This window comes from Triturus cristatus, chromosome 2_2, assembly GCF_964204655.1.
Source record: "Triturus cristatus chromosome 2_2, aTriCri1.1, whole genome shotgun sequence".
Taxonomy (NCBI): domain Eukaryota; kingdom Metazoa; phylum Chordata; class Amphibia; order Caudata; family Salamandridae; genus Triturus; species Triturus cristatus.
Window position 1 is genome coordinate 200935948 of NC_140582.1, and position 288358 is coordinate 201224305.

At 47.1% G+C, this 288358-nt stretch overlaps 1 protein-coding gene across 1 annotated transcript; it reads right to left on the reverse strand.

Moving 5' to 3' along the window:
* Positions 1-11086: 11086 nt before the first annotated feature.
* On the reverse strand, positions 11087-227597 carry LOC146862013 (alcohol dehydrogenase 1-like). Its single transcript, XM_085641171.1, has 9 exons — positions 227483-227597; positions 167585-167686; positions 127716-127857; positions 121805-121892; positions 121482-121701; positions 121112-121372; positions 96003-96138; positions 54498-54636; positions 11087-11570 (listed from the first exon to the last, which is right to left on the reverse strand). The coding sequence occupies exons 1-9, from the start codon at positions 227498-227500 to the stop codon at positions 11546-11548; spliced, it is 1131 nt and encodes a 376-aa protein (XP_085497297.1). The 5' UTR covers positions 227501-227597; the 3' UTR covers positions 11087-11545.
* Between the last annotated feature and the right edge of the window lie 60761 nt (positions 227598-288358).

Genomic DNA, 288358 nt, shown 5'->3' on the forward strand with positions numbered 1-288358 from the left:
AGCAGCCCGGACACTACGCCAATGACCCCCAGTGTCCCCAGTATCAGCGAACCACAACGACCAACCCCACGACCCGGCAGATGGCCTCCGTGGCTCTGGGGGAAGAAATGGAAGACTCCGAGGAATGGGAACCGGCGGCCATGGCCCTGGTCTCCCTTGGGGATCGAGAAATGGTCCCCGGGACACCCTTGCCCGCCAACACAGAGAAATACCGACAACAGGTGACTATCAACGGCCACCGAGTCGAGGGCCTTCGCGACACCGGGGCGAGTGTCACCGCAGTCCACCGCAGCCTAATTTCCGAAGACCAGATCCTAGCCGGGGCCCTCTGTCCGGTCGTATCCTCCGACAATTCTGAGAGCCTCTGCCAGATGGCCCTGGTGCCCTTCGAGTGGGGAGGGGTCTCCGGAGAACTGAAGGTAGCGGTCTGGACCTCGCAGCCCGTAGACTGCCTCCTGGGCAACGACCTGGAGAGTTCCCCGTGGGGGCAGGTAGAACGAAGAGCCCACCTGGAGATGATGGGCCTACCGGAATGGGTCTGCGCCACCACGCGCTCCATGACCGCACGAGTGGCCCCCCCAAGGGCGGTGAAGCCCTCTTACCGAACACTTTCCCCGAGAACAGGGACCCCCTACCAGAAGCAGACAACCCTCCTTCCGAGGAAGTAGGACACACTAACCCAGGGGAAGGACCGGAACCTTCCGCCCCAGAGGCCCCGATGGAACCCGAAGAACTGCCCGAGTTGGCCCAGTGGCACGGCGAAGGGGGGCCCTCCCGCGAAGAGTTCTGCCAGGAACAGACCACTTGCCCCTCCCTCGAGGGACTTAGACAACAAGCCGAAGCACAGGTCGCCGGTGATCAAACCGGAACCCATTGGGTTTATTGGGACAATGGCCTCCTCTACAGCGAGCAAAAGTCCGCCGAGCTAGGCGCTGCACGAGTACTGGTGGTACCCCTGCGGTTCCGGAGCCTCCTCCTGGGCCTGGCCCACGATGTACCCTTGGCCGGACACTTAGGCCAAGACAAGACATACCAGCGATTGGTGACCCACTTCTATTGGCCTAAGATGCGAGCGAATGTAGAAACACACTGCAAGTCCTGCATCACGTGCCAGGGCAGTGGGAAGAGTGGCGGAAAACACAAAGCTCCCTTACAACCGTTCCCCGTTGTAAGTACCCCGTTCGAGCGGGTCGGCATCGACATCGTGGGACCCCTGGATCCGAAGACCGCCCAGGGCCACAGATTCATCCTCGTCCTGGTGGACCATGCCACCCGCTACCCCGAGGCCATCCCCCTCCGCACCGTGACGGCTCCCGTGGTGGGCCGGGCTCTCATGGGGATCTTCTCCCGTGTCGGATTTCCCCGCGAGGTTGTGAGTGATCGCGGCACTAACTTTATATCCCGCTACATGAAGTCCCTGTGGCAGCAGTGCGGAGTCACGTATAAATTCACGACCCCCTACCACCCCCAGGGCAACGGCCTGGTGGAACGCTTCAACCGAACTCTGAAGGGAATGATCCTGGGCCTCGAAGAGCCCCTGCGCCGGAAATGGGACGTCCTCCTCCCTTGCCTCCTGTTCGCGTACCGGGAGGTTCCCCAAAAGTCTCTGGGGTTCAGCCCCTTCGAACTGCTGTACGGACATCCCGTTCGAGGGCCCCTAAGCCTGGTCAAAGAGGGCTGGGAGACAAGCCCTCGGGGGACACCCCCAGATGTGTTCCGCTACATCCTGGCGCTCCGCAACCAGACGAGGAAATTTAGGGAACTTGCAGAGGCTAACCTCGAGGCCAGCCAAGAAGAAATGAAGCGCTGGTACGACCAGAACGCAACCTTGGTCGAGTTCCAGCCGGGCCAGCAGGTTTGGGTCATGGCTCCGGTGAGACCCTGCGCCCTACAAGACAAATGGACCGGTCCATTCAAGGTGGTCGAACGGAAGAGCCAGGTCACGTATCTGGTTGACGTACAATCCCCACGGAACCCCCTCCGGGTCCTCCACGTAAACCGTCTCAAGCCCCACTTCGTAAGGACAGAACTGAGTTTGCTACTGGCCACCGATGAGGGGGCAGAAGAGGACACTGAACCCCTGCCCGATCTCCTGTACACAAAAGAACTGGACGGTTCCGTGGAGGGTGTGAAACTGTCGGACACCCTCACTCCCCAGCAAGCCGACGACTGCCGCCAGCTGCTCGGACAATTCGCAGACCTTTTCTCCCTCATTCCAAGGGTGACCGACTGGTGTGTCCACGACGTAGACACCGGCGACTGCCCGCCTGTGAGACACAGAGGCTGCCTCCCCAGGGGTCGCCCCGAACTAAGATTCTGTGTAGACTATCGGGGGCTCAATGCGGTCACCCGCGCAGACGCTCACCCTATTCCCCGAGCCGACGAGCTCATCGACCGCCTGGGGGCCGCCCAGTCCCTCAGCACTTTCGACCTGACCTGCGGGTACTGGCAGATCGCTCTCACGGAAGGGGCGAGAGAGCGCTCTGCCTTCTCCACGCCAGATGGCCACTACCGCTTCAGGGTCATGCCGTTCGGGATGAAAAACGCCCCAGCCACGTTCCAGCGGTTGGTGAACAAGGTCCTGGCCGGACTCGAGGAGTTCAGCGCAGCGTACCTTGACGACATCGCCGTATTCAGCTCTCAATGGCACGAGCATCTCCAGCACCTCCGACAAGTACTAATGGCCCTGCGCCAAGCGGGCCTGACAGTGAAAGCCAGCAAATGCCAGCTCGGACAAGGCTCCGTGGTCTACCTGGGGCATCAGGTGGGCAGCGGCCAGGTCGCCCCTCTCCAGCCGAAGATCGATGCCATCAAGTCCTGGGAGCCCCCCACCACGCAGACAGAGGTTCGGGCCTTCCTGGGCCTTACGGGGTACTACCGGAGGTTCATGAAAAATTATGGTAGTATCGCAGGGCCCCTCACAGAGTTGACCTCCAAAAAGCTTCCGCAGAAGGTGCAGTGGACATTCGACGCCTTGAAAACCGCCATGTGCACCGCTCCCGTACTCAAGGCCCCCGACTACTCCCGAGAGTTCGTGGTCCAGACCGATGCATCCGAACATGGCATCGGGGCCGTGCTCTCGCAGTTTGACGACAAGGGCATTGATCAGCCCATAGCCTTCATCAGCCGAAGGCTGCTGCCGAGAGAGCAGCGTTGGAGCACTATAGAGCGAGAGGCCTTTGCCGTAGTCTGGGCCCTCAAGAAACTGCGGCCCTACTTGTTCGGAACCCATTTTCGAGTACAGACGGACCACCGGCCCTTGCAGTGGCTAATGCGGATGAGGGGGGAGAACCCCAAGCTCCTACGATGGTCCATCTCTCTCCAAGGGATGGATTTCACTGTCGAGCATCGCCCCGGGACAGATCATGCCAACGCCGACGGCCTGTCCCGGTTCTTCCGCTTCGGCGAGGAGAACCCCCCAGTGGATGGGTAGTTCTCCACGCCTTTCAGCTGGGGGGGGGACGCGTGTGAGACCGGCCTCACGGCGTTGCCCTCTCCATCATCCCGCCAACCTGCAACCACCCTCAAGACACGAAATCCACGACTCCGGCCGCCCCAGCCACCCCCGATCCACGGGCCGGCCAGAGACCTGACAGACTCAACACTCTACCACGCATGCCCAACCGAGGGAGCGGGAACCCTCGAGCCAGACCCAGAGGCGCCAGCCCAGTCACACCTCGGGTCGCCTTCCCCGGGAGGACTCAATCGGCCACCAGGCCCCTGGGGAGCAGGCGCCTCCCCTACCGAGCGTCTGGGGTCCCTCCCAGACCCACCTGAAAAGACCAAAGAAGTGAGCGGCAGGAAATCCCGCCGAACCCCCTCCGTCACCCCAGTCCCCCCTCTGCGAGCACTCCGGACTTCAAAGAACGAGCGGAGTATAACAAGGGGTGCCGGAGGAACAAGGGGAGAGAAGACCTGGAACCATCTGAGCCTGCTAACGCTGTCGCGGCTCCTGAAACGCTGAAGTCACCTGGGCCTGCTGAGTGACTCGCGGCCTCTTGCTATTTGAACCATCTGAGCCCTGCGGACGAGGTCGCGGCTCCCGAACACTGAACCACCTAGGCCTGCTGAGCGACTCGCGGCCCCCAGCATTGAACCATCTGAGCCTGCTGACGGAATCGCGGCTCCTGAACTCCGACCACCGGTGCCTGCTGAGAGACTCGCGGCGCTCCCCTTGAGGACGACTCGATAAGAGATCGCCCAGAGACACGACACCCTCCAGCTCGAGGATTGTGAGCTTCCGCAGGGTATTTCGCAGAGACACTACCTTGAAAAGACTGTCCCGCTACCCCCATTCCCCACGACTGATTTGTGGTACGTTGTGCCACTGCTGTACTATTTGCCTTTTTGGGTCATAAAGATCCCTGAAATCATCGATAAAAGAACTTATCGTCCTACAAAGAATACGTGTGGTGTCCCTCTGTTCACAGTGCAGCTCAGGGTGTGCGCGCCTGGTTCGGCTTACTTGGGAGAGGTGGGTCAAAAGGGGTGGGCAAGACGTGGTCGAACCCCCTTCCGGCGGACGCCTTTCCAACAATAGTATTGTTGTGCCTTGGAAAATTATGGTTTGTTGTTACCAAATTACCATATATTAATTTATGTTCAGAATATGATGCCTGTATCTCCCTTATGACTTATGTTTTCCTGGTATAAGATAGCTGTCCTTGTGGCATTTTATTGTTACTCTCCTGGCATAGCATGACAAAAGCTTTGCAAATGTATGGATGGTAACTAAAATACATTTTCATATATTTTAGTATTGTGTTTTCCATTTTCAGCAGTTTTTTTTAACTTCAATTAAGTGACTTCCTATAGCACCATTTGTGTCAACGATCTTGTGACATCACATCCTGTGATGTCACCAGGGTCAAAGGGTGTGTGATGTCACTTCTGCTACCCGTAGCATTTTTGTGAATCAACGTCCATGCTTTGGATCCTCATTGTCTGCTGTATTTTAGGGTTTCAAATTTAGTGTTATGACAGAACATTATTTAGTACAATCAGTATACATATTACAGAACACCATGTTGCAATGCGGCAGCAACAAGGCATGCTTTATTTGATAATCGCCTCCAAGTCATAAAGGTGAGACTGAGCTATCATTCTGAGGAAGGTAAAAGAAAGCAAAAGGGAGCTGTTTTTAAAGGACATTTAAGAACTTTTTTTACAATAATATAAACCGTGTCGACACTAGGCATAGGTTAAAGTAGAGTATGCGTCAGCAGGTAAAATAAAAATGCATTGCTTGATAAAATATGTGCTAAAAGAGCAGTCATGCCCTTTTTAAAATTCGCTTACGTCTAATGCATACAACCAAAATGCAAACGTGTTAAATATTTTGTCTACAAAAAAAACTTATGACAAAATCATTTCTTTTTTCCACAAAGACTCCGTCTGTCAGGAATTGGAGTAAGATGTTTAATTGATATCGAAAAAAGGGCACGGTGTTTTCAAGTTATTTGAACATGCCATGGCATAATTGATACACACAATGTTGAACAACGTTGTTAACAATATAATCGATGGGAGTAGAGTGCATTTTCTGAGCCTACAGGTCCTCATTCAGAATCAACACCTGGTGCCCATAAGCCAAGTGGACAGAAGGAAATAACTTGTCAGTATCAGTGTGTTCATGCATTTTCACCCATGTGGGTCACAATGGGCATGAACATGTAGAAATGTATATTGCAAAGGCTAAGTTAGAAGTAGGGATTTGATTGTACATTCCACCACTCAAACGTTTCATAAACTGTGAAAAATAGGATCTGGAATGTAGACGAGATATTTTTGCTCCTTCAGAGATACCTCAGCCTTGCACTAGTATAGAATTACCCTCTAGTAAAGGGCGGTTCACTATGAGCAATTCCCAGCACCTTATTTTGGTATAGAAAGAAGTGCTTTGATGTGCTGGTGAAACACCCGCTGTCCTGTTCCTGAAAACAATCTGTCATTTGTGGCAGATGAACAAAGTGATTTACCCATAAACAGCGCATTTTGGTAAGGCTGCTCATTCTAAGGGCAGGCGCTGTGTCAGCTAGAAGCGGCTTTGTTTTTAAATATTACCTTTTACTGGATTTGCTTTGATACTTCTTTTAGATATTTTTCCCTGCTTTTAAAAACGCCCCCTTACACACACTATAAATTGGGTCCTCACCGCTGTTTGGCGGGTCCTTCATTGCGCGTTTAGCGCCCTCCCGTAATTCGTGGGCGCCATCTTGGATAGGGAAAGCTGTTTGGGCGCCAGGCGACGTAGCGCTACAGCTGTCAGGGATCAGGTGGGCTGCTTGCGGCAATTACCAGGAACTGATTTAAGAGACCCTGCTTGTTTGCTTGCAGGTAAGGCTGCTCATTCTAAGGGCAGGCGCTGTGTCAGCTAGAAGCGGCTTTGTTTTTAAATATTACCTTTTGCTGGATTTGCTTTGATACTTCTTTTAGATATTTTTCCCTGCTTTTAAAAACGCCCCCTTACACACACTATAAATTGGGTCCTCACCGCTGTTTGGCGGGTCCTTCATTGCGCGTTTAGCGCCCTCCCGTAATTCGTGGGCGCCATCTTGGATAGGGAAAGCTGTTTGGGCGCCAGGCGACGTAGCGCTACAGCTGTCAGGGATCAGGTGGGCTGCTTGCGGCAATTACCAGGAACTGATTTAAGAGACCCTGCTTGTTTGCTTGCAGGTAAGGCTGCTCATTCTAAGGGCAGGCGCTGTGTCAGCTAGAAGCGGCTTTGTTTTTAAATATTACCTTTTGCTGGATTTGCTTTGATACTTCTTTTAGATATGTTTCCCTGCTTTTAAAAACGCCCCCTTACACACACTATAAATTTGGTCCTCACCGCTGTTTGGCGGGTCCTTCATTGCGCGTTTAGCGCCCTCCCGTAATTCGTGGGCGCCATCTTGGATAGGGAAAGCTGTTTGGGCGCCAGGCGACGTAGCGCTACAGCTGTCAGGGATCAGGTGGGCTGCTTGTGCCCTATATAGTTCCCTTATGCAGGCGCGCAGCGTGTGCGCGCGGCGTGTGTGCCGCAGTAACGCCGGAGTCACGCCAGAGTCCAGCCCGTCTGCGCCCGTCCACGCTAAGGACGGGCTGGACAGTGGGGAGTCATCTCGGATTCACCGGGGGGCCAGCGGGACTAGTTATACGAGGCAGGACTTTATGACTCTGAGGCCGCCTGCTCTCCCTTGTCATCATGCGTATGCGCCGGAAGGGTTCCTTACCTCCTTTAGCTGTGACTGTTTCCAGTCTTCTACTCCGGAGCAGATCTCTGTTACCGTAAGTCCTTCTCTATCGCCGAGTAATAAGCCAGGTACTAGCCTAAGGATTGACAAGGGTTTCCTCGTCAATGCGAGGTCATTGATCAAAAATAATCTCGCCTTCAAGGACTTTGTACTGGCCAGAAAACCCGCTTGGGTTTTCATAACAGAAACCTGGGCAAAGGATTTCTCGGGCCCTGACTTAATTGAGGCAGTACCAGATGGCTACTCTCTAGTGAGGAAGGATAGAGTGGGTCGAAAGGGAGGGGGACTTGGTATCCTCTATAGGGACTATTTGTCCTGTAATATTACTTCTCTGGAGGATTTTCAAGACTCGTTTGAGGCCCTTCAGTTCTCTATTTATGGACCCTATGTCGTACCATTTAAGGGTTTTCTCATTTACAGACCCCCTGGGACCAAAACTGATTTCGGTCCTCAAGTGCTTAACATTCTAGAGTCACAGTTTGGCTGTGAGCACATGACTGTTCTTGGGGATGTAAACTTTCATCTGGAGAACTCAGAGTCAACCGAAATTTCATCTTTATTGGATATGTTCTCTAGCTGCGGGCTAAGACAGTTAGTCAAGGGTCCCACCCATCAGGCGGGACATACGCTTGATGGGGTATTCTCCAATGATATTCGGCTGGAAACTGAGACCCCTTTACCTCTCTCCTGGTCTGACCATTATGCGATCCCTTTGGTCTTAACAACTGCCTTGAGCAGCAGAAAGGGAAATGCGCCCAGTAGGATGGTATGGAGACGTAATTTTAAAAACGTAACCAACAATGTGCTCGCCCCTAAGTTGTTGAGTCTAACGATGTCTCCGGAGGAGGATGTAAGATCTGCAGTTGATAGGATGGAGAATGTCATCAAAACAGCTCTTGATGAACTGGCACCAGCTACCCTGCGTTATTCTGCCAGAAAAAGTCCCTCTGCTCCGTGGTTCTCTGAATCACTTAGACTTCTCAGGCAGGGACTACGGAGACAGGAACGTCTCTGGAGGACTAGTTGGAACTTGCATGAAAGGGACAAGCATAATATCCTCCTAAAGAATTACAAGAGGGAGGTTATAAAAACTAAATAAGAGTATTTTACCTCTCTCACCACCTCTCTCTCCTCTCCTAAAGATCTCTTTAAGATTGTGGACACACTTATTTCACTGAAGACGCCTGACCCTGTGGTTAATTCACAGCAGCTCTGCAATGATGTCGCACAATTCTTTAATTCGAAGATTGTGGACATACATTCTGCATTAGAGCGTCAAAGGTTAACTCTACCCACCCCCTTGTGCGCCTCTGTCACCTCGGTAACAGTATCGGAGGAAGTATCCCTAGGGGGCTTGTCCAATTTTCCTCCCCTTTCTCTACAGGAACTTGAAGTTCTTTTGATTAAGATCAGGTCGGGGTCTCCATTAGACCCCTGCCCTTTGAAACTTCCTAAACAATGCAAGGAGTGCTTTCTCCCCCCCCTACTAGATATTATGAATAGGGCAATGAGGGATGGGATTTTCCCCCCTCAATGGAAGAAGGCAGTAGTAAAACATTTGTTAAAGAAGGCCACGTTAGACCCAGGGGTTCTTAAAAACTTCCGCCCAATTGCTCCCAGCCCCTGCAAAGATGTTGGAAATTCATCTTAACCATCACCTTGCAGCTTTTCTGGAAACCTCTGGTCGGCTAGATCACTCGCAGCACGGATTTAGGAGAGAACATAGTACTGAGTCTGCCCTGACTATTGTGCTTGATAACATCCGCACCAGAGTAGATAAGGGTCAGACTACTCTCCTTATCCTGTTGGATCTCTCGGCTGCGTTTGATACCCTGTCTCCCTCAGTCTTAACATCCAGGCTGAGAGAGATAGGGGTTGAGGGGCCCGCACTTAGTTTGCTGGCCTCTTTCCTTAACCAGAGGGAGCAGAGAGTAAAGTTGGGGGAGTTTTTGTCTCCATCTCATCCTGTGATTTGTGGGGTCCCTCAGGGGTCGGCATTAAGTCCGACCCTATTTAACATCTATATGACCCCACTTGCCAGGCTTATTAGATCGTATGGGATGGAGGTAATCTCCTATGCCGACGACACACAGATTCTTCTGTCTTTCGCACAATCTGACACTCTTGTGGCTTCCAATCTTAGAAACTGCATGGAAGCCATTGCTCAATGGATGACTTGTAATTCCTTGAAGCTCAATGGCGAAAAGACAGAGATTCTGGTGTTTGGAGGTAAGGAGGATTTTTGGTCGGCAGAGTGGTGGCCCATCTCGTTGGGGACGTGCCCGACCCCTACGACCCTGGCCAGAAACTTAGGAGTCTTGATTGACCCGACCTTGGGGATGGACCAACAAGTCAGGAGAACTATCTCCACCTGCTGGGGCCTAATAAACATTCTACGGAGGATTAGACATTATCTATCTCCTCAAGCCAGAAAACAGATCGTCTTGGCAATGATAGGCTCCAGATTGGATTATTGTAATGCCCTTTATTTAGGCATTAACAAGGGCTTGTTAACACGACTACAAATGGTGCAGAATGCTGCGGCCAAGTTGGCTTCCTATAGAGGCCAGGATCTCTTTTAAGTCCTTGAGTATGACATACGGCGCTCTGGCCACAAAAAGGTCTGGAGGCCTAAAGGATCTGTTGGCCCCTTATACACCCTCCAGAAATCTCCGTTTGGCTAATAAATTTCTGCTATCAGTTCCCATAGTTCGCAAAGCCAAATGGGGCGGCAGAGCTTTTTCATCTTTAGCCCCCAGGCTGTGGAATATGATGCCAGTGGAAATTAAATCTCTCCCTTCCATTCAAGCCTTTAGGAAGGCCCTTAAGACGTGGCTATTTGCCAGGGCCTACCCTTAGCTTTGATCAGTCTTTTTAGGAACTTTTTGGTTAGGCGCCTTGATGCCTTCGGGCTGAGTAGCGCGATTACAAATTCTTTTTCATTCATTCATTTTGGCCAAGTTCAAAGGCATGTTGTGGTTTAGTGGATGCATGAAATGTTTTTTCCCCATCACCTCTCATTTTTCTTGTTTTTTTACCCCGCAGTCTTGGCAATGCCAGGCTATGTTCCTCTACCTAACATTAAGGCATATAATGGGACTCGGTAAACAGGGCTTTTTCTTATTTAGGCTGCGGCGGCTCCTTTGCTAAGGCGGAGGAGCGTTGTCCCGTCTAAAAACGGCAGGAAAGGAAAAAATAAATCAATAATAAACACCTTGAATTATTGTTTTTATTTTTCCTTTCCTGAGGAGTCTTGGGGCAGGCCAGGGGGATGACATGCACGGGGGGAGTGGTAATATACTGTTGTTAGTGCGCATGAAGATTAGGCTGGCCATCTCAGGCCGGCCAAACCGTCATGCGCACTGAGCAATCTCCAACACAGCAGCAGTGCTGGGTTGGAGAGAGCTTGCACAGTCTCCCAGTCTCACTAACAGCACACATTTGAGGCTCTCAGGCCAATTCTGATGCTGCTCCCATGCTGCCACCAGCAGCATGAGAGCAGCGTCTGGATTGGCCCCAGTGGAGTCTGGGAGCCTGTGCCTGGAGGAGAGGAGCAGAAGAGTGAGACGCGGGCTGCTACAGGCACGTCTAAAAAAAATATTAGAATTTTATTTTGTCCGGTGCCCCCTCCCCCACCCCTCCTGACTCCACTCCTCTACAACACCAGCCGCTACTATATTTAGAGCATCTTTATTCAACTGTATTATGCCATATGTACTATAAGTACACTTTCTGTTCAACACCAATGACTTCTGTCAATTTATTGTGTATTACAACCATCTATGAATGTAAGAAGTCATTGATCTCATTTATACCTTGGAATAGAAATGGCACTCATGAAATTAGAGGTATTTAAATATGAAGGGGATTTTTATTAGAGAAGTTTCTATCACAAAAGTGACTTGCATTTTTGCAACTCTGAAATGCACAGATGGGCACAATAAGGATTGCTACGAAGCATATTCAACATTTCCCTGTGCTATGCGCCACCATTTCCGTAATTATGCCCATTAGTTTCAAACAACTCAGCCTAAATGGTGCAACATGATTTTACCCACATTGGCAAATTGAAATTCTGAATGGTCCAAAGAGTATGAGAATGCATTTAAAAAAACCGAAATGGAAATAAAACATCTCAGTATCAAGTGAGAGCAGAACTCTCTTATACACTCATCCTTAGAAACAGCAAAACTTTGACAAACAGAAAGTTAACACTAAGCACATGGCACACTGCAACACTAGAAAGATAGATTGCCAATTGTAAAATGGAGAATTGGTCCTTTTATCATGCCTGTTCCATCAGGTGTTGCCTACAATATCAGGACGGTCCGGATGCTGGAAAAGAAATGATCAGTTATTTAATTATGTGCTTTGGGGTTTATTACTTTCTAGATCGAAGGAAATAACAGTGAAGAAATATAAAATGACATTGAAAATAGCTAGAAAATGCGGCAGTACATCATAGTGAATAAAGCAGATGCCATGAAATCAACACAGAACGATGAGAGCACCCTCAACACAATATTAGAATCCCCCCCACAATCAAATACAGTCATGTTCACATAAGTCTATGCATAAAGTGTTCCGATGGTTTCATTTGACTTCAACAGCCGTGGAACAGCAGTTGACGACCATGATAAATAGTGAAGGATCTAAGGGCCATATGTATCAAGCCTTTTTCCCGTTTGCAAACGGGCAAATTCTCAGAATCGACCCGTTTGCCATTTGGAAAAAGCCTTTTGGGATGTATCATCCCAAAAGGCAATCGCAAAATAGAGAATTGCAAAATTTGCGATTCCCTATTTTGCGAATGCAATTAAGGACTTGCAAATTGTGATTCCTTAAATGCAATTCTGGAAGCACCAGAAATTTGCTATTTGGCCTTAAGAAATTGCAAATTACCACCAACTTCAAGTTGGTGGTAATTTGCGATTTTTTAAACGTGCCATATGTCGCACACACATGCATGTTTCAGGGGTGCAACAGGGTGTCCTTTTGACAGCCTTGCAACCTTGAAATTGCATTCTCAATTTGCGATTGTCTAATTGGTAAACGCAAATTGAAAATGTCTTCCCTTTCATTCCTATGGGCCTCCTAGCCCATAGGAATGAGTGGGAAGGTATTCCTTAATTGGGAATTTCAATTTGCGATTCGCAAATAGGGAATATGTAGGATTCGCAACATTTTTAGCAAATCCTACATACATTGCATTTTGAGATTCTCTAATTGCAATTCGCTAAAAATCGCAATATAAGAATCGCAAAACTCTTTTTTGATACATATGGCCCTTAAGAACCTGCTAATCCAACATGTGTTTCGCAGCTAAAATTACTTTTTCAAGACATACGTGTTACTCCAGAGACACGTAAAGATAACAATCATCACCATCTTCAATATACATAAATATTTAAGATGTCCCCCAAAATTGCTTTGCTGCGCGATCGTTGTAAACGTGATATCATCCGATCAGGATGTGAAATCAAAATTTTGAGGAACGATGTGGGGAATCTATGGTATGGCCCCTAAAGCTACCAAAAACTTTCTAAACACTTTCTTCCTGACAATATGGCAAACTATCTTCTCCTTGCGGTTTTTACTAATGCATACATGGACTAATCTGAGACTTATTTTATGTGGTACTGTAGGTGCCTCCAATATAGTTTGACATGTATTATTGTACTCCAGAGGGTAATTGGTGGCTTGTGCGAGCACCGGGCAAAGCACTCTTTTTAAATATTATATACCTGCAAGGTGAGATGATCTGTCCTAAATTCAAGTTTAAACCAAATTGTTTGAAGGGTCGACATATTTTTGCTGCTTTTTTCCCAATATTCTTGCTGTGGCTAATCGTTTAGGAATAATTGCATTATTTTGACAAGAAACTTTGGTTGATCTATGGCGATTCTCTTACAGGATGCTGGTTTTCAAAATCTGGCCCCTAAAACACAGTTGAATTCTAGGTTCTTAGACAACATTCAGAGTTTTAGACATCAGAGATAACATAAAATCTTTATAAGTTAAGCTCAGCATTTAACAGCTTTTAAATACAGCAGTATCATTACCTAATAAGGCTTTTTAGGAAAATTAGCCAAAGGACATCAAAGCCTTCTGTGCTTCTGTTCCATGATTGAGTATTAGATGGGCTTAATGGGGAATTGTGTCTCAACTTTTTCTGCACAAATTACTTAAAAAATATCTTCAGATCTTTATATTGTTTTCATGATGTATTACACATATTGACAGTGATCCAAAGCTTAATTAATGTACTCAGTCTCAATCTTTGATAGATCCTTAGCTCACTTTCTGAAAAAATTGGCTTGCAGCAAGCCGTTTTTTAATAAAATTGACAAAATCGCAAAGCGTCTCATTCAGGATGCTTTCTGCAGTCCCAAGTTGAGCTTAAGTGAGGTGGTGCAAATCCTTAGACCACGATTCATAAAAGTGAGAACTGCAGGAAATTATGCCCACAGATGGAACTTGGTACTGTAGATGATCCATTAGTACTGTGGATTTTCTGCAGTAGCAGGTTTAGGGATTTCAGATGAGAAATGAAATCTACATTCAAAATGTAGGATTGAAAAATGCTGAAAATTACTCTTGCAAATTGCAGGGGTATGTACAATCCACGGTTGTTATGGGTATTTGTAGGGTGCAGCTTATTACCCATGAGGGTATCCAGGAGCCAGAGGAGAAGCGTTTTTCTGGAGGTGCTGCTAGATGAACATACTGGTCTTCAGCTTCTTGAGGAACTTAAGAAGATGAGTGGTGAGTTGCATATGTAGAGGAAGTTCATGCCAGCTTTTGACCGTGTTTACGAAAAAAAAGTGTGTCCTCTTGTCCTGCTTCTGTGAATTCGGGGGATTCGTGCGAGGCAGCGAGAAGTGGAGCATGGGTGTTTGGAGGGTTGGTAGAGTTGGAGTCCCCCGTTAAGGTAGACTGGCCCTGTGTTGTGGAAAGATTTGTAGGTGTGCGTAAGGACACTGAACTTGCAGTGTTTCTGGATGGGAAACAGACCGGACAAGGGTAGGTGGAGGGGACACAGTTGACAAAATACTCCTGGGAACCTTGAACAGTTAGAAAACACCACAAGTCATGGCCATCTATTTTTAAATTGTGCATGCTTCTGACATTTCCATAATGAACCGACCTTGGCAGCCTTGGTGGACTAAAACAACGGGAGCCCAACTTGTGGCTAGATCATTTGACAACTGTGAGAAATTGGGTTGCTGGATGACTGTGATGTGAGCACTGGTCAAGCAAGAGCCACAATCCCTGGCAGGGTGAACTACAGAAGGGACTAAATTAACCTACGCTTAACCTGGAGTAGCTTAGCACAAAAAGCCATGAGGCCTAGCTTACAGGCAATGTGCAAAGTATTTATGCAGCACACAAACAGTAATAAAGTGAAAAGACAACACAAAAAAAATCCCAAACCAATTTAGAAAAATAGATTACATTTAGCTATATTATTTGACTCCAAAACAACAAAAATCAAACCAGGAAAGTCAAAGCTAAGGGTTTTTTCAGGTTTTTAGAGAAAACGAGTGCCTAAAAGTTCAAAGTGCCAACCGCGAAACTCTAGTTGCATGAGACTAGGTCAAAGTCGAAAATTAAGGCTGACCACGATGGAGCGCGGTTCGGATGTAAGAAGTGGATTGGGCCAGGTCATCGCTTACCTCCGGACTTTGAAAATTCTTGAAGAAAAGTGTCTGAAAAGGTAAAGTTCAGCGGGGAAAAGCTACAGGAGGTTCCCGAGGAGAGAGCGTCATCGTCGGATGGCCTTGGGACAAAGCAGTGGTGAAGATTTCTACGTTCTATGAAATGGAAACCAAAGACAGTTCCACGAGGTCGGATACCCCTTTGGTGAAGGATCGCTGAAATGGATTTGCTGCTGCATGGAAGAATGTGGTGAAAGAAGCTGCAAAGTCAACCAGACCAGCGATGCACCTCGCAGAATAGGAGAGCAGGCTGGCCAGGTCTCCTCCTGGTTCTCGGAGCAATTTTCAGCTGAATTTTGTTTACGTCCTCTATTTCAAAAATTGGCCATCTGGGCATCTTAACCTCTTCAGCGCTGCGCGGATTCCCGCGCAGTGCTGAAAGATTTGAGCGCGGGCGGGGCCATGACGGAACGGTTCCGTCATAAGCACAGCCCAACCGGCGTGCATGACGGAACCGTTCCGTCATCGGCATCGAAGAGGTTAAGCACCACAACAAAGGCTCCAAGACTGGTGGTACACCTCTGGGGGTATGGGCCTCACTCATGCTGGGTCCAAGTGTGGCTCAAGATGGTGGGAGCCTTTTATGTCCCTGTGAATCTGAACACAGGAGGCCAGCAAACTAGCCATTGGAGTCACTCTGGTAGTCCTGGGTTCAGGTGACGATGCAGGGCTCAAACAGCAGGGCTAGCTTCGGAGGTTGAAGGTAGGCTCCCGGCAGCAAAGTAGTCCTCCGAGGTGCAGCCAAGCAGTCTTATGGAGAAGACATCAGGCCACAGCAGCAGAGAGTCCTCTGAGAGTCCTTCAATAGATCCAGAAAGTGAACTGAAGAGTGGGTCTGAGGGCACTATTTTTATACATGGTGTCTTTGTTGATGGGGTAGAAGTTTCTAGAGGTTTCTCTTTCAAGTGTATGGAATTTACTGACTCCCCTGCCCTAGCACCAAGCTGGCTCCATTGACAATACAGAGTCATTTGCCCTTTGTGTGAGGGCACAGCACAGGCTATTCAGGTGTAAGTGGGGCTGTTATAAGCTCCACCACCCCATACTGCCTGCCAGCAGATGGCCCAGTGAGTCACACCTGATTCCTTTATTATATGACTGTCTGGGAGGAATTCATAAAGTCTGTCAGCTGCACCTGGTCATGCGACCCAAGACAGGGCTCAGAGCAGTAAAATGCCAACTTTATTAAAGTTCTATTAAAGCAGAATGCACTCCTTTCCTTATGTTATTTTTAGGTCTCACCTACGAATGCAGCGCATGCGCGGCCTCACCTCGGCAGATCTATTGTCGTTGCTTCTGTGTCCGGGTTCTGTGGAAGCGGGGTTGGTGTCTGCCCTGTCGGCATTAGGCCCTGCCCACCCGACTGGAGATTTGGGTCGCGCACGCTCGCCCACGGCGTCTCTTCAGACACGCGTGTTTATTTAAGCGGCAGACACGCGTGATGATGTGCACGCGCACGGTGTCAGATGCCGGGGGGAGAAGCGCGTTCCGTTAAAATGTTCAAACCAGTTGACTTTGCCAGTGTTTGCGTTTTCAGCAGCCTCTTCCTTGATGTACAGGGTGTGCCTGTCTCCTGCTCTCCTGCTCATCAGCTCATATCGTGTGGCCGCTCAAAGGCCTCAGTCCTTGGAGACGGGTGAGTCTGTGTGTGACTCAGATGTCACACGTCCTCTTTGTGTATGCAATTAATTTAGAGCGCGGTCCGCTGACTTTAGTGGCCATGCTTGATTTATTTATTTAATCAAATCAGAGCCAGGGCTGCTGACTTTAGCACCCGCGCTTTGTTTATTTATTGGGGGTGAGTGAAGCTTTATTACACGAGGTTGGATAATTTTTATTATTTTACTTTAATTGGGTATTATTTCCAGTGCAGTCCCTACGTAATATTTTCAGCAGCACGTGATGGGTGACAGCAGGCTTTCCGCCAATCCGAGTCTACGCTGCTCCCATCCTCAGGGTGCAAATCGCACCAATGGTCACGGCACTTTAAGTCTCTTTTCTGTTTTCCTGGCACTCAGTTGAAATAATGGCACTTTACTGCCAGGTCGACGGAAGCCGCGAGGATCCAAGTGTACCCGGCACACAGTTTGGGCCTGCGTCGGCGTGTCTTCCATGACTGGCACCGTCGCTCTCGCAGGGCCTTGGCTCCTTGCCTCTGAGCTCGGCTGGACTCGTGACAGTGAAACTGGAGTGGGCTCTCTTCTGTCATCGCTAGCCAGAGCCAGTGCATTCCTCACGCACCCGAGCATGCAAGGACGTGTGACAAAACCAACAGGAACCAGCAAACCGAGTGTGACATAACTCCCAGCTAGAACATTTGCCAGGGCCCACCTCACACTCAACCAGAGGGGGACAGAGCCTCGGGGCCCTCACAGACCAACCAGAGGCCTTGGGTACTTCATGGCCCCCAAATACCAGACACAGATGAGCCACTATGAAGACCCAAGGGCTCTGACAGACTAACCCAGGGCCCACGGAGCCTCTGGGCACCCCATACGAACTCTCAGGGCTTACACAGGCCCTCCACATGGCTACTAAGCCCAGGGTCTCTGTAGCCAAGCCAGACTCCCCCACATACTAACCAGAGGCCTATGGTGCTTTGAGACACACAGAGACCAATCACAGGCATGTTGAACCTTGGCCCATCACAGGCAGACCAGATACTGACAGAGACTCTCATTGTCCAATCTGCGGTTTAGGCTTCAGTCCCGTGTTCCCTCTTTCCCTCTCATGCTGGACCAGGGCACACGGCAACTCCTGTGGCAAAGCTTGCAGCGGTGCCCGGACACAATGTTCTACCAGCTCCCGATGATGCCAGGACCGCTATTACAGCTCAACATGTGACCCCCATTTCCTACTGGCTAGATCATTGTTTCTTGCTTAAAAGTTGCTCTATAGCCCCCTCTCTTCTAGGGCTTTGGTCCCCCTCGTGTAAGAGCATATCTATTTTATTTATTTGCCCTTCTCGTTCTTATCTTCAGTGGAGCTAAATCCAGCATTGTTTCATTTGATTGAGTTGTTGTGTGTGCTGGCGGGTTTCATGTTAACCACAAATATGAATGTGGTTGCAAGGCCGGCTTTAACGCTAGTGGTGCCCAGTGCGACAATGTTAGCCCTGTGTGGAAGCGTTGTAAGATGCTAGTTTGCTTAAACACCTACTTTTTTTTTTTTTTTTTTTGTTTCAAAAACCTTTATTGGCAAAAAGTAAACATACAGGTCAGCGCAGCAGAAAGTCACGTAGCCATGTGTTACCCCCCCCTGATCCGCAGGAGGGGAGGTGGGGAAGAGGGAGGTGCAGTGTACGCGTACACGGCCATTTAGCCGACATCCCGGAGGACCGGCGGCGTTTCAGGAGTATCTACACACAAGGAATCCCATTGCCATTACTGCTAATATGAGTGGCGGCACCAGCCCTCAGACCCCACTACAGACCATCATGTATGTGGGGCAGTCCCACCAGTTACCTCCTTCACCAACTAACCTGAACCAGTCCCTGAGTTTCTGTAAAGCAAGTCCCAACGCCCCCCCTCCCAACCCACCCACCCCACACACGTCGTCTCATCACTCTCGCATCTGCGTACTGTCCTATCCGCCGTCCCTGCGTCCAGCAGTGAGCAGGCAAAGCGGTGCTCCACTCTCAGTGCGCTGTCCACCCTGCAGCCGCCTTCCGTCGCCCCCACGGTTCCACTCAAAGCATGTCACACTCCTCCGGGTAATGCCCCGCCACACACTCAGCCCACCGGCGCGCCTCCTGAGGGTCACGCCAACCTGCCATCCAGTCATGCGTCTACCAGGGCGCGCTCCAGTATCACACCTGCCTCCGCCTCGTTGTGTGCATCAGATCCGTCGTCCTGTGTCGCTCCCCGGCCCGCCCCCTCGGCTTCCCCAGCAGTCAGATATGTTCTGTACATTCCCCAAAAGTTCTTGGGACGGCTCTTCGGGGGCAACAATTCACTATATGTCTCCGCCTGCGTGCAGCAATACAGCATATCTCTGACCCAGCGTTTTTTAGTGGGGAGCGGCCCCCTCATCCAGCACGACGCCACAACGCGCCGAGCCGTTAAAAGCGCTATGTCCGTCAGGCGTCTAAGCGCCAGCGGGAGAGGCTTGGAGAAACCCAGCAACGCCAGCACCGGGTTAGGCTGTATGTCCTTTTCTAGTATCAGGCTCAGTTCCAGGAACACTGCTGTCCAGAACCGGGCTATACCCGGACAGTGCCAGGCCATGTGTATGAAGTCTGCTACCGGGAAATGGCAGCGTTCGCACTCTGCCGATGGGCGAAGCCTGTACCTGTGCAGTCTCTCTGGGGTGTAATAGACCCGCTGCAGGAACTTAAAGTGTATCAGTCGGTGCCTACCGTTTAACGACACCCTCTTAGTGCTAGAGCAGCAGTAGGTCCACATCTCGTCCGTTATCTCAATTTGTAGGTCGGCCTGCCACCCCCGTCGCGCCGCCGAGCACTCGGGCGCCCGGTGCTTATCCCCAAGTTTTTTGAGAGTCGAAACGAGTTTGGCTGGGGCCACCGTTTTGATGACATATGTAAGTTCCGGGACCTCTGGCGGTTCCTCCAAGCCCGGCCCCAACAGGGCCGACAGCGCACTACGGATCCTATGGAATTGGAAACGCTGGAGCTGGGTAGCCCCAGGTCGGGCCGAGCGGATCTGCTCCCACGTCTTAACCACCCCGTCCTGAAACAGGTCCGCCAGTTTGGTGATGCCCAAGGCGCCTAGCGCCTGTCTCACCCCAGCTTCCCTCAGTGGGGGGAGCCAGATCGCCCACTCCACTCGCATCAGTGGGGAATACAGTAGATCGCAATCCTGCGCCCTCCGGATCGCATGCCATGCATGGTTCGTGGCCTTTAGGGAGTCCAATGTTCCCACCCTGCGGTCCACCGGCTGGAAGACAGTTGCCGGGAGGGGAAGCGGTTCCGCAAATAACCGCTCCATCAGCACGTGCGGTATATCCGTGGTGGCATGGACCCACGTATGCAGGTGGGCCGCCTGCGCTATCCTATAATACCTTTCCAGGTCCGGGGCCCCAAGTCCCCTCCATCTCGTAGGGGAGCGTCAACACCTTCCACTGCACCCTAGGCTGCTTACCGCCCCAGGCCAGCCGAACCAGGGTCTGGGTCAACTGCGCAAAGAAAGCCTTAGAGAGCACGATAGGGATGTTAGTGAAGAGGAACAAAAATCTCGGCAGGACCACCATTTTCATGATGGCCACTCTGCCCATCAGCGACAGGGGGAGTTTAATCCACACCTCTACGTCGTCAACAAGGTTGGCGTAGGCTACCCCGTAGTTTTCCCGGAGCAAGACCTCCGGGTCCTTGTGCAGCTGAATCCCCAAGTATCGGACGGAGTCAGTTGTCCACTGTAGGGGGTATTCCATAGGGAACGGCACTGTGACCGGGGTCAGCGGAAACGCCAGCAACTTGGTCCAGTTCAACTGGAGGCCCGAGAGAGCCCCAAACCGGACTACCTCTCTCAACACGGAGGAGAGATTCTCCTCCGGGTTGCGGACGTATAGTAACGTATCGTCCGCGTAGGTGGAAATGCAGATCCGATAGGAGGGGAAGTTAATACCTTCAAATTGATTTTTTTTTTTGATAACTTTTATTAACCATAGTTGCATCAATTGGCAATGTACAATTCTGCGACAGAGCATCAGGTCAGCAATGTTCGAGTACATACTGTCAAATGTTTAAACACAGCCGTTTAGCCGACAACCCGGAGGTCCGGCGGCGGAGCTCAGTTGTACCTAGATAGAGGATTCAGGTGTGTACATTGCGTGTAAGCGAATCGGTGGTGCTTTTCTGATATGTGTCGCGTTGTTTCTCAGCTAAAGCGCATTGTCCGCGTGTGAGAGGGGCGCTTCGCATCCGCCCGCTGCGTAGCGTTGTCAGCTAGCTCCTGGGCTCACATAAGGATGTGTGCTGGGTGCTTGGTTGCCCGTCAAGTGCCCTGCTTTGTGGGCATCGGAGTCCCGGTGGCCCGCGTGTAGCGTGGGGTGGAGCGCATCAAGGAGGTTGCAGCGTAGTTCGCAAGGGTGCGCGTGGCGACCGTTGCTATGATGGAACACATTCTCTGCTAGGGAGCGTAGTCAGTCGCCGAATTGTGCCCCGGGTGTGCAACGTAAACTTTAGGGATCAAGGTCAGGGTCGAGAACTCGGGTAGGGGCCAGAAGAAGAAGGGTGAGGGGGGGGGGGGGGGGGGGGGGAAAGTGGAGATCCGCGTGCAGCAATGTGTGAGGAGATAGGGGCTGTCCAGCAGGGCGTAGCCGGCCGCCCGGGGAGCGCGTCGAGTGGCCGGTCGTGAGGGGGGGGGGGGAGGAGAAGAGGGGGGGGGGGGGTTCGTCAGTGTGCGCGCCTTCTCGGGTAGCAGCGGCGGTAAGTCCCGCGCGTGCGCCAGAGCACAGCGCAAGAAGTATCCGACAGTAGTAGCCTGTCGCGTAGCATGGGAGATGTGTCAGGGGAATATGCAGGTCGAGGGGGCCAGGAGCTAACCGCACCAGGGTCTCAGACATGTCGCCAGCGATCTAGTAGTGTATCAGTGTCCGCCTGGTGTTTAGGTTATCCCACGGGTTCGGCAGGCCGTCTGAAAGGTGGCAAGGAGGCCATCCCAAAGGTGAGCGATGGGGTACTGCCTGAGTCCCGCAGTTTCCTCACGGAGGAGCACTGCACTTTCCGCCTGCGCCCAGTTGACGAAGGACGCCCTCCAGTGCCTGATGTGCGGAGGGGCCGTCGCCTTCCAGTGCTTGGTGAGCAAGCGTTTGGCTGTAACAAGTCCCATGTCCCAAAAGCGCGCCTGTACTCTATTCGCTTTTGTGCGCTTGTACAGGCCCAAGACACACGCTTCCCACGTGCGTGGCAGCCGTCCATCCGCGCCGCGCTCGATCAGTGACAGCACGTCGCTCCAATACGTCTGCACGTCAGCACAGTGCCAGAGCATATGCAAGAGGTCCGCTCCTGGTGACGAGCACCGTGGGCAGGCGGCATCCGTCCGCAGGAAATATTTATTGATCTTCTCCGGAGTGAGATACGCTCGCTGCAATATGTAATATTGTATGAGCTTGAAGCGGGGGTTGCGTGGAACGTTAACCGGGCTGGCCAGTATCATCGCCCATTCTTTATCTGTCCAGTCTCTGCCCCTGTCCGTCGCCCAGCGTTCCCTTAATGTCGAGGTGGTCAGTCGTGAGTGTGCGAGGAGTGCCTGCACCAGCCAGTGTATGACATGTGCGCCATTGCCCATAATATGCAGATATTGGATGAAGGTATGCGTCGGTAGCTCCGTCGTCATGTCGCCCCAAGAGGCCGAGAGCGTCTGCATGAGGGAGGCATGCAGGAGAAACTGTCCTGCTGGGAGCGCCGTGCCGTCCGTCAGGGCGGCAAACGTCAGCAAGTCGCCGTCCTCATACAGGTCACCTAGCGTATCTACACCTGCCTGTTCCCACCCTGCCAAATGGGCCTCCGTGAGGGGTCCCGTCGGGCTAGGCATGCCCAGTAATGGTAACTCCGGAGCGTACGGTGTGGTCGCGCGCGTGAGGCGAAGGCACCTCTGGAAACACCTGCGCGCTACCGCCAGATAAATCTGGGTGGGGCAGGGCGCACGAGTCAGCGGATGGAACAGCGCGTGGACTTGCGTCCGCGTCCAAGCAGCCGCGTGCGAAGCAGTGTCCTCTAGTTGCTTGCCGCTCAGCCACCCCGCCACCCATTGCATCTGCGCTGCTAGATAATATAGCTCCATATTGGGGACCGCTAGCCCCCCAGAGTCAGCAGGCATGTACAGTTTGGCCAGTGCTACCCGCGGCCTCCCCTTGTTCCAGATTAGGGTGCGCAGCAATACCTCCAGGTCGCGGAATATTCTGACGGGCACATACAAGGGCAGGTTTGCAAAGTAGTACAGGAGGCGAGGCAGCACTATCATTTTGGTCAGTGCTACCCTGCTAGGCACGCTGAGGGGCAGGGTGTTCCAGTAGCCAACCTGCGTGCGCACGGACGTGATTGCTCTGAGGAGGTTCCCATCCAGGACGTCCGCCGGGGACCTGTAGACCCGTATCCCCAGGTAGCGGAAAGTGGTGGGGTACCACCGCAGCCTGTCTCCTCCTAGGTGGACGTCACACTCAGGTGTCTCCGAGCCAAAGGGGTAGGCTCCCGACTTGGCCCAGTTAACCCTCAGGCCCGACAGTGCTTCGAAGGTGCGGAAAACGTCAGCGAGGGAAGCAGGGATGGCGGTCATGTCTCTGACGTATAGCAGCAGGTCATCTGCATATAGGGACACCGTGTGTAGGCCGTCCGGCAATGGAATTCCCCATTCCAGCCCGTGTGCTCGGAGTGTCGCAGCCAGGGGTTCCATTGCCAGTGCAAATAGCAACGGCGACAACGGGCAACCCTGGCGGGTGCCTCTGCGGACTCGGATGGCGGTCGAGAGGATGCGGCCCGTGCGGACCCGGACGGTCGGCTCACTGTAAAGCAGGGCGATCATGGCGTTATAGCCGCCCCCCAGTTGGTATTTCTCCGTGACTGCCCTTAGGTATGGCCACTCGACGGAGTCGAAGGCTTTCTCCAAGTCCAGTATCAGGCATCCCGCCCTGGGCCACTGCCGCGTGGCGTATTCCTGTACCCGGAAGAGCCTGCGGATGTTGTGGGAGGTATGGCGCGTTGGGACGAACCCATTTTGGTCCCGGTGTACAAGAGTGGGTACGTGAGGGGCCAGCCTCCTAGCCAGTGCAGAAGCAAGGATCTTATAGTCTGTGTTTAGTAGAGCCAATGGACGGTAAGAGCCCACCCGCGTGCCGTCCCTGTCTGGCTTAAGTATAGAGACCAGCGTGGCTTCGTTCAATGTTGGGGGCAGGGCAGCTCCCTCCGCCGCCGCCGCGTACATGCGCAGGAGCTCCGGGATTAAGATATCCGAGCCAGCCTTGTAGAATTCAGCCGGTAGCCCGTCCGGGCCCGGAGTTTTCCCGTTGGAGAGCTGAAAGATGGCCTCTCTAAGCTCGTCCGCCTCCAGTGGAGCGCCGAGTTCGTCTTGCTGAGCGATAGTCAGTTGCGGCATCGGCAGGGGGGAGAGATAGTCTGTAATAGCAGCGTAGGGAACCGCGAGTCGGGAGCGGTACAATGCGGTATAGTGGGCAGTAAAAGTATCATGGATACCAGCTTGCGTGTACTCCAGTTCCCCACCTTCGCCCAGTATAGCCGTCACCGGCTGGGAGCGGGCATCCCGCGAAATCAGCCACGCCAGAAGCTTGCCTGGTCTGTCACCAAGGCGGTGAGTCCTCGCCGAGTGTGCCGCATAGTTGACATGGCGAAGTCGCTCCAGGAGGCGTGCATGCTCCGAGCGGGCGTCCTGCAGCGGGCCCTCGTCTCCCTCCGCCGCCTCCCCCTCCCGCGCAAGTAAACTTGTTTCCAGCTTAGTGAGATCTCCCTCTAGTTGGTGTCTGATCTGCCCCTGGGTGCGCAGACAGTGGCCCCGTATCACGGCTTTGAAGGCATCCCACTCCACCCTCGAGTCAGTTGCTGTGCCAGTGTTGTCCTCGAAGTACTGCGCGGTACGCTCGAGTAGGGCAGCGCGAAAAGCCGCATCTAGTAGCAGCGCTGGCTGCAGGCGCCATGTGGGGACAGGGGGGTGTGGGTGGGCCCAGGCTACGGACATGAAGTGTGGGTTGTGGTCTGAGTGTGTGCGGCCCATGTATTGCGCGTCCGTCACATGAGGTAGGAGGTCTGTGGATACCATGAAGCGGTCTAGGCGGACGTATAAGTCGTGAGCGCCAGAGTAATAGGAGTACGACCGCGTCCCCGGATTGCGCTGTCGCCAGACATCGTGTAAGCCCCATTGCGCAGCCCACTCCAGCAACGCCCTCGTGGCTCCCCTGGTAGGGGCGTTCGCGGGGGGCGGGAAGGAGCGATCCAGCGTGGTGTCTAAGGTGCAATTATAGTCGCCCCCTATAATCCACGAAGTGTCATGCCAGGGCGCCATAGTCGTTGATAGCCGCGCCAGGAAGCCTGCTTGTTCGATGTTTGGGGAGTAGAGGGATATCAGTGTGATAGGATGGCCATCTAGCCTGCCTCGCGCGGCCGTGTATCTGCCCTCGCTGTCTATCGCAGTGTCTGTGGCCTCCCACGGGGTCCCCGGGCGGATCCATATCAGTGTTCCGCGCGCGAATGAGGAGTATTCCGTAGCGTAGAGTTGTCCCCGCCATCTACGGTGTAGTGCCCTCACCTCAGCGCCGTTCAGATGCGTCTCCTGGAGCAGCGCTACGTTAATCCTGTGCCGCTTTAGGTACGAATAAATATGGTAGCGCCTAGCCGGTGTGTGCATCCCCCTGACATTCCAGGTGCATATTTGGGTACTAGCCATTACTGTCCTGTGTGTGGGGGTCTCCCTCCGCCCCCAAGAGCGCATCCCCCCATCTTAAGGGCCCCCCGGGGCCAGCAGCCCGCACCCGCCGCGCAGCTAAAGCTAGTGATGTGCATGCAGTGTCGTGATCTCCAACAGGGTGTGGGGAGAGGGAAGAAAGGGTGCATAGAAAGGCGAAACATGGCAACTAAATAAAGAGAGATAAGAACTTGTAGAATACCAAAAGGTCGGCTGCACAACAGGTCGCCGTCCAAACACTCAAGCGAGCTTACGAACTAGACAGTCTCGGGGGGTGGGTAAAGTATCTTCTGAACAACAACGGAAACAATGCAGGTTCGGAAGCGCCTCGCATGTCTCCCAGGCGTTGTGTACATGCTGCTGCCGGCCGGCGGGCGTCCGATGGCCATAGTTCAAGGCCGTAGCAGTTGCGTGCCCGGCCATCAGGTCAGCGGGGGGCTGGAATGCCCCCGGAGAGGGGGGGGGGGGGAAAGGGGGAGGACGCGGGCACGGTCCCCCCCGCGACCCCCCAGTAGCAGCAGCAAGCCGAGCACGCAGCACTAAAAGGCGTCTCTGCGTGGTTGTAAATCGGGTGTGTGTAGGCCTTGCGGCCATAAGTAGAGATTGTACTTACAGTGTCCGGCCCCACGGGCGGGCCCCCCCGCAGCGTTGTCAGCATAGGTGCCTGGGCCCTTCCAGCAGATTCAGTTCCGTGAGGGGTCGTCCCGCAGGGGTTCGGGAGGTTGGCAATGTACGTCAGGTGGCAGCCCATTTCCGGAGCACCTCAGCCAAAGAGGTCCGCCGTTTGCGGTGTGACCTCCGGGGGTCCTCCAGAGTCCTGTGTGTCCGGGATGCCGTAGATTGCCTCGTCGTCCGTTGAGTGGGCCGTCGGGCTGGCGTCCGGCCGAGCCGACGACGCCGGAGAGTTGCTGATCTCTGCCACCCTGCGCAGGGCGTCCCGCTGCTCCTGATGAACAAGGTCCGCTGGCGGGGAGTGGCTCGGTGTCCCGCCGGTTGGCGGCGGCGTGGGCGACCCGCGGTGGCGTCGTCGTCTTGGTCCCCTCGGTCTTTCCATCGCGCCTGCCCCCGTCATCCGTCGTGGCGCGGCGGGCATTCCGCCATCAAGCCAGGCCTCCGCGTCTTCGGGACTCGTGAAGAAATGGGTTTTGTCGTGCGCCACCACTCGCAGTTTGGCTGGGAAGAGCAGCGAGTACTGGAGGGCCGCTTCACGCAGCCGTCGTTTGATGGGCAGGAAAGAGTGTCTTTGCCGCTGTACTCGCGCCGTGTAGTCCGGGAAAAACATCACCGTCGCGTTGTCAATGGTAATGTCCCCTAGGTTTCTGGCCCCTCGCAGGATGGCATCGCGGTCCCTGTAGTTGAGGACTCGGAGGAGAAACGGCCGAGGGTTAGAGCCCGGAGGTGGTGGTTTCGCGGGGACGCGATGGGCCCTTTCCACCACGAAGTGCGGGGAGAGCGTGTTGTCCGGTAATAGGTCTCGTAGCCAGTCCTCGACCTTGCGGACAGGATTCGCCCCTTCCCATCGTTCCGGGACGCCCACCAGGCGGATGTTGTTCCTTCGTGCCCGGCCTTCCGCATCCTCAGCCCGTCCCTCTAGTAGTTCCACCCGGTGTAGAAGTTCGCTCACTCCGGCTTCGGCCCGTTTCGTCGCCGGCTCGACCCCCGCCATGGCGTCTTCCAGCACGGCGGTTCGCGTTTGCAGCTTTTTATGGTCGGCTCTGAGGTGCGTCAGGTCAATTGCCACACTGTCTATGCGGGTCTCCAGGGAGGTGCGCGTCTGCTGCAGCGATTCCTCCATCCTCTCCATAGCTGCCAGGACGCTGTCTAGTTTCGCCGTCACATGGTCCGTATCCATCGCGGGCCTCGGCGGCTCGTGGCGCCTCCTCTCCGCCGTCGACCCCGGTCCGGAGCGGGTTCGCGCTCCTCTAGGCATGGAGCCAGCGGCGTGCGGAAGACGTCCCCCCCCCGTCGTCGTGGGGTAGGGGGGTGTTGCTCCGTTGATGCCCTGCTCCAGCGGAATGGGAGCGGCCCACCTCGCCTTGTCTCACCGCCTCGGCCAGCCAGGCCGTGTCGCCTTCGCTGCGCGTTCAGGGGCTCAGCCAGTGGGGGGCTCAGTCGCAGCCGGGTCAGCTCTCAGTGTCCCTCTTCCAGTCCGCAGGGCCCCCTTGAGTCCTTCTTCCCGCGTCGGCTCGTACCTTAGCGCGTGGCGCAGGGGTCGCGTTGTGTGTGCGTGCCAAGGAGGCCCAGGTCGGCGCTTCCACAGCGGTTCCAGGGCTCCGCGGGCGGTGGCAGCGTGTGTTGGCGCGTCGTGTTGCTGAAGCGCCAGGGTCACCAAGAGGAGAACCGCCTCAGTGCGTCTCCTGTCCCGGCAGAGTGTGGCGCGGGGAGGCAGGTCCGTGCGTGTTTCCCCAGATCCGGGGGGCTGCCGCCGCTGCTCCCCTATGGCACCTCCAGTCCTCGTAGGACGCTGCAGCTACCTGTGCTGTGCAGGCAGTCGTCGTTGGGGTTCAGGCGCAGGCCCACCCGTCGCCAGTGGTGTGGTCACGCGGTCTCAGGGGGGTGCCGTTGTCCGTCACCGTCTTTTCCGTGGCGTCACAGGGGGGTCCCCCAGGTGGGTCCAAGCGTGGCCTCCCCGTCGCCAGGCCGCCCCCGCCGCAGTCGTAGGCCGCCGCTCGGCGTCGCGGCAGCTCCTCCCCAGATTGCAGCCTCGGGCCTAAGGGACAGGGCAGCGCCCCGGTCTTGCGTAGTCGCGAGCCGTGGCCGCGCGTCCTGCAGTGCGGTCGCGGCCTCGCCCGTGGGGCCGGCGCGGTGTTCCACCGCCGATTCGCCGCAAACTCGGCCAGGTGGCGGAGAAGGCTCCGTGGATGGCCCGCCGACCAAATCCGCAACGTTTAGGAGTATTGCAGCGGAGAAACGGCCCGGGGCAGGAGGGCTCGATCGGGAGCTCTACCCGGGCACGTCCGCTTTCATCGCGTGCTTAGCCACGCCCCCCGTTAATACCTTCAAATTGATGATACTCCCGCATTGCGCACGCCAGCGGCTCCGCCACCAGAGCGTATAAGAGGGGAGAAAGGGGGCACCCCTGCCGAGTACCCCTGGAGACCGCGAAGGCGTCCGTGACTCGGTCTCCTATGCGCAGCCTGGCAGTAGGTCTAAAGTATAGTGCACCCACCATCTGCAGGAACGGTTCTCCCAGCCCTAGTTTCCTCAAGACTCTCACCATGAAGGGCCACTCGACAGAGTCAAACGCCTTCTCCATGTCGAGGAAAATCGCCAAGGCCTTACCCCCCGGGTGCACATGCTGCATGGCCCCAAGGACTGTGCGAATGTTATAGGTGAGGTTCCTGGACGGAATGAACCCCGCCTGCTTCGGGGCCACCAGCTCCGGCACCAGCAGCGCCAGACGCGTAGCGAGGACCTTTGCATACAGCTTGGCGTCCACATTTATCAGGGAAAGCGGCCTGTACGAGCCGCACAGATTCGAGGGCCGCCCAGGTTTCAGAATGGTGACGAGCAGCGCCTCTCGCATCGAGTCAGGCATGCTACCCTCCTGACAAATATCATCGAAAAGGGCCATGATGTGTGGGAGAAGTTTATCCTGAAAGGCCTTGAAAAACGCCACCGTTAGCCCATCCGCGCCCGGGGCAGTGCCCGCCCTCATGCCCCCCAGTGCCTCCAGGATCTCGTCTTTTTGCACCGGCAGCGCCAGGAATTCCCTCTGCGAGTTTGACAGGAAGGGCATTTTTATATAACTGAGGTAGTCGTCTATCTCCTCCTCCATTTGGGAGGACTTTGCTGTATACAGCCCAGCATAATAGTCCCGGAATTCTTCCACTATCTCTGTTTCGTCAGTAATCACCGTCCCAGATGCAGTCACCAGTTCGTCGACGACTAAGGGCCGCCTGGTGTTACGGAGTATCCCCGCCAATAGGGAGCCCGGGCGTTCGCTCTCCCCATAGGTGCGATCTGTGGTGTATTTGCCCATGTGCTGCACTTCCCTGTCCGCCTCGCTGTTGAAGTCTGAGACTAGAGTCTGAATCTGGGCCACCACTTCAGGGTCCGTGGACCCTCCATGTCGCTCCTCCAACTGAGCTAGTTGCGTCTCCAAGGTTCTCATACGCTGCCGTATGGATTTGAGAACACCGGAGTGCTTGGCCATGGCCACGCCGCGAATGTAGGCCTTAAACGAGTCCCATACCGTTTGGAAGCTCTGCACAGACCCCAGATTAGCCGCGAAGAAAGCGTCAATCTCGTCCGCCAATTCCCCCCGATATGCCTCGTCCAGCAGGGAGTAGGGCGGCATCCGCCACGTGAACGGCGGTAATGGTTTGACCGGGGCAGCCAATACCATGAGGAGGGGGGAGTGGTCCGACAGAGTACGAGGTAGAACCTCGCATCGCTTGACAGCCGCCAAAAGCGTCCGGGACGCCAGCCAGTAGTCAATTCTGGTATGCACATCGTGATATGCCGAATAATGCGTGTAGCCCGCCTTCTCGGGGCTTCTATGTCGCCAGACATCAACCATGTCCAGTTTGGTCAATTCCGCCTGCATGTACACGGCGGCCGCCGCCGGTCGGCGGGCCCGCCCCGAGGAGCGGTCCAAAGTCGGGTCGAATACGAAATTAAAGTCGCCCCCCCACACCATGCGAGCCTGCGCGTAATGCCTGCACTGTGCAGCGAGTGTGGCGTAGAACTCCGGGGTATCGTAGTTGGGACCATAAACATTGACCACAATGAGGTCATGACCTTTGCCGGCACACCGAGCGATCAAGTAGCGTCCGTCTGGGTCAGCGGCCAGCTTCTGTAACGTCATTTTGGATCGTGGGTTTACCCATGTGACCACCCCTCTAGAGTGTGAGGTAAAGCCTGCTGCCAGGCTGCAACCAGACAGACCCCTGTGGGAGAACAGTTTACTAGTGAGTGGGAGGTGAGACTCTTGTATGAGCGCCAAGTCGATGTGGTGCCTATTGAAGTAATTCAGTACTTTTCGCAAGTCGTTCAATCCTCGCACATTCCATGTAAGCGCTCTGAGGGTCACCTCGCAGCCGTCGCCTTTCATCTCTCTATGTTCAGGCATTCCTGCATTCATACATCATAGCTTCCGTAGGGGGAGAGCCAGCGGAGGAACCCCCCCCCCAGACACCGCCTGACAGCACACCTCGGGCGCGCAAGAGCATAGCAGAAGACTCTTTTCTCAACATACCGTGCGTTTCCCAGTCCCCAACCCCGAAACAACTCCCCAACCGCCCAGCCCCCCTCCCACAGCCGACCACCCCCAACCTGGCCAGACAGGACCCCATCCCCACCCCCCCTCCCCCGTTCACTATAAACTTGTGATATCTTCCCCAAGTCGGCCCTCAAAAGGGCCACCCGTGCTTAACAGCGCTGGGGCAGCGGCCACCGGGGATCGAACGTCCCGACCTTTCGGAACACCACTGTGTAGGCGCACCCCCCGCACCGTTACCCTCACTTGTCAGCACGGCTCGAGCTGGTGATGTCCCCCATTCAATAGTTCTAGTGGGCTCCTGTGCAGTCCTCTCAGGGGCGTAGCGCCCTCTCTAGCGGGACATACTCGGCCGTCCCAGGGAGCCTATGCATGGACATCTAGTTCAGCTTCTGGCCGGTTCAAAAACAGGCTATCTCAGCATCAGGATGGGACCACCCCTAAGGAGAACCCCGCAACTATGAGGCCCCAGAGGACAGCGCTGACGGTAGTCCGCAATTGCAAGTGAACCCCCCCTCCCCAAGTCCAGTGTCACAATAGGGAGGCACCCTCCACAAATTAGAAAGATCTCACCCAGCAGCGGCGTCGTCAAGGGCAGGCGCCATCTCCTCCTTCCGCACACAGGTCCAGTAGGCAGGCCACTCTCAGGGTCCCAGATTCCCCCGGGGGAGGGCCACAGACCCGCGCCGGGCAGCTGCTCACGGGAGAGAGCCGGCGCATGACGTCTAGTCCTGCTCCTCCGGGCCGGGGGCCCCAGAGCAAGTGTCCACGTGTTCCCGCGGGCCACTCCGTTGCCCCCTGGACCATTCCTTCAAGGATCGTTGCAGCTCTCTCGGGTCCGTGAAAAAGTGCGACTGGCCCTGCCTGTTGATCCGCAGCCTCGCCGGATACAGCATCGCGTAGTCCAGCCCTAGTTCGCGCAATTGCTTCTTGTAGGAGGCGAACTGTCTCCGTTCCTCCTGCACCCTCGCCGTGAAGTCCGGGTAGATGGAGATGTCCATTCCCTCGAATTGCAGCGTCCCTTTTTCTCTCGCAATCCACAGGGCGGTGTCTCTGTCCCTGTAGTTCAGCAGCTTTGCTATGATGGGTCTCGCAGGGGCGCCCGGCCTGGGGCGAGGTCCCAGCGAGCGGTGGGCCCTCTCCACGATGAACATGGGCGAGAACACGTCCTCTCCCAGCAAAGTGCGAAGCAGTTTTTCCACAAAGGGCTCCATCCGCCCCGTATGCGTCGACTCAGCCACTCCCGTGATGCGGGCGTTAGACCTCCGCGAGCGGGCTTCCAAGTCCTCCGACTTGTCTTGTATGACCTGGAGCAGTTTACGAAATTGTTTGCGGTCCGAGTCCCATCCTGTCTGCGCCTCCTCCACCTGCGTTATTCTGTTCTCGGACTCGTCCAGGCGCGCTGAGTTCTTGTCCACCCTCTCCGACATGCGGTCCATGCGATAGGAGAGCGCATCAATCTTGGTGCCTATCGCCGCCAGGCTGCCCTGCAACCCCTTTTCCATTGTCGCCAACATTTCTTTAATGTCTGCACATATAGTGGTCTCCTGGGCGGCTCCACTGGGCGGCGTCGCCTGAGCTGCGATATCAGGCCCTTTCGTCTTGCGAGGGTCGAAGGACAGTTTAGGCTGGGTCTTGTCACCCTTGCCCATGTTGTTTCCGGAGGTCCGCGCATCCTAGGGTCCCAGCACCTCACGGCCGATCCTGGTAACCGTCCGGGAGCCCCTGCGTCAGGCGACCCCCACGAGGCCGTGAGGAGACACCGCCGCGGCCCTCCAACGCGGCCGGGCCGCCAGAAGACCAGGGCTCCCGATTCCAAGACGCGTAGCTCAGCACTCCGCTCCGGCCCTATGTCGGGAGGGCACCTCACGGCCGTCTCCCCCAAGGGGCAGCTATGCTCGCTCCCGCAAGGCTCCCCCTGCACCTCCAGGCCGCACGTCGCCGTCTGGCTCCGAGCCGGCGTCGCGAAGGGGGCAACCGGTCTCAGTCCGCAATTCGCTCCTCGCTGGTCAGGCAGGCGTCTGGAGCGCGCTCCGTGCTTCACCAACGCCCCGCCGGGCTCCTCAGGGCTCGCTAGAGGGCCGCAGCCGAGACGCCAGGGCCGGCCCGCCAATTGGGCGCAGCGTTGCACCACTCCGCCACGCGGCAGCAGGGGTCTGGTTCCTCCCTATGCTGGAGCAGCGTGCGTAGGAGCGCCAGCCCGGTTTTCCTCCCAGAGGGGGTCAGGGAGGGGGGGGCCAAGTCACCAGTGCAGCCGGGGGGTCAGCGGTAGGTCCAGAAGCGCGAGGGCTCCGTGTGCTCCGAGAGGCCACTGTCCGGTAGGCCGAGGTGCGACTCAGGAGGGGGGGGGGAGGCAGATCCAGCAATTCTCAGCCCCCACCCTCCACAGGTGCTCGCACCTCCTAGGTCCCGTCCGGTGCCGTCCGCACCCTAGCTTCTCCGGCTCCACAGCAGTCAGTGCTCCCGAGTGATCGGGTCCTCCCCCTCGCTGGTGACCGCACGTCAAGCGACGCACACCGGGGCGGGTCCCAAGACAGGCCGGGGATGAGGGCCCAGTCCGCCCGACCAAGCTCCGCTCTCCGTTCCGACGCCCCACGGCGCCGTAGAAGTACGCCGGAGCTCCCAGGCGAGGTAGTCTGGTGCGGGAGGGTATCTTCGCGTAGAGACGCTCGAGCTATGTACTGCGGAGGATAAATTGAAGGATCGTTTGAGGGTTGATGGCAGGAGCTACGCGCTCACTCGTCCGCCATGATCCTCGGCCGTAAACACCTACTTCATGTATTTAGCCCATATGGTTTAGTTAGTGTTACAATCACAATTCCAGCTGCTCCAGTGATTCCTTCTTTTTGTAAAGTTTGTGTCTGACTCTGGTTTGCAATAGCTTGTGGTGCAATACTTTGGTGTTGCATTCCGACTTGTTACGTGCCTGAACAAACAGACAATTGTTTCTTTTCACCTTAGGCTTTTAATCGCAAATTGTAGAAGCAGGGCCTACGCGTAATTATTCGCAGTTAAATTCTATCGCTATATCCAATACCAATAGGACAATAGCAGTAACTCTTAGGTGTTGCAGTGTCATTCACTGGTTCTTGGGAGGTGTGCAGAGAGGTTGTATTTGTGTTTCAGCTGATGTGGCATTAAAACATGTTCTATGTGAAGTAGAAGAATACTTTATTGTTTGATTAATAAAAATCATTACAATGATGAATATGCTACCATAGTGAGAACGTGTATCAAGAATAGATATTAAAATATTTACATTTATACCATCACAATAAGTAAATATACGTCATAAAATAATTTAAAAACTCCTAGAGGCCTGTTTTTTATAGTGATAAAAAGTATTTAACTCATCTAAACGGTGCAACCCCCTTTTTTTAAAAAGAGAAAGTGATTTAAAAAAACAGTTAAGGGCCATAATCCTCCGTTCAGATTTTTTCGTCTATTAGGGCCGCAAACGGACATTGATTTTTAAAAGGCGATAATCAATAACACTGTAATTAAGTCAGATTTTGTGGTAAAGACCCTAGTGGTGCGAGTCCATTTATATTGTAGGGTCCCTGCGTACAATATTTGAGGGTTCCAAGATTACACAGGAAAACAAGATGGTCCGTACGCAACAGGCCATGTTCTGCTGCAATTGGGGGATGCTGACAGATGTACAAATCCGGTGAAGCAGTAAGGGGTTTAATCTGTCCTTTGATAGTTAACCGTTAATGGCATACTGGCTCTCGCTGTGTATAAATTTTCTTGCTGTTCCTGTGATAAACTTAGTGAACCGGATGTTGAGCTGTGGATTGTCCGGGTTCATTGATGCAAGGATGGCTTGCCGGCACGTACGAATTCCAAGTTTGTTCCATTCGCTCTTTAACAAGAACTTTCGATCGTCGAGGACTGCAGGACATAGACATGACACATGCTCGATTGTTTCTGGGCTGCTCCCGCACCCCCTGCATGTTACGTTGGAATTTGTGCGGCGCCATCCTGGCAAATGGTACAGGAATGGCCATTCGCCCATTCTGAGGGCCAGAAATCTTTTTTTCCACAGCGCTGAGTAGGTACATGACAGGTAGTGTGCCATAATCCCTGGCTTGAATCCTGATATGATTGACCAGGCGTGCTTACGATGCACCAGTTGGGCTCTATCCGAATGAAAAGACCAAAGGCGGACGTTTCTTTTGATGTAAATTTTAAGAGCCTGCTGAGATGGATTAGAGGACCAAATTTCTTCTATATCCAAGAGTTTTAAAGAATCTTGCAGGTAGCGCCAGAATGAACTGCCAGGATAGCCGGCTGAGATTTCCACCCACAAAAGAGCCTCCAGGGTTCCTTCTCTGGAGGTACGCAATTTATTGCACAACCTGATATATGCTCCACGCCCTACTGCTTGATGGTCTTGAAGACCAAACTCGAGACGTATTTGGGCGGGAGATGAAGATTTTGGTAGACCCAGCGCCTGTTTAAATATTCTTGTTGTTATTTTATTTACGTGGCTGTTGTCTTTCCCTTGCATAATCTCCTGGCCATAGGTGAGGAAATTGATAATTTTTGCCTTCATGACAGTTATAAGTGGGGTCAGACTGGGACCAGATAGTTCCCTTGCTAGAGTCTTAAAAGCCACCTGGATTGTCAGGGCTTTGGCTTCTACCTCTTCTCTGTGTTTGGAGAATATTCCCCTTCTGTCCAAGTGAACCCCCAGATACTTGTAAGAAGGGGCTCTGTCGACGTTATTACCGTTATATCGCCAACCTCCACCTTGATATTTCCTTTGCCCAAAGGTGATTGCCTTTGTCTTTGTTAAGTTCAATTCGAGATCATTTTCGTTGGTATATAGAGACAACCGATCGAGTAGTCTCTGCAAGCCAACCCTGGTGTGACTTAGCAGGACCAGATCGTCTGCGTATAGTAGATTACTAACTCTTGTCCCGGCAAGTTTTGGGGGGTGAGAATTAACTTCGTCAAGTGATTCTGACAAGTCAGAGATGAAAAGATTGAAAAGAAGGGGCGCCAACACACACCCTTGTTTCACTCCGCGGGAGGTTTGTATTTTCCTTGAGATATAGGTTCCATCCCCAAGTTTTATACGAACCCATGTGTTGGTGTGTAACATGATTATGGCTTGTAATAACACTGGTGGAATCCCCCATGACCGCAGTTTAAGCCATAATCGGCTTCGGGGTACGCGGTCGAATGCAGCCTTAAAGTCGACGAAACAGCCATGCATTGACGTTCCTGAGGCCACCACTTTGTCCAGCAGGACAGAAATTGCAAGCAAGTTCGTTATAGTGCCTGATTTTTGCACAAATCCTGTCTGGTTAAAAGGTATAAGGTGTTTTTTTGCAGCCCAGGATGCCAGATCTTGAAGGAGCAGCTTAGCGTAATATTTTGATTCCACGTCCAACAGAGTGATCATCCTATAGTTTTTTGGGTCTGATCTCTTGCCGCCTTTGTAAATTGGCTGGATAATGGCACCTTGCCACGATTCCGGTATTACCGATTTGGTCTGGCAATAGGAGAAGAGAGGTGCCAATTGGTTTCCCCAAAATTCTGTATCCTGTTTAAACAGAGACTGGGGGAGTCCGTTTGGTCCTGGAGCTCCGTCTGAACGACCCTCGGTTATGATTCGAACAGTTTTTTCTCTAATAATTCCCAGAGTTGTTGGAGCACTTTGTGACAGATCTATAAACTGAAGCAGAGATTCCGTATTGGTTGTCGATGGGGTCCTTGTATTTAATTCGACATGGTTTCCTAATATCCTTGCATCCGTTGTGCCAGGTAGTTGGCGTGAATTGGGTTGAGGAGCCGTGGCTGGTGGTCTGGCCGGTGGGATATCTTTTTCTGGTTCCTCAAAGTGAGTTGTGAGATAGGAAACCCATTCAGCTTCAGAGATATTAGCACTGCTTTGTCCTCCTTGTTTGTGTATTTTAGTATTAACAAGTGACCAGAAGAATTTTGGGTTATGATTTTTATTTGCGTGTAACAATTTTAGCCAGAACTGCTCAGAGCGGTTCTTTTTCTCAGTAAATACTGCACGTCGAAGTGCTTTTTGAGCTTGCTTATATTTGTTAAGATTATGATTATAATCTTCCCCAGGGAACCTGCGTAGTTGTCTTAGAGCACTGTTACGTACTATTTTTAATTTCCTGATTTCGGCTGTTATTATTGCCTGATTTCCTTTTTTGATTTTCCGTGTAGTACGTGGGAATTTTTTAAGCAGTTCCCGGGAGAAGAATTCCCATGAGGAAATAGGCGGGAGTGCAGCAATACTCGTTGAATCTCGCTGGACTCTACATTGACTCATTATTGCTGGTATAATCGGGTCAGACCACTTCAGCCTTTGGAGGTTATCAGTGTAGTTTCCTTCTGAAGTCAAACTTGTCGTGGCGTGATGTACTAAGTGGAATGACAGGGTGGTCACTTGGGGACGATGGTCACTGTCTCCTCGAGCAGCTATGGTATAATTCTCGATGAGAGGGAGGATTTCCTTGTTACAGATGGTATAGTCTAAAAAGGAATGAGTATGACCGTTTGATCTTGTCCAGTTTGGAGGATTATCCTTGGGGAAGCGACCGTTTAAGATTGTGTATCCCAGAGCACTAAGTTGTAGCACCATGTATTCGCCTAGTTTGCTAAATTTATTGCCAGTGGGTTTTATTTGTTCCAGAGTGTCTGGCCACGGTGCATCATACTCTTTCGGAAGTTCTTGAAAGAGGTTTGTGTTGTAGTCACCAGTTACTAGGCAGGCTGGTCTTTTGTAGTTACTTTGTATGTTACACAGAACCTGGATTAGATGGTTAAACTTCATTTTTTTCTCCCTGGCACTTGGTGAGATGTAAATATTGATCAGGATTAGTTGTTCAGTCTGTTTAGGGTTGTCAATCCTTACGCCGGAAATCCAATCTTCTTCAAATGTCAGTTGCACTATATTAACATTTAACTTGGCGGAGATGTAAATTGAAAGACCGCCACTGGGTCGACCCGATTTGTGCAGCCTCTGAGCTGGTGTTCTGTATTCTAAGTATCCTTCTATTGGGAGGCTAACCAAGGACCACGTTTCCTGCAATAGTATGACCTCGTGTTTTTTTAAAAACATTATCACATCTGGGGATTGAAATTTTTGGGTAAAGCCATTGATGTTCCATGAGCACACTGAGAGGCCAGAATGAGTTCAATTATGATTTCCCCCGTCCAGTGCCGCTGGCAACCAGGCCCAGTCAATTGCTATGGTTTTGGCCTCCTCTTTTTTTGGATAGATCGCCCTTACTGGGGATCGCCCTTTGGCTGATCTCAATACTGAAAAAAGTGATGGTCCCTGTTTGTCTAATGTGACCGAAGGTTTCACAAGGACCGATGGATACCGTGGTTCTGTTTGGGGAACTATTTTGATGCCCCATTTATTAAATAAATCAGACCTTGAAAGTACTTCCTCTTTGATTGCTGAAGTTGAGAAGGTAATTAACGTTGATTCTGTGAGTTGATTACTTTCGATAGGTTTGAACTCGATTGAGATTATATCATTGGATTCGATATGGCACAATTCGGGGGTGCATTTGAAAAGTTTCAAAATGTTCCCTCTGTTCAGGATGTCATGTGGTCCTTGTGTATAATATTCTGGAATGAATAACAGTTTAGTTTTTAAGTTAGATGTTAAGAGGTCCGGGCCAGAGGTCTTATGATTATTTTCGTCTATGGTTTGAGGTAAATCAATTCTCCTTTGAATATAGGATGATTGTTGCTTAAATCCAATATGTTCACCTCGGGGTGCATGGTCTACTTTGTTTGGTAGAAGCTTACCCGTTTGTAGTATGTCCAAGTTCTTAGATAATGTTATCTGAAAATTTTCCTTGCCTCTTGACCTATACTCGTCATCGTGCTGTTCTGTGATTTCATTGTTTTGAATTTCTTTTGGTGCACTCGCCGTGTTTGCTGGAATTATCGAATCGTCTAATCCGGTCTTGATGATGTAAGATAATGTTTCTGACTTTGTGACTTTTCCCAGCTCATCTGAAGTCAGAGGCTGTGGGAACTTTGCTGTAACCTCTCCCCTGGCCCCAGGTAGGGGCTTGTTTTTTTTGCTATTGGCAGGTGTTGATGGCACCTTGCCTGGTATCTCTATGAACAATTGTATGGGTGATTTTTGTGGTGATGTGAGGACGGTATCTAAATTAACAGTGCTGATTGAGCTTAGTCGTGTGTTAACCTTTTCAGTGTGTGATGGCTCGCTAGTCATATTTTGAGTCGCTGTACTTCGTTTATTGCGTTTTTTCCGTAGTCTCTTCCTTTCTCTTTTGCTCAGGTATTGATTTTTTGGTGATTTATTTGTTGGTCCCATACCTGGGCCGGCGTCCGTGGTGTCATCAATTTGCGCAGTCTCAAGTGTGAGTGGTTTGTCTGTTATTGACGTGATATTTTTTTTGTTGTTTGATTTGATTAATTGAAAAATACCGTATTCCTTGGGTACCGCTCGATTATCTCGATTCTCTGGAGACGGAACTGTTACTGAAGCGTTGATTGACCGAGTGGTGATTTTTGCTGAAGAAGCCTTAAGATTTATGCTTTGGTCTTTGACTTTTGGGGTGATTCCATTTATTGAATGTGAATCTAAGAGGTGTGATTGAGTTTGCACGCCTGGTGGTAGTTTCTTTATTTCTGTCAGGACCATAGCGAGGAACTGAGGGAGTGTAGACAGGCTATCAATTATTGGCGAGCAGCAGCATATCGCTTGGGTCAGGTTGACTTTAGATTGCGCTTTCGTTATTAAGGTATTCAAGCCTTCTAGTTTGTTTTCGATCCCTGCCGTGTATACTGCTAATGTATTTAAAAGGTCGACTTGTAAATCGAGTTTGTCTGAATGGTAATTTAGTGCAGACACTGTAGATTGCAAAGTTTGAAGGAGCTGGGGCCAAATGATGGTAGAATCAAACGCTGCTGGGTCATGACCGTTTTTTGTTTTATTGAGTTCTGTCTTGAAAAAGGATAGGTCCAAGAGGGAGTGGTCATTGGGCTCACCTGGCTTTGTTTCAGGTGATTCATAATGGGCGAAGACAGGTGGTGTCGTTGGCGTTAACGGCTTAATGTTACCTGGAATGGTTCTTGTCCATTGTGCTGCTTGGGGGGTGGATTTTATTTTGTTTCCAAAGGAGCCCGGATTATCTAGATGAATGTTAGATTCCTGCTGTAAGGGTGATGGTCTGGAATTGAAAAGAGAATCGTCACTTGAAATGGTTATTGGTGATGAACTCTGTTCTTTATTAAATTTTTGTAAAGGGGGAGGTGTGTTTCCTAACTGCGTAACTGGACTTGACCTATTTTTTTCCCGGGTTGGGGGTGCGTCCCTTGTTAAATAACTGTCTAAGGGTGTGGTGGAGGCCTGGTTTTGAAGATGATCGTGAATCATGGCATGCACTTTGATCTGAGCTGTGTTAATATTGGGAAGAGCTTGGGGCAGCTGAACAGGTTGAGGCGATGTTTCAATGGGGTTGGTAGAGACTTGAACTTTGGTTCCTTGTTTCTTAAAGAAGTCTCTGAGGGTCCTCTTTTTTACGTCATTAGTTGATTCGTCTTGCATATTATGCTGTTGAGTTGAAGGCGTCTGGGTTATTTCGTTCTTGGTAATACAACTTGTGTGGCCAAGGCCATGTTCATAATTCTGTAGGTGAGTTGGTGATTGCACAACCTCGCTCCTTAGCGCCATTACAAACTCCTGATCCTCAGATAGTTCTGTGGGTTCTTTGTTCGACTTCTTGCGGTTTTTGGCTGTTTCTTTTTTCAGCCTTCCAGACCGCATTGTAATTTAACCCTTTTTTTCTTTTTTTTTTTTTTCCTTCCTTCCCTTGGTTTCCTTGTAATATGATGTAATACGATGTATTAGCCGTTATTATGTTTTTTTTTTTTTGTTTGTTTTTGTTTATATGAAAAGGAAAGAGAGAAGCCTAGGGGAGGGGGGTTCAAGGGGGCCACCCCTAACCCCGTTCGACCCCTCTGTTCTTTCGATGCTGCCCCCAATTGCCCCTAACTACTTGATCAGCGTTTACCGTTGGTACCTGGCTCGCGAAGTCCACCGGCAGTTTCGCGGTGGTGGTGTTGTTGAAAGTTGAAAGTTGCTGGGCTCTCCGCCTTTCACTTTCCCGGACGGTGATGGCGGTAATGGCTCTAAAGCAACAGGCAGCAGGCGGCCAATCAAGCTGCTGTGACTGCTGTGGACTCAAGCCGCTCGGTTCGTCAACTGCGGCTCTCAGCGTCTCTCCCCCGTCCCGCCTCGGCTGCGGGTCTCGAGTTACGAGCCGCGAGTCACGCTCTGCTCTCCCGCCGTGACTCTCAGCAGCTCTCCCACGTAACCTGCCTCCACGGTGGGTCTCCAGCCGCAAGATCTACCTGCCGCGGCTCGGCTCGGTTCTCAGCTCCGCAGTTTGCAGTTTCTTGCACCGCGTCCGCATCTATGCTGTCTCAGACAGAGACTCGCCTTCCGGGCATGCACAATAGGAATCCCACAACGTTAATGAAGGTCTTGAAGAATCATTCACCGGACACAGGAGTAGGCCAGGGGTCTTCGGTACTCCAAAAAGCTCTGTGCCTCCAACTACCGACTGCCTCTGACTGCCGATGTCCGCCGATGTCACCAGTGTGCTCTGCCGAGCCTCTGCCGCGCCCTCCTCCACCCTCCTCCGCCAGAGGCCTCGGGCCTCAGAGGCCACGGGGAAGTCCAAAGTCCAGGCTGCGCCCGACAGCAGCGCCCGAAAGTTCCCTGCGGAGGTAAGGCGGGGGCAAAGCTGAGCGAGGGCAGAGAGCGGGGCAGGGAGCGGGGCGGCGTCCTCCTCCCGGCGCTCAAACTCGCACACTCAGCCCTGACAGTCCTGCAATCCGTGAGCTGCAAAACCCGGCCTGGATTCCTCTTGCTTCAGACCACTTGCACTTGAAAATAGGGTTTACTAGAAGTGGTTGTCAAGGTAATCTCATGTACTATTTTTGTCTATGTGAAGTACTTACTACATGGATTTTGTATTTGGATTCCTGAGAATATAAACTGGTATTCATCGTTTACAGTTGTTGCAGAGTTTCCAAACTGTTCATAAAAAGGGCCTTATTTACTTTTATTAAACGAAGTTAGACGGTGTTGTGGCTTACCCCTATTTCCACAGTGCTATGCAAAATATGACTTGTTATTTATTGACAGGACGTGACCATGTGAACTCGTCACAGCTTTCTGTCAACCGTATTATGCTCCCGACCCACATGATTGAGAAACCATGCTGTAAGGCATCACATGCTCCTGCTTTTTTGTTTTGGCTATTTACATATTCCAAACCTAGTCGCACGAGGCAGCAAAATACAGTAGCAGCTTAAAAATAATTTTAAGAAACTTGATGAAAAACAGCTCTTGATGAATGCGTAAGGATCATGTCGCTGCACTAGCTTGTAATGTATGTGTGTGTTCATGTGCATACTGACAAGGTTTCATGTTTGTGCAAAATTGCGTGGTGCGATGTTCCAGCAAGCACTCCAAGTGGTGCCACTGCTAGTGTGGCAAGTCGGAGTGTTTGCACATAGGCCTGGACTGAATGTGGTGCGAGTGACCGCGGTTGCAGGGGGTTGATTGGTTGTGTACCTATAAGGACATTGCAGCATTTGCTAATCTATCATATTCAGTAGTGTGAGCTAGAGTTAGTTGCTTGGATTGAGATGAGAGTTTATGATCTGAAGCAGTCCTGTACTACAGGTGTGTGTTGACAATTTGCATTTTAGAACTTTGTTTCTCTTGGATCATTAGATTTTGGTGCTAGATGCACCAGTGTTGGCAGGAATAAAGCTTGACATCATTTGCCGCTGAATGTGCCAGTCATTTCTGGCGCGGGCACATACTTGATCATCCACACTGGCTATCCTGTTGTGCTTCCCAAATTGAATTAGGGAAGTTTCTGCACAGCAATTGGATACCATATAAGTGACCAATAAAACTAAAATTAATTTCAAGATACTGGCCAACAGAAGAGCGAGGGAAATACACTCCCCATCTAAAAACATCACGCTCTTATAAGAGTTTGATTAATTAATTTCAGGAGCGTGAAATCAACGCACTCGGTGTTGGAGCAGCGGGGAACAACCCAGAACCAAATATTTACCCTTACTTGGGTGGTAAAAGCCCTTGCGTACGGTACAGTGGAAAATTTGAAGCACACAAACTGCTGTCTCAATCTGTGATGCAGGATCCCTCAACAAGGGAAATTGTGATACGTGAATGGCAGTAACATACCAATACTCGCGGTTGCTTGCATCATTGGGTGACCAATACTCGCGGTTGCTTGCATCATTGGGTGACCAATACTCGCGGTTGCTTGCATCATTGGGTGGAACATGCATACAGATTGTGTCCGATTGTGCACTAGGTGTCAGTGACATGGGAGCCAGCTGGGAAGGATAAAGTTTGATGGTGATTTCCAGGATGTCCTAGGCTACACCAGTAAGATATGGGAGGGGATGCCAGTGACTGAATAAAATCCCGGTAACAGCATTATTGGGGAACATGCAGGAAACAGCTGCATCAGTACCTAGGTTTGCCATTGTCTAAAAGACTCCGGATGTCAAATATTACACTATTTGCATCTTGTCCTCTTTACATTCATGCAGTTTCTACCTTCATGCTAAAAAAGGGAGTACGAGGGATTGAACCCAAGGCACCCTTATCCCACTAATATGTCACACAAAAAGCCATATTAGTCCGAAAATATTGTAAATTCGGCCCTCTTGTAGTGATTACTGGGTGGAAGGTTTTAAAAAAGTTTTTCTCCCACCATGTAGTCACTTCTATGGGGCAGCATTTTCTATTACTTTGTTCTACTAGGGCTTTTTTATATGACGCTTTCCTTCATGCCTCTAGGGGGAAATAATTCAACAATTTCTCCACATTGTTGCAAAGGAATTTGTAATTTTTGAGTCTTGGCAAAGGCTGGCTCTGAGTGCTACGTGGTGAGCCACATAAGAGTCTGTGGTGTAGGACTGCTTCCTTGAGGTCATTGCCATGTAAATGATTCAATACTTGTTGAATTGAGTGCATGCTTGTAGAGATCCTCACTTCAGGTCTCTCTGGGAGGGGGGGGAATGTGACAATTTCATTTTACTAAACAGTAACTTTAGAAAACGTAAGTATATGAGTGTGGGAAAAAGCGGGAAGTACTAAAACATAGATACAATGGGAATACCATAGCAGAACCCGTCAAGATGAAGCCTGCGTGTCTTTAAAGTTGTGTCTCTTTGTATTTGTAGCTAGGATTTTATTGTGGGAGACGCAATACGTGGAAGAGGCAATCTCATGTCCAGACAAAGCTAAGATTATCTTTAAAGTTGACAAACCATTACTGCCCAAGTCACCAAACAGGCCACTAATATTTGAATTTGTATTCAGAATTTCAGAATCCTGTTTCGCAAAATCTGGATTTGCTAATATTTCAGAGTGCAAATTGTGTTTAGTACTTGATTAAATCCTCTGAAATGTGTGATATTCACAAACATGTAGAAAGGAAATTGTCACCTAGGGTTCCCATCTTGAAAAATGTTTCCAAATAGATTAAGAAATTGAAAGTTATACATGCTAAATGCAATAGGTCTCGCATTTGTTAAAGTTAGAGCGGTTGCTGTTGAAATTTTTTTTTACCTTAGTTTTTTTATTTGCAGGGGAGTTCTTATATTTGCATAGCACTATTGCCAATGGTATAAAAAAGCTAAAGTAAAAAAACATTGTCATTTTCAACACCAACAGCTCTAACTTCAATGCGAGACCTATTGCATTGCAAATTCTTCTTAGTTTTGTCTCAGTAATTGCGTGCGAACAGGTCCATGAACTGTCCCAGTCACGGATACTTATTAAGTAATCCATAAGGCACGTGCTTTGCGCACCAACCCATCGCACTGCGAGGTAGGCAGTTGAAAATTTAAATAATAAAATACTATGGAGGAATTACGCTGACCTTGCAGTGATTTTGAGTGATTGATCAAATGTTCGGATGAACTTTGGATACGAAATTGGTATACCATCAGTTTAACATGGAGAACGTCATATTTGTTTAAAGTTTGGGTCAAATCCCCTAACTCGCAGTGCGATGGGTTGGTACGCAAAGCACGTGCCTTGCGGATTACTTAACTTTATTAAAGTGGCATTTCCATAATGGTAATGAAAAAAACTATCCTTACTATTAAAGAGGATTTATCATTACAGTTTCATAGGTACCAAATGTGAATTATCCGCCTGCTCCGAATTAGGAATTACAGCTAATTAAATGTAATAAGGAATCCCTGATGTGATCCTATGGGACAGGTAGGCCTCAGAGTAGTGAAAAACGAATTTGGGAGTTTTGTACCACCAGGACATGTAAAACCTAGCAATACATGCCCACCTTTTATTTACACAGCACCCTGCTCTATGGGCTACATAAGGTCTACCTTAGGGGTGACTTATATGTAATAAAAGGGGAGTTTAAGGTTTAGCGAGGGAGTTTAAATGCCAAGTCGACATGGCAGTTTAAAACTGCACTCAGGCTACAATGGCAGTCCTGGAACATGTTTTAAGGTGCTACCTAAGTGGGAGGCACAATAAGTGTTGCAGGCCCACTGGTAGCATTTAATTTACATTGCTTGGGTATATGGTATACCACTGTAAAAGAGACTTAGAAGTGCATTTAGGGCCTTTTTACGATGAGTGTCAGAAAGCCTTTTGAGCCTCATCGTTGGTTTCACTTCCGACTGCCTAATTACAATCTAGGCGGTCAAAAGTGAAACCGGCCGGCTATTTTTGCTGGATTCCGGTGGGCTCCAGGAGCCCGTCATCAATTCATAGACCAGCTCATAATCCTTATGGACGGCACTACCACCGTAAGGATTACGATGCTCGGTTTCCGACAGGCTTTACATGCCAGGCTTCCCGCCATGAAAAGCCTGTAGGAAAGCAAGTTTGGGTGCTGCTAGCAGGGCCCCCTTATCCTTACAGCTTCTGGGTGGGGGCTGAGGGGGCATCTATGGTGCACCCCTGTACATCCCTGCACCGTATGGCAGGCACCTTGAGGTGCCTGCCACACGGTGCAGGGATTAACACAATCTCCCATTTCTCTATGGGAGCTTGTGCTATGGCTCGTTTACAGCCGCTGCACAAGCTCTCAGAGAAATGGGAGAATGCGACTGCACCATGTGCGGTCACATTGTAATTGCGGTTTCGGGACCGTCAACTGGGTTTCGGTTGGTCCCGAGACCGCAATAGTGCCGGTCAGAGGCAACTCCAACCGACTTCATAATTGAGCCCTAAATGTGCCAGTTAGGAATATACCAATCAAACCATGTTTAGGCGAGGGAGCATTAGCACTTTAGTACTGGTTAGCAGTGGTAAAGTGCAGAGAGACCCAAGGTCAATAAAGATAAATTGGAGCAAAATTGGAGGCAAGTAGGCAAAAAGATTGAGGGAAGACCAGCCTAAGGCTGACAGGTCTAACAACAACCCAATGTGTAAATATTTAAAATGACAGAACCTACACTGATTAATTTCAATCAATCAATCAATTTTATTTATTCGATTTAAAAAAATCATAAAAGTCAGGCACAGTGTAATACATTTCATAAGTGTCAGCATCAGCACTGGTTAATTTATGTGTTTGTACTTATTTGAAGCATATAGAGATACTGAAGTGAAACTCTCTAATGGGTGTTACAAAAAACCATAAAAGCTTTACTTCATCAGTTTGCTCTATGGACCATTAATGTAATGAGAGTGAAAGTCATTGGGAATTAGAACATGTAATTCTTAGCTGAAAGTTGCACTAGCACATTTCCCATTTCTTTTTTTTTTTGCTATTGTTCCTTCTACAGGTGAATAGAAACCATTAAGTTTAAAGTTACTTTCCCAAACCTTTTAATTTCTTTGGCTATTTCAGGCTCTCCTGAATTAGCTTAGAGAATCTCAGTATTATGGGTACATTCTCTTTCTCTTTGTTATTCCATACTAATATCTCCCATGAGACTGCCATAGTCCTGAGTTGTTTAATTGAGGAATCAACTCATTCCTCCTCTTCCAAGCATGCATTCCTATGCCTCTCTATCCATGATGGAAATAAATGAATCCCAATACATGCTTAACATCTGTGATTATATTCTCTATTGACCCTACCCTTGGCAGCATATACTCTCTCAAAGGGTCTAATTGAATGACACATGCATCATTACGGACATTAACCAAACTCTCTCAAAGGGTCTAATTGAATGACACATGCATCATTACGGACATTAACCAATCATTCATTAGGCTTTTTTCTGATATGGGTTTTCAAGGTGTTGAAATCTGAGATGCGATTTTAAGGTCACTGCTTCCTCCTACACCCGCTATTTCTCTTTCTATGTTAGACAGCTTAACATGCTTCAGACAGGACTCCTTTGTGCAAGTTTCTCTTTCTGAATGACTACAAAGGCTGCCTTTTCTTATATTTGATTGCCTTGACAAACATTTTTCCCACAATTTGCCAGTTTTCTTAGTGGGTTTTTCTACTTGTGCTATCTGTGCATGAATGCAGAGGAGAATGATCAACATCATCATTGCCAAATGCAAATTATGATTTGCATTTGATAGTAACACAAAGCTGTGCAAGGGGGCGTCTATTGGTTGTGCATAGGCACTCCCAGGGAACCACCCAAATGTTTTTCATTCAACAGTCTTGTCATCAAAGAAGTAATTTCAAATGTTGCAGTGATGTTATCAATGATGTCATAGAGCACGTCATGAGTGATGTAATATGGGAGGAATAAGCAGTACATGGAGAGGGTGCGAGGTTATAGTTACTTTATGGCCCGAGTTATTGTTACCTGAGGTAACTATACCTGGTGAATTTCAGTGTTTTTTTCATTCAAAACAGTATCTTGTAACTGACATTTTCACCTAACTATAATGTCCCTTTAACCTTTGTTTTTTTAAATGAATTCCTAAGGTTTTATTCAATAGAAAGTAAGATATTATTACCACACCTTACTATGATGTCAGTTTAACCTTTGTTTTTTCAGTGAATTTCTAGTTTTTTTTTTTTAACGTAAAGTAGTATTTTATTACCATAAGTACTGTCAGTCCCACACTGAGCATGGCCTTAGGCCGTGGGCAGTATGGGGTTGGCTGCAGTCCAACCTTTCACAAGCAAACAACCCCCAAACTGCACATGACCTTTGGTCATTTGAGGCCTGGGGTTGGGCCCTATCTCCAGACCTACCTCCCACGGTGCACAGTCTCCCTCGCAGATCAACGTGCGGTTGATCTCATAGATCCTGGTCACACTCGGGTGTACTTAGTGACTTTGCCAAAAAGTCACACCACCAAAATATAAAAAGTGGGCCTATTGGCTTTATCAAGGAGTGAGCATATGAATATATTTTTTAAAGTTCTATCATCTTTGCCCAAAAATCACCAATATTTTTAATCAAATACATAATTCAGTAATTCACAAAATGTAATGTTTTATTATGATGATTAACACAAATTGTTTTATTTAGGAAAATAAAATCAACATGTCTGCGAGTCCTTTTTTAACATAGTATTTACGATTGCCTACCGGGGGCACCCACACTGCTAGAACCATTGGCGTGGTGGTGGGAGCCCCAGGGCCCCTCGGTCACAGCTGATTCCCCAACCAGCACCATACTGGGTGATGCGGGAGGTGGCACCTCCTTTACTTCCAGCCCGGGCTGCAGCAGCATCTTTTAACTGCTCTCGTCAGGAGGGAGCAAAGATCTGTTCCCTGACTGGGAGAGTGCGGGCAGGGTTGCCCACAGTCTTACGGACACGGAATCACAGTGTCCCAAGGGTAGGTGCCCTGGGATTTCTGAGGCCAATATCGGTTCAGGGAGGTGGGCACGCGGTTCCTTAACAGACTAGGGGAAGAGTGGTAGCGCATCCCTCTGCTCTTTGTAAAAAAAGACACCCCTTGGGTATGAGGTACCAGGACCGGGCCTTAAAAGGCTCTGGGAGGAGAGACACATGACCCCCTCCCCAACAAGATGACCTGCCCCGGCCCTGGGCTCTGCCCAGCCTGGGGGGTTCCTTTTCTAAATAGCACACGTGCACAAGTACAATGCAGCTATTCAAAGTAAAGCTATCTAATGGTTGAATTGGGCTTACTCAGTGTTCTATATTGTGTACTATGCTCGGATAGAGCATCAATTAATTTTTGTGCAGCTCAACTGATAAAGAGGGTTAACTAAAAGTCTACTATATGTATGCATTTTAATGGTGCAATTTTTTTTTTTGAAAAACAGGATGTTGGCAAGAAAGATAAAGCGGTCTTTAGATCCGGCCTAAAAACAATGATCGTGAAAAACTCTACTTACCATTCACTCATGTGAAAGGTTCAACTCTAGCCTCCTAATCACCAAAAGGACTTCTTTAAGAGTGAAAACCCAATTCAAGTGGACTGGTTTGATTACTTCCTGCTAGCTTTCAACCTTATCTGCATCTATATTGTTTTATGGGTCAAAATGAGAAACCAAAGGTCTGGGTAAGGAACTTCAAGGACACCAGCAGCTCTGTAAAATAATTGTAGACTTCTACACAATTATTGAAGCTCAGACTGGAACCATGATGTTACACAATTATTAATTTAACATGACTGAAGCTGCAGATGATTTTACCTCCCTTAAATAAAAAAGGCAGATTAAAACAACTCTTATCAATGGCTCTCAAGAGAATTATATAAAGAGAGGAAACTACTATGGGAATTTAGGAAAAGAAGCCATCTTCTACAAACCCTACAAATCTAAGACTCAACCATAAAGCAAACTACATACTCCTATTTGAGGCCAAGGCTTTCTTTGTGGAATCTGAAATAAACATGGAGAACAATTCACCCAAAAATCTTTTTGAACTTGTCAAAAAGCAAGCCAGCCCTCTTATCTTTCTTGACATCTCCAATGGTAAGAAGAACTGCAAGAAACTCTTGACCTTCTTCCTTGACAAAATAGGACGTATAGAAGTGGATTTTGTCTCTGACTATTCTGACATACACTTTAATGTCTTAAAAAGTAAACACACATCAGGTCATTTTTCTAGAAAATATCACAAATAGCTATGACAAAGACAATTGCAAATCTTAAACCATCATCTCACTTCCCAGATCCTTGCCAGCCAAGATGTTAAAAGATATCAGCCCAGCCCATCACTCATTCCATTTCTGACCCTTAGAGTAAGTTTCTAGTGCCCTGATACTTAAGCAAATCATCCTATTACTAAAAATAACAAGGAGCAGATCCTTACGATTTGTCACTTGGCGACCTACTGTGTTAAAAGAAAAGGGGGGAGGTGTTTAAATCCCGTCCATTACTTACCACTAGTTGACAACATTATCGATCTCCTTTTCTGCCTTCTAATTTGACAGCACATGCGAGGCGTCACTTCCTGAATTCTTTCCTTTTCTTTCTGTGGCACACGGACCAAATACAGATTGATTTATCCTAATTACTGCCCCTTCACTGGGTGAGACTTTGAGAAAGTGGGTTTCTGTTGCAGTAAACCCACCCTTTCTTTTTTTTGTTGCCAGACTACTGATGCTCTTTGACTTGATGTGCTCTGGGGCCCTGCCAATCAAAACCCAATTGGCATCTCTGGCCACATGTCAGCCCCTCGTAAATGGTACCATAGGTACCCACGGCACTGTGACCAGAGAAGGCCCCTAAGGGCTGCAGCACTTATTGTGCCACCCTTAGGGGCCCTGTACCTCGACACACACACACTGCCTATGCAGGCTGAGTGTCTTGCTACAGAACAAAACAGATTCGACATGGCACACATCCCGGTGTGCCATGCCCACAAACACACTGCCCTGGCATACCTCACTCACCCCTCTAGCTGGGTGCACTATGCCAGTGGTGAGGGTACAGGTGCATGAGCTCCGTACCCCTACAGTACCCAGGTCCATTCCTGGGCACTGTAAGTGCAGTGCTGCCATTAAGAGTATATGGTGCTGGGAGGTCGTCATCACGAACTCCACAGCACCATGATGGCTACACTGAAGACTGAGATGTTTGGTATCAAACTTCTCAGCACATTAAACCCACACTGATGCCAGTGTGGGATTTAATGTAAAATGCACAACAGAGGGCATCTTATAGATGCCCCCTGAAACTAACCAACAACCAGCGTCCTGACTGAGAGGCTGCCTAGGCTGCCACCTAGCAGACATGTTGCTGGACCCCTAGGTAGAGAGCCATCCGCTCTCGTGGGTCTGCAACAATGCACATCCTGGGCGAGGTGCTAGGTCTCCTCCCCCAGGATGGGCAGGGGAAGCTTCAAAGGCATGCCGCCTTTGTAAGATTCTCCAGGCCACTTGCTGTACTCAGCAACTGGCCCCCACTGATTCTGACCCCCACTCTGGCGGGAAGACTGGTGGGAAAGCCCAAGGGAGGAAAGGAGGTGTGCCAGCCTCTGCCAACCCCACCCCTCAGGTGGGAGAGGCGAGGTGAAGCACGACCCCGGGCTCTCGCCATCTTCAGGATGGGGAGCCCTACCCAATCTGGACTAGGCTCCTGCTCCCACAGGAGAGTGGCAGGCTAGGGGGTGTACCCACCCCAGGGAAGGGACCCATTGGTCCCTGACCTCTACCTACCTGTAACGCCCATAAATTTAGTATTTAGGGGCACCCTGAACCTTCTTTCCTCAGATCTCGAATCTGAAACAAGCAAGAAGAACAAGAAGAAAGAAGACCTGCCGTGCAGCTGCTAACAAAAGGACAACACCAACTGACTTGGCCCCAGCCCTACAGGCCTGTCGACCCTCGAACCTCCTCCTGCTAAAACCCCGGCGTCTCCAGTGGTCAGCAACCTTGAAAACCCCAGAGGACCTGACTGCCTTGTGACTCTGAAAGACTGGGACTCCCACAAGCAGTGGTTCTGCTCAGAGCAAGTAACAAACCCCCGGTGACAGCCAGGAACCGCGACTCCTGCACACTCTGCACCCGCCGAGCCCGGCCTGTGCCTGAGTGGGCAAAAACAATGAGGACGTCCCACCGGCGACTGTGACCAAGAATCCAGCACCCAAGGACCCTCCTCGATGCTCCAGACGACGCCTGCAGCCTCAGAACCAGGGACCCCTCCAACCGCGACCAGGAGAGGGTAAGATTTCCCAACGCCAAAAGGCACCCCTGCACATGGTGCCCTGCGGCCCCCTGTGCCCAACTCCTGGGTGCCTACCTATCCTACAGCTTCCCAACTTACCTCTCGAAGTGGTGGTCGCACCTGAAGAATCTCCGTCCCAGAGCTTTCAGCCTTTGTTCATCTGGTAGCTTCTCCATTGAAATCCATTGAGCGCCCGATGGCTCAAAAGCACCCTGCACCCAGCGGCCCGAGTGCCCCTGGGATTGCAACATCTATCCTATTCTACTTCCCCACTTGCCCTGTGTAGGTGACCAGGAGCCCAGCTCCCACAGCCGTGTGGCCTGCCTGCTAGCAGCCACCAACCAAAGGCCCCCTGCCCCCCATAGGCTAACATTGGGCCTAACTCTGTGCTTCCCGTGGGCTCTCGCGGACTGCCCTACATAGTAGCCGCTCTCCTGAATTCTGTCATATCAAACTCCCGGACCATTCAGCCCTGTGTTAGACGCTGCCTCGATTGTTGGACTTTTGGCCCGTTGTTCTTATGTAGTGGTTATAGGAAGACAAGACCCATTTCACGATAAGACTATTTGACTAATGACCTAGGAAATCGTCATCTGAGGAGTCCCGGCAGTGCAGACATTTCGTGCTTTTGACCGGCGAACGTTCCTCCCAGGCCTACGACACCACCCGGTGGATGAGTGGACTGACACGAACCTACTCGCTGCAAGTTTTAACGCATTTCCTGTGGTATTCCTCATTTATCTTTATTGTTCAGGCACATCTATCAGCCAAACCTCTTGCTTGTTCTCTCGCGTTTACAAACAGCTTTACCTGGTTATTAACGTCCGTTCGGCCCCATGGACTCTGGACATGTATGTACCCTTACGCCCTGAAGAAGGTGATACCCCGGAAAGGGGGTTGAACACCGAAGCGCGCATCGGCGTTTTGATCCTTTTTGTCCCCTACATATGTATTTCACTGTTTGATTTATGTTAAGATGAACGAGTGTTGATTCAACTAATTTATTCAATTTTTTTTTTTTTTTATTTCGTACTTTTTGATACATAAGGTTATAAACTTTGAACCGTATACTAGCAACTTGACTGTTCTATGAGAAAAAAGTCCTTCAATGTTGCAAATGTATAGGGACCTTGAATTATAACCATGTACAACCTGTGATGAATGTTAGGTGTGTGATCACGGTTTGAATGAGTCTATTTGAGTATGAGAATGTATGAATGTTGTGTATGAAAGGCAGTCCATGGGAATCACCACTATTTAGGCCACAGCAATTGTTGTACATACTCTATTGTGTAAACACATGATCTATGCACTTATTTGTTTGCTTTGAATAACAGAAAAACAAAAATAAAATGTTGTTTAAATAACTTGATTTATATTATTGTTTGAGCGCATGGCTTAGCCAGAGTGGCACATTTATTAAACGACTTAATTGCGTTCTTCAAAATAGATAGGTAGAGCAAACTGCGGGTTACCTAACTCTCTCTGCACCCGGCTGCCCCTGTGTCGCTGAGGGTGTAAGAACTGTACCTACCTGACCCTGAGAGACCCCTGAGTCTATGCCCAGAACCTTAACTCTGCCAGTCGAGTACTTATCTGAAAGCCGATAACTCACTTTTTGTCCATAGGGTAACATTGACTGGTTTCACTTGGAAATTCTTCTAAGTGTCGAGTTTTGAAACTTTAAAATATTCACTAAAAATCAGCGGAATAATGAAAACGAAATTACTCACCTGTTATCAGGAGAAATCCCAGTGCTGGATCTTGGTGCCCAGCACTGACCCTGAAAAGTAATTACAACTGTACTTACTGATAACTTGATTTTCCTCAATAGGATAACATTGCCTGGTTTTTGCCAGAAATTCTTCGAAGTGTCGATTTTTGAAACATACAAATATTCCTTAAAAGTCGCCTGTGTAACAAAAACGATGTCTTTCAACTGTTTACAGAAAATGCACCAGTGTTGAATCCAGGATCCAGTAAGAAAATCATACGTAAAATAACTGAAATTGCATTTACTTAAAAACTCCCATTGAGCTCAATGTTATGATTGTGTTTGAATTGTGTTGCCTATTGCAACAACTGTAACTATTGCATTTAAAAGTCTATTGCTTATTGAAAGGATACAACTACAGCATTTTATTCTGAGAAAGTATTTTGATACCTATTGTTGGTTCTAAAATAAAACACCTATATATTTTTATATACAAAACAATTGGCCTAGAGTTCAGTTCTTGAGTGTGTGAGACCATTTGCTGACTGTGTACAACAAATGCTTTACACTGTCCTCTGATATTGCCTTACTGCTCGACCAAGCTACCACTTTAGAGAGTAAGGTTATATCTAACTTTAGCCTCTGCCAAACCTCTAGGGACTGTGGACTCTGTGCACACTGAACCTTACTTTGGTGCAGTATATACAGAGCCACTTTCTTACAGAGACCTATCGGCTTTGCGAATGCTTGTTTGCTACAAGTATGTGTTCAGATATTGGGTCCGGTAAACCGTACAGACCTGAAAAGCCATTTATCTGTGTAAAACCTAGGTCAACCCGTGTTCCCGCCCCTATCCCATAGTTGAGACCTATCTGTGGGCATAAAAATGTTCCCATCCCTTGATTCTGTGAACCAGAATCTGTCATTAACGTTCGAGGACGGCCTTAAAATTCTTTTAAGGAACTAAGACTGATTTAAAACAGCTTTGAATCACACTCCAAGTGTTCATTTTGTCTGAAAAGTCAGAATTTGATACAATGAAAGGTGCACAAGTGACGTAGGAGTCTATAGTAGTAAAGTTTAAGCTACACCGACACAACTAACGAAAGACATGCTCACCTTTCCCCTTTGTTCAGCAGGTCAAATCCTTCATTGATTTTCTCAAGCGGCAGTATGTGGCTCACCAGCCCGTCAAAGTTGAACTTCTTTGCCAAATAATCACAAACTAGTTTGGGGACACTGTCTTTGCCTTTCCATCCTAAAAAATAAGCACAATGTTAGCAAAAATATTTCCCCTTCCAGCTCTTGCATTTCTTAGAGGGCCTCTGCACTGCACAGAAAAGTTGTTCCGACAGGCAGAGAACTCAAATAACTTGTAATGTACTTGCAGAGAACACCCATGCTAACAGACAATGGGTCCTATTCACAAAGGTAAACTGAGACAAAAGTCTAACTTTACGACTTTCAGTATTCACAAAGGTAATTTACGAGTAGTAAAGTTAGACTTTTGTCTTAGTTAAATTAAGTTTTACTCTTAAGTTTAACAGAGAGCAAAACTGAGACAAAATTCTAACCTTACTACTCGTAAATTCCCTTTGTGAATACCGAAAGTCGTAAAGTTAGACTTTCGTCTCAGTTTACCTTTGTGAATCAGGCCCAGAATAGTTAAACAATTTGCATCAGACATGTGAGGACCATTGAGCCATTAGTCACAGAGCTCGCATACAAAACTGCACCATGCACAGTGATAGGTTGAGCAGCCAAAATGCTAACTCTTCTCTTCCTATATAGGTAATGGCGAAGTGTTTACGGTTGTTGCTTGGGTTTGAGGTACTTATTGGAGTGGGTGAGGGCTAAGCATGTTTCCTCAACATGCCAGTTGCCTGGAGGAATGAGTTGTTCATCAAAGAAACCCACTGTCCTGTTGCCATACTAGCATAAAATAATGTGTCTGTTTTTAGAATGGGACAAAATTCAACCCATCAAGACCGATTCCCAGCATGCCTTTCCATGTCAGTTATTTTCAGCATTAGGCCTACAAGTAGCCTTCAAGCAGTGCCTCGTCCATTCACAGGTTATTACCTCTGGATTCTTAACCCAGGATCTTTCTTTATGCTCCACTCCACCATATCCCAGTTTTCACCTACAGCCATAACCTCGGGTCTTACGGGCCACTGTGCTGCTAGATGGTCCTGGAGACGGTCTGGAATCTTCCACTCTGCAGCTTGAGACCAACATTTCTAAGCCTGAAGCTCACACTTTTACCCCATCACTGCAGTCAAGTGATTACATCTCATACATTTTCCTAAAATAACTGTTTCGGCAAACAAAGCTAGGTCCCATAAGGGTGATAATAGTAAGTACTTGTTCTTATAAAGCAATTCAGACCACACTTATGTATTTCAATCAATGTAAAGAGCAAGTTTTCTAATTACCCAATGTAAGGGTGTGTTGTGCCTGCGCACAGCTGTCGCACCGGCACTGGCGTTAGAGGTGGGCAAGCAGTAATCATCACCACACGTGGTGGGCCGCACATAAAGGATTCGGAGACAAAGGTGTAATTAGCGGTTTTGCACTGGTGGTCTCCCAGATCCAACCTGCTCAGCCGTACCTTTTATAAACCTCGTACCTTGTTTTTCAGGATTGCACCAAAATGCACCTGTGGCGTGGGGAACAAACCAATAACACTCCTCCTCACATGGGTCTGGGTCCATAGTGGCAAGTACCAGTTGCATCACTGATACAACATTACATTCCTCCTTTATTTAAGCAATAATCAAACATACAAAAACTTACATTACATCACTGCAGAAATCGTAGCTGAAAGGATCAGTTCATCAGTTACTTACAGTAGGAACAGGTGTCAGATCAAAGTTACAACAGCATGGAAAATGATAGGTTTCCTTAAAGTCTACTTCTGGCATCATGCCACATGTTCTCACATCCGATAAGATGGCACTGGATTATTTTTCATACCATACCTCGAGTGAGTGTCTCGACCTACCAGCACGTCTGGAGAGTCTCGCTCAACATCACCAACAGGAGAACTTGGACTGCCGCTGACCGCACCATCTCCGCTCACTGGCTCAGGACGACTACTTGCCGGATCATCGGTCACCAAAGACTCTTCACCATCAGCCGGGTAGCTGGCATCCTCGGGGACTTCAGGGTCACCACTAGCTTACTGGTAGAATTGCTTAAAATGGGAGACATTCCAAGAGATTTCCTTGTTCCCTCATCGGGCTGTCACTTTAGTGCCGTAGATATTGACAATAGTCCACTGGTGATGCTCAAAAGGTAACCTGCACTTACTGCATGGGAAGAGGTCCTTCACTAGCACCTAGTAACAAGGCCCCAATCTTAATCGACGATTGCCTGGCTCTCTTGCGCCGGCTGGCGTGGGCATTGGATAGTTGCCTCCTGAATAAAACTCTTTGATCATCAATAGAACTGGGAGTCCAGTTTTGGTGGTGGGGAATGAAGTCTTGGACCACTCGTCCCATGACTAGATGTCCTGGGGCTTGCTCGGTGGTGGAGAGGGGCGTTTGATATTATTCACAGAGGAATGAGTCAATGGCTCATTTGTAAAGAGGTCGCCAACAACTTGCCTAGGGTAGCGAAGAAGAAGAACGCCCCGCAGGAAATAAGATGGTTTAATGCAGAGTGTTCTAGGGCCCAAAAAGACCTTAAAGCCTTGCACATAGTCCCCCGTGATAAGGCCTTAATAAGTTCGGCAAGACAACTTTATAAACAAGTAATTGGGCTCAGGAAGGTTGAATTAAGAAGACTTGCCTGGGAAGACTTGGAGAGAGCTAGCGCTCTCAAGGATTCCAGGGGCTACTGGGAAGTCATAAACCGTCCTTTTTTCACAGACGCTGTTAGAAACATGGAATCAACTAGAACAGGGGAATCCTGGGTAGACCATTTTTCGAAAATATTTAATCCAAACGGCGTATCCTTGCAACACCAAAAAGACCACACAATTATTAACTTGGAAACTGCGACCCATTTGAGTTTATCTATTTCTGCCAGCGAGGTTGAAGAGGCGCTGATAAAAGGCATCTCTGCAAAAGCCCCAGGGCCAGACGGGGTACCCCTAGACATATTTAAGGGCGATCTCCAATTATGGGCTCCATTTTTGGCAAATGTTTTTAAAGCAAAAATAGTGGGTCGCATCCCTACTACTTGGAAAGAGGCCATGGTGGTGCCGATATATAAGAAAGGCAACAGGAATGATCCTGTATGCCATCGGCCCATATCCCTAATTGATGCAACATGTAAAGTGCTGGGGAGAGTAATTCTCGCCCGTCTGGAAACCTGGGCTAATGACTCTGGTCTTATATCTCAATCACAATATGGTTTCCAAAAGGAAATGGGAACGAATTAACAATGTCTCAACCTGTTCCTAGTTATGGGTAAGTACATGAAGGCCAAGGGTGGGTCAATCCACCTGGCCTTTATGGACTTCTCTAGTGCCTTTGACACAGTCAATAGAGGGAAGTTTTGGACATTGATGGAAAGAATGGTCTTTGAGGAAGCACTTATTACTTTGTTGCGTTGATTGCACTCGACAACCTCTGTCTCTATACGCTATGGACCAGCGGGCGAAAAAACTAGACCTATTGCGTCTACTGAGGGTGCCAGACAGGGATGCATATTGGCCCCCTTTCTATTCCTTTTATATACAAATGGGGTGGAGAAATTTTTATTGGATCAGAAGCTGGACTATCCGAGCATTGGGGGAAAGCGGGTTCCCCTTTTATCATATGCGGATGACACGGTACTGATGACTTTAACTGCTAATAGCCAACAAAAAACTTTAATGGCTTTTACTGACTTTATGATAGCACTGCATCTAAAAGTAAATTCTTTTATTATGGTGTGTGGCCCAAAACAAACAAAAACGAGGAAATTTGTGGTAAAGGAAAATACTGTAGACAAAGTACCTAATTTCACATATCTGGGGAACGTCTTCAACAATAAACTGAATTGGGATCATCTGATTATAGTGAGGGCCAAACACACTAGCAGAATCATAGAGGGTTTGTTCCGCTTTGCATGCAAGTTGGGTCATAAGCCGGTCACGGAAATGCTTACCTTGTATAAATCAAAATGCCGGTCAGTCACAATTTATGGGGCAGGAGTATGGGGCTATCAAAAATGTAGCCAGATGCAAATTCTGGAAAACACATTTTTAAAAAGACTATTGATGGTCCCGATTAGTTCTCCTACGAAATGTTGTCACTCCGAATTGGGAGTGGATTATGTTGAAGACCGAATTAAAATTGCCCCATTAATTTTATGGGCAGAAAGTGTGGTCTTCAGAGGAATTGTCAATCACTAGAGAGAACATGAAAGACTGTATGAGTCTGGAAAATGTATCGTCCAAACCTTGGCTCAGTTTTGTTAAAAATGTATTCAATAAGATTGGTCTGGGAAATTATCATGACAATCCCAAAAGCATACCAGCTAATATGAAACCAATCATAAAAAATGCCTATTACAAAGAATTAGGAATGCTTGACTCGGTCGACGAGCTTTTGGTTTATAGGCAGCCAAGAGACCAGGAATTTTATTTATCTTTTAGCACCCATACACAATCACGCTTCCTTCTGACTAGGTTTCGTTTCTGCACAGTGCACTTTCTTCTGGCTTTTCCTAACCCAGTGAGCTGGTGTGAGAGACTGACTCCCTGTCCACAATGCACTTTATGCTCTTTTGCACACTATATAAGAATATAAGGGCCCATTTTATTAGGCCAATTTTGAAGGAAATGTGTCCTAGTTCGCATCAAGAGGGTTTTAATTATTCATTATCTTTATCTTCGGTTGCCATCTGTAGTGCAGTGCTTAATTTTATTAGAACTGCATTATCAATTAGGAAACGTTATGAATTGCGTTAGGAAATCCGGGTAATGCTATTGAAGGGTTTAAATCCATGCAGTTATTTCCGGATAGTGATAGAACACGCTGAAAGCTTAAGATCATGTTTTAAATTTTTTCATATTGTGAAATCTAAGTATTTATCCACCCCAAATGTTGTATTGGAAAATGTTAAAGATGTTTTATGTATGATGCTTACTTTTATGACTCAATGAATCGAATAAAGTTTATTTGATGATGAGTAAATGGCTCACTCACAAGGCTGCTGATTTGCATGAGCAATCTGAAGAACTTTATTCAGTGTGCTCATAAATCATTCTACTTCCCCATTGGCTTGCGGCCAGAGGGGGTGACATTCTTGTGAGTGACGTTTTAAGCTTTCAGGTATGCACCCACTTCCTGTGCATGAAATTGGGGAGCGTTGTCAGTTCGTAACTCTCACAGCAGACCATGAGTGACGATAGCTTGCTCCAGCTTGGGCAGAACATCATGCACACCCTTGGTAGCAAGGATTTTTACTTCAGGGTACTTAGAGTAGTCATCACTGAGGACCATGGCATATCTCCCGTCTGGAAGACTACTGAAGTCTAGACTGACACACACTAAAGGCTGTTGGGTCTCCTCTCAGAAACCAAGGGAGTTGGAGGATCAGGTTGTCCAGTAGCTTGGACTCATGGGCAGGATCAAAACAGGGTCCCAACGAGCTCATCCATAAGCGTGAATCATACTTTTGTGCATAGTCGGTTCTTGGTCTTGACCATGCCCTGGTGACCCGCATGAGTGAGTTGCACAACCTGATTTGTGAGACTAGCAGGGGTAACTAGGCAATTCCCTCTTAATAGGCATCCATCTGGGTCAATTACCAGTTTGTGTCGCACATTGCAGAGACTCTCAGGATGCGTTGATCCTCAGGAGTGCGCTGAGACCAGTTGGCCTTGAATGGATTCCATTTTCTACTTTGCAAAACCTCCAGCATTCGTTGAAGGCACTCATCTTGGGCAGTGGCCTAGCATATTGTGTGCACTGAGACTGGAAGTGGTTAAGACCGGTCTGAGACATACCTCACGTATTCCTGCACTTCTTGTGCTCCATCGTCCTCTGTGGGGGTGGCAGCCCGTGGGTATCCTGACAAGTAATCAGCCGGAGTGGTTGACCTGGAGCGAAATTCAATCTGACAGTTGTAATCCTGTGGTTGCAACATCCATTTCTGTATTATTGGTAGAGGTTTAACGCCGTTCCGCTGAACAGGGAGAGGAGTGGCCTTTGGTCAATTGTGACCACAAAAGGCTGGCCATAGACATATTGGTGGAAATGACAGTATCCCCAGTGTATCGCAATGGCCTCTTTTTCAATCTGTGAATTGCGTTGCTTGGTCTCAGTAAATGATCTACTCGCAAATGCCACAGGGGTCCACTCTTCGCCCTCCGACCGCTTTATCAATACAGCTCCCAAATCCTTTGGGCCAGTGTCCACAGAATTGGTAGTGTCCTCCCGGGGCTCACAGTATACCAGGGTGGAGTCAGCTGAAAGGGCCTCCTTTGTGACTTGGAAGGAACACTCTTGTGCTTCACCCCAGCTGCACGGGACGACTGACTTGGTGAGTTCTTTGAGGGTTTGCATCAAGGTAGCAAGGTCTTTGATAAATCAGCCATGTAATTGACCGTAACCAAAAAGCCCCGGAGTTCTGATACTGTAGAGGGTGGAGCGGCCTCCTTGTCAGGTTTGAGAGTCACTCCAGGTTTGAGAGTCACTTGCTTTTGTGAAGGGTTAGGGCGGTGTATAGTATTCGCTGAAGAACACTCCGCAGCCTGGTGTTGTGTTTCGCTACAGATTTGGCATATATTAGGATGTCATCGCTGACAGTCACTATTCCAGGCAGGCTTTGCGGAAGCTCTTGTATGGTGTTTTGAAACACGTTTGCAGCACTTGAAATGCCAAAGTTCAATCTGTGGTAACGCCACAGGCCTAATGGGTGGAAAAGGTTGCAATGTAGCGTGACTCTTCGACCAGTGTGAGCTGATGATAGCCGGATCGAAGATCTACTTTGGAGAACCAGCAGGCGCCTCTTTGCTCTCCTATCAGATCATCGATTGTCAGTGTGAGGTGACGTTCTCTTTTTATTGCCACATTGGGGAGTCTCGTATTCATGCACATGCGTACTTTGTCAGGTTGCTTTTGCTTCTGAGTCACCACTAAAGGTGACACCCAAGGGGTGGGAACGAATCCTTTTTCGAGGACTCCTGCAGCTTCTAGCTTTTCCAGTTCAGTCTCTACCTAGGGTCTCAGGTGAAAAGCGATCCACCTGTGTTGCAGGGCCACAGGCTGTAGTGTCTGATCAATGTGCTATTTGAACTCCTTTACCTTCAGACAATACAATCCATGCCTTCAAATACCCCAACTCGGCTAAAAGGTGTGTCAACCCTTCTTGAAGGCACACATGACTATGCCTAGTGCTTCGGCAATGAGGCATCCCAATAGCATACCCCTGCCTTCTTCTGTGACATAGATCAGGAAGTTTATGGACTGGGTTCCAAGCGTAACTGGTGTCCGAAATTTTCTCAGAATCCTTAGGGGGTTGCCTTGTCCATATATGAACACTTTGATTGTTGTTTCCTGCAGGGCTAGCGCAGGCTGGATTGTTTGATATGCTTCCGCCGACAATAGCTGGATGGACGCCCCTGTTTCCACCATGGCTAATAATGGATGTGTCCCCAGATGTATTAGACACTGCAGTAAATTGTGTGGCACTTGTGGGGCTGTGCTATCATGAACACTGAGTGGACAGTGTGTTCAGTGTCATTGTCATCCATGTTGCGGTTATGCTCTTCTGCCACTGCATAAACTCAGGCCGTGGTCGCCTTCTCTTTGGTCAATCAACAGACTTTGACAAAGTGATTGCATTTTCAACACCTAGTACACTTCTTGCCTTTAGCGGGCGAGGTATGAAACTGCCACAGTATCCACAGGTCAGCGCTGTTCCTGTTGTTCTCATGGGCTTTCCTTCAGTCGATGTTGTTGCTATCACAGTAGCTGGTTCTGTCTGTACTGATTTCTGTAAGACTGCCTCCATGTGGAATGCCCATGGTTTGGAGAGCTCTTTGGTCCGACCCATGGTTAAGATGTCTGCTACGGACTTCCCTGACTCTTGCAGGATGTGCTCACGAAGTTTCACTGATGCGCAGCCTTGAATGATCTGTTCTCCTATTTCTTCGCCCTAATCGGCAAACCCACAAGTACTTGCCAGTTCCTTAAGATGGGTGTAGAAGGTGTCAATGAACTCCTTTGCGTGTTGTCTGGTCTGGTGAAAAATGAACCGCTCATAGTCCTGATTCGCCATCGGTTCGAAGTAAGTATTGAGCACTGCAATGAGCGTATCATATGTTTTTGGAGTGGCTTCTACAATTGCCTTCAATTGCCTTCGAGATTCTCTAAATAGTCTTTCCTCCTCTGTGGAATATTAGGGCTTGCTTTCTTTCTTTTTCGACATCTGTGGCTTCAAAGTAAAGCTCCGCTCCCCGTACCCAGTCTTACTATCTGGGTGCTTGCGTTGATAGTGCCCCTTCTACCAATAAGCTAAAGTGGGTTCGCCACAGTAGCTTATGCGGACGACACTCAGATTGTGGTATCAGTTTCGAGCAACATGTAGGAGGTTGCAGACAGTCATAAATGTATGAATGCCATTGTTAATTGGGTGCCCACTGATTATCTGAAGTTAAACTCAGACAAAACAGAGGTTCTCATTTTTGGGAAGGATGCAGCTTCTGGAATCTTTCAATGTGGCTGCAGGCCCTCGACCCTCTTCCAGACCCAGTCTCCAGGGTAAGCAATCCAGAAGTAGTTTTTTGACACTGATTGTCCTTTAGGAAACAAATTAACAAATTGACATCTTCATGTTTCTTGATGTTGAGGTCTTTGAGAAAAGTGATGGCTTTCATTCCCTTCCAGCTCCAAAAATCAGTGGTCATCGCTCTAAATGGGACTTCCGATGCTGCAGAACACAGCTGTCTGCCTCCTAAAAAAAGACTCCCTAAACACAAGTCGGTGTCAAAGACCTTCCTCAAACTTCACAGGCTGCCTGTAAGGAAAAGGGTCTCATTTAAGGCACTCTTTGTGACTCACAAGGCCTTGCATAGCACAGGACCTGACTATCTTGTAGGCAAAGCCAGGTGGTGTCAACCAAACAGACGTTGGAGATCTGCTACTTCATTTTCAGTTTTAGTCCCCAGGATAAAGAAACTCTCTTCGGGCGGCTGCAGTTTTGTATGCACCATTTTCAAGCTATGGAAGAAACTTTCCATTGCATCTCAAAAGCCAGTTGAACCTTTTCAGTTTTCGTAAACAGTTGAAATCATTGCTGTTTTCCTCAGCTGTTTAACCCCAAAAGCTCCTTGGTAAGTTGATCATAGGATTCTAGTACAAAGACACCCGTGGGTATTCAAGCACTTTTAGAAATTTAAATTCATTCATTCAAAGGAGGAATGTTTGTCATGGCATGTGTGGGGGTGGGCTGTACATCATAGTGGGGATACGATAGCCGAATTGGGGAATATTGACTGCTGGGTGAAAGAGGCCTACTGTTGTATTCGGAGTGCTGTGAGAGACTTGTGTGTCGCTGGTGTTCACTGGGAGTAGCACTCATTCACAGATGTGGGCTAGTGAGAATGGTGTGCCAGTCCCCCTCACATGGTGTGGGAGCATAGCTCCTCCTTTCACCCACTCCACCCAGCTATTAGTGGGAGCTGGTGAGAGCAGTGTCCTAGACTCCTTTGTATGCATAGGCCTGGCTGGGGCGTGACTCTTCTCTCTACCCCTTTTACTGGTCTTGCAGGCTTTCTCAATGGCGCTGTGTTGAACAGCCTTTCATTGCCAGTACAGTGTCCCACAGAGCCAGACAGTATGCTCACCGAGAGCCCGTCACTGTTAAATGAGGAGACTGACCATCGTTCTGCCACTGGGAGGGGCCAAGACACATGCTCCTCCGTACGTGAAATGTTGCAGCACAGCAGGCTGTCTTCGCCGGTCATACGGTAGGTCGCACACCCCAACACACTGGCACTGGCCTTGGAGGCTCTGCGGGTGAGCACTCTCCAATGGTGCAGCATCCTGGCAGTGTTCACACAGCATAAACACAGCCATGCCCCATAAGGAGGGTGCGGCTGCCACGTACGAGACTCCGGGGAGCATCTCTCCACTGCCAATTTGTTGTGTTGGCGCACAGCTGTCACACCAACACTGTCGTTAGAGGCGGGCAAGCAGTAATTATAGCCACATATGGTGGACCGCAAATAACGGGACTCAGACAGATGTAATTAGCAGTGTTGCACTGGTGGACTCCCTGCTCCGCCTGTTCAGCCGTACCTTACCACGTGATACGGGATGGCACCAAAATACACTGAGGCGTGGGGAACAAACCAATAACACCCCTCCTCACAGGGGTTAGGGTCCACAGTGACAAGTACCAGTTGCGTCACTGGTACAACATTACAGAGTGCACATTTTGCTGACCTGAGAAGGCTAAGTGGTGCTTGACAGGATTTGAATTTATGAACTGTAGACTGACACCAACAGTTCACTTCACTATGCTATCTTACCAGCAATTTCTCTCTTTTTGTGGCTCTTTTCTTCTGATGTTTTTAGCATGGATTTCCATGCGTCATTTTTTGGGGGGACTCTGTTACTGTAAAAACAGACCGTAGAGACAGAGGGGCCGATTCACAGAACTAATCTGAGATAAAATCCTAAACTTACTACTTTTGGTATTCACAGAAGGCATTTAGTAGTAGTAAAGTTAGGACTACAAACTTTACTACTACTAAACTGAGACAAAATCCTAACTTTACGACTTTGGGTATTCACAAAAGGCATTTAGTAGTAGTAAAGTTAGGATTCCTAACTTTACTACTACAAAATTCCTTTTGTGAATACCGAAAGTCATAAAGTTAGGATTTTGTCTCAGTTTAGTAGTAGTAAAGTTAGGAGTCCTAACTTTACTACTACTAAATGCCTTCTGTGAATTCCAAAAGTAGTAGGAGTAGGATTTTATCTCAGATTAGTTCTGTGAATCGGCCCCAGAATGGGTAAGGTTCACAAAGATTTTTCAGGTGTGTTTTACTCATAGCTTACTCCTGGCATCCAAGACTAAGCCTTGCTAACTCCTGAATTTCAGGAGACAGTCAGCTTAGTCCTGAAATCAAGGAGCAAGCTGAGAGGACGGCAAAAGAAAGTCCCAGAAGAATCTTCGTTATTGGGCCCCTGGGCTTCTGAAAGAGGTACATAAAAAATGTGTTTAGGGGCACACCCCAATTCAAGAGTAGTGACACGAGTTAGTAAAGAGTCTGTCTATGGCTTATAATAGAATCCATAAAACACATTTAGTGCCCTTCAAAAAATGTAACAATGGTACACGTGCTAACAGAATGTTGCATGTGAAAAACATGAACAGCCAAGAAGGATGAACAACTGACACATGTTTCATCCTATCTGGAATTTGTCATGGCCTGTAAGGCAGAGTCTGTTTTACTCCATCAAAACAGTAGTGTCAACAGGTTACCGGTACCAATATGGCGATTATTTTAATTAAGATGTTTGGTTAAGACGTATGGTAGTTATTGACAAAGATAGTAACAGTGGCGGCTCGCAGAGGGAGTGCTGCGGGCAGTGAGGTGGGGCAGGGGAGGGGCATGGTGGGGGGTAGTGGAGTCCGACATACGACGGACAGGAGTAAAGTAAGTAATTAAATAAATAAAACAATTTATCTTACACGCGCTGCATCGACGAGCTGGCGATGCAGCGAGCGCCAGAAAAATAGGTTTATTTATTTAATTACTTACCTTACTCCTGTAGTTTGAAGGAAAAATTAATGCTTAATGAGGTCCATAATAAAATAGCAAGTATAGAGGAATCACAATATTTAAAAGGTGAGCCATGTTGTATGAAAGTTAAACGTTTCAGTAACCTTTCATACAACATGGTCCATGCTTGAATTATCGTGGTTCCTCTACACTAGGGTGGGAGTCTGCGGACGGTGGCCGCTTGTGGGGATGTTGGATGCCTGGGGGAGGGTCGGGCATTTTTTTCACCCCCCTTCCAAAGGCCGTGCCCAGCAGTGGCCTGGCAGCCCGAAGGGGATGGGTGCAAGAGATCTGGCTCTGGAGCCAACCATTATGATGCACTGCTTATAACATCACATATCACATCACTGATGATGTCTGAAATTTTAGTGCTGCAAGTTATACTAATATCAGTTAAGTAAAAATTGTGAATTTCAATGTTTTTTGGGTTTTAAAACTGTAGGTTATTTTGTTTTGAAAAGACGCATGTATAACTCAACTTTAAGCTATGTTTCTTTCAGTGAATAGCTACTATGAAGTTGTAGTTAGGATTCTTAGAGATAGGAATTCCTCAGATTTTTGATTGGTAATAACTTTGCCACCAGTTGATGAATCTCAATGAAACTTTGCAGACCTATTCCTTTTTCAAGATTGGCTGAAGATGAAAAGTTTAATGGTGATTGGTTAAGGGTGTGCAAGGGAAAAAAAGGGGGCCCCAAACAAGTTTTTCCAACAATGCATTTTCTATAGACTTTTTAAACAGATGGATTTTGATGAAATTTTGCAGGAATATAGATTATGGTGTAGACAGGATTTTTTTGTCAGTAGATATAAATTGGTTCAGAAATTTTTAAGCAATAAGGGCCAAAATCTTAGTGATATATTGGGCTGTTGTATACAGATGTACATTTCCAGTATACCGTGATGGCTGGCAATGACGAAACACTATGAGCCCAATTCACAAAGGTTAACCTAGACATTGGGCCCGATATAACTTTACGAGTTGTAAGTCACTATTTATGAGTGTAGAATCTCCACACTCGGGGCAGAATCTCTGCACTTTTGGCAGGAATCTCCACACTGCAGGGCTCCACAGCCGTAAAGATACTACTCGTAAGTCCCTTTGTGAATACTATACTTAGACTTAAAGTCTAAACTTAAACTTTACCTTTGTGAACTGGGCCCAATATGATTGATTAATAAAAGCCCTTGCAAATTGAAAATGCAGCCATATTGTTGAAACCATACTTTGTTGTGTGTTTTATTATGAGAAAATAAATTTAGACAGAATATAGGGTGGCTCTTAGAAGAGCCTTTGTTTTTGTTTTAACTAAACATATTTACATATGTTTGTCAAGTTTTTAGGTTTGAAAGGAATAGATATGTTCCATAGGTTGTAAAATGTATATCATCGGGACAAAACATTGCTGCATTGGAATATTTTATATTCAAATGAAAAATGGAAGACATTCCATTATCTCACAGGAATGCTAATACTGCCCTGTTGCCATGTCTTCAAGTCTATTCATACTCAGCAGCATTTAGAATAGACCAATTCCACTTTTGTCTCTGGCAAATGTTTGAGAAGACAATATGTGTCTTTGAAAACATAGGCATTAAGATGTAAAATGTCGCCTTCATCTCAATTTCCAGTCTAACTCCAGTTAAGTGTCCTATATCATTGTCACTACAGTGGATAACCCTAAAGTGGGAATGGTCATATTTAATAGTTGAGGAAATCAGAGGATGTAGCTGATTTAATCTTAAACCTCATTCACCAATCTATGTTATTTCTACTCCTTTCAAACCACTCCTCTCTGTGACACGCCACTCCATTCTACAACACACCACTCCACTGTACATGATGTCCCTCCCCTGCACGCCACACACTTTACGACACATCCCTCTATGACAGATCAGTCCACCCTACTGTATGACTCGCCACTCCACTCTATGCCATCCACCCCACTCTACTAAACTCTACTTGAATACACCGACTACAACAAACCACAAAACTTCACTTTACTCTATGCTACTCTATGGCAGTGTGCTCCACTCTAAATACAAGCTGATATCACAGTAGTAGTTAATTATAAACTTACCATCTATTATGAAGTCATCATAAGGGAAATATATTACTTACCTTACACTTCCCTTTTACTTTATATTAATTATAATCTTGTATTTCTGATATAAAAAAAAAATCTTAATATTTGTGCAAGTTCTTTATCTTTTGAGATATTTGGTTAGTTCTGAACAGAACTTTTTTTCCTTCTTTTATCATGTTTTCTGATTTTTTTTTCCAAAGGTCAACATAACCTACCAACCAAAAAGGTCTTAGCAGAAAACAGGAGGAAAATAAAGGAGAAAAAAAAAAGAAAAAAAAAAAATCGAAGGCTGTTGGGGAGGACACAGGTCAGCTATGAGAAACTCCTGGTGTATGGTGAGATCTCTCTCCCGCAACAATCACGGTTTGGCACAGGAGACAGTATGTGGCAGTATTGCCATACTGCGCTACAAGTTATCTATTCTGTCTCAAGAGATTTAATGGCACCGCTGTGCTAGGGGCAGGTACTGATGTAGGGACAGATGCACATGTGGAGGTGGAACTGAAGAAGTCGAAGGCGATGCTGGAGGAACAGATGCAATGGGCAGTGGTGAGGGTACTGACAATGAAGAAGTTGAAGGTAACAATTTAAAATTAAGGTTACCAGAGATAGGTATTCCACTGATTTGTCACCATTAATAACTTTACACCCAAGTGACGAATCTCCACAAAACTTTGCAGATGTAATCTTCCTTCTACATAGGCAGATGCTGCAAAGTTGTGCATTTATTGGTCAAAGGGGTGCAAAGATAAAAGGAGGGTCCCAAAATATGTTTTTCCACAAATGCATTTTCCATAGACATTTGTATTGGATGTAGCACTAAAACGGCTGACAGGATTTACATGAAATTTTGTAGGTGGTCGACTTGGCATCCTTGGCACTGTTTCCCCTTGACCTTTTGCCTTCCGGCCTCCTGTTTCAACCAACTTCATTTTTGCTGGCCGTAGGACTCTGCACACTTTACCATTGCTAACCACTGCTTAAGTGCTTGTGTTCTCGCCTTAAAACATGTTGAATTGGCTTGATCCCAATTGGTATATTTAATTTACCTGTAAGTCCATAGTAAAGTGGCACTACCTGTGTCCAGGGCCTGTAAATTAAATGCCACTAGGAGCTTGCAGTACTGTATGCGCCACCAACTTAAGTAGCATTTTAAACATGACTTAGGACTTCCATTGTAACCTGTGTGCGTGCAGTTTTAAACTGCCAATTCAACCTGGCACAATAAAGCTTTTGCCAGACCCAAATCTTCTGTTTTAATATATATATGTTAGCCCTGAGGTAGGCCCTAGATAGCCCCAAGGGCAGAGCGCAGTGTATTAAAAAGTGGGACATGTACTTAAGTTTTACATGACCTGGTAGTGAAAAATTCTTAAACTTGTTTTTCACTACTGCAAGGCCTACCTCTCCCATAGGATAACATTGGAGTTGCGTTATTATATTTCGTAAGTGTAATTTCCAAAAGGGAATAGGTAACCAGTTCATGTTCGGTGTCTCTGGAATCACAATTTAAAAATCCTAACTTATGGTGGTCAGATTTTAAATTGCAATTCTGAAAATGCCCCTTTTAGAAAGTTATCTATTTCGTGCCTTAGCTTTGGTACCTTCAGCCTGTCTCTGGGCCACATAACTGGGTGTGGGTGACAGGTGGGCTTTGTGTATTCCTCCTAGGCAGCCACACACAATGGGGAGCTTGGGTGTGAGTGGATGGGCCATTACTGGCAGGATGGGACGGAGGAGTGGATACAGCCCCACTTACACTTGAATAGGCTGTCTCCCCACAAAGGGTTGCCCACCCACTTTAGTTAGTCTGGAGTCAGGGCCAAGAAGGCAGGGCACCTGCGCACTTCAAAGGCATGCTTCTAGAAGCTGCTACCCACTTCAAAGGCACAAGTGGGTATAAATACTTGACTTTAGACACCTCCACTTCAGTACACTTCTGGACCTGTGGATCCTCTGCCAGAAAGGACTGCTGTGCTTCTACAAGGGCTGCCACTCTTCTGGACTGCTGCTCTGAAGGAACTACTGCCCAGCTGTGTTGACCTGCTGCCCTCTTGCCTGAGTGAAAAGGACTGGACCTGCACCTATTGAACCCACAACACAAAGTGACTTCAAGAGTTAGTTGACAGGCCTCCTGAAGCCTAAGGGACAAAACAGGCTTCCAACAACCTTGCATCTGCACCTGCACTCTGCCCTGCCAAGTGGTGTCACCGCAGTCCTGGACCCTTGGAAGTGGGCTGAAGGTGCTTTGCCAGCCTGTGTGGATCCAGCAGCAATGACGCATTTCCTCTGCTGGGTGGCACAAACCTGAGTAGAACCGATGCATCTCTTCTGCTACGTGGGCTGGACTTCTCACAAAGACCCACATAGCCACTGCAGTCCACTGGAACTACTACTGTGATACGCATCCTTGGCTCAGGCCCTGGCATCCCTCATTGATGGCAGCTTCGGTGACGATGCCAGAATGCAGCTCTTCAGAAATGATGCATTGCCCTGTTTGAACGCTGCACCTTCCACATGGGACTTCGCATCACAAACCCCATTGATGGGATCCTCGGCGACGATGCAGGCCCTTGCATTGCCGCCTCACTGAATTTTGGAACCGTCACATTGCTTTGGCTGCGGGGCATATCTTCTATGCAGATCCATGCAACGCCCTGGAAACCAGAATTTAGGGTACTTTGTTCAGCAGGCCTAACTGGGTCCCTGTGGCAGGCCCGCGCTCCATCGCGGTCAGCCTGAGGTTGTTACTTTGAACCGGTACAGCATGATCAGATGTCCACAGGCGCTTTGTAGCGCTATTTTTATTAAAATGTTTTAAATTGCATAACTCCGGTTCTACTGATGGGATTGTTGTTGTTGTGTTGTTTTGGCCTTGTTTTATTTATGAAAACAAGTTCTGTTTTTCTAACTTGGTGCGGGATCCTTTTGTTTGATGTTTTCACTTTATTACTGTTTGAAGTTATTGCACAAATACTTTACACATTGCCTCCAAGTTAAACCTGACTGCTCTGTGCCAAACTACAAGAGATCTGAGCACAGGTTTATTTAGGGTTGGCTTGTGCCTCATCCTGACAAGGATTGTGGTTGCTGCTAGACCTGGCATCTTTTGGTGTGCTTTCCCAGTCTTTTTGCTTCTGACCTCCTGGTTTTGGAGGTACTCTGGATATTGTTTTTGCTGGTTTAGTGTTTCTGCACACTTTAATACTGCTGATCTGTACTAAAGTACAAGTGATCCATCTGTAAATTGTGTTTATGGATTGGTGTTTCCTGAATTGGCCTATTTGCTTTACACTAGGTCCCTAGTACAGTGCTCGATGTGTGCCCAGGGCCTGTACATCAAATGCTACTACTGGGCCTGCAACACTGGTTGTGCCACCCACACAAGTAGATTTTCAAAGGTTTCTCAGACCTGCCGCTGTACGTCTGCATGCAGTTTTTAACTGCCATGTTGACCTGGCAAGTGCATCCACTTGCCAGGCCCTTCCCTTCTTTTTTATTGCATCTAAGTCACCCTTGAGGTAGGCCCAAGATAGCCCCATGGGCAGGGTACAGTGTATTTGAAAGGTAGGACATTTGGGGCGAGATGTACGACCATGACAATTTGTGACTCGCAAATTGCGCTCAAATGCGACTCGCTATTTGCGAGTCACAAATTGCCATGTACAACAGTGTCTTAGACACTGTTTGTGATTCCCAATGGGATCGCAAATTGCATGCCTCATCAATATTCATGAGGCACTCAAAATGTGCGACCTCATTGGGAATGGCTGGCCCTCCCAGGGATGGTGGCCTGCTGGGCTCAGCAGACCTCCATGTCTGGGACTGCTTTTAAATAAAGCAGGATTCCCTTTTTTTTTTTTAAATGCAGCCCATTTTGCTTAAAGGAAAACGGGATGCATAAAAATAAAAATGAAACGTTTTCATTTAATTTTTTAAAGGAGGTAGTGGTCCCTGGGACCACTGCCTGCCCCTAAAAAATATTTCCCCCTGCATTTGCAAAGGGGAAGGGGTCCCATGGAGACCCCTTCCCGTTTTGCGAGTGCTTTACCACCCTCTTGAAGAGGGTGGTGAACTGCGAGTGTTTTGCGACTGCAATTGTGGTCGCAAAACATTCTGAAATGGAATGTGGGGTCGAAATTAGGAATGGAACGCCGCTATTTTGTGAGTCACCAATTTTTACGCCTGGCAAAATAGGGTTTGTACATGGCCCATGTGATTTTTGCATGCGCATAAAGATTGCACACACATTTGCGCATGCAAAATAGGGTCGTATATCTGGCCCGTAGTGATGCAGTTCATGCATGTCCTAATAGTGAAATACTGTGTATTTCGTTTTCTCTGTTGAAAGGCTATTTTTCCCATAGGTTAACATGGGAGCTGCTTGGTAACGCTTTACAAAGTGGCTTGCCAGTGGGAGCTGATAGAAAAATAGAATTTAGTGTGCCTGAACTCGGGATTTAAAAATACATCTTTTAGTAAAGATGATTTTTGTATTATGTATTTGTAACTACCACTTTTAGAAAGTGGGTATTCTCTTGTCTATCCATCCTGCGTGCCTCAGCCATTTGTGTATTCCTTGTCTGGGTTTATAGAGTCAGGAGCAGGGGATGGCCACTCAAACTAGACCGACACAATGGGGGGTGGGTCGAGGTGTGTTCTGCCTTTACTGGGTGACTCATAGCCAGGCTGTATAGACCTGGCTGCATTTAGAGTAGTGGGAGGAGTTGACACTAGCACCTGAATGGACTGTTGCTATCTTCCACACAGCTGTCCCCTCCTACTGGAGTGAACCTGGCCTGAGCCAGGCAGATCTGGTTTGTGTGTGCTAGTGGTACATTATTGTGCCAACTTCAAAGGGAAATGTGGTATAAATATTGCGGCCCTGACACCAGAACTTTAGAACTCTATTAGATCAAGAGACCTGCACAGAAGATGAGCTGAAGAAGCTGTGAGTAGAGACTACTACTTTGCTGTGTGCTTTGCTGCGTTGGCCAGCAGTGGCTTATTCTGTTTTGCACATTGAAAGGACTGGACTAGACTTTCTGTATCTGTTTTTCCCGGAGTTTCTCCAAGAGCTTGAGGTAGAGCTTGCCCCCTATTCAAGAAGTCTCAGGAACATCAAATACTTCAAATTTATCTGCTACCAGCACTGGAAACTGTGAGTTTTGTGCTGCAACAGAAGAAAAAGCAACCCAACGCCATCAATGACGCCACTGCTGGCTCCATGACCAGAAGAAACAGCAGATGACAATGTTTTATGCTGCCGCTGAGCCACTGCTCGCACCGTGACCCGTGGCTACAGCACTATGCACCCCCTCACTTCACACCGCCACCCTGGTATCCCCGACAATGCTGCGATGCCATCACCGATGCCGCTGCCTGCACCGTGAATTGTGGACACCGCTCGTGGAGAAAACGGAGCACTGTCCCCCTTTACACCACTCCATGCTGACATTGACACCTCTGCCTGCACCGCTTGTAAGTTACACGATGCACCGCCCTGTCCCACACCGACATCAGCACCATCGACTCCAGTTTGTCATCCAAAAACAATGCTTCAACGATGACAATGCTACTGCTTGCACCGTGACCTGCTAGCATCGCAATGAGCACCGCCCCATTTCGCACCGCAACCCTGGTCTCACCAATGCTGCTGGACACCGTCACCAAGCCGTTGCCCGCATCGAGACCTGAGGACACTGCACGCCGCACTGCTGCACTTCACACCGCAGCTCCCGACCTCAGCTGCATGGAGTTCGACCTGCAACGCATGTGACCTCAATGGGCCGACGACTCCTGCACCGACCTCCGGGACCGATGCCAGATCTTCGGAGCTCATCGCGAGGTGCCGACACCCTGCATTTCTACAGGTACTGTTGTTTGGGTCCCCCTGACACCATAGCTGGCCTGCAATGCCAGGGTCAGCCAGAAGTTTTGGATTGTGTGCTCTTGACACCGTGATAGCCCCAGATGGAGCTATCAACTTCAGGGAACTGTTTTTAAAGTCTAATTTTGATTTATGAGTATTTTTAGTAACTGTATGTTGGATTCTTATGGCTTTGGTCTTGTTTTACACAGATAAATGTTCACTATTTTTCTAAAACTGGTGTGGTGTCCTTTTGTAGTTTTTTCCACTGTATTACAGTATGTTATATGCAAATGCTTTACACACTGCCTCTGAGATAAGCCTGACTGCTCGTGCCCAGCTACCAAGGGGGGAGCAGGGGTTATTTGAGAAGTTTAGCTCCCTTATCTTGACTAGGAAGAAAGGTCCCTACTTAGGCTGGGTAACAACCTGCCAACTAGAGACCCACATTTCTACAGTTGCTGATTGACCAGGGCTCACACACCAGTTAACCAACAACCCTATTTCTCATAACCCTATTAGACATTATTATGCGCAGATGATCCTTTTGGGAACTACAGGTAAGTAGGGTAAGTACTTGTTGTTAGAAGGCATCTCCATGCACTGCTTGTGCCCTTTCATAAAATATCATTTATACCATTTAAAAGAATATGATTTACAATAAGAGTTATGACATGGCAAATCATATCTTTTGTGAGAACACAGTGCATGGTAGAGTGGTGAGGTTATAGTTAATGTAGTGTGGCTACCGAGTCGAAAACACTGTGTATGTAGATGCACAAGTTATAATAATTCGAAGGTGTTGGGCAAATCATAAATTAAAAGTAGAAGTTTAGAAATTTACAATTTCGAAAACTTTAAGGTTTGCATGTAGCTAAAGAATAAATAAAGTTATGTAAATGTAAAGGTGGTACATAACTTATAAATTTAAAGTAGAACTATATCTTAAGAATATATATTTTTTAATACCTTTATTTGTATATTTTGCAGTTATACAAAACTAAGAGAAGAAAGGAGAAAAAAAAAAAGGAAAACATAAATAAAAATAGCATGCCACCTGCTACAAATTTCCATATTAGCATCCATTACATGTGATGATATCATTATAGGTACGATAACCACAATAGAGTGAACCAGGTCTGCAGTCCAATAGGTTCTGATCCATGCATATCAGCTCCTGGAATTTAAGTGTCCCTACAGTAGTACCAGTCCTTCCCCTTTCCTCATCAGTGTCTGAGTCTGAACCATTTTCCTTTCGCCATAGCTCTGAAACTTTTTTATTGCCAACCCCCATGTTACAATATCATAGCATGCCCCTGGTGTGATCAGAACTGTGAGTCCCATAGCTGGCTCAATCCTCCGTGCCACCTCTCCCAGTATGCCGAAACCTCCCAACACGCCCATGCCAAATGTAAAAAATGTGGCCCCTTCAACCCTAAATCTGGGACACTTTGCCGCCTGTGTTTTTATAGATGTTACTAAGGGCATAGTGGATAATATAGGTCAGGCGAAGGTAGTAAAAAATGTATAAGCTTGAAACTACTATTACACAAAACCTTATGGACCAACTCACAGGCCCGATTCCAGTCCGCATCATTGAACGGCTCAGCCAGCTCCATTTCCCATGCCCACCTAGCTTATAGGGGTGGCTTGAACAGATCACCCTTAATGGTCCTGTACAGAAGTGTTATTAAGTGCCTTCCCTCAGAGGTGTCCACCCAGCAATTTGGTCAGTGCTGGCACAGTTGGGAAAGTGCACCACACCTCTCCCGCCATATTCTCTGACTTTGCATATTGTCAGAACTAGCTTCCCTTACCTGAAATGTATCCTGAGCATCCTGAAATGTAATAAAAACGTCCCCAGGGTAAAGGACCCCGGTCAGCAAACAACTGCCAATGTTCCATGGAGATATCCGTGTCTGTAGCATGAACCACAAATGTAGCTCTCAATCAAATGGCACCCTACGATGCATCTTAGTGACCACTCTCTCTTCTAAATTGCCAGTCTGACTCACCAAGTAGAGAACCGGAAAGTCCACCCTTCCCTTTCATGAGGAGTCGCACCACCATCTGATTGCCTGTCGTGAACTTCAGCAAGTGTTTTGCCTAATAATCTGAGTCCACTAGTCACTTGGCTGCATGTTGCAGATGGGCAGCATAATATTAGTGCTGCAGATCTGCTAGGGACACCGCCCCCATCCTTCATGTCTCTCTTTAACACTGATAAAGCTACTCTGCTGTGGTGTCCCACCCATACAAAGTATATCAGTAGGCTGTTCAATCTCCTGAACACTACTCGATTGATGGGACACAAAGAGTTCTGGACAGCGCATAGACATCAGGGAAGGAAGGACAATTTAGCTATTGCCACCCGGCCCATAACAGAGAGGGGAAGTGTGTTACAGAACTGCACTGATTTATAGAAGCCCCCCAGGACCCTTTCTAAGTTATTTTGTCGTAGCACTGTACGAGCCACCATGACTCCCAGGTACTCAAAACTCTCAGTTTCCCACCGAAAACCAAGTTCCCGGAGGTGCTCTTGTGGGGTATCCCCCATCCCACCCAGTGGAAAAAGGAGAGTCTTGTAGTTATTAACCTGTAATCCAGACACCACTACAAAAGCTGCTGTATTTCGCATCAGACACGGTACCTCTTCTCTGGGGGAGCAGACATAGATGAGCACATCTTCTGAATACAGTGAGATAATGTGCGTAGTGTCCCCCATCTGAATCCCTCAGTCCCTCAGCTCTTGATGCAATAAAATGGCCAGGGGCTCCAGCGTTAAGCAAAAAGCAATGGCGAAAGGGGACAACCTTGGCGTGTGCCCTTTCCCACAGTCAAACCATCCAAGACTGTTCCCCACCACCTTGACCCGGGTTTTAGGTTCCATGCACAGTAACCTCACCCAGTCCCCAATACAAATTTCCAAATCCCATTGCCTTCAACACCTTCATTAAGTAAGACCATTCCACAGTGTTGAAAGCTTTTTCCAAGTCATTAGCTAATAGTGCAATGTCTTGCTCCTCATCAATGGTCTCATGTAGTGCATGTGCCAGTCTGCGTATCTTAAGAGCCTCATCACCACCCAGTATAAATCAAGCATTGCACTAGTTCCTGTATCACGCCCAGAAATGTTTTCGCTAGAAGTTTACAAAGCATCATAACATCTGAATTTTTCATGGTGAGGGGCCGCATACCCTCCAGGCTTAAGCAGTAGGCAGATAACTCCCTTAAGTATTGTGAGGTGGAGAATCCCTTCCGTCCACACCTCCTGGAACACTTTCAATAACCATCCTGACAGAAGTGCGGATATCTGACAGAACTCCACCGGAAAGCCATCACATCCTGGCACCTTGGACTTATTAAGGTCCCGTAGGGTCCCTCTTAGCTCCGCTAATGTTATGTCTTATGTTATGTTAAAGTCTTGCACACTCTCCATGGCAAATCTGGAAAGCAACACCTTCTCGAGAAATACTCCAGCAGCACTTCGACAATCTGCCGCCCTAGCCCTGTAAACAACCTGGAGATGATTCTGAAAAGTTGTCAACATGTCTTGTTCTAACTACATGGCAACAAACCCCTCATAACTCAGTTTGCAGAACAAGAGCTAATGGCTCTCCACCCCCTCCCAGAGCAAACAAACAAAGAAGTAACAATCAAGTTCTCCCAAAGCTGCTAGGACCAACAGCTTAATCCCAACACATAAAAACAATTCCTATCATTATATATGGGAGTGAACCCCTGCCCCTGTGTACCAATACAGATTCAAATACCATATGCATCATATCTGGCTTACCTGTCCCTTGGCGTCTAAACAGTAAACAAGAACCAAGGAATATAATTCACCAACCCACCCCCAGAAAGAAGGTCAAGACAAAGTAATGATAAGAGGTCCATGCTACAGTCCACCTCCACTAGATGTCATGGGCCACAGTTCCAAGCGGATCACAGTCCGATTATATATAGCTGATGTGTCAGTCAAAGTTATAAGCAAGTGCCAGTAGATTTCCTCACTCATTGTGGTTACTCATCTCCTGTTCCTCCATTGAAGTTGAGGATTTCCCCCGACCCCCAGCCTGACAGAAATAAAGTCCAATACCATAATGCCATCTCCCTTGATCACTACCCGTGGAAGTGTCTGGTCTTCCTGTGGAGTGCAGTTCGGACCAACTGCCACTCCCTCGTGCTCTCCAGCAACGGTGTATCGCCCCTTCACCCTGCGGTCGATTCCTCCGACATCAAATCTTTTCCCTTGGTACCTTCTCCTACATTTCTAGCCATCTCCAAACGTCATCAGGGCAGTCGGATCAGACGCTCAATCTAGACAGGACATATAGGCCCATACTTTTTCAATTTCCTTTTGACTTCCAGGAAAGATTTTCTGTCCCCCTGCTTTCTCTGTGTATAATCAGAATAGATGGAGGTTTTGTTGTTTTTGTAATGAGCATTGTCCATTTAACATGCGTCACAGAGGAGACTGTCTCTATCTTTATAATTTATAATTAAGAACACTGGCTATAATCGCCCTAGGAGGCACTCCAGGCTGTGGTGGGGTGATCAGCCATTCAATGACAAAAAAGTTGGAGAGGTCTCCTGGTTTTATCACATCCTGCACACATTGCTCGATAAATTACTCTATTGATCTTCCTTTTGCCTGCGCGTGTAAGTCCAAAAAGCTAACGTTATCACAGTGGGATCACCCCTCAGCGTTTTCCGCCAGGGCTTCTAGTGTCCCGGTCTTGAAGGTGTTTTTCAAAGGAGGTCACCTCCAACTTGAGTCCACCTATAGTCTTCTCTGCTGCATGCCATTAGCTCTGCTCTGGAAGGCTATTCTGCCGGCATCACCAGACTAGGATCTCTAAGAGGTACTCTTATATTCACAACCAAATGATAGCATGTTTGGCAGCGGTTGATGAATGTGGAAAGTGATCTTGTTTCTGACATTTTGGGAGGGAGAATATAGTAGTACAACCAGGGACTAATACAGAAGTCCAAATTCAGAAAATGTAATGTGACATCAGGAAAGCACCATTTTTCTCAAACTGCCTGTTTCAACAGCACAAATTAACCATCCATATCAAATTCCAGTCAAAACTAACGTGCAGTTGATGAAGAAGGGATTCTCGTTGGCTAGGGTATGCACCTAAGCGAGGCAGAACCCACCACTTTAGTCAGGGTAAGGGAGTTACACACCCAAGATAACCCCTGCTCACCCCCCTTGATAGCTTCGCCCAAGCATTCAGGCTTATCCCAGTGGCAATGTGCAAAGTATTTGCGCAACACACACACACACCAGTGACACAAAAAAAACATCACAAAAGAGAATTCACACAGTAGTATATGAAATTATCTCATATATTGTATATAACACATAGGCCACAATCACATAAATCACTTTGCCAACTAGGCAATTGTCATAACATCAAAGCTAGTTCAATAAAGTAAAGACTTATATGTTGCACACATCATACAAACTTCATTACTGTGAATATAATGTAAATCCTGAAATAATACTGACAAAGCAAGGCAAAAAACAACATGCATCAATACATTCAGGGCAGGTAATGCAGCAGGCAATGAAGGGAACACATGACTCATCACATGGGTGCGAGAACGCAAACCAGATTAGGAGAAAACATATGTCATCCTAATTGCATGGATCACAAAATATCCCCATCAGAATATAGGTTGCAGCGCACCTGCATACCTATTAAGGGTTATATGGTAATCAATCACAAGTGTAGGGCCCACGGGATACAGTAATTTTGGCAAACACAGCGGGAACCTCGTGTGAGGATTTACCCCATCCTGTCAACAACAGCCTCTGCCCTTCCCCAAGGGACGTGCATGACACGAGAAGGGGTGGAACACACACATCCCAGGGTACCGCGGTGAGACTTCGCTGGATCCTCCACACCACACAGGAAAAGGCGGCTGCAGTTGCCGGAATCAATGCAGCAATTGAGCCACTACAAACTTGAGCTCTTCAGGGTCTTGTGGTCTGCTGCTGTGGAATGCTGAAACCAATAAGCGCTGCCCGTCCCACGTGCTAAACCTTTAACAGCAGATATGTCATCAGCACACGTGGGAGCGCTGATGCGCTCCAACTCAGGGGTTTATAGGAACCAATGCAGACCGTACTCTCCACCAATGAGCAGAAGGCGGCGAAAATTAGTCATGCAGGGCTGGTGAGTTGGCGTCAAACAGATCCGGTGGCCCGAGCGAGCCCGAGGAACCCTTGTCAGCAAGGCAGCGCTGGTCACACACGGGCTACCGATGGGTAGAGAGACCTGCCAAGGTGAACCTTCCGCGAGGCGTCCTCTCCTCAACACTGCAGTTCACTAGTAGGAAGAGACTTGTAAAACGAAAAGTGTCTGCACCTCGCACTGGCTGGAAAGCTATGTGGAAGAAAAGGAGCACTCCAACACAGCTTCTACTTTAGTCCACACTGCTGTTCAACAGCTTGCCACAGGCACTGAGTTTGTGCTGCAACGGCAAGTGGCCATGCATGAGCAGAGCCCTTCTGCCCTTTATTCCAGGGTTGTTTGTGATGCAGCCAAACCATATACTCTTAAGTGTATTATAACCTCGTGGTAAATGCCAACTTTGGAATGGCTGCATGGAAACATGTCGTGTTTGGTGTCAAACACCTTCGAATCATACCCCCACACCAGTAACTGGTGTGGGTATATGATCCCACCATTCTAGAGGGAGAGACATGACAGCACCGGTATACCCGGTACCAGCTAACAGAGCCCTGGCATTACAAAATGGATGCTGCCAGCCACAGACACGAGTCTGCCCTCCTGCTGCTGGACGAATCTCCGGCAGGGGAGGCCTGGATGATAGGTTTCCTGTCACAGGGAGGTGCGACCACCTCCCAGACAGGCTTTAGTGTATTTGGGTTGGGTGGGTGCACTCCAGGAGTGCTTTGAAGTCTGCACTGGGGGCACATTTGGTGTCCCTGTGCATAGTCCAGCTCAAAATGGTTGTAGAGGCTACCAGCCCCTGCTCTGGCGTGAAACTGGACAAAAGAAATGGTGTAGCCACCCCTCTTTCCTGACCCTCCCATAGGTGGGTCCCTAGAGTTTGTCCCACCCCTTCCTTGGGTATAAGATAGGAGCCCCTGGCTACAGAATTTTAGATTTACCTGGGTGAAACTCTGATACATAATCCTGGAACTTCGATGATCTACAAGGCGCTAGATGACTGAAGAATCTCCCTTGGAGTAAAGGAGTCACTCCCCTGCAAGGCAGGCACCTAAGACGCATCTGACCGGTTTGCATCTCCGAAGCTCCCGCCGGACTTCGAAGAATTTGCAACACAGGAAGTGGGTTCCCAGACTTCCCAGAGGCCGACCCGAGCTCCCAGCAAAGCCGAGACCCGCGGCCCTCGTAGGGACCATGGAACCGGAACCCCTGGACACTGTGCACATTTACAAGTGCATATGCTTCTCATCGATCCTTGAGGCTGTGCTTTGGGCTACTTGTAGTCCACACCCCGAGCAGTGTCTCCACCGAAGATTACTGGCCTACACTCACCGAGTGTCCCGTGGGCTGGTATTGTGTGATTCCTCTGGAGGTCCCTTCGCGATCCCTGCTCAGTCGCCTTGTGGGTCCCTGTGAAGGCAACTCTAATTTTAATTGGGCTTACTTGGTTGCTTAAGACGTGCCCTGACTCTCCATTGCTTGGGGAGTTCCCAGGACCTTGCTGGTCCGCTCCGAAGCATCTTTTATCTTCCTGCGTGGGTTGCTGTTGCCAAGGCTTGTTGGGTTCAATCCGAGCCCCGACACCACAGTACTCGACATCCTTTGTGGGCAGCTTGAATCCAGCTCCTGGTCATCGTCAATGCCTCCTGGTCCTCGTGGCTGCAGAGTCAATCTTCACCTCTTCGCACCTGAAACACCCAACATCGGCGGGCATTCGTCTATCGTGCCCCTGGTCACTGGCAAGCGACCCAGACTCTGTCCCCTCTGCTTTCAGGTTCTTCTGATCTTCGATCCAGGCTTGGATCAAACCAGACACTTTTCTTCTTCCCAGCAGCAGCACTTTACAGCAGATCGCCATTGAAATCAATGACGATTCCCGACACCATTTGACACCTATGCACCCGGCTTCCCTGGGTGAGGCAACTCGAGTACTCTGGGGCTCCCGTGGGTGTTGGCCCTAGAACCCCCTAAATCTAAAGGGGTTTGCTCAAAGTCCTCTCCTAAGTGTCCTTAACTTCTAAAATTCGAACCGCGAGTTTCCCATAGAATAGTACAAGGCACATGCCTGTGTTCTCACACTGTACGCATCCCCCGTGGGTCTCCTGTGTCACTACCTTGGGTGGTTCCTCGGGGTCCCAGCGATTCTACGTGCTCTAGTCACCATGTCTAGTCAAGTCGTGGTTCTTATACCACTTTCTTAATATATGGTTTGGTCCCCCCTGGGGCCCAGTGTATATTGTGCTATTTATTGTCATTTTAGAACTGTATTATTGTGTATCTTATAGAGATTAGTAGTGAGTGTTTAGAAATAAATACATATATTTTATTTATACATTGTGTGGTTCTCCTTTCATTTAGTGATTCAAGAGGTTATAATCTGGTAAACCAAGCTAATTAACACTCCTTCAAAACTTAGCCTAAAGGCTGCTCTCCATAGCCACCACTAGGATAGCTTTCAATAAAGCTTGTCTTTAAACCTATTCATCAATAAGCGTTATTTGGACTGGTACAGGGTGCCCACTATAACTAGTGGGCAGCATAAACCAGGCCAACTTCTCACACTTGGGAGCTGGAAAAGCAATGCAACTACAAGAAAATCAAAGCATCACTCTTCCTGCGGCTGTTTTACCGACGCAGCACCGCTGTGGAAGAAGAATCTCCGCGCATCGTTGCACCACTGCCAACACCGAAGCATTGTTTCTCCTGCATGCAGCAGAACTGTTGCATCACCTCCCCATGATCTCAGGAACTGACATCTCTTTGTGTTAAACACTTCCCATCTCCGTGGCTGTTTGGCCTTGTGAATTTTGTCGCAACTACAGGTAGTTTGAGAGAAATCAATCATCCATAGTTTTCTATATACCCAGATGCTTAAAATCATTTTAAAGTCATATTCTTAATAATTGTATGTTTAATTTTTGTTGTTTTGGTCTTGTTGAGTTTAGATGAAGATATTTTATTTTTAGGTCGGGCCTAAACAGCGCTTGCGCTGTAGGCGATCTGTTGTATCAAATTTGTGGAGTCTGACTCCTCCTTTGCTTACGATCCGCTTATCTGTGTGTCATTTAAAAATGCAAGAGTGGTAATGGCTTATGGGTGTTGCATATCCCACCTTTCCTTACAAGCTAAGTCCCATGGAGTATTGCCACGGGGACGAACAGGGATGAGCAACCTGCTTGCACGCCTTGATCTTGTTTTATTAGCTAGTTTCCCCCTGTGAGAGCCACCTTTGTGTAACTACAACTACTAGCAGCTGCTTGTTTGTTTGGTTGAGGATGTGGCGGAGTTTTCTGACATTTTCCTCCTGGTGTTGCTAACGTTACCACTCTTAATGAAGGTCTAAAAGTCGGACAGGTTTGTGAGACAAAACCAAATGTAAATGCTTGTAGAAAATGATTTTCAGGGCTGTCCGTGCCAGATTTAAACATGACAATTTGTTATGAATTTCATAATTCCAAGGTTTAGGAATCAGACTTCTGAGGAATTTTTTTTTGTAAAACATTTTTTATTAAGAAAACAAGCATCAGCGATAGCATAACAACACAGAAGGAGCAATACGATAGGCATCAGTGGTACAGTAGGTAATATTACAATAGACAGACATGTATGGTGGAAGGTCTAGGGTGACGGGGGACCATCCCACACAGGGGCCAGGGGGGCCTGACAAATTTCTCCACGATAGGAGTTCCACAATTCCCACGCTCTAGACCATTTTTTGGGACATCCAGGGGACACATATACCGTCTTTTCTCTGAGCATTGCCCAGTCCATATCCTTCTCCCAATCTTGTGCCGTTGGCGAACCTGCCACCCCCCACCGCAGGGCAATATTTCTCTTGGCGAGCATCAGTCCCAACGTTACCCACTGAGTCAGGCAGACATTAAGGTCAGTCGGCTCCCATATGTTTAGGAGACACCTCCGGGCCTCCACCCGGAGTTGCACGGACAGAACAGTATTGATAATGTCATGAATTTCCCGCCAGTAGGGTTGGATAAGTGTACTTTCCCAAATTATGTGAAAAAAGGTCCCCAGCTGGCAAAGCCGTGCCTGCAAGCTCCCTCTTCCACCCTACCCATTCGTACCAGTTGAGGCCCCGTTACGCAAGTACGGTGAAGGATTTTTAATTGGACTGGACGGAGACGAGCGGATATTGCTACGACTCTGGGAGAGGAGACCGCCTCCTGCCACACCTCGTCATCCATTTCAATGCCGTCCCTGGTCAATTTTTCTTGGAGAGCCTGGAGAGGATCCGAGATGTTCTTGACCAGTTTTTTATATATCAGGGAAATTGTGCTGTCGGGGAGATGGCCATCCAGCACCCTATCCTCCAGTGGGGAAGATTCCGGCAGCGTGGTCCTGGGTTGTAAGTGCATGCGAAGTGCGTGTTGAACCTGCGTGTATCGGAAGCGCTCTGATTCGGCCAGGTTATACTGCTGCTGCAGTGCTGCAAAAGACTTTAATATCCGATTTGTCCCACAAATCCCCAATATTTACGATACCTATGAGATCCCATTTGTCAAATCCCTTGCTCTTCCACAGGTCACCCAATTGCTCAGAATCCCATAACGGTGTTGCAAGCGTCAGTTTTCGTCTCCATCCTAGACGATTGGTGGCAACATGCCAGACGTGTAATGCATGCTTAGTGGGGCCCGCAAGTGGATAGCGTCGGGGCCTAGAATAGAGGGCTCTACCAAAGGTCCCTCCGGAAAGGAGCCACCTATCCATGTTATATCCCGGATCACAAGGCTGGGCATAGGTGCAATGGTTGGTGGAGGACAGGTGAGCCGCCCAATTATACAGTTGTAGGTCAGGAAGGCTAATGCCTCCGTCATACCAATTTAGGGAAAGTTTGCCGAGAGCGATGCAAGGTTTACCGTTCCACAGTAGGTCTCATTGAAGACTCTCGACCTCTCGGAAATAGGACGTAGGTATTGGGTCCATGGAGTACTGAAGGGCATATAGGAACAGGGTAGGGACATCATTTTAAAAAGGGCGGCCTTACCCAGCAGTGAGTGAGGGAGTGGCTTCCACCTGGCAATGTTAATGAAGCAGAGGGGGCTGGAGGTTGCGGGAATAACGAAGAGAGGGGTCTAGAGAAAGAAAGATACCCAGATACGTGAACCCTTCGGTACAAGTTTGCAGTGGGTACCTGCGCGGTGTAATCGGGGGCTCACCCACCACCACGAAAAGGAGGGATTTGCTCCAGTTTATGGAATAACCGGAGTACCGACCGAAAATCGTGAAAATATCCAAGACCACTATCAGAGATCTCCTTGGGGAGGACAAATATAGAAGGATGTCATATGCGTAGAGAGAGATCCTGTCTTCCCAGTCCGAGGACCAACGCATACCCCTGACCATCCGGTCCTGACGTATCCGTGCTGACAGCGGCTCCAACGCTAAGGCAAACAGCAATGGGGACAGGGGGCAGCCCTGACTGGTCCCTCTGCCCAGCTCGAAGGCGGCCGACGTCTTATTATTAACCACCACTTGCGCCATAGGTTGGGAATACAGTAACTGCACCCATTGTATGTATTTGTGGCCAAATCCAAGTTTCTCCAGCACCGCCCACAGGTATGGCCACTCAATGGTGTCGAAGGAGACTATAACCACCGGCTCCATTATCGAAGCCGCCCTGCCCAAAACCCCATGAACTCTACGCAGGTTCAGGGCCATGTTTCGGTGCGGTATGAAACCCGATTGGTCCGGGTGGATCAAGGTCCAGATCGCCGACAGAAGGCGGGTAGCAAGGAGCTTAGCCAAGATCTTGGGCTCAGCGTTCAACAGGGATATCGGTCTGTAAGAACCACATTTGGTCTTGGGTTTCCCTTCTTTGTGGATTGTAACTATTATTGCAGTACGTTGGTCTAGTGGCAAGAGTCCTGCTTGCTTCAAATCCTCATACATGGCCCTCAAGTACGGGGCCAATTTGTCTGGTTTAAGCTTGCACAATTCGATTGGTAACCCGTTTGGACCAGTGGCTTTACCCGGCTTGAGCGATCGTATGGCTGCTGTACTTCGTCATCGGACATGTCACTGTCCATGAAGTTGTGATCGACCTCCGACAGTGTGGGTAAATTAATATCGGTAAGCAGTTGACGGGAGTCTTCGATAGAATAGGGGGCTGCTGAGGTATAGACAGCTGTGAAGTGGGCAGCAAAACAGTCCGCAATAGCTTGCGGGTCGGACAGGAAGTTACCCTCTTGTCCCCTAAGTTCAGGTACTAGTCTGTTTGCCCATTCTTTCTTATCTAGGCAGGCCATGTGTTTCCCGACCTTGTCGCCCACCTCATACAATCGTCCCTGAACCGCTCTCCCAATGGCTTTTGCCTGGCCCGTCGCTAGTGCCCTGTAGTACTGCTGTTTAAGTTTGAGAAGGTGGAGCTTGTCGGGTGTGATGTCAACGTCTAGGTCTGCTTCCTGTCTCCCCACCTCTGCCTCCAGCGCAACCAACTCTTTGCGCTGTTCCTTCTTTTTCCCGGAAATTAGGGAAAGGGCCTGGCCCCGCAACACTGTCTTAATTGCCTCCCAAAGCACCTGCGGGGAGTCCACCGAGCCTTCATTCTCACTAAAGTAGCTGTCAATGGCCTTAAGGAGCTCTCGGCGGATATGAGGGTCGCGAAGATACCACGGGTTGTTAGGGGCAATTCGCCCCACTTGTTTGTAGCCGAGCGTCACCTGGAGCCACACCGGCGAGTGATCAGTTATGCCCCTGGCCAAATGTTTTATCTCCCGGACATTCGCAATTTGGGACGCAGGTACCAGAAAGTAATAGATTCTGGACAGACTACCGTGTGCCCCGGAGTGGAAGGTGTATTCGGAAGCGTCAGGGTGAAAGACCCTCCATCCGAAAACCAGCCCCAGGGATTCCAAGAAATCCAGAAGCCAGCATGGCGAGCGAGGGAGAACACGTGAAAGATATCGATCCAGCTCCCCAGAGACCACCAAATTCAAGTCCCCTCCCAGCACCAAGAGGCCCTCTGGCATCTCCAATAGCAGCGTACCCAAGTCCCTGAGCGTGGTTGCCTGGAGGCCCGGGGGTACATAAATCGAGAGGAAGGTTACAGGGTGGCCCTCCCACGTGCCAGAGACTCCAACGTATCTCCCTCTAGCGTCTGACCAAGTATCCTGCACTACAAGGGGAAAGGATTTTTCATCAGTATGCCAACCCCCCTGGAACCCGTGGTGAAACCTGCATGGGCCAATAAAATGTAATCCCCTCTGTGCAATGCTCTACATGTATTTCCGACTAGCTGGGTTTCTTGTAGTAGAACGATGTTAGGGGCATGGCGCTTAATACATTGAAGAACAACACCACATTTTTTTTTCGTCCCCCAGCCCATTGACATTCAACTCAACAATTTAACCTCACTTTCTCTCACCGCTGCCATATTCAAATACACTGATATTCACTGCGTGTAATACCACTCCCCCATTCATTGTATCAATAGCAGTCACTGATGCATTCAAGACTTCAAACTGAAAACTAAACACTCCCGCCCAACTAACCCCCACCCCACTGCCCTGCCCTCTGGACGTAAAACTGCTCATGAAAAACTTGCAGAGTGCCTGTCGCCATAGAAAATGTTCAAAAGAGAAGAAAAGACCGGGGGGCGGGGACAGATTCCGCCCCTTCCCAGCCCAACACACCTACTGTATACCCTTCAAAATCAAATAACTCAAGGCCATGCAAGTCCCTTTACCAAACGGTAAAGTTGGAAGCCCCCCACCCGCCCCTTTCACCTGCTACACATTGACGAAAGTACTAGTCCAGTCACCGGACAGGCATCTTCTCAGGCCGGTTGACTGTTGTCCGCGCCACCCCCACCTCTGTCTTCCGGACTTCTCGCATTCCTGCTCTCAATCCAGTCTGCAGCTGTCTTGGGTTGGTCGAAAAACCACACTCGCCCATCCGCCTCAATCCTGAGACGGGCAGGGAAAAGCATGGAGTACTTCATACCCCGATCTCTGAGGACACGCTTGATTGACATGAACGATCGTCTTTGTCGCTGCACCCGTTGGGTAAAATCCGGGAAGAAGGATATATCGGAGTTCTCATATCACAGGGGGGCCCCAGCTCTGGTGTTTTGAAGGATTACGTCTCTGTTGCGGAAATTCAGGACCCGTGCCAACATGGGCCGCGGGGGAGCGCCTGGCTTGGGACGGCCACCCGGGATCCTGTGAGCACGCTCAATGACAAAGAACTTACTGAGGCCTTTGGGTTGCAAATGTTTAAGGATGAGTTCCTCGACAAAGAGGTCCGGCGTCTGCCCCTCCGATTTCTCCGGGACCCCAAGGATACGTAGGTTGTTTCGATATAGGCGGCCTTCGTAGTCATCCAGCTTGAGGTCAGAAAAGGTACGGAAGTCCTGAAGTTCCTTGAACGCCCCCTGAAGTTGTGAGACGTCGTCCACAAGGCTGGCTGTCGTGAGTTCCACCTGCTTGACCTTTTCGTTTAGTTTGCCCATATCCGCCCTAATGAGGATGAAAACTATAGCCACTGTGTGCAGAGAAGTCTTGACTCCAGTGATGGCGGCCATCACATCCTTGAGCGAAATTTCTTGCTCCTCCTCGTCCTGTACACCAGATCCGGACGGGGCCCGGGCCTGCTGCGCTTCTTTAGGGACGGCATAGCGGTCCAGTTTGTTGGACTGCGTATTTTTGGATCCACGGAACCCCATCGTCTTGACGTGCTCCATCACGACCTGCTCCATCCCACCCCCGCCGGTAGAGCACAAGAAACGGCGAAGCGTCACCGGGTTTGTTGCAGTTATTCCCAAAGCGGACGAACACAGCCGCTAGATACAGGAGAGGCGGAGGATCAGTGTCACTAATGGGGATGCACCGCCGCCTTCGACCCCCCCGATGGCCGGCGCGCCCACCCAACCCTCAGCTATGCGGCTCACTGCGCCTCCAGTGCATCCCTGCCTGACTCAGCTCCCGTCGCAGCCTCCGGCCCCAGAGATCCCCCAGGCACCATGGGTCACTGCACCTTGGTTTCTTCCTCACTGGGGTCACAAGAATATACAACAGTCACATCGCCAGGTACATGTGCAGCCGTTGAAAAGGCAAAACAGGTCCAGACTCCGGTGACCCCCGCGGGTTCCACGTACCTTCCTATGCCCACAGGAGGAGGGGGGGCGGTCTCAATCAAAGCCTCACACAGCTCACCAATCTCCAACGTGAGTGAGGGGGCCCCCACCAGGACCAGGGGACCGACGCCCCCGACCGCACCAGTATTATTGTTCTCCACTCACCACAGGCCGGGCCGGAGCAGCAGAGGCGCGGGTACCTCCAACCGGCCAAATCACCCTCAGGCTGTTTACATAGTACAAAGTCCTCACGGCACTCCGGCAGGTAGGGATATATCCTGGCGGCGCGGCCGCAGGGGGGGGAAGGACCACTTCAAGGGCGTCTTGGCGGGGCATCCAGCATGGGGCGCGCACACCCGCCACAGATGCGGGCCACGACACCCCCGGAGGCCAGTCCAAACGTCCACGAGAGGCGGAGGCAACAAGGAACACTCAAGGTTGGGGACGCCCCGCCGCCATCTTCCGCCTCGCGGCTGGTGCTCCCCGTTTCGCTCTGATCTACCCACCTCACCTCCAGTCTAGGGCCCCGACACAGCTCCTCAGTCTTCACCGCCGCTGCCGCCATTAACGAGGTCTCTGGTTAGTCGGCCACCACTCCAGGACGTCTGTGTTGGTTCCTTGTATTTCTGCGCCACTGCCGGGTCGCAGAGGGGCAGATGGAGCTTTAATGCTGGCTAGGAGCAGCGCTGTGGGTCTCGGCTTCTGGCCCTTCCGCAGGCCAAGTCCTCCAGGGCCGATATCTTCGCCTCTGGGCTCGTCACGATCTTCGGAACCGGTGGGATGGACTCCGCTAGTGTTCTGATTGCAGATACTGTCGAAGGGCATGACGGATCTGTGTCCAGGATAGATGTGGGCTAGGAAGGACGGCGGTGCTCCCTCACAGCACGGCCATCTTCAGCCCATGCTTGGCCACGCCCTCTGAGGTATTTTTTAAACGAGAACCTTTCTTCGGCGATACTCCAAATAGTGCTTGTTTCTTTTACTTTCAGGAGCGCTTGCGTTTTCTTGACCTCTCTCCCCCTTGCCCAAGTACTCCTTTGTAGGAAGTGCTAAATGTGTTTAGTGTTACAGTTTCTATGGTGATGTTTGTTGTGTGCCTCCTCCATGTCTAGCGGTGAGCATCACTTAATGCTCTTGGTGTATGCCACGATAGCTACCTCTGTCCCTTTTTCAGTGCGAGAGCTCACGGGCACCTGTAGGAGCAATGAGAAGAGCTTCTGCGCCATGGACATAAGATGCAGCCCTGGAGCGGCAAGATCTCTCTTCCCTTCTTTTTAGTTCATGTTCAGACACAGTGCACGTTCATCCCTCAGCTCTTTTAAGAGTTTTCGCATTGGTAATGTCAAGACTATAAATAAAATCACTGGGTGCATTTACCAAATGCCAAAATGCATTAGACAGGAGGAGCTGATTGTGCTACTTCACTGGAAGGAGTTCTAAATAAGAGAAAAATATATTTATATTCTATTTCCTTAGCTCATAGTGTCGATGGCCACAGTATGTCAGCAGCAGAAATGTGTGTCTGTTTGTTTTTAGCGTGAAACAGCATAAAAGCATAATTTGTTTTGGAAAAATCCCAAATGTAATTGGCTTTATGTTTAAGGTAAAACGCATCATCATACTCTAGCTCAGCTTCCCGATTTCAAAAAACTACATGGAACCAAAAAGATAGAGTGAGTAAAATAATATTGTTTGTGTTCTGAAATAATGCTGCAATGTATAACTTCTAGATTGGTTTATGGGTATTTTTGTCTGAACTACTTTTGAATAAACCTTTTTACAGTTAATAATGTGGTTTTCTACACGCGTGTCACCTGCAAACACTAGTAGCCAAAAAAAAAACTGTCTGTTTAACAAAGTACGAGTCAGCATATTTCGGGACTTCCCACTACTTTCTAATGTAAATGTTGTCCCTGAAGTGTTACAGAATGTTCCAGGACATTTGCTTCAATTATGTGTAATGGAGGTGAAGGCAAAAATGCATATTTAAAAACAAAAGTAATGTCTACTGATTTGTAAAACTGTACTAATATGCCAAAGGATCTCATGTAAATAATGAGGAAAGAACCCTAGATCCAAAAGGTTTGATAGTTTAAAAAGCAGGCCAAAAGAAGTGAATTAAGGTCACCTTCCATTCCTAAAGCCATTTTTCCATGTTACTACGAATGAGGACAACATGACTACTTCAAAAGGGCACCGTACTCCTATTTCATTTAATCTTCCTCAAAAAAACTGGAGCAAATGCATGGAATGATTTCCCCTAGGAGCCCAAGACTAATATCAGTAACCAACAATAATCAAAAACCACTAGATTAACCACTAGAAATGGGTCCCAGAGAAGTGTAGTACTTGCCTTGTCAGGGGTAGTAAGCAGTATATGCAGCCAATTACAATATAACACAAACAAAATAGTATTAGCCATGCAAGCCACATTTGTTTCCCTGTGTACAACATTTTATAGCACTTAGAGATAGAAAAAGTGCAGTTAATAAGATTTGAAAGCATGTTTTAAAAACATGACAGTCACAATTACAGATTTATAGCTTCACACACTGAAATATCTGTGGACTCTTCTAAAGAAAAAAAAAAACACCCCTGATAATATGTGATGTTATAAATATTTCTATAGCGCACGACTCACCCGGGGGTATCTCGGCGCTTACCTAGTGAAGAGAGGGAAAACCAGCAGCAATTGATGAATATATTAAAACAGAAAGGTTTTTAGTTGTTTCCTAAAAACAGTGTATGAGGTACATTTGTGCAAGGCCATGGGGAGCTGATTGCAGTACCGTTGGGCAAAGTACGAGAAGGCTCTGCCCCCGGTACGACTTAGACGTATTCGGGGGACTTTTAGAAGAGCTAACGAGTTAGATCTGAGGTTACAGCCCGAAACCTGCTTTGTAAATTTCTTTTGCAAATAATAGGGACCTTTGCTGTTTAAGGCGTTATAAGTAAGGCAACAAATCTTAAAAAAGGATTGCTTCTTCACTGGTAACCAGTGGAGCTCTCTCACCAAGGGGACTGAGGAGGAGCCTGAAGGGCGATTCAGAATCATCCTTGCCACGGTGTTTTGAATCACCTGCAGTTTAGCAAGCTGCGTCTCACCTACTTCAGCCAACAGCGTATTCCCATAGTCAAGGCGACTAATCACCATAGCCTGGACCAAGGTTCTACGATGTTTAATAGGCAAATAAGGAAGTATCTTGCGTAAAAGACGTAGGCTGTAATAACAAGAGCTGATAGTGGCCGCAATGTGACCCTTCATAGTTAGTGTCTGGTCCAGTTTTAATCCAAGATTTTTCACGGATTGAGTTGGAATGGGAGCAGTTCCCAGCTGACAAGGCCACCAGTCAGAGGCGCAACTAGAGCCAAATTTCGGGGGGGGCTGAGCAAAAATTTCGGGGGGGGGCTGAACTTTAAGCAATTGGCAGAGTGGAGCTGCAGGGGCTCTTAGAAGGGGTGAAACAACAGCAAGGCCTCATTAACATGCAAATGGTCGTTTAAAGACCTGTGAAGTGCTCGGGTGCGGCTGCTTTTTTGCCCGGAAAGGTGTCTCATCCCGGGCTGCCGCACAGGACGGGGGGGGCTGAAGCCCTTTGAGTCCAATGGGTGTTGCGCGCCTGCCACCAGTCATCCGTCCAGATGGTTGAGGCTTTACCCATAAGCATAACCTCGGTTTTTGCTAGGATTCAGCTGGAGGCACTTCTCCGTCATCCAGTAAGAGATGGCGAGCATACCTGCCGAAAATCGGATTTTCTCATCTTCTAGATTAGAACCGATTGGGAACATCAGCTGAGTATCGTCAGCATAGGAGATTATATCTCGAACCCTAAAAGTTCAACAATTTTACATTAAATAATGTTGGACTTAGACAAGAGCCCTGAGGCACGCCCTTGTCCAAACGGGATTTCTGAGAAAGATAAGGTCCTAACATTATCGTTTGCCATCTATCTGACAAAACATTTTCCAGCCATTTTAGGGCTGTGCCTCGAATGCCACAAGAATGTAGTCTCTCCACGAGCTGTAAGTGTGAGATGGTATCAAATGCCTTTGGGAGTGTCCAATTAAATTAAGACTGGTTATAAGCTTGTTCACTTCTGGATTGGAAAAATCGTCGCCATGAAAGTTAAAGTCCCCCAACAGAATTAATTTGCTGGAAGCTAAGACCTGCATAGCTATTTGTTCGATCAGATAATTAGGAAAATTAGCTCTCGGTCCTGGAGGCCGATAAATTAGCGCTCCGTTCCAGCTGTCCGTGGGAGACATGGTTATTTTAAAAATACCCTGTTCCAAGCTATTGTTGCATAGGTTAGAAGTCCATTGCACCTTAAGATGGTTTTTAAAGGCTATGGCAATACCACCCCCGTTTTGCCCTCTCTATCTAGATGGATAAATGTATAGCGATCCGGGATGGCCAAATTAATTGATGGATGGTTTGTGGGTGTTAGCAAAGTTTCTGTGAGAAAGCAGAGCTCTGGAGAGTGAGAGGTGATCATATCCCATATTTCAATGGGATGTTTTGCTAATGATCTTACATTGCATAAAATATACTTGGGACTAATTGTGTCATGGTCAAGTTCGTTTTGTGAGTCAAGTGAATAAGTCGTGACCAAATTTCTCTGAAAGAGGCAAGTTCTGCAAACTACCGGACCTTCTAAGACCATTGGAAACTTTGTTGGACAGCATATATTGGGAGAGTGATTAATTACTCCTCTCGTTCCGATATCGAGCAGGGCTTTTCCAGAATAGGTCAGGTGGTTCTTGGTCAGAGCAGTGGTCCTGATTTGGGCAGCATTCCCTGCCTCTGGTCTCGTTCGGGCGCAGACAGGCTTGCCTTTGGCGCGCCAGTGGCGTGCCCGCTGCGCGAGCGCGCCACCATGGTTATCTATTCTGTCAGGGCAAAACAACTAGCCCGCAAGCTGCAGTTACCCCCAAGATGGCGGCCCCGTCGACCGACAGTCTTCCAATACAGCCGAGTCCCTCCCCCCCCCCCCCCTCCGGTCAGCACCTAATCGGCTGTTGCGGTGAGTGTGTGGGATGGCTGAGCAAAGTTAAAAACAATAGAAAAGCAAATTTTAAAACCAAGCGCTAATGCTGGGAACAGTGATTTAAATGACTCCCGGCTTCCGCCTCAGGAATCGCTATCAGGCCAGCACTGAGCTGAAGCACTCTAACATATAGTAACAAATACATATATAGACATAACACACACATACACAGCATGCATACATTTTGACACAAAATTCTATCTGTACAGTATGAGACAAATATGTACTGAACCACTATTAACTAATGCATTGCAAACAAACCGTGGCAAAGCCAAATCTCATCCTTTTTAAAGGCGAGACCTATTGTCTATGCCAATTGTTTTTCTACACTAGTGTGGTGTCCATTTGTGGTGTTATCACTGTATTTCTGTGTGTTTCGAGTACAAATACTTTATACAGTGCCTTTGGGATAGGTCGGTCTGCTCGTGCCAAGCTACCCAGGGGGTGAGCAGAGGTTATCTAACGTGTGTATCCCCCTTACCAGGACTAGAAGCAAGGGTCCCTATTTAAACAAAGGTACCTACCTCTGCCAACTAGAGACCCCCCATTTCTAACACTGTGTATTTGTGTGGAAGCAAAGAACTGTAGCATAAGATTAGTGTAGGTTAGAAGGCCAGGTGACAGTTGCACTGTCAAGCCAGATCTGAAAAATCCATGCGATTATTGACTGCCCTCCTCCCATCTACACTGCTGCCAGAGAAAAATACCATAAATTATCTAGTTATCGAAGAGACTTACAAAGTGTGTCCCCGAAATTTCAACCTCAGGCAACTGGATAAATAAACAAAATGATCATAGCTGCGTGGAGGGAAAGCACATTTCTGTGGGAGCACACAATGTCTGCCAATCAAAACATGTACTCCTGGCTCCCAAAACGTGGGAGGAGTCAAAACCCCTCTCCCAGTGATTCTCACATAATTGTCTGGCAACAGCAGCACAATCAAATCTGACCATACGAAGGGTGGATGAAACTAATGCCACAAATTACAATGGCCAATCAGTGGCAGCTAGGATTTGTACCGCGAAAATAATCAACTTATCTTTCCCTTTTGTATCTCTTGTTGTTTCTCAATCTCAATAAGAACAGCAACAATGTTGTTTGCTCTCCCTCTCTTATCACACAACCCACAATTCAAAAACCTCTAGGAAGCATACTATTCAAGGGTTCACGTAAAAGAAAGCAAAGGTTTCTGACATTGCACACATTCGCCCAATCACAAACCTGCATTCAATTCTGTAAAAACAATTCGAAAAAATGACAAATAGTATAAAAAAAGAGTGGTCCCTTTGTAAGATTTATCATCCCTGCTGTTTTGTCCTCTGTAGATATGGTCCTTGCCATGCAATATGTTTTTGTGTGTATGTACAAGTGCTAGTGAGTGTGTGTGTGTGTGAGTGTACATATACATGCTATTGGGTGTGTGTGTTCCAAACAGTCATACTCTAACATCCTCCTTGAACTAGCCATCTCTGCCCCCTTGACGAGCATGGACCGCAGCATCTTGTACGCAAAAACAAGCCCTGAAGAAAGAAGCGGGGGAACATTCCAGAACAAGAATAGTTTTCACTTGTGGTGCCATGCCTTACCTCCAAAAGCAGATCCTTTACAGGTGCGCCCTGTGAACAGGAGCATGGGATCAAATGCCAACTTTGATGACGAGGGAGCGACCCCAACAACCACACATGTCCCATAGCCCAGGTGGCAAGACTGCAATGCTGCTTCCTAGGAAGAAAAATATTCAAATACATCAGACTCAAAAGGGAGGTGATTCCCACGACCGTCCATTTCCCTCTTTTTCCTGGGAAGAAGGGCCTATGTTTTTTGGGTGATATCCACATTATGTACATCTCTAGAGTACCTTGTAGTGGCAATGTAAAATATAATACGTTTAAAATTGATTAAATGTATTATAAATAGGTAACTAAAAACATTTCTCAAAATGCATAAGCGTATTTTGATTGTGTCCAGAGTAAAGCCCGCCGCCTAAAACGAACAGGCCCACCCAGAATATCAGATTCTGTAGAATGGAAAATTCGTATAAGTGTATGCATTGCGTGTTTTGCACAGGTGTATGTAGGAAACCCATTTGGATAAATCCTGATTATCTTCTGTTTTTCAAAAATGAGGAACCTGGAGTTTCCTGGCAACCAAAATCTGGTATTATTTTTAGTGTGATTGTGTGCAAGGTAAGAGTGTGGTTTTAATAAGCCCCTAAAAACAGAAAACCCTAGGGACCTGGAGAGTACTGATGAAAGTTGATTGACACCACAGGCCGTGACAACAACCAGCTGAAACATGTCGGCCAGCGGACAAAGGAGCCATTGATTCTCCATATACGTCCTACCCAGTTTTTAATCTGTTAAAGGTACCCACAAATTAAAAAATAATCTCCAGTATAAAGGGGACTCTGAGTCATTTTAAATTTCTCTTTTGCTGATCCCGATATTGTGAATCTCCAGAACATCAAAGTGTTCCCCACAAAAGTGGGGTTGAGCCCACCTGGAATTATCTATTACACAGGCAAGGACTTAATAATGAAGTATGTCACATAGAAATGTGTGGGCGAGAGTCACTGTTGGACTTGGCCCTTTTTGCAGGGTCATCCCTAAACTTTTTGCCTTCCTCCTATATTTTTTCTGACCTGGTGTTGGCTGATTTATGACTCTGGGCACCTTACCACTGCTGACCAGTGCTAAGGTGCATATGCTCTCCCTATGGTAAAATGTATTATGTGAATTGACTTCCATGTTTGGCTTATTTGGTTTACTATCAGTCCCTAGTAGAGTGCACCAGGGGTGCCAAGGGCTTGTATATCCAAATGCTGCTAGTGGACGGCTGATAGCCAGAAACCGGTCCTAGGATGCTTGATTCCGGTCCAGGGAAGACATGGCTTGGCAGTTCGGGCTGGACTGTTCCCATGAGGCACAGGGTCAAGACTGATTTGCATATGGCCATGTCTAAACTGGGGTGGCGTAGTGGGCAAAAGAACGATGGATTTAACTCAGATCTCTTGACTGGGGGAGAATGTCTGCATTGTCAGCATTCCGTCCATCATTTGTTTGTTGTAACGCTTTTCGCCCTAAGTGGGATGGGTATTCCCAGACGTGGGACCCGTGCTCACTACGCCACTGGAGTCAAGCTATCCTGGCTGATGACGGCTGATAGCCAGAAACCGGTCCTAGGATGCTTGATTCCGGTCCAGGGAAGACATGGCTTGGCAGTTCGGGCTGGACTGTTCCCATGAGGCACAGGGTCAAGACTGATTTGCATATGGCCATGTCTAAACTGGGGTGGCGTAGTGGGCAAAAGAACGATGGATTTAACTCAGATCTCTTGACTGGGGGAGAATGTCTGCATTGTCAGCATTCCGTCCATCATTTGTTTGTTGTAACGCTTTTCGCCCTAAGTGGGATGGGTATTCCCAGACGTGGGACCCGTGCTCACTACGCCACTGGAGTCAAGCTATCCTGGCTGATGACGGCTGATAGCCAGAAACCGGTCCTAGGATGCTTGATTCCGGTCCAGGGAAGACATGGCTTGGCAGTTCGGGCTGGACTGTTCCCATGAGGCACAGGGTCAAGACTGATTTGCATATGGCCATGTCTAAACTGGGGTGGCGTAGTGGGCAAAAGAATGATGGATTTAACTCAGATCTCTTGACTGGGGGAGAATGTCTGCATTGTCAGCATTCCGTCCATAATTTGTTTGTTGTAACGCTTTTCGCCCTAAGTGGGATGGGTATTCCCAGACGTGGGACCCGTGCTCACTACGCCACTGGAGTCAAGCTATCCTGGCTGATGACGGCTGACAGCCAGAAACCGGTCCTAGGATGCTTGATTCCGGTCCAGGGAAGACATGGCTTGGCAGTTCGGGCTGGACTGTTCCCATGAGGCACAGGGTCAAGACTGATTTGCATATGGCCATGTCTAAACTGGGGCGGCGTAGTGGGCAAAAGAACGATGGATTTAACTCAGATCTCTTGACTGGGGGAGAATGTCTGCATTGTCAGCATTCCGTCCATCATTTGTTTGTTGTAACGCTTTTCGCCCTAAGTGGGATGGGTATTCCCAGACGTGGGACCCGTGCTCACTACGCCACTGGAGTCAAGCTATCCTGGCTGATGACGGCTGATAGCCAGAAACCGGTCCTAGGATGCTTGATTCCGGTCCAGGGAAGACATGGCTTGGCAGTTCGGGCTGGACTGTTCCCATGAGGCACAGGGTCAAGACTGATTTGCATATGGCCATGTCTAAACTGGGGTGGCGTAGTGGGCAAAAGAACGATGGATTTAACTCAGATCTCTTGACTGGGGGAGAATGGCTGCATTGTCAGCATTCCGTCCATCATTTGTTTGTTGTAACGCTTTTCGCCCTAAGTGGGATGGGTATTCCCAGACGTGGGACCCGTGCTCACTACGCCACTGGAGTCAAGCTATCCTGGCTGATGACGGCTGATAGCCAGAAACCGGTCCTAGGATGCTTGATTCCGGTCCAGGGAAGACATGGCTTGGCAGTTCGGGCTGGACTGTTCCCATGAGGCACAGGGTCAAGACTGATTTGCATATGGCCATGTCTAAACTGGGGTGGCATAGTGGGCAAAAGAACGATGGATTTAACTCAGATCTCTTGACTGGGGGAGAATGTCTGCATTGTTAGCATTCCGTCCATCATTTGTTTGTTGTAACGCTTTTCGCCCTAAGTGGGATGGGTATTCCCAGACGTGGGACCCGTGCTCACTACGCCACTGGAGTCAAGCTATCCTGGCTGATGACGGCTGATAGCCAGAAACCGGTCCTAGGATGCTTGATTCCGGTCCAGGGAAGACATGGCTTGGCAGTTCGGGCTGGACTGTTCCCATGAGGCACAGGGTCAAGACTGATTTGCATATGGCCATGTCTAAACTGGGGTGGCGTAGTGGGCAAAAGAACGATGGATTTAACTCAGATCTCTTGATTGGGGGAGAATGTCTGCATTGTCAGCATGCCGTCCATCATTTGTTTGTTGTAACGCTTTTCGCCCTAAGTGGGATGGGTATTCCCAGACGTGGGACCCGTGCTCACTACGCCACTGGAGTCAAGCTATCCTGGCTGATGACGGCTGATAGCCAGAAACCGGTCCTAGGATGCTTGATTCCGGTCCAGGGAAGACATGGCTTGGCAGTTCGGGCTGGACTGTTCCCATGAGGCACAGGCTCAAGACTGATTTGCATATGGCCATGTCTAAACTGGGGTGGCGTAGTGGGCAAAAGAACGATGGATTTAACTCAGATCTCTTGACTGGGGGAGAATGTCTGCATTGTCAGCATTCCGTCCATCATTTGTTTGTTGTAACGCTAGTGGGCTTGCACCACTGGTTGTGCCACCCACAGAAGCAGCCTGGTAAAATGTGCCTAAGGTCTGCCATTGCAGAACCTGCATGCAGTCTGGTACTGTCATGCTGACTGGGCAAGTGTCCCCACTTGCCAGTCCCTAAACCTTCCCTTACCTTCATATTAGTCACCCCTATGGTAGGCCCTAGGGCAGGGTGCATTGTAAGGATAAGGTAGGACATGCCCTGAGGTGTGTGGCATGTCCTAATAGTGAATTACAGCCATTTTCGTTTTTCACTATTGTAAGGCTACCTGCTCTCCATAGGCCAGAATGGGCTGCTAGATTATAACACTCTATAATCCTAGCAGGCTCAGGAAGCATGGTAGAAATTTGTGTTTAGTATGCCTGAACTCAGAATAATAAAATACATCTTTTAGTAAAGTTTATTTTAATATCCTGTGTTTGCAAATGCTACTTTTAGAAAGTTAGCATTTGCTTGCTTAACCATTTCAGTCCGCCTCTGGAGGGGAGGGCTATCTTCTTTGTGTGTAGCTTGAGTGACAGGGCTGGGAAGTTCCAGGAGACAGGCTGGGGCTGCCAGGTGGTGAATAGAAAGATTACACCAGGATGGGTGGGAGGAGTGCACCTTGACTCTGAATAGGACAGTGCTCTGCCTCCACAATGCTGGCTCCACCCCCTGGGGAGCGTCTGATGTCTCTGCCCTGCCTGCTGAAAGAAGAAGCCAGAGTCTCAACAACAAAGTGCTCCTCACTGAAAAGAACTGGACTGGGATTATGCAAAGGCCCCCCTGGCCTGAAAAGACAAAAGAAACGGAGTATAAATGTAGGAGCCCTGCTCCTAAGAAATCAGATCCTGATTGAACCACGAAGGAACTCTGCCTGACCAGAAGGACCTGGAAGAAGCTGAAGGAGGAGTAACTTTCCCTGACCTGGGGGATTGGCCTGCAGTTGGTGCCTTGCTGAGAAAGGAGAGGAAAAGACTGAAAGAGACTTTGCACTTTGTTTTTCAACTATCTCCAAGGGCTTGGAAGAAGAGCTTGCCCCCTGAACTGAGTCCCAGGACCATTGGACTCATCTGCCTTCCAAAATTGAGTTGCCTGGACGATCGGTGCTTGTTTCCCGCTGGATTTGGCCCCAGTACTCCTCGTACCCCATCCGCCGCGAAGCCGTGTCTTTGCCGCCCGGCACCGTGCGTCTACGCTGATCCAAAAGCGTTAGTACGCGCCGTATCCCTCCCGGCCGCATTGCACCTAACCTTCCCCACCGATTCGAGACGTACAACACTGGCTGCCGAACCCTGTACGCCGGACCCAAGCTCCATCGTCCCGCAGGTACGGTCCGTACGCTGCTAACTTACTGCACCGTGCCGTACTCAGAGCCGAGAAGCCGCAGTACGCTGATCCTCCCCGTACGCTGTACGGCGCCGAGAAGTGTCGCCGCCTATCCGCACCGAAAGTACGGCTCGAACGCCGAACGCCAGGGACTCTGCAAGCTGATCCGGGCCATCCGCACGTATCCCTGAAGGTCCCGTACCAACGCCGCGACCCGACCAGCATCTGAATACGCTGCCGAACTACGACCCGGACCCATCAACTTGTCCCGCACTGTCCGTCGCGAACCCCACGAACTTAAGGTACTTTGATCTGTTCGCACCGCAGCGTGCGCGTGACGGACCCCGCAGTCTGCACCGATTGACTCGTACTTTCCTTGTTTTTAATGCGGACGAGTCGCACACCCAGGTACGAACCGTACAAAGCCTGAAAAGAAGCAGAATTGACTAAAAGAAGCCTATTTTTGCATTTTAAGACTTTTTACAAGAACATTGAACTTTAAAATAATACTGTGGTCATTTTAATCGTTATTCTGGTCTTGTGCTAAGCCTTATATAAAGAGAACTATTTTTTATATAACCTTGACTGGTGTCCATTTGTGGTGGGTCATTGTATTACTGTATGTGTTCACAAATGCTTAACCTATGACGCCCTGAGAATAGTCTTGACTGCTTGCGCCACACTACCTAAAGGGTGAGCAGGGGTTATTTGAAAGGGTGATCCCCTTATCCTGACTTAGAATTGAGAGTCCCTGCTTGTCGCAAGTGCATACCTGTGCCAACCAGAGACGGCCATTTCTAACAGTCACTTAACAAAAACAGGAGCTTTCCCCTCTATAGGGGGACAAGAAGAATAGTCTAGGCCACCTCTCTTTTGGTTTATTACTGTCAATTCCCCAGGGGAACTGAGGTATCCCCCTGATAACTTCTCCACACTCCCTTTTCTTTGTATTATAGTATGTTCCACATTCGCCTGAAATCAAAAATTTGGGGAGAACTGCTGACAACCTAATTCCTAGTTATACTATGGCCTTATTTAGAGATCTACAAAAGATTTCTTCAAGATACAATGTTGTAACAGCAGACAAAATTAGGCTTTTGCAACCCTACACTGATTGACAACACATTAACCAAGAAGACCCTAGTACCTCAGCTTCAGTTTGTTTAGTGAATGCTTCACAAGTGAATATACAAAAGCAAACTACTTGAGAAAGTTTTGTAAAATAGGCTGCGAAGAAACAACCTAAGACTATTGGGGATAGAAGAGAATGTTGAGGGTGTGGATATCAGAGGTTTTGTTTTAAAATTATTTAAAGCCGCCTTTCCTGAACTCTCCCAATGGGCATGGGACTCGGAGATTCAGAGAGTCCACCGGTTTCCCTTAACTTTGAAAAAGAGCCCTGAACCGGGAGCAAAACCGAGAGCAATTTTGATTTTCTTTGGGAATTTTCTACTGAGGCAAGCTATCTTTGAGAAAGCCCGACCTGATGCCAAAAGATCTGCAGAAGGGCACACTTTTTTTGTTCGCCCTGATTTCTGCCACTCAACAGTCGAAAGGAGATGGCGACTCCGATCACTGATTACTCCTTTTCAAAAGAAAGGGTGCGAGGTGTTCTTAATGAACCCCGCCCGTCTGAAGGTTATATTTTCTGGCAGAACACGGGTGTTTACTTCAGAAATTAAGGCTGAAGAATATCTTAAGGGACTTGGGGAAGGCTAGAGATCTCATTTATGTATTATACACGGGGTTTGTTCATGTTTTTGTCTCTATGGTATGCTGAATAGTGGATGTTAGAGGCAGGGAGCGGCCTGGGGTCACTCGGGCAGGGCAAGGGAAGCCATCATATGGGTCATCCGACCTATTTTGCCTGTTTTTGGGGGGGTAGGGGGAAGCCTTTGAGGGGGGAAGGGCTGCGGACAGAGATTTGTTTTGGGAGAAATCAGAATTCAATGGTCATGATAATTCAACCAAAGTTGGTTTTGTATAAGAGGTTTAGAAACAACGACTGGATGTATCTTTTTCTTTTTTTTTCTGTATGGCTAACCTAAGAATCTTATCAATAAATATTTGTGGACTTAATAATCCGTCCAAGCGACGTCGGATAAGTGAAGATTTGCGCTTTTTGCGGGCGGATGTTCTCTGCCTACAGGAAACACATGTGGAGGCCAGCCAGCATAAAGTTATGAAGATTGAGGGATTTCAACTTGTGTCATGGACTAAGCTTGAGGCTAAGACCAAGGGTGTGGCAATTTTAGTTAGACCTGGAAAGGTTAATATTATTCGTTCTGCTGCGGACAACCTCGGTCGTTGGGTAATAGTACATGGTAACTTTCAGGGTAAAAATATTACACTTTGTTCTATTTATGGTTCTGTTCTGGATGACCCTACTTTAGTTAATTGGCTCAGCTTAGAGCTGATAGGCTGGCCATCTCCGTTTATTATTTGTGGAGATCTGAATATCAATATAGAGTCTGGCACTTTAAATCAGTTAGAGAGTGTCTATACGGGGAGGAAGCCTAGGGTATATCGTGCTCTAAAAAACTTAATAGATCTGCATGGTCTAACTGATGCATGGGCTTTTTTTTATCCGGCTGACCCCGGCTTTACATATTTTTCTGCACCTCATAGGATTTGTTCAAGGCTGGATTATTTTTTTGTTTCACCTGTATTACTTCAGGGCTCTGGTATTTTTAGATTTCCACGAGTAATGTCTGACCATAACCCGCTCTTGCTTGAAATAAACACTATGGTCTGTAGGACTCAAATTAACGCGTGGACGTTCAACCGTGCATTACTCAGGGACATAGGGTATATCGATAATATGTCTGTATGGATTACAAGGTTTTTAGAAGAAAACATTGATAGCACAGATATACAGAATGTCTGGGATACATTAAAGGCAGGGGTTAGGGGTGAAACAACACGGTATGGCTGGGAATCTCAAAGGAAAGAAAAGGCGGAACTGCAGCGATTTTATACAGCACTTGCAGAAGCAGAGCAGAATCTGGTCGGTCAGATAAGGACGGGTGGTGATAGCGATGCTGCCCAAAATCGGATTATTTTAGTAAAATCAGCTATAATTGAAATCTCTCAGGCTCAGGCAGCTAGTAAATTCTTAATATGGAAATCCAAAATGTTCGAAAATAGTGAGCGAGCAGGGCACTTGTTAGCTTCAAGAATCAAGGAAAGAGAAATAGCCACGCGTATTCAAAACATTCAAGATCCAGATATTGGTTTGGTGTCGGGGGATAAGGATATTTTGTATGCCTTTCAAAAATTTTATCAAAATTTGTATAGGGAAGATATAAGTGATAATGATCTGCATCAGAGGAAAATACAAGAGTATTTACGGGAGGTTGGGGTTGACACACTACCCCCGGAAAAACGTGATGCATTGGATGCTGAAATAAGTATGGAAGAACTTTTGCAAGCCTTAGATCTGCTCCCGGGCGGGAAAGCTGTTGGTCCAGATTTCATCCCAGGAGAGTTCTATAAAGTATTCCGTCTCCAATTGACTCCTGTTATGTTGGCTCTTTTTAAGACAGTCCAGATGGGGGAATCCTCCCCTGAGTCCTGGCAAAAGGCCCGAATTATAACTTTCTTAAAAAAAGATAAAAATCCTACAGACATGGGCTCATACCGTCCTATCACGCTTATTAATAGCGATGTTAAAATCTATGCTAAGGTGCTTGCCATGAGATTCTCTGGTGTGATTAAGTCACTGGTTTCTGTTTATCAACACGGCTTTGTCCCAGGTCGGGAAACAATTAATCACATTCGTCGCACTATCACTCTTTTTGATTACAGTAGGGTTACAGGGGACCCTATGGCCTTAATCCTGCTAGATGCGGAGAAGGCGTTTGATAGGGTCTCCTGGCCCTTCTTATGGGCGGTTTTAAGATACTATGGGTTTGGAGAAAGATTTATTACTGCAATACAAATTATGTATCGACAACCCACCGCGCAAATCTCAATTATGGGCTCGCAATCGGGAACTATTAATATTGCAAGAGGCACTCGACAGGGCTGCCCCTGCTCCCCTTTATTATTTGCCATTTATATAGATCCCTTAATTAGGAAATTTCTTTTGAACAACCGGATCAGTCCAGTAAGATCTAAGGGTGGGGAAACTAAGATACTGGGCTATGCAGATGATCTTGCTATTTTAACAGATTCACCCGAAACTGCTTTAGTGGAAATTCAAAAATTGACATCTCAATTTGGCAAATTATCTGGCTATCATTTAAATGAATCCAAAACCCAAATTATATGTAATGATAAGATCGTACTGGTGGACTATAGGGTTACTGAGTCTGCTAAATATCTTGGGATTTTAATAAATCCAAATCCAGAGGTGATTGTGGAGATTAATTTGAATCCTTTGTTGGGTAAAATTGAAAAGGATGCCCGGCGGATGAATAATCTTTATCTAACACTCATGGGGAGATGCAATGTTATAAAGATGCTTTTTTTGCCAAAGATTTTGTATCTCCTCAGAGCTATCCCCATCCTATTTGATTTAATATGGTTTAAAAAAATCGAACGTATCATTTCATGGTTTCTTTGGGCAGGGAAAAGACCCAGACGAGCCTTTAAATTTATGACTTTACCTAGAGAAAGGGGTGGCTGGTCCGTGCCCAATTTTCAGATTTATTACTGGGCCATTACCTTGAGACATATTCCAGTATTGCTAGATTGCCCTGATTTTGAGGAGCGGGAAAACTCAATATATAAACTGGTGTATGGAGAGGAAATCTCAGGGGTTTTATTTAAGCATATAGATTTTGCATACTTTAAACGTGTGAGGTTTAAAGGTCTATTTGCGGCTTTCAAAATTTGGACATCTATCCGCAAACTATTTAATATTGGTAGAATACACTTATATACTCCAGTTATTAGTAACACTCTTCTGCCCCAAATCTTTTCTGATGGATACTTTAGAGAATGGAGGTCCCATGGGGTCAATAGGCTAGGGGACTTGGTTTCGGAGGATGGGGTACGGACTTTTGAATACCTCAAACAGAAATTCACTCTCGGCAATCAACATTTTTTTAAGTTTTTACAGATTCGGGATTTTCTTTCTCGGAAGATGGTCAGCTGGACTGCTATCTCGTTACTTGAGGCTATTAAAGGTGGGCACTCCACAATATCTTCAATTTATAAAATGATTAACGAAAAAAGAAAAGATGATTTGGATAAGCATTTTGGCAGATGGCATACAGGATTGCAAGTTGGGCAGGAGATCTGTGAAAAATCACTACGGCTCAGCTACATTTCTACTATATCCGCAAATCTCCAAGTTCAATGCTTTAAAACCTGGCATAATCTGTATATAACCCCGCAGCGTATTCATCAATGGGGGGGGACCACGGGAGTTAATTGTCCCAGATGTGGTGAGTTTGCGGTTGATATTATTCACATGTTCTCTTCGTGCCCCAATTTGCTTCCTCTGTTCAATAAAGTTGAACGATGGCTGGAGATATTGTTTCACCGCGTAGTTCCACTCTCATCACAGGCAGTTATATTAGGGGTAACTGAAGTGGATATGATGCCCCATGAGCAAAAGTTATTCTTTGTCTCAATGGCTGTACTTCGATTATGTTTAGCAACTGTTTGGCTAGATCCATCCCCTCCATCGGAACATGAATGGTTTAGCAAACTTCTAAATACAGGGAAGTGGGAGCTGTTGGTTTTTAGAAGGAGAGGCCCAAGAGCCCGTAGAAAGGGGGAATTGATTTGGGCTCCCTTGATTAATTGGTTGGATTGTGTTAATCATTGATTCTTGAAATGTAGTATGATAGTAATGTATATTAATTATGTTTGTATCATGTATATTATTTAATTAGTTATGAACTCTACGGGATGTTTTCTCTCTTATTTCTTTTTTTTTTCTTTTTCATTTCTAGTTCTCAGCCCTCAAGGGTAGCTGGGTGGGTTCAGGGTGGGGGGTGGGCTATTTTGTAAAAATCAGAGTCATGATGCAGATAAATGTATTTGATGAAAATTATGGTTGAATGTATGAAGGATCGCTGTGTCATGTACTCGTCAATAAAAATTTAAAAAAAAAAAAAAAAAAGAGAAAGTTTTGAACATTTTCTAGATTTATAACATGTACAGTTAACAAAATGTGCCTGAAGTAGCTGAAATATACTCCATATTTTGAGGATACTAATTAAAAAAAAAATACTCCTAAGTGTATTCCTTTCTAGTCTTTCTTCTATGTATAATGATTGATATTTAAGTCATTCCGTTCAGTCAATCAATTTAACTTTATTCGATTTCAGGAAACAAGATAATAAAAATACAGTGCATCATAAAATACATATTCGCTCGTACATTACAATTTCTATAAGTTTAAAAGACAGCACAGATAAAAACAAGTTAAAAAAAGTCTTTTTAAGCTATAACTAAGAAACCCTCTGTTACATGGCATTAGATTCATCCAAATCCAGTATAATGTGCAAAATGTTCAAAATGTGCAAAAAGCGCCAAAACTATTGAAGTAAGAACATAATTAAAAGACAAACGATCTCCCATTTGATAGGGCCATACCTAAATAAGAGGCAAGAGAAAAACATACATAAGGGTCAGGGAGCATTTGTAAGAAGGACAAATCTGGGCGACATTGTTCAAGACGATATTTCCGCAGGAGGGGAATGATGTACTTTTGGCGTTCAAATGTGTAAAATTTGCCGAAAAATATCAAATGTAAATTTGACTGTGCGGAAATAGCATCACATGGACAAAGAGGCAATTTGCTAGTTGTGTACACACCTGCCGGATAGCCCAACATAAACGGGATTAAATTCATCCTAAAACGCACCAATACATATCGGTGCCGCATATTAGTTACAAAAGACAGATATGATTTTGCCACATCCAGAATTGTGGGTAGCCCCAAGTAAGTGGCTACCATGGGTTTGTCCCTGTTTTGAGCACGTCTTCTGTTATCCACATGTAGTTTATGCCGAGATTTAATTTCAACTTTGGAAATGGATTGACACGTGAGTAAGTGGCTCTGTGAAGAGGGAACCATAGCCTAATATCAACAAGGTTTCTTTAACATTTTTCAGCCATGATATGTTATGGGCATGTTCAAGGGTCAGACAGTCACTGATGATAGCTTGAGTTAAACCAACTGTCTCCCTTCGCCAAACCGAATGCCAGAGTAGTGCGGGTGCTAGGGAAATCACATCAGAGATATATCAAACATTCAAATCTTGATGCATGTTAAAAATTTGAGCAGCTGTTTGGGAGAGATAAAACCTTCTTATAAAAACCATCTTCTTATCCTTGAAGGACGTCAGCCTTTGTTGCACCCCAGATCCCTGCCCCATAGGTAGCTGATGCTACTGCTTTGGTGACGTAGATCTTTTTTATTGTGTCTATCGGTTTTGTACCTAGCTTTTTTTATGAACGAATGTATAGCCAGAATGCCCTTTTCTAATGTGTTGCTCCTATTTATAATCATATCAGACTATGTTCCTGCACTGTTAAATAAAACGCCCAAATATAAAAGGTCTTTGTAGTTCCAAACCTACGGGCCTCAATATTAAAAGCGGGTAATCTTTTGGGTTGTTTCCCCGTAATTAAAATGTAGGATTTAGCTTTGTTAACCTGGAGATCCAATGAAGCCATATAGGACACATAGTTATCCATGAGCTTTTGTAAAGCTAATCCAGTCCTGGGTATTAATACAGCATCATCTGTGTAGAGTAGAGTAGGAATGCATTTTTTGTTAATCAAGGGGACGTCAGTGACAGATTGATCTATTGCCCATTCAATGCCATTAGTATGAAATGAAAATAAAAGGGGGGCCAAGACGCACTCCTGCCCGACACACCGGAGAATAGGAAAAGGCCTTGTACATTCCCCCTGGCTACCAAATCTGACACATGCAGAGAACGGAGTATATAATTGGTGTATAAATATTATTATATTTACATCCATGCCCATGTCCTACACAATATTCCATAGTTTACTATGGGAGACACAGTCGAAAGCTGCGAGAGGTCCATAAAAATATTACCTTCTTTAGCTTGGGTTTATTTAGCTGAGATCAAATGGAAATTTAGACACTGGCCCAAGGTCCCCATCCTTTTCTAAAACCATATTGTACTGGTATTAGTATATTTTTTTCATTAGCCCAATCCTCTAATTTGTTTAGTGACAACGGCCCATCAATTTGGCTGTGCCATCCATAAGTGAGATCGGCCTATAATTTTTTGAAAGAGATTTGTCCCCTTTCTTATGTTTTGGGACAATAATTGTCCTTCTCCATGAATCTGGAGGACCCGCTACTGTGATTGCATTAAAAACATTTGTTAAAACAGGGATCCAAAGGTCAGGGTTTTCAAAAAAGAAAGAAATTGGATCCCAGTCTGGGCCTGGAGCTTTAGAGGTGCTACATTGCAACAGGCCAGCTTTTACCTCCGCCATAGAAAAAATAATCAGAGAATACAGGTCCGTGATCAGAGGATCATCAACCAACATTTCCCTATCTGAGGCTATACCAAATATGCTTGTGCAATGATCTAATGGAGTGTTATTTATATCCCAGAAGTCTTTCGAGTTTTTTAAAGATGCTGCCTGTTGCAATTTATCACAAGCATTCTTTTTCCGGGGTTTTAATCTACATCTCCTGGCTTCCTTATATTGAGTGCGTAGGTGAGTAACCAGTGCCCTGTCTCTTGGTATCTCCCTTAATGCCGTGTTTAGATTACTGAGTGCCTTGGAGCAACTGGCATCAAACCAACGGGGGACCGAGGTTTGGTGCTTCATCTTAAGAGTCCGTAAGTTGCTTTCGACAGCATGCAGAACCAAAACAAAAGCCTGGACTATGCCTGATGGATTATTATAGGGGTCTTGGCAGGTCCCTATTTCCAGCTATGTATGTCCAACTAATTTGGTACAATTTAAGTCTATCATCTATACCCATGTTTTTTTACACACCTATTTTACCTGCAAGTTCAAAACAGGTAGCATCAAAATAAGCCTAAAATCAATGCTCCATAAATCCCATTGCAGGAATGGGACAGTAGAAAAGTGAAATCACGTTTCATGACTCACAAACTCCAATTTGGTCAGTGCACATTCCAATAAATAAAGAAATGTCTCAAAGTAGGTGCAATATAATGCAGAACCTTGGGGCATTCGTTTGTGAGTATATTTCTCCAGTGAGCTGTAAAACCTGAAGGTGGAAGCTGTCGAGTTAACAGGGAGCATCCGAAGTGCAGATTCCTTGCATCTTTGATTACCCTTGCCCTCAGCCAATTATTAATTTGAGTTGGTGGTTGTAGGTGGGGCCATGCGCACTCGTTTTGGGGGGCCAGCACTTATCTTTCCTCAACAAGGATTGATCCACTGCAAGAGGGGAAAGCTTGAGGAAGAGATAGTCAGAAAAACAGTGAGAAAGAGAGAAAGCAGGGATGAAAAAGAACCTGCAAGAGTGAGATAAAGTGGCTGGGGGTATCTGATGGTGGATTAAAGAGACATAAGGTGGATGCAAGACTACGCAGCTTTGTCCTTCGGCACCTCGACCATTAATAGTACTAGCAGTAGCTTCTAAATAGATCTTTGGTCCCTGGCACTTATTTATTTTAAATTAAGCACTTCAATTCCACCACAGTACAGTGCATTTAGCCTGGTCTAACCAAGCTCAGTCATCTTTAGGGTGTGTCAGCTGGTGCATAGAAGGGCCAATGTGTGGGATCTTATTGCCCTTTCAAAAAAACATAAAATAGTGTTTTCCACTCTGCAACTGTTGGATAATAATAATTCACAAATATGGCTAATATGTTATACTGGAGAGGGTAGCTCCCTGTCCCATTGACTAATTTCCTATGATTGTAGTTATTTTGTTATTAAAATGTCTCCCACTGTCAGAGGTGCTGGAACAATTTTTAGGGTGTAGGTTGGCTGGCGACATCACCAAACTTAAGTGCCTTGAGTGTGCTCTCATTGTTGCTGATAAATACTTTCTTCCAAAAAGAGTTTGTTGATTTTAGGCTTTGTAATACACACCAAACCAACATTCCGACAACAGTTCCAGGAAAAAAAAAACAGATACAATAAACCCCCGCCCCGGTCTTCCCCGGCAGATCAGCTCCATCACATTTTACAAACACTCACATTATTACATTGCTCGTTTATCTATCGCTTACAGGAAACAGCCTTTACATAGTGGCTCGAACTACAATGTACCTTAACAACGCAGTCCAAACCACAAATGTGTCTTTACAACACATTCCTTTACCATTCAAGTTGTTACAGTGACTTGCCTTATGGAAAACATTGCAGCACTGATGTTTAAGATGTTTAAGTCCAACACTTTTCCTATTGTTGTGCAGACTGGAGTTGGAATAGCAAATTATACTATTCTAAATTCCAGCGCTTTCCCCAAGGCAAGTCGTTGCAATGACTTGCATGGTAAAGGAATGCGTTGTAAAGATGCATTAGTGGTTCGTACCGCGTTGTTAAGACAGGCGTGATAAATACCTGTATGGTTCGAACATACAACCCTCGATTACTGTCTAACGTTACATCATCTCATTGCAGTCTTGAGTATCAACCAGTTTCGGTGACTCATAGATTGTGGGCAGCCCATTGTAATCGGTTGGTTCAATAGGTAGTTTACCAAAGGACCCCATGTATTCTTGCATTTATGGCCCATGTCTTGCTAGTGCAGGTATGTTTTTCCATGGCCAGCAGCGACCACAGTTTGCCTGCCCATTCATAAATGGTCCAGACGTCAGTGATTTCCATTTGCATGAAACCAGCTGCTTTGCTGTCATATTGAACAAATCAAACACAAGGAGATAATGGACGGAACGCTGAAACTTTTCAGACACTCACCCCCAGTCACAGATCTGTGTTGAATCCATCATTGTTCTTTAGCTCATTTCGCCACCTCAGTTCAGACCCAGCTATATGCAAATCAGTCTTGAACCCTGTGCCTCATGGGAACAGTCCAGCCTGAACTGCCAAGCCAGGTTGTCTCTGAACTGGAAACAAGCATCCTGGGACCCGTTTTGGGGTAACACCCCTTATCAGCCAGGCTAGCTTGAATTCAGTGGCAAAGTGAGCAAGGGACCCACGTTTGGGCCTCCCCTGCCAACTTAGGGCGAACAAAGCAAACACAAGGAGATGATGGACAGAGCGCTGAAACTTTTCAGACACTCACCCCCAGTCACTGATCGGAGTTGAATCCATCACCGTTCTTTAGCTCACTTTGCCACCTGATTTGCATATGGCCAGGTCTAAACTGGGGTGGCATGATGAGCAAAAGAATGATAGAATTAACCCAGATCTCTTGACTGGGGGTGAATGTTTTGATTTACTCTGCATTCCGTCCATCAAGTGTGTGTCTTTTGCTGTCTTATTGATCACAATTTGCCAGTTCAAGTTACTTAGCATCTTGTATCCAACATATTTGGTATGATTTCTTTCCAAAATAATTGTTGTTTTGGACAGGATCACCACACATCTCCCTCCCGATTATAGCCTCTCCAACATTGCCCGATGTGTATGGATACATCCCCTTTTAGGTGCCAAGTGATAATGTCATATTCTTGTAGAGGGACACTTTATTTTTGACACTTGCATGTAGCTGGTACATAAGTTTCTGCCATTTTTTCATTGGTATTCACGCTTCAAGATACTTTGCCACTTCTTCATGTAGGACCATTGATCCTTAGGGTTGCTATCCCTTACTAACTGGTATATGCTAGAAATAGGTGCTTTTGGGGAAGTATAGCTAGGGAACAGTTTTTCCTCAATCCGTGAGCAGTCTAATGGCCACCATTTTCTTCTCCGGATATGATACCCAGTGTTGCAGCTGCCAGTACTTCATGCAATCATTATCTTGTAGTTTATATTCTTTCTAACAATGTTAAATTGTTTTTTATGTCTGCTTTATAGAACAAATTTCTAAGCATCCAGCAGCCTAAGTTAGCGCACCCCCGAAGTCCCTTCCACTGAGCTACCCAGCGTGAAGTTCAGGTTTCTCCACAGTGGTGTGTAAGGGGAGGGGAAGGACGTCAGAAGTTTCTTTTTGACCACAGCCTCCCATATGTCCATTGTGGTTCTCAGGAGCTCAGAAACAGTATGCTGGTTGTCCTGAACAAAAACTAGCCATGGCATTACCACAGTGCCCATTCCACCACTATTGCATCCATGTGGATCAAGTGTCTTTCTATCTCCCATAGTGACCACTCAAATAAATGTCAAAGCTGTGACCACTCAAATAAATGTCAAAGCTGTGTACCATAAGAGTACTGTCTCATGTCTAGCAGTCCCATGCCACCGAGCATTTGTGTGAATGCAAGACTGTCCGCTGCAAATTAGCGCTCTTACCCGGCTATATGAAGCAGTCTACTGATCTCTGAAATCCCAAAGATTCACTTCGAGAATTCTTACCGGGAGGGCCTGGAATACATATAATAGCCTAGGTAAGATATTCATTTTAATGGCTGCCACTTCCCCGATCCAAGAGATGTAAAGGTTTTGCCATGTTTGTAGGTCTGTGAGGATTGCATTGAATAGTCTGGGGTAGTTAGCGGTTTAGAGATTTTGCAGCTTAGTTGTGATCTTATGTGTCTTGTGAGATGCCTATTCCCAATGCCTCAGTCTTTGACAGATTAACTTTAAAACCTGACAATGCCCCATATCTAGCAATTAAATCTAGTGCTAATGGGAGAGAGCTGCATGGATCTGTTATAGTTAGCAATATATCTCCTGCAAATAAATTAACTGTGTGCTGCTCTCCTCCGAATGCCATGCCCTGGGTCTCTGGGTGTTAACTAAAGTGGACTGCGAGCAGTTCAATGGCCGATATAAATAATAGTGTCAACAGTGGACTGTTGGATGCCTCTATGCAATAAAAAATAGGGATGAATTCTCACCAGCACTCTAGCAGACGGTGCCTGATCGCTCATGCGAACCTGGATTGCACCTAACTGTCCCAACCCGGTTTCCTCGAGCACTCTAAACAGGAAGGGCCATCCCACCCGGTCAATGGAAAGGCTTTTTCAGCATCTATGGACAGGATCATTAGAAGGATTTTCCTAAGGGTAACGTTCTCTACGAGATGGAGCACTTGGAGTATGTTATCCACTGCTTGGCAGCGGAGGACAAACCCGGATTGGTCAGGATGGACTAAATGAAGTACATGGTGGATTAAGCAGCTTGTCAGTACCTTAGAATACGTTTTAACATCAGTGGTGAGGAGAGCTATGGGCAATAAGCCTCATACATCTCAGGGGATTTGCCTATTAGTGTGTTAGTGAGATGTGAGCCTCCCGCCTTAGTAGGAGTTACCCAGCCCGGTTGTAGAAAGGGACTGAGCAAGGACACCATCTTCGGGACCAGTTACGGGCTAAAGTGTTTGAAAACTTAATTTATTAGCCTGCCTGGACTGGGTGATTTATTAGAATGAGGCTCCTTGATAGCTTCCCATTCCTCCTTTGGGGTTACAAGTTCCTACAAGGCCAGCCTGTTCGCGTTCAACAATTTAGGCAACTCTGTCAAGCAGATAAAATCTTTTTTCTCGTTCAGACTTGCTGGCTCAACAAGTACAAAGCTAATTAAAAACTTGTCTTTTCTGTGCTTCCCCTTCCATAGGTTCGTCATCACTACCCTTCATGGGATCAGAAAATGCGCGGCCGCAGTGGCCCTGCTCCAATCCAGCACAGAGCCCTCGGACCTGGCCAAACTTGGCAAATTTATAAATATCACACGAAGGGCCCTAAATGAAAATATCACAGAGGAAAATCGTTTGGTTGCAATTGTCGTGTCACCGATAGTAACAGAAGGAGACGAACGGTGAAGAGCCCCTACCAGGAAAGGACCGCACGGTTCTCACTAGACCCCCAAGGTACCAAGTGACTCTGTCTCAAGAAGAGATAGAAAAAGTCTCTTTTCCTAATACCCAATTTTTAAACCAATGAATTTTAGAATGTAACCCACATTTTAGAGATGGTCTGTCACCGCGGTTTAATTGACACTTTTTAATTTCTTGTATATGATTAGATACTTGTATTATAATGGTGTGAGACACGTATTTCAGCATGATTTTGACAATGTACTGCAACTTTGCAATGATTTTAAGTAATTATGCAAATAAAAAAACTATTCATTCATTCAACTTAAGACTCTTCCTTTCAAAAGGGATTTGGGTAGGATCCATAGTGAAAGCAAAGCTGGAACCATTGCTAGGATGTAGTCTCATGTCTGGCATGACCCTAGCTTGGAGCTGCATCTTCTGAAGCTTCGCACCCTGACCTCACTTCAGGCTAAAGAAGCATCACGAGGACACAGGCAGTGCTGAGATCTGGGCAAGCTCCAAGGATGGACAGTGAGGATGGACTGACAAATTGAAATCCATTAGACTAGGGCATCCTATAACATATTGATACTTTGGAACAGGTATAGAGGACATGGATCTCTTGCCATGAGGAGGTAAGAGATTAATCTGGGGTGATCTGAGTGACATTGGCGAACACGTTCCCAACCTTGGCTTATGAACATGCCAATCAGTTTGTGTAGGGAAGAAGATGAAGAACACTGGCCAATAGTAGACGCGTCCGTGGCTGGCAGCCAGCAACATGTGTTAAATGAACAATCATTTGCATTCAATGAACTAAAGGAACACATTAATAGATACAAATAATATTTTATGGAGCTATGTTTCTATCCATTATATTTGGGACAAATTATGTTGAACTCAGACATGAAGTGTCGGCAAAATAAATTGGATAGAAGTGTGAATCAAGGCTTCTTGTGATGTTAGATATTAATCTAATCTATTCTATATTGGTAACCCTGTTAGCAGAGTTACCAATATAGAAAATAAAAGAAATATGACTAATGGAAGTAGTAAAAAATAGTTTTTCTATTTGTCTCATTAAAAGGGCATGTTAGAATGAAGGATGGCTATGGAGCACTCTCATATATGGGCCTCACTAGCAGTTTTCATTGCAAACTTATAATGTTTGCATGTTGTTTCAGAAAACAGGCCCTGTGGCACCATCAACCATGGCTCAAAATAAATACAATAAAGGCAAGAGGCAGAACGCCGAAGATTCTGGTGACCTCATGTGAAATCCATAACGTCTTGAAAGTGTGTGGAATAACTAATATATGAACGGCCTTACATGAGCCACAGGCAAATGGACAAGTGGAGCGATGTCCCTCCGGGAAAAACTGTGCTTTAGAATAGTGTGTGAAAAATTATGAACAGCAGTGAACAATCGTGTATAGGATCACTCCTCACAGCACCATGGGGAAATGTCCGATAAGTTTATTCAGGGGAAGTGAACTAGCTTCTGGATTGTTCCCAAGGAGGGTTAAGAGAAGATGGTGGGTGAAGATGAGAAGAAATCATTTAAGCAGATTCTGGCAGTGTTGAAATAAATCTAGTGCAAGAAAAGTTATGATAAGAAAAAGTAAGTGTTGTTTCCTAATTTCCAGGTAATGGGATTAGTGAGAATACACAATTCTGGCTTGTTACAAGTGTGAAGCAAGTTTTTGAAGGCCTATAAAGGTGGTGGAAATTTAGAAACAAAGTCTATCACACCGGATGGATGTGTGTGGAATGTGAGGCAAGTGGTCAAATTTAGGCATGAGGAAATATGGACTGATGAAGATGAGAATGTTGATGCTGTGATGGTACCAGTAATTTGGAGTCGCAGTCAGGAAATGGGCACTGACATTGTTATGGTTACCCACAGACAGGAAGTGCAAACTGAGTAGGACCACTGCTGGGCTTTGTCCAATGGTAGAGTAAGTCTAACTCTGGATGGTGATAGTATGGCCTTTCAAATGAAGCAAGAGGTTAGGTAAAGAAAACCTACTGTTAGCGTCAAGGAACTGTGTTAACTCTTCCTCCTCAATTTCCCTATTTTCTTTTAAGAGGGAAGATGTTTTACACTTATTCAAGTGCATCCTATTCTATTACCATTTTACCCATGTTCATGTGCAGTTTGATCTATCTGATTATATTTCAAATGATTTGTTATATCTCTTAGTCTTATTTGTCCTTCATTTAACTTTAGTGTTAGAATGTTGGACATCACAGCATTTACCTGTATCCTAGAATGGTAAAGGTAGAACATTTATCTTGGAGTCTGAAGTTTGACTTTTGTTGTTGGGCTTTGCCTGAAGAGAATAAGTAGAAAATAAACAATCTTATCTTATCATTGATGCCTTGTCAATTTCTATACCAACTCTGGACTTGTGTCTATGTTATACTTATCCCCAGCAGCAGTTGTTAGACCACAGTTTTTATGCTGCATTTAACCTATTATTTGGGTACCTTTGACTAATGTAAATGATATGGTGAAGGTGATCTGGTCATTCAAAAGTTGCCTTAAACAATGTTCCCCACATATTGCGATGCACATTTATGTCCCCAAAACATTGAAATACTTTGACCATGCTTTGGGTCATATATGAGGATATACCATGGGCCCAATTTAAATATTTGTTTATGCATCTATACTCTTATTGAGTGTGGAAAAAGCAACATTTATGAGGAAAGGTCTCATTATGGGGGAAATTTCATGTGAGAGAATCTCTTGCTGTGAATCTCTTGCTTTAGGGCAAAGTACCACCATTCTCGAATATGAATCAAGAATGCATGTATGTGCTCATAGAGCAAGCATGTGTGCTTTCCCGAGTACGGCTACCAGCAAAACAATGTAAACTCCCACAAACTTGTAAATTTGTGGATATCCGTTAGAAGCTTCTTAGTCTAAATCTTTTCTAAGAGCACCGGAGAGATGTATCTTATAAGTGAGAATACGAATGGAACTGTCATTAAAATTTAGGTAGGGAGAAGTGTACGAGAAGAGTTCTACACAGAGAAAATATTTTCCCCTTTGAAAACCCAAAATTAGCCTGTGCACTTTAGCTATCTTTTCCATTTGTTCATATGTACACCTGTGAAATTGCCATTGTAACAGTCTAGATTTTCAGGACTTCCACTGGAGCTCTTTCTAAATTTTAAAAAAAGTCAGGAATGCACTTTAGCCATTTTTTTCCAGGCTTTGATGTCAATGTTGTGTCTCACCACTGTACAGTTTTTTTAACAGTGCAAAAATGTGAAATAGTGAAAAACTGCGTGCAAATCATAGGTTCTCAGATTGTCACATTCATTTGGTTCCCTTGAGGTTTAACAAAATCTACCGATAGACGTAAAACCTCAGAATAGGATATTCAGGTAAATTGGAATGACAAATCTCATTAGGTTAGGTCTCTTTCTGGGAAAAACTCCTCAGTACTGTGTCTATATTTAATCCTGATCTTGAAACTTTCTGATGATCTTCAAATCAACACCACTGGGTGGATGACTCGCAGGCTGGCAATCTTACTAGAAAGGCTTTGCCGCAATTGGTTGGGATGGTGCATACAACTTTAATTCCTTTCACATTAAGCCTGTGGAAACATAAACCGCTCTCTTTGGTTTAACCCGGCTTGAGACATAAATAGAGGGTGTTTACAACGTGAGGTTGATTGGGCAAATTTTCTTCATATATTTGTTCATTGCCCTTGGTGCCAGAGTATTTGCATACTTGATCACAAATGATCTTGTTGGATGGATTGGAATGGGATCAGCTCATGATGGTTTTCATAATCCACTTTACTACAAAATGTGGTCCTGAACTTGAAATAATAAAAAAGGAATTAATGATTGATTGTTTTCCCTTAAAAAAAAATGGTTCGACAGGGTAACAAAAGGTACATTTCACCAAGTTTATTGTACTTTGATTATCTCTCAATCCACAAATAAGCAACTGAATTATCACAAAATTATACAAAGATCCCTAGATTAAGCATCTCATAATACTATTCATGATTCACTGCTTTTTTATTTTTTCTAGTGCTCTTGACCTCATTTTCCATTCTGCACTCAGCATCTGCTCAAAAATGAGTATTTAGTGACAACATGCAAATATTATGACATCAACAGCCTCATCGTGCTGTCGCTGAGACTGAATATCTATTGATTAAATGAGTTCTGGTGAATATGCAGCAGTTGCACTCCAAGGAGTGTGAAAGATATTCCACAATATGCGATTAGGACCAATAATGCAATTATTAAACATGAATAAGTCTGTATGCACCTGTCCATGCCAATTCTGTGCATCAATCGGCCTATGAGACCCTCAATCCCTCAGGATGAGACACAAGGTAATGCCATAAGGTTCTAATCCTGTTCTGCTCTTCAGTTTATAGAGCTACACAAGGGCTTCTCTGCTTTTAACTATGCTAAATTTCCATTTTATGGGACTAGGAATAAGACTAACCACAATAGTGTACCACCACCTAAAGCCCTACTCACCTTTATCTGACGTGCCTCTGTGCAGTCCAAACTCATTACAATGGCATGTGGGCTAATTAATTTACGCTATCCCCCAGCACACTGATGGGAGTTATTAATGTCGTCATAATTACAAGTGGTACCTTCTGCTCCTCATGGTGATGTGGTTACATGATGATTCTTACCCTGCCCAGGCTATTGCCCTTTTTGAGCGTTATGACAACCTCTCAAGAATTAGTCGAATCAGGTGAGTGAGGAGCAGTGGTGATCCCGAAAGACTCTTTGACCTGCAACAAGGTGTTCCAGTGAACTATTGGTGTATGGTCAATGGGATGGACCTTTGCCAAAGCATGTTGAATATCTAACAGTGAATAGTTACCAACTTTATGAAACTCACACCCAGCAAAACGAAACCGATACAGTTTGGTGAGCAAAAACTCAGAGTCCTTTTTGGCCCACAGATTCGATGGCCAGCCCCCCTTGTCTCTTGTCATGGTAAATCACTGAGGGCCATATTTATGACCCCAGTATGGTTACGTTTGCACTACGCAATGTGGTAGATGCGAGATGCCACTGAAAAATGAGATTTATGAAGCCACGCAAGGCCACTTTGACTGCCCTGAGTCGCTCCATAAACCTCAAGTAAGTAAACACAGTGCAAATCCCTGCTTTGCCTTACTGTGCATTGAGAGAGGTTCCATGGGCGTTGTGCAGGTGTTCCCATGCAACTCCCATGGTTTTTGACGCATTCCCAGATTTACTAGAACTGGTAAACCTGGGAATGTGCCAAAAAGATAAGCCTTCCCAGGAGAGGTGTAACAAGGAGATATATCTTTATTTCTCCTTGTTACTTTCTCTTTCTATGGTTCCTGCATTGTGCAGCACTCACAGAAGTAAAAAGTCTCTCAGGATTGTTTTTGTGGCACAAAACAAATCTCGCATGCAACACAGGCACCCTTGTACCATGGTGCAAGGGCGCCTGCGTTGGCGCTAGGCAGCCAAAATAGTGCTGGCTCAGGGGAAAAGGCAGGAGTGTGCCATATTCTTTTAAACACGGCGCATTCCTGCCTCTTCCCTGTCACGCAGTGCAGTGCAGCACAGTGACTTGCTATGCTGCACTGCATGACAATTCTCATGAATATGCCCCTCAGAGTTTATCTTGTTGAGGATTTGTCCTTCAAGAACTAGATCAACTCTGTTCTCCCTGCTTGCTCAGATTCTTTTTAGTCCTCAGAGCCTCACCCCAACTGACTCTTGTCATGTGTGCATGTCCGCACCACTGTGACGTTCAGTAGCTGGGGCTTCTGGATCATGATCTGAAGACCATTCGACGCAATCAAAAACTTGTTGTTTGGAAGATTTATCAAGTTCAAAGCACTGTGCATTATGCACAGACGTCTACGGCACTTAATAGTGTTGCATTTGTGATGGCCTTTCTTTGTGCATTAATCTCAATCTGCTACTTGACATTCTGTATCTGTGGTGCATGGATTGGTAGTCAGCCCATATTTTATCTTGGACCTGAAGCCTGGAATGACCTTCTACTTTAGAGATCCTTCCAAAAGTACCTGCAATTCAGAAAACCTCTAAAAACATTTCTGTCTTGGTCACAGTCGCTAATGCAGTTTTCCTCCTTTTTAACACCTCCTCGCCTAGAACCAAGATGCCTCTGGTCGATTTCTTGCCTTTGTAAATAAATAAAGAAATATGTACATACCATAGTTTGGACATGTCCAATGCACTCGAAGGTATAATGCGCTCCACCATTAGTGATCTCGTCCAACACCTCATGGATAGGTTTGGTGTAGTCTTTGGGATTGATACACTCAGTGGCTCCAAATTCTTTCGCCTTCGCAAACTTGTCTGCATTGATGTCGATTCCAATGATTTGCTTCGCTCCAGCAGTTTTACAGCCAATGATAACTGACAGACCAACTCCTCCTAAACCGAACACAGCACAGGAAGATCCTGGCTCCACCTACATAATCACAATGATACACTGTCAGTCTATAAAGGGGAGTATGTTAGCTATTTAATTGCATCTTTATGAAGGATTTGCAATTTTCAATTTTCTAGAGGGACATTACCTTGGCAGTATTGATGGCAGAACCATATCCGGTGGAAAATCCACATCCAATCAGACAGACCTTATCCAGTGGCGCGTCGTCATCGATTTTGGCCACAGCATATTCGTCCACAACAGTGTACTCAGTGAAGGTGCTGGTGCTTATGAAGTGGTGAACCAGCTTTCCGTTGCAGGTAAACCGGCTAGTCCCATCGGACATTAGTCCAGTAGCTTTTCCGAGGCTGCAAAAAAGGCACCCATATTGTTTTTTTTTTTATAAACTATGCATTCACCTACACATGTGCTTTAAATGAATTATACATATAAAAAAATTGTCAAACATACTCGTTCTTCTCACAGTAATTGCTTTTAGGATTCCGACAGCAGCTGCACTTCCCACACTGCGGAATGAAGAGTGGAATAACTTTGTCCCCTTTGGAAACAATTGCAAAAAATTGATTTTAAAACTTGTAAGCAAGAGTTTAAATGACAGAAGTCCAGCGCAGAAAGTATAAACATTCAAAGCAAAAATAAAAGAAATATAATGCTGTTAATTGTTGCAAAATGTAAAGTTTTCGAATTCTCATACGGTCTACTGAATCCCATCATTCTTGAATAGGGTGTAGGAGCAGGAGGACTAATGGAAGACAGAGAGGCCTCCTCCTTTTTTAGGAGTGTGATCCACGGGATGGAAGCTGTTGCCTGAGGGAATGTGTGAAGATGTGGGAGTAAACCATGTTTCTGTGATAGAGAGGGCACCAGGCTTGTGATAGATGATGAGGTCTGCAATGGCTGGTGCGTGCAGCCATAATTTGAGTGGAGTGGGCCCATAACCCCACCCTATTGCACTTGCTACAATATTGATAGGTACACTTTTCAGAGGGGCCCCTTCTCCTGATCCTTGCAGCCATGACCCAGTGCTCGCAAGCTTAGGAGAGGATGGGCCTCTCCTGTCCCTCACAGCTCTGGATCATGACTGCATGGTCCATGGGAGAGAGGCCAGTGGAGTAACAATGGGACCATGAATCCTGATGCAAGCAAAGTAAATTGGCCACTCGTCCACTTGCTTGCTAGAGGAACTAGCAGTAATTTGGGTGCACTGGGGGTCCTTAACATCCCTGAACCAGATGTTCCACTGAATCTGCTGCACTATTATTATCTCTACACTCCAGGAGGGCCCGCCTCATGCGCTCTGCAGCCATGGTCCAGCGTTTCATAGCCCATGGTAATGCCATCTTTAGTGGGTCTCCCAGTGCTAGACTCAGGCCGCGAGAGACAGGGGAATGGGGGCCTCAGCTCTAAAACATGGTTGCGAGGCCCCTGGAAGAGGGGCAAGTAACATAGCAATGGTGCTGTGGGACCTAATGCAGAGTAAATGTGCCTCCCCACTGCTGTCTGCTGTTGCACAGTAAAATACAGCCTTAATTTAGGTGCATTAGGTGCATTGTGAACCTAATATCCCTGGGGCCTGATCCTACTGTACCTGCTGCACTATTAATGACTATGTCCCTTACATAGGTTCATGTATATAGTCATGGTACAGAAGGTGCAGTGGCACCAAGCATCAGGGTTATTAGGTGCTCAATGTACTCAAATTCTCTCTGTATTTTATAGCCAAAGTCTACTGCTGCAAGACCCACGGAGGGGCCCCCACTCCTCTGTGCCTCACAACTATGGTGTAGTGCTGAGAGGCTTAGAGGATGAGAGACCCCTTCACTGGGCTTGCAGCTATGACCCAGTGCTGCAAGGCCCAGTGGTGGGAGTCTTTCATCCATGATCTAAAGATGCAAAGCCCATAGAAGGGTTGTCCTATCCCGTGGACCTTGCAGCTCTGGTGTAGCGATGCGAGACCATGGATAGTGGGCCCCACTGCCCACCGCCTCACAGCCATGATCCATCACTGTAAGGCCCAGAGGAGGGGATTCCGTCACCTGGGTGTCTTAGCAAAGATGTAGTGCTGTGAGGCTAGAGCCAAAATTTTGAGAGACAGGGGAGGGGGGCCTCCTCCTCTGGGCCTCATAGCCATTGTCTAGAGCTGTGAGGTCCGGGGGTGCTGGCCCCTGTACTGGACCTTGAAACTATGGGCTACCATTCTAGGCTTAGGGGACGAGTATCCCTTTCCCTGTGTGCCACAGCTATATCTCAGTGCTGTCATATCTAAAGGAGGCTAGGGGAGGGGTACAATGGTTTAGCACTGTGAGGCCCAGAGGAGAAGTATTCCGTCCCCTTGCAGCAATGGTCTAGTTTTTTAAGGCCCAGAGAAGGGTGCCCCCCAGGGGATGTGAGATCCTTTCTCTGAGCCCCCAGCTATAACCCAGCACTGACCGGCCAAAGGGCCCCCGGCCATAGTATAGAGCTGCAAGGCCAAACCTTTTTTAAAAGAAGAAGCCAAGCAAGAGGACTTCATTTCCCATCATCCATCTGCACAGGAATTTACATCACTGGCTTCCTGCCCCCGTACTCTGTGCTCCTTCCATGACCTATTTAACAGCGGCTGCATTGTGGACGTGCACGGCAAACCCAGCAGTACCAGCCCAGCACTAGGAACCCTGGTTCTTGCTCGCTGCAAAGCTGCCATACCACACCACAGAACAAGGAAGGAGCCTTAACTTGCCACTCCTGCAAGTTCTTATGCACTCTCCCACAGCGTACACCCCCTCAACAGCACCCAACACTCCACTCGCTGGCACAGACCAAACACCAGCCAAACACCACACTTGCATTAATGCTCCTCAACACCTGCTTGGTCACCAAACATGCCACAGAGATATGGGATCTACTGCACGCCTACGCTCCAGACCTGCCCTTTCTAGCAGAAACATAGCTAAACACAACCTTAGCAAAAGACATTCACTACCGCCATCCTCGCTGGCAACAAATTCGTTTGGCAAGATCTCAGTACAAGCCCAGATGTTGAGTCACCATTATATTCAAAGATACCATCAGCTGCCCCACCTACACAGATGCCACCACCGGCTACATGAAACACCCCACGTTCAAGATACAAGTCACAGCCAACTTCTCCCTGGGCGGAACCCTCGTATACAGCCCACCTGGACTTTGAACAAATTTTGCCAGCGACATCACAGACTTCGTTGCACACCCTCATCATCAAAGCCAGCACCTTCATCCTCCTCGGAGACCATAACTTTCACCTAGAAGACCGCACCGACCCAAACTCTACGCTTCTTATAAAAAAAACCCTCACAAACCTTGGCCTCACCCAGCAAGTTACCGAACCCACTCACACCGCCGGACACCTCAGTCAGCGACCTCGCAGTCGACAAGCCAGCACCTATGACCTGGACAAACCATGTCCTCATCAGTTTCAGTATACCAATTTTGCATCATCAGATCTACCACCACAGGAACCGCCTGCCAGAGCCGGAAAAGCATCTCAGAAGAGGAGTGGACTTCCACCCACATCTGAGCAACAGCCCAAGCATACCAGCAAATTGCTGAAAGGCATCAACAACCCAAGCAGCTGGATCAAAACATGCGCCACACCTTGACGGCCCTTAAGCGCAACCCAGATGCAATAGCCCAACCACAGGCTGGCAGGTACACAAAGAAACTCAGGCTAACAAAACCCCACTGCAAGCAGTTGGAGCTCAAATGGGGAACAAGTCAAGACACCTCAAATAAAGACATCTTCAAACCAGCCCTAAGACACTACAACCAGCAGATATAGAACACCAAGCACACAGCTCTTGCAGATCGCATTGACACCAGCACTAACAGCAGCAAGGAAATCTTCACCATCATCATAGTTTTCACCGCACCTCCTGCTTCTCCTGCCACCTCCAGCAATATCACCCCCTCACAAGACCATTGTAACAAGCTTCTTCTATAAACAAATCATGTCCATATATAGCAACTTCAACCCTCAACCAGATCCTTTTACCATTGCAACTCAACTTCCCATCACGGCCGATGAACAAAATCTGGCCTTATGGCCTGCCATCACCACTTTTGAAATCGCTGCTACTATGAAGAGCATCCACTCGGGGTTTCCATCCAGCCCTTGCCCTCACCACGCCTTCGCCAAAGAACTCCTACCAATTGGTGAAGCACTAACACCTATCCCAATGCCTCCATTGACTTAACCTCATTCCTGGACACCTATGAACATTCCACCATCATGCCGCTGCTCAAGAAGCCATCTGCTGACCCACCCAGGCTTTCTAGATACAGACCCATCTCCCTCTTACCATACCTAGCAAAGGTCTTGGAGAACCTAATCATCTCAGCAATCACCAACTCATTGATTCCAGGCAGTGTGGATTCAAGCTCAACCACAGTACAGAAACAGTATTCATTGCCACTACAGATGATATACGCATGAACCTTGACAGAGGAGACATGGCAGCCCTTATTCTCCTGGACCTCTCTGCAGCACTGAACACAATCTCACACCCCATTCATCTCTTGGTCGAGATTGGCATCCAAGAACCCACTCTCTGCTTCTTTGCCACGCGAATACCCATTCTTCCATTCACTTTTCAATTGTTGCCTCCTGTTTCTTTCTTGTTGCAATTTTAGGATGTATTTGGTGGGGCCTCTTAGAGTTACCACCTGAACACTCTGCTGGAGCTAGGCTAACAATGGAAGAGTGTCATGAGCAAGTCTGAATTATGTGCAGTGCATCTTGTGTCCAGGGATGTGTTTTCTGGCCGTGCAGGCAGTGGCCTCTCACTAGGGTCAGTTGATGTAATTTTTGTTACATCTCACTCTCATGCCTTAAAGCATTCCTCTCCTCAACCTCCAGTTGCTTGAGAATGCTTGCGCCGTAAGGACTATAACAAGTAAATGGAGGCAGTTATTAGTTTTCAAGTGCTTTAATCAGATATATGTGAATTTGAGCAAAACACGCTTCCACAAAACCCTATTTGGCTGGTTATCCAGATGTCCGATCTGGTTGTGGGGCTTAATCTTTCCGCCCACTACTATAAATAAAGTTGTGTAGAGCAAACTTGCCCATCCTTTACAAGTCACAATTACATCACAGCTTCATAACAGATATATGATATAAATCTGAAGTTAGCACTTGATATTTACATGGTCTAATGAAATTAAAATTGGTGTTGCATTTGGCATTATTACTAAAGTGCATTTATCACACAATTTACTCAAACTATGCGTTTAACCGTTTTTTTTTTAGAAATTAATAAACGATCCTTACTTAGTAGATATGTACTAACTAGAAAGAATACATTTGACTTTCATAATGTGTGCCTTAATGCATTGAATAACATTTACTGTTTAGATAATTAAGAGACCATCCTATGTATGTAGAATGTGATTACACTTGAAACAATAGAGTTTATGTAATGTGTGCACTAGTATTCCATATATTCAATTTAATTATAGTTCTTATCCAGACTCACACGTGATTATCCAAAGTATTTATAGTATGCTTTATATAACTTGAACCTAATGCACTTATCATACATCTTCATTGGCATATAAATGGGCACATACATATTAATGTTGCATGCTGTGACCAAACTTGTTTGCCTAACATTGATCTGCCTCAATTTCTTCCATAGGTTGGGCCTGCCTGTTGTTATTCTGCACCTTTGTAGCATGGTGTTAAGAGTTGTGTATCTTAACTTTATTTTGAATTTGTAATAAACCTTCCTAACCTTAGCTACCGATTCCTGGTCCTCATTGTGTAGCCAAATGGGTTTCACCGTTAATTGACATTGAATAATGAAACACTAACTCTCTTCACCCCTCAGTGCAGATCAGAAAGGTTCATTGATGAAGATATATGGTAAGAGAGTGGGCAGAGAAAAGGCTGTATCAGAACAAAACGTTCCCACTTGTACACATGAGTGGTAATATTGCCAGAATTCATTTGAAATTGCTTGGACTTTTGGAAACAGAGTTCATCTTGGAAATGCTTTTGACAGAGCAAGTGCTCATTGATGAAATCACTGCCTTCACTAGCTCACCTTAATTTTAAAATGAAGACTAGTATTGCTGCAGGATGCAATGGAATTTCATGAGAATCCGGATGTAAAAGAAGCAAAAACAGTACCATGGACCGATTTTCAAACTCTTATTATTATTTTTACTTAATTTTTGCGAGGTAGTTTAATTGTCCTGGTCTTAGGTAGAGTATATTATTTTAATTCCACCTTTAAACAGTATTCTTTTAGAAACTTTAATCTGAAAACATATAGAATGTAGCAATATAGAAAATAATATACCAAAGACCTGTCAAACTTTAAAAGTTATTTAGTGTCAGCACCTGGTTTGAGGCCAACCACTCCTTCACCCACACTCTCGATAAATCCGGCTCCTTCATGACCCAGGATGACTGGAAATTTGACCATAGACAGCGTGCCTTTGAGGACATGATCATCTGAGCGGCAGATGCCGCTGGCCACGATCTAAATGGCGAGTAAAGAACAGAAGTTGACTTTGATGTGGTGAATCAAGAACATTGTCCGAGGAAAGAAACAGACATGCCTCTGTTTCTCTCCAGTACAGTTTTTGTCAACAACACAAACTCTCTTTTCCCTAAAATAAAATCACATAAACGTTGCTTTATTTTTCTGCTTGAACATCTGTGTGTCAGTATGTTGTTAGCAAAAATTTAATCTGACAGAAATATTGTGTCCTAAATATCATTTAATAAAACATCGCTTCACAGGGTGTAGATTATTCACTCCATTGGGGGGATATTTTTGTAAACTTAGACAATATTTCTGTCAGGCTATATTTTGGCTATGATACTTTGATACAATTTTTATAAGGGTTGGACAACTTCCCCAAGTGACGATCACTTGTTTTCTTAGCAGCATGAAGCTCAGTATTAAATTGTGATCAATAACACCAGATGTTTATTTGAACAATTGTAAGATTTTGACCATGGCACAGAGTTCATAGGTTATTTCTCCTAACAACATCTGAAGATGCCCAGGTATTGTTACAGTTATTTTTGATGATAGAAAAACAAGAACTGGAAAATGCACAACATTTTCAAATTCATTCTTTAAATTCACGCAGATGACCAAAACCTGTTGAAAACTGTTGTGTCATCATATAATTTGATACAGGGAGACCCATTTCATCCCAGTGATTGATAATTTATCATTCAAAGCTGATGGCGATGGGTGTCTCTGGCTGGTATGACAATGTACCATAATTCCAACAATCATAAGGGACTACACTGTTGTAAAACACCCACAAAAATCAAACATCTTGATATATATATTACCTACTGGCGGTCGCCAGTAGGTAGTTATAGTTAGGACCACGTTTCCATAGGAAATCCGCAACATTCTATTTTGAATAACTTTGGCGCCGGTTGACGAATCCTCGCGAATTTTTCAAAATAGGTGGGGCGCTACGCTCCGCTCCTACCCTGAAAGTCTCGGGGGGATTCGTCAAGCGGGGGCTGAGATAAAAGGGGGGTCCCAAAATGCGTTTTTCCCATGCATTTTTCCATAGGACCTTTAGACACAGCTACAGCCCGAACGGCTGAACAGAATTACTTGAAATTTGGCAGAGAGGTAGTCCTCAGGTCAAGGAAGTGCCTTTTGTAGGTTTGGTGTAAATCTGTTCAGTAGATTCTGAGAAAATAGCCTTTAAATCAATATATATATCTGAGCCAGCGTACGGTGCGCTTACGGTACGCTTACCGTACGCGTACGGTGGCGTGCGCGAGCGCGATTCTGATTGGTTGTTAGATCTTAGTAAACATTCGAATCGGTCGAAACCAGGAAGCGGCGGCCGCCATTTCGTGTGTTTCACTCAGAAAAAAAAGAGTGATATCTTGAAAAGGGGGCAAGGGAGAGAGTTACAGACCCCCTAACATTTGTAAGGGGGTCCAAGAAGGACAGAAAAGTACAAAGAAAACATTTATTGATTTTAAAAAAAATCGCGGGGTACGCGTACGGTAAGCTCAACGTACGCGTACGGTAGAAAAAAAAATAAATAAAAGAAATGAAATGCAGATTTAAGAGTTTAGATATTAGGGGGCTCTAAAAAGAGCCGTTGTGTTTATGAAGAGATTTTTTAGTGGTACCTACAAGTAAGTACCGATGCAGAGTCTAAGGTTCAAGAGGAAGACTCTGTTCCCTTCATCAGTGAAGTGCACACCATCTCCTCTATAAATGTCTTGCATGTCGTAACGCAAGTTGTTGTGGTAAATGGAACCCATACCACAGTCACGGAGGAAAGCAGAAACAGATTTGTTGACGTGCTTTCTTGCTTTGTCAATCTGCGGACAGAAATGATTGGACCAGTTCCATTTTTGCCTTTGGCATATGTTAGAAAACACAAAGGCAGTTTTAGGGAAAAGTGAAAACAGTTGTGCAAAGGTGTCCTTCATAAGCATTTCCAGACCTACCCCAGTCAAAGTGCCTAGGTCATTGCCACCACAGTGCACTATTATGAGGTCAGGGTGTTGGATTTGCATGAAGGATTTCACCAATGGCATCAATTGGTGCCACTTTAACCATCTCTGACCAATCCATTTAATGTCTACATTTGGCAAAGCAAGGTCTCTCACCATATCTGTTTTCTCTGCATACTTTTCACTCCAGAAGACATAGCTGTGCCCTACAATCCACACTGTGAACATCTTCAAAGGAGAACTGGATGCACTCAGGAGGTGTAATTCAGTAGAATGGTAAAAAGAAATGAAAGACAGTTTGGAAATGGAGGCATACATATTTTTTTTATAAAAAAAAGAACTGATTGGCTGTTTCATACCATTCTAGAATAAAAACTAGGCTGTATGTGTAAATTAATAGAAGCATGTTTTGTATTGGTACAGAAAAATGTGTTACCAAAGAACAGTACTATGGATTTGCTGTTAGGTTTGAAAAGTCAAGCACTCTTGCTCTGTGGAATTAAAACATTGTTTGGTGAACTTCTGACCTAACTCAACAAAGCAGTGTTCCATGAGCTGTTGCTATGGTAGCAGGCAGAAGTCAAGTTGGGGGAAGGGTACTAGGCAGAAGTCAAGTTGGGGTAAGGGTACTTTTGGAAAAGGGTTGGTTTTCAACCAATAGAAATGTGTGATTACATTTGAAAAAAAGGGGGAAGCACTGAGATTTGAAATTAACATGTATATGTGTGGAAAAAGAGAGGGAAAGTTTGCCATTATCTGGTTCTGCTGAGAGGAGAGAGGTGTAAAGAACAGAGATCTTGGCTCTGATAATCTACTGTTTGAGTGCCACATTTCTTTCACAGCTAACTAATTTTAAAGGTGAGTTTAGAGTTTGAGAGGGGATGTATATGGTAAATTAAGAAATGAATAATAGAAATGGAATTCCTTTTGTTGAAGTTGTGTTTATCATTTTCTGTTTTGGGAGAAATTTAAATGTGAGGAACATGTAAAATAATATGGACTATGTTTTCATGATAAATTAAGGTGTACTGGTAAAAATAAGGAATACTTTAAGGGTTTGAGGTTGCACTCAGTAATGCAAATACATACAGCATCAGTAAGGCTGGTTGCCCTTGCTGGAGTGTAGGCAGTCACCCAGGTTACACATGGTGCTGGTCTGAAAAAGCAGTTTGGACATGTGCTTTTTTAAGAATCTAAAAAGTGGATTCAAAATGTGTCAGTCTGTAAAAGTGTTTATCACTTGCCAAAAGAAAGAGTAGTAAGTGTTGAAGTACTGGGTATTTTAGACCCAGCGGTGCAAGGGCACACACCCTATGACTTCTGGGTTCACCCTGTTCCAGACCTACAGAAACACAGAGTGTTCTGGGTGAAGTCAAAGATTCGTTTATTGGCTGCAGACCAATGACAGGTATCCTAGAAGTACAACAGCGTGTATGTTCTCAGGAGACTGCTGAAAATCATAGGAACGGGCTTCTCCTTAAGTACAAAATATCATGCTCCAGGCACACATTCCTTGGTTTACGATATGGCCATTATAAGTATACATTACAAACGAAAAAGCAGAGTCATGATGACCATCCCACATTCCAGTTCGGCCAGCCCACAATGATTTACACAGTAAGGTTCAGATCCCACATTTGATGTCAATAGACCCCCAAATAAACATGAGCATCTCCTGTTTTGGGAAACAAGTCATAAAGCAGGAACAAACAGGTGTGGAAGAGATTAGCCGGGGGATTGTATAGAATGAAAGGGTTTTATGACGGGTCAAGCCCTGATGCTAATCACAGGTGGACGGAGGAAGGGGAGCTCGTGAGACCGGTTTGACCTGGGGCAGCAGAGCCAGCTGCCCAGGTCACAGAGAAGTCAGAGAAGAAAGCCCATGTACTGTGAGGCCCGTATTTACTCCATTATAGCCTATGTGAGGGCAATGACAAGATGGCCACTGCTTCCAAAATGGAACCCGCGTAGTGAAGCAGAATAACGTGTACGCAGTGCATTCATAGCTAGAACGGTATATAAAGCACTCGTACATGCCGCATTTACCATTTGCGGTTTGCTAATACCAAGATAGACAGGGGTAGGGCCCTGTCCCCTACGCGGTCCCGAATATTAAAGTACGACAGACCCTCCTTTTGCCCTTACATAGGCAATCACTATACTCATCTTAATCCGAGTCTAGGTCAATGTTCACAAAGTCATGGAGATGTTGCTGTAGCATCATCCTATTACTTAGTTCGTCCCTCGATACAGGTTTCCTTACACATAAGGTAGCACAGAGACCACATATCACAGGAGCACACTGTATGCACAGACAGAACAGGAAAAGAATGGCTAAGATCATTCCAATGACCATCAGAACTTTCCAACCCCAGGCAGATATCAATTCCCAGAACCACCCCACCAGTGACCAATCTCCCTTATCCACGTGTATGGATTCAGATATTTTATGGAGTTTGGAGATGGCTTGATACACTGTTGGAGCATTATCTGGTATGAAAATGCAGCAACTGGATTGGATGACCTTGCATACCCCACCGCGGTCTGCAAGAATAACGTCTAGAACCATGCGGTTCTGCAAAGTCATAAGGCGATCCGCTTGGAGCTCAGCCGTCAGATTACTAAGGGCACCAGCCGTTACATTGACAGTGGATTCAACCACACGTGTCAGCTGTCTCAGGTTCCTACTATTGACCATAGGTCCCCAAAACGGCAGGAAACCCAAGAAGAAGTCTCCTGCTTCCTGACCCGCAGTATCCTCCTTACTAATCACACCTCTCACAACTCTGGTCTTGTGATAGTCAGAGGCAGCAGTAAATGTCGGCGGTAGCAAGTTCGCAATATAACATGTGCCCGAGAAATCAGGGGGCAGCCATGTATATGCTCGGTCATTACAGATGAAATATGTGCCCTTGGCAGCCAAAAACGCAGGGGAAAACTGTGACGGGAAGGTGTACGTTTCAGTACAGTCACTTCTTCCCAGTTGAGCTCTAGGATTCTGACCATTACCCTGTAAGCAGAACCGACCCATGTGGGGTACGACCCAGATTGGAGATGAGATTTTTCGCTGTCTTTCACCCAGACTAATACTATACCCCGTCGCGTTCCATCCTACATAAGGTCTCAACTCTTCTTTGGGAATGGATGAGTATGCATCGATATCCCTACTCATATCGGCCACTCCTTTTATCAAAGCCTTATTATTGGTGATAGGTCTGATGGAACGCGGTTGGCGAGGGGAGTATGTATCTAGAGCATAGAGAAACATGGTTTGGAATGCCCATGACGATCCATTGTAACTGTACGGCAGCACCAGGTAGGGAATACCCTTGTTAATGGTATGTGGCATTAACCCACACACCCAGCAATTGGTCGTATTCATTACTAGTTGGTGCTGGTGCAAGAGTTGGATAAACGAGTTATTTACGAACTCCGATCGTCTGGTCTGTTCGTGCTCAGGCAAAGGGTGAAAAGAGTGAGAGGAGGCAGTAGAAAGAGGTATAGGCTGTTCAGTGGGTTCAATGGGCTTTTGAGCGGAGAAAAACACAAATCCTACAATAAACATTATTATACTACACAGTGTAAAAAGGCACAAAAAGACAAAACATTTACTTTTTACAATTCTACACATCCTTGCGTTAAAGTTCATTTCCTCAATCGGTCTCTCCATCTTAAAAAACTCCATCCTCTACTCGGGCCGCTCGCGGTGGATGAGTGTCTTCTGCTAAGGAGTACGCCTGTCAGTCCAGGGAAACGCCCTAGACCAACCAGAACCGTTGACCTAGCGTCTTCGGCCTGTACCCCAAAGTCTTGGCACCGCGACCCTGCGGCAGAACCCGGATGGTGGTTCGAAAAACAAAAATCAAGAAAGTCCTTCAGATGGGAGAGCAAAAAATGTTAAAAAGGAAATAGTGAGGAAATCTTTATTTGTCCATGGGCCTAGGTCTCAAATTATAGCGGAGACGGCCAGGTGCTGTTTGGTCTTGAAACAAAAGTTCAGGCTCAGTGGTGTCCAGTCGATTTGATGGTGGCACAGCTTCCTGCAGAATATTGTCACTCTCTTGGTCTGAAACTGTGCCTCTTATGCGTGCGTCGCTGAATGGTACAAAACGAGGTACAGTGTCCGTCTCAGAGTCGGTGATACCCTCCTTGACCCACTGGTCATATGGCAGAGGCAAGGGGACTACTTTACAGTGGGTACCATGGATCCAGTGTTTCTTCCCTTTCACTCGCACTGCTGATCTTGTCGAAAGAAGAACAAGATGAGGGCCGATCCAGCGAGGCTCGTCGTTGCTCTTGCGCTGGAAATTTCGGACTAGCACCCACGTACCAGGGTTGATAGGGTGTCCAGGAGGTTCAGAAGCTTGGGGAAGAGTATCATGTACCTGTTGGTGCAAAACACGCAGTTTAACAGTCAAATCATGCAGGTAATCGAGCAGTACTGGATGCTCTATCTCACTGAACTTCGTAGGCCTTGGTACACCCCATACGTTGGCCGGACGGCCAAAAACAACCTCGTAAGGACTAAGTCCCACTCGTGAGTGTATGGTCATTCTGGTGGACAGGAGTGCTAAAGGCAGAGCGTCAGGCCATTTAAGACCGGTGCTCGCCTGGATTTTGGCCAGCTTGAGCTTTAAGGCTCCATTGTAGCGTTCTACTAATCCAGCTGATTGGGGGTGATTTGCAGCGTGGAACTTCTGCTTTATCCCTAGCCCTTCACATACATTCTTCATCACTTTACCCACAAACTCACTTCCATTATCACACCACACCATTCTTGGCATCCCAAACCTAGGGAAAAATTCCTTCACAAGGGCTTTGGCTGTGGATAGGGCAGTGTTATCTTTCAGAGGATAAGCCTCTATCCATTTTGAGAAAGCACAAACAACCACCAGTACATATTTCAGGTTGTTGCATCTTTCCATGTGAATAAAGTCCAGCTGCAAAACTTCAAATGGACATGATGGGGGTGCAAAGTGACCAGCTGGAGTTGGGGTTCCCCTACCAGGGTTGTACTTCAAGCATACTATGCAATTCTTGACCACATTCTCTGCACACTTGGGAATCCCAGCATTCTGCCATACTGGAGCCAACAACTTGCATATACCTTTCGTACTGATATGTGCCATTCCATGTGCCATTGTAACCACTGGAAGCACATATGCATCAGGCAACAACCATCGCCTATGTTCTGTCAGATCAATCCAACAACCATTCTCATCCAACTTACCCATACTTTCTCTCCACTTGCTTAACTCTTCCTCTGTGGCTTCAGCTTGAAGCGACTTCACACTCTCTATTGTGTTCTCACACATTCCCACATCATTAACCCATCTTGCGGGACCTGCAACATACATTCTAGTCTTCACATTCTGTGCTGTTTCTTTCGCGGTCTCATCAGCAAACGCATTCCCACGTCCAACATCATCTGTGACTTTCCTGTGCGCACTGCATTTCATGATCGCAACTTGCAACGGTAGGGTCAGTGACTCAAGGAGATCATTCACCAACTTGCCATTCTGAATTTTAGCTCCATGCGACGTCAGGAACCCACGCTCCTTCCACAAACGCCCAAAATTATGAGCCACGCCAAAGGCGTACTGGCTATCTGTGTATATATTCACTCTCATTCCTTCAGACAACACACATGCTCTCGTGAGGGCGATTAATTCCGCTGCTTGAGCCGAATTATGTGGCACTCGTGCAGTTTCCACGACCGTGTGCAAAGTCGTGATAGCATATGCAGCAGTCGTGTCACCATTAGGGAGCTTGAAACAGGAACCATCCACCCATAAAGTGCCATCACACTCAGTCAGGGGAGTATCTTTTAGATCTACTCTCCCTTTCGTCTCTTCTTCTGTTCTGAACAGACAGTCATGTTGCTCAATCTCATCTGAGTCTGCTGGAATTGGCAACAATGTGGCTGGATTCAGCGTATTGCATCTTTTTATGTGTATGTGATTTGCTAACAGTGTAAGTTCATAACCTGATAATCGCGCACTAGTCAAGTGTTGTGTCTTGGTCCTATTTAATAATGTGTCTACAGCGTGTGGAACCATAACAATCAATGTATTGTCCATTACCAAACCAGCAGATTGTCGGATAGACATCGCTGCAGCAGCTGTCGCTCTCAGACAGCTTGGCAATGCCCTTGCTGCAGGGTCCAAGGTTGATGAGAAATATGCGCATGGGCGCGGTCTGTCGCCAAAAGGCTGTGTTAACACTGATAACGCACATCCATCTTTCTCGTGAACATACAATGTAAAAGGCTTACTGTAGTCGGGGGTACCCAACACAGGTGCTGAACATAATGCATTACGCAATTCCACAAAACTTTTCTGGCACTCTTCAGACCATGGGATAGGATTCGGTGTGTCTTTGCATGTTAAGGCTAACAAAGGTTTTGCCAATAAAGAAAAACTAGGGATCCAATGCCTACAGTATGAAGTGATGCCCAAGAAAGCACGTACTTCTCTCTGTGTTTTGGCACACTCAACTGTGCAATGGCTTGAATTCTTTCTGGGGTCAGTTTCCTTCCCTCCTTCGATAAGAGATGACCTAAGTAGGTCACTTCTTGTCAACAATATTGCAGCTTACAGAGAGACACTTTGTGATGGAAAGCGGATAAATGGCGCAACAGTGACAATGTGGCTTCTTTACAAATCTTTTCAGTATCCGCAGTGATCAGTAAATCGTCCACGTACTGAATCAGGATAGCGCCACTAGGTAAAACAATTGCATCAAGCTGCGCTTTCAAAGCTTGACTATATATTGATGGACTTTCACAGTAGCCCTGGGGAGCGCGTTTGAAGCGGAAGCTTCGGCCTCCCAGACTAAAACCAAAAATGTCCCTGCTTTCTTCTGCAATTGGGATACTAAAGAAAGCATTCTTTAAATCAATCACTGAAAACCATGCAGCAGAGGCTGGAATCATCGTTAACAAGGCGGTTATATCGGGGACAACCGGAAACTGTGGCACAACAATCTTATTAACTTCTCTGAGATCGATCACAAATCTGTAAACAGGTGGCTGTGAAGGATCCGTTCGTTTTAAGACAGGTAAAATCGGACTATTGCAAACGTTGCCTCTTGTCTCTTCAATCACACCCTTATTAATCAAGTCGCTGACAATGTCTAACAATGCTTTCTGCCCTTCATTAGAGATCTTGTACTGGGGAATACGTGGCAGTCTGACATTAGCCTTTAAAGTCACCACATATGGCGGTATCTCCAAGAGGCCCACATCATTGGGACCAGTAGCCCAAAGGGCATCCGAAAGGGATGACAATTCAGGCGGCATTGTATTTTTAGACAAATACATTGGGGAAATCACTTTCTTGCCTAATGTAAGTTGTACTCCTGAAGGAGAACAATACAGTGTAGCGTGCAATCTTTTCAACAAATCTAATCCCAGCAAATTCTCACCACAACCTGTTGTCAGAATCAGGGGTGCTTTCAGCTCGCAAGGTCCAACAGAAAGTGACATGGGACTAGAAATCGGGTTCCTAACTGGGGCGCCAGAAAAACGTACTGAAACATTTATATCGCCAGACAAAGGTGCGCCAGGGAGTTTTGAATGCATGATTGAACTCTTTGCAGCACCAGTGTCTAGCAGAAAAGGCTCCGTTACATTTGCTGTAGTCACCTCAACATACGGTCCACTCTGATCCACTGGCACTGAAACAACTCCCTCTCTCTGTCTGGCTGTCCTAGTAATCATTATTTTCTGCATCACCGTCCTCTGCATAATAATCATTATTATAATACTGGGCCGTATTACTAATCGCGTTAGCTTGCTGATCAAAGCTATTGATGGTACTTTGAGGCGGCAGAGGACGCGCGTTCTGGGGAACACTTCCACGCCCTCTGCCTCTAGGAGCTTGCTGACCACCCCTACCTCTTGCGCCATACGCATTACCGTTCCGCTGCATTAATTTAGGGCAACTGTATTTAAAATGACCTTCCTCTTTGCAGTATGAACATTGGTTGGGACCTACAGGGACACGTGGTTGATAATACCCGTTCATTTGCTGGTTGTTCTGAAACTGTTGGGGTTGGTGATAGACACCTTGGGGTTGTCTATAATTGTTCTGACCTCCTCGTGGTGGGTAAGCCTGCTGTAAAAGGACTTTTGTCTTTAATTCCTTCGTTTTCTTCTCTGTTCTATCTTTCTCGTCTTTATCTCTATTTTCATAATACTGTGCAGTAGCCAGTATTTGCGCTGAAGAAGAAACAGCCCAAGAACTTTCTGAATCTTTTAACTTTTTACACAGGTCAGGAAGTAAATTCTGCACAAACTTATCCACAAATAACCGTTGGCCACCCTCAGTACTCATATCCTGCCCACTGTGATCAATAAACGTTTCTTCAAACCTAGTAAAGAAGTCTGACACTGTCTCATCTTTCTTCTGCTTGCATGCAGATAACTTGTCCCAATTTACGCGCATCGCAGGCATTATTGTCTTCATATACGTAATGATTCTACCAGGCAGTTCAGCTACTAAAGGTTCTGGTTTCGCACCACCAGTTTGTCTAGCATCAGCAGCAACAATGTTAGCCCATGTATCCCCTAGTTCTGCATTGTGATCTACATTACGAATTGATCCCCATAGAGGCTGTGGAACAACATTACCAAACAACATGTCTATGTCGGCCAGATTCATAATGCATGACCCTGCCGTCTGTGACAACTCTTTATAATAACCTGCTGGGTTTTTACGGGGATCAGGCAAGGACTGCTTAAGCGCTAACACCTCAGAGCGCTTCCATGGAACATGCACCCAAACACGCTGGAAATGCGCTGCCACAGCGGGGTTACCACCGGCAGCTGCAACCGCTTCCTTCCATACCGGGGGAACTTCTCTCATAGGGTATTGTCGCGCTTTTACCTTTTTCCCCACAAGGACATCTTGTTCAAACAATGATTGTTGGCAATCATCATTCCTAAAGGACAATACAACCGCAACTGCTTTATCTACTCCGCGGTCCACAATTATACCAGTTCCAAAATCGAACCTCACTCTACACAATTCCTGCGGGTTCGGATTTTTACCACTATCCTCTAATTCTTCACAGAGAATTTCGCACATTTTCTCAAACACATATCTCTGTTTTGGGGCATCCCACTGATGGAAAACGTTGACAACTGATTCCACATCATACAGTGAAGGGAAAACAATCCATCTACGCGCCATGTTATCTATTACCTTTTTCTCATCGGGGTTAGGCAATTGGCTACGCAATTGCTTACGCTGTAAACCAGGAGTCGCACCAGATGACTCAAAGAGGGGCGACATTAATGTAGTAACCACATTAGCTAAGCGCTGTCGCGCTGAAGGAGAAGCTGAGGCGAGAACAGGGGGAAAAACAGAGGGAAGAAAAGAGGATGTAGAGACAGGTACTGGAGTGGTGGAAGGAAGAGTGTCAGGGGAGGCAGCTGCTGTATTAGGCAAAGTCGCAGGAAGTGCGGGGGCAGTTGGAAGCACAACTGGCAGTCCTTGAGAGGGCTGCGCTACATGGATAAGAGCCGGCTGCAAAGCAGCTGGCGGTAGCGGCAAGGCTTGCAGTATATTGACTGGAGGTGGCATATTCACAAGCTGGGGAGGTGCCGTGGCATTTTGAGCATACGGGGGTGGCGAACTCAACAAATGTGACATCAGGGGATCTTTCTCCTTTTCTTCTAACTCATTCTGCTTAGAATGTGGTAAGGCTGGGTAACATTTGTCAATCCCTAACTTGCGCTGCCTATGCAATTGCTCACTCATCTGCTCCTCCTCATTGTCTTTAAATTGTACAGCTGCTTGCATTACTGTCATACCTTTCTCTCTCTTATTCTTTTTCGCTAACTTAATTTCCTTTTGTTTGGCTTCCTTTCGCCATAAGCGGAAAGAGTCAAACATCGCCGGCCGGGCTTTCTTCTTAAACAATTTAATTTCCAAATTATCTAAAATATCGGTATCAAAACTACCATTTTGGGGCCATTTTAAAACACCATCTTTCCTAGTGTAGTGGATCCATACTTCGTTATATGCAATGGGGCCTCCGCCATGTTTTACATAGAGTTCATAAGTTGGAGTTCCAACCGGAGGAACCGGACATGATTCCTCTAGCTGGAAATCTTTTCCACAACCCAAACAGAATAATCTACCAAATAGTCCAGAACCAGGCATCTTTGCTCACTAGTCTAGATCCAAACGTCAAAGGATTATCGATTACGATAGTCTCGTGAATACACGAGTCCTCTGGCTTTGGCGTTTGCAAACTCCAAAGTACCAAATTACCAAATCAAACGATCCCGAAGGATACCAAAAACAAATAGGAGACGCTCCACTTATACTTAACTGAATATTGTTGATCGATGGCGTCACCAGAAGACTCTCTCGATTGTTTCGCTCTCTCAAAACTCGTCAAGGGTCCAAAACAGGTCGATTAATCAGGGCAGCAGTCCTTCGTAGCCGTCGGGACGCGGAGAACCTCGCAGAAAAGACTTTCGGACCACGTCGACATGCAGGGGTCGATGAAGTGGCGGCCTTCCTCCGGAATTTCCACACGAAGCTCCTCACGAACCTCTGGCTTGGACTGGTACCGCTGAAATCGCCCCACGTTGGGTGCCAAACTGAAGTACTGGGTATTTTAGACCCAGCGGTGCAGGGGCACACACCCTATGACTTCTGGGTTCACCCTGTTCCAGACCTACAGAAACACAGAGTCTTCTGGGTGAAGTCAAAGATTCGTTTATTGGCTGCAGACCAATGACAGGTATCCTAGAAGTACAACAGCGTGTATGTTCTCAGGAGACTGCTGAAAATCATAGGAACGGGCTTCTCCTTAAGTACAAAATATCATGCTCCAGGCACACATTCCTTGGTTTACGATATGGCCATTATAAGTATACATTACAAACGAAAAAGCAGAGTCATGATGACCATCCCACATTCCAGTTCGGCCAGCCCACAATGATTTACACAGTAAGGTTCAGATCCCACATTTGATGTCAATAGACCCCCCAATAAACATGAGCATCTCCTGTTTTGGGAAACAAGTCATAAAGCAGGAACAAACAGGTGTGGAAGAGATTAGCCGGGGGATTGTATAGAATGAAAGGGTTTTATGACGGGTCAAGCCCTGATGCTAATCACAGGTGGACGGAGGAAGGGGAGCTCGTGAGACCGGTTTGACCTGGGGCAGCAGAGCCAGCTGCCCAGGTCACAGAGAAGTCAGAGAAGAAAGCCCATGTACTGTGAGGCCCGTATTTACTCCATTATAGCCTATGTGAGGGCAATGACAAGATGGCCACTGCTTCCAAAATGGAACCCGCGTAGTGAAGCAGAATAACGTGTACGCAGTGCATTCATAGCTAGAACGGTAGATAAAGCACTCGTACATGCCGCATTTACCATTTGCGGTTTGCTAATACCAAGATAGACAGGGGTAGGGCCCTGTCCCCTACGCGGTCCCGAATATTAAAGTACGACAGTGTGCTTTCAAATTGGCAAAGAAATTTCGTTTTGTGACTAATATGAAAACATGACTCTGTGTGCAAAGAGGAATTACAGGCAGAGATTTATTGCGTATTGCTCTGGGGATTTCACAGTTGCATTAGATGGAAAGGGGGAGCCATTTTTTTGTGCAGAAGCAGACTCTTAGCACACACCCAGCTGCTTACCCTGTGGAATCATGCACAGTATTCACAAGCGAGTGGGGTTTGAGGTTTCAGTCAGTAATGCAAATACATTCAGCATCACTAAGGCTGGTTGCCCTTGCTGGAGTGTAGCCAGTCACCCAGGTTACACATGGTGCTGGTCTGAAAAAGCAGTTTGGACATGTGCTTTTTTAAGAATCTGAAAAGTGGATTCAAAATGTGTCAGTCTGTAAAAGTGTTTATCACTTGCCAAAAAAAAGAGTAGTAAGTGTGCTTTCAAATTGGCAAAGAAATTTCGTTTTGTGACTAATATGAAAACATGACTCTGTGTGCAAAGAGGAATTACAGGCAGAGATGTATTGCGTATTGCTCTGGTGATTTCACAGTTGCATTAGATGGAAAGGGGGAGCCATTTTTTTGTGCAGAAGCAGACTCTTAGCATACACCCAGCTGCTTACCCTGTGGAATCATGCACAGTATTCACAAGCGAGTGGGGTTTGAGGTTTCAGTCAGTAATGCAAATACATTCAGCATCACTAAGGCTGGTTGCCCTTGCTGGAGTGTAGGCAGTCACCCAGGTTACACATGGTGCTGGTCTGAAAAAGCAGTTTGGACATGTGCTTTTTTAAGAATCTGAAAAGTGGATTCAAAATGTGTCAGTCTGTAAAAGTGTTTATCACTTGCCAAAAAAAAGAGTAGTAAGTGTGCTTTCAAATTGGCAAAGAAATTTCGTTTTGTGACTAATATGAAAACATGACTCTGTGTGCAAAGAGGAATTACAGGCAGAGATTTATTGCGTATTGCTCTGGGGATTTCACAGTTGCATTAGATGGAAAGGGGGAGCCATTTTTTTGTGCAGAAGCAGACTCTTAGCACACACCCAGCTGCTTACCCTGTGGAATCATGCACAGTATTCACAAGCGAGTGGGGTTTGAGGTTTCAGTCAGTAATGCAAATACATTCAGCATCACTAAGGCTGGTTGCCCTTGCTGGAGTGTAGTCAGTCACCCAGGTTACACATGGTGCTGGTCTGAAAAAGCAGTTTGGACATGTGCTTTTTTAAGAATCTGAAAAGTGGATTCAAAATGTGTCAGTCTGTAAAAGTGTTTATCACTTGCCAAAAAAGAGAGTAGTAAGTGTGCTTTCAAATTGGCAAAGAAATTTCGTTTTGTGACTAATATGAAAACATGACTCTGTGTGCAAAGAGGAATTACAGGCAGAGATTTATTGCGTATTGCTCTGGTGATTTCACAGTTGCATTAGATGGAAAGGGGGAGCCATTTTTTGGTGCAGAAGCAGACTCTTAGCACACACCCAGCTGCTTACCCTGTGGAATCATGCACAGTATTCACAAGCGAGTGGGGTTGGAGGTTTCAGTCAGTAATGCAAATACATTCAGCATCACTAAGGCTGGTTGCCCTTGCTGGAGTGTAGTCAGTCACCCAGGTTACACATGGTGCTGGTCTGAAAAAGCAGTTTGGACATGTGCTTTTTTAAGAATCTGAAAAGTTGGTTTAAAATGTGTCAGTCTGTAAAAGTGTTTATCACTTGCCAAAAAAAAGAGTAGTAAGTGTGCTTTCAAATTGGCAAAGAAATTTCGTTTTGTGACTAATATGAAAACATGACTCTGTGTGCAAAGAGGAATTACAGGCAGAGATTTATTGCATATTGCTCTGGTGATTTCACAGTTGCATTAGATGGAAAGGGGGAGCCATTTTTTTGTGCAGAAGCAGACTCTTAGCACACACCCAGCTGCTTACCCTGTGGAATCATGCACAGTATTCACAAGCGAGTGGGGTTTGAGGTTTCAGTCAGTAATGCAAAAACATTCAGCATCACTAAGGCTGGTTGCCCTTGCTGGAGTGTAGTCACTCACCCAGGTTACACATGGTGCTGGTCTGAAAAAGCAGTTTGGGCATGTGCTTTTTTAAGAATCTGAAAAGTGGATTCATAATGTGTCAGTCTGTAAAAGTGTTTATCACTTGCCAAAAAAAAGAGTAGTAAGTGTGCTTTCAAATTGGCAAAGAAATTTCGTTTTGTGACTAATATGAAAACATGACTCTGTGTGCAAAGAGGAATTACAGGCAGAGATTTATTGCGTATTGCTCTGGTGATTTCACACTTGCATTAGATGGAAAGGGGGAGCCATTTTTTGGTGCAGAAGCAGACTCTTAGCACACACCCAGCTGCTTACCCTGTGGAATCATGCACAGTATTCACAAGCGAGTGGGGTTTGAGGTTTCAGTCAGTAATGCAAATACATTCAGCATCACTAAGGCTGGTTGCCCTTGCTGGAGTGTAGTCAGTCACCCAGGTTACACATGGTGCTGGTCTGAAAAAGCAGTTTGGACATGTGCTTTTTTAAGAATCTGAAAAGTGGATTCATAATGTGTCAGTCTGTAAAAGTGTTTATCACTTGCCAAAAAAAAGTGTAGTAAGTGTGCTTTCAAATTGGCAAAGAAATTTCGTTTAGTGACTAATATGAAAACATGACTCTGTGTGCAAAGAGGAATTACAGGCAGAGATTTATTGCATATTGCTCTGGGGATTTCACAGTTGCATTAGATGGAAAGGGGGAGCCATTTTTTTGTGCAGAAGCAGACTCTTAGCACACACCCAGCTGCTTACCCTGTGGAATCATGCACAGTATTCACAAGCGAGTGGGGTTTGAGGTTTCAGTCAGTAATGCAAAAACATTCAGCATCACTAAGGCTGGTTGCCCTTGCTGGAGTGTAGTCAGTCACCCAGGTTACACATGGTGCTGGTCTGAAAAAGCAGTTTGGACATGTGCTTTTTTAAGAATCTGAAAAGTGGATTCAAAATGTGTCAGTCTGTAAAAGTGTTTATCACTTGCCAAAAAAAAGAGTAGTAAGTGTGCTTTCAAATTGGCAAAGAAATTTCGTTTTGTGACTAATATGAAAACATGACTCTGTGTGCAAAGAGGAATTACAGGCAGAGATTTATTGCGTATTGCTCTGGTGATTTCACAGTTGCATTAGATGGAAAGGGGGAGCCATTTTTTGGTGCAGAAGCAGACTCTTAGCACACACCCAGCTGCTTACCCTGTGGAATCATGCACAGTATTCACAAGCGAGTGGGGTTTGAGGTTTCAGTCAGTAATGCAAAAACATTCAGCATCACTAAGGCTGGTTGCCCTTGCTGGAGTGTAGTCAGTCACCCAGGTTACACATGGTGCTGGTCTGAAAAAGCAGTTTGGACATGTGCTTTTTTAAGAATCTGAAAAGTGGATTCATAATGTGTCAGTCTGTAAAAGAGTTTATCACTTGCCAAAAAAAAGAGTAGTAAGTGTGCTTTCAAATTGGCAAAGAAATTTCGTTTTGTGACTAATATGAAAACATGACTCTGTGTGCAAAGAGGAATTACAGGCAGAGATTTATTGCGTATTGCTCTGGTGATTTCACACTTGCATTAGATGGAAAGGGGGAGCCAATTTTTGGTGCAGAAGCAGACTCTTAGCACACACCCAGCTGCTTACCCTGTGGAATCATGCACAGTATTCACAAGCGAGTGGGGTTTGAGGTTTCAGTCAGTAATGCAAATACATTCAGCATCACTAAGGCTGGTTGCCCTTGCTGGAGTTTAGTCAGTCACCCAGGTTACACATGGTGCTGGTCTGAAAAAGCAGTTTGGACATGTGCTTTTTTAAGAATCTGAAAAGTTGGTTTAAAATGTGTCAGTCTGTAAAAGTGTTTATCACTTGCCAAAAAAAGAGTAGTAAGTGTGCTTTCAAATTGGCAAAGAAATTTCGTTTTGTGACTAATATGAAAACATGACTGTGTGCAAAGAGGAATTACAGGCAGAGATTTATTGCGTATTGCTCTGGTGATTTCACAGTTGCATTAGATGGAAAGGGGGAGCCATTTTTTTGTGCAGAAGCACACTCTTAGCACACACCCAGCTGCTTACCCTGTGGAATCATGCACAGTATTCACAAGCGAGTGGGGTTTGAGGTTTCAGTTAGTAATGCAAAAACATTCAGCATCACTAAGGCTGGTTGCCCTTGCTGGAGTGTAGTCAGTCACCCAGGTTACACATGGTGCTGGTCTGAAAAAGCAGTTTGGACATGTGCTTTTTTAAGAATCTGAAAAGTGGATTCATAATGTGTCAGTCTGTAAAAGTACTTTTCACTTGCCTAAAAAGTAGTAGAAAGGGTGGGAGGAGCCTAGCGCGCAACCAAGATGGCCGCGTAGGTGCGAGGCTCCCGAGGACCTCCGCGACCTCCTATCACTATCCTGAACATATCCTGTCCCAGATGAGGGGACTGTGTTGGTGAGCCCGAGCTGAGGTGGCGCCCGTTTTCCGCTTCCAAATCGGACCTCGGACACCGACTTTACCACCGATCGAGGTTTGCGGCCTTCTCCTAGCCGAACCCCGGATTTGCGTTGTGGGGCGATCCAGTGACGAAGTGAATAACAGCGGCGGGCAGGGCTTGGTGGCTCGCGGACCCCGCACTTTCACTTTCGCTTTCGTACCCTCCTGGCTGTCTATGCGAGGTTGGGTCACGGGGCTTTGTGTGTTGGTGTGGCCTCTCTGGGGGACCCCGCCTGCCCGCCAGCTGTGATCCGCCCTGCAGATCTGGGGTGGCACCCCCCCGGAGCCCGTGGACCGGCTTGCCTGCCCTTCACGACGTGGCTGGTACGATCGTGAGACTGGGACCATGGCCACGAAACAAGATGGCGATCGGGCAAAGGTAAAATCGACCCGGCGTGGCGCAGCCCAACAGTCCAACAGCATGGATCGCTATACCCTCCAGAAGGGATCTCCTGAGGTGCCCCGCAAGTCCCCTGAGGGCCCTACTGATGCCCCCGATCTGCCCACGGATCTGACTCTGCGGGATGTCATGGGCGCCATCGCCGAGATGAAGGCCTCTGTGGGCCAGCGTTTTGACACACTGGCGCAGAAGATCGACTCGGTCCTCGTGGATGTTGGCCTGATAAAGGCCGATCTCTCCAAGACCAACGACCGAGTTGATTCTTTGGCCCACACCGCATCGGGCCTTACGACAGATGTGGCGGCCCTGCAAACGGAGGTGCGCCGACTTGCTCGGGCGAGTGCGCTAATGGATCGTCGCCTGGAGGACTCCGAGAGTAGGGCCCGGCGTAACAACATCCGTATCATCGGGGTGCCTGAGGGACGTGAGGAAGCGGCGGCGGACCTTTTCGTGGAAGACCTGATCGTCAACCATCTCCAGCCACGGGGGCTGAGTAAATTCTTTGCTGTGGAGAGAGCCCACAGGGTTCCCGGGGGAAGGCCTAAGGTCGGAGCCGCTCCGAGACCTCTCATCGCCCGGATTTTTAATTTTCGGGACAGAGACGCTATCCTGCAATCCTCCAGACTACAGGGACCGCTTAGACTTGATAATATGGATATTAATTTTTATCCTGATTTCACCCCTGCGGTCCAGAAACAGAGACTGAGCTTCCTTGGTGTCAAGCGCCGTCTTCGGGACCTAAACATCAAGTACGCCATGCTCTTCCCAGCTAAGCTGCGAGTGGAGGTGGAAGGTCGCACACACTTTTTTGATCGTCCCGAAGCGGCCGGGGACTGGCTGGATACTCTGTCTGGAGATCGGGATCGGGGTGGCGGGGGGGGAGCGGCCGGGGGAGAGGGCTCGCCGGATCAAGACTGAGGGACTAATATTAGGCCTCGCTCGGGACAAAAATGACGCCACTTTTTGACTATACGTCGGATTGCTTAATTTCCCCTCCTATGGAGGTTGTGTGGGGTCTCTTGGGGGTTCTCCCTCCTCCTCTGGGGGTCTAGTTAGTTTAACTATCTATGGGGCGACAGGCACACTGCACATTGGGGGGGCTGTCTGGGCTCATGCAGGGGTGCAGGGAGGGGGGAGTTTTGTTGGGGTGGGTGGGTAGGGATGGGGCGTTGTTTGTTATTCTCACAAGGCAACCCTTTTTTTGTGTAGGCTCTACTGTGCTCTCGGGGGGACGAATGATGGTCTTTGTGTATGATGGGGGGTAAGGAATTGACTTTGTTGTCTTGGAACGTTAATGGACTGGGGGACAGGATCAAACGAGGTGTGGTCCTACAGTATCTGAAGCGACTCTCGCCTGATGTGGTCTTCCTGCAGGAGACACACCTTATTGGCAATTCCTTCTGCGCCATGAATCGGCGTGGCTACCGCCTTGTGGCCCACTCGGGCTTCACGTCAGGCTCGAGGGGTGTGGGTATCATGGTAAAGAACTCGCTCCCGTTAGAAATTGATGAGGTGCTCCATGATGACAGGGGACGTTACACTGTCTTGGTGGGGAGAATGGAGGGCAAAGTGGTTGTCTTTGTGTCAGTGTACGTCCCACCGGGGTTGCAGTCGACCACCTTTGCAGATCTGGGGCGCCTCCTCCTTGGCCTTCCGGGGGGGCTTCTGGTGGTGGGGGGGGATTTCAACGCGGTGGTTTCTGGAACTGTGGATCGTCACCCCCCTAGGGACCTCCCCCGGGCACAGGCGTGGCTATCCGGCCTCTTGGATACACTGGGATTGGTGGACTGCTGGCGCTTAAAACATCCCACACAGTTGCAATACACTTTCCACTCGGGGGCCCATGGTAGTCTCTCACGGCTTGATTATGTCCTTGTCCCGGCGGCCCATGTCGGGAGGGTGGGGGAAGTGTGCCATTTGGCACGGGGTATCTCGGACCACTCCCCGCTATTGTTGCATGTTGATGTCTTTCCGAGGGCTGAGAGCAGGGCGGTCCCAATCAACTCCTGGTACCTGCGCGACCCCACCATTCGCGCTGACTTGATTAAATCCCTCCAGCGCTATTTTGAGGAGAACGTGGGGTCAGTGCCTTCAGCTATCTCCCTGTGGGAGGCCTTCAAAACAGTACTTAGAGGGGAGGCCCTATCCCTTATTTCCCACGCCCGGAGGCGTGAGCGGGAAGAGGTGACCCGGGTGGAGGCTGAAATAGCGGAGCTGGAGGGTAATCTAGAAGATGGGGTGACGGACGCTGCACTACATGTCCTCCAGCTCAAGTAGGCGGCGTATAGGGCCCTCGTTACGGAGGCGGCCAGGGGCCTTAGTAGAGAGCAACAGGGGCGGCTGTATGATGTGGGTGATAAGGCTGGTAAACTGATAGCGTGGTTGGATAAAAAGGAAAGAGCGAATCGTGTGGTCCCACTGATTGAGAAAACGAATGGTGTGTGTGTAACTGAACCAGAAGAAATTGTCTCATGCTTCGCGGAGTATTTCCGCGAGGTGTATTCCCCGGTCTCTTCTTGCTCGGAAGAGGATTCCCGTGCCCTGCTCAGAGATATCGCACTGCCTTCCCTGTCCGGGGAGGACAGGGTGTTGCTGGACGCCGCTCCCACCTCCGACGAAATTGCCCTCGCCATACGCTCGGTCGCTTCTGGCAAGACCATGGGCCCGAATGGTATCCCTATCGAGCTGTACAAGCTGCGACCGGATACATTGGCGCCTCACCTCCGCGCAATGTTCCTTGCGGCCCACTCAGTGGGCTCCCTCCCGCTTGACCAGCGTCTGGCTACAATCGTGGTGATCCACAAGGAAGGGAGACCTCGAGATCGGGTTACTTCTTATCGGCCTATCTCACTACTGAATGCGGAGCCTAAAATTCTCGCTAAGGTACTCGCCAATCGGCTGGTCGGTGTGGTGGGAGATCTGGTTCATCAGGACCAGTCTGGCTTCATTCCCCATCGCAATACAGCCCTTAATCTGCGGCGTTTGCATGGGGTGCTTGCGCGCGTCCCATTCATACGGGAACCGGCCATTCTGGCGTCCTTAGACGCCACCATGGCGTTTGATACGCTTGAGTGGCCATACATCTGGGCGATGCTTGCTAAGTTCGGGTTTGGCCCAGGATTCATCAGTTGGGTCAAATTGCTGTATGCGGGCCCATTGGCACAGGTGGTCCTTAACGGAAGAGTATCGGCCCCGTTCGAGCTGGGCCGGGGCACGCGGCAGGGCTGTCCCCTGTCGCCGCTTCTTTTTGCGCTTGCCTTGGAGCCCCTAGCGGAGTGGCTGCGGTGGGAGCCTTCCATCCGAGGTCTCCGTTGGACCCCCGAGTATGAGGATCGCGTATCCCTATACGCTGATGACATCCTTCTGTACCTAGCCTCCCCACGCAAATCACTTATAGTCCTAGTTGATGTTTTACACTCGTTTGGTCGTAACTCCGGTCTCGTCATCAATTGGGCTAAATCGTGTGTGTATGTTCTCTCTGGGGAGGCTCCTATTCTCCCGCGGGGTTGTCCGATCCAGATCGCCCCGCGGGGATTTCGGTACCTGGGTGTCTTCATTACTCTGGACCCGGAGGCCCGGTATGAACGGAATCTGCTTCCCCCCCTCCAGCGTCTGCGGGTAGATGTCGCACGCTGGCGGCGCCTGCCGCTTTCGCCGCTCGGCCGGGCAGCATTGTTCAAGATGATGTCTCTGCCGCGTTTTCTGTACGCTTTGCAGAACACTATGGACTTGGTCCCGGCGCGCTACTTCCGCGAGGTGGAGAGTCTGCAACGCCGCCTGTTCTGGGACGGGAGGCCGCGCATTGCTCTGGCTAAGCTGACGCTCCCATGGTTTGACGGGGGGATTGCCCTCCCGGATATTAAACGGTACTATTGGGCCTCCCAGCTCGCTGCCATTAACCATGGCCTCTACGGGGCCGCCTTAAACCCGGCTTTTGAAATGGACAAGATGCTCCTGCCAGGTGGCGACTACAATCGAGCGCTCTACTCTAGCGCGCCCGACGCTCGTCTGACGGGCCCCACGCGTGTCATGGTGCAAGTCTGGCACGCGGCCAATGCAGCTATGGGGTGGAAGGACCGTTTGACCCGGGCATCACCACTATACGCGTCTGAGCGGTTAGGTTCCCTGTGGACCTCTAAGGGCTTTGAGAAGTGGGACATGATAGGTATCAGTAAAGTGGGGGATCTTTGGACGAGGGGAGGATTTAAAACGTTCGATATGCTGCAGACGGAATTTCAGTTGCAGGGCAGTGAATACTTCCGGAATTTGCAGGTCCGTCATGCGCTGGGTTCCGTCTTCATGGATGTTGCCTCCATCCCGGAATATTCCCCCCTGGAAGATAGAGTGCTGGATGGGCATGTCCCGGACAGCACGATCTCACTTATATATAAAAAGCTGATAAATGACCGCTCGGGCCTGTTGACTGCCCTTCGTGCGGCTTGGGTTGCCGACGGGCTGGAGCTGGACGACGAGGACTGGACCTCCGCGGTGGCCTCCCCGAAGGAGGTGGCCATACCGGCTCGCCTTCGCTTCGTCCAGCTCAAGATACTCCACCGGGTCTACATGACGGGGCCAAAGCTTCTGCGTATGGGCTATGCCGGAGATGGGTTATGTAAGCGTGGGTGTGGTGCTTTGGGGACCTTTATGCATATTTTGTGGGAGTGCCCGGAGGTAGAGGGGTTCTGGCGTGGTGTACATGAGGTGCTGCGTCTGGTTACGCATGTGGCGCTGTTGCCTGAAGCGAGAAGATGCCTGTTGAATGTGTGGGAACCGACTGATTACTCAGCGCCGCAGACGTGGTGGGTGACTCTGGGATATATGGTAGCCAAGCGTGATATTGCTCAACTGTGGGGATCCCAGAGGCCCCCGATGGTCTCGGCCTGGAAAGAACACATGGACTGGTGCATGTTTCGCGAAAAAGTGGTGTATGTGGCGAGGGGTAAGCCTGGGACATGGGTGAAAGTATGGGGCCTCTGGAACGCCTACCGCGGGGGTATCTGTGCGCCGCCGCTGCTGCCTGATCCCTCGCCAGCCCCATCCCCTTAGCCGACTCATTCCCCCGCTGCCGGGCATTGGGTTCCCCCAGTCCTCGCTTTGCTCTCTTCCCCCTCTTCACACTTCTGTGTATAGTTGGGATCCCCCCTCTTGGGGAGCACGTACTGCTATTTTTGATTGTGGGTTGCCTTGTGGGTGTGGTTTTAATTTTTGTTGTTTTAATTTAAAATGAAACCGCATAATGGGGCCTGGATGATGTGGTTTTTCGACATTGTTATCTATTGAGAAATGCTCCTCCTGTAACACCACGTGTTCCATGTATATATGTCGTGTGTTCCTACTATTGCTAGCGGCCGGCCGGAAGGTTGTGGGCCCATACTTGTATACTTTTAAGACCTGTAATAAACGGTTTAAAAAAAAAAAAAAAGTAGTAGAAAGTATGCTTTGCAATTGGCAAAGAAATTTCGTTTTCTGTCTAATTTCAAAGCATGACTTTGTGTGCACACAGGAATTATTTTTAGATATTTAATTTGTGAAGGTGATTGTGATTTTCATTTATAGGAAAGGGGTTTATAGTATTTTAAGATTTCTAAAGAACATAAAAAATGTAGTAATATATTTAAATAAAATAAAGGAATTTTTTTTTAGTTTTTTTCAGGTATTGCTGAAGAGCAGTGAACAAAATTTAAGATGCCTACAAAATCCAGAGTAAAGAAAGACCACAAAAAACCTATATTTGAAGACAACTGGAGGACCTAAGTTAGTTGGAGATGCTCATGTTGGGAAAAAGAAAAAATCTTCTGGTAAGCAAACAAAAGATTTTTTAAAGAACATATTCAAAAAAAGGAAAAATGTACAAAATGTCTGTACTGGAAAGAATGTTTTCAATAGAAAAGGACAGGAAAAAATTGAGAATTTAGTTAATGCAAATATACCTTCTGCAACTAAAAAGATTAACTTAAACAGAAAAACAGCGTTTAAAGAGATACGTAGAAAAATGTTTTAGAGAAGAGTTATGTCCAATTTGATAAAGGATGTGAAGAAATATAAGCAAAAGGCTAAATTTTACAAGAGAAAAAAAGAAATTGAAGCCATTGCAGCAAAGGCATTAGAATTAAAAAGGAAACTATTCATTTTAATTTTGAATAGGATGCGTACATTAGATAAAATGGTTAATGTACTGAAATCACAAAGCAAAAGGAAAAGAGTAGTGAACAGAACAAACTTTTGTAAAGTGTTTTTAGGAAAATGGATGCATAGTTCAAGTAGTGAACCTTTTTTTAATGAAGAGAGCTATTTTCAAAGTAATAGTTTGCTGCATGCAGTTGACACCAGAGGTCGTGCTTACGAAGTGAAAAATGGTTGCATAATGGAGAAGGAGATAATGGTTCCAAGAGATGAGGTACAAGTGATGGCGGATGAGGCTATGGGGAGACGTCCTAAAGCCCCAGTGTACACTTGGAATTGTAGTAGTATTTGCACTGTGCGTCAGGAATCTATAGATAAATTTCGTGAGTTTCTAAGAGAATATAGTAAAAAAAGTGTAAAACAGAAGATTAAGGTGCTTCAAAGTCTAGATCCATGCAGAGTGAGAGAGAATACTGGTTTGCAGGGTCATTCTCTGGCTTGTCTATCTAGAAAAGTGTGTAATAGTGTTTTCCATCATTTTAGAATGCTGGCTGTTCATCATACTGAAATGAGAAAGTTTGTGAGACGGTTGTATTTTGCTAAAAGTCCAGCAATAAAGTTAGATGAATTGAATAGGGCTCTGTTCCGTGGGTCAGTATCAGATGTAGAGAAGGTTGTTGATGAAATTCAGTTTTGTTACTTTGGTCCTGAACAAAACAGTGCAGAAAAGGACACAGTAAATGAGGAAGAAGTGGAAGAGAATGTACAACCATTTGTAAGTAAGACATTTAATGATCACATAACAAAATTTGAAAAAATCTCTAATGAAAGACCAAATATTACTTGTATTTGTTGCCGCAGAACTCATTATAGAAAACAAACCAGGTATGTTGATCTCTATAGAAAAAGTGAAAATGAAGATAATTATAAGTGGAAGGATTTTGCCACATATATATTTCTTGAAAATTGTTTTGAATTGGGTGAAGTTCAGCGTATTTGTAAATACTGTTACAACAAATTAGAAGAAAATAGAATGCCGACCAGAGCTGTACATAATAATTTAGAATTGGATGTTATTCCTGCCGAACTTTCTGAATTAAATACTTATGAGTCTATACTTATTCAATGTGTTCATCTGTTCCAGACCATAGTACGTATGGAGCCCAAAACTGGTAAATTACCTCCTTCAGATTTACTGAGAGGTTTAAAAGGTAGAGTGGTGTATTTGCCCTTGGATTTGAAAAAAAATATGGAAACTATTGATGCAGATACTTTGGAAACTGAACCATTAGTTATTCTGGTTAATGGTGTACCTACAAAGAATAAGAAGATTTGGCAGGAGCTGGTAGATGTACGGAAAGTACAAAGAGCAAATTTGTATTTGAAAAGGAATAACAAATGGTATGAATCCATTTATATAGAAGAAGAAGAAGAAGAAGAAGAAGATTTACAAGAAGACACAGAAACACCAACTGGACAAATTGAAAAAGTGGACAAGTCAAAGGAAGAAGAAATTTATGAACATTTTAGCATACATCCTCTTCATTCAAAAGAAGTTATGGGAGACAATATTGATCTGTTTCAGATGAAGAAAGCAAAAGGAACTCCCGTGAGTGTATGGGAGGAGAGCTTGGAAGCTCGATGTTTTCCCCAGCTGTTTCCTAAAGGAAAAGGAGGACGATACGATGAACGTCCAGAACAGATTCCAGCTTCTGAGTATCGGACTACAAGACTATATGCTGAAGATCCCAGATTTCGACAAAGTATTCCTTATTTGTTCCATCTTTTATTTGAAAGCGACTTGTCTGCACTGTCTTATGCAGTAAATCACATTTTAAAAAGTGGAGTACATTTACAAAATGTGTCTGCTAAGGATTTTATGGAGAAAGTGCAGCACCGAGATGATCATTTGGAAACACAACTGATCAATCTGATGGCTTGTCAGCGTTGGACAAATGAATATTGGTACCGACGCCATGGTGAATTAAAATGCATGTTACGGAATTTAGGACCACCAACATGGTTCGTTACCCTAAGCTGTGCTGAGTACGCTTGGGATGATTTAATGGATTTTCTACGAGAGGCAAATTCAAACATTAAAAACATCGAATACAAGACAGCAGGAGAACTGTGCTCATTGGATCCGGTTAATGTTTGCAGATATTTCAATCATAGATTTGAGGCTATGATGTCCTTCATCTGCAATAAAAAAAATCCACCTCTAGGAGAAGTAGTGGATTTCTTTTGGAGAAAAGAGTACCAGGCAAGAGGTGCTCTTCATATTCATATGCTGTTGTGGATCAAGGATGCCCCAAAGTTTGGAACAGATGCTGATGAAGCAGTGTTATCTTACATTGAAGAATATGCAACATGTGCTATACCAAAAAGCACAGAAGAGAAAAAGTTAAAGGAGCAAGTTTTACGTTTCCAAAGTCATCGGTGTGGAAAATACTGTCGACGGAAATACAAGAGCAAAGATAAATACTACACTAAATGTCGATTTGGATTTCCTAGACCTGTTCTTTCAAATGGAAGAGTAAACAGTTTTATGTCATCTGTGAGACATACTATCACAAGAAAATCACCCAAGAATACCTACAACCTTAAAAGAAAAGAAGAATCAAAAAATATAAATGACTACAACCCAGTCATTTTATCCATGTGGAATGCTAACATGGATATACAGTATGTAGCTGACAATTCCATTGCTGTTGCTCGATATGTAACGTCTTACATTACGAAATCAGAAAAAACAGAATTGAAGGAAATGTGGGAAGAGATTTCTCACGAGAAGACTGTCAGTAAGAAGCTGTACAGTTTCAGTTTAAAGATGTTATCGCATCGAGAAATTGGATCCTACGAATGTTCAGATAGGTTATCTTCTGCAAGTCTCTACTCGAAATCAAGAAGAATAATTTGGGCAAGTTTAGGCCTTGCAGCAATGAGAAATCGGGTACTGAAATCTGTTGGAGAAATTGAATATTTGGCCGAGAATGACCCAGAAAGTACAGATATTTTGAAATCAAACATGTTGGACACATATTACCCAAAGAGAAGTCATCATCTGGAGAACATGTGTCTTTATGAAGTGCTGCAGAACTACATTTATTCACGGAAAGCCGCAGAAGACATCAACAATGGAAAATATAAAGTCATTGGTGAGGAAGGATGTTTGGTGAAGCAAACAAAAGGAAGTTTGATAAATCACAGGAAGCTGAGTTGCGACAGTACTGACAAAAAGGAATTTTACTACTTGGCTCTTTTACAGCTGTTTAAACCATGGCGTACAGAGGATGAACTACTGGGAGAATTTCAAAGCTATGAAGATTCTTTTAATGCTTGCAAAGACAGCATACAATGCAGTACATTCTCAACTTATCTGCAAATGTTAAATGAAGAAATTGAACAGGAAACTACAATTGCAGCAGAAGTAGCTAGAGACAGTTCTCAGGACAGCCAAAGTTCAGGAACACTCAGTCAAGATCCCCTAGGACAACCAATCGTTGAAAATGAAGCATCAATAGCCATGAATGAAGTGGAAACGGCTATGAATCAAGCTCAAGAAGAATTTATAGACTTACAAAATTTGGAAAGACAACTGAACGAAGAGCAGCAACAAATTTATGAAGAGATCAGAAACAAAATTGATCACGGATTTCTACATGAAAAAAAAGAGTGCTCATGCACATCATTTCATCCAATCAGGATGTATGTAAGTGGACAAGCTGGAACTGGAAAAAGTTTCTTAATAAAAGTCATCAGAAGCTACCTACAGCAAAAAACGGATTCTACTTTGTCTTGTGTGGTTACTGCTCCAACTGGGTTAGCAGCATATAACATAAAAGGAATCACCTTACATGGTTTGCTAATGTTACCAGTGGAGCATGAGAACAAAATACAATACAACAAGCTAACTGGAGAAGCATGCTTGGAAGTTTCAAGAGTATTGAAGAAGATGCAAGTTCTCATTATTGATGAGGTGAGCATGGTATCAAACTTAATGCTTGCCTTTGTGCATTTAAGAATGCAGCAAATTCTAAGGACAGACTATGACGTGTTATTTGGTGGAAAACATGTCATAGTTTTTGGGGATCTTCTACAGCTTACTCCAGTTAAAGGACAACCAGTGTTTAATACTGTGACACATGAAGACACAAAGAAGTCATTGGGAAGCATCGGTAATGCAAATATTTGGTCCTTCTTTGAGTACAAGGAACTCACTACCAATATGAGACAAGCAAACGATGAAGAATATGGAAGTATTCTGAAAGATATCAGAATTGGACTACTCACTGAAGCTGGCACAAAAGCATTACAGAGTCGGTTGCTACATAATTTATTTCCAAAGGAAGAAATAGTTGCAGATTAGATATACAAGAACATTGCAGAAAAGAAAAGTGTCATCTGCTTAATGCCAACTCTACGTGAATGCTCAATATTCAATGAGGAGCTTTTGAAATTGGAAAAGGAAGATATCAGGAAATTGGAAGCAGTGGACAAAATTGAGGATGGAAGAATTACTATCACATTAACAAGCACACTGAAAAATAAATTGGATTCACTAGAGAAGAACATTTCCAAAACAGCTGGATTAGAAAAAAATCTATATGTTTGCATGAACTGTAGAGTATTTTTAAGGAGAAATTTGGATGTTGAAAAAGGTTTAGTTAATGGAGCTATGGGAAGAGTTGTGGGTTTTATTAATTATCAGAAAAAAGATGGAATTGAATGTTTAAAAATAAAATTTGATCAGATAGAATAAGTTAAAGATATTTGTCGTTGTTCAGTTCGTTTCATGCTTGTGAAAGACTTATATGTACGTAGGAAGCAGTTTCCGTTTTCTCTAGCATATGCTGTAACTATTCACAAGTCTCAAGGATTGACTGTAGATTGTGCATTTGTGAACATTGGTTCAACTGTGTTCAAAGAAGGTATGGCATATGTTGCTTTGTCACGAGTGAAAACATTATCAGGTTTATTCATGATAGACTTTGATGACTCAAAAGTTAGTGCTGATACAAATTGTGTAAAGGAGTATAATAGATTAAGAAGAAGCTATGCTCCTCATTTAGGTCAGTATCCTGTGTTGGAGAAACGTGTAGTTTCTCGTAAAAGGAGAAATGAGAATATCTGTAATGAAGATGTAGAGAGGAGGAAAAAAAAGAGGAGTGATGTAATTGCAAGCAAAAAGAAAAAGGAAAATGAAGAACAGGTTGTAGGATGTCTTTTTGAAAATAGCTCTGGTGTCAACTGCTACGCTAATGTAGTGCTGAATGTTGCATTTTATCTGGAAAGTGTGCAAGAGCAGATAATAGTAAATCAGGGAAAAAGATTCTGTTCTGAGTTGAGTCTCCTTTTTAAAAAGCTGAGTAATGATAAAACTCAAATAGAAAGTGCTACTGAAATTAGAAAACTTTTAGATGTATGTTCAGAACGAACACAGTTTTCTCAAAATGTACAGCAAGACGCACAGGAATTCTTGATGTTTTTTCTTCAGGTACTGGAAGAAGAAGGGGTTCCCATTGAAAATTTATTTGGTCTCTCTTATAAATGGGAACATAGTTGTGAAAACTGTTATAATATATGTGGCTCTAATGTTGATTCTGAAAGGTTTATTTATTTAACATTGCCAGAAAGTAAAACAGTCACTTTTGCTAAATTAGTTAAAGATGCTAATCATAGCATGGAATGCAGTGAGTGTCAATCTGACATGTTTTCAACGTTAATTTTAAAAGAATACGGACAGTATGTAATTTTAATGATGCAACGCTGTAAAGCTGATGGTTCAAAATTAGATACTTTAATAAAGAAGTTTACAGGACAGCAATTATCAATTTCAGGAAAAACTTTTGTAACAGTTGCAATAATTTTCCATGATGGACCTACTGTAACTTCTGGTCATTACACAGTTTATCTTAAATGTGAAAAAGGCTGGACACTGTGTAATGATTCCCAATTGATTTTTAAGCAACGTTTGCCTTTTGATTTAGCAAATTCCTATCTAATCTTCCTGAAACCAAAATTTTAGAGAGACTTGGCAAGATCTGTACAAAACAATTTTACCATTTTATTGGATTACCATTGGAATTTTCAAAAAAAATGATTTTACAAATTATCATTTGGCCTAATGGAAAGGTAACCAATTGTAATGTGGACTTTTTCAATTTTTAATGAAACTTTGGAAAACCAAAAATTTAGAAAAAAATCGGTAACATCTGCACAATTTAAATTTTGGAATGTTATTGGATTGCCATTGGAAATTTATTCCAAAAAGATTTTTAAAATTACTATTTGGCCATGCGGAAAGGTAAACAATTCTATTGTGGACTTATTTAATTATTAATTAATCTTTCGGAAACCAAAATGTTACAGACAATCGGTGAGATCTGTACAATTTAAACTTTAGATTTTTATTAGATTACCATTGGAAATTTAATCAAAAAAGAATTTTAAAATTACTATTTGGCCTAAAGGAAATGGAATCAGATGTATTGTGGAGTTATTTGAGATATATTTTTGTGATTATACTTCTGAAACAAAAATGTCAGACGGTATTTTAAAGAAATAAGTATTGATATTAGATGATATTTTTTAAGAATATTATGCATTTCTATAAAGTTATGTTTATGCAAAAAGAGATTGTGGGCTTTTTTAAAACAATCTTTGAGATTGTAAATTTTTTTTTTGCCCGCTGTTAAATGATGAATGCAATTGCTTTCACAATTTATAGTGAAATGCAATATATTCTGAAAACAGCAAAAAAAAGGCACATTTTTTTTTTGAAAAATATGTAAATATGTGTACTGTATTATAAAATGTTTTATTAAATATTAATACTTTTTTCTTTTTTTTCAGATTGAGATAGAAAATTTTCGAAAACTAGAACCATTTTTAAAGCAATTAAAATTAAATTTAAATTAATAAATATTTTTTTGAGTGGGTATGGTAAGTCAAAAATTTCATGGTCCCTTTTTTCCACTTCTCCACAATCACATTTTCAGTTTTTCATTGTAGTCTCTCAAGGACCTTGTAATGTGATGATTGATTTTTAGTGTTTTTTTTAAAAAAAAAATAATAATTACGCGTACCGTAAAAAAAAAATCAAAAAAAAGTTTTAAAAACATATATAAAAAATAGATGAAAGGTAAGGTTGGCTCTTACAAGAGCCGTTGTGTTCATGCAGGGACAGAGGAAAGAAAGAATGGGAATATTAGTCGGTACGACAAATGTGCTGATCTATTTTATTGTTCACTAGGGAAACACTGGTCTCTCTATGACAAATTAGATCATGACAAGTGGCGCACCGTATTTCAACCCTCAAAAAACGATGGTTTGTTTCCAGAGGAGAAGAAAAAGGAGATGCTCCCACCACAGATGAAGGGCTCACCTGACCTGCAGAAGAAGGACTCGGCCCTGCAGATGATGGACCAGGCTGAGCTGCTGTGGATGTGCTTGGTTGACTTACTGAAGGGTTACCTTCAGTATGTCGAGCATGTGTCCTTCTGTGTACATCTTTAAGGTGTCTCAACATGGTGTGATTCCCGAAGGAATACTTCTTGTTGGGATTCCCTCTTGAAAGTACACGGCCACACAGCTTACAAGTCACTAAGGGTGCATTTACCTTTTTCTTGTCCTCTGGAAAAGTAAAATACTCCCATATGAAAGAGGTCTTTTCTTTCCTCCTTCTCTGCCTCAAGGTAGTGCTGCTAGCCTCACTCTCAGAAGAGCTCTGCTGTTCTGCCATCGTATCACAAAGACAACCCAGCTCCTTCTCCTAAGGGATCACAAGCAGAAATGAGGGGAATGGGTGTGGTGTAGGAGAGTTCTAGAACTGAAAGTAGTTTCAACCAATCAAAAGTTGTGTTTCATGATCACATGACCCACCGTGCGCGTACGTTACGCTTACGGTGCGCTTACGGCAAAAGTACGCATGCGCGTAAAAAAGACACGCGCTCGCGCGCATGCGCATAACAGTCACTCCCCAACACTTCCGCGTAACGTGCGCGTGTAGCGTACACGCGTACGCGCCCCAGGCGCAGTACGGGCGGCTACGCAAATTGCGTAACTATACGCAAACAGAGTAGATAAATTACGGACATTGCGTAAACCGTACGCTTACCGTAAGCTTACCGTACGCGCACTAAAAAAAAAAATATATATTTTCAAAGTTATACTAATATGTCTTACCTGTTTGGTAAAAAAAAAAAAGAGAAAACTTGAAATATTGCAGATTTTTTAGAAAAAAAACAGTGTTTTAAGAGAATAAAAAGTTAAAAAAAACTTGTTTTTTAAAAAAAAAAAACATTTAATATAAGAATTTATAAAAAAAAAATCATAAAAAATCAATAGAAAAAATATGGGAATCACATATGTTATAGCTAAGAATTAGCATTTAAAAAACCATACAAATTCACTGAAAAAACCATGGGTTTCACACACGTTATAGTTAGAAATTAGCATTTAAAAAACCTTGCAAATTCACTGAAAAAACCATAGGTTTCACACATGTTATAGTTCGGAATTAGCATTTAAAAAACCTTGCAAATTCAGTGAAAAAACCATAGGTTTCACACACGTTATAGTTAGGAATTAGCATTTAAAAAACCTTGCAAATTCAGTGAAAAAACCATAGGTTTCACACACGTTATAGTTAGCTGGACATTTCACTCGTAAAAAACCAATGAAATTTCCCCGTTATAGTTAGTTAAGCTAACTATAACTCGCGCGCCCGCAATGCACTGCTGATGACGTCACATATTACATCACTCATGACATGGTCAGTGACATCACTCATGACATCACTGATGACATCTCAAATGACATCACTGATGACATCACTGATGACATCATCCATGTGATAAAGTGGCAGACCTCCTCTCACACTAATATAACCTTTGATACACACATTCAAAAATAGAGACTGAAATTTTCAAAAAAATGGACATACCAATACCAATTACAACAACCTCTTCAATAATTCTAAGATCCACATAAACATCCACTTATTTACCAACAGTCCTGTACAGTCACTCATTCGTGTACTCACACATCATATGTACTCATACACCTATACATCCTGTAACACAATGCCACTCATCCATAGAGTTACTCACACACATAGTTACTCATGCTAATAAAGAATCAAACATCCATTTACTTGCATATACAGTTATACACACACCACCACACTTACTTCTACGGAAACTTACACATACTTAGTCTTTTAAACAATCACTTATAGAAACACATACTTATTCATACAGGAACTCTTTCAATCTCTCACTCTCACATACACTCACTTATATACACCAATAGTCACATATACTAGTTTAAAACATATGTAGTTACTCATAGAGACACTATTGAGACAGCCATTCACTCACTAACACACCCATACACACACTCTTCCACCCATACAGTCCTGCACATATGCTGTCTTCAACACGTACAAACAGTGAGTCACTCATTCATGCACTTATGCACTACGTAATACCCCCCACTGAACCATACAGACACTCAGACACTCATACTGATACTCAAAAAACCAACTAATAACCTATATAGACACTCATGTTGCTGCTCACCAACCCATGCAGCCACTTATACACAAAGTGAGAGACTGATACAGGTATTTACACATTTAAACATTACTCACTTAGCCATGTATTCAATAAGATACACTTAATCAGTCAGTAATACAATCAATTTTTCAAAAACAAATCATCCATTTAGACACTTATATACTCATTTATTCTTCCATCGACCTTGAGATATATAAAACATTTAATTTTCAGAAAAACACACATTCACTGGATGATGTCATCAGTGATGTCATCAGTGATGTCATTTGAGATGTCATCAGTGATGTCATGAGTGATGTCACTGACCATGTCATGAGTGATGTAATATGTGACGTCATCAGCAGTGCATTGCGGGCGCGCGAGTTATAGTTAGCTTAACTAACTATAACGGGGAAATTTCATTGGTTTGAATTTGCAAGGTTTTTTAAATGCTAATTCCTAACTATAACGTGTGTGAAACCTATGGTTTTTTCACTGAATTTGCAAGGTTTTTTAAATGCTAATTCCTAACTATAACATGTGTGAAACCTATGGTTTTTTCAGTGAATTTGCAAGGTTTTTTAAATGCTAATTTCTAACTATAACGTGTATGAAACCCATGGTTTTTTCAGTGAATATATATATATATATATATATATATATATATATATATATATATATATATATATAACTAACTTGTGCCCCCGCTTGACTATGTCATGTAACAATATAAACAGTGTCATTTTAAGTGCCGGCTTTGTCAAACGGTTAGAAAACCAACCTATAAAAAGCAGGGGGCCTTTTAGCTCTATCGAGGGGTCAGCATATCAACATATAAAAAGCAGACCTATTGGCTTTGTCAAAAAGTTACCAATAACTATAATCAAATGTAGAATTCAAACACTGCAATGTTTAACAATAAGGATTGTCACAAAATACTTTCAAAATGGCATATTTTTTAAAAACACTTTAAACATGTCTTTTAATCTTTTTTTGAACATTTTCAGGCCACAGAGTGCAGCCATAGAACCAATCACAAGGAGTCCCTGCACTTCAGCTGAAGAGCATACAGATTCAGCTCAGAGGGTTTAAAAAACATGATAAGCTTTCCTTGGATCATGGATTCAATGACCCAGGAGAACTACTGTCTTTTAGTTTTTGTTACTGTTTCTGGGGGACTTCTGCACTCTCTGCAGCCCTCCACACCATTAACAAAAATCCTTTGTGGTCTCCCTGCCCTTTCTAGGGATACCACCAGGGTCCAAATATATAACCTTGCTTGGAGCAGAGAATAATAAATAAGCGGATCTTGCCATTCATTTATTATTTGTTATTTTATTCTATGTTTTATGGGTGTATGCTCAGCAAGGGCCCTCATAACATACCCATGGTTTGGTGCCGTAGTGGGAGCCCCAAGGCCCCCACAGCACCTACCGGCTCCATAGCCAGCACCCATTCTGGGTGCTGGAGGGAGCCTGCCATTATTTTACAGTGGGTGTGCTAGTGCCCATTGGGGGCACCACCAACATGCTTATGGTTGAGGGGCACATGGGGAGGCCTAAGGCCCCGTGGTCCCTGCTGGCTCCCAAGCCAGCACCCATACTGGGTGCAGACGGGAGCTGGCTCTATTCCTTTACTCCGGCCTACGCTGGAGCAGCATATTTCTCTTCTGTCGCTGGGCGGCAACAAAGTTGTGTACCCTGCCCAGGACAGTGAGAACAGGGAATCAAATTTTCATTTCCTGCCCGCACTGTCTCATGCAGGGAAGTCCAGGATGGAGTCTCTGGAACACTGCTCTCATCGAGGCTGGTGTACAGCTCAGGTACGGGGACCGCATGCCGCATTCCTCAAAAATATTGTTTTGCCCCCTAGGGATGGGGTCTCCAGACTTTACAGAGGCACGGGGCTGTATGCCCCACTCTTCATAACATAATAAGATCCCCGGGGGTATGGATTCCCCATGCCCTTATAGCAGCTTGGGAAGGGGGGCCGCATGACCCCATCCCAATAATACATTAATCGGCCCCTGGTATGGGGTTCTCAAGGCATCCTTAAGGCTTGGGGAGGGGGAGCCGCATGACCCTCCACCCAAAAACGTATTGCTGACCCCCAAGGCCCTGGCCCACCCCGGAAGGCTTATTCAGGAAAAGGACAGGAGCCAGCCATTTTTTTGGAATGGGATCACAGATCTGCAGTTATCATGATACCTTTAAAAAATGTTTTTGCCCACCCGCGTGCCTGTCTCCTTTTTTAGGTCTCGCCTGAGCCAGCGCATGCACTGCTCTGGCGAGACATTTAGTAGCCGCTTTTAAAAGTGCTACCTTACCGGCCACCAGCTTGCTATTACGTGCACAAGCGTGCGCACGACGTGCACAGCTGCCATCTGGCTTCTTTCATTGCATGCGTGAATGCCCTCCCCTACCCCCTCCCTTCTCCCATTCCCTCCTCGTCAGCTTCATGGCTTTCTCTGCACGCACCACTCGCGTGCTTGTTTTCTTTCACTTTTGCCGCCGCGTCACTTTCGCGGCGGCTGCTTGTTCACTTGGGCGATTTTGCCCATTACCCAAGTGAGTTGGTGCTTAAACTGAGGCATCTGGAAATACCCCTTTGATCCGCGTAAACTAGGTGGATGCTGGTGAGAACTCTATTCGTTAAGGCGGTAGTCTAACGCCACTGCAGCAGAAACTACTCTGACGCCACCTGAAACTGAGAGCCACTCGGCCTTTGCGAACGTCAGGAGCGGGTCGCCCTCTGCGCCTCTCCCTTCCACCTTCGAGAGAACTGTGGCTCTGCCCTGTGCCGCTACCGCAGAGTGCCACTTGTGTGCGCAGGACGCCGGCCAACTGGTGAAAGTCGGGGCATACATCCCACCACGGGCCAGCACCACTGCGTAGGGCCGATGAGAGAGCGGGGAGTGTGATGGGCAGGGCTTCCTCCAGCTCGCACCTACTCGTCTGCGGAACTAACCTTCCTAGGCTCTGCACCCATCATTCCTCGTGGGGCGGAGCTTAGCTGCATCCTGGCCACCCACCTCTGCTCGAGCCTGGCTGCTGCTGCTCATGGTGGATTCCTGCTCAGAGGGTATCAGGCAGGTGCGGTAAGTGATCTGTAACAACCTCTTGGATTACGTTGGCCGTTAGTGGACGTTTTCATCTGCTTTGCGGGACTGTGTTTTTTTTAATGTTAGCTTGCTCGCGCTTTGTTCTAGATAGGTATTTTTGTTACTCTTCAAATATCCATTCTGGTGAATTTGTTATTTTATTTCGCTGTATAGTTTTATATAGTTGCACAAATGTGTAACGTGTTTGTACCCACTTCATTCAAATTTAGTCTATGAGGAGTATTTGTCATTTAGTAAGACCTATACTGTCAGTGGGGTAAAACTTATGTGCTCTTAAGGAATTATAAATGTAAACAGCTAACTTTCTCTTACTGGTCCTAGGTGCATCCGTACTTGATGACCGTGGTAGGAAATTGGACACGTGTTTTACATGTTGCTAATTTAGCTTCGAATTATTTTTGCATTAGTGCATGGTACTAGGGACTCCTATAAGCACTATGTATGGATGTGGTAGACCGCTGGACAATAGAAAAGTCTCTTATAATTTTTTCAAAATGGAACTGTTTTGTTGGGCAGATTTGATTACAAGTGGCGTTTGTGGCAGCACTTAGCACAGCTGCGCTATTTAGTTTCAAGTGTAGGCTTTCTGTCTCAAGACGATGGAGCACTTGCACACCAACGCTTGCTGTTGTCATACCTGGTAATTCTAACAAGAGATCAGTTGATTCAAACTGATTTACTCTGAGCAAGTACAACCTACATCAAAATGCAGTTCCAGGCTTCCTAATGCTGAGTGTACTCTGGTGCGCTTACTCATATCGGCACAGCACAGACTGCTGTACCGGACAACCACCACCTTAAGAAGGTATTTCGTGGGATACACGGGTCTTGTCTCAAAATGCTGTCAGTAGGTTGTACACGTGTAGCAGAGATTTGTTTATCTACAGCTTTAGAATATCAGCAAGGCCACTGCGGTCTGTTCAGACTTCTGTTATCAGAGTGAGTACCATACAACTAAAGCAGGGTTCTCCAAAGTCAGCCCTGGAGGGCCGGATCCATGCCAGATGTTCTGTTGGCATAAGAAGCACATCTAGTAACGGATGTGGTCTTTGTCAGGAGCCACCCATCCTGATGACAAACAGAGAAACAACACCTTGCCTCAGTGCTAACGTTCTTGATGATTCTCAGTGCAACAGAGTCGCCCCCAACACCTTCCAGTGGTAGTTTATCTCATTTTACCAGGTTGGTGCTTTGATACCTTGGCACACTGCACAGGGCAATGGCTGTTACACTCGGGACACACTGACATTTATCTAATAAGGAACATTGCTGTGTGTTCTCTTCCGGAGACTCTGGCCTTCACTCATGTATGTTGTTTTGGGTCCACTTTTGTGCACGCGGTTTACTTCTCTGCAGCAAATAAGACATGTTGATTAGACATTTCAGTCTCTGCGGCACCCATGTTTGTCCCCATCTCGAGTCAAGTAAGGCTGCACTGACTTGTGCTTAGACCTGTACACGCTCACTTGTGACTTCAGTGGTGAAAAGTCATCACACACTAGTTTGCCTTCCCTTCTTCAACAAGCATTGGCATAGTCAATAGGTCTCGCCTTTGGGACCTTATAAGTGTTTAGCCATGCAACAGTTGATGTTGTTGCACCAAGGATATTGTGCTGCATAACTAAATACTTATAAGGTCCCAAAAGCGAGACCCATTGGCTATGCCAATGCTTGTTTCAATAATGTCTCGGCCCTGGAGAATGGTGTCCTCGGGGTCTCCAAGAAGCACGGGAAGGTGTGGGGGGGGGGCTGCACTACCCTCCCAGTCTTATTATTTGAGACCCCAGGGGATGGGGTCCCCATGGACTCGCAATGGCCCGGGAACAAAGATCTTATTTTCTGCTACCTTTGGTATAATTCCGTTCAGCGGTTTTGTTTGTAGCTGTGTCTAATATTCTGATGGAAAAATGAATGGGGAAAACACATTTTGCGATCCTCTCATTTTCTTGTTCTTCATTTGATGGATCATCCCAAAACTTTCCTGGAGGGAGCCGAGCTTGAAAACCATTTTTTTGGGAAAGTTTTGTGAAGATTCATCTAACGGTGCCAAAGTTATTAGCTAACCAAAAGATTATTTTCCTATGAAAACGTGGTCCTAACTATAACAACCCAGTGGCACCCACCACTGGTAATATTCATATAAAATGGAGCATATTTTTATGACTTTTTAGAGTTCTGTTTTTTCTAAAATCTGTATCTCCGGAACTCTCTGGTTGATTTGGTGATCAGGGACTCTAAAAAATAATTAAAATATGTTCTCTATTTAAATTATTGTTGTGTTTTTTTCTTGCTGTGTGACTTTCTTATTCTGTTGCTTGGTGCTGTTAAATGCATTACACTCAGTTCCATTGTCAAGCCTTGGATTAAGGGTAAGGTTTACAAACGAGCTTGACTGGACCCAAGACAGTTTTTGCAAGTGTATTATGTGATAAGGCCCCACAGCCATATCATTTAGGACACCAAAAGCCTCATAATGTGTAAGTGAGTGCATGGGTGAATGGTAATTGAGTGCATCAACAGATAATTATACTCCGTTCCAAACCTATTAGCTTTGCTAATGCGGTTTAATAAAATGGGTACCTTGATGCGGACTTCATGTGCCTTTGGCGGGGCGACTTCAATCACTTCAATGGCAAGAGGTTTCCTAGGCTCCCAGGCAACTGCTGCCTTACATTTAATGACCTGTAAAACATCAATGAATACAGAGGTGATTTCACTTGTGATCTACAGATGGATCCCACCGAAACCAGGAGAACGGTCACCCAAGCACTCGTCAGCAGCAGGCTGGACTACAGCAACGCCTTCTACGCAGGAACCACGACTACACTCCAGAAGAGACTCCAACGCATACAGAACGCCTCCGCAAGCCTCATCCTCGGACTCCCCCGCCACAGCCACATCACCACCCACCTAAGAGACCTGCACTGGCTCCCAATCAACCAGAGGATCACCGTCAAACTCCTCACCCACACTCACAAAGCACTCCACAACGCCGGACCAGCATACCTCACCGGATGACAGTCCTTCTACGCACCGAACCGCCAGCTTAGGTCCGCCAACCTCGCCCTTGCCACCGTCCCCCACATCCGCCGAACGACCACCGGCGGCAGATCATTCTCCCACCTTGCCGCAAAGACATGGAACATCCTCCCCTCCCACCTGCGCCACACCCAGGACCTACTGACCTTCAGGAGACGTCTCAAGACCTGGCTGTTCGACCAGTAGCTGCCCCCCACCCCTCAGCGCCTTGAAACCCTCACAGGTGAGTAGCGCGCTTTACAAATACTTGATTGATTGATTCTGTCAGTCGGTACATAAGAAGAGACTGTGTGAATGTGTTTATATCTAAGTGACAAGGTGCATTAAACTTGTCCATGGCTGGTTCTTCTCCAGCTTATGTGAAAGCAAATTGAAAGCCACAGAAAGCTAGGCAAGGACGCATCTTTATTCAGTTATCCTCTGTTGATCTAGATGTAACACTACTCTCTTGCAAATCCGGATAACGTTTTTTTTAAATCTATAGTAGTGTTCATACAACAATAAATAACATGTATGTGAAGCTGATTGCATTTATTTTAACATTGGCTAATGTAAGCCTGATTTCAAAATGGTTGGTGCGGTTTGCAACCATTTTTTCAGTATGTAATTCTTTTGACCCCGTCTCACCATGCACACTTGGTAATTTTTGCTTTCAGATGTAATGTCACTTTCACAATTACAGAATGAGGTCTCTTTTCTTTAGAATATTGTAGCACACTGTTTCTTTGAGAGTTAATGTTACTCGCCATTGGGACCAGAGTGGTTTCTCATGAGAACCTGTCCCAGTATAATAAGTAGCAACATTTGTATTTAACAAGTCAGGTGTCTGAAGGGCACCAGCGATAGGAACTGCAATATGTGAATCTGTGGGATAGTGCTGAATAAAGTGATCTCAGAAACTATTTTGTTCTTCCTTTAACCTGATTGGCTCACACTAAGTGATTCTTACACAATTGTAGTCATGTATGGTTTTCATTGTATTTTGCAACATAAGAGAAGTCCTTTCCTGGCGGTTGTGGGCTCACTCTCCCCTGATCTTTAGGAGACAACACTATTTCGTTCTGACCTTTGATTTATGACTTATTTTATTTGAGCTGAACTATACTTTGTTCTGCTATTTTATTATTTTCATTTTATTTTTAACTACATGCTATCTTTTGATTTAAAGTGAATAATTGACTGATTCTGACCATTTTAAATTGCATTCTGTAATGGATTTAACATCTTTAATGAACCACAATGGTTTTAATTTATTAATTGCCTAGTTTTCATTGTAAACCCTAAAGTAAATTACTATATACACTGTAATTTGCACTGAAATCTGTTGATCTGGTCCAATTGAGGAGCAACAGAATCCTTAGGGGATTAACACTGTTCCCGGTCCATCAGAAGCGCTTCAAACTGACATATAGAAAAAGCACCATCAATCCTATCCTGACCCTGATCATCCCTGTTCCTCATCCTATGAAACCAGAGATCTGCCCAGATTCCCAGATTAGTCCCTCCCCCTTCCAGTTCACCGACCAATCCACTGACCACTTCCGTCACTTCCTGACATCATGTCAATCCGCGAAAGAGCCCTGCCACACTCCCCTGATCTATTCTCCTATGGTTGTGCCACCATTCCTCCATCTCCATGGTGGACAACATTTTCTGACTACACTTGACTTCAGTCAGACGACTTGCTAAACTAGCTCCATGTATCCTCGTGGGCCGAATTCACCAAAGAGTCAGGCACATCTGCCCCAGACAAGTTACACCTTTGAGCGCAACTTTATAACATTTCTCAATTCACAAAGCTTTCTTAGAAGACTTCTGAAAGTTGTACCACTGGCATACTTCCAGTTGTACATCAGGAAAGGGTATGTGAAATTAGTCCTCTCATGTATTGACATTAACACCTGTGTCATTGGATATAGTGTACAATAATTCCTGTCAATGGCTCATTTTTTTATTCCTGCAGAAAATGTTACCCCTTGCGTAGTTCCTCTGTACACAAACGACAATTTTGGCTGTGTACCCTTATCACTTATCCTCTGGAAAGAAAATTCCTCATACCGTCGTCAGGAGTAAATCTCCAATCATGCCAAGGCAGTAAAGGAGTCAAAAAGGAGTTTGCCACAAACTGACAATCTTTTGAGCAGTCTTATTCTTTCAAGAATGAACGTGCCTTTAAACCCCCACTCCCCATACGCTGCTTGGGATTTACTCCTGTGTAACATTGCCCTGTTGGCTAATATTAATGAGGGCAGCTTGATTTATGGCTAAAAAGTCATCTTTTGTGATTTCCTTGCAGCAGTAAATCCTGCGATTTACAAAAAATTGGATATACAAGGACAAATAACATTGGGCCCGATTCACAGAACTAACTTAAGACAAAATCCTAAACTTACTACTTTTGGTATTCACAGAAGGCATTTAGTAGTAGTAAAGTTAGGATTTTGTCCTAAGTCTGTCCTAAGTCTGTCCTAAGTCTGTCCTACTACTTTTGGTATTCACAGAAGGCATTTAGTAGTAGTAAAGGTAGGATTTTGACTTAAGACAGACTTAAGACAAAATCCTAACTTTACTACTACTAAATGCCTTCTGCGAATACCAAAAGTAGTAAGTTTAGCATTTTGTCTTAAATTAGTTCTGTGAATCGGGCCCATTGTGTGTTGATTAGGTCCTATGGGCCCGATTCACAGAACTAATCTGAGACAAAATCCTAACTTTACGACTTTCGGTATTCACAAAAGGCAGTTAGGAGTAGTAAAGTTAGGATTTCTAACTTTACTACTCCTAAACTGACACAAAATCCTAACTTTACTACTTTCGGTATTCACAAAAGGCCTTTAGGAGTAGTAAAGTTAGGAATCCTAACTTCACTACTCCTAAATGCCTTTTGTGAATACCAAAAGTTGTAAAGTTAGGATATGGTCTCAAATTACTTTTGCGAATCGAGTCCTATATTTCTAATGTGGTTCCTGATAGGTTCTTCCTAAACAGTGGTTTGATGGTATATTACGGAATGTGTGCCGTGGCTTTGTATGCCTTCCTCTTAAAAACGATGTTGCAGACTGTGCTCACATGCATGTCTTGGTTGACCAAACATGTTTCCACATCATATGTTCCTCAGATCATTAAAGTTGGCTTACCCGTGGAAATGCATACTAATGAGCTCCTTGTCACAATAACAGAACCACATATTTAAAAACTGTGCCTCATTCTTAAAAACATTTGAAAATCTGCACCCACAGGTTTACCCGCTTACACAGGTATACATCTATGACTGTCTGGCATTAAAAAAATCTTTTCCAGTTAAAACCTAGAAGCAGTGCTTGAAATGAAAAAGTATTAGTGCAGGTACCCTGTACCAGAGTACCTTCTTGTTTCTGAGAAGTGCTGGTACTCTCCAATTAAACGTATTACCTCATTCTTGAGAAGTGCAGGTACTCTCCCTCTCAAAATAAAAAAGTGCCGGTACTCAGTACCGGCCAGTACCGACCCATTTAAAGCACTGCCTAGAAGCCTGTGCCACCACCTGGTGTGTGTGTGTGTGTTTTTAGAAACCTGTGCCAGTCCCAGCTTTACAGGCAGAATCCTAGAAACATTTTATGAATACATTTTTTCTCAAGCCACAATACGGATGTACATATTTGTGCAGGAGTAAAAGCAGAGCAAGCAGCAACACACTAGCTACCTTTTTTTTTAAAAACAAATGTTCTCGAAACACATTTACCCACACGGCTGACGTTTTTGGGCAAGTGTCCCTTTCTCACCCTTTACGTGATTGGAAGCGTATTAACTCTTAACCTGGATAGGAGAAAATCTCCAAAAATGTCAGGGATGGGAAAGGGGCAAAAAGGGCCTTGTCAATACACACATACATGTATGTTTGTGGTTGATTACAGCCTTCCAGGGCTTTTCTGCTCCCACCCACTCCCTCTCACAGGAGAAGATTTACTCATATTGAAAACCCTGCATGAGTAAATCAATTTATAAGTAGAAAACAGATTTGTGTGAATTACAAAACTGGCACTAGTCTCATTGTTGTCATCAGCGCTATTCTCAGTGTTCTTGTTAGCTCTAGTCCCACTGTTATCATCAGAGTTATAGTCATTGTTATCATCAGTGCTATTCTCATTGTTGTCATGAGCACTAGTCCCATTGTTATCATCAGAGCTATTTTCATTGTTATCATCACCACTAATCCCATTGGGATCATCAGGGCTATTCTCATTGCGGTCATGGTCACTAGTCCCATGGTTATCAGTGCTATTCTCATTGCTGTCATGAGCAATAGTCCCATTGGTATCATGAGCGCTACTCTCATTGTTGTCATGGGCACTAGTCCCATGGTCATCAGTGCTATTCCCATAGTTGGCATCGGCACTAGTCCCATTGGTATCATCAGCGCTATTCTCATTGTTGTCATGGGTACTAGTCCCATGATTATCAGTGCTATTCTCATTGTTGTCATGAGCACTAGTCCCATTGTTATCATCAGTGCTATTCTCATTGTTGGCATTGGCACTAGTCCCATTGTTATCATCAGTGCTATTCTCATTGTTGGCAACGGCACTAGTCCCATTGTTATCATCAGTGCTATTCTCATTGTTGGCATCGGCACTGGTCCCATTGTTATCATCAGTGCTATTCTCATTGTTGGCATCGGCACTAGTCCCATTTGTATCATCAGCGCTATTCTCATTGTTGTCATGGGCACTAGTCCCATTGTTATCATCAGTGCTATTCTCATTGTTGGCATCGGCACTAGTCCCATTTGTATCATCAGCGCTATTCTCATTGTTGTCATGGGCACTAGTCCCATTGTTATCAACAGTGTTATTCTCATTGTTGGCATCGGCACCAGACCCATTGGTATCATCAGCGCTATTCTCATTGTTGGCATGGGCACCAGTCCCATTGGTATCATCAGCGCTATTCTCATTGTTGGCATGGGCACTAGTCCCATTGGTATCATCAGCGCTATTCTCATTGTTGGCATGGGCACTAGTCCCATAAGTATCATCAGCGCTATTCTCATTGTTGGCATGGGCACTAGTCCCATGATTATCAGTGCTATTCTCATTGTTGGCATCGGCACTAGTCCCATTGGTATCATCAGTGCTATTCTCATTGTTCGCATCAGCACTAGTCTCATTGTTATCATCAGTGCTATTCTCATTGTTGTCAGGCGCACTAGTCCCTGTAACAGTCACCCAAGTATAAGGTCCATGGCCAGTTGCATATCTGATGGTCACTGATTTACATTGGTAAAAGGCTTCTGCTCCGGTCCACCTCGCCTGTAGCACAGCGCCTCACTGTGAGGACAGAGGATGAGGTGTTAAGAATCAGAGAACAGAAAGGTCGCCAGCAAGAAAGTAGATGAGGCACAATCGGGCTAATGAAGTGTCTGAGACCAATGGAATAGGAGGCAAAGAAACACAGAATACAACGCATCTCCAAAAAGATCAAACAATAGGAACCGGTGCGTCGCACACTTCCAGCTGCACTCACAGTTTTAATTGCATTTACATAGCACTTACTACCCGTGGCGAGGCGTCGAGTTATGCATGACATACTAAATAGCCCACACTCCCTCTCAGAAGTCACCCCACTTACATTTACTGTCACTACCTTCAAACTTGTACAGAGCTCCGCAGTCTTTTAATATGGCTCACTCTACTGCACCACGCTTCCCTGTGAAATGGATCCAAAAAAAAAAAAAAGCCTGCGAGTGCCACAGCGAGACATGTGCTTTCAATTATCGCACCCGTGTCTGGTCGCAATAATTGAAACCACATGGCCATTGGTGCGCGTAATAGACACCAATAGGCCATGGGCGGGCCAATGCGCCTGCCTTTGGCCTATTGCGTGCCGTCTTAGTGAAAAACACGCACGCAAAGGCCAATAGCGGGACACAAAAGGAAAAGCACACGAACGAGCGTGTGTGATTCCAGTTTCCGTTTTAAAACCCCCTACAAAAGAGCTCTCGCCTGCACGAACAGTGCTGCGCACTGCAACGCTAGGGCGCGAGCCCTAAAAAGCACTGCTGATAGACGTCAAAAAGTGTTGTTGAATGGTGAAAAACAGGAAAACCTAACAGGAAAAGTTCAATCCTTTCACTAGGAAAACAATAGATCGGCCCAGTTCAAAAACAAAAGTCCTACATATAAGTCACATATCGTCTGTACTGGTAGGCATTTTATGTTAAGAGTGAAAGTTCGGGTGAAACACAAAGTCAGGATTTGAAATGCATCGCAGAGTTTGGGATTGTTTGTACTAATAAATCTTTATTGCTATCCAAAGGAACCCTTTTTTAGCAAAATTAGAATAAGGACAGATTGAGGAGAAACAGTGAGGTTCTAAACCCATGCCTTGCAGTTTACATACAGCTCCTTGATGCCCGTTTATAGCTCACTGTGCTGAATTGTAAAGATTCCAACGTATGAACTGCAAGTAACCTAGGAATCTCTGTATTAAAAGCAGTGAACCACTTACCCGGCAACATAAAATACAATCTGTATCGTCCAGGATGTGGTTTGCAGAAGGCGCATTAATCCGCAATGTTGCTTTGAGTCAAAACTGTGACTAGACAACGCACAGATCTATACAGCGAGTGCATTAACCATCAGAGCTATTTGAGTAAAAACTGCGACTATACAACACACAGATTTCTCCAGTGAGTGTATTAACCACCAGAGCTATTTCGCCATTATTATAATCCCTGAAAATTGCTGGGCACACAAAGATCTCTGTAGCAGGTGCTGTAAGCCCCTGAGATATTTTTAAATTAAGCCTCTTTTTGACCAATGAAGTAAGCCAGAACAGATTTACTGTCACATGTGTAATGTTGCCAATTTCTTTGCAGCACAGTTAAAAAGAATTAAAGTATAAATTGACCATCAGACTCTGCTTTTAATGACTGTGCTGCTCGTGACTCGACACCCTTTTTCACTTCCATATCTTAACCCCCAATTCATGGATTCCGGGAGTAAATATTTCCAATTTAGGTACTGTCTTTGCAACTCAACAAATGCTTACTCAGGCAGGGTCAGCTCCTCTGTAATGGCAGAGGAGTGATGCCCTCTGCTAAAAGATGAAAAATAAAATGATGATAAAAGCATTTAAATACTATTTTATTAGTGCCTGTCTGACACGAGTCTTCAGCAAGGTGGGACCAGGCAATCCTGTGTGATAAACATGGCAGGGGGAGGAGTGGTGGGCACCTTTGCTTCCCGGCTCAGGAGAAGAGAGGATTTACCAGAGGCTGCAGCACAGGGGATGCTCCAGGCAGCTACTGGGGCCTGCTGTTCTTGACAATGCTTGCTGCCGACCCTATGAAAATATTTTTAATGTGGTCAGTGTGTGGCATTAGTGAACCGCTTGGGCCACCATGTACAAGACAAAGGGTGAATTATAGAATATTGGGTACAACAGCAGGCAATGGCCAGGTGGCTTCTGAGGACATGGAGAACCATGGCACGTCTACTGTCAATCTTAGAACGGATTGAAGATCTCGGTGGAAAATGGTTAGGGTGAATGATACAATATGCCAGGATTAAAATATGTGTGTAGTGCCAGAAGTAAGGAGACTCTCATATTGGGGCGTCCGCTTATTACGAAAGAAGCTTGACTGTCTGCTTCTGTCTCTTTTGAGTAGCCGAAAGGCTAAAGGAGGCAACCGAAAAGTAACAATCAATGGCTAGCAGAAATGACTATATGCTGTAAAATCCAGCATTTGATCCTATTTTTCAAGAAACCCATCCTTCCTCTTTTTCCTGTGGACTTGCTTGCACATTTTACTCGGGTCTAAATTCCCCCCCTAGTAGTAGTTGACCACTAGAAGGATCTTATAGGATGAGTCCGTCTTGCATTTTTCGATTTTCTTTAGGCTAAGGGGTCTATTATGATGTTGGGCGAATCACCACCGCCCGCATGGCAGTGGTGATCCGCCCGACATCATCCATCGCCCGCCTCCCATTTCCCCCCACCATATTATGATGGCGGAGTGCACCGCAGCAGACGGGAAGACCGTTCGCCGCTTTTCCGCCTGGTCGACTCGTCGACCTGGCGGAAAAGGGTTGACTATGGTGGCAGTGTCTGCTAGACACCGCCATCCATATTACAATTGCAGCAGGAGGCAGCCTACGCCGCCACGGAAAGGCATGCAGATTCCTCAGTTGCGGTCCCGTTGCAGGCCCCCAGGATGTTGGAGGGGGTGGGAGGCATCTATGGTACCCCCCTGCATTTGCATGGACGACAAGACAGGCACCGCGTGGTGCCTGCCACGTTGTGCATGCAAAGGCACAAATGCCTTTTTTGTATTGCGGCGGGTGCTGCTGACAGCACCACCCGCCACAATGCAAAAAATGCGGAATGCGCCTGCCACTGTGGTGGGAGCATCCTAATTGCACATGTGGGACCGCCGCACACATAGCGGGTGGTCCCATTTGCCGGGGCGATGGCGGGCAGACAAAGTCCGCCCAACATCATAATAGACCCCTTAGTGTCTGAACTTGTATGTACTGGTTCTAAAGTCATGAGAAAAACATAGCATCGAGCCCTATCCCTTAGTTAATTTTTTTTTTTTTTTATAAACATATTTTATTGAGTTTTTAATGGGCACACCAGAGCTGTATACATTTTGTAAACTGGCATGTACCTGGATCTCTGCGCAAGTCCAACACGCTGATTGGTGGGATAGTAAGCACATGCGTTACTGGCATTGGTTCTATAGATAAGGTGGTATGATTACTTCAGTACAATTGTTAGCAGCAAAAAATTCATCGCCTTAAGCCCCTCTATGTGGGCTTTTAATCTATATACCCAGCGTTGCTCTCTTTCTAGAAGGTGTTTCATGGATGCAATAGAGACTATCATTTGGTCCATGACACTCCACCACAATTTAATTTTACTGTGTCTGTTTTACAAATAGTGTGTAGTAAGTCGAGTTGTTACTTTCCTGCATCTGATGTTACTTCTGTGCTCATTAATCCTCATGTGGACTTTAGGTCATGCCCACATAGCTAAGCAGCCACGGCCCATGCAGGTAAGAGCGGTGGGGCCGGGTGGGGGGTATTTTGACAGACACCAAGGTAAAATTAATTAATTATTTAATTTTTCTTCGTGGTCTTCTGTCAAACCCCCCCCCCCCCCCAATCCGGCCCCACTGCCACACCACTCTTACCTGCACGACCCACGGCTGTACCTAAAACTATAGGGTCACGTGTTCAGATAGATTACGTTGGTGGAGTTACGATTGATATGTTGTTGTAATCTCCACAGTGTATGTAAGCGCAGATCTAACTCCTCGGTGGCTTTGTAAATTGGCAGACACTACAGTTACCACATGTAGGGTTGCTTGTCTCTTTTGTAGCATCGCGCTACAAATAATCACAGACACTACTTGTAATTATAACTGGAGCTTTATTCTCTGCATCCAGCCTCAGCCCTGTCCCTACTCTAACTGTCCTCATCCTGTCCTGACCCCTCCTCTTCCCTTCCACCCAACTCGCTCCGGCCCCCCAACTACTAGACTGCTAACTTCATTACATCTCCCCTTTTCTTATTAAAACAAACAAACAAACAGTGCTTCAGTCCATCTCTACAATGAGTCTCTTTGGTGGCTGGATATCACGACGTGGTCGCAATGACATGTTCCCAGTGGACACACTCGGCACGGGCTCACTCTGCTGACCTCTGCCTTCTGTATCACCAAGGTCAGGTTCTTCAAGTGCGGGAGTGCCAGTCGGGCTCATCCCAGGTCCTTTTATGTCTTGCGGACACCTCTTGAAGTGGGAGATGTTCCTGGTGATTCTGTGTTGTTCAGATTCCGCCGTCAACATAGTGCCCTTCTGTTGGGTAACTAACAGTGGCTCGTCACGAAATCGGGAATCAGTCTTTCTCTGATGCTCCTGTTTGATGAAGACATGATCCCCTTCATGCAAGGATGGAGACCTCGCTCTCCTTTTGGCATCGGCATACAATTTCATTCTGTCCTTGTTATGCTTGTCAGTCACAGCCATTTCCTGGTGAATGTGATTTGGCGATACCGCTTGCAAGGCACCTTCCCATGTCGGGATGCGATTTCTCATTGGAAGCCCTAGCATGAGGGTTGCAGGGCATTGTCCGGTGGTTGAGTGGGGAGTTGTCCTGTAAGCTCTGAGAACTTCATTCAGAGCTGCCTGCAGTTCTCTCTTCTCAGCCGTGGCTTGCTGAAATGTCTTTTTGATCGTAGCCATAAATCTTTCAATGGTGCCATTTGCTTGTGGCCAGAGTGGTGTGACTTTTCTGTGCTTGAAGTCCATGTGTTTCGCAAAGGCACTGAATTCGTGTCCATTGAATGGGGGCCCATTGTCCGTTTTGACTTCCTTGGTGAGGTTCTGGACTTTTAAGAGTCCAGAGGTGTCAGGGAAACAACACCCAAAGACCCCTGAGTTCCTCCTGTCTCGGTGCACAAATAAACAGAGACACGGGCTTCTCGATGGTGGCGTCAAAGACCAAGGTTTATTTACTGCAGGGAAACAGAAGTCATAGGAACCACACAGAGGCAGAATCTACGAGACTGTTCAAATTGCATTAAGTGGGTTGTTCTTTAAATACACGCAAAATGTCTTTAGGCAACATTACACAAATATTTCTCATGCCCAACCCGGTATCCCAAACAAACAGTAAATAGACATCAAACAATAATTAGTCGTAGGATTTCGGTATTCGATCAGGTTCCCTTGACAGTTTTCCATTCTTTGCCCGATCCTCCCCATCATAAAAATCGTAACCTCCCCATTGTAAAAGCCCAGAAGGAGAGGAGCAGAGCCAGGTGTAAAGGATTGAAAAGTAGGATAAGAGGTGTTTATGGATCATAAACGGGCATGGCTACCGTCTTCGGCCTTTCAGTCAGGACAACGGACACGCGAACCAGTATAGCAGGACTGGCCTCAGGCAGGGGAGGCAGCTTGATTCTGCCTAGTCATGTAGCGTCAGCCTTTCTCGGGGCTTGAGCTTACGTGTCCTTAACAAGGTGACTCTGCCGGGGTCATCGCCCGTTCATTGACTATGTGAGGGCAAGAAACAAAATGGATGCCGTAACTAAAATGGATGCCATGACTTTACAACAGAATGCCCTATTTCTCAGTGAATTCATGATAGTTGCGTAGCGAAAACACTGTCATGCATGTAATGGATCATTTGCGGTTCATTGGTACCGAAATCGTGTCAGTACTACGATACCGAATTCACGGGTTTGGATCGCTACAGAACCTCAGACCGTCCTTTTGCCCTTACATAGGCAATAACTCACTCTATGTCAGAATCCATTTCTATGTTCATCAGGTCACTGATATGTTGTTGAAGCATTACTCTATCCCGTGGCGTATCTCTAAAAACAGGTGGTCTTCTTACGCATGTTGAAATGCAGAGGTTACATAAGGCAGGACCACACTGAACAATGAGACAGCACGAAAATAAAAATACCAAGGCAACACCAGTGACTATCAGAACCTTCCATCCCCACGCAGACAACAGGCTCCAGAACCATCCCATTAATGACCAGTCACCTTCCTCTACATGAATAGAGTCAGAAATCTTATGTAACTTAGAGATGGCCTTGTACACCGTTGGCGCATTATCTGGGATAAAAACACAGCAACTCGATTGGATCATCTTACACACTCCACCTCGATCTGCAAGTAACACATCAAGAACCATACGGTTCTGTAACGTCATGAGGCGATCGGCTTGAAGCTCAGCTGTCAGGTTACTAAGGGCACCCGCAGTTTCGGTGATAGTGGATTCAACTACCCGTGTTAGTTGACGTAAGTTTCTACTGTTGGCCATAGGCCCCCAGAACGGAAGGAAACCTTTGAAAAAGTCTCCTGCTTCTTGGCCAGCAGTATCTTCTTTACTAAAAACACCTCTCACAACTCTAGTTTTGTGATAGTCCGGTGCAGCAGTGTATGTCGGAGGTAGCAGTTGAGCGATATAACATGAGCCTGAGAAGTCAGCAGGCAACCATGTGTATGCTCTGTCTTGGCAAACAAAATAGGTACCCTTAGCAGCTAAGAATGCAGGGGAAGACTGTGACGGGAAAACATATGTTTCGATACAGTCACTCTTCCCTAGTCGAGCTTTCGGGTTCCTCCCATTTCCTTGCAAATAGACCTGACCTTGGTGGGGTACGACCCAGATCGGAGTCGAGCTTTTACGTTTGTTCTCACCCAGAGTAATGCCATATTCCGTAACATTCCAACCCATGTATACTCGCAATTCATCCTTGGGAATGAACGGAGTGTTATTGACATCTCTAACCATGTCAGTGATTCCTTTTACCAAGGCTCTATTAGCAGAGTTATACCGAGTGGAACGCGGAGGTCGTGGAGGATAGGTCTCTAGGGCATAAGCGAACATGGTCTGAAATGCCCAGAATGATCCATTATAACTAAAGGGCAGGACCAGATAAGGGATGCCCTTGTCCATGGTATGTGGTATCAAGCCACACACCCAGCAGTTTGTTGTGTTAACCACTAGTTGATGTTGGTGCAAGAGCTGAATGAAAGTGTTATTTATAAACTCAGAGCGTCGAGCTTGCTCGTGGGCAGGAAAAGGATGGAAAGAATGGAGAGAAACAACAGTCGGAGAAACAGGAACATGGGGAGATACTGTAGATGTAACAGGTGTAAAGATCAACTGAATACCAAAAATAATTCCGCCTACCAAAGTTATCAAAACAATTAGAAGTGTCAGAGTACATTGCATTAGAAAACATTTGCTATGTAATATGTCATATAGTTTTGTCTTGTGCACATTTATGACATTAACCCGTCGCAGTTCAGGAAGCTCCCTCTTCTACAACCGTTCGCAACGGATGGTTTGTACCTGTTAAAAACTTGCCTCTGTTTACCCTGGGAGTTCCCAAGATAGACAGAAGAAACCGACCTTATGTCTGATTCCCTGCAAATTAAAACAAGGCACACGTTACGACCCTACGGTAACCCAGATGGTAAGGTGAGAGAAACAATAAAAACAAAAAGATAAAAAATTTGAGCAAACTTCCTGACTGAATGGAATGCAATAAGATCAAAACAGTTTTCAAACAGAAAGGTAATTATGCAATGTCATTAGTTCATAACATGAGAACGTAGATTATATCTGTACTTTCCGGGTCTTGTCTGATCTTGAAATAGCTGGTCTACAGGTGCGGAAATGTTCGACTCCACAGGTGACAAATGTTCACTTTGTACAATACTCGGTCCAAGATTCAAAGGAGCGGTTCCTGCTGAGGTGTCAAAGTTCTGTGTTTCAGTTCGTGGGTGGTCCGTTATGTACTCTGCATCACTGAAAGGGATGTGCCTAGGAACAGGTTCTGTCTCGGATACACCAAATCCCTGTCTAACCCAATTGTCATAGGGGAGTGGGAGAGGGACACGCTTCGTATGGCTAGCGTGCACCCAATTTTTCCTTCCAGCTAGGCGTACAGCAGTTCTTGTTGTGAGGAGCACCTGGAACGGACCCACGAATCTTGGCTGGAGGTTCCGAGTTCGTTCGAAATTCCGAACTACAACTTGGTCGCCTGGTTTCAACGTGTGGCCTGGACTCTCTGGCAGTTTAGGCAAGGATTCGAATACCTGTTGATGAATAAGGCTTAATTTAGCAGTCAGATCATAAAGATAATCAATCAACATTGGGTATTCAATCTGTTTGAATTCCTTTGGCCTAGGGACTCCCCAAACATTAGCAGGACGACCGAAAACAATCTCATATGGGCTAAGCCCTACTCGAGAGTGTACAGTCGCTCTGGTGGACAGTAGAGCTAAAGGCAGTGCGTCTGGCCAAGAGAGACCAGTGGAAGCTTGAATTTTAGCAAGTTTCAGCTTCAGGGTGCCATTGTACCCTTCAACCAAACCCGCTGACTGTGGGTGATTCGCACTGTGAAATTTCTGGGTAATACCCAGACCCGCACACACACTCTTCATAACTTTCCCTACAAACTCACTTCCATTGTCCGACCAAACAATCCGTGGCATACCATACCTGGGGAAGTACTCTTTGAGGAGGATTTTGGCAGTGGACATAGCAGTGTTATCCTTTAACGGATATGCCTCAATCCATCTTGAAAAGGCACAGACTACCACTAGGACGTATTTAAGATTGTTACACCTATCCATGTGGATATAATCCAACTGAATCACTTCAAAGGGACAAGAAGGGGGAGCAAAATGACCAGTTGGGGTTGGGGTTCCCTTGCCAGGATTATGCATCAGGCATATCATGCAATTTTTCACCACTCTTTCCGCACACTTAGTAATTCCATCGTTCTTCCATACTGTAGCTAACATTTTACAGATCCCTTTCGAACTGATGTGCGCCGCTCCATGCGCCATCGTGACTACCGCAAGTACATACGCATCAGGTAACATCCAACGTTGCTGCTCAGACAAATCAACCCAACATCCACTTGAATCCATTTTACCAGTTTTCTCCTTCCATTCATTCTTCTCATTTTCAGTTGCTTCATTCTGGATTGCCTTCACACTTTCAATCGTATTCTCACACATCCCTGATTCAGCAATCCATCTTGCAGACGTTGCAACATACATTCGGCTCGTCATGTTCTTGGCCGTCTCTTTGGCGACCTCATCAGCAAACGCATTCCCACGGCCAACATCATCCGTAATCTTCCGATGTGCACTGCACTTCACAATTGCAACTTCATTCGGTAGGGTCAGGGATTCCAATAGATCACTGACTAACTGTCCATGTTGGATCTTAGTCCCATGGGACGTGAGAAAACCTCTTTCTCTCCAGAGACGTCCAAAGCTATGTGATACGCCGAAGGCGTATTGGCTGTCAGTAAACACATTCACTCTCTTTCCCTCAGCTAAAACACACGCTCTTGTTAGTGCAATTAATTCTGCAGCTTGGGCAGAATTCTGACTTACTCTTGCGGTCTCAACAATCGTACTCAAAGTAGTAACTGCATACGCGGCCGTCACATCACCATTCTGTAATTTAAAACACGACCCATCGACATATAAAGTGCCGTCTGGATCTAGTAACGGAGTATCTTTCAAATCAATCCTACCTTTTGTCTCTTCCTCAGTTCTGAAACAACAGTCATGGGGCTCTGAATCACTCGACTCCTGAGTAGTCGGCAACAGCGTTGCTGGATTCAATATGTTGCATCGCTTGATCTGAATGTGGTTTGCCAAAAGCGTCAGCTCGTAGCCTGATAGTCTAGCACTGGTGAGGTGCTGAGTTTTCGTTCGATTCATGAGTGTATCCACAGCATGTGGAACCATGACTACTAACATGTTGTTCATGACTAGTCCAGCAGACTGTCGGATAGACACTGCAGCTGCTGCTGTAGCTCTCAAACAACTTGGTAATGCTCTGGCTACCGGATCTAATGTAGATGAGAAATATGCACAAGGCCACTGTTTGTCACCAAATTGTTGCGTTAAAACACTCAACGCACAACCTTCTCTTTCATGGACATATAAAGTAAACGGCTTACTGTAGTCAGGAGTACCCAACACAGGAGCTGAACACAGTGCATCACGTAAGTCGGAGAAACTTTGTTGACATTCATCGGACCATGGCAAAGGGCTCGGAACACCTTTTCCAGTCAGGGCTACCAATGGTTTTGCCATGAGAGAAAAATTTGGGATCCATTGCCTGCAGTAGGACGTAATACCCAAAAACGCACGCACTTCTCTCTGTGTGCTTGGTACAGTCATCTGCGAGATTGCTTTGATTCTCTCTGGGGTCAACCTTCTTCCCTCCTTTGACAAAAGATGACCTAAGTAGGTCACTTCTTGGCAACAATATTGCAGTTTAGAAGGTGACACCTTGTGATGTAAGTCTGACAAATGACGTAATAAAGAAATTGTAGCTGCTTTGCAAGTTTCCTTGTCATCAGCGGCTAGTAAAAGATCGTCTACGTATTGGATCAGAGCAACACCAGGAGGAAGTACAAGAGCATCTAATTGACTCTTCAATGCTTGACTGTAAATTGAAGGGCTCTCCCAGTAACCTTGTGGAGCGCGCTTGAATCTGAAACTGCGACCTCCTAAGGAGAAACCAAAAATGTCTCTACTTTCCTCGGCTATCGGAATGCTGAAAAATGCATTTTTCAAGTCGATAACTGTAAACCATGAGGCTGAGGCAGGAATCAACGTCAATAATGCAGTGATATCTGGGACCACAGGAAACTGCGGAATCACGATTTTGTTTACTTCTCTGAGGTCAATCACAAATCTGTAGATTGGAGGTTTGGAAGGGTCAGTGCGTTTCAAAATCGGCAGAACAGGACTATTGCAGACATTTCCTCTAGTTTCCTCAATCACATCTTTCTGTATTAAGTCTTTCACAATCAGTAAGAGTGCACGTTCCCCTTCATTCGAAATCCGATACTGTGGGATTCGTGGGAATTTAACATTCGCTTTCAGACTTACCACATAAGGGGGAATTTCCAAGAGGCCTACATCGTTAGGACCAGTTGCCCAAAGAGTATCAGGGAGAGAACGCAGCTCCGGTGGGAGCTTATCCATCGACATATACATTGGAGAGATGACTCTTTTGCCTAATGTGAGCTGTACTCCCGAAGGAGAACAGTACAGTGTCGCATGCAGGCGTTTCAACAGATCTAAACCAAGTAGATTCTCATTACAACCGGTTGTTAGGATAAGGGGTGCTTCTAGTTCGCATGGCCCAACAGATATTGACAAAGGATTAGAAACAGGATTGTGAACAGGGGCGCCTGAAAAACCTACTGAGGTGTTCGTTAAGCCAGACAAAGGTGCGCCAGGGAGTTTCGCATGCATAATTGAACTTTTTGCCGCACCAGTATCCAACAGAAACGGTTCGACCACGCCTGAGGTAACTACTGCGACATAAGGTCCACTCTGATCAACTGGAACTGATACTACTCCCTCTCTTTGCGTGTGGCTGTCCTAGTACTCGCTTCTCTGAATCTCCTCATTATGATCATGATAATCTTCAACATGATACTGTGGAGATCTACGTGCTTGCGCAGGTTGTACATTTCGCTGATCGAAATAATTTGATGGGCGATCAGCCTGTGGTGTCATTGTACCACGTCCTCTACCTCTAGGAGCTTGCATAAAACCAACAGTACCTCTCTGAGCTGGGACACCACTAGTCTGTGCGTGCAGTACCGGACACTCATTCTTATAATGACCCTCCTTTTTACAATAGGCACACTGATTCCATGCTAACTGTTGTCGAGAAAAACCATAATTAAATCTTTGGGACGTCCCTTGCTGGAATTGTGGCTGTTGCTGAAACTGGGGTCGCTGCTGTGAATCTGACTGATTCGAACGAGGCGGATACGCCTGTTGCAAAAGAACTTTAGTCTTTAAATCTTTTGTTTTCTTTTCTGACTTTTCCTTCTCTTCTTTCTCTCCATTCTCGTAATACTGAGCAGTTGCAAGTATCTGTGCTGTTGTCGACACTGCCCATGCACTTTCAGAATCCTTTAACTTGTTACTAAGCTCAGGTAGTAAATTAAACACGAACTTGTCGACAAACAATCTCTGGCCTCCTTCAGTACTCATATCTTGCCCACTGTGGTCTACGAAGGTCTCTTCAAATCTAGTGAAAAAGTCAGAGACGCTTTCGTCCTTCTTTTGTTTGCGTGCCGATAGTTTATCCCAATTGACTCGTAACGCTGGCATCAGCGTTTTCATCAGATTAATTATTCTGCCAGGCAAGGCAGCAATTAGAGGTTCAGGTTTAGCACCGCCAACTTGTTGCGCATCTGCTGCTACAATAACTGGCCAATCACCTCCTAAGGCGACTGGGTGGTTCTCTTGTCGAATCTTGGCCCATATAGGCTGTGGCACTACATTACCAAATAACATTTCAATGTCTGCCAAATTCATGATGCACGCTTGAACTGTCTGCGTTAACTCTTTGTAATAACCAGCAGGATTTTTACGTGGGTCTGGTAACGCTTGTTTTACTGCTAATACTTCGGCCCGCTTCCAAGGGATGTGTATCCACACTCTCTGGAAATGTGCCGGGGCAGCTACAATATTATTAGCCCCATCAGCTTGAACTGCATCACGCCATATCGGCGGAACTTCCCTCATCGGATATTGACCTCGTTTTTCACTAGTAGTAATCGGTGAACCATCAGGGTCTCTTGTCGCTCGAAGAGGGGAATCATCCCTATGAGCTAAAATCAGTTCTATCGCTCCTCTTACTTCTGAACCTATCACCATTCCGGTGGCGAATTTCTGTTGAATATTTATCAGATCAGAGGGGACGGAATCTAAGTCATCATCTTCCCATTCTTCACGCACAAGAGAACACATCACGTCAAAAACATAACGTTGAGTTGGTTCATTCCATTGCATAAAAGTATCTAACACACTTTGTGCATCATACTTCACAGCTTTCGACATCCACCTAAGAGCTGTCGAATCTAACATGTCTCGTTCCTGAGGACCAGGAAGCTGGCTACGTCTCTGTATAGAGTCAGAAACGGGGGTCTCAATTAAAGACCTGTAGAGAGGAGTTAAGATATTAGTTACAGAGTCGGTTATTTTCCGATGAACGGAAAGCGGAGTCAGAATGTTCACAGGGTTCGGGGACAGGGCAGCTGAAGCAGATGAAATAGTAAGGGTGGGAGTAGCAGGTGAAGCAGTTTGCGTAACGACAGGCAAAGGCGGAGCAGGCGACCCAGGAAGAGGGGGTGCCGAAGGAACATTAACCACGGGAAGGACAGGAGCTGGAATCAAAGGAAGTGGAGCAACTATTCCAGGCTGACCAGCAGCTGGCTGTACAACAGGTAGTAACTGTGGTACTGTAATACCCTGTGCATACGGTGGAGGTGAATTCAACAGGTAAGACAACAGAGGATCCTTCTCATGATCCTCCGTCGGCTTAGTAGGACAAGATGGCAATGCAGGGTAACATTTATCAATTGCCAAATTATATTTTCTATTTGCCATCTCCATTGCTTTCTCGGTCTCGTTGACATGCAGCTGCCTAGCAGACTCCATTAAAGTCAACCCTTTCTCTTTCTGTTCTTTCTTCGTCTTCCTAATTTCTCTCTGTTTGGCTTCTTTGCGCCATACGCGAAAAGAATCAAACATTGCCGGCCGGGCTTTTCTCTTGAACAACTTCATTTCTAGATTGTCCAGTATTTCCGTTTCGAAGCTACCATGCGGTGGCCAACTAAGGACACCATCCTTTCTGGTATAACGGACCCATACTTCATTATACGTAATAGGACCAACACCATGTTTACAATAGAGCTCATATGTAGGAGTTCCAATCGGAGGAACCGAACACGAATCCTCCAACCGGGAATCCCCGTTGCAACGTAACCAGGACAAGAAACAATTACTACTGGTAGTCATGACAAACAAAGACAAATTCCCACCAAAATGCGCAAAGAACTTAGGCCTACCAAAATGAACTAATACCAAAACAAAGATTATCTAAACAAGAGCAACCAGTGATAATCTACGAATTAAACCAGAGCAACAAGGAACAGCCAAACTGAGCGTAACCCACTTAATACTTAACTGAAATGTGGAAGACATCACCAAGGAGAACCCGTCTACGTCTCGCCGTACTAAGGTCTGCACCTCGGGTCCAAGACAGGGCGACAGTCAGGGCAGCGGTCCTCTGCAGCCGTCTGGGAACGGGAACCCTCGTGGAAGAGATCGTCGGGCCACTTTTACGACATGCAGGGATCGATGAAGCGGGGTACCTCCCTCCGGAATCTTCACACGAAACTTCTCGAACTTTTCAGGCTTTGGACCGGTACCGGATGACGTCGCCCCACGTTGGGCGCCAATTTGAGGTTCTGGACTTTTAAGAGTCCAGAGGTGTCAGGGAAACAACACCCAAAGACCCTTGAGTTCCTCCTGTCTCGGTGCACAAATAAACAGAGACACGGGCTTCTCGATGGTGGCGTCAAAGACCAAGGTTTATTTACTGCAGGGACACAGAAGTCATAGAAACCACACAGAGGCAGAATCTACGAGACTGTTCAAATTGCATTAAGTGGGTTGTTCTTTAAATACACGCAAAATGTCTTTAGGCAACATTACACAAATATTTCTTATGCCCAACCCGGTATCCCAAACAAACAGTAAATAGACATCAAACAATAATTAGTCGTAGGATTTCGGTATTCGATCAGGTTCCCTTGACAGTTTTCCATTCTTTGCCCGATCCTCCCCATCATAAAAATCGTAACCTCCCCATTGTAAAAGCCCAGAAGGAGAGGAGCAGAGCCAGGTGTAAAGGATTGAAAAGTAGGATGAGAGGTGTTTATGGATCATAAACGGGCATGGCTACCGTCTTCGGCCTTTCAGTCAGGACAACGGACACGAGAACCAGTATAGCAGGACTGGCCTCAGGCAGGGGAGGCAGCTTGATTCTGCCTAGTCATGTAGCGTGAGCCTTTCTCGGGGCTTGAGCTTACGTGTCCTTAACAAGGTGACTCTGCCGGGGTCATCGCCTGTTCATTGACTATGTGAGGGCAAGAAACAAAATGGATGCCGTAACTAAAATGGATGCCATGACTTTACAACAGAATGCCCTATTTCTCAGTGAATTCATGATAGTTGCGTAGCGAAAACACTGTCATGCATGTAATGGATCATTTGCGGTTCATTGGTACCGAAATCGTGTCAGTACTACGATACCGAATTCACGGGTTCGGATCGCTACAGAACCTCATTGGGGACACCCCATGTTGCAAATACCTCATCTAGCACCTTGAGAGTGCAGGAGGCGCTTGTAGACGATATTATTTGTGCGATGGGAAATCGTGAATATTCGTCAATTATGGCAACCACATATGTTCCAGACTGCAGCGGTCCATAAAAGTCCATCGCAATTTCTTGCCACACTCCACTGGGTAGGGTGGTCATTTGTAGTGGTGCCGGTGGATTGCTTTTGCTGGTCAACTGACAGAGGTGGCAATCCTTTAGTGTAGACTCCACCATTTGATCCAGAAAGGGGAAACAGACGTGTTCCCGTAGAGCTCGCTTCATAGATACTACTCCTCTGTGGCCTTCATGGGCCAGATTGATAACTCCCTGCCGTAGCTGACTGGGGATGACAAGTCGTTGACCTCTTAGGATGACTCCATCGGTGGTGACCGACAGTTCATCACAGACGTGCCGGAATGCTTGTATCTCTTTCCGGATTGTAGAGTCTGTGTGTTCTTCTTGCGGGTTATATCTATTAGTTTGGATCCGGTGGAGTACCATTTGCAAGATAGTGTCTTGGGCGGTGACCTCCCGAATGACGTCCATGGGAATGGCAGGTGGCAATGCTTGGTCAGCCACAAAGAGGATATACTCCTCAGCAATTGATGGTTTGGATTCCGAAGATGGCTGAGGGTGGCGGGACCTGTAGTCAGCCGGGTTCTCCGCCTTCCCCGGTTTATGAACAATAGTGAAAGTGTACTCCTGAAGTCTGAGACCCCATCTCTCAATTCTCGGAGGCATCTTGGATTTCGGGTTGCCGTAGATGGTGATCAACGCCGGATGATCAGTGATCAGGGTAAAGTGCTTGCCATATATGAAGACATGGAAGTGTTCGCATGCCCAGACTACAGCAAGACTTTCCTTCTCAGGCTGCAAGTAATTCTTCTCGGGATCAGACAGGCTGCGGCTGGCATAGGCAACGATCCGCCTCTGGTCAGAGTCATTATCATATTGAGCCAAGATGGCCCCCAATCCAACGGGGCTGGCGTCGACGGTGATCTCAGTTTTCCATTGAGGGTTGAAGTATGAGAGGCTGTCGGCCAATTCTACAGCGCGCTTGATGTCCCTGAACGCCCGCTCACACTCAGGGGTCCAGTCAAACGGTTGACCAAGCTTGGTAAGAATCCGAAGGGGGTGACTGATGGTCGCATAGTCACAGATGTAGCGGGCACAGTAGCTGGCCATCCCTAAGAAGGACCTCAAGTCATTGACATCCTGCGGGCTCTTCGTATTATTCAATGTCGCGATCTTGTCCGGGTCAGGCTTCATGCCCTCGTCTGAGAAAATGTGGCCAAAGAATTTCAAAGTGGCCTGGTGAAACTCACATTTCTCCTTGTTCAGCGTCAAATTCGCATCCAACAGGGCATGGCAAACGCGATCAAGAGCGATGTCGTGCTCACGAACATCGGACCCATAGACCAGGATGTCGTCGCTGTAGTTTAAGGTGTTGGGGTTGTGTTGAATGATTTGACGGATTGCCTCCTGAAAGATTTCCGCGGCAGACGAGACACCAAAGCTCAGCCGCTTGTACCTAAAAAGTCCTAGGTGAGTTGCAAACGTGGTAATGTAGCGAGATTTGGTGTCTAATTCTAGCTGGTGATAACCTTTGTTCAGGTCCAGCTTCAAGAAGACCCTTGCGCCATTCAGTGCAGCAATCCTATCTCTCAGATGCGGTCCAGGGTGTCGCTCCCTTTCAATTGCGGTGTTGGGTAGGCGCATGTCAACGCACAGTCTCACCTTGTTGGGAGTCCCTTTTTTAGGTACGATGACCACCGGCGACACCCAAGGGGTCAGGCCATCCGTGCGCTCAATGATGTCTGCGGATAGAAGTTCCTGAAGTTCGTCCTCGACGGCACTTTGAAGATGAAATGGAACACGTCGTGGGTGCTGCGCAACGGGTTTGATCTGTTCGTTTATGTGCAGCCGAATTTGACAACCTTTCAGCTTGCCTAAGCCTCGAAATAATCCGGGAAACTTGCTGACACAGTTCTGATTGTCGTTGACTTTGAATAATATTTCCACCAGACGAAGACGCTCTGCAGTGGGGAGGCTAAGTAGGCAGTCTGCTTCAGGCCCTTTGATGACATGTATGACCGCCGGTATGGTGATGTCGTCATGGGTGAGGGTTGTGTGGAATTTACCCAGGCAGGGGAGTGGTTTTTTGGCCATCCACGTGAAGACGCGGACCGGTGCAAAAGTTAGTGGGGGTTTCGGGACCATTTTCTCGTGTTCCGTAACTGGAATATAGTTCAGCGAGGCTCCGCTGTCCATTACAAATTTGGTGTCGTGATTCCCCACTCTAATGTCTAGGCGTGGATACTTCTTCAGTTGATCAGGGTCCGCAATCATGTTCAAGTATTCCACAGTGTAGGTCGAGTCTTTGGGGGAAGATGATCTCGAGTCCCGAGATGGGGATCTGCGTTCCCATCGTGACCTGCGTGATTCCCGGCTGGAATGTGATGAGCCTGGAGACTGCATGAACTCTCCTTGAACAGCTCGTATGTGATGTTTCCTTGCGTCTGAGCAGGACGATCTCATTGTTTCACCTCGCCTTTCCTTGTGATAGTCCCCGCACATTGCTTCGAAGTGGTTGGATCGCCCACATTTCCTGCATCGCTGACCCATGGCCGGACAGGTGTCTATGTGAGGATAGTCATATCCACACCGATAACATCATTTAGTCCTTTCCGGCTTTCGGTCCCTTCGCCCTGGTTCTCTTCTCCTGTACTCCGGGCGTCGTTGGCGACACGACGTACTAGGTCTCCATTTATTCTCCTGCGAATACTTCCTTCTGCTACGAGGTTGTTCTTGAACGCGGTGTGCTTGCTCATGACTGACGTTGTGTCCTGTTTCAAAGGTGGCGGCGTGTTCCTCCGCTTGGTCGTATATACGAGTCATTTCTTCAATCTCGTCCAAGTCGTGGGGTTTCCTCAGTAGCCGTCTCCTGAGTGTTTCTGAGTGACAGCCGGCTATGATTTGAGATTTGATGGCAGCGTCAGGCGAGAAGGTTTCAAACTCACAATGTCTCGACAGCCGTCGTAGCCGGGTGATGAATGCACTCATTGCTTCCTCTTTCCCTTGACGAGCTTGGTGAAATGCGTGGCGCTCATAGTCCACGTTTCTTTTATGGAGAAACTTCTTGTTGAGTGCCTCACGCACTTTGTCATAGGTTCCAGTCTCTGCAGGCGAAAGATCCTTGATTATTTTGCTTACTTCCCGGCCTGCTAGGTTGCGGAGGGCAATTAACTTCTCTTTGTCTTCCGTCACTTTGGATCCCTCGATATAATCTTCGAAGTCTTCTAACCATTCTTGCCACTCGGGGCCCATACTCCCTCCCGTGGTCACGGTCAGAGGTTCTGGAGCTCGCAGGTGTGATCCTCCCGCGACAAGGGGCTTCCGCTGTGGTGAGGTGTTGGGGGTCACCATTGTGTCGTTGTTTTCTTTTCGCCCTTTTGTTGGTGCCTGTTTCTTTATTTATTCTCGCCAATGCTTGTTTATTTACACTTGACAATGCTTGTTTACTTCCTCGCCAGTGCTTGTTTCTTTGCTCTTGTCAATGCTTGTTTATTTCTTCTCGCCAATGCTTGTTTGTTGCTGTATGCCTGACTTCAAAATGTCCGCTCTACAACAATCAAGGGGTCTGTCTTGAAAAGTGCCTGACTCCAAGATGGCCGCTGTCACTGCATGCACACGAGGCTTTCTCTCATGGCTCACTCGGTCCTCTTTCACTCTGAACTCACCGGCGGGCAGCTTCAGAGGGTAGCACACGTCAGGACCTGCTTCTCCCCAACGGCGGCTACTACCAGGTGAGGTTGGGGTGGGCTCCCGCCTTATTCTGCAGATTCCCGTGTTTCTTCGTGCAACAGCGTGCCAAGACTCACGCATCAGGCGTGAGATCTTCCGACATCGACGGGCACTCAAGCCCGGACTTCAAGGCGCTCGGCGGCGTTCGCCAGCGGGCCTTCCGGGACGGCGTCCTCTACGCTGGGGCACTTCTCTTGGGTGCGAGGCAGGGTCGGGGTGGGCTCCCGACTTCTGCGTTTACCAGCCTCACCCAAGGCACACGCTTCTGGCGTGAGTCGCGCTTCGGCGCGATCGGCTCTAGTCTTTTCGAGCGAGTCAGCGCTTGTTCTTGCGGCCGCTCTCGGCTCCCTCACGGTCTCTGGGGGGGGTCAAGGTCCCCTGCTGCTGGCCTCTTCTCCTCAGGCGGCAGCTCAACTTTACTCGGCAGCGTGCTCCTCGACGTTGCCTGGGACAGGGTGTCTTCGTGGGGTTCTGTGAGCGGTGGGCTTGGTCATCCCACCCTCGTCGCCAGTTGTAGCATCGCGCTGCAAATAATCACAGACACTACTTGTAATTATAACTGGAGCTTTATTCTCTGCATCCAGCCTCAGCCCTGTCCCTACTCTAACTGCCCTCATCCTGTCCTGACCCCTCCTCTTCCCTTCCACCCAACTCGCTCCGCCCCCCCAACTACTAGACTGCTAACTTCATTACATCTTTGTTTTCTTGTCTTGGACGGGTGTGAACCAATAAGTCACATGGGCCAGCACTCCTATTGAATGAGAACATGAGTTTCTCGAATTACAGTTTGTTGGACCATAGGATCCACCAGTGTATATTCACAATTTTTGGAGCCTCTATATTGTTGTTTGTAGCTCATTTATTGATTTTTTCCGATAATCATGTGGGTGGTTTGAGATCTGTAAGTTTTGAAGTTAGGACCTCTGCTTGGCGTTTACAGTCAGTTTTGGAAGAGCAGTGCCAACATAATCGTAGAAGCTGTCCAAATGACAAGTTGTCTCTTAGAAGGCAAGGGTGAAACCTCTCGACTCGTTGTTGCTTTTGGTTGGTTTCTGGAAAATGTTGATAACCAATTATCCATCCATAGCTAATATAAGAAAGGATGAGAAGGGCAGTTTTGCATTAGATATGGAATTAATATTTTTTCCAAAAACTGATTTAGGGTATTTACCACACAATTAAGTTGTCTGCTGACCTCAAATAACCCTTCCAAATGACAAAAACATTGGCAATGAAACAGTGCCATATTCTTAAGTTGTCTTTGAAGGGGTTGTTTTCAGACTGCATATGTTTCATCTCGAAACTGCAAACTTAAAACAAAGTCAGACGTGTATCCTACCCATTGATGTTCCAGGGGTCTCTAAATAAAACATTCCTTCAAAGTCAAAATAAGCTGATTTTCATGGTTAGGCCCTTCAATTCTACTACAAAGTGTCTAGGGGTGTTGTAGTCACAATTTAGACTGATATTGGAGTTCCTCAGTCACGCTTAGGGTCTCCTTCTGGGGTATGTTGGTGTAAAGGGGCTCAATATGCATATCTATTACATTTTCGTGGTCTGCAGTGGTATAGCAAGGGAGGGGGGCGGTGCACCCAGGATGGCACGAGATTTGAGGGTGGTGCCCCCCCCCCGCTTTTACCTGCAGCCATCGCGGGCTGGCAAAGCAGGGATCACACCAGCACCACCCCCCTCTTACCTGCAGCCGTCACGGGTGGCAAATGAAGGGACCGCCACAGGTGGGGGGGGGGGGGGAGCAAAGGTCTAGCTATACCACTGGTGGTCTGGATCAAAACTCAGGTTGTTGGGAAGATTCAGGGTATCCTTTGTTATCCTTGACGTCGGTAGTCATCTTTATTACTAGGAGCCTGAGATTGCAGTCACAGAACTAAGAAAGCAGTCCTAAGACTGACCCAATACCCCACATAATCAGGTGTCCAGTTGGGGGGCTGGCGGGTTTGTGTCTTTTCAGTAGGTTGTAAAAGTAGTGTGTTACAGGGTTCTTAATTGCCAGAAATCTGCTTCATTACATGTAATCCCCCATTATCGAGGGCCTCACTGAGAGACATGAATCAGACCCTCAAGGAACAAGTGTGTCACATGACAAACTTTTTCAGTTTTCTTTAGTATCAGATCACAATATATGGAAGCAAACGTCCTGTAGGCAAGAGCTACAGCCAGTAGCGGCTCCTGGAGGGAGTGCTGCGATGCGGTGGGGCAGGGTCAGGGCCGCACTGGCCGTAGCGAGCACCGGGCAATCTCCCGGTGCGCCGCACAGGTGGGGATCGGTTTTGGGCCCCTCGGGCCGTTTTTGTTACAGGGCCGTTCTTGCAGCATAGCTGCAAAATCGGCCCTGTAACAAAATCGGCCGAAAACCGGCCCTGGCACAGAGCTCAGCGGCACCGGAGGGGGCCGGCCGAGCACTTTGCCAGGGCCAGTTGTGGTTCCCAGTCCGGCCCTGGGCAGGGTGGGGGAGGAGCAGGGTGGGGGTAGTAAACTACGGAATACGGCCGAACAGAGGTAAGTAAACAAATAAATAAAACTAAATTGTGTTGCGCGTACTGCATTGCATTTGACAATGCAGCGCGCAATGAAATTCGTTTTATTTATTTATTTGTTTACTTAACTCTGTTCGGCCGTATGCTGTAGTTTATTACCCCCCACCCTGCTCCTCCCCCGCCTCACCCCACCACGGCACTCCCTCCAGGAGCCGCCACTGGCTACAGCTTATAAGCTGTTCCGCAAGGAGTCTTGTGAACTGAAAAAATATATACATATAAGCATAAACTGCGACCAAAGTAGTGATTTCAACTCCGAGGCAGTCTAGTTTATATAAATGCTGTTCCTCAAAGTATTCAGACAAAGCCGCTCACTTGCTCATAAATCCATTCATCCAAAACAGAATCAACTACCACCCATCCTGTAGTCACAGTGAGCACAGGATGGGTGCAGGCATTCAATCAGCACGCAGGGGAAAGCAGAATTATGTGTAAAGTTCTGAAACAATGGTGCCGATTCACAAACAAATCTTCATACTTAGAGATTTATAGATAGATCATCTCCCAGGGTGGCACCTGAGTGACACTCCTGCTAGGAGAAGTAGAGACGTATAACCATGTTCATCAGCACATTTTACCTATGCAATATTTGGAGAGAGGACAAACCATCATCCAATAATTTTACATTTTATTTGAATCCACAGGGATCGCATTCAAGAATCAGCTTTGTTCTAGACCATGCACGTTTTTTTATTACAGCAGTGCCTTTTGCAACCGTGACATTTGGCATAATTTTCTTTCACTTGAGACAGACTCTTGATTCTTGCAGAAAACATGTTCTCCTCAAATCAGTTCTCTTGCTGGTGTGATGTATGACTATTAAACGCGAGCTCTGCCTTCGCATTCAATTTTCGCAGAAGATACCAGGAAGTGAATGTTGCAAAATTTCACATAGTTTTTGTGAAACTTTTGCAAAACAAAAGTTAGCAATTTTGCACACAACCCTATTTTTTTTAGCTTGGTCTTTGATTGCACCCTTATGCTAAAATGATATTCACCCTTTTCTATAATACGATCACACCAAGGCCACCACAGAGAGGTCTCTTACGGTGGAGAGGAAAACCTACCCTAAGAAGGTATTTCTGTAGGCCTCGCCTGCTTGATGTACAATTTCAGGAAATGCTTACTTATGAAATCTAGATTTACTTTAAGAACAATGTAATGTGTGCCAATACTATAGCAGGCTGAGACGAGTTTAACACAGCTTTTGAGGGGTCTTTACGGGCTTAAAGATGGGCAGAAAAAGTCGATAAAGACAGGCATTGGCAAAGCCAAAAGGTCTGGCCTTTTAAAGACATTACCTGAACATCTGGCTGTGACAATAAGCTTGTGGGCATTGCCAAGCAGCACTGGCACAAAATGCATGTTGCTTAACAGCATTATCAAAAACAAGCAAGAAAAGGTAAAATGGCTAGCCCCATCACAGTTATTTACGCACACACAGGCATCACCATGCATGCGGCTATAGGTGCCTTGACTCTGTATCAGCCATTTTTTAACCCCTTCGGTGCTCATGACGGAATGGTTCCGTCATGACCCACGGTTGAGCTGTGCTCATGACGGAACCATTCCGTCATGACCACACCCGCGCAAGATTCCGTCAGCACAGCGGCGGAATCTGCGCAGCATCGAAGGGGTTAAACTTGTTATTTACCATTGCAAAATAGTGAACACCCATTTTGAAGAGTGCAAGAAATTGGGTTGTTGGCTGAGAGGGTTGCGAGGCCTTCTGAAGCAACAGCCACAATTCTTGTCAGGATGAACCACAAACGTCACTAAATTGACCTGTTCTTAACCCTATGGTAGTTTGGCACAAAAGCAGTCAGGTCTAACTTCGAGGCTATGTGTAAACTATTTATGCTCAAAAGTTATCAAGGTAGGAGTAGTTCCTTATTGGCCAGGTGGTCGTAAAGGGTGGGACCACGTGGCTGAGTGCGCTTTTGCGGGTAGACCAGAGTCTCAGATCTTGGTGCCCTCACACACCTGTTACGGTGTCATGCTTCATCATTTGGCAATCCTCATCTGGCCGGCGCTGCAATGCCTGAAGGGCATGGGGGCTATTTGTCGGGGATCTTTTGATCTGGTAAAGCCATTAAGGAGAATGCATGAGGGAGGGCTCTGTGAGAAAGTGATAAGTGCAAGGTGAGAGGTATCTAAAATAGTCTCTGCTATCCTTCAAACAATTTTATAATAAAAAGGGTAATAGGGCTAGGTAAAATCAATGGTGCTATTATAAGGGCGCAATGTACCAAGATAGCGGTTAACTGGGTGAGGTCAACATGTTTAGTGCCTAGAGAGCCCAGAGATCGGGCAGCACTTCGTCAGGACCAAAAGAATATAGTGACTACGCACCACTGTAGGAGCAAGGGACCCCCCTTTTAATAAAGGATAGTCGCTCACTGTAAGTGAGGCCGCACCAGACTGGTTGCAGCACGGTAAGTCCACACCGAGGTGAGCGGAACAGTGCCCCTTAGGCACAATGGAGGGTCCCAAACAGATTAAGGAACACTTGGACGGTGTACGGGACGCTGCCGGCAACCTAATAGCCTTCAAAGTTCTGGAACCATTTATGCAACACACACATAGTAGTAAGGTGAAAAGAACACAAGAAAAATTCCTCATCAATTTAGAAAAATAGAGTAAAATCAAAAAAATTATTTGACACCAAAATAACAAAATTCAATCAGTAGAATAGGAGATATGCAATTTCAAAGATTTAAGTAGGTATAGCACATAAAAGCAAAAAGCACCACTCGTGGTCATCTGGTCATGCTAGACTGGCGAAAAGTCACAAGTTCAGGCAAACCATGATGGAGCAAAGGCCATATACAGGGACGGAGGTAGTCCTGCAGTAAAAGTTACCTTCTCAAATCCCGGTGTAGAGTCTAGTTAGCAGTGGAGAAGACCGTGAGGAGCAGGCATAGCATTGCAGATGGTCCTCACTGTAACACAAAGAGCAGACCAGGCATCACAGACGGTCGTCACCGTAGCCCAAAGATCCAGTCGGCTGTGGTGGACAGTCGTTGCTGGAGTTTCGCATTGGCAGTCACTGCGAGCTGTCGATGCTATAGCGGGGAGTGCAGTCTTGTGTTGCAGGCTGTTGCTGGTGGTCGCTGTAGTGTGAAGTGTAGGTTCACCTGAGCTTCAGCTTTGTAGTCGTTGTGGGTGGCAAGATCCTGGCATGATACCTGTTGCGGTGCGAAGAGCCCCAAACTTCAGGATTTCTCCTTTTCATTCAGGGAGAGCTCAGCTGTTGCCAAACCAAGGGTACAAGACCTGGGAGCACCCTTTGGGGATCAGGAATTCACTGCAGCAGAGTCCAGCAGGGGTCTTGCAGGTCCAGTTGCAGACCAAGGTAGGTCCAATGCAGCAGGTCAGCTGGGCAGTTGCACGGAGGCCTCTAGAGCTTGTTAGGTCCCTGTAGCTCTGAACAGAGGTCATTAAGCTGACCCTTGGAATCACTCTACCTGGGATGAAGGGAGCAGATCCCATCTTCTTTCTCAGAGACCCGGGCAGGAATCAAGCAGCAGGATTGGCCACTGGAGGCAGGGCAGTCCTCTGTCTGCAGTATCCACAGGCCCAGTACTGTACTGAAGAGTCGGTCTGAGGGTCCAATATTTATGCCTAGTGGCAGTTCTAAAGTGGGACAAACTTCTAGACACCCCCCGCATCTGGTTCTGGAATTTCCTTCCTTCCTACCCGTGCCCTGGTCCCAGATTATCTTCAGTCATAGGCTAGTGTGAAGTTTTTTTGTGTGTGCTGAGGTGGCTTCTTTGAAGTGCAAATGTGGTAGGTGACTGCACTTCCCCTCCCTTCACCTCAGGATGGCCCATTCTGCCAACTCCCAGTACCCCGTTGTAACACTTCCTGGGAGGAATAAACACAAAGGCCAATTGTCAACTATGCCTTGTCATGTGACCCAGGACACAGGCTGCAGAAACCAACCAAATGGTTAAGACAAAAAATGGCAACTTTCTAAAAGTGTAAATACTAAGGGGTTGGGCCTGTATTTTGTCAGTAAGGTTAGGTGTAGGAGAGTGGAATCTGACTAATGGTTGCCCCCAACTTTTTGCCTGGTATTTGAGTGGTTTTTGACTAGTCTGGCTGGGATCCTGCTATCCAGGACCCCAGTCTATCTGTTTTCTCCCTAAAACTGATGTGAGTACTCTAGGTACAAACCTAATTGGATGCTGGGCATGCCCTACCAGTCCCTTGTAGATGGTACCCTAGGCACCCAGGGCATGGGTCCCCCAGTAGGCCTACCAGGGCTGCAGCACATATTGTGCCACCCTGGGACAGCCATACAAACTGACACCACCAGACCACTACTGTAGTCTGGGTAAGGTGGTGCTAGCACCCCTTACAGGGATATAGGTACCCTATATCCCACCCCATTACAACACAGATACTCTCATAGGTCACCCCTATAGCAGGCCCTGGTAATCCTACAGGGCAGGGTGCTGAGGTATGTGTGAGGGGGGACCCCTACCTGAGTAGGGCCTCTCTGCAACCTTCGTAAAATCGTTACTGGGTTGTTTGTAGTGTAGCCATACCATATACTCTTAACCACATTATAAGTCTATTGTGATATCGCGATAACTTGAGAATGGCTACACAGAACCATATCGTGTTTGGTGTCAAACATGTAGGAATCATACCCCCAGTCCAGCCATGGGCATGAGGGTACGATTCCCCCTTGCTAGAAGGGCGATATGCGAAAAGCGGTAGAATTTAGACACCAATTTAAAAGTGCACAAGTTACACAAAATGGCTACTGCCCGCCACCAACACGACCCTGGCTCGCTGTTGCTGGGGAAAACCCCAGCCTCACCAGCTGGACAATAGGGCTCCTGTGACAGGGAGGTGCTAGCATCTCCCTAGACAGGATAATGTGGATTGGAACAGGGTGGGTGCACCAAATGTCCTTTCAGAGTTGCACGTAGGCAGCTGCAGAGACCTAATTCTGCATACACCGCTTGGAACCGGTTCAGGGGCATCCTGCCCCTCGCCCAGGTGGGAAACACACAAAGGGGAGAGGGTGTAGCCACCCTTTTCCGCCTCACCAGCCATTGGTGGACACTACTCTGGACACTGCCCTAATCTTGGGGATAAAGGTGAATAACGTGGCCCCAGAGCCTCAGATTAATTAGGAACTTTACAGAACCGACCTTCGACAAGCTGCTGCCCAGCTGACGGAAGAAATCTTCCTTGGGATAAAGGAGTTATCCCCCTGCTTGGCAGGCACCTGAAACACTGCAAGTGACCCGGTTGGAACTTCGCTGCTCTCACGAACTTTGACGACTTCCAGAACCCTTGAGGTGGATTTCCAGCGCATTCCAGAGGCCAGTGAGTGTGCTCAATGAGTTTGGGCACTGTGGACCGTGTGGGTGCCGAGATCCCCAATACCCCAAGACCCCGGCCTCTTCTTGCATAGCACACAACCCTGACCAGTGGGGAAGTTGTGCTTTGGCCCGTTTACGAGCCAACCACTCTACAACAATTGTGCCAAAGACCAGCGCCCTAGCCCCCTCCGGTGGCCCGTGGGTGCCCTTTTACGCACTCCAAATTGCCGCCTCCCGCGGTCCCTTGTCTCTCGACTTGTGGGCCCTGGCGGAGGTCTATCTTTGAAAACAAGAGTTCACCTGGTTGCTCCAGGCCTGCTTTACAGTCTCCTTGAAGGAGACCTCTCCCAGACCTCCTGGGTCTGCACTGTAGCTGATTTGTTTATTCTTTGTGGGTTGCGGTTGCCAAGGCTTAGTGGATCCAATCCGGACACTAACACCGCAGCGACCCTTATCCGACGTGGGACAGTTGCCCTCCGGAAGCTGGCCTTCCTTGAAGGCTCCCGGAGCCCGTGGCTGCAGATCCAAGCAACAGCACCTCTCACCTGAAGCACCCGACATCGAAGGGCTCCTTGCTTTGAGCCTCCTGGTCACTTTGCCGTGACCCAGACTCTGTCCCCTCTGCTTTCAGGTTCTTCTCTACATTCTTCACATCTTTGATCTTCACGGCATCATCGACGCTTTTGGCTAGCAGAACTTTTGACCATTTTCCCATTGAAAATCAGCCCGCGACCCGACAGCAGAAACGACCTATGCACCCGGCTTCCCTGGGGCAGGTAACAGTGGTACTTCGGTACTCTCGGGGTTGTGGGCATCTCAAAAGCTTAAGTCTATAGTTTTAACCTTGTACTCCTGCTAGAAGTATTTTTAATCTGTTTATTTCAAACCGCGACATTCTCCATAGGCTAACATTGCGATCCCGATAGCAGCTCTTTGCACTGCACGCGTCTCCCGTGGGTCCCCTTCCTCATAACTGTGGGTGGATTCTGAAGGGGCAAGCGATCCTGAATGCCCTAGGCATTGCCTGTAGAATTGTCGTGGTTCTTATACCACTATTTTAGTATATGGTTTGGTCCCCCCCTGGGGCCCATTGATTTCTGTGCTATTTATTCTGTTTATAAATGCTTGTTTGAAGTGTAACTTTGCCACTAGTCACATAAAGTGACTGTGGGATTCTGTCTAGAATAAATACATATATTTTATATATATACCTGTGTGGGCTACTCTTTCATTTGGTTATTCAAGAGGTTATTATGGTAAAACAATAAGCTTAACACTGCTTCAAGACTTAGCCTGAAGGCTGCTCTCCACAGCTACCACTAGGATAGCTTTCTTTAAAGGTTGTCTTAAACCTATCATCAATAAGAGTCGAATTGGACTGGTGCAAGGTGTCCCTATAACTAGGAATAGCATATGCCAGGCCAACTTCTCACATTGGTGTGCAGCGGTTGGATTCAAGCTTGCCATTGTTTTACCAGATACATTGAATTTCTAAAGTTGAAGCCACTTGGTACCAAAGGTACATATCAATTCAAGCTAGAATACAATAAGTTCTACTGAACTTAGAGTTGTGTGTAGAGGGTTTAGCACACCTTGACTACAACTCAAGAGAGGGTTCAGTAGGCCACACTTAGTGTAGGTAGATACACCACTATCACTACACTAGAAATGTCTTTAGGTTCAGGTGCCCATAAGGCTCTGGAAGGACCCCAAAGGGTCCCAGTCGACAAGTATGATCATCTCTCCTTTGCTGAGCTCAGGGAGATGTGCACCCTTAGGAAACTTAAGACAAACAAAGGTGCCAATACCCAACGTCTCAGGGAAATCCTGCTCATAGCAGACTTTATGCAGACTATAGGGTCTGGTGTGGTAGACAGGTTGGGTGGGCATCCATCAGAAGAGGACACTCCCAGAGTGGACTCTGATGAGGACCAGGAAGAGGATGAAGATCCTGACCTGGAAGAAACAAACCACTCACAACATGGAGGTGATGGCCCAGGAGGCACTCCCTCCATCCCTAAAAGGAGAGTGGTGGATCCAAGAAGGAACAGATCCCCCTCAGTGGGATCTAACCATTCTGGGAGATCCAAAGGGTCCTCTGCCTCTTCTCAGAGAAGAGAATCCTCTCATGAGAGGAAATGCAGACTGATCAAATTTGAGCAGGCTAAGCTACAGCTTAAAAGAGAACAGTTAGCATTGGACAGGGAAGCCCTGGAGCTTCAGAAAGCTTCAAGAAAGTGGGGTCTAGAGACCCCTGGTGGCAGTAATGAAACCCCTAGAGTTAGAGAGAAAGTCCCTGACAATAGGAACCTCCACAAGATTGTGCCCCCCTATAAGACAGGGGATGATATCCACAAATGGATCTCTGCTCTTGAGAGGGCCTGTAAAGTACAAAGGGTCCCAGTAGAGCAGTGGGCAGCAATCCTGTGGCTCTCCTTTGCAGACAAAGGAAGAGACAAGCTCCTCACTGTAAGAGAAGAGGATGCTGATGATTACTATATCCTGAGAGATGCTTTAATAGATGGGTTTGGCTTAACCACTGATCAATACAGACTTAAGTTCAGAGACACCCAAAAAGCACAGGATCAGGATTGGGTAGACTTTGCTGATTGTGCTACCAAGGCATTGGAAGGTTGGTTAAATGGCAGTAAAGTTAATGATTATAAAGGATTGTATAATCTCATAATGAGGGAGCAGATTCTTAATAATTGTCATAACCAACTCTTACACCAGCACCTGGTGGACTCTGATCTGACCTCTCCCCATGAATTGGGAAAGAAGGCAGACAAATGGGTCAGAACCAGGATCAGGCCCAAGAACCAAGGTGGTGACCAGAAGAAAGATTCTACCAAACCCAAAGAGAAAGGTGGGGATAATAAAACAGAAAATTCCCCTGAAGAGACACGAAAACCCAGTGCTGGGGGTGGGTCCCAAAATCCTTCCTCTTCAAAAAAGAAACCATATTGCCATGTGTGTCAGAAGCCTGGCCACTGGAAAACTGACTCCAGTTGTCCAAAAAATGGCAATAAAGAAAATGTTGAATACAAAAGGTTCTCACAAAATGTGAAAGTGGGGGAGGGTCCAAGGGAAAATTTAAAGACCAGCTACAGTATAAATCCCCAAATCTATATATACTTAACAACAAGTACTGAGGGTCTAATGTTCTGTATATACACAACTCTAACGCACTAGACAAATGAGACCTCCAAATCAATTACAGTGAATAACATATCAAAAGTATAATTCCCATCACCCACCAGAGGTGGCTTATCATCATCTGGGAATTGAGGACTGAACTAAAAAGACCAACCACTCTGATGGTAATGGTGGTCAATTAGTTGTCCCAGTGGTAAGAACAAACGGTAGGGTGATGGTTGCAGTGCAAAAAATTAAACAAAAAGTGCTATTAAAAATGGCTATCTAGATGCTATCAATTTTATTCTGGCGCTTATCTAGATGCCATTAGTAAAACCTGTGCGTAAACAGCTTAAAGAATAACTGTTGGATTGATGGTCGACATGTTTCGGCTACTGGACATAGAGTCCAAGCTCTCATCAGGACCCAAATACGCTACTGCAAAAAGTGAAGAACGGAACATTCAAAGAAAATTATAAATTAAAAACACGATTTCCACCAGAAAGGTATACCATACAACCTGATCTGCTCTGTATGTCCAATTGGAACTATTACAGGTTGGAAACCTAGGTATGAATCAAAATGGAAGGAGGTTCAGCTAGGCGTTAGTGGCAATACAAAACAATATGTATAAAAAGACAATGTAGGTTATCATTTGTCATGAACATAGTGTATATATGACTACAAGTCAAATAGTACTTGAATTGTGCACTTACCCACAAAATTATGGGCATGCACCTCACCTCGCCTGGCATCTGCTCAGGATATTGAGGCCCCGCTCTACAGAAGAAAAATTCAGGTAAACTCATTAGAGATAAATCCCAATGGGCATGAAGTGTTCAGAACATTGGAATTACCAGAAAAAATCAACAGAGCGTATGGGCTAGACAAGTGTAAAAGCAAGGCAGAGTATTGGTCTCAGAAGACAGAGCGAGTAGTACACCTCTCTGTCAGAACTTACATGAAGAGTAGTGACCATATATTGATGACAGCCACAACAGTATACACCCCTGTCTGAATAATAAGACACTGATGTACATCTTAAAGAGAGAACTGTCATAAATCAGGAAAGTGTATCGAGGAGTTGCCGTTTATGATGCTCCCTAAGGCAAAGGTGCATTCTTGTGTAAACTAAAGCGGAAAACCAAGTACAGAGATTTACACATGCACACATTAGCATTGGCATGCAAAAGCGTGAAGTCCCGATGTGGATTAACCGTTATATAAGCTCTGTCAGACATCGGACTTACAGAGCCTCTTCCAGATTAAACTCGATATTGATTTTAAGGTAGATATTCGGCACAGTGGGTAACCACAAACATCCGATGTTCGCGCTCAGGCGCGTAACATCCAGATTTTAAATGCTCGGACACATAGAATGAAACTAAGGGAGTGGAACACTCACCTGTCCGTCGGTACCTCGCTCCGTCGTCTGAGCTTGAGGGGGAGGTACTCGGCGGGCATAGCTTACTCCGTAATAACGCGTTAGGTTGCAAGAAAACGTCACGATGTTAGAGGTACTTCCGGGTCAATGTGTCATCACGTGAGTCAGTCAATCCAGTACAATACCGGAAATGGCTGGGAGTTGTAGTTCAAAGCAGTCAAACAGGTAGTTTACATCATCTAAACATTACTCATGCATAGAAATACACGAATAGTGAGCGAAAAGAGCTAAAGTTGATATGCAGGAGGATTGTAAAACACCCAAATGGAGATAGGTGACCTGAGATGTTAAATTGTCAACGAAAGTTGTGTAAAGAGTAGAAAATATTGCTATTGCGCTATATGTGCAACACAAAATCACCGATTGAGTATGATGCTAAATGCTTCATTATGATGTGGTTTAGATGGATATGAAACATAAATACAGATGGAAAATAAAGTGTCTCATCTACCTATAATGATGACCACGGAATTTCATCGTTCAGGCCAATAATGTCACTTTTGAGTTTAAAAACCCACTTCTGTTCTTTATGGAACAGGAATTTGGTGAAATCTGTGACATGAGCTGGAATAAATGGTTGTTCTAGAACCAGCCATCTCAATTCTTCTGGTTTGTGTTTGAATGACAAAAAGTGGTTGGTTAATTTTGTGGCCTGTTTGTTACGTCTGATCGTACTCTTATGTTCATTTATGCGTGTCTTCACCTTGCGTGTGGTCATGGCGACATATCGCAAGGAGCAGGGGCAAGTAATTAAATATATAACCCTGTCTGTGTTGCAGTTGGTATGTTTTTTAAGGACCCAAGGGATGCCAGTCCCTATATCTACCGTCTTAGTCACCTGTGTCTGTGGGCATGCTGCACATTGGCCACATGGGAAATGACCCTGGACAGGGGGCAGCTCCCAAAGGGTATTGATGTTAGTAGAGACTTTAGTTTTCAGTCTAGTGTGAACCAGACTATCTCTGAGGTTGGTACCTCTTTTAAAGGAGAAAAGAGGATAAGGCAAACTTGCACTGCCTGTATTGAGGACCCGCCAATGTCTCCGTACCGTTCTCTGTACTTGGTTGGACCAAGTACTAAAAGTGTTGACAAACGTCAATCTGGACAGCGGAGGCTTAGGCACAGGGGGTTCAATGAGAGCTCCTCGATTATTGTTCGAGGCTCTTTTCCAAGCCCTTTTCACCAGGCGCTTCGGATAATGTCTATCTCTCAGTTGACTAGAGAGAGCTTCTGCATGCTGATTGAAAGTATTGGTATCGGAACAGTTTCTGCGAATACGCAGAAACTGTCCGACAGGCAGGTTTTCCCGAAGTGATCTGGGATGATGGCTGTTGAAACTCAAAAGTGAGTTTTTTGAGAGGGGTTTCCTGTAAAGTTCACTACCCAGTGTGCCCTCATTTGGAAAGATCACTATATCTAAGAAGGGCAGACGGTTTTTGTCAGAAGTCACTGTGAACCGCAGGTAGTTGTTCCTCGAGTTCAGCCAAGCATGAAAGTCAAGGAGTGTTGATAGAGAACCTTGCCAGACCACCAAAATATCATCAATATACCTCTTCCAGACTTTAATCCGATCACGGAAAGGATTAGTCTGAATGAGGATATTGTTCTGCTCAAAGAGATGTACATACAGATTGGCCAGGCTGGGAGCAAAAATGCTCCCCATAGATGTGCCTGAGACTTGGAGGTATATAGTCTCCTCAAATTTGAAAAAGTTTTCCATCATCGCCAGCCTGGCCAAGTCCATGATGAAATGTACCGGTGTTATAGAGTCCAAATCTCGATTATCCAGTAGGCTCTCAATTGCCTGCAAGGTTTCCCTCTGTGGAATCGAGGTATACAATGATTCCACATCGAAACTTACTAGGAGATCGGTTGCTACGTCATAGTTGACATCAGGTAGCAACCGTAAGACATCCTTGGTGTCTTGCAAGTAAGTTGGCATTTCCTTGACAAGTGGGCGAAGGAAAAAATCGACAAAAGTGGAGAGAGGTTCCAGAAGGGAACCTATCCCTGAGATGATGGGTCGTCCTGGAGTGGGTATTTGATTCTTATGTATTTTCGGTAATACATAGAAATGTGGCATCACCGGGTGTGTAGGTGTTAAAAAGCGAGCTTCCTGCTCTGTGATCCAGCCAGCTGTTTTCGCATCCTCAACCAGGGCGAGAATTTCTCTTGTTAGTCTCGGGGTGGGATCTACAGTCAAGCGTTTATATGATTTCGGGTTGTCAAGTTGCCTAAGACATTCTTTACGGTAGTCCACAGTATCAAGAATGACAATGGCCCCACCCTTGTCAGCCGGTTTAATAATGATGGATTCATCATTGGCCAACGTAGTGAGGGCTTGTTTTTCACTCTTAGACAAATTCTGATAGATTTTTTCTTCTCTCGACCCTAGGCCAGTGATGTCATGGATAACTGCTTGTTCAAACACTTTGACTCGATCCGGTATTAGGTGAGTCGGAGGGTTAAACGTAGATGGTAATTTAAGACCAGTATTCTTATCAGAAGTATCATCCGGGGATATAGTAGGTTCCCTGTCTTTGAAAAAAAAGTGTAAACGGATTTTCCGAAAGAACTTGGCCATTTCAACTCTGAGTTGGAACAAATCTCCCTTGTTGGTTGGAACATAACCCAAACCTTTGTTTAGGACCTGTGATTCAAATGATGTTAAAGTCCTAGTACTCAAATTCACGACTAGATCGTTGTGTCTGTGCTGGTCCCTGGTTGTGGTTGTGGGGGACCTTTCCTGCTGCGGGTGTTGGGCAATTGTTGGTCCACTTGCCAGTGTACCTGTGGCTGCCCTCTCCTTTTGCCTCTGCTTCGTCCCCGGCCTACCCCTAAAAAAAAGACATTTGTCCGGGGAATGAAGGGGGTGGTGTTGTAAAAGGGGGAATATGTTGAGGGGGGAATTTGATATCCCCAAGGGACTGGTGGCCACCAAGGTGCACCTGATTGATAGGCATTAGGCATACCACGTCTTTGGTACGGACGAGGCTGTTGTCCCCCTCCTCTCCTTGGTGGTTGCACATTGTTTTCAGGCTCGGAATCAGTCGAGTAAACATCCGATCCTGACGAGGAGTAGTTGGAACCATATCTTCTCCCTTTCTTGTTGAACTGTGGTGGAACATATTGCTCACTAGTATAGGGATAGACTTTCTCCATAGAGAAGCGTGCCAGGTCTTTCTTAAACTTCTCTATTTTCGTCAAAAGGATTGTGTCTTTATGTTCCTTGTTGGATTTGTTTGTCTCTTCTAGGTTCCGTTTAAAGACTGCACTAGATATGGTAGTCTTAATCTGGCCTTCGAGTGTCTGTATCTCGATAAGGATGGCATCCGCCACCATTTTAGCTGTATTTATGATAAGGATCAACCAATCGCGTGTGCAACGCCACGCGATTAGTGACCAGTCCTTTAAGAAGGCTTTATCAGAAAGAAACAGTCTAGGGGCATTGGTCACTATAAGGCCCATCGGAGCGCTATTACTTCTCAGGTATTCGGTCATTATCGCACCGTGGATGAAGGTGCGAGAATGAGAGTTCTTAAGATTAAGTAATGACTGCCAATCGTCTTGTGTGGTGTTTGTGACTGCAGATAAAGAGTCTAGGATACAGGGATTGGTGCTAAGTATGGACTGAAGCATGTCTTCATTGAAGGAAAGACCAGTGAACTCTGCCATGATGTGACACTGTCAAATAGCAAAAAACTCTCCTGAAGTGTGGAGAGTATATTAAAAGGAGAGAAGAACCCGCAGCCGTGGCTGCTCAAATATTGAATACAAAAGGTTCTCACAAAATGTGAAAGTGGGGGAGGGTCCAAGGGAAAATTTAAAGACCAGCTACAGTATAAATCCCCAAATCTATATATACTTAACAACAAGTACTGAGGGTCTAATGTTCTGTATATACACAACTCTAACGCACTAGACAAATGAGACCTCCAAATCAATTACAGTGAATAACATATCAAAAGTATAATTCCCATCACCCACCAGAGGTGGCTTATCATCATCTGGGAATTGAGGACTGAACTAAAAAGACCAACCACTCTGATGGTAATGGTGGTCAAAGTAATGGTGGTCAAAGAAAATTATAAATTAAAAACAAGATTTCCACCAGAAAGGTATACCATACAACCTGATCCGCTCTGTTGATTTTTTTCTGGTAATTCCAATGTTCTGAACACTTCATGCCCATTGGGATTTATCTCTAATGAGTTTACCTGAATTTTTCTTCTGTAGAGCGGGGCCTCAATATCCTGAGCAGATGCCAGGCGAGGTGAGGTGCATGCCCATAATTTTGTGGGTAAGTGCACAATTCAAGTACTATTTGACTTGTAGTCATATATACACTATGTTCATGACAAATGATAAACTACATTGTCTTTTTATACATATTGTTTTGTATTGCCACTAACGCCTAGCTGAACCTCCTTCCATTTTGATTCATACCTAGGTTTCCAACCTGTAATAGTTCCAATTGGACATACAGAGCAGATCAGGTTGTATGGTATACCTTTCTGGTGGAAATCTTGTTTTTAATTTATAATTTTCTTTGAATGTTCCGTTCTTCACTTTTTGCAGTAGCGTATTTGGGTCCTGATGAGAGCTTGGACTCTATGTCCAGTAGCCGAAACATGTCGACCATCAATCCAACAGTTATTCTTTAAGCTGTTTACGCACAGGTTTTACTAATGGCATCTAGATAAGCACCAGAATAAAATTGATAGCATCTAGATAGCCATTTTTAATAGCACTTTTTGTTTAATTTTTTGCACTGCAACCATCACCCTACCGTTTGTTCTTACCACTGGGACAACTAATTGACCACCATTACCATCAGAGTGGTTGGTCTTTTTAGTTCAGTCCTCAATTCCCAGATGATGATAAGCCACCTCTGGTGGGTGATGGGAATTATACTTTTGATATGTTATTCACTGTAATTGATTTGGAGGTCTCATTTGTCTAGTGCGTTAGAGTTGTGTATATACAGAACATTAGACCCTCAGTACTTGTTGTTAAGTATATATAGATTTGGGGATTTATACTGTAGCTGGTCTTTAAATTTTCCCTTGGACCCTCCCCCACTTTCACATTTTGTGAGAACCTTTTGTATTCAATATTTGAGCAGCGACGGCTGCGGGTCCTTCTCTCCTTTTAATATACTCTCCACACTTCAGGAGAGTTTTTTGCTATTTGACAGTGTCACATCATGGCAGAGTTCACTGGTCTTTCCTTCAATGAAGACATGCTTCAGTCCATACTTAGCACCAATCCCTGTATCCTAGACTCTTTATCTGCAGTCACAAACACCACACAAGACGATTGGCAGTCATTACTTAATCTTAAGAACTCTCATTCTCGCACCTTCATCCACGGTGCGATAATGACCGAATACCTGAGAAGTAATAGCGCTCCGATGGGCCTTATAGTGACCAATGCCCCTAGACTGTTTCTTTCTGATAAAGCCTTCTTAAAGGACTGGTCACTAATCGCGTGGCGTTGCACACGGGATTGGTTGATCCTTATCATAAATACAGCTAAAAGGGTGGCGGATGCCATCCTTATCGAGATACAGACACTCGAAGGCCAGATTAAGACTACCATATCTAGTGCAGTCTTTAAACGGAACCTAGAAGAGACAAACAAATCCAACAAGGAACATAAAGACACAATCCTTTTGACGAAAATAGAGAAGTTTAAGAAAGACCTGGCACGCTTCTCTATGGAGAAAGTCTATCCCTATACTAGTGAGCAATATGTTCCACCACAGTTCAACAAGAAAGGGAGAAGTTATGGTTCCAACTACTCCTCGTCAGGATCGGATGTTTACTCGACTGATTCCGAGCCTGAAAACAATGTGCAACCACCAAGGAGAGGAGGGGGACAACAGCCTCGTCCGTACCAAAGACGTGGTATGCCTAATGCCTATCAATCAGGTGCACCTTGGTGGCCACCAGTCCCTTGGGGATATCAAATTCCCCCCTTTACTCAACATATTCCCCCTTTTACAACACCACCCCCTTCATTCCCCGGACAAATGTCTTTTTTAGGGGTAGGCCGGGGACGAAGCAGAGGCAAAAGGAGAGGGCAGCCACAGGTACACTGGCAAGTGGACCAACAATTGCCCAACACCCGCAGCAGGAAAGGTCCCCCACAACCACAACCAGGGACCAGCACAGACACAACGATCTAGTCGTGAATTTGAGTACTAGGACTTTAACATCATTTGAATCACAGGTCCTAAACAAAGGTTTGGGTTATGTTCCAACCAACAAGGGAGATTTGTTCCAACTCAGAGTTGAAATGGCCAAGTTCTTTCGGAAAATCCGTTTACACTTTTTTTTCAAAGACAGGGAACCTACTATATCCCAGGATGATACTTCTGATAAGAATACTGGTCTTAAATTACCATCTACGTTTAACCCTCCGACTCACCTAATACCGGATCGAGTCAAAGTGTTTGAACAAGCAGTTATCCATGACATCACTGGCCTAGGGTCGAGAGAAGAAAAAATCTATCAGAATTTGTCTAAGAGTGAAAAACAAGCCCTCACTACGTTGGCCAATGATGAATCCATCATTATTAAACCGGCCGACAAGGGTGGGGCCATTGTCATTCTTGATACTGTGGACTACCGTAAAGAATGTCTTAGGCAACTTGACAACCCGAAATCAAATAAACGCTTGACTGTAGATCCCACCCCGAGACTAACAAGAGAAATTCTCGCCCTGGTTGAGGATGCGAAAACAGCTGGCTGGATCACAGAGCAGGACGCTCGCTTTTTAACACCTACACACCCGGTGATGCCACATTTCTATGTATTACCGAAAATACATAAGAATCAAATACCCACTCCAGGACGACCCATCATCTCAGGGATAGGTTCCCTTCTGGAACCTCTCTCCACTTTTGTCGATATTTTCCTTCGCCCACTTGTCAAGGAAATGCCAACTTACTTGCAAGACACCAAGGATGTCTTACGGTTGCTACCTGATGTCAACTATGACGTAGCAACCGATCTCCTAGTAAGTTTCGATGTGGAATCATTGTATACCTCGATTCCACAGAGGGAAACCTTGCAGGCAATTGAGAGCCTACTGGATAATAGAGATTTGGACTCTATAACACCGGTACATTTCATCATGGACTTGGCCAGGCTGGCGATGATGGAAAACTTTTTCAAATTTGAGGAGACTATATACCTCCAAGTCTCAGGCACATCTATGGGGAGCATTTTTGCTCCCAGCCTGGCCAATCTGTATGTACATCTCTTTGAGCAGAACAATATCCTCATTCAGACTAATCCTTTCCGTGATCGGATTAAAGTCTGGAAGAGGTATATTGATGATATTTTGGTGGTCTGGCAAGGTTCTCTATCAACACTCCTTGACTTTCATGCTTGGCTGAACTCAAGGAACAACTACCTGCGGTTCACAGTGACTTCTGACAAAAACCGTCTGCCCTTCTTAGATATAGTGATCTTTCCAAATGAGGGCACACTGGGTAGTGAACTTTACAGGAAACCCCTCTCAAAAAACTCACTTTTGAGTTTCAACAGCCATCATCCCAGATCACTTCGGGAAAACCTGCCTGTCGGACAGTTTCTGCGTATTCGCAGAAACTGTTCCGATACTAATACTTTCAATCAGCATGCAGAAGCTCTCTCTAGTCAACTGAGAGATAGACATTATCCGAAGCGCCTGGTGAAAACGGCTTGGAAAAGAGCCTCGAACAATAATCGAGGAGCTCTCATTGAACCCCCTGTGCCTAAGCCTCCGCTGTCCAGATTGACGTTTGTCAACACTTTTAGTACTTGGTCCAACCAAGTACAGAGAACGGTACGGAGACATTGGCGGGTCCTCAATACAGGCAGTGCAAGTTTGCCTTATCCTCTTTTCTCCTTTAAAAGAGGTACCAACCTCAGAGATAGTCTGGTTCACACTAGACTGAAAACTAAAGTCTCTACTAACATCAATACCCTTTGGGAGCTGCCCCCTGTCCAGGGTCATTTCCCATGTGGCCAATGTGCAGCATGCCCACAGACACAGGTGACTAAGACGGTAGATATAGGGACTGGCATCCCTTGGGTCCTTAAAAAACATACCAACTGCAACACAGACAGGGTTATATATTTAATTACTTGCCCCTGCTCCTTGCGATATGTCGGCATGACCACACGCAAGGTGAAGACACGCATAAATGAACATAAGAGTACGATCAGACGTAACAAACAGGCCACAAAATTAACCAACCACTTTTTGTCATTCAAACACAAACCAGAAGAATTGAGATGGCTGGTTCTAGAACAACCATTTATTCCAGCTCATGTCACAGATTTCACCAAATTCCTGTTCCATAAAGAACAGAAGTGGGTTTTTAAACTCAAAAGTGACATTATTGGCCTGAACGATGAAATTCCGTGGTCATCATTATAGGTAGATGAGACACTTTATTTTCCATCTGTATTTATGTTTCATATCCATCTAAACCACATCATAATGAAGCATTTAGCATCATACTCAATCGGTGATTTTGTGTTGCACATATAGCGCAATAGCAATATTTTCTACTCTTTACACAACTTTCGTTGACAATTTAACATCTCAGGTCACCTATCTCCATTTGGGTGTTTTACAATCCTCCTGCATATCAACTTTAGCTCTTTTCGCTCACTATTAGTGTATTTCTATGCATGAGTAATGTTTAGATGATGTAAACTACCTGTTTGACTGCTTTGAACTACAACTCCCAGCCATTTCCGGTATTGTACTGGATTGACTGACTCACGTGATGACACATTGACCCGGAAGTACCTCTAACATCGTGACGTTTTCTTGCAACCTAACGCGTTATTACGGAGTAAGCTATGCCCGCCGAGTACCTCCCCCTCAAGCTCAGACGACGGAGCGAGGTACCGACGGACAGGTGAGTGTTCCACTCCCTTAGTTTCATTCTATGTGTCCGAGCATTTAAAATCTGGATGTTACGCGCCTGAGCGCGAACATCGGATGTTTGTGGTTACCCACTGTGCCGAATATCTACCTTAAAATCAATATCGAGTTTAATCTGGAAGAGGCTCTGTAAGTCCGATGTCTGACAGAGCTTATATAACGGTTAATCCACATCGGGACTTCACGCTTTTGCATGCCAATGCTAATGTGTGCATGTGTAAATCTCTGTACTTGGTTTTCCGCTTTAGTTTACACAAGAATGCACCTTTGCCTTAGGGAGCATCATAAACGGCAACTCCTCGATACACTTTCCTGATTTATGACAGTTCTCTCTTTAAGATGTACATCAGTGTCTTATTATTCAGACAGGGGTGTATACTGTTGTGGCTGTCATCAATATATGGTCACTACTCTTCATGTAAGTTCTGACAGAGAGGTGTACTACTCGCTCTGTCTTCTGAGACCAATACTCTGCCTTGCTTTTACACTTGTCTAGCCCATACGCTCTGTTGATTTTTTCTGGTAATTCCAATGTTCTGAACACTTCATGCCCATTGGGATTTATCTCTAATGAGTTTACCTGAATTTTTCTTCTGTAGAGCGGGGCCTCAATATCCTGAGCAGATGCCAGGCGAGGGGAGGTGCATGCCCATAATTTTGTGGGTAAGTGCACAATTCAAGTACTATTTGACTTGTAGTCATATATACACTATGTTCATGACAAATGATAACCTACATTGTCTTTTTATACATATTGTTTTGTATTGCCACTAACGCCTAGCTGAACCTCCTTCCATTTTGATTCATACCTAGGTTTCCAACCTGTAATAGTTCCAATTGGACATACAGAGCAGATCAGGTTGTATGGTATACCTTTCTGGTGGAAATCTTGTTTTTAATTTATAATTTTCTTTGAATGTTCCGTTCTTCACTTTTTGCAGTAGCGTATTTGGGTCCTGATGAGAGCTTGGACTCTATGTCCAGTAGCCGAAACATGTCGACCATCAATCCAACAGTTATTCTTTAAGCTGTTTACGCACAGGTTTTACTAATGGCATCTAGATAAGCGCCAGAATAAAATTGATAGCATCTAGATAGCCATTTTTAATAGCACTTTTTGTTTAATTTTTTGCACTGCAACCATCACCCTACCGTTTGTTCTTACCACTGGGACAACTAATTGACCACCATTACCATCAGAGTGGTTGGTCTTTTTAGTTCAGTCCTCAATTCCCAGATGATGATAAGCCACCTCTGGTGGGTGATGGGAATTATACTTTTGATATGTTATTCACTGTAATTGATTTGGAGGTCTCATTTGTCTAGTGCGTTAGAGTAGTGTATATACAGAACATTAGACCCTCAGTACTTGTTGTTAAGTAAATAAAGAAAATGTTCCTCCACTTACAGCTCCAACACTTCCTGTTGCTACTAGTAGTAATCCCCAGGTGGTGGGAGTGCACCCAAAACTTAGTTGGGTTTTCTTGGGGAACTCAGGTGGACCCTGGCCTAACCAGGTCCCCTGCACAAGCAACTCTAGTCTGTGATGGTGGCATGGGGTTTGCCAACTTTACCATGAGCCCCAGTATCCTGGGCAGGTACAGACAAGAGCCCATGATCAATGGTCAGAAGGCTGTGGCCTATAAGGACACAGGGGCCAGTGTCACCATGGTGACCAAGAGGCTAGTGCCCCTAGAACAGCTTTTACCTGGGTTTAGCTACCAGGTGACCAATATAGATGGAATCAGGACAGACCATCCCATGGCAGTGGTAAATCTCAGCTGGGGAGGGGTCACTGGCCCAAAGAGAGTGGTAGTGTCCCCAAACTTGCCTGTAGATTGTCTACTGGGGAATGATCTGGAAATCTCAGCCTGGGCTGAGGTTGACCACAAGGCCCATTTGAAAATGGTAGGAATCCCTGAAAGAGTGGATGAGACCCTGAGGGCCTCACCTCCACCCCAGGAGAAGGTAAAAAGAGTGAAGCCTGAAACTATGGATCACTCTACCCAAACAGAGAGCATAGGGGAAGAGGAACAGTCCTCCCCCCACCAGACTAAAGGTAAGGGTCAAGTTTCTCAGGGAACTGATCCTGCCCCTTGGGAAGTAACTGCCCCAGAAGTGGACAGGCCTGGCCTGCCCACCTCTCTGATGGCAGGGGATCCTTCCAAGGTGGTACCCAGTCTGGAGCAGGTATCCTGCCCCTCTCTACCCTGCCTCAGTCAGCCCAGGGCTGCAGAGGTCAGGGAGGTCAGTGGACCCTTAAGGGGCCCCTGTCCAGAGGAACCCCCTCATCAGCAGATTAGGGACACCCAGCAGAGTAGTTTCAGCCAGGTGAATATTCCTCTACAAACTGAGGGATCCCCCTTACCCCTAGGTATAGGTACCCCTCAAATGGATGTTGTTGAGCACAGGGAAACCTGGGACATAGTTGCCCCAAACCTTCCAGTGCCCTCCACTATTCCAGCCAAAGGGATCCGACCCCCAGCTGTAGGCAGCCAGAGGTTGACCCTTAGGGCCAGATATGACACAGTCATGGGCAGAAAGGCTTCCATAGTGGCCAGTGATCTGAGGACGTTGAGACCATCCCAAGTAGGGCCTCACTTCCAGACTCAGACACCCCACCAGCCCACCTCTGACCCAAAAACCAATACAGGTAATTTCCCTAGACTTTGGAGAAACTCTAGAACTCCTTGGGGTAGAATTTCCCAAGTGGACCATGAGACAGGGAGCAACCATGCTAGTGCAGGTTCTTCCTTATATGGCCACTCAGGAAATAAAGGCTTAACTGGACAAGGTTAGCATTATCTCCTTTCGTTTGGGGGTGGGGTTATGTAGGAGAGTGGAATCTGACTAATGGTTGCCCCCAACTTTGTGCCTGGTATTTGAGTGGTTTTTGACTAGTCTGGCTGGGATCCTGCTATCCAGGACCCCAGCCTATCTGCTTTCTCCCTAAAACTGATGTGAGTACTCTAGGTACAAACCTAATTGGATGCTGGGCATGCCCTACCAGTCCCTTGTAGATGGTACCCTAGGTACCCAGGGCATGGGTCCCCCAGTAGGCCTACCAGGGCTGCAGCACTTATTGTGCCACCCTGGGACAGCCATACAAACTGACACCACCAGACCACTACTGTAGTCTGGGTAAGGTGGTGCTAGCACCCCTTACAGAGATATAGGTACCCTATATCCCACCCCATTACAACACATATACTCTCATAGGTCACCCCTATAGCAGGCCCTGGTAATCCTACAGGGCAGGGTGCTGAGGTATGTGTGAGGGGGGACCCCTACCTGAGTAGGGCCTCTCTGCAACCTTCGTAAAATCGTTACTGGGTTGTTTGTAGTGTAGCCATACCATATACTCTTAACCGCATTATAAGTCTATTGCGATATCGCGATAACTTGAGAATGGCTACACAGAACCATATCGTGTTTGGTGTCAAACATGTAGGAATCATACCCCCACTCCAGCCATGGGCATGAGGGTACGATTCCCCCTTGCTAGAAGGGCGATATGGGAAAAGCGGTAGAATTTAGACACCAATTTAAAAGTGCACAAGTTACACAAAATGGCTACTGCCCGCCACCTACACGACCCTGGCTGGCTGTTGCTGGGGAAAACCCCAGCCTCGCCAGCTGGACAATAGGGCTCCTGTGACAGGGAGGTGCTAGCATCTCCCCAGACAGGATAATGTGGATTGGAACAGGGTGGGTGCACCAAATGTCCTTTCAGAGTTGCACGTAGGCAGCTGCAGAGACCTAATTCTGCATACACCGCTTGGAACCGGTTCAGGGGCATCCTGCCCCTCGCCCAGGCGGGAAACACACAAAGGGGAGAGGGTGTAGCCACCCTTTCCCGCCTCACCAGCCATTGGTGGACACTACTCTGGACACTCCCCTAATCTTGGGGATAAAGGTGAATAACGTGGCCCCAGAGCCTCAGCTAATTTGGAACTTTACAGAACCGACCTTCGACGAGCTGCTGCCCAGCTGACGGAAGAAATCTCCCTTGGGATAAAGGAGTGACCCGGTTGTAACTTCACTGCTCTCACAAACTTCGACGACTTCCAGAACCCTTGAGGTGGGTTTCCAGTGCATCCCAGAGGCCAGTGAGTGTGCTCAACGAGTTTGGGCACCGTGGACCGCGTGGGTGCCGAGATCCCCAATACCCCGAGAACCCAGCCTCTTCTTGCATAGCACATGACCCTGACCAGTGGGGAAGTTGTGCTTTGGCCTGTTTATGAGCCAACCACTCTACAGCAATTGTGCCAAAGACCAGCGCCCTAGCCCCCTCCGGTGGCCCGTGGGTGCCCTTTTACGCACTCCAAATTGCCGCCTCCCACGGTCCCTTGTCTCTCAACTTGTGGGCCCTAGCGGAGGTCTATCTTTGAAAACAAGAGTTCCCCTGGTTGCTCCAGGTCTGCTCTATAGTCTCATTGAAGGAGACCTCTCCCAAACCTCGTGGGTCTGCACTGTAGCTGATTTGTTTATTCTTCGTGGGTTGCGGTTGCCAAGGCTAAGTGGATCCAATCCAGACACTAACACCGCAGCGACCCTCATCCGACGTGGGACAGTCGCCCTCCAGAAGCTGGCCTTCCTTGAAGCCTCTCGGAGCCCGTGGCTGCAGATCCAAGCAACAGCACCTCTCACCTGAAGCACCCGACATCGAAGGGCTCCTTGCTTTGAGCCTCCTGGTCATTTTGCCGTGACCCAGACTCTGTCCCCTCTGCTTTCAGGTTCTTCTCTACATTCTTCACATCTTTGATCTTCACGGCATCATCGACGCTTTTGGCTAGCAGAACTTTTGACTATTTTCCCATTGAAAATCAGCCCGCGACCCGACAGCAGAAACGACCTATGCACCCGGCTTCCCTGGGGCAGGTAACAGTGGTACCTCGGTACTCTTGGGGTTGTGGGCATCTCAAAAGCTTAAGTCTAAAGTTTTAACTTTGTACTCCTGCTAGAAGTATTTTTAATCTGTTTATTTCAAACCGCGACATTCTCCATAGGCTAACATTGCGATCCCGATAGCAGCTCTTTTCACTGCACGCGTCTCCCGTGGGTCCCCTTCCTCATAACTGTGGGTGGATTCTGAAGGGGCAAGCGATCCTGAATGCCCAAGGCATTGCCTGTAGAATTGTCGTGGTTCTTATACCACTATTTTAGTATATGGTTTGGTCCCCCCCTGGGGCCCATTGATTTCTGTGCTATTTATTCTGTTTATAAATGCTTGTTTGAAGTGTAACTTTGCCACTAGTCACATAAAGTGACTGTGGGATTCTGTCTAGAATAAATACATATATTTTATATATATACCTGTGTGGGCTACTCTTTCATTTGGTTATTCAAGAGGTTATTATGGTAAACCAATAAGCTTAACACTCCTTCAAGACTTAGCCTGAAGGATGCTCTCCACAGCTACCACTAGGATAGCTTTCTTTAAAGGTTGTCTTAAACCTATCATCAATAAGAGTCGAATTGGACTGGTGCAAGGTGTCCCTATAACTAGGAACAGCATATGCCAGGCCAACTTCTCACATTAGGCCAATATATATTCCTAAAAAAAGATGTACCTTTACTGACATTAACTAACAACACATTTGATTCAGTGTAGTAGGCATGAAGCTCAATTAGCTAGGCCACATTTTTATTCTCTTACATGGTTATCAAATTTGTAACAATTACATTCAAATTCAACATGCCATAGAATTTGGAACCCAACACCAATTGTGAAACTCAGGTAACTTCTTTGTAAGGCCATCACAACAATGAACATGCTTATATAAACAATAACTAGCAATCAAATCGTACTATCAAATCAAAAAAAGATACATATGAATGATTCTTTTTGGATTAAAACAGCACATGGTAAATGACAATTTTAATGTTGTCCCTGTTCTTAATTCTAATATTGAAGTAGTAAGCTTTCATTACTTTTCTCTATGCTCCTACACAAAAAACTAGGGGTTGGAGAAAATGCCTTTGTATGGGCTTTTCTATTTTCATCAGGTTCCCTTTATCCCATAGTTTTTTCTACCAACTCCCTAATATTGAAAGTTTTGAGGTGTTAAATCCTGACCGTTATGGGTTCTCCTCAGGACCATGAACTGGGTGACAAACATTTTTGTATTTTTTAGGACGCACTTGTGTCTTCAGTTGCCTTTTAGTAGTGAATTTGGCTCAATGATGTAAACTTGTCAGAACAGAGCTCCTGCCCTTTTCGGTTTGTGTGTGAAAGTCATATTTAATGTAATGGGATCAAAACGTCATCGACACTCAGTAACATGACTATTGCATATATTACTGATTTATAAGTACAATAGCAACATTTGTATTGTAATCTTTGTAGCATTGCGATTCATCATTCCTTTTTAGGTCTCGTCTAGGCAGCGCTTGCGCTGTCTCTTTGGGACATGCTGTATTCAGGATATGTGTATAAAGCACCGCCTACTTACCGCCCATATTTTAATTGGCTGCTGTTCCTGTCCTTTGTGAATGGTGACTTTTCATTGGTCATTAGGCTTTGTAGTACCTCCTTTGTACCTCCCGGTCTCTTTTTGTAACCTCCCATGAGGACACCCCCTATTACATGTGTTGTTATGCCCTAGGTTTTAATTACAGCCTCAAGGCACTATTTTCTTAAAGTCTTCGGATAGGACACTCATTTGGTCATAAAAAAGTTGGCAGTGGTTACTTTACTTGCTAGCACATCTCACATTTATTTTGGACCTTCTATAAATTTCCCTTTATCATCTCCACATAGAGTACAACCTAATCCGGAATTAATGTAATAATTGTTTTGTCACATTTAAAATCTACTAATTGTATATATTGAATGTACTGTGGTACTGTCTTGTATGCAATGCATTTTGGGTAGGGTGAATTTACCATATCTTCAAAGTTTATGATGCTCACTAGGGACCTCTAAGCACAGCTTGTGGTACTGCACCTACACATCTCACGTTTATATTAAGCCTTCTATAAATTTCCCTTCATCAGCTCCACATAGAGTACAACCTAATCGGAATTAATATAATAATTGTTTTGTCACATTTCAAAGCTATTAATTGTATATATGGACATAGCTTTTTGAATGTACTCGTGGTACTATCTTGAATGCAATGCATTATGGGAGTACCATATGTGACCAAAGGTTTGATGCCCACTAGGGATATCTAGGCGCAGCTTGTGGTACTGCACCTACACATCTATTTTAGACATTCTATAAATTTCCCTTCATCAGCTCCACATAGAGTACAACCTAGTCAGAATTAATATAATATATTTGTTTTGTCACATTTCAAAGCTATTAATTGTATATATGGACATAGCTATTGAATGCACTAGATGTACTGTCTTGCATGCAATGCATTATGGGAGTACCACATGTGACCAAAAGTTTGGTGCTCTCTACGCACCTCTAGGAGCAGCTTGCGGTAATGCATCTAGACATGCAGTGCTGGTGCTTTGCTTTCTAGGGACATCTAGGAGCAGCTTGCGGTACGGAGTGCCGGTGCCTTGCTTAATAGGGACCTCTAGGAGCAGCTTGCGGTACTGGCAGCGCTGGTGCCTTGTTTACTAGGAACCTCTAGGCACAGCTTGCGGTACTGGCAGTGCTGGTGCCTTGCTCACTAGGAACCTCTAGAAACAGCTTGCAGTACTGCACCTAGACATGCAGTGCTGGAGCCTTGCTCACTAAGGAGCTCTAGGAGCAGCTTGCGGTACTGCATTGAGACATACAATGCTGGTTCCTGGCTCACTATGCAATCATTTGCAATGCACTAGGTCTTGCATTACTGAAATATGAGCTGTTGGCGTTGCATTGTTATTTGCAACGTCAATACCTCAAACTATCAGTAATGCAAGGCGTTTTGCCTTGCAAATGCTTGTTAAATGTATAGTTTCCCATTCTAACTTTCATTTGCCTGTTGTCTCATGTTTCCCACTTCCATTAAGTTCCTTTTTAATATGTGATTGAATGAATATTTAGAATTTCTTATCTCCAAGCTGGTGGCATAGAATTTCTATATTTATTGTTTGATGTATTTCTACACCAAGGGACCTGCCTGTTCCTCGATAAACTAGGCATAAGAAGGGTATGTTTCCAGTATAAATCCTATGCTAGACAGCACACACTTCCCTCTAATACCATTGTGCAAGGCTATGGGCCTGATTACGAGTCCGGTGGTCCAAGGAATGCCAGACTCATGGTGGCACGGCGGTGGCAGTCTAGTCACTGCCTCATTACAAGTTGGGCAGTCGGACCACCCTGAGACCGCCGACGCCACCAGGGAAACACCATTCCCTGGAGGTGGTGTGGCAGTCAGAGGCCACAATATGCTTGGTGGGACCGCCACAGTCCTGCCAAGCATATTACGAGTTTCCTCTCTGCGAGCGGTGAGATGGAGGTTCCTTCCTCATGTAAACCCTGGCAGAGAGGAAACAAAGGGGGCCCTAGAGGGCACCCTATGCCTCCTCAACTTTTACATGCACACAGTTGGGCATAACATGTGCCCCCCTTTCTGCATGGACAAGTTTCTGTACAGCTTGGACCTTTCACTCCATGCCGTGCAGGAACCTAATGAGGCGTTCCAATTGTGGTGCCCTTCTCAAAGGCAGAGTGGCCTTTGAAAGATGCACCTCCCTGGGAACACCACGCCGCCTGCCCACAAGACTACAAATAACTTGTAATCTGGCAGGCGGACGGCGGTGAGGCTGGGGTATGGCGGTAGAGTACCACCCGCCCTCACATCACCTAAACTCGAAATTAGGGCCTGTGTGTTGCACAAGGGTGCCTAATGTAGAGCGCTGGCACAGATGACAGCAACAGCAAGACAATCTCAGCAGATTTGGCTCTGCGCAGTGTTTTCCCTCTTGCGCCTCATACCACAGCACATTTGGTTGCTGCACTGTGTGAAAAATGTATCTGGCTCTAAGTGTCCGTGGAGAATATAACATGGTTTTTATTCACCGGGTTATCAAATGTTAATTCTCTTCATCACTCCACACACTGAAATAACATTTTTTTTTAAATGAGGTACTCAATTACACAACCACCAATGAAAAGCCAAATCATGGCAAAGGAGAATAATAGTTTTGTGAAAACTGTAAAAGTTGTGTAGGAATTGGTTGCTGAGAAATAATTAATGTTCATTAACAACAGCATGCATTTAATTGGGCGGAAAGTGTCTTCAAGGAGGTTGTTCCTGAGATCCTGTGACTATGAGGCTGAATCTCAACAAAATTGCAAATGCACTCTGAAATGGGTGTATGCAAACAATGTGTAAACATTTACTACATTTTGGAATTCACAGAATTGGCAGGAATACTTCTACCGAAATTACTCCTTGCTTTGCTTGTGAGCCCCAAACCCGTGTCTCCAATAGTCCACTCAGCACATATTCAGCCTTGGCGAGTTTAACATAAAGGTATCCTTAGGTTTCATGTCTTCTGAATACATTGTCAGTTTCAGCTCCTGCCAGATTACACTTCACCTTTACACATGGAGCCCACTGCCATTCACTCTGTAACCAGCATAGCTGTTGGCGACCATACTAGGTTTAAAAGAAGCATTCTTCAATCCTATGTTTTGTGTGGCAGTAAGGGATTTGCAGCTTATCTTCTAAAGGCAGGCGTTGTTGGATAGTGACGTTTCATGTATGTCAGGAGCCTGATTTGTGCTCACGTCGTTTAGCCATCGTTTTGCCACTAGCATTTTTCATAAGGTTTAAGGCCATTGCTAGCTATAATGATTTGTAAATATTAATCTCACATCTGCTTACATCTCTAGGATTCTTTTGGTGGCTTGACTAAAATCTGGGGTATAACCCCAGGAATGTTGTCTTTCTGATACTTGCACTGTGTATATTGACACATCTAATACATTTGAAAGCCATTTAGATAGCCACTAAAACATAACATCATGCAATCCCCAATGTTTCTCTCCTAACAGAAAGCCATCCCCCCAAAAATATTGGATTTATGTGTTGTCGTCGGTGACAACTGAAATGAAATTTCACCTTTGGGGTGCTCTTGATGAGCTAATGAAAAAGAACATTTTTGGGGAATATTGTTGTAATTTGGTGCCACCTAGTGGCAGTACCCTGAAGCTTCTGCTTTACCTTACCGAAGTGTCTACTGATTCCAGTCATCTTGGCAATGGAATCTCCCAGGGAGGTCCTCTCATCACCAAAAGGTTTGCTCATGTGAATGGCAGCTATTTTCAGAACATGGATTTTATTTCACCCAGCTATGAAATATTGACGCCTTAAATCTGGGATAGCTAGTATCATGAAAATAAGTTTGCTTTTATAGACATAAATGCTTGAATTTATTGTCTTGACAAATCAGTTTCTGTATTTTAGAGTTAAATTGCCTTTTTTTTTTTTTTAAATTTACTCTGCTTTTCGTGCAGTGCTCCAATTAAAAGTAAAATATGTGCCGGGGGGGGGGGGCGAGGGCTTGGCACTGCTGCCAAATACCAAGGCTGTCTAGATTAGATCTCATGCTCTTTCCTGCTCCATCCTACACTCACGTTTTATTACCTCGCTCTTGTGGGATCTTTTCATCTCTGCTATCTCCTGATCGGTTTTTCTCCTGCTCCATCTTATCCATTTTATGCCTCACACTCTCTTGCACTGGGTCAAAGTCCAATGATGGAAAATAGGTCCTGGTGTCCAAAAATGAGAGATGCGTTGCCTTTCTTCAACCATTCCAGGCTGGCAAGTGATTTCATGTTGCTTGCATGCTTTAGTCTGAGGTTTCTGTTAATATGAACGTGTTGCATTAGCAATTTACTTCTTATATACAATGATGTAGGAAATTGGGTAAGTGGGTGGAGGGTGGAACCCTACTCATACGGCAACCACAATCAGCCACAGTCGTGCAGGTAACAGCGCAAATATTGCCAGGGTAAAACACAAGCAAACCCCAAATTAACATGTGCTTAACCTCTGCTAGCTGGGCACAAAAGCAGTCAGGCAAGAGGACATGTGTAAACTATTATGAAGCACTTTCAAACAGTAATAAAGTGAAAACACAACACACAGAAAATCCCACACCAATTTAGAAAATAGAGTCAAATGTAATAAATAATTTGACACCAAAATGACAAAAATCCAATTATTGAACCAGAGATATGTAGTTTTAAAGATTAAGTAAAATATAGTGTCTAAAAGAACAAAGCTGCAACTTGCCGAACCGCTACAAAGAAGCAAGTTCAGGCCGACCGCAATGGAGGATACAGGGACAAAGTGAGTCCCACTGAACTAAGCACCTTAAATCCTGGTTGCAGAACATTGCGTGATGCCACGTTGAGGATGTGTCACACAGTGGTGGTTCCGATGAAGCTGTCGCCAAGGCTTGCGGCTGAAGGTCCCGGGGTGTAACACAGGCCCCGCAGCCCCTGCTGTGTGGGTTGGGGGCCCGAGCTGCAGGGGGCCCCCTCAGCATAGTACTAAGCCTCAGAGCTCTGGATTAGATCTGGAGTGGGGAGCCCTCTGTGTACCTTGCAGGGGTGTCACCCTTAACTTTTGCTACGCCCCTGGAAGGTCCTGCATGGTCATTGAGGATACAGTTGACGGAGGCTTGCAATGTAAAGTACTGTATTGGGGATGCGTTGCGCAGTGACAGTTCCAATGCGGTGTTACGAGGAGATGTGTCGCGCGGCGTCGGTTCCGGACATAAGTTCACAGTTGAGATGACAAAGCCCCTTCATGCCCACTTCCAAGGATCCAGGACACAACTTGGGGGGCAAGACTCACAGGAGAAAGAACCCAGTTGCTGGGTTCAAGATGGTTGGAGCCTTTTCTGTTGCTGAGGCTTTGATCAAGAGGCCAGCCAACTAAACCTTGACGTCACTCTGGTGGTCCTGGGACCGAGATACAGGCCCAGTCCTTCTCACTCAGGCAGCAGGTCCGCAGAGTAGCAGTCATTCTTGCAGCAGACCAGCAGAGCAGTCCTTCTCAGTCTTCCACGGGTCCAGCAGTGTACTGAAGAGATGAGTCTGAGGGTCCAATATTCATACCTGGTGCCAGCTTTGAAGCAGGAGAAGGTTCCCGAGGCTTCGGCAACATTTTGCTTCCTGGTGACCTTTGTGCAATTGGATACTGATGGAAAGGACTTTGCCTCAGTAGTCCTTATCATGCATTTTGTCACCAGTGAAAAAACTGTGAATTTAGATTGTAAAATGATTGCGAGGGAATATGATACTGTTTGATTATTAGTCATTTAAATAGTGTGATGCATTTTTAACAAATATCCTGATGAATGAATAATTCTAAAACAATTAAGTACACTGATTTTACACTAATTATTCGGATTCGTAATCAGGTAAGGCGTAAACGGACTTTGCCACATATTCAACTTTTAGTTTCTCATTTAAAAGTTCTATTACTTAACATATAATCCCAGAAAAAATACAGAGACTTCAGTCTGCTTTTATTTGGGAGTAGGCACACAGGTGCTTAATCTATAAAGGAGGGGGGGGGGCGAGCCCTGAGTGCTCCTTTCCCTGTTACTCAAGCAGCAAATTTGTGCAAAAGAGCACCCCTGTGGATTGTGAAAAGACACCAGCAGCAGCCAAGAAAATAAAAGAGATGAGCGAAATGTTGTTTGCTCTTGCAGAGAATAAGAATTCCATCCAGACTATGATAGGGTTAAATCTCTTGAGGGCTACTGAGTCGGTATGACAACCTCGAGTTAAGAATCAACATTTTCCCTTGTATTCCTCTTATTAAAATATTTTAACAAATCCCCCATAAGAGCTGTAGCTATTTCTAAAAATGTTATAATGATAGTTGGGTGTGAGGAATCCTGCCCGGCGCTGCCTACTTTTTAAAAATATGCTACACCATCAGTATAAATAAAACCTTATATTTGATTGTCAGGTACCATGCAGTAAGTCGAGGCTACATAAAGACAAAGAATGAATAGGGAACATAGTCATATTATACTTATTGAAAAGCGTTTTTTCTCCTTTTTGCTTCCATTTTCTTATCCATTGCGAGTTTATTGTGCTATTTTTTACCATCTTCGTTTTCTCTTTTGCCATGGGTTTGCCCATATGTTACTTCAAACTCCTCGGTCTGTTTTTTTCTGTTGGTGTGCTTATTGTACAATGCTCGTTCTCTCTCATAAAGATGCAATTTTTTAAAAATCTTTTCTTATTCGGTTAGCGGTCACTAGCGTCCCTCCTTTTCCTTTTCTCACTAGACCACAAACTGGCAGTTGGACGGGTCTTATATGATGCACGACCACAACCGGGAAGTGACATGCATCCCTAATGTAAATATTTTTCATGCATTTTTTCTTCACACTTTTTTACAATCTAAACAACATTTATCAACTAAAAAATGTGCGTTCAATGCCCTGAACCATCCTGTACTTTTACAGAACATATTTGATTGTTTTTATTAATGCGTCACGGTGAGTATAATATCTTTATGTGTGCATGCGAGCGCGCGCCTTACCTTGCCGCTTGTAGACATGCTGAATGCGTCGAGCTCGCCGCACAGTGAAGCAGTGTAGCAATGTGTTAGGCGACTGGCCCAATGTGTGGTTTTGTCCAACGCCTCCAGTTTTACAGGTTTCACATTTAAAGCCAAGCCTCCAGGCACGTGACGTGCTCATTTGATTCCCAACCCGCCTGTCCTCCGCTCACCCTCTGTGAATTTAAAGTTGTACAGAGCAAGTCACAGGGCGTTTTTACACCCACAAATAATGTTGTAAACAAAGTTATTTTTTCAATATTGTACCAAGGTTGCTGGAGGCTTCTGAAAAAAATAAAATCTCGCGACCTTTGGGAAAATGAATTCACCTTTTGATGAAAAACACTCCTGGGGCCTGAAAGTCACCTTCGTTTAATGCAGGCTTTTTAGCCTACATCACTTTGAGACTTGCTGGCCCCTACTTTCAAAGGAAAAGAAGCCATTTTATCACATGAAAAAGGTTCATATTAGGCGTAACTCTGGCGACCACCTTTTTACTCAACAGCGATCTGGGTTGTGTTACATTTAAAATTGTATAATCCCGATTTTATTAATGACAACGGAGGCGAGCATCCTGCGTAACTCTTCTCTTCCTCTTTATTTTCACAGCACCTTACCAAAAACAAACTACAGTTCCCACAATCCTCTCTATGTTGTGCATTTGGCTGCAACTTTCGTTTTTTCCCCACCCACTTGTTTTTATATATAAAAGCTACCGTTTACTCAAAAGGAAAAGGGCAAAAGGAGGGTACTGATAGTTCTTCACCTTTAGTTTTTTTTTGCGCATGTTCACAAGCGGATGACTGAGGACTGACTCATCAGCCCTAAGTTCTGCCCTGCCATGTGCATGCAGCTGTGACCAGTTTCTAAACTGAGAGTCTGGATCACATTTCTAAATGTCACATTTCTGTTCTCTTGCCAATGTTTTTGATGCAACGGTATAAGACCAGTTATTGGACGGTGGTTAGTGCTTATTTTGCATTGCCATTGTTTATTTTAGGGTTGTAACTAGTAATTGTGTTCATTAAAGACTGCTTCTCCAGCGCACATCCTTCGGAGTCCCCATTGCCCTGTTTACCTTGTCTGCATTCTTGTCTTCTAATGGTGTATTTATGGGGCCTAAGTCGAGCCATCTAATCTTTATGGCCATTGCCAAGGAAAATCTAAATACCAGCTCCATGTGTCTCTGTTCCACACCAATTCAACTAAAAACATTTCCATTACACACCACATAATTCGATAGCAAACCACATAATTCTAATCAACAACACAATTACATAACACACCACATACATCCAATATCAACCACATAATCACACATCATACTAAAAAATTCTACAAAACACCACATATTTAAACTCAACTACATTACACTTCGTAACACAAAATTACATTCCTCATAACTACAGCCCATAACACACAATCCCACTAACCAGATCTCCAATAAACTTGGATATATCATAATTCAAATGCGCACCATGCCACATAATACCACTACACAAATCCACACCACAAAATCCCACAACTAACATTTCAATAACAAACAACATAATTCCACTATACCCCACATACATTCACTGCACACCATAACACATAGGTAAAAGACATTTGTATTTGCATTTACAACACCAATAGCACTAACTCTCATTTCTCTCCTTGTCCTTGCTTTAAATCCTACACGCACACCACACACTGTAATTTCATTGCTGATAGCAGCTGTTGTAATTGGAGCCATATTGTAACATTAATTCAAAAAGCTTTGTTCTTACCTTGATGTCCAATACATATGCTATGTTAACTATAATTGTGCCAACTACGTGTATGGCATAGTTCTGTGACTTTTGCCTAAACTGCTTTAGGATTTGAATGTTTTTTACACCATGAATGAATGAATCGATCTATCCTATGTACAATAATGTTGCATTACTAAATTAGTATGTTTTATCTGTTTTTTCACATTAATACCACATACATACACCCCACATACATCCACTCTATGCCACATAACAACAATCCCCATAAATACACTCTATACCATGCCACATATTTCCACTCAACATAATTTCACTCAACACCACACTGTCCCATGCCACACCATTCAACTTCACACAAATCCATTTCACACCACATAATTCAACACCAAACCACATTATCCCTCTCCACAACTCAATTCCACTACACACATATATCCAACTTACAACACATAATTCAACACCATACCACACAATTCAACATCACACAACATAATTATACTCCACTACATAACACTACACAACACAAAATACCATTCCACATATTTACACTCCATTGCACACAGTCCCACTCCACATAATTACAATACACACAAAAACACATAATTACTACCCACATAATACAACTGCACACCATACTACATAATTCCACTATACAAATCCACTCCACACTACACAATTCCACACCACACAATGCCACAGCTAACAATTCCAATCCAACCCACATAATTCCACTGCAAACCACATACATACTTTTGGAAATGGGGGTCTCTAGTTGTCAGAGGTAGGTACCTTTGTCCAAATAGAGACCCTTCCTTCTAGTCAGGGTAAGGGGGATACACTTCTAAAATAACCCCTGCTCAGCCCCTTGGTAGCTTGGCACGAGCAGACAGGTTTATCTCTGAGGCAGTGTGTAAAGCATTTGTGAACACATACAGCAATACAGTGAAAACACTATAAAAAGACACCACACCAGTTTATAAAAATAAGTAATCTTTATCTAAACTAAAAAAAGACCAAATGACAAAAATCCACAATACAGAAATACAAATATGACTTTTAGATGGTAGAAATAGTTCAGTTCAAAGCAAATTGCAGATGCGACACATTTCTCACAAAGTACCTGGGATGCGTCACGTAAACAAACAAAACGGGCGGCAGGGAAGGTGATGCGTTGGTTCCTTACACTCAGGGAATATGATGCGTCAGTTCCTTGCTCCGGGGGAGGTGATGTGTCGGTTTCATACTGTAGCGCAGGGGAGGTGATGCGCTGGTTCCTTACCGGAGAGGAGGTGATGCGTCGGTTTCTTACTGCGTGGGGAGATGATGCATCAGTTTCTTACTGTGTCCCCCAACGAGGTGCCAAACTTGGCGCCACGATGCGACCATCCGGAACGATGCGTGAACTCTTGCAGCAGCACAGCAGGCCTTGCGTCGAAATCGGTGTGGTGAGCTCGGACTTCGGAGATCGGTGCACTGGATGTGGCGTGTGGCGACTTCTTGAACAGCGGGCAGGCGCTGCAACGATTTCTTCGGCGATGCATCGGACAAAGGTGCGGATGCGTCTTGCTTCTCGAAGTTGAATTACTTTTCCAGCTCCCAGCGGAAAACAGTCTCTAGAGGTCCAAAACAATAGCAGGCACCTCTTTGTAGATGAAAACACCCAGCAAGGTAGTTCAGGGGAGCTGGGGGTTAAGTCTTTGTGTCCCTGAGACTTCAGAACAGGAGGCAAGCTCAATTCAAGCCCTTGAAGATCTTCTTTCAAGCAGGGGACACAGCAAACAGCAAAGTCCTTTTCTCCTTTCCTTGGCAGCAAGTAGCCACTGCAGGCCAACACCAGACAGCAAACAGCACAGGGGCAGTATTCCACCTCAGCTTCTCCCGCTCCTTTCCTTAACAAAGGTTTCTCTTGATTTCCCAGAAGTGATCTAAAGTCCTGGGGTCTGGACCCCGAAATTTATGCTGCAAAATCCTTTGTTTTCTGGTGGCAGAGAAACCCTGTGCTTGGTCAAAACCGGTTCTGTCCTCTCTGGTGCAGCTTCCTGGCAGAAGGTGGAGGCAGCATTGTGGAAGGCAGGACAGGCCCATTCAGGTGAAAGTAAATCTCCTCCCCCTACTCTAAATGCAGCCCAGGTCTATTCAGCCCAGCCCTGACTCATCAGGCTCTCAGGAACAACTGCTCCTCCCCAGCCCCTATAATACAAAAGCCAGACATGCAATACACAAACCTAGCAGAGGCACAGTGGATGGCTAAGCAAGAAAATACCTACTTTCTAAAAGTGGTACTTTCAAACACAAAATGTAAAAATCACTAAAAGATGTATTTTAACATTCTGAGTTCAGGCATACTAAACTTTATTTTCCTACCTTGTTCCCAGGGGTAGGTATGTTTGTAACATGTTATAAGCAAACTCCCCCTTCTGTGCTATGGGAACAGGTAGCCTTGCAATAGTGAAAAACAAATTTGGCAGTAATTCACTATCAGGACATGCCACACACATCAGGGCATGTCCTACCTCTCACATACACTGCACCCTGCCCACAGGGGTACCTTGGGCTTACCTTAGGGGTGACAGACATGTAGGAAAAGGGAAGGTTAGGCAAGTGGGTGCACTTGCCAAGTCGACATGGCAGTAACAGACTGCACACAGGCTCTGCAATGGCAGGCCAGAGTTACATTTACAGGCTGCTTATGTGGGTGTCACAATCAGTGCTGCATCCCACTAGCAGGATTTGATGTACAGGCCCTGGGCACACACAGTGCACTGTACTTGGGACTGACTAGTAAATCAAATCAGCCAATCATGGAAACACCAATCCATAACAATAATTTACAAAGGAAGCACTTGCACTTTGGTACTGAACAGCAGTGGCAAAGTGCCCAAAGCATCTAAACCAGCAAAACAGAGTCCAACACACAGCAAAAACATGTGAGGCAAAGGCAAAAAATGCAGGGGAGACCCACGCCAATGGTGCCAGGTCTAACACATACACTCCATAACACATAGGTAAAAGACATTGCCATTTACAATGCTAAGAGCTCTAACTCAAACAAATGTGAGACCAACTGCATTCCCACTGCTTGTCTCTTTTGCTTGGGGTTTGCCCATATATTACTTCAAACCGTCTCAGACTGGTCTTTTCTATGTGGTGTGCTTAGTGTACCATGCTCATTCACTCTTATAAAGAAAGTACATTTTAAAAAATCATTTCCTATTCAGTTTGTGGTCTCTAGCGTCCCTCCTTTTTCTTATCTCATTAACTCTATAGACCACAAACTGCCAGTTGGATGGGTCTAAATATGATACACGCCCACAAAGGGGATGTGACGTCCATCCCTAAATATAAAGATTGCATTTTTTGTCATACTTTTTTTACAATCTAAACATTTATTAGCTACAAAATGTGTGTTCAATGCCCTAAACCATCCTGTACTTTAACAAAACTTATTTTAATGTTTTTATAAATGCTTCGTGGTTAGTATAATACCATTATGTGTGCATGCAAGCGTTAGCCTTACCTTGCCACTTGTAGACATGCTGAATGTGTTGAGCTAGTCGCACAGGGGGCTTTGGGTGGCAGTCGGGCAGATTAGGAGGGTGGTGCAGTCCATCGACTGCCATTATGTTTTGGGCTGCTTTTGTAGCCCAATATAGCCCATCCATTATTTAGGGGGAGTTTTGGGCTCCCTGCCACCATTTTAGATTCAGGTGACCTGGTGGCTAGTAGCAGGGAGTCCTTAGCGCAGTTTTCTTCTAACATGATGTCACCAAGGATGCAGGAAGTGAGCACAGAAGCCCCATCATGCAGGCAGCATGTCTGTGGTGCCACAAAGAGTAAAAGCTAGCACGAGCAGGCAGCAACAGCGGAGCTGCCAGCTCGCTCAGTGGAAAGGGGGAGGAAGAGTCAGGTACGGTGAGTGGCATCAGCAGAGCCACTCGTCTTGTCCAATGCAAGGGGGTGCATAAAGGTGGAAAGGTGGGAAGGGGCTGGAAAATGGATTTGGATGTCATGGCACAGCCAGGATTGAGGCAGGATTGAGCGATTCGAGGGAGAGGTGTAAGTCCGAGTTGCCCGATAAAACAAAAGTTTACAATTAATTAATGGTGATGAAATCAGAAAGAATAACAACATTGAAATGAAGCTTAGTGTAAATGCCCTGATGAAGTCCCTATAAGGGATGTAACGCATTGGCTGGGTCTACCAAAATAGATGATTGGAAACTAATTAACAATAAAGAATTTTGTATGAGAAAAATATCAGCCATTGGAGATTAATTGACAACAAAAAGAATGAATAGTGTAATCTAAAAAAAAGTGATTACAGCTATAAACAATAGAAGCTTGGATGTTCACTGAGAACATGGAGAAAAAATGTTGCCCTTCTATTAAAAAACATTTAGGATTCTATATTGAGTTTTGTGGGCAGTCGGAACTCTAGGATTATGCGCACTATATTAGGAATCTACTTGGGGTTTAGACCTGTGTTGTCTAAGGATAACTACTGCTACTTTTGGAAATAGTGAGTTTTCCTCAGCCTGCAAGGGATCAGTCCCCACCAGAAGAGGGTGGCCAGGATGATGAGGAGGTACTCAGGAGCCCTGAAATGGAATGGACCGCTGCAGACTGAAGGGGTTTGGATATAGTTATTAACTGGGAGGAGGAGGTAAGGGGAGGGAGAGGGATAGAGTAGCGCAGCTAGATGAATACCTAGGGAGAGGTGGGTCCCTGCTGTGGCCCGGTGTGCTGAAAGTGGGTTTGTGGGGGTGGGAGAGCCAGACCTGGGGGGGGTATTTCAGGGGCGGGTCCCGCATCTGCCATTGTGGCGGCCATGTTAGAATGGAGCAGGGAGGAGGATGATGGGGACGGTGAGCTACTGGAGGTTGGCTTTTTCAAGGACGCATCCAGTCAGCAACCCCATGGGGGCGTTAGGGGGGAGGGGGAGAATGCGGGAGGCTTGGCACAGGGTAGAGGTCTATGAGATTGGTCATGGGGCTTTCGGGGTGTAGAGGAGCTGCTAGGGCAAGCACGGGGTACCAGCACACCAGTCCTGTTGTTTCTCTTGCATGTCCAGGAGCAACGCAGATATCCAGATTCGACTGAGCTGGGGGCAGCTCATCAACACCAAGGGGAGAGGGGGTTGGGTCAACACTTTTCACCTGAAGTCAAAGGGGGAACCCTACACAGCTGACGCAAGAGGGTGTAGCACAACTTCGTTGGCCCCAACAGTTGGTAGGTCCAGGATGGTCCCTGGCGCACGCACTGTGGAGGGCATGAGAGTGGTGTCAGCGGAACGGCAGGGACGGGTTAATTCAGCCCCCTCAGACGTCGCACATCGCACTGCAGTTGCAGCTTCTAAGGTGATTACCAGGACGGATGTGTGTGCGGGCCCCAGTTGGGGCGATGTGATCTACTGGCTGGGAGTAACAGTATTAGACTACGATGAAGATAGCTTGGAAGAATGTGTAATGAGGGATGAGGTGCCTCATCATGGTAGGGGGAGGTTTCACTAACCGGATGTCCAGTGTCTTAAAGGCTCATAAAGAGAGGTTGCCTCGGCTGTTGGAAATGGAGTTGAAGTCACAAAGCTCACCTCATGTTAGCGACAAAGGAGCAGATTTAGAAAGGGGAATATGTGGAGATGCTTAAACTAATCCACAGGGAGGTGCGCTCCACGGAGGGCTTGAGGGAAGAGAAATCTGACCTAGCAAAGTGACCCAAGGTTCCTCTAACATTAGAGAATTGGACTGCTGCATCTATTATTTACGCCAGTGTATATTGTGAAAAATATCCAGAGCGCTGCGTCGCCATATTCAAATACATAGATGTGATTCAGAAGGCTCAAATTACAGGGGGTGGATATGCATGACCCCAGTATGATGAGGAATTTAGGGCCTGCTTAGCCTGGGATCCGGAGGCAAAATGGGGGGAACTGGATTTTCATCCTTGGCAGCACACTATGGGAGCCGCAAAACTTGGTAAACCCATATTTACTTCTAGCGGTATGCCAATTGTATATCGCTCCTTTTAAGGCTGTCCCATCCAGGGCAGGGTGGGGATGGCAGCAAAGGGACAGGGATGTATGACGTTACAATGCAAACTATTACAACGCATACCTTTTCAATGTGGTTTTTGCAACATATTCTTCCATTACAACGCATGCCATTACAACGCATGTTCCATTACAACGAAAATTACTATTCTAACACCGCCAGGTGCTTACCTCAGGGAAGGTGCCGGTCAGTGAGGGATATGCATTGTAATGGCATGCGTTGTAAAAGCATGCGTTGTAATGGAACTTGCATTGTATTGACTGTGTTGTAAAGGCATTGCGTTGTAATGGATGTTTCCAAAGGCACGGGCAGGGACAGGGGGTACCTGCTGGGATTTTAATTGAGGATTGTGAACTCAGGAATATTGTAAATTCTGGCATGAGTGCTCCAAGTGTACAGGCCAGCACCTCCTCGTCAATTGCTATGACCACATATGGCTACCAGTAGGGAACAGGGCAGTGGCAACAGCAGGAGGGAGGACAGCGGGTGCACCACCACCAGCAATTTTCTGTTTCACGTGGGGGAGGGGAGCTCTGGGATCTGGGGCAAAAGGCTTGTACTCTGGTAAATATTGACAGGCTGGAGTATTGGCTGGGGTTTTACGGGCATCCCGAAGAAGCAGCAATGTTGAGGGAGGGGTTCTGTTGGGGCTTCCATTTGGGGTATGAGGGCCCTCGGTGCGGCGATGTTTGAACAATTTGTGATCAACAAAAGAACACAGGCAGGCAGTTCATTAAAAATTGGAGAAAGAGGTAGCAGAAGGCCGGATGGTGGGACCCTTACACGATTGGCCGCTAGAGTACCTGATCATTTCATCTGTTGGGGTGGTGCCCAAAAAGGAGAAAGGCCAATTTCATTTGATTCAGCAGCCGTCCTGACCAGAAGGAGGGTCAGTGATTGATTTCATTGCGGAGGAAGTAGCATCAGTGACGTACTCCTCGGTTGATGTGACCATGTCGCTGGTGGTGATGGCGGGCCCGGGTGCAGTAATGGCAAAATGTGATGCAAAGTCAGCTTTTCAGCTGCTTTTAGTACACCCTGCAGATTTTCAGCTTTTATGTATACAATTTGAAGGCAAGTGGTATGTGGACAAAGCCTTGTCAATGGAATGATCCATATCATGCACCCTGTTTGAATGCTTCAGCTGATTTTTGCAGTGGTTGTTTACGTGGCAGACAGGCCATGAGCTGGTAACCCACTACTTGGATGATTTCTTTTCTGTGGAGGCAGCCAGTTCAACGAACTGCCTGACTCGCCTGGTAAGATTCTAAGAGCTCATGGGTGATCTAGGGGTACCATTGGCGCTGGAAAAAACAGTGGGGCCGCAAACGGAGCTATCATTTCTGGGCATTGAAATTAACTCAGAAACAATGGAAGCCAGGTTGCCGAAGGACAAAAAAAAGAAGATGCTTTCACTCCTGAATAGCAGGCTAGCAAGGGAAAAGGTGAAAGTGAGGGAAGTACAGGTGGTCCAGGGTCACTTGAACTTCGTGTTCAGGGTGGCACAGGTGGGTAGGACCTTCTGCAGGCAGTTGGGTCGGGCCCTTTCTGAGTTTTCTTTACCTCATCACCTTGTTTGTCTGTCAGCGGGAGTCAAGGAGGACCTATGAATGTGGTGTTTCTTTTTGCAGTCATTTAAAGGTATCCCGTTAGCACAGCAGGATGCGGTGGAGTAGCCTTCTTAGAATTGTTTCCTCTGGTGGTAGCAGTAATACTGTGGAGTGAAGAGTTAGCACACAGGAAAGTGCTCTTTCGGGTCGACAACATGTCAGTGGTGGAGGTGGTGAATCAACAGGGTCCCTCGGGTACTGAAGCTTCTGCGGGTTTTTGTGTTGGGATGCTTGCGGTATGACATATCCTTCAAGGCGCAGCATGTTCCGGGAGTGGACAATGGCATTGTGGATACTTTGTCTCATTCACAGTCCGAGAGAATCCATGGGTTGACCACGGACACCAACAGAGACTCGACGATTATGCCAGCAAAGTTTTAGTCCGTAGGCAAAGCTGGATAGTACAACTGGTGGTAAGGTCTCTCACTGCATCAACACGGATAGCATAGTTGGAGGCATTGAAGAAATTTCTGGGTTCCAGTGTGTGCTGTAGGGAGGAAGGCTGGTTGAGAGCTGAGGAGGTGATTCAGTACATACTGGACTTAATAGAGAGAGGTCAGACACGGGTTACCATTATAGGAAAATTGACAAGGATTGCCTTGTGGGCAAAGTAGGGCGGGGGGCGAGTTAGGAAGCTGATATCTTGGAGATTACTTTGCAGGGTACTGAGGTGGAGGTAAGCAACGATGCGTTGGAGGCTTGCTTGTTTTCCACACTTATGACATAAATGTTCTTCGGGCATTTTGAGTGTTCGAGTTGCTGGGAGGGAGGGGTCTGTGGGAGTCACATGGGAGGAGATGTCCGGAAGGGACAATAGATTGGAGATATGACTTAGCCGCTCCAAAACAGACCAAAGGGCGCTGTGGAAGAGAGTCACATTGCATTTTGTAGGTTTGCCAGGTCCCTGTGCGGTGGCATGAGGGGAGTGCTGGGCGAGGTACTTTAGGATGGTTACCGGACTTTTTTTTCATCACAAGTCAGGGGAGAAAGTAACAGCATACCAGTTGTTGGAAGTACTATGAAGAGCTTTGGTTAGACTGGGAGAGCAGGCAGCAGATTATGGCATGCACTCATTCCGCGTCAGTGCAGTGTCGGAAGCAGGAAATAGAGGCTGGGCGGCGAGGATATTATGCAGCTAGTCCACTGGTCACCTGAGTGTTACGAGCATTACGTGTGGGGTCTGGGTGGTGAGGGGCACGCGGTGGATGCACACATAAAAAACCTTACTGCTTGTTTGTTTCCAGGTTTGGAAGTGGGTCCAGTGGCAGAAGAGGTGGCCATTTGGGTGGTGGGCCACTCATTCATCAAGTGGGTGGACATTCAGGCGAGCCAAAGGGACTTTGGGACAAATTTGTGCTTAACCACTGCCTTTGTTCTATTAAATAGAAAAGAAAGGGTGGCATGTGTTGGAAAGAGCTATTGCCTGTTTTGAATGATATGATGGTGTGTGGCAGGTGCCTTGATATTTTGATATTACACCTTAGGCAGATCGACTTTGTTAAAGAAAATAATGTAGCTTTGATGTGGAATATGAAGAAGGATTTGTAAATTATTAAGGAGAGTTAGGCAGGATGTTTTGTCTTGCGTACCGTGTTTGTGCCGAGAAGGAACTGGAAAGGAGTGGAAAAAGCCTGCCGCTATTGACAGAGCAAGTCGACGCTTGGTTTTGTGCAGATTTGCCATTCCGTTATTAAGTTTGAGGCGAGAGAATTGTTTGCGTTAAGACGGGGTCCACTTGTCTACGATTGGTATGGATTTATATCTGTTGGAGATTAGGGAAGTCTTGGACAGATCTTTAAATATTGGGTGTTAGGACATCAGCCAACAGGGACACTGGGGGGACAGAAAAAGGAGGTAGTCCCTCCCAACTTTTTCTGGGTAGTAGGGGCATGGAAAGTTTACCAGCAGTTGGCAGGAGTTTGGTTGGCATGTGCAAGGGGGGGGGGGGGGTAGGCAGGTAGTTCAACGGTCAGTTTAGGAGATTTGGTTATTTACTGGTTCATACAAGCAGTCTTAGGATGTAGGCATAACAGAAAGTTGGGAATGTTGAAATGCACTTGTAGGAGAGTGGCATCGACTGCATAGTTGCCCCCAACTTTTTGCTGATGTTTTGACTGTTTTCTGACTCTAGCCAGGCTGTGGCCCTGCTATCCAGGACCCCAGCCTATCTGCTTTCTCTCTAAACTGATGTGAGTACCCTAGGTACATACCAATTGGATACTGAGGACACCCTGTCAGCCACTTGTAGATGGTTCCCTAGGTACCCAGGGCATGGGTCCCTCAGAGGCCTACCAGGGGCTGCAGCACTTATTGTGCCACCCCTGGGACAGCCATACAAACTGACACCACCAGACTACAACTGTAGTCTGGGTAAGGTGGTGCTTGCACCCCTTACAGGTATATAGGTATCCTGTATCCCACTTAATACAACACATATATCCTCATAGGTCACCCCTAAGGCAGGCCTTGCTAATCCTACAAGGCAGGGTGCTGAGATATGTGTGAGGGGGAACCCCTACCTGAGTAGGGCCCCTCTGCAACCTTCGTAAAACTATTGCTGGGTTGTTTGTAGTGCAGCCATACCATATACTCTTAACCGCATTATAAGTAATCGCGATAGCGTGATAACTTGAGAGTGGCTGCACAGAACCATGTCGTGTTTGGTGTCAAACATGTAGGAATCATACCCCCAATCCAACCATGGGAGTGAGGGCATGATTCCCCCGTGCTAGAGGGGCGATATGGTAAAAGCGACATGTTTTTGGACACCAATTTAAAAGTGCACACGTAGTACAAAATGGATGCTACCCGCCACTCACACGACTGGCTGCCTGTGGCTGGGCAGAACTCCAGTCACGGCAGCTGGACAATAGGGATCTTGTTGCAGGGAGGTGCTCCCACCTCCCCAGACAGACTATGTGGATTGGAACTGGGTGGGTGCACCATAGGATGTCTTTCAGACTTGCACGTAGGCTTCTCCAGTGCCTAATTCTGTATACACCGCCTCAAACCGGTTCAGGGGCATCCTGTCCTCTGCCCAGGAGGAGGAAACACACAAAGGGGAGAGGGTGTAGCCACCCTTTCCCGCCTGAACTCTCATTGGTGGGCTCTGATCTAAACACTCCCCTAATCTTTGGATAAAGGTGAATACAGGGTCCCCAGAGCCTCAGATTATTCTTGGACTTTACAGACTTGAACTTCGACTTGCTGCCGCACAGCTGAAGGAAGAAATCTCCCTTGGGGTAAAGGAGTTACCCCCCTGCTTGGCAGGCACCTGAAACACTGCAAGTGATCTGGTTGAAACTTCGCTGCTCCTACGGACATCGACAACTCCTACCTATCTTGAGGTAGTTTTTCAAGCATCCCAGAGGCCAGTGAGTGTGCACAGCAAAATTCAGCACCGTGGACCCCGTGGGTGCCGAGATCCCTAATACCCCAGGACACCAACCACCTCTTGCACAGCACAAAAACCCGAAAAGTGGGGAAGTTATGCTTTGGCCCATCATTGAGACATCCTCTCAGCATCATCTGTGCCAAAGATCAATGCCCTAGCCCGCTCCTGCGACCCGTGGGCGCATCTTTACGCACGCCAAATTGCTGCCTCCCACGGTCCCTTGTCTCTCAACTGGTGGGCCCTGGCGGAGGTCAATCTTTACTTCCAAGAGTTCCCCTGGTTGCTCCAGGCCTGCTCTTCAGTTTCCTTGCTGGAAACCTCGCTCAGACCTTGTGGGTCTGCACCAGTAGCTGTTTTGTGATTCTTGCGTGGGTTGCGGTTGCCAAGGCTTAGTTGATCCAATCCGGACACTAATACCGCAGCGACCCTTATCCTTTGTGGAACAGTTGCCCTCCAGAAGCTGGCCTTCCTTGAAGCCTCCTGGACCCCGTGGCTGATGATCCAAACTACCCATCTTCCACCTGGAAGAACCCGACATTGAAGGGCTCTTTCTGCTGAGCCCCCTGGTCACTGTGCCGTGACCCAGACTCTGTCCCCTCTGCTTTCAGGTCCTTCTCTTCAAGATCTACATTTTCAATCTTCGCGATATCAACGACGCGTCTTGCTAGCAGCAGTTCTTCACGTTTTTCCATTGAAAATCAGCCCGTGACCCGACATCGAAAACGACCTATGCACCCAGCTTCCCTGGGGCAGGTAACAGTGGTACCTCGGTACTCTCGTGGGTGTGGGTCCTTCAAAAGCTTAAGAACTAAACTCTTGAACTTGAACTCCTGCTAGAAGAATTTTAAATCTTGTAAATTTCAACCGTGACATTCTCCATAGGCTTTAATAGAGATCCGACAGTAGCTGATACCACTGCACGCGTCTCCCGTGGATCCCCTTCCTCACTACCTTGGGTGGTTTCACAAGGGGCCAGCGACCCTAAATGCCCTAGGCATTGTCGGTAGAATTGTTGTGGTTCTTATACCACTTTTTTAATATATGGTTTGGTCCCACCCCCCCCCCGGGGCCCTATGATTCCAGTGCTATTTATTGTAACTATCAATGCTTGTTTGAATTGTATCTTTACCTCCAGCCTCATAAAAAGACTAGTGGGATTATTCTTAGAATACATACATATATTTTATATATATACACCTGTGTGGACTACTCTTTCATTTGGTTATTCAAGAGGTTATCTATGCTAAAACAATAAGCTTAACACTCCTTCAAGACTTAGCCTGAAGGCTGCTCTCCACAGCTACCACTAGGATACCTTTCTTTAAAGGTTTTCTTTTAACCTATCACCATAAGAGTCGAATTGGACTGGTGCAAGGTGTCCCCTATAACTAGTGGACAGCATATGCCAGGCCAACTTCTCACAGCACTACATTTAAAGGAGTTAGCAGCGGGGTGGGTATGTGGGGGATCCGTGGGGGTGGGAGTGGAGAAATTGGTTGGTTCACTTCATGTATAGTTAGGTTATAGTTTTGTAAGGTGGTTTGCCAGGAAGGTTTGGGATGTGCACCTTTTTCATTAAAGATGCCTTTTTTCGCACAATTCAGTTTTATGTGCTGTACCCCCTCCCTCCCAATTAAGCAGTGTGGCAGCGTGTTAGGCAACTGGCCCAATCTGTGGCTTTACCCAAAGTTTGCAGTTTTACAGGCTTCACATTTAAAGCCAAACCTCCAGGAACGTGACGTGCTCTTTTGATTCCCAACCCTCCTGCCCTGCGTCCTCCCTCTGTCAACTTATAGTTGTACAGAGCAAGTCACAGGGCTTGTTTACATCCACAAATGATATTTTAATCAACGTTATTTTCTCAATATTTTACTACGGTGGCTGGAGGCTTCTATAAAAAAAAATAAAACCTCCCAAACTTTTGGGTAAATTAATAAACGTTTTGATGAAAAACACACCCGGGCATGAGAGCGTCTTCATTCAATGCAGGCTTTTTAATCTACTTCACTTTGAGACCTGCAGGCCCCTACTTCTAAAGGAAAGCAAGCAATTTTATCACATGAAACTGAGGCTCATATTAGGCGTCACTTTGGCAACCACCATTTTAGCCAGCAGCCATCTGGGTTCTGTTACATGTAAAATGCCATAATCCTGATTTTATTAATGACGACAGAGGCGAGTATTATGAGTAACTCTTCTCTTGCTCTTTATTTTCACAGCACATTAGCAAAAACCAACTACAAAGCCCACAATCCTGAATTTACCAAAGGAAGGGGCGAATCTAAAACTGAAGTGGACATCAATTCCTGGAAGCAGGAGGTCATCCAGAATGGACATGATGATGTTTTGTGGTGGTTGTTGGGTTTCCTATTTGTTGGTTTTGGTTTTCCAATATGCTCATGGTCTTTGAGAAACTGTCTGACTACACCAAGAAAAGAGGGCCCCATGCTCTGTTTGAGCCCATATATACTGGCCTTTGATGTTATGTCACATCCTGTTGGGAATACAGGTTTGTGGGAGTTGTAGTTTATTTTTGTTAAGGTGCCGTGAAAATAAAGAGCTAGAGTAGAGTTACACATAATGCTCACCTCCGTTTTCATTAATACAATTGAAAATCTGCATTTTTCCATGTAACAGAAACCAACTCGTTGTTGGCTAAAATGGCAGTTGCCAGCTATGCTCATAATCAAAACAATGCGGTACAAAAGGGGGTGGTGATGGACGGAGCATCAGAACCAATCAAACACTCACACCCAGTCAACAGATCTGGGTTTGATCCATCACCGTTCTTTAGCCCACTCTGCCAACCCAGTTCAGACAAGGCCATATGCAAATCAGTCTTACCCTGTGCCTCATGGGAACAGTCCAGCCCGAACTGCCAAGCCATGCCTTCCCTGGACCGGAAACAAGCTTCCTAGGACCGGTTTCTGGCATTTCAGCCGTCTTCAGCCAGGCTTGCTTGAATCCAGTGGCAAAGTGAGCAAGGGACCCACGTCTGGGCATACCCTGCCAACTTATGGCGAACAAAGCAGTACAAAAGGGGGTGGTGATGGATGGAAAACAATAGCAGAAAGCAGATTGCTAATGCTTTTAGTATCCTGGCCAAATTTGGGGTTCCTTCCAGGGGCGGCTGGTGACATTTGAAAGTGGCAGGGCGTAAACGTTTGTGATGAGTTCCCTGTGGCGAGCAAGGGTAGCGTGTGAGCCCGACTGTCATAAGGAGTTTGGGGGGGGGGTGGAGTTTTCCCCCTAGGAATATTTGGAAAAACCAATGGGCAAATGGTGCACTTTTAAGCAAATTTGAGAGCACAAGAAGGTTAATAAAGCAATTGTGATACTGTAGTTATGTCATCAATAAAAATACTTCATATGCTAATGTCGGTGATAGCTGCTTATTCAGTATAACCAGAGAACTGACCTGTTCACAAGAGCACAGTGCATCAAAGGGAAGAGGGGCCTCTTGGGATTTTCTACCTAAAAGGTTACGCTAGAGCAGAGTACAGCCTTGGCAATGGTGTCATCCCATTGACAAATAGGCTGCAAGCCATTTGTCAGGCCATAAACACACCCAGCACACATGTCACAGGGCAGGCTGCAAACTGCTGGAGGAGGAAGTTCTTGATGTGCAGGCATGACAGTCAGTCACAGCCTGAGTCCATTGGGAAATTTGCATTTACTGGTTTAATACATGTGCGAGCAGCAGGGGCTCAGAGCACTAACATCAACAAAGAAATCATAGTGCAGTTTAGGAGAAAATCGAAAAATGGAGGCCCATTGGACTCACGGAGTGCATGATTGAAAAACGAAAGCATTGCAGCACTCACACGTGCATAGTAAGCGCTATATAAATGCTGCAGTCCAATAGAATGTGCATGGGATGTGTTCCTCCTCAGTGAACACACCCTGTCCTCCACCCTCTCCTCTGCCCCATCACCCCATCTTTCGCTGAGTCCTTTCATGATGGAGCAGGATTTCACCCTTGCATTACAAAACTCGCCCTGGACAATTTTCCATTGACTGAGACCGAACCAGGGGTGGGAGGGCCAACACTGACCTTAATGATAACAAATCTACCAAAGTCAGTGCACAGAAAGCTGGCAACAATGAACATTTGTAAAGCCACGTGCTATCCACCCCATCTCAGAGAGATAAATGGCCCTTCAAATACAAACTGTGTTTCTGCGACACATCACATTATGTCTGCAATGCAAAGCCCGTGTATGTGACCACCGAACTCAAACCTTTACAAATATCCCTTGTAATAAAAGTCACGAGTGAGGTAACGTCCCTCTCGAAAACACACAAAAAGGGAATATTTGCAAAGGTTTGAAATCCGAAATTACTTCTCTGTTGGATGGCGCCTTTTTACGAGATCAACAGGCAAATAGCAAGATTAGACAAACACAGGAGCAAAGAGAGGCAGAAAGTGTGGAGAGCTCGGAGTGGGTTAGAGGGAGGGAAGACAGACAGACTGAAGAGAGAGGAAAAGAAGGAGGAAGAAGAAGCAAAATACGTAGCGATAAAGAGAGAGTGAGAAGAGTGAGAGAAAAAAGAGAATAGAAAGGCTGAGTTTCGAAAAGCCTCACCTCGCGCAGGCAAAATGGGATGGACCTGACTGAGGAGGTGAAAAGCAATATTTAATAAGACTAAAATGTTCAGCTATTTGACAGATGTGGTAAAAACGTGCAATGTGATTACTGTTATCAATAAATGCAGCCTCTGAGGTGAGGCCTGGGTTACTGTTGCGCTGGTACAGTCGTTAACTTTTGAAACTTGGGCAGTGCTGAACGCACCATAGAATCAGAATAATTCGAATTACCGAAATACAGTATTTTAAAATACAGTCACATCACATGCCAATACAGTACCGGCACGCTGCTGGGGCCGGGTGGCCGGGCCCTGCCAAACAGTACACACCTAAACAACAGTGATCTAAATAAAATAACAGTAACGTGTATATTTAATTTGGACTTTTTGTAGTACTGACCAAACACCGCTGTGGTCACGAGGACAGGCTCCTAAGAATCAGAGCGAGAGAGAGCAGTTTCTAATTCCACCAGTGCTTGCGACTGTGCGATGCCTCGCATCAGGCTTGGAGGCTCAGGCCACGAGGTCAGTCAGTCAGGTATGGCAATCTCCTCTCTCTCTCTCCATGCTCCCTCCAACATTTGATATACTGGTGTTCACAGTCAAATCGGTTCCTTCTTGGTTCCTTCTTTCGGGCCTCTGTTGTACAGGAAACGCAAACGAGATGAGATGAGGCCGGGGCCCCCTCCGAAGTAACAGGTGCGGGCTGCTTCTTAACGTTTTCAAAGGCGAAACAATGCCGTTTTAAACACGTGATACCGCAAGTTATTCAGGAGAGGCACCCCTCCTACACCCCGCCCCCTCTCGGGAAGACCTATCCACTCCCTCTTTGTTTCCTTCGGCCGCAGCCTGGCCCACCCCCTCCCATTGAAATCAATACAGTTTTGTTCACTCCTTCCTGGGCCATTTCATGTGCGCCCCGAAGGCAACCTTGTAGATGGCAATTGTATTTCACCGCTCCCTCTAAAATGATGTCATTGCTGCAGCTTGTGCCCGCAGGTCGAGCAATGCCTCGCCCTTGCCTGGCACATGCGAAGCAGGACATGACAACAATTCAACATGTTTATTGCCGATCATTTGTTTCAAGCAGCTGGGCGTTTTGCTCATCTTGCTTGCTTCTCTTTCAGGGTGGTAGGGCAACGCCCTCTACGCCCATTAACACCAGCCGCCCCTGGTTCCTTCCCAGATCACAGGGTTGGTGCATAAGATGCCCTTTATCGCCGATCCCGTTCGCTTTCTTTATTGAGCCATTGGCAATTGGAATAAGGCAGAATAGCGATATCTGTCCTATTGCACAGAAGGGGAAGATCAAACTATATGCTGATGATATCATGCTGATTCTTGATAGTAACAAATGCTGGCGGGAGAAAGCTTTTGAGACTTCCCCCGCTATTTGAGAAGTTGGGGGACTATAAAATCAATAGGAAAAAACTAAAACTATTCTATATGGGTGTAGTTCGTACAGATTGCTCCCAGAGAAAATCTCTTGTGCAAATATTCAACCAAAGGGGTATCTGTGCATTAGATACTCTTCAAAGATTGATGATTTATACAATAATTTGCTCCTTGGCCTTTAAAAGTACATGCTAGATTTGCACGGTGGAAGTCGCTTCCTCTAACTATGTTAGGGAGTGTCGCTCTGATTGAAATGTTGATTCTTCCATTATTTCATTTTCTTCTTTCAGCCACCTCATATGTTTTAACAACATCCTTTTTTAAGAAAGTGGAGTTCATGTTTATATCATCTGTTTGGCAAATAAAACTGCCAGTTTAGCACTGAGCACTTTATTTAAAGAACTGGAGAAGGGAGGTTTGGCACTTCCCAATGTAAAGGATTATTATTGTGCATACTTTGCACAGTGGGGTGCCGATCACGATCCGGTAAAAAAATAGCCCGTACGACTCGTATCCGGTCTTTTTACCGTACGAATCGTACAAGTGCCGTACAAACTGCCAATTACGATTCGCATGGGAAAAAGACCATACGAATCGCATTGGGAATTATTCCCCACACAGCCTCGGGTCGGAAAATGTGTCCGACACGTCCTCGGACGATTTGCCGTACAAATGTGAAAAGTGAAGTCCGACCGCGGAATCACGATCCATCCCGTGCGTCCGATGTTACAACTGTATTGAAAAAACACCGTCCGCACCGAACTCCCATAGCAACCATGGAGACATGTGCCCGCATACGTGCCCAACACTCCCCCCAGCCCCCGTACGTTAGAGTCGTACCCCCCGTGTATGTACACCCCCACCCGTGTATGTACACCCGTGTACGTGTCGAACCCCCACCCGTGTATGTACACCCGTGTACGTTCGAGTCGTACCCCCACCCGTGTACGTGTCGTACCACCGTGTATGTACACCCCTGTACGTTCGAGTCCTACCCCCACCCCTGTACGTGTCGTACCACCGTGTATGTACACCCATGTACGTTCGAGTAGTACCCCCACCCGTGTACGTGTCGTACCACCGTGTATGTACACCCCTGTACGTTCGAGTAGTACCCCCACCCGTGTACGTGTCGTACCACCGTGTATGTACACCCCTGTACGTTCGAGTCCTACCCCCACCCGTGTACGTGTCGTACCACCGTGTATGTACACCCCTGTATGTTCGAGTAGTACCCCCACCCGTGTACGTGTCGTACCACCGTGTATGTACACCCCTGTACGTTCGAGTAGTACCCCCACCCGTGTACGTGTCGTACCACCGTGTATGTACACCCCAGTACGTTCGAGTAGTACCCCCACCCGTGTACGTGTCGTACCACCGTGTATGTACACCCCTGTACGTTCGAGTCCTACCCCCACCCCTGTACGTGTTGTACCACCGTGTATGTACACCCCTGTACGTTCGAGTCCTACCCCCACCCCTGTACGTGTCGTACCACCGTATATGTACACCCCTGTACGTTCGAGTAGTACCCCCACCCGTGTACGTGTCGTACCACCGTGTATGTACACCCCTGTACGTTCGAGTAGTACCCCCACCCGTGTACGTGTCGTACCACCGTGTATGTACACCCCAGTACGTTCGAGTAGTACCCCCACCCGTGTACGTGTCGTACCACCGTGTATGTACACCCCTGTACGTTCGAGTCCTACCCCCACCCCTGTACGTGTCGTACCACCGTGTATGTACACCCCTGTACGTTCGAGTCCTACCCCCACCCCTGTACGTGTCGTACCACCGTGTATGTACACCCCTGTACGTTCGAGTAGTACCCCCACCCGTGTACGTGTCGTACCACCGTGTATGTACACCCCTGTACGTTCGAGTAGTACCCCCACCCGTGTACGTGTCGTACCACCGTGTATGTACACCCCTGTACGTTCGAGTCCTACCCCCACCCCTGTACGTGTCATACCACTGTGTATGTACACCCCTGTACGTTCGAGTCCTACCCCCACCCCTGTATGTGTCGTACCACCATGTATGTACACCCCTGTTCGTTCGAGTCGTACCCCCACCCCTGTACGTGTCGTACCGCCGTGTATGTACACCCCTGTACGTTCGAGTAGTACCCCCACCCCTGTACGTGTCGTACCCCCTCGTGTATGTACACCCCTGTACGTGTCGAAGCCCCACCGTGTATGTACACCCCTGTACATGTCGTACCCCCGTGTACCTACACCCGTGTACGTCAGAGTCGTACCCCCACCTGTGTATGCATGGAGCGTACCCCCACCACAACATCCTAAGGACGGAGCGCACCCCAGGCCCCAACATCACAACCGAATGTACGACTCGTACCAAGCCACACACAAGGACAGCACTGTACAACAAAATGGCCCATGTACACACCGTATACACGCCAAAAAACGCACGTACACAACCAGGACAAACCAAAACGACACAAGAATACACCATTCGAATGGCACAAAGCCACAAAACATGTCCAACAACTACCAAAACAACACATTCACTGACCTGCAATTGCCAAAAACAAACAGAGGCCCAAAACACCACCACTCCTTATAACACACCCACCCAAAGTTCAAACACAGCCACACCCACCAATGGACCAATAAAAAGGGCCCACACACACAAACCATGAGCCTTTGCAACAGACTCACTGCTGCCAGACCCCACAGACAACCTACAGCACCAAACTAGAAGCTTCACCACACCTTACACTTGCACACCTTCACACACCCACCTTCTCAAACACCCCCTCATCACATTCACACACACACCTGCACAACCACACCCACACACCCACAACCATCCACACACCCCCCCCACCATCCACACCCACACCCCTCACCATGCCCACTAACAAGAATCCAAAGTTCAGTAACCGAGAGTTGGAGGTCCTTGTCGATGAAATCCTCAGAGTCGAGCCACAGCTCTTTGGAACATTGGTCAGACAGACCAGCATTGCAGAAAAAACAGCCATGTGGCAGACCATCGTCGATGCTGTGAATGCTGTTGCGGACACCAGAAGGAACAAGCAGGAATGCCAAGCCAGGTGGTACGATCTGCGGAGGAGGGTCCGAGCCAAGATGACGGATGAACACAACCAGGCCAACGTCACTGGAGGAGGGCCGTCCCGCAGACCCGTACACTACCATCCCTGGGAGGAGAGGGTGATGGCCATACTGCCGGTGGAGGCAGTCGAAGGATTAGGAGGACTCCGAGACCCGGGTGAGTACACAAACAACGCACCTCACATGGGGGGAACGTCATCCACAACCAAACTCACAAACAGGCACGCAACCACCCCAAGCTATCGCATGACTCAACCACACTCCTTGAACACGCACATGCCACTGGCGCCACCATGCCCCATGCACCCAGCTGGACAATGTTAAGTCACAGGCCACAGAAGACACCAACACATGACACGGTAACCCAGATGGCGGGAGGGTGGGCCCCAAAATTCACATAGTGCAACTCAGAAGCAGACAACAATGCCCTCTGCCCATATGGCCTAGGTCACAGCCAGACAAACAGTGTGTCCCCACACAGGAAAGACTCGCCAGCAAATGGCGGACGCCTTGCATTAACACATGGGGGTGAAGGCACTGTTTTGCACATGACAGCAGCTAATGAACAGCCAACATTGTGAAAGAGTGGCAGCACACACCACCACAGCAGCAGCGCAGAGACACACACTACACCCAGGTGCCTGGAGATCAGAAACAAACTCACATCAACAAGCCAAGGGCCATTCAAAGATCTGCTAACAGTGTGTGCCCAGGAAGCTGGGCTGAGGTGACAGAGGGTGACACACAGAGGGAGGGAGAGGGGGACAGAGAGGGAGGGAGAGGGGGACAGAGAGGGAGGGAGAGGGGGACAGAGAGGGAGGGAGACACAGGGAGACGGACAGAGGGAGGAGGCTGACACACAGAGGGAGGGAGAGGGGGACAGAGAGGGAGGGAGACACAGGGACACGAACAGAGGGAGTAGGCTGACACACGGAGGGAGGGAGAGGGGGACAGAGAGGGAGGGAGACACAGGGAGAGCAATTCAGTCCTTTGGTGTGTGGGAATGTCTGCTCGTCAGCAGGTGGACTGCGTGCATGTAGACAAGGGTGGCCAGTGCCAGCACCCCCCCTCTCCCCCATGGCAAAACACAGGGCCATGTCACAACCTGTGCACGAGCACAACGACAGCTACCTGCATCATTGAAGTGTGTGTAACTACTTCATGTGCCCACGTACAGTGCAACACGGAAGGCGCCAATGCACGGCTCCCCACACCTGCCCACTCCACTGCTGACTGCAGTCACACTTGACGCAGCAAGTAAGACTGTGCCACACATAGTTAAAGGCGTCAAAGCTGTGCCCAAGGGACACACCCATGCACAAGTGCACTGTGAGTGGAATGCAAAACAGATCCAAATTCCCAGAGGAAATGTTCCAACTTTGAAACTGATGAAACATGGATGTTGCATGGACCAAAATTAACATTGTCTCTCTCACACACAGGTCAACCTCGTGGTTCACCCCCCAACACTGGGGGGAAGACTCACAGGACCCGGCTCTGCGGGAGTCCGATCCCACCGGCAGCGACGACTCTCACCACTCTGTGGACGACCCCGACCAACCTGGCCCCTCTGGTGTCCAACGACCTGCAGCACCTGCGTCAGGTACAACGGGGCCAACCACCACCCCCACTCCTGCCACATCCCAGGAGACACCCAGGATCCCTGCCCCACCACCACAAAGCAGCCAGGCTGGCCAGGAGGGACACGGTGTCCCGGGCACCCAGGAGGAGGCAGGTGACAACGCCAATGCCACCCCTCAGGGGTCCCGGTGACCCGATGTGCCCACAAGGGCAGGCCAGGTGCAAGTGGGCAGGGGTGGTGGGAGTGGAGGACGGCGGAGGCGCCAGCCTGACCAGTTGGCTGGGGATCCGGTATATTCCCATGTCCGAAACATCCTGGACACATACCGGCAGGACACCACGGGCCTGGCCCAGGTTGTGTCCGTCCTCGAGGGGATCAAGACCCAGCAGGCCCAGCAACATGCGGAGCTACATGCCTGTCTACTGCAACACCAACGGAGGATGGAGGACGGAGGACGGGCAGGCTGAGCTCGTGACGGCGTACACGGGAATTCACGATACACTCCGTCGGATGGCCGACAACATGGGCAACCCTCCCTGTGCCAGAAGGCGTAGAACATCACCACCCACAGGGAGGGATGAGGAGGAGGAGGAAACATCCGATGGAGTATCCCAGACATCGTCACGGCCTGCTTCTGAGGGTCCCCGCAGGAGGGCGGGTCATCCACGGAAAAGACCGTGAGGGTCGGCGCTACAGCACCATCTCCCAGGACACCTGGCCTGGCACCTGGCCCACTGGAGCAACAGCAGCACAGCATCAAAAGACATTCTCTGCCACATGGCCTTGCTGGTCACTGTCTGACCAATGTTGACAAAGACTGTGGCATGGACTCTGAGGATTTCAAATGGCAAGGACACCAACTCCCCTACTGAACTTTGGATTCCAAACACCCGGAAAGCCCCTCATGTCATACCCCTCCGCCCCACTAAAATAAAAAGTCACACCATGATGAGAAGATGCCTGCTGGTTGCATTATTACCTTACATGTGTCTTGTAAAGTCTAACCATGCCTGAGTTCTCTTTTGACTTCGACCATCCACACCCTGGGGCATGAGTCTGGCACAGGACACACGGGTCACAGTGTATTAGGCAAGACAGACATGGAGCACCATACACACCCGTGATGGGCCCAACCAGCTGAGGGGGTGGCCGCACAACCGTGCTGACAGACATATTGAGTACAGCAACAGTCATGCGCAGAGGTCAGGGATCATGTCCAGTGTCCTGGGGGGCACCCAGGTATGTGTAGACAGGTGGCAGAACCATGTCCTGCAAGCTTGAGTCCGGTGGATGCACATAATGGGGGCCTGGCCAACGTTGGATGCATGGGGATGGCACATGTCACAATACCCACACAGTCATGGACATCATGCACAATACACAGTCACATCCCACACACACAGCTTGCATGTTGCTACTCGACACATAGACACATAGCCACTATCAGGGAAAACCATGCCAGACATGCTGGATGCACCGTGGCAACACACCAGCATTGACTGAGAAGAGGCACCTTGGAGGCATAGGGACACCTTTATTAGTCATGTTTTCGGGATTGCAGAGGCAACTTGAAGTACACATGAACACTTCATGTGGAGTAACATGTGGGTCCAACACTGGCACCCCCCTTCTGCAGCACAAATGCGTGATAGCCATGGAACTGGCACACAAGCGTCGGCTAACAGCTAAACACCCACAGCTGCTCACGGAGAGCCTGCCATACACCATTGATCAGCTGATGTGGAAGTCCCACAGCATGTCAAGCCAATGCAAACCATATGTGTCCGAGGGCAGTGTTACACACATTGATGCCATCATCACAATCCACTATCCCATCACTGATGACTGTCAACAAGTCTGACCATCTATTCAGGTGTACCCAGCTGCATGTAATGTGTACCATGGTGATGCGACATGTCTGCAGAGGAACCAAACATCGACAGGGGCAGTGTGCATACATCGTGAACAACTGCCACACCCAATACACCCCTGATGCATCCCTTACCCTAAGGAGATTTCCAAACTTGTCCGTGCCTGTAACGCTGAGTCAGCACACGATGACGTGTCCATGAGGAATAGCAGTGCCACAACAATGCAAGCAGCAGACGGCATGCGCAAGTACCTGGGGAAGAGAGACACACAAGAAGTCAGCCACAAAAAGCACAGCCACTTGCATGTGCATTTACTCGACACATGTATGGATGACAACATGCTAGGTCACAATTATGACTGGGGAAATACAACCATCACTGGCACCATCACTCCAGTGACACTCCCACACACACCTCTGACTCACGTGCCATACATGCAGGTGGAGACACACATCACAACACATGCCACACGGGGACCAATGCGTGCACACTCAGACACTGGTACTCACCACTAAGCAAAGAAGTCGCGTATGAGCCGAGTCCGGATTTCCTGTAGCGGCTCCACATCCTCCACATCACTAGCCCCATTGCCAAGCCCTTCGTCCTCCACGGGTGGATGGTCCTCGTCATCTTGATCCAGGATGAGTGGCACAGCTTTCTCAACTGCCATGTTGTGCAGCATGCAGCAGACCATGAAGATTTTGCAGACCTTCGCCGGGGCATATGGGAGTGCGCTGCCGGTCTTGTGTAGGCACCTGAACCGGCTATTCAGCAGGCCAAACGTCCTCTCTATCACTCGCCTTGTCCGGCCATGGGCGGTGTTGTAGCGGAGCTGGGCCGGCGTGATGGGGTTGCGGAGAGGTGTGATCAGCCATGGCATTTTGGGATAGCCAGCGTCCCCTACATGGGAAGCACATGGACATCGTTAGAACAGGAGAAGCGGTCGTGCTGGAAGTCTACGCAAAATACAGGACAGACAGACTGTACCCACCAACAACACATGCTCGTTCGTTGCGCAGCTGCGTCATCATTTCAGGCATCCTGCTACGCCTCATGATGTAGGTATCATGTGCTGATCCTGGGAAACGAGCACAGACATGTGAAATCACCATGTTGGACAGACACACCACAAGGGCATTGATGGAGTGGTAGTGCTTGCGATTGCGGTACGCTACCTCCTGTACGTGTGGTGGTACCAAAGCTACATGTGTCCCATCTATGGACCCAATGACATGGGGCATCCCTCCCAGGGCATAGAATCCACGCTTGACCCCAGTCAACATTTCAGGAGTTGGGAAATGGATAAACTCATCCAGGTGAATCAACATGGCCTCTAAGAAATCATGCAGCACACGGCAGAACATGCTCTGGGACATGCCACCAACATGAGCTATGGTATTTTGAAAGGTACCCGTGGCTAGAAAATGTAGGGCTGCCATTACCTTCAGCTTGGGTGTCAGTGCCGTAGGATACCTGTGCAGCGGTTGCAGGTGTGGTGCCAGTCTCGCCGTCAAATCCAGAATCAACCGTTGGGGGAAGCGGTAGCACTGGATACAATCATTCTCCCACATGTCAGCCAAGTCCGGAATTGGTCGGGTAAGAGGCGGCGCTCTGCAGGAATTTGGAAGTGACAAGGAAGAGTGAGTGCACCACAACAACAAATAATTTGTCCTGAGCACATGTTAATCTGTCTATACACATATGCGACATACGGAGTGAGGTATGTGCCACATGCCCTGGACACGTATGGCTGGCAGGTGACACTCCTACCAAGACCCAGCTACACACGCAGATTGAGAACCTCCACATGCCATGGCATGGGATTAGCTGTGTCCCAGTGCAAGTGAACAGCCAGACGCAAGACAGGAGTGACATACACCCACACATCAGCAGAAGTAGGATGTCGATTGCAGAGACTGGTAGCGGAACACTAGAGCCACAGGTCACATGACATTACACTAGGACAGGCCACACACCTTGCCATGAAGGTGCACATGTGATGACTCACCACACATTCATAGAGAGGATGCAGACATGTCCTTGTTACGCTACTCCGTGTCCCATGCATACATATGCACCTCACATCCGATACCACATGTGGCATGGTGTGCGGAACAGTGTGCCATGGCCATCTACACACAGACACATGTTGGTTGCTGCAACGGCTGCAGCTTTTGAGGGAGCTCAAACATCTACCGAATGTGAACCCCCCACACATACATGACATAGTCACATCGTGCACCGTGGGTAGTGACATGTCAGGTGTGGTAACCCCTGTACCGGGCCTCAGGGGACACTTCCGTGTGTTGGTGTCCGTGCCATGCCAGTGACGCTCATGCCAAGTGTGCAGTACGACATGCACACATGTCAAAGGAGTCAAGGGCATGCCTGGCACACATTGCACCGTCACACATTACATATGTACACATCTCATCATACATCTGGTGCCTTCTCCACTCAGGAGTATTGTGCCACATCACAGCCTTTCACACCTGTGCCCCACACATGTAGTACTGCCCAGACAATGCCTTGATGTCCATCCATGGACAAGTATGTCAGCCCTAGACCTTCCTGTGTGCTGCCTGTCACCACTGTGATGTGTGAAAAACACCGTACTTCTGCTAAGAGGGGCTGTGTACCTTACCGTATCACTATGGGAGTGCTGCCGTATGTGTACCCATCGTGATGGTGAGCGTACAGGCGTGTGTACGGTCCGTACCACTACGAGTACGCATACGCAAGAACACTCATAGGGGTACGGCCCGTACACGCGTGCCTACGCTCCCTATCACTATGGGTGTCCTCGCGTATGCGTACTCGTAGTGGTACGGTCCGTACACACGCCTGTACACTCCCTATCACTATGGGTGTCCTCGCGTATGCGTACTCGTAGTGGTACGGCCCGTACACACGCCTGTACGCTCCCTATCACTATGGGTGTCCTCGCGTATGCGTACTCGTAGTGGTACGGCCCGTACACACGCCTGTACGCTTCCTATCACTATGGGTGTCCTCGCGTATGCGTACTCGTAGTGGTACGGCCCGTACACACGCCTGTACGCTCCCTATCACTATGGGTGTCCTCGCGTATGCGTACTCGTAGTGATAGTGAGCGTGTGTACGGGCCGTACCACTACGAGTACGCATACGCGAGGACACCCATAGTGATAGGGAGCGTACAGGCGTGTGTACGGGCCGTACCACTACGAGTACGCATACGCGAGGACACCCATAGTGATAGGGAGCGTACAGGCGTGTGTACGGGCCGTTGCTATGCATTTGGGGTGCCCTAGGGCCCCGGAACGCACCGTACCTGTGTGTGAAGCTCCAAATTACATAGGGGACACATGAGGGACAAGTATTAAGGCCTACATGCATGCTGGTTGTCATGGAGACCAAGTTTTAAGTTTGAATTTGTTCTGGAAGGTGCACAGCAGAAGTCAGTTGGAATGAATCTACTTTGTTGCAATGTGTTTGTGAGGTTGACATCATGCTGACGAAAAAAACAGAATAAGAACCCACTGACTGCTAGGTTTGAAGGGATTGGAGGAAACATAGGATGCAAATGTGAGTGACCAATCACTCTGCACTCCTGTGCATGAAATGGGCCAGCAAGGCAGATATAAGGCAGCCAGGTCCCATGAGGGAGCACTTGCCTGCACATCTCTGTATTCCACGACCCAGCTGCTGCTACTGATTCCCTGGAACCATGTCAAGGGCTGTGGAGAGGTCACAGCCATTCACCCTGGAGGAGAACATGGCTTTGGTGGATGTGATCCTCCCACAGTACCCCATGCTGTATGGGCGACCAGGTTATCAGGTGAGTGCAGTGTCCACTGGCACAGACTGTGTTCTTTTTTTTGTGACTGTGACTTCTGCCATTGTGTCCAGGTGTGACACACATGCTATGTACTGTAGGGGGGGTCCCAGGGGGGGGAATGCCTGATGTCTCCCAGCAGTGCCCAGAGACAGGAGGGGTGGGTGCCTATCACTCCCAGCAGTGCCCAGAGACTATCACTCCCAGCAGTGCCCAGAGACAGGAGGGGTGGGTGCCTATCACTCCCAGCAGTGCCCAGAGACAGGAGGGCTGTGTGCAGAGTCCTCCCAGCAGTGCCCAGAGACAGGAGGGGTATGTGCGAAGTCCTCCCAGCAGTGCCCAGAGACAGGAGGGGTGTGTGCAGAGTCCCCCCAGCAGTGCCCAGACATATGAGGGGTGGGTGCCTATCACTCCCAGCAGTGCCCAGGGACAGGAGGGGTGGGTGCCTATCACTCCCAGCAGTGCCCAGAGACAGGAGGGGTGGGTGTGATGCACAGTGTGAGCCTGGATCATTGATTGTGTAGTTGCCCTCATTCCACCTGTGTCCTTTCAATGGCACGTACTGCTTTTGGCCTTCCCCAGAGGATCATGTCCCTATGACAAAGGTGCAATGCGTTGGATGCATACTATGCCTTCTTGTAAACAGCAGATGTGTTCTAATATGTGTCTCTGTGACATGTGCCAGGTGTATTGATGTAGTGTCACTTGTTCATCCTCACAGGTAGACGCCTCTGCCAAGGAGCACATATGGCTGACCGCCGTCAGCGCCGTGAGGAGTGCGGATGGTCGGAAGCGGCGCCTGTCCCAGGTGAGGAAACGCTGGCAGGATATCCGGTGCTGGACGTGGAGGATCGCACGGGTCCTGCTGGGGGACTCACCTGAGAGCCATAAGAACCGCGGGCGCCGCCGTCTCTCCCACATCCACAAGCGTGTGCTGGCGGTGGTCTTTCCAGACTTGGACAGGCGCCTACAGGAGATGCAGCAGCAGGAAGGGGGTAGGTACATGTGTGTTTGTTGTGTTTCACCAGCATTTGTACGTGCACTGTTCCATGGATACACTGCCAGGGTTTTATGGTGCTGTGCAGATCCTGTTACCCACAGTGTTGCAGTGCTCTCCTGCCTCCCTTCCCCTCCTTGCAATGTGTTCCCTGGTCTGTGTGTAGTCACTCCGTCACAAGGTTATGTAGCCTGGCACCTTCTCAAATTGTACTATGCCTGCAGCATCATGTGTGGGGGTGGTGTGTAACAGGTTTTGGGACCTTGCCTGTGCCCTGTCCCGTTCTGGAGTTGTGGTTTCCATGTCAGTTGGCACTAATGCTGAGTCCAGACATGGGAGTTAATCTCTCAAGTGCGAGGCCTTCCAGCACGCATGTCCTATGTGATGGCCTGTGACATGATGTGCATGAGTGTGCGGTACGCATAGTGCAGGGATGTTGCAGTCATTCCCATTCAGGAGCATGGAGTTGTGTGGCCACTACTGTCCCCAGGGGCATATTTACCTAGGCCTCATGTGTGAAATCTGAAAATGTCGAAAATCTCTGTGTCTACAGCATAGGTTGTGCTCTGTGCCATTGTCCCCTGGCACCATGTATATTGACGTGAAATGTAGTACAAGTGTCCACTGTCCAGCCTGACCTGATTTTCCCAGTACATACTCACGGTGGCCATTGCCTGTGTGTCTTGTTACAATCATCTCATGATGCCCATTTGTACATGATTATTTGGACAGGCGCACCTTGGGTATTTTGTGTGCAATATAGAATTTTTGCATCCCATGTGTATTTCACCCAGACTAAGAGATGTACGTGCTTCCTGTGTCTCCAAAGAATTGTCTCATGTAGGGGGTGGGTGGTGCGGGCATGACCGACATGTCAAGACCTGAAATCTCCTTGCTAGGACTGGCCAGGGTGTGATGTTTGCCTGGACATACACTCAAGGTGCAGTGTGCCAGTCAGGGTGGGCATGTTATCAGTATTACCTATGCTGCATGTGCCTCTAGTTCCTGGCTATGGTCCCTGCTCATCCCTATTTCCTGCCACGCTCTGTGGTGCCGATGCAGTGCTGGATTGTCCCCAGGGCCTTGCTCCTCAGTCAAAATTCCATGTCATCTCATTTGCTATTGTGTCATGCTCTCCATAGTTTTTCCGTGGCATGGTGGGTCAAACAACTGTGTCTTGCAGGGCCTACATATGTACCTTGTTTAGTAGTTGTAACTCTTCTTTTGTTTCAGGCTATGCACTGTAACCTAAGTAGATTGGACTCATGTGACATATGTATACAGGTGTATGATTAATTTCTGTCTCTTCACCCTGCCCACAGCATCGTCGGGGGACACGGAGGGAGACATGGACACAGACGGCGCAGAGGGACCGAGCACCAGTGCCAGCGGTGACATCGGGGCTGGCACATCGAGTGGGACTGAGGCGGAGGAGAGTGCAGCCGGGGACCTGTCGACTGGCACAACAGAGTATGAAGCTGACGGGTCCGAGGATGATCTCTCCGAGTGGGCGGTGGCTGCACCACCATCTGACAGCAGCCCTACATCTCGCACCGCCCCCTCCATTGGCATCAGCCGCCTCCCACGTGCTCGTGTCCCTTCCCAGCGTGCCCAGTCACCGCATGTCTCCTTCCTGCCACGCACCGCACCCCCTGCCCCTGTCTCCACTGCTGCCGCCAATGCCGAGTCTGTGGACATCCAGCGGCAGTTGCAGGTTGGTCAGACTGCGATCCTTAATGTCCTCCATGCCCACAGCCAGGTCCTCAACAACATGGAGGCATACTTGGAGGGCATTCATTCATCGCAGGCTGACCAACGCAACTTGCTGAGGTCCATAGACTCAACACTGACTGCAGCAGTGGGTCTCCTGCAGCGCTACGTCCCACCCCCTACCCCTGCCCCTTCCACACTTCCCACTCCCATACCTGTCCCACATACATCCAGACGTCAGCATGCACCCACCACAACAGACACAGGCACCACACCAGCAGGGAAGGTCCGCCGCACACCTCCTGAGACGCACACACAGGGTGTAGTAGGCACACCCACTGGGTCGGGGGGCAAACGTGTGACACACAGCCAGAGTGGGAGTCCGCATTCCACCCAATCCACTCCCTCCAAATCCCCTCCCCTCAGCTCTCCTGGCCACATCTCCCCCAAAGACTCCTTCATGGCCGCTCTGTCCCTGAGCCCCACATTGACACCACCCCGCAAGCGGTCAAGGAAGTCCACGGTCAGGGTGCTTGAGTCCCCCCCTGTCCACACCCTCCCCCAGTGGCGCTGCGACCCATCCCTCTGACCCCCCCCCCCCCTCCTTGGGGCCTGTGGTTCCTTCGGGTGCAGGATAGTCCCTGGAGGACCTTGCCAAGGTGTGCAGCGCGCTCCTAGAATCCACCTTTGGCCCTGCCCCACCCCCTGTGGTGGAGTCCTCCATCCCTGCACCCACGTCGCCTACCCTTCGCCCTCCTGTCCCTGCGGTGCCTGTTCCTTCCCCCCCACATGATGCCCTCACCCCTGTGGAGGACGACGGCTTGTAACTGTGCAGGCAAGCTAGGGGACACGCATCCCACTGTGTCCCCCATCCAGCTGTGACTTATGGACTGCCCTATGGGCTTTGTAACTATTGAACTTTCTACGAACAAACAATTTTTGATAATGCTGATTAAAGCCATTTTTGTTTCACTGCTTTGGGGCTGCTACATGAATTTGGGTGGTGATCATGTGTTGGGTGTGTGGGAAATGTAGTAGTGTGCTGGTCATAGGGGGGACCCTGGTATCTGTGTGCCATCACACGGTGTTAGCTAGGTTTCTCTGTCCATGTACGCAGTTGCTGCATGGTGGAATTGTACCAGGGTGTATTCCTTCCTCTGTGTACCCTGACATCTTCCCTGCAGGGTGTTCCCAATATGTGGTGCTGAGCTGTGTCTACATCAGCTGGGTGTGTGACGGACTCCTTCAACTTTGCACATGAATGCTGAGCGATGTCTCCACCTGCATCATTCGTGGCATCCTTGGTAGTCATAGTACTTGTGTGTGTGGACTATTGACATGACTTCATGTGGACATGTTTTCTTCTCGGCGCTATGCATGCGTATACTCCCAGCCTCGCACACATGTGGTACATGTACTGCAGGGTCTTTGTGCACCTGACTGACATTTGTGGGCATGGTATCTGTGGCTACTCCACCCTTTGCGTTTCATGGGCACTGCTGTGAGTGTTAGGCACACACCCCTCCTGTGTCTGGGCACTGCTGGGAGGATTCTGCACACACCCCTCCTGTCTCTGGGCACTGCTGGGAGGACTCTGCACACACCCCTCCTGTCTCTGGGCACTGCTGGGAGTGATAGGCACCCACCCCTCATATGTCTGGGCACTGCTGGGGGGACTCTGCACACACCCCTCCTGTCTCTGGGCACTGCTGGGAGTGATAGGCACCCACCCCTCCTGTCTCTGGGCACTGCTGGGAGTGATAGGCACACACCCCTCCTGTGTCTGGGCACTGCTGGGAGGACTCTGCACACACCCTTCCTGTCTCTGGGCACTGCTGGAAGGACTCTGCACACACCCCTCCTGTCTCTGGGCACTGCTGGGAGGACTCTGCACACACCCCTCCTGTCTCTGGGCACTGCTGGGAGTGATAGGCACCCACCCCTCATATGTCTGGGCACTGCTGGGGGGACTCTGCACACACCCCTCCTGTCTCTGGGCACTGCTGGGAGTGATAGGCACCCACCCCTCCTGTCTCTGGGCACTGCTGGGAGTGATAGGCACCCACCCCTCCTGTGTCTGGGCACTGCTGGGAGGACTCTGCACACACCCCTCCTGTCTCTGGGCACTGCTGGGAGTGATAGGCACACACCCCTCCTGTCTCTGGGCACTGCTGGGAGTGATAGGCACCCACCCCTCCTGTGTCTGGGCACTGCTGGGAGGACTCTGCACACACCCCTCCTAATTCACAATATGTACGCTTCGAACATACACGGGTGTGGGTTCGCTCCATGCATACGGCGGGTGAGGGTACGGGTCGTACTTACACTGTTGGGGTGGGGGGTTCGCTCCATACGTACGCGGGTGGGGGTACGTGTCGTACTTACACTGTTGGGGTGGGGGGTACGCTCCGTACGTACGCAGGTGGGGTACGTGTCGTACTTACACTGTTGGGGTGGGGGCTTCGCTCCATACGTACGCGGGTGGGGGTACGTGTCGTACTTACACTGTTGGGGTTGGGGGTACGCTCCATACGTACGCGGGTGGGGGTACGTGTCGTACTTACACTGTTGGGGGTGGGGGGTTCGCTCCATACGTACGCGGGTGGGGGTACGTGTCGTACTTACACTGTTGGGGTGGGGGGTACGCTCCGTACGTACGCGGGTGGGGGTACGTGTCGTACTTACACTGTTGGGGTGGGGGCTTCGCTCCATACGTACGCGGGTGGGGGTACGTTTCGTACTTACACTGTTGGGGTGGGGGGTACGCTCCATACGTACGTGGGTGGGGGTACGTGTCGTACTTACACTGTTGGGGTGGGGGGTTCGCTCCATACGTACGCGGGTGGGGGTACGTGTCGTACTTACACTGTTGGGGTGGGGGTTCGCTCCATACGTACGCGGGTGGGGGTACGTGTCGTACTTACACTGTTGGGGTGGGGGGTACGCTCCATACATACGCGGGTGGGGGTACGTGTCGTACTTACACTGTTGGGGTGGGGGGTACGCTCCATACGTACGCGGGTGGGGGTACGTGTCGTACTTACACTGTTAGGGTGGGGGTACGCTCCATACGTACGCGGGTGGGGGTACGTGTCGTACTTACACTGTTGGGGTGGGGGGTACGCTCCATACGTACGCGGGTGGGGGTACGTGTCGTACTTACACTGTTGGGGTGGGGGGTACGCTCCATGCATACGTGGGTGGGGGTACGGTCCGTACATTGCCGTACCCACGCTGTGGAATGCTTGTGCGGGCCGTCCCCAGGCCTTTGCCACGTGGGTACGTGCCGTCCCGCAATTGTTGGGGTGACGTAGGTGTGGGCGTGGTACGACTCGTACCCACGCTCTTAAGGCGTGGGTACGGGACGTACCTGTATGGTTGTGTTGCCGGTTCGCGTCGTGAAGAACTTCCGTTGTGGCGGTTGCTGGCTTGGCTGGACACGCCCCCACCCCCTCGTAGTGACCAGGGCCTGAGGGTCAGGTATGTCCAGGGCATGTGCGCTGTGTGACTTTGGTGGGGGTTTTGTGGCCTGCCCTGGTCCTGCCACCCCCCCCTTTCCCCCCTCCCTTTGTTGTTCTGACCTTCTGCGGCGTCTGCGTCGGAACCTGTAGAGGAGGTCGACTGCTATGAGGGCCGGGATGACACGTAGGTTCGGGTCCATGTCTGTCCGTCGCGTACAGGTACTCCTTGTTCGCGTCGTCCTGATTTCCCGGCAGTTTTTGGCAGCCGGAAAATATTCACCGTGCGGGATGACGTCGGTGCGAATCGTAATTCCTGGTTCGTGAATGGCAGGCTGCGTGCGTCCCGACGTCACGTCGGCGCTTTCCCGGATCGCATTTGTAGGTTTATTTTCGTCGGTCGGGGTTTTGTACGATTCGTACGGAAATGGTGTTTCCGTGTGAATCGTAATTCCATGTTGGTATATTTTGACGACCGGGTACGCGTCGGACGGAGAATATGCTCCGTCCGACGGTTCGTACCCGGTTTTTACAGGATCGTGATCGGCACCTGTATGTCCAGATTTAATGCAAAACTGTAACGCCCTGAACGTCTCAGGATCGTTTAACAGACACGACAATGAGGACGCAACCACTTGTGAAGGGTTAGTTCTTTTAATGAAGGCAAATAAAATACAAAGAACAAACAAAAGTTATAGTCACTGGAATCCTCCAGGCTAAGTACGTTACCAGCCCACAGCACGGATGGTCCTAACCGTCCTCTGCATATACGCCGATCCCGGCGTATGCCAACAGAGGGCAGAAATGAAATGGCCGACAATGCCAATCGGTAGGCTGTGAGGGACACGAAGAGTGTTGGGGAGAATCGAGGAGTCAGGGAAACACCCAGCCGGGGTCTCTACCTGAAGGGAGCAGCCGCTCAACCTCTTCCTCAGACTGCACCGGGACGCGGAGTCACCTCCTGGTGATGCGTCACCGATACCCCAATCACAAGCAAGAAGACTGAACCGAGAGCAGCCGCTCGATCGATCCTGTGGACTTCCGAGTCTGTAACGCGGCAAACACCTCCTGGTGTGCGTTACAGCTGGCAGTCCCTGTGTCTCTGGTCGGGCTGGGAGTTACGACTCCAACCAGCAAAAGCGCCACTGCGCTTGGACTCAGCCGAGTCAAAAAGCGAAGCTCAATGGTTGACCGGTAGAGCTTCCGGGTCCTTCACAGGTGACGATGGGGCAAGACACGGCCCAGTGAGTAACGACTCGACCTACCTCCGTTCTTGCCTTACTGGAGCACCACTCCGGAACACTGCTCTTCACGAAGCAGGTACGTCGGTGTAAACACAATATCCGACAGCCTTGTACCTCCCGGTTCCTCCCTTTATAGGGCGTGTTTTCCTTGAGTTATGTAACAGCTCTCCTGTTTACATAAGGGCGTGTTTCCCTTGAGTTATGTAACAGCTCTCCTGTTTACATAAGGGCGTGTTTCCCTTGAGTTATGTAACAGCTCTCCTGTTTACATAAGGGCGTGTTTCCCTTGAGTTATGTAACAGCTCTCCTGTTTACATAAGGGCGTGTTTCCCTTGTATGACAGGAATTCTTGACAGTACATCCTCCCTCTCAGCGGCTCCCCACGGGTCCAGCGCTGGCAGGAAAACGCCGATGGAACAAGGAGACCAAGCGCGGAGCATGAACCCCTTCAGCCGGTTCCCATGAATGCTCCTCCGGGCCATAGCCTTTCCACGCAACCAGGTACCACAGCTTCCCCCTGCACCATTTGGACGCCCGTATGCCCGACACTTCATACTCCACCTCCGACTCCACGCATACCGGCCTAGGTGTCCCAGACGGCTTGGAGGGTGCTGGTTTGAGCAATGATACATGAAAGACAGGGTGTATCCGCAATGACTGGGGCAAGCACACCTTCACGTTCACGGGACCCATACACTTGGTAATTCGATAGGGGCCCATGTACTTGGGATGGAACACACTGTTCTTTCGAAACCTCATGTTTCTTGTGGATATCCAGACGTAGTCTCCAGTGCGGTACAGTGGCCCGGGCCTTCTCTTCCTATCTGCCGCAGCCTTGTATCTTCTCTTGGCCTCTTTTAGGACAGCCCTTGAGCGCATCAACGTGTCTTTTATGTGTGCCACCCTGTCCGCTGTGGCGGGAATCCTGTCCTCTCTGAACGGATGTAGAAATGGCAAGAACCTGGGATGTTGGCCATAGTTGCTATAGAACGGAGATGACTGTGTGGAGCTGTGAGTGGCGTTGTTATAGGCTATCTCTGCAACCCATAGCAAGTCGACCCATTCTTCCCTGCCCTGGTCCACAAAACATCGCAGATACTGTTTGAGCGTTTGGTTCAGGCGCTCGGTTTGGCCGTCCGTTTGAGGGTGGTAGCTGGTGGACAGGGCGGTCTTAACATGCAGCGCAGTGCACCAAGTCTTCCAGAATTGCGCAGTAAACTGCGACCCCCGGTCCGACACGATCACCCCAGGTAATCCATGCAGTCGTACCACATTCTTTAGGAGTAGTGACGCCAATTCCCCGGCCGTAGGGACTCTCTTGCAGGGGATGAAGTGCCCCATTTTCGTCAAGTAATCCACCACCACCAGTATTGCCGTCATCCCCTGGTCTACCGGTAGGCCCACCACGAAGTCCAGTGATATGCTATCCCATGGTCTATCCGGGGTCGGAAGTGGATGTAAGAGCCCTTGGGTTCGGCCATGGTCCGCCTTCATGGTAGCACACGTAGGACACTCCTGTCCCCACCTCCTGACATCCACTCTCATGGTTGGCCACCAGAAATGCCGTCCCATGCTAGCCACCGTTTTTTCAAAGCCCAAATGACCAGCGCATGGAGAGTCATGGCACCAGATGAATGCTTGTTTCCTTAGCCTAGGCGTGGGTATCAATAGGCACCTGCCCTTCAGGGGTATCCCGTCCTTCAGCTGCCATTCTCTGTGACTGAGGAGCCACCTCCGCCATGCGAATGACCTGATCCCTCTCTTTATTCCCCTCAGGAAAGTATCCGGTTGGATAACCCCCAATACCATCCTCGGGGAAATGATGGAACGCTTGGTTGCAGGCAATGGTTCCTTAACTGCAGATTGACGAGACAGGGCGTCCGCCTTCCGGTTTTCCGTCCCCGGCCGATATGTGATGCGGAAGTTGAACCCCGCAAAGAAGATCATCCACCGCAGCTGCCTGGGAGAAAGGTGTCTAGTGGCCGTCATGAACTGTAGGTTCCGATGGTCCGTGTACACCGATACCACATGTCTTGCCCCCATCAACCAATGCCTCCATTCGGTGAAGGCGTCCTTGATTGCGAGAAGCTCCTTCTCCGCAATATGGTAGTTGCGTTCGGCGTCGTTGAGTTTGCGGGACATGTACGCAACGGGATGAAGCACCCCTGTGTCGTGGTTGCGTTGGGACAAGATAGCCCCCAGCGCCACATCCGACGCGTCCGCTTCCACCACGTAGGGGAGATCCGGATCGGGGTGAGCCAACACCGGCGCCTTACCAAAGGCGCTTTTCAGGGCCTCAAAGGCTTTGTTCGCTTCAGGGGACCAGACAAACTCCTTGGACTTCCTCAGTAGCTGTGTGATTGGGGCCACCACTCCTGAAAATCCATCTATAAACCGCCTGTAAAAGTTGGCGAAGCCAATGAAACTTTGGACGTCCTTCACGCTTTGGGGCACCGGCCATTCTTTCACCGCCTTGATCTTTCGTTCTGCCATCTCCTGTCCCTCTGGACTCAGCATCACTCCGAGGAATTCCACGGATGTGACGTGGAAGTCACACTTGCTGAGTTTACAAAACAGCATGTTTTCCCTCAGCTTTTGGAGCACAGCTTTGACGTGGTGTACGTGCTCCTCCACACTGGACGAATAGATGAGGATGTCGTCGATATATACGACCACGTAGATATCCAACTCCTCTCTGAATACCTCATTCAAAAAGTACTGAAAGGCTGCCGGGGCGTTGCACAGACCGAACGGCATGACGAGGTACTCAAAAAGGCCGAACCTGGTCTTAAAGGCGGTCTTCCACTCGTCTCCGTCCCTCATGCGCACCAGATGGTATGCCCCTTTCAAATCCAACTTGGTGTAGATACGAGCTTTCTTGACCTGTTCCAGAAGTACACTGATGAGAGGCAAGGGGTACCGATTTTTTATGGTTATCGCATTCAATGCCCTAAAGTCCACACAGGCTCTCAGCTCCCCATTAGCCTTCGGGATGAAGAAGAGTGGCGAGGCGGCCGGAGACTTGGACGGGCGGATGAATCCTAGCTTGAGGAGTTTATCCAGGTACCCCCGGAGATGCACGTTTTCAGGCTCCGTCAGGGCATACAGCCTGCCGCTGGGAACGCTGGCCCCTGGCACCAGGTCGATCTGGCAGTCAAACTGTCTATGTGGTGGTAGCACTTCCGCCTTCACCTCATCAAATACATCCTCAAAACTGTGATAAGCCTGGGGGAGAGCCACATCTTTTTCTGCCGCTGTAGCCACCGTCTGACTCCCGCTCTCATCTGCGTCAAGGGATTCCGTTCTTATTCCACAATGCAGGATGCAATACGGTGACGTCATTTCGATGCGATGTGTTGGCCAATCCACAAAGGGGTTGTGTTTCTGTAGCCACGGCAATCCCAATATGACGCCATATTGGGGCGCTCGGATGATGTTAAAATCGATTTGTTCCAAATGGTTCCTCCCATATCTCATCGGAAGGACCCCCGTGTGCTGTCCGATGGGCCCCGTCACCAATCGCCTTCCGTCTACCGCATAGACGTCTTCGGGTACTGCTTTGGGAAGAAGCACTAGCCCTAGCCTGCATGCCTCGTTGTGGTCCATAAACATGCCAGTGGCCCCTGAATCCACCATGGCCACAACGGGTATCCACTGGTCATGCACTCCCACGTGCACCGTGATAAACAGGTGTCGTTGTCCCTTAGTGACCGAGTTGGAAAGTGAAGGGATGGATGAGTGACTCCGAGATGCCCCTTCTCTGGTCTTGGAGTCCTCTAGTTTTCCGCCGGTATGTCCACCACGGCTGTTACCGACCGGTTGGCCCGATAACGTGACGTCTTCGGTTTGGCAGGGCATTCACGTACGTAGTGGCCTTTTTTGCCACAATATAGGCACAATCCTTGTTTACGGCGTGACTCTTTCTCCGTGGCTGTGAGGCTCGCTCGTATTGCGCTGATGTCCATGGGTTCTCCCTTGGATGCGGTGGAAGTTTCAGGACTTCCCACCGTCACATAGGATGGAAGGGATTTTCCTTTTCTCCCATGATCCCCCTTTCTTTCACTTAGCCTATGTTCCAGCCGTAATACCAGGTTGATAAGGCCCTCACATGTCTTGGGTTGAGGGTCAATATGAGCCACGGCGTCCTTGAGCTCATCGCACAGCCCTTGATGGAAGAGCGCCGTCTGTTTAGCAACAGGCCACTTGGTTTCCGCAACCAGCCTTCGGAACGCGTTGAGATACTGCACCAGGTCGTTGGATCCCTGTCTCAACTCAAGCATTTCATGGTCCGCCGTGTACGAGTCAGCCCTTCTGTCGAATACCTTCAGGAATTCCTCGCGAAAAGCACCCCAATCACATAAGAGGGGGTCGTCCCTGCTCACCAGAGGTACGGCCCATTGTGCCGCGTTTCCAGCCAAATAGGATATAAGGAAAGCCACAAGAGCCTGACTCGTGGGGAACGCCTTTGGTTTGCACAATAAATGTAGCGCCACTTGTGTGAGGAATACCTGCACTGTGTTAGGATCCCCACTGTACCTCTCTGGTGTTGCCAAGGGGATGGCTACCGGCATTTCCACTACTACCGCAGGGGTCTGGTTCGTGAGGGAGGTGCTGGGCGTGAGCGGGTCCAATTGGATAGCATCCAGTCTGGCTTTTACATCGGCTGTTTCTTGCCTAGAGGCAGCCACTTCAACTTGCATGGCCGCTAAAGCAGCCAGCACATCATCAAGTGTTGCCATGTCTGTTATCGACCGGGAGACAGTTAGTGTTATTAAGGTCGGATATTTTGTAACGCCCTGAACGTCTCAGGATCGTTTAACAGACACGACAATGAGGACGCAACCACTTGTGAAGGGTTAGTTCTTTTAATGAAGGCAAATAAAATACAAAGAACAAACAAAAGTTATAGTCACTGGAATCCTCCAGGCTAAGTACGTTACCAGCCCACAGCACGGATGGTCCTAACCGTCCTCTGCATATACGCCGATCCCGGCGTATGCCAACAGAGGGCAGAAATGAAATGGCCGACAATGCCAATCGGTAGGCTGTGAGGGGCACGAAGAGTGTTGGGGAGAATCGAGGAGTCAGGGAAACACCCAGCCGGGGTCTCTACCTGAAGGGAGCAGCCGCTCAACCTCTTCCTCAGACTGCACCGGGACGCGGAGTCACCTCCTGGTGATGCGTCACCGATATCCCAATCACAAGCAAGAAGACTGAACCGAGAGCAGCAGCTCGATCGATCCTGTGGACTTCCGAGTCTGTAACGCGGCAAACACCTCCTGGTGTGCGTTACAGCTGGCAGTCCCTGTGTCTCTGGTCGGGCTGGGAGTTACGACTCCAACCAGCAAAAGCGCCACTGCGCTTGGACTCAGCCGAGTCAAAAAGCGAAGCTCAATGGTTGACCGGTAGAGCTTCCGGGTCCTTCACAGGTGACGATGGGGCAAGACACGGCCCAGGGAGTAACGACTCGACCTACCTCCGTTCTTGCCTTACTGGAGCACCACTCCGGAACACTGCTCTTCACGAAGCAGGTACGTCGGTGTAAACACAATATCCGACAGCCTTGTACCTCCCGGTTCCTCCCTTTATAGGGCGTGTTTTCCTTGAGTTATGTAACAGCTCTCCTGTTTACATAAGGGCGTGTTTCCCTTGAGTTATGTAACAGCTCTCCTGTTTACATAAGGGCGTGTTTCCCTTGAGTTATGTAACAGCTCTCCTGTTTACATAAGGGCGTGTTTCCCTTGAGTTATGTAACAGCTCTCCTGTTTACATAAGGGCGTGTTTCCCTTGTATGACAGGAATTCTTGACAAAAACTAAGATTATACGATATTTTTAACAACGATTTTGTGCAGCTGATCCTTAATGAGTACGATATATGTGATGTGTTAAAATTAACAAATCACCTAAAAAAGTTTGTTAAAAATTTTTAAGGTGGTTTTTAGGTCTCGCCTGGCTATCGCGTAAGCGATCACTCCGCGAGACTTATGTAGGGGCTTCAGAAAATGCTCCCAAAGGCTTCCCAGGCGGATCGGGTGGCGGTTACGCGCACAACCACGCGCATTCCATTTGCCACCAGCTACTTCCTGCGCGTGCGCCGCCTCACGCATTCAGAGAGATTTAGTAAGGGGCACAAGACCTTAGGAATGCGGTTTATGGCCAGTGCATGTGAGGCATTCAAGCGCGAAGCTGGCATCGGACTTGAAAGCAGCAGACTGCTTTTGCCAGCGCGCGCTCAGCCTCGCTTCCTGCATCCCCTCTTACAACAATTAACTTTCGTTATAACTCACACCCCATATGCTCATTCCCTCACACCCTTCCTTTTCTTGTTGTTTACAAACCACGCCACAAACTGCTGCACGCCACACACTGCTGCACGCCACACACTGCTGCACGCCGCATACTGCTGCACGCCGCACACTACCGCACGCCACACACTGCTGCGCACACTGCTGCATTACACACTGCTGCATTACACACTGCTGCACGCCGCACACTGCTGCACGCCGCACACTGCTGCACGCCTCATACTGCTACACGAAACACTGCTGCACGCCTCACACTGCTGCACGCCTCACACTGTTGCATGCCTCACACTGCTGCACGCCTCACTGCTGCATGCCTCACTGCTGCACGCCTCACACTGCTGCATGCCGCACACTGCTGCATGCCGCACACTGCTGCACGCCGCACACTGCTACATGCCACACACTGCTGCACGCCACACACTGCTGCATGCCACATACTGCTGCATGCCGCTGCACACCACACACTGCTGCACGCCACACATTGCTGCACGCCACACACTGCTGCACGCAGCACAATGCTGCATGCCGCACACTGCTGCACGCCGCACACTGCTGCACGCCACACACTGCTGCACACTGCTGCATTACTCACTGCTGCATGCTGTACGACACTGCTGCACGCAGCACACTGCTGCACGCATCACACTGCTGCACGCCGCACACTGCTGCACGCCGCACACTGCTGCATGCCACACACTGCTGCACGCCTCACATTGCTGCACGCCTCACACTGCTGCACGCCACACACTGCTGCACGCCGCACACTGCTGCACGCCTCACACTGCTGCACGCCGCACACTGCTGCATGCCACACACTGCTGCATGCCGCACACTGCTACACGCCACACACTGCTGCACGCCACACACTGCTGCATGCCTCTGCACGCCACACACTGCTGCACGCCACACACTGCTGCACGCAGCACACTGCTGCACGTCGCACACTGCTGCACGCCGCACACTGCTACACGAAACACTGCTGCACGCCACACACTGCTGCACGCCGCACAATGCTACACGAAACACTGCTGCATGCCACACACTGCTGCACGGCACACACTGCTGCACGCCACACACTGCTGCACACCACACACTGCTGCACTACTCACTGCTGCATGCTGAACGACACTGCTGCACGCAGCACACTGCTGCACGCAGCACACTGCTGCACAAAACACTGCTGCACGCCACACACTGCTGCACGTCGCACACTGCTGCCTCCATGAGGCCTTTGTTCAAAACAACACCTGTGAACTACAAAGATTGGAATGTTGGAGCTCTGGGCTTTTACCATCCATTAGAAGCCTGGAGCACTCCAATGTTCTAATATATATAGGTCACACCTACAGCAGACCCTTACTATTGTAAGGACTCCCATAGGGTAACATGGGGATTGCCTTGAAATATCTTAAGTGGTATTTCAGAAGATTGATATTTGGAGTTTGGGGCCTCTGAACTCCCAATTTAAAAATACATCTTTTTGTGAAGTTGGTTTTGAAATTGTGTGTTTGAAAATGCCGCTTTTAGAAAGTGGTCATTTTCATGCTTTACCATGCTTTACCATTCAGTGCCTCTGCCTATCTAATGACTCCAACTCTGGTTAGGCTGACAGTTGGGCTGTTTGTGCATTCATTCTATACAGTCACACAAAGGGAGCTGAGGTGGGCCTTGCATATCCTAATGGTCCATCAACAGGCTGATGGGCCTTCAGGAGCTAGAGTGGTGGGAGGAGTTGTCACTGGCACCTGAATAGGGCTGTGCGTGTCCTCACGCAAAGCTCCATGCACTGCCCTGTAGTGGGTCTGGAGCCAGGTCAGGGAAAGGCAAGGTCTTGTGCATTACAAAGACATTTCTTTGAAGTTTGCCTACTTCAAAGGAAGAAAAGGGGTATATATTGAACCTCTGACACTCTCAAATCAGAACACTTCTGGATTGAGGACATACTGCCAGGAAGAAGGCTGTGTTGCTGTAAGGAGCGACTATCACTTTGCTCTTTGCTTCGCTGTGTTGGCCTGCTGATGCTGCTTCTGTCTTGGGCAGTGAAAAGAATGGACTTTTCTTTCTGTATCCTGCCTTCCAAGTTTCTACAAGAGCTTGAGTTGAGCTTGCTTCCTGTCCCGGGGATATCAAAGACTTCATCCACATCTTGTTACCAGCACTGGAACTCTTCTGCTGTGAGTCCTACATTGCCAAGTGATGCCAAAATCAGTCCTGGGCCCTTGGAACTGAGTGGTTATGCTGTAACCTCCAAAAAGCAAACCCGACGCTGTCCCCGACGCCACTGCCTGCACCGAAACCATGGTCACCACTTGTGAGAAGCATGATGCATCAACCACAAGGATATCACAGCCCCGTCCTTTACTGACAACATGGCTTCTCTCTGTCATCGACGCCGCTGCCTGCAACAAAGCCAAGAGCACCGCTCTTGAAGAGGACAGCGCATCACCTTGACATCGCAGCCCTAGGTGTACTGACAACAGAGCCATCGACTCTGACCTCACCTCTGAGGCTGCTGCCTGTACAGTGGCTGAGGGCACCACTTGTGAAGAGCACAACGCATCACCCCATCTCACATTGCAGCCCCGAGTCTGCTGACCACAGTGATCAGCACTGATGCCATGCCGCTGCATGCACCGAAGCCCTGGCCACTGCTTGTGAAGAGCATGACATATCGACCGCGATGACTTCGCAGCCCTGGCCAGCCAACGCCAGTGCTCCTGACCTTAACATCGCGGAGCTCGAGCCCCAACGCATGCGACTCCAAGGCCCCAATGACGTCTGCCAGGCTATCCGAACCGACACTGGCGACACCTCAACTTCAGATTTCACCGCAAGGTCCCCGAGGCCTCTTCACTTCCAAAGGTACTGTTTTTATGGGTCTGCCCGATGCCCTATCACTGAACTGTTACATTTGTGTTGTTCAGAAAGCTGTAATAGCCCTGGTTGGCACTATTGACTTCAAGGAACTGCTTTCTAAAGCCTATTCTTGCAAATTTAATATCTTTATTTGTATGCTGGATTTTTTTTGTTTTAGTCTTGTTTTACTCAGATAAATATTGGCTATTTTTATAAACCGGTGTGGCATCCTTTAGTAGTGTTTTCACTGTGTTACTATGTGGGTGTGTACAAATACTTTACACATTGCGTATGAGATAAGCCTGACTGCTTGTGCCAAGCTACCAAGAGGGTGAGCAAGGGTTATTTTAGCTGTGTGATCCCCTTACCCTGACTAGAGTGATTGCTCATACTTGGACAGAGTGCATACCGACTGCCGACTAGAGACCACATTTCTAACAGTGTGAATGACTCCCAAGAGTAGGAACAATAGAGATCTGCTGTTGGAAGAGTTGTCTCCTGGTAGGAATCCACAAGGGGTGTGATCCCTACATGCTAGCTTAAAAGAGGAAGCCGCCTTTGAAGTGAAAACGGTGAACACACAAAGTAGCATTTTCAAAAACGCAATTTAAAAACTAACTTCCCCAAAATAGTATTTTAAATTATTAGTTTAGGGACCCCAAACTCCAAATCTCTATCTGCTCCCAATAGGAAATTACACTTAAAATAAATTTCAAGTTAATCCCATGTTACCCTATGGGAGAGATAGTCCTTATAATAGTGAAAAACAAAATTAGCAGGATTTCACTATTAGGACGCGTAAAACACACAAGTACATGCCCTACCTTTTAAATACACTGTACTATGCCCTTGGGGCTGCCTTGGCTCCACCTTAGGAGTGACCTACATGTAATAAAAGGAAAGATGTGGGCATTGCAAGTGAGTACACTTGCAGGTTGACATGGCAGTTTAAAACTGCACATATAGACACTGCAGTGACAGATTTGCAGGGCTAGTCATGTGGGTGGCACCATCAGTACTGCAGGCCCACAAGTAGCATTTGATTTACAGGCCCTGGGCACACCTGGTACACTTTACAATGGACTTCTTAGTAAATCAAATATGCCAATCATGGATCAACCAATCACCAATACAATTGAGACAGTGATCATATGCACTTTAGCACTGTTTAGCAGTGGTACAGTGCCCAGAGTTCTAAAGCAAATATAACAGGTCAGAACAAATAGGAGGAAAAAGGCAAAAAGTTTGGAGATAACCCTGTAAAAAGGGCCAGGTCCAACACAACCACCTTCCAACCTATAGCAAGGATAGACTAATCAATCCCTTGATGGACTTCCTTACTTAGGGTGATAGAACATAGACCCTGGCACGCAACAGGAGGGGTAATATCCAGTTCTACGCCTCTCTGAACACAGTTCGATCCCACTGTCCATACTCTCAGGGCCCCCTAAGCTAACCCATGGGGATTCCTTCTCCTTACCTGGGGATCCCATCTATGCCACACCTAACCTTCCTTTGCTCACAGATTTATTCCATTGGGCAGACAGTACCACCATGGCCAATACAGTGGTGTGGCACATTCCACCCACAGGGTGTGACCCCCTGTCCCCAAACAGAGGGCAACTTTATCCACAATGACAACAACCCACAGTGGCCACTGACAGCTGTCAGTGACAAGAGCCAGGCTTCAGGCCAGCCAGGGCTCCGTAACCTCTGTGGTTTCTCAGAGTGAGGGGTGGTAGCCCCAGTTGACTGGCACCCTTTATCCACCCTCCCTCCAACCATTTCAGGGGTGTTATCCTGCAACTGGTCACAGAGCACAGGGACGTTCTTGGGGGGCTCTGACCTCAGAGCTGGCCCCTAATCCTCTGGTTCTCCCACTCAAGACTGCCTCCTCCTCTTACTCCTCCATCTGGACTTCTGCACCCTTCTTTACAGAGTGGTCCTGCCAGACACCAGAACTGGAGGAAAGCTTGTGACAGCCACCCCTTTCCCTCCCCAGATCTCCTGACCCTATGCTGTCCCCCTCATTGGATGGCCTCCCAGTGCAGACTAGGCCACCCTCCTGGTGCCCCCTCTGGGAACTGTAAAGGCTCTGGGTTTTGGGCAACACTGGCCTCTGCCCACTCCCACCTCTCCTCCTACCCTGAGAAGGGACATGGGACCATCTATCTATCCCCCTACACTGGGATCTATCTGCGCTACTGCAAACCTCCTCGGCCTTCCTTGGATAAAGAAAACCTGTGCCACTGCCTTCAGGATCACTCCCAAATGCCTTTTCAGATCCCCTGGTATCCACCAAGAGGTCTGCCTCCAGTGCAAGCTCCCTTGAGTCAAAGAACGCATACTCCACCGGGTGTTGGCATAGCTCTGGAAAACTGTGACTGAACGTCAAAGAACGCATACTCCACCGGGTGTTGGCATAGCTCTGGAAAACTGTGACTGAACATATGCCTTCCAACAATCAAAGGGTCCAGGCCCTCACATGTTTTTGTCATACTACCCTTCACCCAACCATTGAGTGCCTTGCATCCCCCTCACAAGACTGGTGAGGCAGTACCTGACTGTCCTTGAAAATCAACCCACACTTGTCTTGCGTATGTCCATACTTCCTTACCAGGGCTTATACCACTGGGGGTACTCCTCTCTCTTCTAGAGCCAGAAGTGTATCCCTCCCACCACTGAAAAATATGACTCCCTGTGCCAGTTCCCCAATCCACCTCGAGGACCTTCGCAGCTCTGGGGCTACCTCACAAACCTGAACCTCCTGGTGTATGTCATCCCCCTCCTTGAAAGTCATGCACCAAGTCTCTTGGTATGTGGACCTTTTCTTCAGTACCAGACATGGCACTTTTGCTGCCACCATCTGTGCTGGGCTCAGCCCTCTTGGCTTTCAGCTCTCTCATTCTCAGCTCATGAGCTAGAATGATTTCCCTCCTCTCCATCTCCATCTATCTCAGGCTCAGCTCAAGAGCCTACCTTATTTCCTCCAAAGTTGTTTCTCTCTCCTGCTTCAACCTGAGCTTTGAACTCTCCAACTCGAGCGTCCTTCCTCTCCACCTCCTCTTCAGCTCCTCTTGAAACAGACCTTAGGAGATATCTTAGGAGTAAGCAAAAGAGTGCACTCTGGGATAGCTGAATGCCACATGTTGCATAAAGCGATACCAAACTGGATGAGGGACGGAGCGTTAGAGCAAATCAAACACTCACCCCCAGTCAACTGATCTGGGTTTAATCCATCATCATTCTTTAGCTCACTCCACCACCCCAGTTCAGACATGGCCATATGTAAATCAGTCTGACCCTGTGCCTCATGGGAACAGTCCAGCCCGAACTGCCAAGCCATGTCTTCCCTGGACTGGAAACAAGCATCCTGGGACCGGTTTCGGGTTCATAACCCTCGTCAGCGAGGCTATCTTGAATCCAGTGGCAAAGTGAGCAAGGGACCCACGTCTGGGCATACCCTGCCAACTTAGGGCGAACAAAGCGATACCAGAGGGGATGATGGACGGAGCGTTATAGCAAATCAAACACTCACCCCCAGTCAACTGATCTGGGTTTAATCCATCATCATTCTTTAGCTCACTCCACCACCCCAGTTCAGACATGGCCATATGCAAATCAGTCTGACCCTGTGCCTCGTGGGAACAGTCCAGCCCGAACTGCCAAGCCATGTCTTCCCTGGACCGGAAACAAGCATCCTGGGACCGGTTTCGGGTTCATAACCCTCGTCAGCCAGGCTATCTTGAATCCAGTGGCAAAGTGAGCAAGGGACCTACGTCTGGGCATACCCTGCCAACTTAGGGCGAACAAAGCGATACCAAAGGGGATGATGTACGGAGCATTAGAGCAAATCAAACACTCACCCCCAGTCAACTGATCTGGGTTTAATCCATCATCATTCTTTAGCTCACTCCACCACCCCAGTTCAGACATGGCCATATGCAAATCAGTCTGACCCTGTGCCTCATGGGAACAGTCCAGCCCGAACTGCCAAGCCATGTCTTCCCTGGACCGGAAACAAGCATCCTGGGACCGGTTTCGGGTTCATAACTCATGTTGCATAAAGTCATCACCAGGTGGGGAGGATTTCTGCAGCCTATTGGCTAGTAACCACTACCTCCCCTTTTCTAGGCAAAAATATGGCACCCTTGACCACACATCATAGCTGGACTGGAGAGAGGACCGAAGATGGACTGCCCTGCTGTTCCCTGACACTGGCAAGAGCTGTTGCACAAACCGCTGGACTGCACCTGCTGATCAATGTATTAGCAAAGAGAGGACTGTGCCTGAGGTGCCTGGCTCATGGAATATTATAAGAAAACAATGGTTCTGTCGGGTATGAGCAAAACAATTACTTTGTTATACAAATGAATCAAGGACAATTGAAGAATCAATCAAGAATTGACCACATAAATTGTGAAGTACAGATGACGCACACAACGTAAGAGTACAAATCACGGTAAAGCCAACTTCAGAGGGTGAAATGCTGTTCTTTATATATAAATTGCATCATTTATATAAACACCCATATCATTTGTAAGGCGAGGTTACCAAAGTAATAAACTGTAAGGTGAATCAGTGAATCAGTGACAAAGTGACATAAGTGACAGAATTGTGCATAATACATACAAAGATTGAATACAAAAAACTTTTTATGTACAAAATATACAAGAAGAGGGCCAGTATTGAAGAGAATTACAATGACACCGTTTCACGAATAAATCAGAGTATGTATAGAAACAGGTCTTGAACTGGTCCTAGCAATTGTCGTCGACGTTTCAACCCAGTGTAAGCGACACTAAATCGTCATGTAGGGTCTTCATCAGGACATTAAAATAAACGATGGCAACCTCGCCTATGGTCTAGGATGGCCTAACAATCAAGCGTTCAGGTGTTCAAGGACAGAGCGCCTCATCCAATGGGGTCTCTCAAAAGGCGTTTTCCTGTAAGAAAGGCCGAGTCGGGTGAATGAAATGCGTTGGATCCAATCCGAAATGAAATTCCGTACGATTATTTTCTTTCATTGGAAATCAATTCGCAGCGATCTCGACTCACGCTGCAGCACCACCTTTCGTAACTACCAACTACGAAAGGTGGTGCTGCAGCCGACTCGGCCTTTCTTACAGGAAAACGCCTTTTGAGAGACCCCATTGGATGAGGCGCTCTGTCCTTGAACACCTGAACGCTTGATTGTTAGGCCATCCTAGACCATAGGCTAGGTTGCCATCGTTTATTTTAATGTCCTGATGAAGACCCTACATGACGATTTAGTGTCGCTTACACTGGGTTGAAACGTCAACGACAATTGCTAGGACCAGTTCAAGACCTGTTTCTATACATACTCTGATTTATTCGTGAAACGGTGTCATTGTAATTCTCTTCAATACTGGCCCTCTTCTTGTATATTTTGTACATAAAAAGTTTTTTGTATTCAATCTTTGTATGTATTATGCACAATTCTGTCACTTATGTCACTTTGTCACTGATTCACCTTACAGTTTATCACTTTGGTAACCTCGCCTTACAAATGATATGGGTGTTTATATAAATGATGCAATTTATATATAAAGAACAGCATTTCACCCTCTAAAGTTGGCTTTACCGTGATTTGTACTCTTACGTTGTGTGCGTCATCTGTACTTCACAATTTATGTGGTCAATTCTTTTTTTTTTTTTTTTTTTTTTTTTTTTTGAAACCGTTTATTACAGTTTATAAAAGTTACAGGTATGGGCCTACAACCACACGGCCGGCCGCTAGAGCATCAGAAGCATATTACATACATACAGCAAAAAGTCTCTCAGCGGTGTACAGTAGGAAAACAGGGGTAATCAATGGTGCAGGCCACATAGCTCCATGCCCACAATACGGTTCCATTTTCTTAAAACAACACAACATCAACAAACCACAACCGCAAGGCAACCCGTGATCCAAAGTGACAACACGTGTTCCATAAGTGGGGGATCCAAACAGCAGCAAAACTCTGAAGAGGAGTAGATCAGGGACTGGGGGACCGCGCGCCCGCGGCCGAGGGAGGGGGGCCATCTAGGGAGACGGAGCAGGCGAGGCAGCCGGTAGCAGTGGCGGCTCACAAATACCCCCGCGGTAGGCGTTCCAGGGGCCCCAGAGTTTCATCCACGCCCCAGGCTTACCCCTCGCCACATACACCACCTTTTCACGAAACATACACCAATCCATATGCTCTTTCCAGGCCGACACCGCAGGGGGCCTCTGGGATCCCCACAATTGAGCAATATCACGCTTAGCTATCATGTATCCCAGAGTCACCCACCGCGTCTGGGGGACCGAATAGTCATTAGGTTCCCAGACATTCAGCAAGCATCTCCTCGCTTCAGGCAGCAGCGCGACACGCGTAACCACTCGTAGAACCTCATGCACACCACGCCAGAATCGCTCCACCCTCGGGCACTCCCACAGTATATGCATGAAAGTCGCCAACGCACCACAGCCACGCTTACACATTCCATCACCGGCAAAACCCATACGTAGAAGCCTTGGCCCCGTCACGTAGACCCGGTGAAGGATCTTGAGCTGGACGAAACGAAGGCGAACCGGGATGGCCACCTCTTTCGGAGAGGCCACCGCAGAAATCCAATCCTCGTCGTCCAGCTCCAGCCCGTAGGCAACCCAAGCCGCGCGGAGACTAGTCAGCAGGCACGATCTATCGTTGATCAATTTTTTGTATATGAGGGAGATCGTGCTGTCCGGGACATGGCCATCTAGCACTCTGTCCTCCAGGGGGGAAGACTCCGGAATGGATGCGACATCCGGGAAGACGGAGCCCAGCGCATGGCGGACCTGTAGGTACCGAAAGTACTCACTGCCCTGCAGCTGAAACTCCGCCTGCAGCGTCTCAAAAGTTTTGAATCCCCCCCTCGTCCAGAGATCTCCCACCGTGCTGATTCCGATCGTGTCCCACTTCTCGAAGCCCTTCGACATCCACAGGGAGCCCAACCTCTCAGATGCATACAGCGGAGACGCTCGGGTCAAACGGTCCTTCCACCCCATAGCTGCATTAGCCGCGTGCCAGACACGCACCATGACACGCGTCGGTCCCGTCAAACGGGAGTCGGGCGCGCCAGAGTAGAGCGCTCGATTATAATCGCCACCGGGCAGAAGCATCCTGTCCATCTCAAATGCCGGGTTCAAGGCGGGCCCGTAAAGGCCATGATTAATTGCAGCTAGTTGGGAGGCCCAGTAATACCGTTTGATGTCCGGGAGGGCGACCCCTCCATCGTACCACGGGAGCGTCAATTTAGCCAGAGCAATACGCGGCCTCCCGTCCCAGAACAGGCGCCGCTGGAGGCCCTCCACCTCGCGAAAGTAGCGTGCCGGGACCAAGTCCATGGTATTCTGGAGGGCGTAGAGGAAGCGCGGCAGGGACATCATTTTAAATAAGGCCGCTCGGCCGAGCGGCGAGAGCGGCAAACGCCGCCAGCGCACCACGTCCTCCCTCAAACGCTGGAGGGGGGGCAGCAAGTTCCGCTCATAGCGGGCCTCCGGGTCAAGAGTGATATAGATACCCAGGTACCGGAAACCCTGGGAGGCAATCTGGATCGGACAGTCCCGTGGCAGGACCGGAGCCTCCCCGGAAAGCACATAGACACAGGATTTCGCCCAGTTGATGACCAGGCCTGAGTTGCGACCGAAGGAGCGCAAAACATCAACCAGGACGATCAGTGATTTGCGCGGGGAGGCGAGATACAAAAGGATATCGTCAGCATAGAGGGACACGCGGTCCTCATGCTCGGGGGTCCAGCGGAGACCACGGATAGAAGGGTGCCACCGCAGCCACTCCGCCAGGGGCTCCACGGCCAGGGCGAACAGGAGAGGCGACAGGGGACAACCCTGTCGCGTGCCCCGCCCCAACGCGAATGGGGCCGATACTCGCCCATTCACCACCACCTGCGCCAACGGGCCCGAATATAGCAATTTGACCCAGCTGACAAAACCCGGGCCGAACCCAAACTTCGCCAGCATCGCCCAGATATATGGCCATTCGAGCGTATCAAACGCCATGGTGGCGTCCAAGGACGCCAAGATGGCCGGCTCCCGCACAAATGGAACACGCGCGAGCACCCCATGTAAGCGCCGCAGATTAAGCGCCGTGTTGCGGTGTGGTATAAAGCCCGATTGGTCTTGGTGGACCAAATCGCCCACCACGCCCACCAACCGGTTGGCCAACACCTTGGCGAGGATTTTGGGCTCCGCGTTCAAAAGCGAAATCGGCCTATAGGATGTGACCCGCTCACGGGGCTTCCCCTCCTTATGGATCACCACAATTGTAGCCAGACGCTGGTCCGGCGGGAGGGAGCCCTGCGAGTGGGCCGCAAGGAACATCGCGCGCAGGTGGGGCGCCAGCACATCCGGGCGTAGCTTGTATAGCTCAATGGGAATACCATTGGGGCCCATGGCCTTGCCGGATGCAACCGAGCGAATAGCCGAGGCAATTTCGTCCGAGGTGGGAGGGGCGTCCAGCGAATCCCTGTCCTCCACCGTAAGGGAGGGCAGTGCGATGTCCCGAAGCAGGGCATGGGAATCTTCCTCCGAGCAGGGAGAAACCGGGGAGTATACTTCGCGGAAATAGTCCGCGAAGCAGGAGACAATGGCCTCCGGCTCGGTGACACACACTCCATCCACGCTCTCAATCAAAGGCACCACGCGGCTCGCTCTCTCCCTCTTATCCAACCACGCAATCAGTTTGCCAGCCTTGTCACCCACATCATACAATCGCCCCTGCTGCTCTCTACTGAGGCCCCTGGCCGCCCCCGTGACGAGGGCCCGATAGGCCGCCTGCTTTAAATGCAACACATGCAACTTGGCGTCTGTTACCCCGCTCCCCAGGTCACCCTCCAGTTCTGCAATTTCGGCCTCAACCCGGGTCACCTCCTACCGCTCGCGCCGCCGGGCATTGGAAATAACGGAGAGGGCCTCCCCTCTAAGAACCACCTTGAAAGCCTCCCACAGGGAGATGGCAGACGGAACCGACCCCACATTCTCAGCAAAATAGTATGTGGTCAATTCTTGATTGATTCTTCAATTGTCCTTGATTCATTTGTATAACAAAGTAATTGTTTTGCTCATACCCGACAGAACCATTGTTTTCTTATAATAATCATACCCAGGTTCTGAGGGACACAGGGTCACCCCATTGTTTAGACATTATGGCTCATGGAATAGACACTCCTGAGCCTAGACAGAAGTGGTGAACTCCAAGAGTCAGGTAGCTGACTTGCTGTTACAGCACCAATGTCACAAAAGCTGAAGAAGCCTATGCTGGCAAGTTAGTAGCCACAATCGCCTGATCAACATTGACCCTCCCTACACGTGCAGCCAGGACAAGTCCTTATGCTCAAGAGATGCAACCTAGTCTCCTGGACCTGAGAGAGCTGTCAGATTGTGGTTTGGGCTCAAGACCGACATTAGCATTTACCAAAGGGAATTGCTGGTTTGGCTGTGACTGGAAACCAGTAGTACAGTGGCAACTGAATTTTTGCTGGTCAAAGAGGTCTTCGTGGGACATCAAAAACTGTGGCCAAAGTTGCCTCACTTGGCCTGTGTTCTGAGGATTAGCTACAGAGACATCCCCACAGACATTACAGTATCCTCAGCACCTTTCACCATCTTCAGCATCTTGTATTACTTGCATCAGGACCACTCCATTGAGGACTATGGCAGTCAGCCCATAGAACCTGGAATTGGACTTGAGACTGATTTAGTTCCAAAGTAACTGTTCTACTTCTCCTCATGAGACCCCCTTACCTTCCTCCTGTTGAATTTGGCCACGCAACATGGGCTGGAGCCGTCAAATAAATCTCTTTAAAAGTTTTATAAAGTTTCCAAACTTTGCAGTTACTTGTTCGCATTTTTTAGTGAAAAGCTGAGATTGACCTTTTACTTAAAAATCTGTATCTCCGGTGGATTTTGTTAGTTTTAGTGTCTAATAATTCATAAAAATAATATCTATTTGTATAAGTTGTTGTCAGATTCCTTTTGTATTTTGTGACTTTCTTTTCTGTATAAAAGCTTTACATGTGTTCCTTTGTTTAAACCTGACCTCTCGAAGCCACAGCCACCAAGGGTTGAGCTAAGGTTTAACTAACGAGACTGAATGGACCCAGGTTGTTAACTTGAGTGTATTCCACGGTGAGGTCACAGAACCGCACCCTATAATACACCATAATTCCTCATAATAAAAATATACATTATACCTCTTGACCCAAGCAAAATAGTACTTCGTAAACGTCACACTCACAGATTCTTTAGTATAAATTGAGTTTCGAACAGAGGTTACTTCATTACATAGATGCAATTTCTACCTCTATATTGCTGTTTTCAACACCCAGGTCCTGCTTTATGACCATTTCGATATCCCCAATCTAACAGCTACTAATACCTTCAATTCAATTCATTTCAAAATATCTTTATTCGAATATAGAATATCCATGAAGGCACAATAAAAAACAATCCATACATAGCAACATAATCAAGGCAAAAAGGTACAGTTAGTTTATAACAATGACTAAAATGGGCCACAATTTACAGGATATATCATATTTTAAAAATTGATAGGGTGCGTTTAACAACATTGCAATGATATGCAGCTCTAACGGCCTTCACTGGGCACACATAGTTCTACGTGACCGTACGGCTGCCTTCAGGTATTATCCAACGTGGAAAATTAATTCATCTTCCACCAGTTTAAACACTTCCGTGTAGGCTGCCCTGGGGTCGAAAATGGCGCGTTTTTTACAGAAAGGTATCAAAAAACCTTTTGTGAATTTAGAGTAAAAACTACAAAAGAATAAAAGTGCAACATTGTTTGGTTACTATGTACGCTGCATGGGCAGGGCAATGCATCAAGATCGGCATGGGCAATGCATCAAGATCGGCATGGGCAATGCATCAAGATCGGCATTATAGCCCAGAGGGAAACATAGTAAATATTTCAATAGTGCCTGCCCATAAGCGAAATAGCAACCCTCTTTCCCAGTGTCCTATAGATTTTAAAAGGTATCTGGGAAGCAAGTGAGAACAATCCTCTATGGGCATATACCTTACAACTGAGGTTTTCTTGGTCTCTCTCTGGTGCCTTTCATCGCTATACTTTTTATACAGTGCCTCTTGTATCACCTTTTTGTTAATTGACTCGGATTGGATTGGGTTTAAAAAGATGCACAGGTGGTTCGCGCTCTTAAGGCTCTCTTTTACGGCGGCGAGCCATGGTATGTCCCTCGAACCCCTCTCACATCTAAGGCAATCAATTTTTATGTCTCTGGTGAGGGTTGCTGCACTGTTCTTCCAAATTGCAACCCAGAACAGTGCTGGACGAGCCCTAATATAATTTTCAATGTAGGGGAGTTTCAGTTCTTTGTGGCACACATATACAGAGGAGGAAATCGGGGCTCCCAAAAGTTTCCTGGATAGTCTGTTTTCTTCACGTTGAATGCTACTATATTTGGTAAAGCCCCAGATTTCTGCTCCATAGGTTGTGGTGTGGGCACACTGTAGTTTAAAGATTTTCTTCAGGGCTAAAACTACTTCATACCTTTTGGGTTGGGGTTGTCCCAAAATTGTGTTATTAATTCTTTGTGACAGCTTACTTCTGCTGTGTGCCACGTGATCGGACCAGGAGCCATTTGTAGCGTAAACTAGCCCAAGATAAGAAAAAGTGCAAGTGCTTTGTAAACTATCCGAATTGACAGTGATTTTATTAATAGGGCGCTTTTTCAGACCGCAGGCCATTAAAATCGATTTTTTAAAATTAGTCCTTAAATCTAAAACACCCATAAAATCTACAATACCTCGTACTAAAATGCGTAGGGCGTTTGGGGTGCCTGCCATTAAAACCGCGTCATCAGCATACAATAAGGCGGGGTGTGTATTACCGTTTATTCTCGGGACATCATGGGTGAGTTTTACTAGTGAATCATTTAGGTCGTTAATATATAAAATAAAAAGAAGGGGTGCCAGCACGCACCCCTGTCTAACTCCTCTATCAATTTTGATGTCACTTGATACATCCCCGTCCTGGCTGATCCTCCCCCGGGCGTGCAGATCTCTGTGCAAATACGTTAAAAAGTGGACTAGAACTTCATCCAGGCCTTGATTTAAAAGAATGGACTATAGGCGTGACCTATTGACGAGGTCAAACGCAGAGGTAAGGTCCATGAAGGCAAGATATATAGGAGATTTTTTTGCAACAGTGTACTTGCCAATAATCAGATTTATGTTCAGGCACTGTTCCACTATGCCTACTTTACTTCTAAACCCCAGTTGACACAGCCTTAAAATCTTATCTCCCTCAGCCTATGACCATATCTTGTTGTAGAGAATCCTTCCCGGGATTTTCAGGGTGTTATCGATGAGAGAGATAGGTCTGTAATAACTGGGGTTAGAACGATCGCCCTTTTTAAAAATCGATACAATGATACTAGTGGACTACGTACTTGGGATTGTAGCATAGGTTAAATTATTAAAAACATTCAATAAAAGAGGTGCCCAAAAATCTGGTTTATTTTTAATAAGATCGATGGGCAACCCATCAGGGCCCGGGGCATTATTATCCAAACTTTGTTGGATTGCATCCTCCACTTCTAGCAAAGTTATTTCAATTGGGGTGGGCGCATGATATTCATTTGAGTCCTCGTTTCCAATTGGGACCGAGTAAATTTTGAAAAATGAGCCACCCATAAGTCGCTAGTTATATTGCAACTGATAGCGGTCAGGGGATGTCCCAATGTCCTAAGGTTTTTAACTGCCGCCCAAAAGCCATTTCCATTTTTTTGAAGATGCACTACACGCTAAACCAGGGGTACTCATAGTACGGCCCGCGGGCCGCCAGCGGCCCGGCAAGCCTTTCTTGGCGGTCCGCGGACCTTGCAGACATCGTACCGTTATTTTTTATTGTTGTTGAAAGTGTCAGCAAACACAGACTCTGCTGTGTGGGGGCAGGGCGATTCAAGCGATAGTCCGAGTGGAGCTGCTGTGGCGCTAAGAAGAGGTGAAATACAACAAAGCCTCGTTATCATGCAAATGGTCTCTTAAAGACCTGTGAAGTACTTGGGTGGGGCTGTGTGTGTGCTGGGGAAGGGAAGCTGCATCAGCTGCCACACAAGCGGAGAGGGTGGGGGGGGGAGAGGTGACAAAGAATGACAGAGGACAGCAGGGTGTGAGAGTCAGGTAAGGGGACAGAGGGTGACAGAGGGCAGTAGGGAGAGACAGAAACAGACAGAGACAGATAGAGATAGAGACAGACAGAGACAGGGACAGACTGACAGAGACAGAAACAGATTGAGGCAGAGACAGATAGAGACAGATAGAGACCGAGCCAGATAGAGGTAGAGACAGATATAGACAGGGGCAGACAGAGCTAGATAGAGGCAGATACAGGGACAGACTGACAGAGGCAGAGACGGATAGAGGTAGAGACAGACAGCGATAGAAACAGAGAGAGAGACAGAGAGAGAGATACAGGGACAGACTGACAGAGGCAGAGACGGATAGAGGTAGAGACAGACAGCGATAGAAACAGAGAGAGAGACAGAGAGAGAGAGACAAAGATAGAGGCAGGGACATATAGAGGCAGAGACAGATAGAGGCAGAGACAGACAGAGACAGATAGAGGCAGAAGCAGACAGAGATAGAGACAGACAGATAGAGACAGACAGGGACGGACAGAGACAGATAGAGGCAGAGACAGGGACGGGGCAGACAGATAGAGACAGAGACAGACGGAGACGGAAAGGGAGACAGAGGGAGGGAGACAGACAGGGACTAACAGAGACAGGGACAGACAGAGACAGATAGAGGCGGAGACAGGGACAGACAGATAGAGGCAGAGACAGGGACAGACAGATAGAGGCAGAGACAGACAGAGAGGCAAAGAGACAGAGAGATGGAGAGGGAGACGGAGGGAGACGGAGGGTGACAGAGGGGGTGAGAGGGAGGGAGACAGAGAGGGAGGGAGACAGCGAGGGAGGGAGACAGCGAGGGAGGGAGACAGAGGGAGGGAGACAGAGGGAGGGAGACAGAGGGAGGGAGACAGAGGGAGGGAGGCAGAGGGAGACAGAGGGAGATAGGCAGAGGGAGACAGGCAGAGTTAGACAGAGAGAGGGAGACAGAGAGAGGGAGACAGAGAGAGAGAGAGAGAGAGAGAGAGAGAGAGAGAGAGAGAGATATATATATTCAGAAAAACAGTTGGGTTGCAGGTAAATTGCCCGGCGCTTTGAATCTCAGACACTGGTCCCCACCAGTGTTATTCAAATATTAAACAAAAAATCTTCTGAGAACAATAATAATCAATTATTCAAAGATCCACAGATGATTAGTCTTCTCTTTCATTTGTTTCATGATGTTTATTATTTCTTATTTCTTTTTAGAAGCCTACAGTTCACAAAGGAAAATCACAGAGAATTGCCAACACATGTTTTGCGCCAACTGCGCTTCTTCAGGGCTCTTCTTCCATTATTAGTGTATTTTTAACTCGTTAAGAAACACTCGGTTTCGTGTATTTGGGGATCTTTATCTCCAGAGACTCTGTTGTGCGCTATGAGAAGAATCTGCTCCCCCCCCGGCACGCCTGAGGCGCGACGTTGAAGGTTGGCGGAGGCTGCCGCTCTCCCTCGTTGGGCGTGCGGCCCTGTTCAAAATGATGTCTCTTCCCCGCTTCCTCTACGCCTTACAGAATACCTTGGATTGGGTGCCGGCCAAATACTTTCGGGAGGTCGAAGGCCTCCAACGGACGTTGCTGTGGGATGGGCAGCCGCGAATTGCTATTGCAAAGTTGACGCTTCCATGGTACGATGGGGGCATTGCGCTCCCAGACATCCGACGGTACTATTGGGCCACACAGCTGAGCGCGATCAATCATGGGCTTTATGGCCCTGCCCTCAGCCCTGGGTATGCCATGGACAGGTGGTTGCTGCGTGGTGGTAACTACTACAGGGCGTTGTACTCGCGGTCCTTAGACTCGTCCCTCACGGGGCCCACCGGTGTGGCAGTGCGGGTGTGGAAGATGGCAACTGACTCGCTGGGCTGGAAGGATAGGCTCACCCTCGCTACCCCGTTGTTTGAATCGGAGAGATTGGGAAGGCTTTGGCATTC

Bases quoted from the DNA above. Each gene is read 5' to 3' on its own strand.
- LOC146862013 (XM_085641171.1), bottom strand. The intron at 127,858-167,584 runs GTACCCATTTTA...CTCGCCATTTAG, and splicing joins CACATGAAGTCCGCATCAAG to ATCGTGGCCAGCGGCATCTG. The intron at 121,893-127,715 runs GTGCTGACACTA...TTGTTTCCAAAG, and splicing joins AGTGGTTGGCCTCAAACCAG to GGGACAAAGTTATTCCACTC.